At 50.0% G+C, this 241,397-nt stretch overlaps 1 protein-coding gene across 2 annotated transcripts; it reads right to left on the minus strand.

Annotated features, from left to right (window-relative positions):
• Positions 1 to 10,712: 10,712 nt before the first annotated feature.
• CACNA1B (calcium voltage-gated channel subunit alpha1 B) lies at positions 10,713 to 210,953 on the minus strand. 2 transcript variants are annotated; one of them, XM_060100653.1, is made up of 47 exons: positions 210,670 to 210,953; positions 209,590 to 209,695; positions 205,972 to 206,111; positions 158,814 to 158,905; positions 157,191 to 157,343; positions 154,759 to 154,949; positions 140,724 to 140,827; positions 137,718 to 137,833; positions 137,336 to 137,392; positions 136,177 to 136,266; positions 126,645 to 126,854; positions 122,441 to 122,553; positions 117,243 to 117,355; positions 115,017 to 115,148; positions 114,762 to 114,834; positions 104,679 to 104,796; positions 102,622 to 102,689; positions 99,608 to 99,714; positions 91,759 to 92,577; positions 90,589 to 90,806; positions 66,238 to 66,364; positions 63,400 to 63,529; positions 63,096 to 63,155; positions 61,833 to 61,939; positions 57,072 to 57,168; positions 55,697 to 55,857; positions 54,238 to 54,375; positions 53,305 to 53,506; positions 52,934 to 53,098; positions 52,507 to 52,617; positions 52,083 to 52,166; positions 45,353 to 45,358; positions 42,050 to 42,166; positions 41,590 to 41,655; positions 39,932 to 40,023; positions 37,729 to 37,873; positions 32,019 to 32,146; positions 25,989 to 26,085; positions 23,037 to 23,145; positions 18,495 to 18,602; positions 17,891 to 18,003; positions 16,986 to 17,113; positions 14,407 to 14,542; positions 14,141 to 14,257; positions 12,704 to 12,908; positions 12,246 to 12,490; positions 10,713 to 11,858 (listed from the first exon to the last, which is right to left on the minus strand). In XM_060100653.1, the coding sequence occupies exons 1-47, from the start codon at positions 210,951 to 210,953 to the stop codon at positions 11,322 to 11,324; spliced, it is 7,035 nt and encodes a 2,344-aa protein (XP_059956636.1). In that variant the 3' UTR covers positions 10,713 to 11,321. The 2 variants fall into 2 exon arrangements, with proteins under 2 accessions (XP_059956636.1, XP_059956638.1); XM_060100655.1 differs by having other exon boundaries at positions 11,359 to 11,691; positions 12,242 to 12,490.
• Between the last annotated feature and the right edge of the window lie 30,444 nt (positions 210,954 to 241,397).

Genomic DNA, 241,397 nt, shown 5'->3' on the forward strand with positions numbered 1-241,397 from the left:
CTACCTTTTCTCCCTTTTATTCTGAGTCGTGTGGATGAAAGGCTCTTGGTGCTACAGCCAGGAGTCAGTGCTGTGCCTCTGAGGTGGGAGAGCCAACTTCAGGACACTGGTCTACAAGAGACCTACCAACCTCACATAATATCAAACAGCGAAAATCTCACAGAAATCTCCATCTCAACACCAGCACCCAGCTTCACTCAACGACCAGCAAGCTACAGGGCTGGACATCCTATGCCAAACAACTAGCAAGACAGGAACACAACCCCACCCATTAGCAGAGAGGCAGCCTAAAATCATAATAAGTCCACAGACACCCCAAAACACACCACCAGACGTGGACCTGCCCACCAGAAAGACAAGATCCAGCCTCATCCACCAGAACACAAGCACTAGTCCCCTCCACCAGGAAGCCTACACAACCCACTGAACCAACTTTAGCCACTGGGAACAGACACCAAAAACAATGGGAGATACGAACCTGCAGCCTGCAAAAAGGAGACCCCAAACACAGTAAGATAAGCAAAATGAGAAGACAGAAAAACACACAGCAGATGAAAGAACAAGATAAAAACCCACCAGACCTAACAAATGAAGAGGAAATAGGCAGTCTCCCTGAAAAAGAATTCAGAGTAATGATAGTAAAGATGATCCAAAATCTTGGAAACACAATAGACAAAATGCAAGAACCATTTAACAAGGACCTAGAAGAACTAAAAATGAAACAAGCAATGATGAACAACACAATAAATGAAATTAAAAACACTCTAGATGGGATCAATAGCAGAATAACTGAGGCAGAAGAACGGATAAGTGACCTGGAAGATAAAATAGTGGAAATAACTACTGCAGAACAGAATAAAGAAAAAAGAATGAAAAGAACTGAGGACAGTCTCAGAGACCTCTGGGACAACATTAAACGCACCAACATTCAAATTATATGGGTTCCAGAAGAAGAAGAGAAAAAGAAAGGGACTGAGAAAATATTTGAAGAGATTATAGTTGAACACTTCCCTAATATGGGAAAGGAAATAGTTAATCAAGTCCAGGAAGCACGGAGAGTCCCATACAGGATAAATCCAAGGAGAAACATGCCAAGACACATATTAATCAAACTGTCAAAAATTAAATGCAAAGAAAACATATTAAAAGCAGCAAGGGAAAAACAACAAATAACACACAAGGGAATCCCCATAAGGTTAACAGTTGATCTTTCAGCAGAAACTCTGCAAACCAGAAGGGAGTGGCAGGACATATTTAAAGTGATGAAGGAGAACAACCTACAACCAAGATTACTCTACCCAGCAAGGATCTCATTCAGATTTGATGGAGAAATTAAAACGTTTACAGACAAGCAAAATCTAAGAGAGTTCAGCACCACCAAACCAGCTTTACAACAAATGCTAAAGGAACTTCTCTAGGCAAGAAACACAAGAGAAGGAAAACACCTACAATAACGAACCCAAAACAATTAAGAAAATGGGAATGGGGCTTCCCTGGTGGTGCAGTGGTTGAGAGTCTGCCTGCCAATGCAGGGGACACGGGTTCAAGCCCTGGTCTAGGAGAATCCCACGTGCCGTGGAGCGACTGGGCCTGTGAGCCACAACTGCTGAGCCTGCGCATCTGTAGCCTGTGCTCTGACAAGAGAGGCCGCGATAGTGAGAGGCCCGCACACCACGATGAAGAGCGGCCCCCACTTGCTGCAGCTGGAGAAAGCCCTTGCACAGAAATGAAGACCCAACACAGCCAAAAATAAAAGAAAAGAAAAGAAAATAATTTTAAAAAAAAAGAAAAAAAAGAAAATGGGAATAGGAACATACATATCGATAATTACCTTAAATGTAAATGGATTAAATGCTCCCACCAAAAGACACAGATTGGCTGAATGGATACAAAAACAAGACCCATATATATGCTGTCTACAAGAGACCCACTTCAGACCTAGAGACACATACAGACTGAAAGTAAGGGGATGGAAAAAGATATTCCATGCAAATGGAAACCAAAAGAAAGCTGGAGTAGCAATTCTCATATCAGACAAAACAGACTTTAAAATAAAGACTATTAGAAGAGACAAAGAAGGACACTACATAATGATCAAAGGATCGATCCAAGAAGAAGATATAACAATTGTAAACATTTATGCACTCAACATAGGAGCACCTCAATACATAAGGCAAATACTAACAGCCATAAAAGGGGAAATCAACAGTAACACATTCATAGTAGGGGACTTTAACACCCCACTTTCACCAATGGACAGATCATCCAACATGAAAATAAATAAGGAAACACAAGCTTTAAATGATACATTAAACAAGATGGACTTAATTGATATTTATAGGACATTCCATCCAAAAACAACAGAATACACATTTTTCTCAGGTGCTCATGGAACATTCTCCAGGATAGATCATATCTTGGGTCACAAATCAAGCCTTGGTAAATTTAAGAAAATTGAAATTGTATCAAGTGTCTTTTCTGACCACAACGCTATGAGACTAGATATCAATTACAGGAAAAGATCTGTAAAAAATACAAACACATGAAGGCTAAACAATACACTACTTAATAACGAAGTGATCACTGAAGAAATCAAAGAGGAAATCAAAAAATACCTAGAAACAAATGACAATGGAGACATGACGACCCAAAACCTATGGGATGCAGCAAAAGCAGTTCTAAGAGGGAAGTTTATAGCAATACAATCCTACCTTAAGAAACAGGAAACATCTCGAATAAACAACCTAACCTTGCACCTAAAGCAATTAGAGAAAGAAGAACAAAAACACCCCAAAGTTAGCAGAAGGAAAGAAATCATAAAAATCAGATCAGAAATAAATGAAAAAGAAATGAAGGAAACAATAGCAAAGGTCAATAAAACTAAAAGCTGGTTCTTTGAGAAGATAAACAAAATTGATAAACCATTAGCCAGACTCATCAAGAAAAGAAGGGAGAGGACTCAAATCAATAGAATTAGAAATGAAAAAGGAGAAGTAACAACTGGCACTGCAGAAATACAAAAGATCATGAGAGATTACTACAAACAACTCTATGCCAATAAAATGGACAACCTGGAAGAAATGGACAAATTCTTAGAAATGCACAACCTGCCAAGACTGAATCAGGAAGAAATAGTAAATATGAACAGACCAATCACAAGCACTGAAATTGAAACTGATTAAAAATCTTCCAACAAACAAAAGCCCAGGACCAGATGGCTTCACAGGCGAATTCTATCAAACATTTAGAAAAGAGCTAACACCTACCCTTCTCAAACTCTTCCAAATTATAGCAGAGGAAGGAACACTCCCAAACTCATTCTACGAGGCCACCATCACCCTGATACCAAAACCAGACAAGGATGTCACAAAGAAAGAAGACTACAGGCCAATATCACTGATAAACATAGATGCAAAAATCCTCAACAAAGTACTAGCAAACAGAATCCAACAGCACATTAAAAGGATCATACACTATGATCAAGTGGGGTTTATTCCAGGAATGCAAGGATTCTTCAATATATGCAAATCAACATGATACACCATATTAACAAATTGAAGGAGAAAAACCATATGATCATCTCAATAGATGGAGAGAAAGCTTTTGACAAAATTCAACACCCATTTATGATAAAAACCCTGCAGAAAGTAGGCATAGAGGGAACTTTCCTCAACATAATAAAGGTCATATATGACAAACCCACAGCCAACATCGTCCTCAATGGTGAAAAACTGAAACCATTTCCACTAAGATCAGGAACAAGACAAGGTTGCCCACTCTCACCACTCTTATTCAACATAGTTTTGGAAGTTTTAGCCACAGCAATCAGAGAAGAAAAGGAAATAAAAGGAATCCAAATCAGAAAAGAAGAAGTAAAGCTGTCACTGTTTGCAGATGACATGATACTATACATAGAGAATCCTAAAGTTGCTACCAGAAAACTACTAGAGCTAATCAATGAATTTGGTAAAGTAGCAGGATACAAAATTCATGCACAGAAATCTCTGGCATTCCTACACACTAATGATGAAAAATCTGAAAGTGAAATCAAGAAAACACTCCCATTTACCATTGCAACAAAAAGAATAAAATATCTAGGAATAAAGCTACCTAAGGAGACAAAAGACCTGTAAGCAGAAAATTATAAGACACTAATGAAAGAAATTAAAGATGATACAAATAGATGGAGAGATATACCATGTTCTTGGATTGGAAGAATCAACATTGTGAAAATGACTCTACTACCCAAAGCAATCTACAGATTCAATGTAATCCCTATCAAACTACCACTGGCATTTTTCACAGAACTAGAACAAAAAATTTCACAATTTGTATGGAAACACAAAAGACCCCAAATAGCCAAAGCAATCTTGAGAACGAAAAACGGAGCTGGAGGAATCAGGCTCCCTGACTTCAGACTATACTACAAAGGTACAGTAATCAAGACAGTATGGAGCTTCCCTGGTGGCGCAGTGGTTGAGAATCCGCCTGCCGATGCAGGGGATACGGGTTCGTGCCCTGGTCCGGGAGGATCCCACATGCCGCGGAGAGGCTGGGCCCATGAGCCATGGCCACTGGGCCTGCGCGTCCAGAGCCTGTGCTCCACAATGGGAGAGGCCACAACAGTGAGAGGCCCACATACCTCAAAAAAAAAAAAAAAAAAAAAAGACAGTATGGTACTGGCACAAAAACAGAAAGATAGATCAATGGAACAGGATAGAAAGCCCAGAGATAAATCCACGCACATATGGTCACCTTCTCTTTGATAAAGGAGGCAGGAATGTACAGTGGAGAAAGGACAGCCTCTTCAATAAGTGGTGCTGGGAAAACTGGACAGGTACATGTAAAAGTATGAGATTAGATCACTCCCTAACACCATACACAAAAGAAGCACAAAATGGATTAAAGACCTAAATGTAAGGCCAGAAACGATCAAACTCTTAGAGGAAAACATAGGCAGAACACTCTATGACATAAATCACAGCAAGATCATTTTTGACCCCCCTCCTAGAGAAATGGAAATAAAGACAAAAATAAACACATGGGACCTAATGAAACTTCAAAGCTTTTGCACAGCAAAGGAAACCATAAACAAGACCAAAAGAGAACCCTCAGAATGGGAGAAAATATTTGCCAATGAAGCAACTGACAAAAGATTAATCTCCAAAATTTATAAGCAGCTCATTCAGCTCAATAACAAAAAAACAAACAACCCAATCCAAAAATGGGCAGAAGACCTAAATAGACATTTTTCCAAAGAAGATATACAGACTGCCAACAAACACATGAAAGGATGCTCAACATCACTAATCATTAGAGAAATGCAAATCAAAACTACAATGAGATATCATCTCACACCAGGCAGAATGGCCATTATCAAAAAATCTAGAAACAATAAATGCTGCAGAGGGTGTGGAAAAAAGGGAACACTCTTGCACTGCTGGTGGGAATGTGAATTGGTACAGCCACTATGGAGAACAGTATGGAGGCTCCTTAAAAATGTACAAATAGAACTACCATATGACCCAGCAATCCAACTACTGGGCATATACCCTGAGAAAACCATAATTCAAAAGGAGTCATGTACCAAAATGTTCATTGCAGCCCTATTTACAATAGCCCGGAGATGGAAACAACCTAAGTGTCCATCATCGGATGAATGGATAAAGAAGATGTGGCACATATATACAATGGAATACTACTCAGCCATAAAAAGAAACGAAATTGAGTTATTTGTAGTGAGGTGGATGGACCTAGAGTCTGTCATACAGAGTGAAGCAAGTCAGAAAGAGAAAGACAAATACCATATGCTAACACATATATATGGAATTTAAGGGGAAAAAATGTCATGAAGAACCTAGGGGTAGGGCTTCCCTGGTGGCGCAGTGGTTGAGAGTCCGCCTGTCGATGCAGGGGACACGGGTTCGTGCCCCGGTCCGGGAAGATCCCGGAAGATCCCACATGCCACAGAGCGGTTGGGCCCGTGAGCCATGGCCGCTGAGCCTGCATGTCTGGAGCCTGTGCTCTGCAACGGGAGAGGCCACAACAGTGAGAGTCCCGCGTACCGCAAAAACAAAAACAAAAAACCAAAAAGAACCCCAAAAGAACCTGGGGGTAAGACAGGACTAAAGACACAGACTTACTAGAGAATGGACTTGAGGATATGGGGAGGGGGAAGGGTAAGCTGTGACAAAGTGAGAGAGTGGCTTGGACATCTATACACTACCAAACGTAAAATAGATAGCTAGTGGGGAACAGCCGCATAGCACAGGGAGATCAGCTCGGTGCTTTGTGACCACCTGGAGGGGTGGGATAGGGAGGGTGGGAGGGAGGGAGATGCAAGAGGGAAGAGATATGGGAACATATGTATATGTATAACTGATTCACTTTGTTGTAGGGCAGAAACTGACACACCATTGTGAACCAATTATACTCCAATAAAGATGTAAAAAAAAAAAAAGGTAAACTCTATGAACCCCAAGGAATAATAACACAAGTGTTGAACAACAAATAGGACTTGTGCAAAGATATCAATTTCCCCCAGATATGTTTAACCTATGTTTTTTCTTTAATATCAAATCTTAAAAAAAAGAATTTCATAAATTAATTACTTAATACTCAAAAATATATATATATCAAAAGTTTGTTACAGCTGGAAGCCCAAAGGATTGCAAGGCCATGGTCTGCTGTATGTTTGTTGTGTCAGGGACACACTCAAATGTTTAGACGGTTATTACCTCGCTTGGCAGGCTATGAGCCTGTGAGGGGGAGGCCCTTTTCTCAACCACATGCATGTTAGTAACTGAAACATCCCAAAGGGCTGTCTGTGCTACCCAGGTAGCTGTTCAATTGCCCAGCAGCAAGGTCAGCTCAGTAATTGGCCACAGAGGCTTGACAGGGGCCTGACTGGCCTGAGCTGGAGGACCACAGATGACTGCCTGGATGGTCAGAGATCAAGGGCTGTCCTGAGACTTGATGTCTATTGATGCCCACTCAGATGGGACAAAGGATGCCTGCAGTCCCAGGAGGGCCCCAGCAGCCCTCAGGAGGCAGCACCTGGGGGCTGGTAGGTCGCTGCACCAAGTTCTGTGTAAATTCATAACACGACCATGGAGTGAGCTCAGTCAGGCCTGTGCTGGACACGGGCTGTCCAGGCCAAGTGAGGCCAGCACTACTCTTTCCAGTTCAGATGGTAGGAGGAAACCCTGTGGGCTTCTGAGGCCCTAACAGCCGTTGACTGAGGTTGAGGTGGATTTGAAACAGTCAGTGACCAGAGCAGACGTTTCGTTCTTCTGCTCTCAGGTTCCAGGATGGGGGTAGATAACCAGCGGCCCAGGTGAACCCCCACTCGTGAGTGACCCCGGGCAAGTCCTGTCCATCCTACAGGACTCAGAGGTGTGGGGTTACGGGGGCCGTGGGCCAGTTGTGCTTAACACTAACCCACTAACCCTAACGCCCAAATCTCTACTGTTCACTCCCTAACCCTAACCTCCTAATCTCTAAACCTAAACCCTAAGGCTCCTAACCCCTAGCCCCTAGATACTCGACCTTGACCTGTAAACTCCTAACCCTTACCCTGACCCTGACTCAGACCATCTAACCTGACCCTCTAACCCTGACCCTCTAGCCTGCATCCTTTAACTCTAGCCCCTCAAAACCTCATCCTCTTTTTTTTTTTTTTAGTTGGTTGCACCTGGTCTTCGTTGCAGCAGGCAGGCTCCTAAGTTGTGGCTCCAGGGCTCCTAAGTCGTGGCTCATGGGCTCCTTAGTTGCAACTTGCCAACTCCTCAGTTGTGGCATGCGGGCTCCCTAGTTGTGGCATGCGAACTCTTAGTTGCGGCATGAATGTGGGATCCAGGGCCCTGACCAGGGGTCGGACCCAGGCCCCCTGCACTGGAAGCACGGAGTCCTATCCACTGCGCCACCAGGGAAGCCCCTCATCCTCTTAATGTAGCCTCTAATTCTGTCCCTGAGCCTCTAACCCTGACCCTGACCCTGACCCTACGTTCTAACCCTGAGCGCTGAGCCTGAATTTCCATCCTCACTCCTGACCCTCGAACTCTGAACCTTACTCTGCTCCCTGACCCTAACCTCTGAGCCTGACCATGATCCTACACCACCCTTAACCCTAATCCGAATATAGGCCCAGATCAGAACAGACGAAAAACTTGAACCCTACTCCAATCCCTTTTCCCAGTGTAATCAGAACCACAGTTTTCATTTTTGTCTGAAACCTAAGCCTGTTCAATTATGCCTTTTCTAAATGAGCTCTAATGTACAGTAGACTGAACAAAACCTTAATTCTTATACCCACATAACCCTACACTGTTAGTGGTTATATAGACAAACCCTTTGCCTGTAACCTAACCCTAACCTCTAATTCCTAACCCCAACTCTAACTTACACCCCAACCTCAACCCCAAACCTAACTCTAACCTCTAACCACTAACCCACCCAACACAGCCACCCCAAACCTCAGCCAATGCCTGCTCAACTCCCAAACTGTATTCCTAACCCTAAAACACAACCACATCCCCCGTGAGTCATCCTGGCTCCTCCAGCCATAAGCCTACCCTGATCCTCACCGTGAAGCTGGGCGTAATCCACCCTTGCATCCTATCAGGCCCAGAACAAGTTGAAGAGGTTCTCACCTTATTCTGAGCCCTGTGCACTCCGCCCCCGAGCCCCGTACCCACGGAGATGGCTCATCCACCTGGCTCCGCACCCCTTGCATATATCACCCAGCAGCATGGTGGGGTTTTGTTTTTGATTTTTTGCTAAGTTTTATTTTAATCCAAGGACTTTGCTTCATACAAAATGTCATTGTAGAAACAATAGCAGAATCCAAAGTTTGGCTGATAAATATTACTCAGGCAGCAAACTAGTCAATCACAGAATTTTTTTTAAAGCAAGTCCCAGTTGTGTTGCATGGTTGGGACTTCTCTTTTTGTTTTTGTTTTTTTTAAACACTGTTCTTAAATATAAAGTTTTGCAACAAACCCTTGATTTATATCAAATATAATTAAAAATTAACAAATGAATACATTTTATCAAAAAGTATGAAGATATACATGTCATGCACATACTTGAATATATGTATATATGTATATATTTTACATGCACACATAACTTATTCAAACTACAGCCACTGCTTGACTGGTTCCAGATGCAGACAACTGGTTGATGCACTTCAAATTTGGCAACTCACTATGAGATTTTGGGGGAAACGTGACAGCTGAGAAGAGACAGTACAGAAACAAAACGCAGAGTCAAGAAAACAAGACAGTGTATCCCCCCCTCTCTGTAATTTTCACCAATTCCAGTGTCTAGAAGAATCCAGACAAGCCAGCATGGCTGTGTGCGTCTGGAAAAGTGGATTCTCTGCCCAGCATGGCCTGGGGAAGCAGCTGTGGTTCTGCACAGAAGAATACACTCAAAATAATATGGGCTGGGGGACCAGAGACAAAGCATCAGTCCCAAAATACTCATCCTTCTGCTTTGCAACAGGAGCCAGTGATGACATGCACAGTCCGAGATTCCGATTTTAATTATATCCTATTTGAGTAAAATACTCTGTTATTTTAAAGTTTCAGAGTGTTGTGCCTTCAAGTAAGGAAATTCTATAAAATGGTTTGGTCACAATCATGCTCAAACCGTAGAACAGGTGGCGGTCTTGTGTGTTTTATTTCTAATATTAAACGTGTATCTTTTGTTGCATAGCCCTATGGGTTAACGGCATCCACTCACGGGGACACACAGACACGCACACACACACCACACTCCAAGTTTCTTTAGGAGAATCATGGGGTAAAAGCCAATGGGAACACTCAAATGATCCAGCAAAGAGATCATCTCACATTTCAAAGTATGGAGGACACACCAGAATCTACTCATCTAAATGCTCCTTTTGTTCACAAAACAAAGGGTCTCCCAGTGTTTTATGCACCACGTCCTAACAGTGGTCTTTCTCCTTTGAATGTGGCCCTGAAGCGGGACTTCGTTTGGCTGCCTGCTTTCCCACCTCTTGTGCCAGAAAGGGTGTGGGCTCAGATGCCCAGCTCAGCAGCTGCAGCTGAGCTGCTCCTTCCTCCGAGCTCCGGCTTCATTTCCGTTTGGTTCCCAGCTGCCCTCATCTGCTCAGACGCGGGCGCTCCGCCTGTCCCCACCCCATCCAATCTCCACCGCTTCCCACCAGCCTCTCCCCGATGAGTCTTCTGTGAAAAGAAATTTGCACAACTACAGAGATTGCGCCCTGCCTGTCAGGCACCCCGTCCCTGAGAATCGCGTGTAGAAAGACTGAGCGGCCCACGCGGGCCATGCTACACGTGCCCTGCAGCCTCTACTGCTTCGAGGAAAAAGGGCAAACGGCCGCTTCATTCCAACTACGACGGACCTACTGGATGTTTGCTGCACGTTCTCCATTACATCCGCTTTCTACTCAGTTGCTGTTTGGAGTAGTTTCCACAAAGCCCACTCGCAGTTCACACAGGCCTCCCGTCCCGGCCCCGGGAGCCTGCGCGAGGGGTTAGGAGGTCAGGCACTTGGTCGAGAGCCGCGGGAGCCGGGGTGGTCTTGTTGGCCGCCTGGACTGGACACAGAGCATCTCCTCGAGCAAGCCGAGAACACACATCCTGAGAGGCTGAGATCCTCCTATAGATTTGATGTTTCACAGTCATGTTAACATTCCCTTCCCCGTTATTCTGGTTTTTTATTTTTATTTTCTGATCAAGTATATAGAGTCAACAAACGAGTGAAAGGTGTCGTGACTAAAAATCAAAACCAACAGCAAGAACGTGGTCCAGATTTGGTCCCCGTCAGGGCTGACCGTGTCTGGGAGGACAGAGCATCTGCATGTGTTTCTAGCGCCTATTTGCCATTCTAGGTGCGAAGGGCGCCACCGGACTGCTGGTGCGCGGGGGCTGACGAGACCTGCTCGGTTTACCACCGACTCTGGCCTGAGGTCTCGCCCGCTCCTCTGCACCGCACGTTTGGATGAAGGATGATCCGCACAAGATCCAGCTCTCCTGCAAAACGTCCCCAGCACACACCTCGGATGCTGGGCCCTTCACCCAGTGCGGCTCAGCACTCACAGCCGCGTCCTGGGTAGGCTCTGAGCTCTGAGACCCAGGGAGGCAGCGCGGGAGGGGTAGAGAGGGAGCCACAGCCCTCTACAGACCGCTCCGCCCAGCGCGAGGGAGGAGACACAGGGGCGAGGCTCTCCTCCCAGGGCTGCTGCCCCCGCCTCAGCGCCCGAGCGCCCCGGAGCCCAGCGCGGATGATAAAACTCATCACCTGGGACGCGCCCGCCGGTCGCGGTGCGGCTAGCACCAGTGGTCTTGGTCGGGGTGGTGGTAGCTGTGCCGCCCGCGGCCGCCCCCGCCAGAGCTGAGCCCCAGAGTGCAGTGGTAGCCGTTGGGCACCCGGCGGAGGGGGTGCGACTGGGAGGTCAGGGAGGACACGTAGGAAGTCCGAGACGAGCGGCCCGAGTTGGTGGCCACGGCCTCCTCGAAGGTGAGCGTGTCCTCAGGCTGCGTGCGGGCAGCAGCCTCGCTGTCCAGACGCTGCCCCAGGTACGGGTCGGAGCCGATCCGAGAGCTGGGGGCCAGGGGCTGGCTGAGGGGGTCTCTCTGGAGCAGGGCGTTGTGTTCTGAAAGGCCACGGCTAAGCCGGCCGGGGGAGAAGGCAGGGAGGCTGGTCTGAGCCCCAGCAAAGTGGACGGGTGAGGAGTTGGCCGTCTTATAGGTGATGCTGGGACGGGGGGTCAGCGGGGTCTGGGGCAGCTGCCTCCGCCCGCCGCGGCCAGGGGTGCTAGCACCAGATGTTGGCAGCAGGGGGCTCCCGTTCGCTGAAGCACTGCCCTGCAGGAAACGGGAACACAGCAAACCCCAGTCAAAGGACAGGGCGAACAGAGCACAGCACAGGGGAGAGCCACGGCTGGGGGCGCGGGCGGGCAGCTGCGATGGACCCGGGGCGGCCCCAGGAGGATGGGATGGCAGTCTGGGGATGGTGGTGACAGCAAGGGATAGGCACAGGGCCAGGGACCAGGAGACCACAGCCCAGCCCACCTCTGTCAGAAGGAAAGCAAAGAAGGGACTGGACAGCGGGAGGGCCAGGGCTCCGCCCGGCGGGACGGACGGGCCCGAGAAGCAAGGAGCGCAGGCTGGGGCCTAGGAACCAGGAAAGGAAGGGGCTCCCTCCCGGACCCCAGGGAGCGCGGGCGAGGCGGGGTCCTCAGGCCCACGTACCTGTCTCGGGGGTCCTGGCTCCTGCCCAGCGGTTGGCGACGCGGGGTGACTGCTGAGGGGGGGCTGGGGCTGTGGCGGCTCACGGCCCCCAAAGCGGTCGCAGGAGTAGAAGCGCTGCTTCTCGGAGGAGGAGGAGGAGGGCTGCCTTCGCTCCTGGGACCGGCCCCGCTCCTGCCTGCGCTCCCGCCGGCAGCCTGCTGGCCCGTCCCCCGGGGGCGGCCCTGGCCCCGCGGCGCTGTTGGGTGCTGGCGGGGGGAGAGGAGAAGTCAGCACAGCCAAGCCGGCGGCGAGACAGACCCCACCCCGGCCTGGCCCCCCAGGGCCAGCAGAGGGTCCAGGGCAGAGCTGGGGGCTGCTCCTGCCTGGTCTCAGGCTCAGGGCTGGCTGTGCGGTTGTGAGGTGCTCCTGAACCCCCAACTCGAGCCCCCGCCCCTCGAGAGACCCCTCGCACACTCCGCCACCTGTGTCTGCGGACAGGCTGGGCCCCTTCTCCAGGGACCTCGGCTTCCTGTCCCTGCGGCGATGGCAGCGGTGGTGATGGTGGGGGGCGGCCTGGCTGGCTGGAGCGCGGTCCAGGGCGGCGTTGCAGAGACGAGCCACGGGGGGGCGCTGGGGCGCCAGAGTGGAGACGGAGCGCTTCATGGGGCTGGCGTCTGGGGCCGGCTGCGGGTGGGGACACGGGTGGGCGCACGGCCTGAGAGTGGGGTCCAGGCAGGCCCAGGGCGGGGGGAAGCCGCCATGACACGGGGGCTGGGCGGACCACAGGACACGTCCCATCGGGAGGAATGGGCCTGGGACCCTATCCCTGAAGTTGGGGCATCTCCCCAGACAAGGGAGGCTGTGCCGCAGGGGGCTGGGGGGGGGAAGGGGGAGCATGGCGCCACGGAGGACCTGGCCTGGTCTGGCAGGGTCCCTGGGGAGGCCCACTGAGGGGCTGGGGCTCAGGGACCACCAAGCCCCTCCCTCTCCCTGGACTGCTCTTGCCCACCCGAGACCCACCGCTTCTTCAGAAGCACTCTTTGCACAAAATGCTGTTTGTGTGCCTGACTGTCTCTCCCAGGCCGGGCGGGGCCCAGGAGGCCTCTTGGCCTCAGCGTCCCTACAGGACGGGGAGGGTGCCAGGAAGAGGGAGGCCATTGGCCTGGCTGGAAGGATCCCCGGTGGGGCCCAGAGCTGCCTCGGCGGCCACGGTGAGACCACTGTGCCTCCGAGACCACTGTGCCATTCCGTCCATCCAGCACCGTGAGGCTGCTCCCCCAGGGCTGAAAGCACAACCCACGGAAATGGGCTCACCCAGAGCCACTGCTCGGGCTCAAGCATGAAGGAGGGAGAAGAGGTGCCAGCATGGCACCGAAGGGAGGTGGCCAGGCCAGGAGGGCACCAGGCGCAGTGGGCAGAGACGGGGGAGTGAGGGGTTGGAAGAGGAATGCTCAACCCAAGGGCTCAGCCCGGGAAACAGTGCTGCAGCCCCCAGGCCAGGGGCTTCCTGCCAGGTGGTCAAGCGAGTCCCAGAGAAAGAACCTCCAGTGTCCAGAGAGAGAGCAGGGTCACCCCCAGGGCCTCCGAGAGGACATGAGGGAAAAGGGTGGCTTGAGGAGGCCCTGTGTGTGATTTCTGGGGGAGTGAAGAGCTGGAGCGGGAGAGGCGTGTCCCAGAGACAGGGAAGGGCTGGGTCAGTGACACGGGGCAGTGGGGACTCTTGCTGGCCTGGCCACACCTCTCGAGGCCAGCATCGTGTTCTGAGGGCTCCAAACAGGGCCGGTGGTGTCCAGGCTACAGTGCATTTGGGGAGGCTCCACCCCAGCAAAGCCCGCGTGTGGGACACAAGCTCCTCCATGCCAAGTCTCCTCACCCCCACCCCCCTCCCATGACCGCAACCCTCCCAGACCACCCACCTGAGTCTCCGCTGCCAGGCGGGGCATAGAGGCCGCTCGGCCCTGGCTCTCCAGCCCGGGTTGGGGCTCCCTGTCAGGGCCTCTCAGGGCCATGCTCTGCATCTGGACAGCCACAGCCTGGGGGGACAGCAGGTGCCCAGTCACACCCACCCCCATCCCACTCTCACCTTCTTCCCCATGCCAGCCTCCCCCCATCCTGCTCTCGCCCTCACCCTCCCAGTCTCACCCCACCCCCAACGCGGACCCCCAGCCCTGGGAGCCCTCACCGGTTTTCCTGTCTGTACCACTGGGATCTCCGTGGAGTGGCCACGCTCCAGGGGCGTCGTCACCTCGCAGGGCACCTCCTGGGTCCTCTGAGTGCCCCAGGAGACCGACTCCTTGATGCCACCCTCTTGGGTATGTCTGTGGAGGAGAGAGGATTGTCCTGTGGGCCTGGAGGTCCATGGGCCACAGAACGTGGCTCCCACCCACCAGAAACCTCCACCCCAACCCAGTTCTGGGCTAGAAGGAGCCCAAAGGAAGGAGGCCCCTTGAGTGTGGCCACTCTCCAGTGGAGGTACAGCAATGGTCGTGCCCGCTCAGAGTTGATGGGCAGAGAGGGGACCCTAGTCTGGGGACATCTGGCCTAGACAGGGGCTCACATGTGTGGTGGGACAAGGCCACACACATGCTCACGGGTGAGGCATCCAGCCTGCGCAGCTGCTCCGTCAGCCCTGATGGTCCACGGCTCCTCACGACTCCCCTGACCCCAGCCACGGAGGCCTTCCTGCCCGGAGGTCTAGGCACAAGTGTCACCTTTGGTGAGCCCACTTTTGGAGGCCTTCCCCACGACACGCAACCTAACCGCCTGCCCTCTCCTTGTCAGTGTCTGTCTTTCTTATCGTGTCTCCCAAGGGGCACCAAAACAGCCCAGCATCTGCCTGGGTTTCTGCTCGTTCTCGTGTGCAATGAGGCGTCACATACATTCTCCGTCACCCAGGCTGAGCGGCAACAGTCACGCTCTGAGCTCAGAGGTGAAGCCTGACGGCCTGCGCTGGCCACGCAGATGACCAGACCCACCATCACTGGGGTTTCTGAGAACATCCTTCCTCTTCTCAAGTTGCAAGCATCTCCCCTGCACTGTGCTGTCTGGAGCTGCTCTAGCCTCAGGAAAGGCTGACCCTGAGAGGAAGCACGGCCAGGAGGACGGACGCTGGCCCCAAGGCCTGGTCACCTCTGAGGTCACACCATGCCGAGGCCGGGTGGGCACTTACACCAGCCATCAGAAGGCTCAGTAAATGCCCCCACTGCCTGGCCCCGGTAGATTGGGCCCTCTCTCACATGCAACAGACGGGGGTGGTAACTGATTTGTGTAGAAATTATAACCCTGGAAATAAGCGATGTTCATTTTCCTGAACCGAAAGCCCGGCTCAGATCAGTCCACAAAGACACCTCCCCGCCCCATCCCCTCTGACACACACATGGACACTCAGAATCCACTGTTTAACTTTAAATGCACAAAAGGGATCGTAATTAGCATGGAGAAAGGAGAGTGTGGGAGCACGGGGGCTCCCGGGGGCCGGGAGGCCGCCCTCAGGGCCTGCACGCCCTCAAGGGTGTGGTTTTCACACGCGAGCGTTACCAGCTGTGCTTAGGTTCTCCCAGTGTCCTGTGGCCTCTCCACCTCTGGACTTGTGCCGCCGCAGTGTCAACCCCTGTCCCATGAGCTCGGGCTAGGGAGGTGACTTGCTTTGGCTAATGGGCCACAAGGAGAGGCCCGAACACCTGCACCCTAACCCTTCCCCTCGGGCTGTTCTCCGGCCTCCCCACACCGATGAGCCCAGACACAGGAGGTGAGAATATGCTGTCCTGGGCCCACCGGCCTCACAGGAGCTGGCCCGGGCCCAGGCCCAAAGCACTGCCAAAGCACTTAGGGCCGGCTCCCTAAGTATGGCAGTTTGTTACTCAGCAAAAGCTACCTGATCCACAGTCCATGACCCAAAATCAGGCTTCAAAAAGGGTGTCCAAAACATGCACAGGAGAGGAAGAAACCGGGAGCCCTAGCCATGCTTGCTGCCTGGCCTCGTGGTTCTCCAGGATGGCAAGTGGGTGTGCGGCCCACCCTCAGCCCCTGCTGGTGAGACAGAGTGCACGTTCCTGCTTTGGGCTCAACCAATGAGTGGCTTTGGCCAACGGGATGTTAGCAGATGTGGGACACCCCCTCTGACTGGGGGCGGTGGCTGAGAGGGTCCTGCCCTCCGGTGTGGCCCAGCCTGGCACCCCTCAGAGTGCCACAGGGATGGCTATTCTGGATCACTTGGTTCTTGGGTCGTTACCAAGAGTTACGTGATAGGGAAGGACCTTGCCCATTTGTCTACAAAACAGACATCCATATCAAAATGGAGATCTGGGAGGGAAAGTGTCTTAAAGGAAGATGGGAACACTAACAGGCCATTAACAAAAAGCGGTGAGAAGCTGAGGTGGAAACAGATAGATACCTTCTTAATGGTCTGCAGGCACCGAAGGCCAGCGAGGAAGCAGAGGGGAGCCCTCACCTGAGAGAGAAACAGGCTCCCACAGTGGGAGGCGTGGGCTGGAATAACAGACTGTCTGAATCAGGTGGCCCCGGTGCCGTCAGAGCACCTGTCTACTGTTACAGGAATTAGCCTCAGATGCACCACAGAACTGGCTCCGGCGGCAGACTGGACCAGCTGGACCCACCGCAAAGCATCTGGGTGGAGGTGGGTGTGGCTGGGTGGCGGTGAGACCCGAAGGCTCCCTGTCCTGGGGCACTGCCCACGGGAGCCCCGGGGGGACCCCTGCCCTCCTCCCGCCAAGGCCCCACGCCCTGCCCGGTGGTACTCACACTGCCCCGCCATTGCTGAGGGAGGCCGAGCTCTTCTGCCGAAGGAAAACCCGGGCTCCGCGGAGCACGGCTGGCTGCGTCTGCTCCAGCGTGGCCTTCAGAGGGTGGAACAGGGACACGGGGCCCATCTGCAGAAGGGGCGCCAGGAGGAGGGTCTCTGAGACCGGGGACGCTCCATGGACCCCGGGCACCGAGGTGCTCAGCCACCTGTCCGGACCCCCCAGGGCAGGATGGGGATCCCTGGGCCTGCCCCTTGCCCATCAGAAGCCCATTCCCAGTCTGGCCTGTAAGTGACTTCAGGACAGTCATTTCCTTTCTTGGAGCCTCAGTTTCCCTTCCTACACAATTTGGGGACTGGATCTGATTACAAATGGCAAAAAGATTTCATCTCATCATCAACTTGGATGGACTGGTAGAGGCTGCCAGAGTCCCAGGTTGAGCAGAATTCGGAGCAGATTTCAGGGCTGGGGTGTGGGCACCAGACACTTCGCACCCTGGGGGTGAATGTCCTGAGTGCTGGACACAGGACAACTTTATAGATGAGAGTCTACACACGGACACCAAAGGTTTTGGCTGTGTGGTGAAGTCGTCATCTTTGAAGGATGACCTCTGAAAGAAAGTCCTCCAAACTATCCCAGCCAGAGGCATGAGTGGGACACATCATGACCCTGGGCAGTAGGTTTGAACCTCTTTGGGCCCCACCTGTGTGCACCTCCCACTAACGGAAGCACAGGCTATATGGGGTTTCTGACTCTGTGGGCCAGAGAGGCGGCCGCAAGAACCTCTCATCTTCGTTTTTTTCCCGCTGCACTTTCTTCCAGAAGGGGCTGGGTCCCCTCTGCTGCCAAACAGTGGAAGGTGGCAGAGTCTCGGGGTTACTTCCTGGAACTCCTGGAACCTGGTACCTGGGACAGGCCTCCGGGAGCTTGGTGAATCTGGTCTCTGGTGGTTTTGTTCTGTTTGTAGAAGTCGAATATCATCAGAGCTGCATACACTTTCCCCACTGTCATCTCATCCGCTGGAGAGCACAGCAGGCAAGGGAGGGAATACAAGAGAAAGGGGACATGTGGGGTGGGCTGCGGTGAGGAGCCAGCGCCCACCACGAGTACTCCTGGACCCGTGGGCGGGACCGTGGGACCACCTGGAGCTGCACTGACTCTTCCCCAGGCCCCGCTGGGCTCCACCCAACACAGCACAGCTCAGTTTAACCCCAGACAGCTCATCCTTCTACCAGCTCCAACTGTAGGCGTCCCCCTACCTTTTCTCTGGATTTTCTGAAGGGAATTCCCCACACTAGGAGTGTGGGTGACTCTGCCCAACGGAATACGGCCCAGGCATCTCCTCCCACAGCCCCTGGCTCCCACCTTGGAGACGAGTGCTCTGGGCTACCAAGGACGTGAGCCCTCCTCTCCAAGGTGACCCAACAATTGCCCTCACCCAGGACTCCCTGCTCTGCCTCTGGGTGCGACAGAAGAGGGGTGGGCAGGGGGAGTTTCTCACCCTACTCACGTTTATGGGGTGGCACCAGTAAATCCAGGGTCTTCTGGGGCAGATTGGCCCACACAGAGGAAATCTCCTTCCTCAACTCTGCGTCACACTGATGCTGCTTTGTGCCAGCTGGGGCAGGATAAGGGTGGGAAGGGAGGAGAGATGTTAGGAGCCATCCCGCAGCCCCCTTGGGGGAACAGGCAGAGCTGGGGCGGGCTGGGAGAGACCCCATGCTGGAGGAAAGGTGCAGGGGGGAGAAACACTGCCTTGGAGGCTGGTCAGAGAGCTCCCCGCCAGAACCTGTCTGAAGAGGTGTGGGAGCTGAGCCACCCAGTGGCGAGGGTGCAAGGGCGTGTAGGCGTGGGTGGCAATGGGATTGGGAAGGGGCACCGCAGTGTTCCAGCCATTCATCAATCATTCCATAAAAGTTACTGAGCGCCCACCGAACACCAGGTGTTGTTCTAGGTGATGGAACAAAATCAAAAGAAACTGCCCTTGTGGAGTTACATGATTTTAATCTACAATAAAGGAGCAGTAAGTTAAAAATCCAGTATGTTGGATACAGGAAAAACCAAGAGGGGAGGGACAGGAACTTTCAGGAGGGCTGCAGTTTGGACAGAACGGTCAGGAAAGGGCTCACGGGACCCTGAAGGGGGCCAGGGAGCCAGGAGGGTGAGGCTGGAGCAGAGGGAGAGGACGTGCAGGTGGGGGCCGCTGAGACAGGAAGCAGCAGAGGGTCCAAGCAGAGGAATGAAGCACTCTGATCCATCTTTTTTTAAACATCGTGTTTATTAAAGTGTGAGTTACGTACATAAACATTCACCTTGTTAGTTCTCCCACTCTGTGAACTTTGGTAAATGCATATGACCGTGGATCCACCATCACAATCCAGGCAGGAGCTCGGCACCCCTGCCAAGCTCCCTCCGTACCCTTTGTGGTCCACCCCTTCGCCCTCTCCCAGGGCCCTGGCATCAACGATGTGTTTTCTGTCTCAACTGTTTCAACTTCTCAGAATGTCATACAAATGGCTTCACACAACATGCTATCGAGTCTCAGTTTTCACCCAGCACGATGCATCTGAGCCCCACCCACGCCAAGCACATCAGCAGCCTGTTTCTCTGTTGCTGAGTGAGAACCGTCTCATCACACAGACACACCACAGTTTGATTATCCGTCACCATCTGGCTGATGGCTGAGTTGTTTACAGTTTGGCGCGATTATGAATAAAGCCACAAACTTTAGCGTATAGGTTTTTGTGTGCGTGTATACTTTCATGTCATCTCCCTTAGGAGTGGGATGCCTGGGCCACTCGATAAAGAACAGTGAAACTGTTTTCCAAAGCGGCGGTACCACTGTACCCACACTAGGAACATGAGAATTTGAGTTTTCTGCATTCTCATCAGTACTTAATATTGTCATTCTTTAAATGGCTAAAATACTTTATTATTTTTGCAAAATTGTTTTTGTTACTCAAGTTTGTGTGCTTTTCTGTGTATATTTTAGAATCAGTTTATAAATTTCAACCCAGAAAGCCTGTTGGGATTTTGATTGGCATAACACTGAGTCTATTGATCAATATGAGGAGAACTAACAATATTGAGTCTTCCAATGCATGAACGTGATATAGTGCTTGGTTGATTTATTAAAGAAGATTCCTTTGGTCAATATTCTGAAATTTGCAGCATACACTCTAGCGTATATATTTTTAGAGTTAGCCAGTTATTTGATGTTTTTGGTGCAATTTTAATGGAACTTTTTCAATTTCAGTTGTTAATTGCTAATCTATAGAAATACATTTGCTTTTCATATACTGACCCTGCTATACTTAGGTGTTAGTTTTAGTAACTTCTTCTTACAGCTTTAAACAACAGAAATATATTGCCTCAGTTGTGGAGGCCAGAAGCTCACGATCAAGGTATCGACAATGCTGTGATCCCTTGAAAGGCTCTAATGAAGAACGTTTCTTGTCTCTTCCTAGCTTCTGGTGGTTCCCAGCAATCCTTGGTATTCCTAGGCTTGTAGATGCTTTGGTTTTATTAACTTTTTATTTGATTCTTTAAGATTCTCTGTATAGATAATCATGTCAATCATGAATAGAGACAATTTTATTTATTTCTTTCCAATTGGTACACCTCTTATTTCTTTTTCTTGACTTGTTACAATGGCTAGAACCTCAAGTATGATATTGAACAAAAATGGTGACAGGAGACATCCTTGCCTTGTTACTGATCTTAGGGGGAAAGGAGCCAGGCTTCCTTTGTTAAGCATGTCATTAGCTGTAGGTTTATCATAGATATCCTTGATCAGATTGAGAAAGTTTGCTTTAATTTCTAGTTTATATAGAATTTATGTATCACAAATGGATGTTGAATTTTGTCAAAGCTTTTTCTGCATCTATTGAGATAATCATATAGTTTTTCCCCCTTGATATATTAAGTTATATTGATTGATTTTTAAACTTGAACCCACCTTGCATTTTGCATTCCTGGGATAAACCCTACTTTAATCACCATGTTCAGTTTGCTAAAGTTGTGTTGAAAATTTTGTTGTTTGTATTCATGAGGAATGTTGGTCTGTAATTTTTTTGCTTGTAATGTCTCATCAGAGTAATGCTGGCCTCGTAAAATAAGTTGGGAAATACTTCCCCTTTTTCTACTGTCTAGAGGACTTTGTATAGAATTATTTCCTCCTTAAACGTTTGGTTGACTTCATCAATGAAACAAATTGGGCCCATGATTTTCTTTGTTGGAAGATTTTTAACTATGAATTTAATTTATTTAATATATACAGTATTACTAAGGTTATCTATTTCCTTTTTTTTTTTCAGGTTATCTATTTTTGAATGAGCCTCATAGTTTGTGTCAAGGAATTTTTCCATTTCATTTAAGTTACTGAAGTTATCGACATAAAGTTGTTTACAAAATTTCCTTGTTATCCATTTAATGTCAGCAGGATCTACAGTGATATTCCCTCTTTCGTTCCTTATACTGGTTATTTTTATCTATTTTTCGTGATCCGGCTAGCTAGAGGTTTAATAATTTTACTGGTTTGATTTTTAACATGATCATTCTGGCTGTTGTGTTGAAGGTAGACTGAAAGAGGCAAGGGCAGAAGCAGCCCAGTTAGAAGGTTACTGCAACAATCCAGGCACGAAGAACAAGAGTGACTTGGTCCAGGAGCTGGCAGTAGGAAAGGTGAGACAAGTGATCATATTCTGAGTGTAGTTTGAAGGTGGAGTCAGAAGATATTATAAGGGTTCCGATATGGATCAGAAGTAGGGTAAGAAAAAAAAGTAGGACATAAAAATGACTGCAAAAGTTTTGGCCTGAGCAACTCTAACAGCAGTTTCCACTGATGGAGACAGGGAGGCATCTGGGGAGTATCTGGAGCTCAAGGGTCAGAACGTGAACTCTGGATGCTCACTGGGCCTCCAAGTACAGACGGTGAATAATTTGTGGGGTATATAAGCCTGGGGTGTAGGAGCAGGCCTGGACCAAAAATACAAAATTGGAATTCGCAACATTGAAAGCCATGGGAAAAGGTGAGAATGTATGCCTGAGGCACACAGTGACCTTCAGAGGTTGGGAGAAGCCAGAAAAAGAGGCACAAAGGGGTTTCACACAGAAGGGAGTGACACCTGCGGAAAGGCTGTGGACAGGTCCTTAAGGCAAGGGCTGAGAAGGGGAGGTCCCTGCGGAGCTTGACAAGAGCAGTTCCAGCAAAACTTTGCACTGTGAAAGATGGACTGCAGACTAGGAAAGGAGAAATCAGAGACAGTGCAGACCTGTGTCTCCTGTTGCTAAGAAGGAAAGAAGAAAAAGAGAGAAGTCGATGGAGGGGGAAGAGAAAAACCTTTTAAAAATAGGAAAAATAACAGCACATTTACATATTGATAGAAATAATGCAGCAGAGAGAGAAAGTTGACAAGGCAAGAAATAGAATACACAATGTCTGTCATGACATCCTTGGGTAGATGATGAAAACAGGGCAGAGTGTGCAAGCGGGAGGACTGGCCTCTGCTCATCCGTTACACAAGAGAGGGCGGAGCTCAAGGGCCCGGATGCAGGGAGGAAGGCCATGTGGGGGGAGGGCCTCTCTGGTGACTCATTTTCTCTGCGAAGGGGAAGCTGTCATCACATGTGGTGGGGAGGGGAGGTTCATTTCCTCCTTGGTTTGGCTCAGGCTGTGTCGTTCTATCAGTAACTCCGGAGAGGGCCTGATGGGGGAACTGGGCTCACTACGGGCAAGGGGCAGACTATTCACCCCACAAGGGGTACGGGCTCCTGTGACGCTGGCTCCAACACTGCAGAACTCTGGGGAACCTGGAGTCATTCAATTTCACTCCAGCTCAGCTTCCTCACGTGACAATGGGATCACTGCAGCACTAGTGTGCAGCATGGGTTCGGGGGACAAGGTCCGTCTGACAGAGGCACCAGGGGCAGTCGTTCTCCATCCAGTCCAGACAGGCCCCTCCTCCCGCCCCTGCACAGCTGCCTTGGGGGCCTCTCGGGGGCGGTCATACAGCCCTGGCTTTGTGCCCTCCCTCAAGGCTGGCTTGCTCACCTGGAGCCAGCTTGATCTCCAGTGCGGTCCGGATGAGGGCCATCAGCGTGGACGTGAAGTGGACCGTCATGTCCTCATTGGAGATGGGCATGTTCATACGAACCAGGCGCTGGGGACAAGGGGGGTAGGTCAGGGCCAGGCCTCTCAGGGTCCCCCCGCCACAGGGCTACACAGTGCTCGAGGGCCCTGGAGCCTGGTCTTGGCCTCCCAGAGGTGGTCCCTGTAGGTGCCCAGGACCAAGAGAGGTTGGATGCATGGGAGTTTTGCCAGCATTCACACTACCCCTGGACCCCCACCCTCTTCTGAGATGAGGGTTCCCTTGGCTGCAGAAAAGTAGAAGTCCAGGTACATCTTGTACAACGGGGCCAGGCCATAAGCCTGGATCCCTCTGAAAAAACAGGCATGTCTCAGCCAGAGGGGCCCTTGCCCACTGCCCATGACAGAACAAGGGTGTGGCCTAGGCTGAAGAGGGGTCTGGGCTGGCTGCAGGACCCCTGAGGCAGCCCACAGACAGGAGCATTGGACGAGGGCTGGGGCAGCCAAGACCACAGCCTCAGAGGTCAGTTCCCAGTGAGGAGACCCGCAGCCCCGGGAAGGCCTCTGCCTCTCACCACCCAGCTAGGGGGCCAGGAACAGATGCTTGATGCCACCAGCCCAAGGCAGCAAGGGAAGCTTTAGAGACCAGCTCCTTCCAGGGGGAGGGACCCAAACAGATGTGACTGCACAGGGCCTCGGGCTCAGCCAGCTGCCTGGGGACCCAGGGCCATCCCACAGGAACACAAGTGCTCGGACCAGACTGGGAGCCCTGCAAGCTTGCTCCCTGTTTCCCCATCAGGTGAACAGCCCCCTTTCCTCTCTTCCATTTTCCAGGACAGAACAGCTGGAGACAGGTGTGTCCCTGAGGCTCTGAGAACTTATGCGATCTCCAGGAGGAAAAGGGTCTCAGGTGTGTCTGGAACGGCCTGAGCATCAGAGGGCCACCTCGCCTGCCAAGTAGAGCCCTCAGGGCACCGTGAGCCCCCTGTCCTCTCCCATCCAGGATGGGAGCTAGAGGTGGGGGTACAGGGCCCCTCCCTGGGGTCTGCCTGCCCTCTGCCAAGCCTGCATCCTGTGACAAGGCAGCCTCTCTGTCCCTTCTCTGGGTAGGGACACTCTGCCCCCAGGCCTGCCCCCAGTATCCTGGCACCAAATCCAGTCTTCAGCCTGATGGAGGGCAGGTGGCTAGAGACACGAGCCCAGACTCCGTCCCCTAATGCTGGCAAAGCCCCACTTGGCACCTCCAATCATGGTCCTAGGACCTTGCTGGTCACCTGTGTGACACACACGGCTTCCCAGAGCACCGTGTCCCTGCAGACCAGCACCGATGGCGGTGGGAGAGGCAGAGGGGTTCCACGCCAGGGGAGAGTCAGGGAGTCAGGAGCCAGCGGGAAGGAGGGGCAAGCAGGTGTTTTCCAAGAGAGGAGAGCTCCGTCCGGGGCACCTTTACCAGAGCCCCTTCTGCCTGCCCAGGCCCTGGAGCGCCAGGAATCTCAGGGAGCAGCAGAGGGGCAAGACCAGGGCAAACAGACAGGAGTCTCTGCCTGGGCCTAGACCCTCTTGGACATGGCACTCTGTGCATCTCCTGGACCCTCCCCAGCTCACCAAGCCCATCCACTTCCACCCACCATGAGGCCTCACCTGGTCTCTTCACTGCCAGAACCTTGGAGTTTGCCAGCACACAAAGGCTACCCCGTCACGGCCCTGGCTGCCCACCCTGGCCCCAGGTGTCAGTGTGGACACAGCTCTCCTTCTTGGGGACAAAGCTACAGCCTTTCATGCAGGGCCTCCAGGCAGGCTCGACTCACATGCCAGGCAGGGGAGGACCAAGGAAGACACTAGAGGAGTCTGCATATGGCCTGGAGGAGCCACTTAGCTCCCAGAGGCTGTGCTGAGCCAGGGGATAGATGCAAGCCCAGAATCGGAGCACAGAGACAGACAGCGTGGACCGAATCAGAAAGATGAAAGCTCTGGTGGAAAGCCTGCTCAGAGAGGGAGACAGCCGTTGGGCCCCAGACACATGCTGGCTGAGTCTCGGGAGCACTGAGGGCTGCAGGAGGGCTATTGAGAGGGCGGAGCGCTGAGGGATGGAAGGTGCTTACGCACCAAGGGGGTGACGGAGGGCGCAGGGGCAGGTGGGAGCAGGCTTGGGGATGGGGCCATGTGGCCTGCTCGCCCACCCGGGAGGGAGGCCTGGCGGTGTCCTCAGTTTACCCCCCTCCTTGCAGCTCAGCCTGCTGGGCCCTCAGCAGCAGGGTGGGAGGGACATGGGACCACCCAGGCCCCAGAGGCTGTTCTCACCCCGCAGGGCCCTCTGGAGCCCCAGGAAGGAAGGTAGGATGCCTCTCTCCAGCACCCTTCCTTCTTAAGGCTCCATGAACCCACGAAGCCCCAGAGACAACACTCCCTCCCCATCCCGGGAAGCTCCACACATGCGGGGCTGGGGGCGGGCTCCTCAGGTGCACCCTGCAGAGGCCTTGCAGGCCGCTGCTCCCCCAGGGTCAGACCCTCAGGGCTAGACAACTCCACCCACATCAGGGGCTTCGGGGACAGAGGAGCAGAGTGTGGTCCGAGCTCAGAACAAACACAGGCTCTGTCCCAACAGCTGGGCCGCCCCCTCCTGTCTAGGGAAGAGAAGGGCAGGAGGAGAGGAGATGGCGGGCTCCAGCTGCATCTTCCCGAGCCTCCCCAGGGGCTCGCAGAGGGGCAGCCCTGCGGGACAAGGGGCCAGTGCAGAGATACCTCGTGGTGTCTGCTTCCCTCTGTTTGGGAAGGAAGCAGAGACGGTTGGGGCAGAGAAAAGAAAGAAACAGTGAGACAGCAGAGCAGCAAGCAAACAGGTGCACAAGCCCCAGAAGAGACACGGGAGCCCGGCCCCAGCACAGACAGCCCGCGGGGTGTGGGCGTGGGGTCTACCTTGTACGCAACTCGAGCAGGGCATTTCTTCCCCAGCCCCAGGGGCGGGGACATGTGTTTCAGCATCTCAAACATATCATTGTAACTGATGCGCCCACTGGAGGCCCGGCCCACAGGACAGAGGCAGAGTGGGGTCCACGGGAGGGGCGCGGCAGGAGGGAAGGGAGAGGAAGCAGACAAACAAACAGAGCCAGTTAACCAGCGTCGGATTAAACGGCAAAAGTCAAAACAGGTAAAATGAGGGATTTCTCTGCTGGGCTCGATCCCCTCCTTGCCCCCAGCCTCACCTCCGCACTCTGGTCCCACGCAGGGAGCGGGAAGGGGGGCATCTGAGCTCATGAGCATGGAGGGAATGACAGGCTGCATCGGGGCGGCTTTGGGTTGTCAACTCTGATTTTACACTTTCAGAAGCCACGGATAATGCCAAATTGGAAAAGAGCTGTTTCACCACGCCAGGGCAGCTGGTAGAGTTAAGTGACCAACAAGGCTGGCTGGAGATCCACAGCAGAAACATCAGCTTGCCTGATGAGCAAATTCATGCTCAATTTGCTTCCAAGTCAGCCGAGAGGCTTAAAAAGTGGAGAAAAGTCTAAAGCAGGCCAGAAAACTAGAGCGAGAGCTACGCTGTTCTGCAGGGAGCCCCGAGGTTCTAGAGACGAAGTCCACGGGGGCAAGGCCAGCTCCAGGCCCAGAGACACCTGAGGCCGGCCCGGGGCAGGGCTGCTGCTGGGTCAGGGCTGGGTGGGAAACGGGAGACTGCAGAGGGGGTGGGCGGGGGGGCAGCTGGGGTGAGTGGCTTGGTGCCACTCTTGTACCCTCCTGACAGCACGCCAGGAAAGGCTGGGACCAACATAAGGGATAAGGCTCCAGACTCAGGGAGGTGTCCAGGGGTTGTTGACTGTGTCTCCCCCGAGGCAGACGGGCCACCAGTCCTGAAGCCTCACCTCCACCCCTGGGATAGCTGCCTACAGGACCTGCTTGGGCTCCCAGAGACACAGGCAGGTTCAGCCCACCGAAGAGAGAAGGGGGACAGCCTTCTGGCAGGTGGATCCACCCCAGGGTCTGGCCCTCCTCCCGGGTCTCTTGGGCTCAGCTGAGTGGCTCCATCCAGAGGTGAAGCAAGACCTGTCTTTGGGCCCCCACTGCCTCTGCCCTCTCCTCCCCGCAGGAACCAGAAAGCCTTGGGTTGTTGGACGCTCCTGACCAGAGGGGCAGCTGCTCTTGGTCTACCTGCGCCCACACCCCCCTCCTCTGGGGCCCTTGGCCTCTGGACTGTCTGACCTTCAGTCCACCTTCAAGAGCCCAGAGGCAAATCCGGATGAGATGCCTGCTTCCTTGGCACAGGTGGGACCTGGTCCGCATCCTCACGGCCCGGCCAGAAAGCTTTGTGCACACTGTCTCATGAGGCTGCCTGTCCCCAGCCAGCTGGAGGGGTCAGGAGTCAGATGTGGAACCGAAGTGCCCTTGAGGTTGGAGTGTGGGCAGGACAGGGCAGGAGGGGCGAGAGGTGAGGTGTCATCATTCCCAAACCAGGCAGGGAGTGTGTGCTGTGTTTGCATTTCGGGCAGGGAAAAGTATGTCAGATGGAGGCTCTTAAGTAGCACACCTTGCAGGCCAACCTACTAGGGCAGTTCTTCCCTAAGCCAACGGGTGGCGCAAAACAACGCAACAAACTGTACATGTATCCTTATAATGAATCTGGCAACTGGAAAGGAAACGTCACAGGTCATGGCAACCCAGGCAAGAGGAGCCCATCCCGCCCGCCCAGCCTTGCGCAGTCTGGAGGTGGAGCCGGGGTAGGCTGGACAGGCAGTTCCCGGCTGGGGCCTGGGCCGGAGAGCCCCAGGAGGCGTGGCAACCCACAGACAATTTCTAGCCGGGAGACGTTCCCTACAGAACAGCCTCAGGCCCTGTGTGTCCACCCTGCACACAGCACGACCATTGGTCCATCGACCCCTGGGCCTCATTCACGGCTGTCTGGCCACCCCTCCCCTCACTCCCTGAGTGCCTGAGCCCCCAGGGCCCCCTTGGCCCAGCCTTCTCTGCACACCTGGCTCTCCTGACTATCCCTGCCTCTCTGAGCACACTGTGTCCTTCCCTGGGGTCTGCGGGTCTGGCTAAGGGTTCCCCCTTGACCCCGGGTAGGCACCCCAGCCAACGCTGACGCTTGCCTTTCCTGAAAGATGGCCCCCTCAGTCTCACCAACTCCAAACTGTGTTGTGTTTACTTCTGGGAAAGAGGGAATGAAGAGGAAGCCCCATTCCGGCCTCACACAAGGTGTGTGCTAACCTTGTGGACCCAAGGGACCACCACAAAGAGGCTGGAAGCCTGGCAGAGGCACAGCCCCTACCGTCACCCCTGTTCCTCGGCCCAGCTTCTCTCTTCTACCATCAAACCCCTCAGCCGCCACCAGAGGAAAAATGTGGGCCTGATCCTGTCACTCTGGTTCCAAAACTGTTCTCTCTGTCTATAAAAAGAAGTCAAAGCTAGCTGTCTGGCCACCCTTGCAGCCCCTCTGCGATGCGTCCTCCCCGCGAGCCAGGCACCCAGCCCCTTCCCCTGCCCCCTGCCCCCACCCTCCTCTAGAGCGAGCTCCGTCCATCCCGCTCCTTCAGTTCAGCTCAGCTGCCACCTCCGCTGACCCACCAGCCAGAGGTAACCTCTCCCTCCGCAGACACACCTGGCCTGCAGCTTCTCTGCCCCGCGCCCGGCTGGGCTGAGCAGAGCTGAGAGCATGCGCCTGCTTCACTGTGGACCCCAGGCCCCACCCAGCACATGGCACACGCCCAGGGATGTTTACTGGACAGATGGATAACCATGAGGATGAGCAGGCAGATCACTGACGGTAGCGGGTAGTGGTCCTCCTTTTGAGTCTCTACACTTCACCACAAAGTGCTGAGGCAACGGCAAAAGGGAGGGTGGGGGAAGGCGACACCAGAAAGCAACAACCCCGTGCCTTCCTCATCCCCCCACAGCACGCATGTGTACACACATATGTGCACGAACATGCCCAAGCATACCGGCATTCACACACATGTACACACACATGAAAAGATGGACTGCAGTTACACACAGGCACACAATCACACGTGCTGCACATGCAAAAACACGTGCATACACACATGTGCCTGCCTGCACATAAACACTCACATGCTCTCGGATGTACACAGACCTGTGCACAGACAGCACACACATGCACATGCTTGTGCACACTCACGTAATACACACACATACACACACAAGCTCAGGAAATTTCACAGTTTGTTTTTGTTTCAGCCTCCCCAAGAACGAGGAGACACCAGATGGTCCCTGGGAAATAAAGATGGTCACAGCCCTGCACCTGTCACAGAGGCTCGTTGAAGGCTCAAGCACACTCTGCCCTGCCCAGTCGTGGGGTACAGACCCAGCCTGCTCAGCTGCCTCAGCCGAGCCTTCCGCTGCCCCAGCCGCTCGTGGGAGAAGCAAGTCTCAGTGTCACTTGCAGGTCATGTCTGTGCTACTTCCGGACTGGAGGTCTTGTGTTATCTTGCATGGTATCTTGCTCTGGGCTGAGGCTTACATTTTGCTATCTACTCTTCCATAAGCACTTCACCATATTCCTGAATGCCTATGCCCTCCAGAGGCCCCAGTTCTAGAACCCTGGAGTTGGGAAACAGTCAGCCGTCTCTGTGCACAATCACAAAGCTGCAGTCTGACCCAAGTCCACTTCTTCTATGTCTTAATGCTGCTCCACCTGGGGCTGATTGGGGAGGTGCTGGGTCTACAGTCCATGAAGATCTGGGAGACATGATCCCCCTCTCGCAGTCCTGAACGGACCTGCCTTTTCCTGTTAGTCCAAGTCATGCTCTATACAACATCTCTGTTTTTCTCCTCTAGAAAAATATATGCCCAGAAGCAGCAGCATCTCTTTAGACCACAGTCAGGATGACCCTCCTGGAATGAGTCTCAATCCTGCCTCAACTGGACTCTCTCCCGCCCTCTGCCTGACAAGGACCAGGCCTTGGGTGTGGTCAGTCTCCCCTCCAGTCTGACTGGGCCTTCCTGACCAGAGAACCCAGGAATACCCCCTGAGCCTGTGGACTCAAGCATGTGCTGTGGGCAAATGTGCTGATGCATCAAAAAAATGACAAGAATCTCCAAGACCATGAAAAATCACATACAACACGAACCATAAATAACAGCCAGGCTTGTTCTACACTGTGTGAAAACTGTCAATTTTTCACTACACTGGAACACACTCAGAGACGCTCTGGGCCTGGAAGAGCCCCAGGGCCCTGGTGCTGCCCAGACTGGAAAGGGCCTCACATAGCACCTTCTGGATCCTCACTGTGATGGGATAGGGGATCCAGGGAGACTGCATAAGAAGTGGGTATGGGAGCCCAGCCAAGCTCCCAGGCTTTTGGGGCCTGGATGGTCAGAAAGCTCCAGAGTATTCCCCTTTCTGAACTTGGATTCAGAGTTCCAGGTGCTCTGTGGGCAGCAGGATCCTCCCATGAGGACACTGACCATCTCCTCCAGGCCTCTACCACACAAAGGGTGACCAAACACAGAGCTGCGCCACAGGGACGCGGGCAGGCCAGGGAGCCTGAGGGAGAGGAGGCGGGAAGCGGCGGCACCCCAGTTCCATGGTCTTCTCGTCCCCCTGGAGCCCCTGCCCTGGTGCACAGTTCACTCCCGGGCTCACCGTGAGTGACGCGCTGAGCAGGCCTGGGTCTTACCGACGGCCAGATCTCTCGGGCCCTCTGCGTCCTGTGTTTTGCTGCAGACAGTGCACCCTTAGTAACTGCTCAAGTCACGGATGGAGAGGGTCAATGAGTGAATGAGCAAGGGAATGAGTGAGTGATGAAGGAACAGAGAGAAATGGGCAGATGGTGGATCCGTGCTGCCGTGCTGACCCCGAGAACGAAATGTCACAGGTGTGCAAGACTCTCCCACGAAACACAGTCTCCACCGCCTCCTGATCCCAAGCCACTCCCTTCAGGACACCCCTGCTCCGTCTGGAAGCGAATCGCCCCTCACTTATGCAACAGCAGCGCAGTAACCCTCTTTTACCAAGACCAAAGGGCCTCAATCACACTAGACCCTTCCTGGCAGCTCATCTGATTTCAATAAAACTTTACCAAGAACCCTCTATTCGCAGCCTGGGCTGGTGACACAGAGGTGCATTTGGTTCTTGACGTCAAGGAGATGGCAGGGAGGGAGAGCCCTGAGTCCACAGAGGAGGATGTCCTAAGGCCCCACATTATTTCTGCCCACAGAGGCCTCAGAACTTCACAAGAACGGTGAGGCCCTGAGAGAAGGTCCTTCTCCTTTTCCACACGCTCTCCACGACCCCAGACGTGAGAAGACAGTGAGCCCCTGTTCAGTAGGAGCCCTGAGTCTCACAACCCCCTGAAAACCTTCCATGACCCCCAGGTAACCTCCGACGGGCTGGACTGAGGGTCTGAGAAGAGGATTTCTCAGCCCAGGGAGCTGTATACTAGAACACCGAGAGTGAGAATGAGCGCGCCCCCTGGGAGGGGGGAGCAGGATGGAACCCTAACTGCAACCAAAACCCAAAGGGGGAACACTCACTTGAAACATGTCTGCAGCCACCAGCCCTGTGCTGAGATCCACGGGTGGCAGGGACCACCCCTGAGGACCACGCAGCGTGGGGCTCACTCACCACGCAGCCCCGTGCTGAGATCCGTGGGTGGCAGGGACCACCCCTGAGGACCACGCAGCATGGGGCTCACTCACCACGCAGCCCCGTGCTGAGGTCCGCGGGTGGCAGGGACTACCCCTGAGGACCACGCAGCATGGGGCTCACTCACCACACAGCCCCGTGCTGAGGCCCGTGGGTAGCAGGGACCACCCTGAGGACCACGCAGCATGGGGCTCACTCACCACGCAGCCCCGTGCTGAGATCCGCGGGTGGCAGGGACCACCCGAGGACCATGCAGCGTGGGGCTCACTCACCACGCAGCCCTGTGCTGAGATCCGCGGGTGGCAGGGACCACCCGAGGACCACGCAGCGTGGGGCTCACTCACCACGCAGCCGGGTCGTACTCAGCCCAGACCCGGATGAACTCGTCCAGGTGGTGAGGCCCCAGGATGGAAGAGTCCCGCGTAAGGTACTCAAAATTGTCCATGATCACCGCCACGAAGAGGTTCAACATCTGCAGGACAGGAAGGAAGAGAGGTGACATCCAGAGACCTCAGCCCGCCCCCTCCCCCACCTCTCCACCTGCAGCCAAAGTCTCCGTGTGAGGCGGATGGGGCAGCAGACGTCACTGACTCAGGCAGAGCCCGCCCGACCTGCGCTCTCCACAGCCTTGCAGAGGGCTTCCCAGGCCCCTGTACACTGCCACCACCAGCAGCAGCAGCCTTCCCCAGGTTCTAGGTCCCACAGGCTAACCCCAACCCAGTATTTGTCCTCTGAAGGCTTCTGTTCTCTACTTCTCCCACCCCATCCTCATTCAGGCCCAGCATCTCCTGTCCATGATGTGTCCTGCCGTCTAGGTTAATCTTCTCCACTGTGCGGTCCCCACCCTCTCCCCTTCTCAGGTAAACCTTCAAGGAAAGTAGCAACTTTGGACTTAATAGTTTGGGCTCTAGAGAACTACAGCTCAGGTATTTTGTTTTGCTTTTTTTAACTGAGTTGAAATTCACTCAACATACAATTAAGTCTACGATTCAGTGGCATTTAGTGTACGCACAATACTGTGCAACCACCACTTCCCTAGTTTCAAAATTTTTTCATCACTCCTAAAGAATACCGTGCACTCCTGAGTAATCACTCCCTATTCCTCCATCCTCCCATTCCCTAGAAACCACCAATCTCCTTTCTGTACCTGTAGATTTGCCTATTTTGGATATTTCGAATAAAAAGATCCATACAATGTATGACCTTTTGTGTCTGGCTTCTTTCACTTAGTGTGATGTTTTCAAAGTTCATCCATGTTGAAGTGTTTGTCAGAACTTCCTTCCTGTTTATGGCTGAATAATATTCCTTTGTAGGTATGTACTACAATTTGTTTATCCAGTCATCCACTGATGGACATTTGGGTTGTTTCCACCTTTGGCTGTTAATAGTTAATGCTGCTATAAATATTCATGGACAAATTTCTGTGTAGACATATAATTTCATTTCTCTTGTGTACATACCTAGGAATGGGATTTCTGGGTCATATGGTAATTTTATGATTAATTTTTTGAGGAACTTCCAAACTGTTTTCCACAGAAGCTATTGTTTTTTACATTTCCGTCACCAATGTACAGAAGTTCCTATTTCTCCATGTCCTCACCAACACCTAGTATCTTCTGCTTAAAAGAAAAAAAAATTATTCTAGCCATCCTCGTGAGTGCGAAATGGTATCTCATTGTGGTTTTTATTTGCATTTCCTTAATGACCAAGGATGTTGAATGTCTTTATGTGCTTGTTGGCTGGCCAGTTGAATATCTTCTTTGGAAAAATGACTATTCTGATTCTTTGTCCATTTTTATATGGTTGTTTCTCTTTTTGTTGTTGAGTTGTAGGAGTTCTTTATATATTTTGCATATTAACCCCTTATAAAATATTTTCTCCCATTCCTTCTATTGTATTTTCATATTTTTATAATATCCTTTAATGCACAAAAGTATTAAATTTTGAATAATTCAATTTATCTATTCTTTTTTCTTTTCTTGCTTGTGACTATGATGTCAAATCTAAGAATCCTTTGCCAAATCTGAAGTCAGGAAGATTGGTTCCCTATGTTTTCTTCTAAAAGTTTTACAGTTTTAGATCTCACACTTAGGCCTCTGATCAATTTTGAGTTAATATTTTCACATGAAGTGACGTAAGGGTCCAACTTCATTTGTTTGCATGTGGATAACCAGTTAACTCCTCCCCATTTGTTAGAGAAACTGTTCTTTCCCTATCGAATGGTCTTGGCATCCTTGTCAAAAATCAATTGGCCATAGATGTTTGAGTTTACTTCTAGACTCTCAATCCTATTCCATTGCTCTATATATTTATCCTTATGCCAGCACCACATTGTCCCCCACCCCCAGGCTTTATTAAGGTGGAATTAACAAAATTGTAAGATTCTTTTTTTTTTTTTTTTTTCTTTTTGCGGTATGTGGGCCTCTCACTGTTGTGGCCTCTCCCGTTGCGGAGCACAGGCTCCGGATGCGCAGGCCCAGCGGCCATGGCTCACGGGCCCAGCCGCTCCGCGGCATATGGGATCCTCCCAGACCGGGGCACGAACCCGCATCCCCTGCATCGGCAGGCGGACTCTCAACCACTTGCGCCACCAGGGAGGCCCTGTAAGATTCTTAAAGTGTACATTGTGGTGATTTGATATACATACACATTGTGAAAGGATTCCCGCCATCTATTAACTAACACATCTATCACCTCACATGTTTATCTTTTAGTGATAGAACATTTAAGTTCTACTTTCTTAGCAAATTTCAATTATATAATACAGTCTTAAAAACTATACTCATCATGTTTTACATCAGATACTCAGACTTTGTTTATATAGCTGAAAGTTTGTACCCTTTTATCAACCTCTCCTTATTTCCCCAATCCCCAGGCCCTGGCAACAACTTTTCTACTCTGTTTCTATGATTTTGACTTCTTTAAAGAAAGATTCCACATATAAGTGATACTATGCACTATTTGTCTTTCTCTGTATGGCTTATTTCATTTAGCATAATGCCCTCAAGGTCCATCCATGTTGTCACAGATTGCAGGATTTCCTTCTCATGGCTGAATACTACTATTCAATTGTGTGTGTGTGTGTGTGTGTGTGTGTGTGTGTGTATCACATCCTCTATATACATTCATCTGTTGATGGTCACTTAGGTTGTTTCCTATCTTTGCTATTGAGAATAATGCTGCAATGAATATGGGAGTGTAGATATTGCTTCAATATCCTGTTTTCATTTCTTCTGGATATATACTCAGAAGTGGAGTTGCTGGATGAATGGAATCAACAGAATAATGTCATGCCTCGGCTCACCCTTGACATGTCCAGGGAGTGTTGGTCCTGTGGATGGTGTGGCATCATGAATGTGGCTTTCTATGGAACTGTATTTCTGCAGCCAGAGCACAGTGAAGCCAACCTGGTAGGCTCAACCTTGCACCCATGGATTGGCTGGCTCTTGCAGCACCAGATGTCTTTGAACTTCATAGAGACCAGTGTCCCCACTACCTACAAGACGGGTGACTCTCCAGAAAGCTTTCCTTCCCCACTGCCCACAGTGGGTCTTCTGAGGTATCAGGGAATGACCTCAACATGCAAATCCTCTCCTTGGTTTCTGGCAACTAGTGAAACACTAGTTTCATAGATTTTTCTGTATTTTTCTATCAATATGCAAGCTCATCTGTCTCAAATGCACACCTTTTCCAACTACCCCAACCTTCTACTGTACCTTCCAAAACTCACAGTTCACCATCAACAGAAATTCTTTTATCTTCATCTTACCTGAACATTTTTCATTTCCCATTGCTCTAGGTGAAACACTGATAGCCCCCTCCATCCTCTTAAGAAAAAAGCCTGCCGTTTAAGGCTTGTGGTGTACCAACCTCCCCCTGCTTCCTGGGAAATGTGCACCTGACTTGCTGTATTTGTCCCCACATCTACTCTTAACTCTTTTTTTTTTTTTCCTTTTTCTTTTTGCGGGACGTGGGCCTCTCACTGCTGTGGCCTCTCCCGTCGCAGAGCACAGGCTCCGGACGCACAGGCCCAGCAGCCACGGCTCACGGGCCCAGCTGCTCCGCAGCATGTGGGATCCTCCCTGACCGGGGCACGAACCCACGTCCCCTGCATCGGCAGGCAGACTCCCAACCACTGCGCCACCAGGGAAGCCCTACTCTTAACTCTTGTTGCTGTTAATATCCACAGAGATGGGTCAACTATTGCCTGGCCTCTCTGATCCTTGACCTCCCCCCAGCCTCCCGCCATCATCTCAGCCCCTTACTTGTATGACTGTGCAAAACAACTCATTACCAGTGACCACCAATGAACATTACCATTACCACCTCCAAAGTCTTAACCACAGATGTCTCACTCTCTGCCCACAGTTCCTATCCTTCTGGCTCACTTCATCTAATGCTTGTGTCCCATGGGGACCTCTGATCCAGTGGTCCTGCCCCTCCCCTCCCTCCTGGCCCCAAGCCTGATCCCACATCCAGCACTAAAATGATACTTTTACACACATTGTTTTCTCCCTCCTTACACTTGTCTGGTAAATTCCAAATCTGAATAATGCACTTTGCTACCCATGGTGCCAAGTAGAGAATATGGCCCGAGAAAAGCACAGACTGTGCTGGCTGGTCCTGCATGAAAGTTATGACTATAAATCTGAAGTGTCTGCTCAGCACGGCCCACTGTGGAAAGGAGCTGTCCACTCTTGTTATGCTCGTTGCTTCTTATTATCTCTTGAACCTGCTGCAGTAAGGCTTTGATCCTAACACTCCAAAGAAATTGTTCCTGTGAAGGGCGCCCATGGCCTCTACCTTTCCACACCACAGTCATCATTTTACTTTACCTCCCAACAATATTTCACATGGTTGATGATTCCCTCCCACTAGGGACACTTTCTTCCCTTGGTTTTTAGGGGACTGCCCTCTCCTGGCTCTCACCTGCCTCACTGTTCCGAATCAACTTCTGGACCCCATGCTCCTTTCTGTCTCCTAAATGCCCCCAGGGCTGAGTCTTCAGCCCTCTTCTCAAACCACACTCTCCATAGGTCAGTGCTCCTCGAATTTAGCACACACAGAATCACCCGGGGAGCTTGTTAAAACTGATTCCTGGGTCCCTCTCCCAGAGATCCTGATACAGCAAGTCTTGGAAGGGACCCAGGAATCTGCATTTCTAACCAGTGCTCAGGCAATGTTTAAGCCGTGGGTCTCTGGACCACACAGGGACCTAGAGGGTATCATCAAGCCTGATGGATACACCAAATACTAACGACGACGAATTCACATCTCCAGCCCAGAGGCCCCCACGTGTCTCTAACCCCTCCCTCCTTATCCCCATGCCCACGGCTCCCCAACCTTTCCATCTCGGGGGAAGAACCACTCACTCCATCACCCCAGCAAACCCCAGAAGGCAGCATTTTTCCCTCTTTTACTCTCATGCCCATGTTCAATCATCAATCGTGTCAGCTCTACCTTTACAATGCAGCCCAAGTCCACACAACTTCTTTCACACCCACCCTCTCCAACTGTCACCTCCAATTATCTCCTGCTCACTTACAGCCTCTCCTGACCAGAAGCCAGAAGCCAGAAGAGTGAGGTTTTAAGATGTCAAGCAGATGATGCCACTGCTCACAGTGTCCCAGAGCCTTCTGCTGACTTGTAATAAAATCCACACCCTGGGACCCAGCCCGCTGACACCTCCAACCTGACCCCATGAGTTTCCGTAGCTCATGGGCCACAGGCAGGCTGGCTGGAATTCTGCTGCTTCGTATCTTATCACCACGGTGCAAGTCCTTCTAGAAGCTGAGAACTGAGGGACAATTGCCCTACAGAAACTTAAAACCCCTTCCACAGAAGTAAAGGCAGGCCCACAGGAGCTCATTACCCAGTGGGTCCTGTCAGGATTAATGAGGTCTTCATCTCTGGGGAAACGAGGACCATCGACATGGAATCAGCTTTCATGTGACATGGATCAACATCAGGGACCAGCAAGAGACTAGGGGGGCCCAAGGTGGTCTGAGACCGGCAGACGCAGGCGACGGGATGGGTACAGCGTCCGGGACTCACCAGAAAGGAGCAGAGGAAGATGAAGGAGACGAAGTAGAAGTACGCGAAGTCGCTCCCACACTCGGCAGCATTGGCGAGCGCGTCGCAGGCCCGGCTGCCGAGGCAGGACAGCATGATCTCGTGCCAGGCCTCCCCGGTGGCGCTCCTGAGAAGAGGGCAGAGCATGAGGCCCAGGAAGGAAGGCCCAGGACCGGCCCTGGGAGGGAGCCTGGGAATTCAGGAGAGCTGGGTTCCTTCCCACAGGGATCCTGCACATGTGTGAGGTCTGGGTATCAGATGTTGCTTCTTAAAAAGAAACCTCAGGCATTAGCTTTTCAAGCTGATCATAACTGGGGAAGCACTAGTTACGGGAAAGATCCACCGCACCAGAAGTCAGCACCATGGCGACCTCCCCTCTGTGGATTCTGATCTCCTCCCCAGCACGCCACCGCCCAGTCTTCCCTCCACCCTTCCCTCTGCGCAGGCCAAACACGCGGGCGTCACCCTCGCCTCCTCTCCCACCGTGTCCTGATCATCAGCTCATAGGCCTTCAAACCAGCCAGACACGTACTACCCCCCACTCCCTGGGCTGCTGCAACAGCTTCTTAACTGGATGCTCGCTCCCCTGCCAGCAGCCCAGGGATAAGATCAATGAACCCTCAATGACCCCCCTCACTCCCTGCAAAAGTTAAAATCCACATGACTGCCCACAGCCTGCCCTTTCCCTGACCTCACCCCCTGCCGCGGTCCCCACTCACCCCACACCAGCCACCCCAGCTTCTACTGCTTCTCAAACACATCAAGAACACCCCCACCCTGAGCAGCTACTACCGAGGCCCCTCCTGCGTGGACTTCTGCTTCTGCACCAGGGGCCAGATGTGCACCAGACCTGCAGGTGGGCCAGAGGCCTGGGTCCCCCCTGTGCCCCTATGTGGTCAGCCCTGGGCAGAAGCTGGGCCCACTCCCTACGGACAATGGCTGGGTCAGCCCATGCCAGGCCTGAATGACGAGGGTGCCCACATGTGACACCAAGATGAGGAAGGAAGAGAGATCTTTGAGATCAAAGGCTTAAAACCAAGGCTTACTTCATGTCTTTTGTGGCACAAGGCACACTATTAATAAACAAAGAGATAAAGTTAATGTAATAGCTAAAGTCCAGAGAAACGACACTATTTGGGGAAAGTGTAAAAAGCCTAAGGATGCTTGTTCATCTGCTGCAAAGAACAAGTCAAAAACTCTCTCCAGGCTGCTCAGTGAAGCAGGCCTGATCTGAGCTCACTCTCCATATAAAGAAAAACTCCCATGGTGCCCAGAATGCGTCTGCATAGGGCGAGATGTGCTGGGGGTCCCCAAGGGTGGGCCTGGCAGCAGCCCGCCCGATGCATTTACGTAAGTGAACACAGATGGTGAAATCTCAGGAAAGGGCCCAAGGCAGGGTGTGCTGTCAGGACCCCTCCACCATAAGTCACTATAAAGAGCTCTTTTCTCCCCTCCTAGGGTCATGGGGAAGGAGGGAGACACGTTCCACTCTCTGGCCTCCGCCCACAAGTACATTCTCAAGCCATGGGGGTGGACAGCCCCAGCCCACGGGTGTCCACGCCTGACACCCATGGCTGGGGAGCCGTCCCACACACATCCGCGCAGGGAGGCCTCTGAGCTGACACCAGCCTATGCTCCTCCAGGCCCCGCCCTGGTGCTCCCCCTGGCTGCACCCCCGAGCCTCAGGAACAGCTGAGGCTGTTGGGCAGCCTGTTGGGAGCCTCAGCCTCCCATCAGAACGGCACTTCTGGCCGGTTGGGTTCCCTGGGCCACTGAGTGGGTACAGGCTGCTGACAGCAGCTCTCCACTGCCCTGCTTCTCCTGATGGCACAGGTCCCCGGAATCACTAAGGGGAGCAGACGGGAAGCTTGGGGCCGGCACACCAAGAAAAGTCCTTCGGACACCTTCTGTCCTCCCAGACCTCTCGGGCTGCAGCCCCACTGGAGGCCTTGCAGCTGCCGCCGGGGAGCAGAGACAAGGTGGAGGAGGCGAACCCGGCCTGGTGCTCTCAGGCTGACCTCCTCAGGGCCTCCCCTTCAGGCTGTCTTGAGGCCCAAGAACAAGCAGGAAAAGAGGAGAAACTGGAAAGGTCCACTGCGGAGAAGCCAGTGTGACCAGGGCTGGGGGGTGGTCCCATCCTGAGTGAAGAAGCCACTGAGCCTGGACCCACCTCCCCACAACGCACCTGAACAGCAGCATCAAGGCTTGTAGAAACGTCCGAAAATTGTTGTGCCGGTTGATGCTGGTGTCGTCGTCCAGGGCGATGTTTCCAAATACCTGAAGTGGAGAAGAAGGCTGCAGACCACTGCTGCTGGGTCTTCAGGAGCTGCAGCCGGGCAGGAGATGGTGTGTGTGCACGTGTGCACCCACATGGGACAGGACACTGCCCTTAGCCAGAGAACCCCAGCAGAAGCCGCCACCACTGCTGCTGGGGCTGGTGGCTTCCAGCTCCAGCAGCATCTGTGCATTTCCAGGGTAGAGAAAACCTCTGGAGAGGCAAACGTATCCCTGTCCCATGGCCCAGCGTGCTCTGGCTCTGGCTCTGAGCCTGTCCAGGGATCTGCCAGCGTGACTAGTAAAAGGAGGACCCAGAGCTAAGTTTTGGTGGGCTCTGCCAGACAGAAGAAGGGAAGTGTTTTAAAATTCACTGCCTCATCAATGACTCCAAACCAGTAATTATACTGATATTACGATACGTCACTTGAACCTTTCTCTTTACACTTCTGTGTAAACATCACAATGGGCTTTCTATGCATTTTAATTTCTTTCTTTCAAGGTTAGAAATGCAAATGAGTCCCTAACTCTAAGTAGCTTAAAATCTGGAGTCCAGATGAAAATTTATGAATCATCATATATCCATCAAAAATAAAGACCAGGGGCTTCCCTGGTGGCGCAGTGGTTGGGGGTCCGCCTGCCGATGCAGGGGGCGCAGGTTCGTGTCCCAGTCCGGGAGGGTCCCGCGTGCCGTGAGGCGGCTGGGCCCGTGAGCCATGGCCGCTGGGCCTGCACGTCCGGGGCCTGTGCTCCGCAGCGGGAGAGGCCGCGGTGGTGAGGGGCCCGTGTATTGCAAAAAAAAAATAAAAAAATAAAAGTAAAGATCAGTGACACATGTCTTTGTATGCCCACAGACCAAAGCAAGAAAAAATATATATTTGTTTTAAACAGCATCAGATCTCAGAAAATTTTAAGCCAGACAACTTTTCAACCCCTGGAAATAAAGTTTAAAAATCACTTTTCAGCTAACCTTTAGACACTGTCTCTTTCCACTACAAACTAACATTAGAGTCCATCTCCCATCCCTACTATTGGAAAGTGGCCAGATACCAAAGGTATCAACTGGGACACTGCTTTGTGTATTTTAAACGTTTTCCCAAATAGCTGACAAAGCATTCTTTGACAAAATAAAGATAAAATACGCAAGCTAATTTTGACCAGGACAGTGACCTGGTATGATCCTGTTGACTTTTTCCTTCAACAGTATCATCTCCTGTACAGGATCAGGACGCTTGTCCTTCAGAAGTGCTGCTGGGCCAAAAGAATGACCAGCTGCTGCGCTGCAGGCCGCTCGGCGTCCTGCATACGTGCTCAAACACTCCACCACCGTGGGGGCCCAGCACCCAAGCAATGGTGCCCACCGGCGCCCTAGCACAGCCCAGCAGGATTCCACTAGAAAGCAGGGCCGGGCATCTGCCCACAAAGGGTGGCACTGCCTGGCCTCAGCCACAGAAGAGTCTCTCTGAGGATTAAGTTCATACAGCACTTAGAACAGCACCTGGCTCATAGAAACGATGCCAAAGTGCGAACCTGCCGTCGTTATTGTGCGACGGCCCTGTGCACACCCACCTGCATGCCGATGATGGCATAGATGAAGAACAGCATGGCGATGAGCAGGCACACGTAGGGCAGGGCCTGTAGAGACAAAGGGAGGACAGGTCAGCTCCAGGAGAGAGGCCTGCCCCCTTGCCTGAGCCTCGTCTGGAGAGCGGATGGTGGCCGGGTCTCTGGGGCCACACTGGCCTCAGCTGACTGCAGACCCACCCCACTGACCACCAAGCTACCGTCAACTTCTTCATCTAAAAATCAAGTCATAAAAGCCACCTCCGCCCTTTGTGAGCATAAACAAGATACTCTCCGTAAAACTGAAAGTGTCCTTACAAACCATCACGGGACAACGGGGACCACGGGAGGTGTGGGCACCTGCCCCGGCCTTCCCGAGGAGGGCACTCGGGCGGTGGCGGCAGAAGCCCCCCAGCCTGCACGACAAGGGAGGGGTCAGGCCGCGCCTGGCCATGCCCAGCCTCACCTTGAAGGACTGGACGAAGGTCCAGAGCAGGATGCGGATGGTGTAGCCTTGGCGGAGCAGCTTGATGAGTCGGGCAGCGCGGAAGAGGCGGAGGAAGCTGAGGTTGATGAAGTTGTTCTGCAGGGAAGAGAGGTTATGCTCTGACCTTCGGAGACCAGCCTCCCACGGGCGCAGGGCGGCCACTCCCCACCCCACCTCCCCAAGTCACTGTGCCCCAAAGAAAAGCGGGTGAAGAGAGAGAACGGAACAAAAAGTCACCGCTTCACAGTCTAAGCAGCAATCAGCCACCAGGAAACCTTCCAAGAGTGAAGCTTGTCTTTGCAAACCGCTTCTCATGCAGCAAATCAGAGAAACGCCCTCCACAGGGAGGGGTAGAGAAAAGTCCCATGAAGCAGCCCCCGCTGCCAGGTGGAAGGGGAGGGTGCCTGAGGCCAGGCCTCCAACACTGACGGCCTCTCACAGGGCACGGCCCAGCCGCCCAGGGGCAGGGCTACCACACAGCTAGCAAGGCCCCGGCCTGCCTGGGGCCCAGCCAAGAGGCAGGCCCTTCCTCCGGGCCTGGGCAGGTGCTCGCAGGCAGGTCACCACAGGAGGCGTAGGTGGTGTCAGTCCTGCTGCCCACGCCAGGGAAGACACCTCCGTAGCCCACTACCCGGTGTCTGCCCTAGAGAGCCCGAGCCATCTCGCACGGCCCCCTCATCCAAAGGGTCGAAGTCAGGCACAAACGGACCCAACAGTCTCTGGACTGCACAGATGACCTGGGAGCGAGGCTTCCACCCTGGCCCAGGGGCACCTGAATTCCTGGCCATCCCTTTTGGAGGCACGGCCCTGCTCGGTGTCCGTGAGTAGGCAGGGGTGCTTGCGGGCCCAGGCGGCTTCCTGCCCTGTCTGCTTGGAGACCAGGTGCCCACGCGCAGCCTGAGGGCAGCTTCCCCACAATTGGCTGCTTTGAAATATGCAAGCAGCTCAGGCTAGACACATTGTGCTGCCAGATGCAGTGGTCGAATACAGAGAAAAGAGAGCACAGGTGCAGCGGCAGAGCTCACGCAGGAGGTGGCGGGGCCTGGGCAGCGGGGCCTGGGCAGCACCGCGTCCTCTCTCCAGGGCTGCCCATCTGGCCTTGGCTGGGACGAGGCGACGGTGGAGAGACGGGCCTCACTCCGCCCCTCCACTGCCTGTCTCAGGGGCTGGCTTCTTTGCTTCCCACCAAGGACTCTGGACTGTCTCTGCTGGCGACTGTCTACAGCTACCCTGGGGGACGGCTCCCGGGTTCTGGACAGTGCCACAGGGAGAGGGGGCAGTTGGCAGGCACGAGGAGGGACGGCTGTGGTCCAGGTCAGCAAGCAGGCAGACGTGAACCTCGGGCTGTGACCCTGGAGGGTGTACTCGTTTCCCTGCAGCTCCCTCACTGGCTCGTGCTGGGGCAAGAGAACCTCAGGGGTAGACAGGACGGATGAGACACATCCACACTCTCTATCTGAGCCCCGCGGGCCTGAGGACTCTCAGGTGAGCCAGTCGCCTCAGGAGGACGGGCACAGGGACGCAAGGGGGGACGGCCTACGGTGCCAGGGGACCCTTTGTACAAGACAGTAAAGCACAGCAAGGGGGTAGCTGCCACCTCAGGGGTGTCTGCTTTCAAACCACCTGCGCAGGTGGGTCTGGAGGGGCCAAGACCAAAGCAATTTGCTCAGACGGTTGGGACAGACAAGATTTCCTGAAAATACTGGGGGGAAATATAAGCTTCTGGGTAAGAAGGAAGAGACGGAGGCCACAGATGGCAGCGGAAGGCGCTGTTCGTTCCAGTTACTGGATGCGTGAACGCAGCCCCTTCCTACTTTCTGTTGAGACCCAGGTCCCACTCCTCCTCCCCGGCTTCTCTCTCGGGGCTCCACGGGCAAGTAGGAGAGGGTGCAGGTGCCAACAGACAGACAGCCCTAGAGAGCCGTGAGGGCGGAGGTGACAGCGGCTACAGATGCTGCAAGCACAGTGTGACAGGCTGAGCGCACCATGGCTGCACCCGGGCACGAGCCACCAGACACCACCATGCAGACTGCATGCGGGACGGCAGGGGCAGCAAGCACACAGCGGCCTCCCCCTGGCTGAGCACCGTCACCCCTGGCCTCAGCCAACCCCCTGGAGGTGGATGCAACCTGCCCCGACCCCCCAGAGTCCATGGTTTCTGCTGCACCCACGAGCAACCCCATCTACTTCCAAACCAGGCCCCTCCTTATGGCCCCTGCCGCTGAGCCAGGAAAGGTCAGCATCACAGCCCTCAACACGGAGCTGATTTACGCTGAGGGGACACTGGGCCCCAGCTCCACTGAGTGCCAGCTTCCACCTCCACACGATGGAGGTGTTAGGACAGAGAGAAGGAGAGAGAGCCCACACACGCACAGTATCCTGGACACTGGCATGAAGGCAGAGGAGGGCACAGAGCAGGCGGACGGGAAGGGCCGAGCAGAGACCTGGTGCCATGAGCAGAGCCTGTGTGAAAGATGTGGCCTGGTATTTCGGCAGCATCAAACAGCTTTTTCTCAAAACTCAAGCTTTTTTGCTCTGATTGTGAAACCCTTTATCACAAGCATTCACTTTCTGTAGCAGCAATCTCAGAATCTGCTACTTTGCACGAACTTGCAGTCATGGCCTCAGCTCACTCTGCTCCCAGCATCTTCTCTCTCCCCTCACCCGGAAGGAGGCTCCGTCCACAGCACCTGCACGGGCTCCACACAGGCTCGCTGACCAGGGCACACAAGAATGTGTGAACTGGGATGAAGGCCCAGACCTCTGCTCCCTCCTGGGGCAGAGCCCCTCTTTCTACTCAGGCCAACCCCCCCGCCTGGTGCCCCCCCCAGCCATGCCCCCACGGAAGATACGTCCAGCAAGGACCCTACAGGAGACCAGGTCAGAGGCCACTGTGCAGAGGCAAGTCTACTTAGTCTGCCAGTGGAAACAGCAGAAGGGAGATGACTGTGCAGCAGAAACCATGGACTTTTCGGGGACCAGGTCCAAACTCACATCCTACAAAACCTCCCCAATTCTGAGCCAGCCTCATCACTTACCTGCCTCTCACTCAGAAGCCCCTACCTCCTCTCTCAGCCCAAGGCCCGTTCCTGTGATCAGGTGGTCCCTGGGGGGCCCTCAGAAGCCCCGGCTAGACCCCAGGAGTCAGGACAGTGCGTGAGAGGCCAGAGGGGCAGGTGCAGCTGGGCTCTGAGCACAGGAGGTGACAGGAAGCAGGAGAGCGGAGGACCAGAGCAAGCAAAGCGAGGAGTTTTAAGAACTGTTTAAAGTCACAAAACCAACCGTTTCCTATATGTGATGTTTTCATGGATGGATATTTGCGTATTATTTACAAATTGGGATGTTTGAGCAGCAGGCGCACAACATACAGACGGAGACATGGTTTTCGCATTGTATGTTGGTTGGGTGACGTGAGTCAGCAGGTAGGTGTGGGTAAATCAAGAACAGAAACAGAAAACAAAAGAGAAAATGAGTCACCGACACAAGCAAAACTCAAACTCTGAATACTTCACTGGAAATTTTTAGGATTTTGGTAAACTTTGCATATTTTGCTTAAAATGTACCAAATCAAAACACATTTTTGAAATCTGTAGGTTATGCAGACAGGGGCATCATTTGCATTTCCGTTTGTAATGCAAATCCAAAGATGACTCGCAAACACTGATTTTTTTATTTCCAGGCAAAGAAATCAATGTCAGTTTTATGCTTGCTTAGAGTGCGTTCTCTACGTGAACCTGGTTAAGACTGTTGCTCTATGGTGATTTTTAAGTCGGGGGTGGGAACTGACACTCATATTTTTGCCTAAGGAAAAAAAAGTGCATCCACAAAGTAACATATGAAGTGACTACAATGGAGAAAGAAAAAAAGACACCGAAATCCACAAGACGGCTTCCTTTCACCTTTCCTCCTCCAGGCAGGACAGGGTGAAGACTGCCCTCTGAAATCACTAGTGGCCGGGGCAGCTGAGCTTTCAGACCAAGCAGCCTCTCAGCCCTCCCGCCAGCCCTGCTGGGCGTCCAGGATTGGTGGTGGCTACCCTGGAGGTCTTGCTGGGATTAAGTTCTCGAACATCTGCAAGCCGCCCTCCCTCGAGTTTCCAGCAGCTGAGGGGCCTCTCTGTGGGGAGGTGCCCCTGGGAGACAGTGCCTCTGTGACATGAGCCGGGCACCCCTGCCTGCCCCTCCTGTGGGTGCCCTCCCAGCCGTCACCCCTCTGCTGAGGGGGCACACATACGCCCAAACCCCCAGGGCTGTGTCCTTGCAGTTGGGAGCCCAGTGTCTGGATGCCTTTATCTGGGGCATAAAGACTCCTGTGCCCAAGGAGGCGGAGAGCCTAGGCAGAAACCACGCTGGGGAACTACTTCTGGGTGAGAAGAGATGCACAGCGAAGGGGCGGCACCCGGGCAGTGCTGCAAGGCCAGCAGCCGGGGGAACAAATAACCGTGTTTTGTTGTTAAGATGGCAGCTTTCAGCTTTTTGCCTGGATCATTCAGATTACTGACTTTTCAAAACCATGAAACATCTCACGTAAACAAAAGAATACGTGCAAGTATATGTACACACATGTATTTTAAATAAAGGTAATAAAATATCCATATATTCATCACCCAGCTTAAAAAACGGAATGTCACCATTACTTTGGAAGCCCTTCCTGTCTCTCTCTTCCCCAGATGTAGTAACTATCCTTCATTCTTGTTAATAATCGTTTTTCTTCACTGTTTTACCTCCAACTCTTAAAACACGTTTATACCTGCCTGTTCTTAACTCTGCGATGGGATTAGACTGTACATGGCCCTCTTGGGCTCAGGCACACCTGTGCTCTGACTCTGAGCAAACACCGCTTTGGGGAAGTATCCTCTTGATAAGGGGGCCATTCACTGTGTCAATAAACCACTTCTGCCGCCGCTACTGCGAACAACGCTGCCATGAACATCAAACGTCTCCAGGTTCCTTTGCCAGGCACCCTGGGCAGGCACACACGCCCACCCCTCCAGAGAGACCGAGCCGACCGACACCCAGCAGCAGTGTCCACATCCTCGCCTACAGCCGGCAACCTCAGTGTTTCTGTTTGACAAATGCTGGGTGTGGAATGGCATCTCAGTGCCGTTTCACTGTGCATTTCTTTGATTACAAGTAAGGTTGAGTATCTCTCTGTGGCCATTTGTGTTTTCTGTCTTGTAAGACGCCCCACCGTACCTCCTGCTCCCAGAAGAGCCTTGCACCTTCTGGACACTAACCTCCACTGTGAGCCTGGAAGGCCTCCACCCTCCAGCCTTACTCACTACATGTTGGCCTCACACTCTTCTCCCCCATGGATCTCAGCCCATCGCATCTTACAGGCTCACGATCCCTAGCCTTACGTCACTGGCCTGAGTCCCCTCCGGCTGCCCGCTGGACGACTCCTGGGAGGACAGCAGGACTGAACTCTAACATGGACCAAGTGCAGCCGGGCCGCCCTCAGCAAACCTGTTCCTCACAATTCCCTCTCTTTTCAGTGAATGACAATCCACTTCTCCAGGCACTCAGATGACAAAGTATGAGGCCATCCTTGCCTCATCTTTCACACCCACGTCTGCAGCTCTACCTGGAAATTACACCCAGAACTTGACAATGTCTGACCGCATCCCGGCTCCCAGATCCTCTCCTGGCTCACAGCAGTAACGCTCGGCCGCACACACATCCTCCAAGGCCCACTACCCAGTTGTCAGCACTTACATCTTTGTTTCTGAGAGCTTTCCCAGGCCAGGACACAATACCCAGGCCCTAACATTAATGAAGGGTGAACTGCTGAAAAAATCATTCTCTGGCCCCCTCCCCTCAGCAGCCTTCAACCCGCGGCGGACAGCGGCTGCTGGGAGAGCCCCGGGGTGGTAACGGTAGCTGACTTGATAGCGCCTTTCCCGGGCTGCCTGCCTCTCTGCTGGCTTCCAGATGAACGACTTGCACCACATTCTTGTCTCAGGGTCTGTCTCTGGGGGAACCCGGCTGTGACAGCCCTGACTGGGCTCGCTGGCTCTGCCTGTGCCCTGCACAATATTCTCAACAAAGCTGCCAGGGCTGTGGTCTTAAACGCCAGATCGTGTCACTCCTCTTCACAAAACCCTCCAAATCCTCCCATCTCACTCAAAAGAAAAGCCAAGGTTTACCGACTGCAAGGTCTTCGCTGTGCAGCCACAGCGCCCACCCTTCCTTCACCCCTGGGGCGGGGGTCTCTGCACTCGCTGCCCCCCAGCTGTCACCTGCTCGGGTTCCTTGCGAGCCCAGACTTCCTGACCCGGGGTCGCCATCTCAGTGGCACACAATCACGGCTCCCCAGTGTCTCACACCCTCTCTGCTTTGTCTTCTCCCTGGTCCCTGTCTGACACCACGTGTCTCTCCCATTAGAACGAGTGGGGATTTTCATCTTTTGTCACAGCACTTAGAATGGTGCTTAGCACATGATAGGCGCTGCATAAATATTTTAACACGTATACGTGAAGGAATGTGATGCAAATATCCTTCCCCTGTTCATGGATTGACCTTCCTCCTTTTGATACACAGAAACTGTATATTATCAATTTTTTTCCAGTTATGGCTGGTGCTTTATATATATTTTGCTTAACAAATCAGTCCTTATCTCAAGGTCTTAAAAATAATCTCTTGTATTTTCTTCTAAGAGTTTTAAAGTTTTTGTCTCTTATATTTAAGTCTTTTCATCCATTTGCAGTATTTTTGTGAATGGTGCGAACTAAGATCCAGTTCCTCTTTTTCCCTGTACTGATCATCAGTTACGCCCACAGACGGTCACACATCAGAGTTTCCACACGCGAGTGGGTTTGATTCCAGGCTCTTGGGCTACTCCACACGGTCTAAACTGCTACAGCTTTGCAGGAAGTCGCCTCCCTGGCACGGCACCCCAGGAGCACCTTCTTTCTATTAAGTATCTTGGCTATTTGGGAGCCTTTGCCCTTCCTTATAAATTTTAGAAGCAGCTTGTCAAATTCCAAAACAAACAGACAAACAAACAAAAAGAAAAACAAAATCATTGGTGCTTTTATTGAAATTGCATTGAATCTACAGATCAATTGGGAGAAACTGTCATCTCTATGACACTGACACTACTTATTAATTAACAGAATGTATAACTCCATCTACTCAAGTCTTGTTTAGCATCTTCCAATAAAGTTTAGTCATTTTCCACAAAGAGGTCCTGCACACGTACCTTGTTAGGTCTATTGTCAGGACTGCTGGCGCCGTAATGAAACGCAGCAAACTTACTTGAGCCATCTCACATTTAATCCGTTTTAGATTATTCTGGATTTCATCCACAGACAGCTCGTCTTCACGGGCCATGTGCCACCAGCCCAGCAACAACCCAGTGCACCGTGGAAGTGCTACATCCGGGGTCACACCTGGGCAAGCCTTGAGGGCACCGTCACACGACGGCTGGCCTGGCCCCCACACCGCTCACCTCTGCGGCACCACTGTCTCTTCCTCAGCTCACCCCTCCCCAGCACATCATGGGATGATCACTAAAGCTCGAGGAAACACTCCAACCTGGTTATGGAGGGACTGGCTTAATACATTGGTGCAGGCCTCACCAGAGCCCCAGGCAGCGTCGGCCTGAAAGACAGTGGTGAGGTCGAGCTCTGGTGATGTGCCCGATCCGCCAGAGTACGTGTGTGCGCGCGTGTGTGTGTGCGTGAAGGTGCTGGTGGTAAGGACCACAGGGTCCTAGGCAAAGGCTACAGCTCGGTCAGGCCTCTGGAGGGAACAAAGTTTGTGGCAGAGGCCACCTCTGGATGTGGGAATGGGCACCATGTGCAGGTCTAGGCATCATATGTTAACGTCCACCCCGGACACCTACAGCCATAGGGACACGAAAACCCCACGTGCCTTAGGCTGTGTGGACAACAGATGTCAGCAAGCCTCTGTCCTCCCAGCCCCCGCTCACACGGCAGACCCACAAAGGCAGTGACTGTGATGGCTGGGATGAAGGCTGTGCCTGGCAAGGCTGACCCAGCCATGGCCACTACTGAACACCAGCTCATTGTGAGCAGAGACCACCTTTAGGCCTCTACAGGGAACCACGCCTGGAGCTGTCACTCAGCCACTTGGTGGTAAGTTGCCTACCTGAGAACCTTTCACCCGGAAGCAACAGTGATTTGTCTCAACAAGGATCAGTCATATCCTGGGTGCGGGCCTGCGTCTGCTGATGCACTAGCGTCAGAGATTTACCAACAGGGGATGCCACATGCCATCAACTCAGAGCAAGCGGAGGCGGGGCAAAGGAGCAGGAGACCCAGGACACACCGGCATGTCACACTCCACATCACTCAGGAGGTGTCGCTCAGATAAAATGCTGAGATGGCCTCTTACAGGCACAGAAAAGAGCTGGCCTGGTGGGGCACCTCAGGGGGTTTGGGGTGCTGCACTTCAAGATGAACTAACGGCCAACAGACATACTGGGTGCCTGACCCGTAAACCGCATGGATCCAGGAAGCAAGGGGCCGAAGTGGAGGTGGCCCCTGTCACCATGACTCCAGCAGCCCGTTGGGACTTTGTGTCACCATCCCCACAAACTCAGGCTAGGCGCATCTTGGGGTCCTGACTCAAATGGGCTGGAGACCACCTCCACTGTGGTACCCAGGAAGGCCGTGGCGGCTCCTGTCGCTCTGGGTTCCCCAGAGTTTCCACGCTGGCCCTGCACAGGGGCAGGGAGAAGTCCGTCTGGAAATCAGGGGCTCCCAGGGCCTTTCTAGAGGTTCCTGGGACCAGTCTGAACTGTGCCTGGACCATCACAGCAGCCAGAGCCACACAGGGTATGGCAAGCAGGGCCCGGGCCGCACAGCACAGAGGGCTGGGTCACCTGGCAAGACCAGCAACCAGAGCAGCAGAGGGCTGGCCACAGGTGAGGGGACCCCAGCGATGACGCAAACCCCCAGTCCGGCAGCAGGCGCCCTGCTATCAACCCCGTCCTCCCAGAAGTCGTGACTAGCACCACCCTGAAGACAGCAACGCGACCCGACGTGAGGTGTGGGCAGAGCCAGGGTGAGCCAGGGCTGTGAGCAGATGCCCCCACCCTGCACGTGGCCCTTCACCCGCAGCAGTGTAGGCGGCCAGAGCTTGCTTCGCCTGCCCTCGGGGCGCTCGGGTGTCTGGGAAGCGACATTCCGGGCACAGCCTTTAGCCGAGGACTGGTGGGCACAGAGGTAAGAACTCTGCAGCTCTGAGGTGTGACCCACGCTGTCTCCAGGGCCCCTGGGGGACCCGATTCACCGGCACCTCCGGTCCTTCTCTCCCCATCCACCTCCCCAAACCTCTCTCCACGGGTTCTGCCTCGGAACACATCCTAAGACATAACTTTTACAAGAACCCTCACCTTGGTGTCTGTTCCTAGAGAATTCAACCTAAGAAAAATAAATGTGGTTTTTGCCATTTAATTCTAACTTAACGTGTTGTGCTTAAAGAATACTGCTTTATGACTCAGATTCTTTCAAATCTGTTGAGACAAGTTCATGTTCTAGCCCTCAGTCAGTTTTTAGATAAAATCCATGTATTTTAGTAAGAATAAGAATCTCCAGCATGTGTACACACACACACACACACCACGTATATGTAAAACAAACCTAATACTTTAAAATATTCTAAATTCTTACTGGTTTTAGTTTGTATCTTTTTGGCACCAGTTGTTAGATGTGTATGTATTAGATACACAGAAATTTAGGAGATCCTTATCTTCCTGGTCACTTGTTACCATGGAGCTCCCAGGTGATTCTCAGGCCACCGGCCCGGAAGACCTCCTGGGAACCAATTTCTTATCCAAGAAAAAGCATTTGCCGAGAGGACCCCCCCCCCGCCCCCCGCCAAACTCATCCCCACACTCGCCTCTGGAGAGGAGCTTCCATCTCCAGAGCTCGTGGGGATCTGCTCTGGGGGAGGCGCTAATGCCATCAGGGCCTGGAGGCTCAGTGAGGGAACACCTCTGGAAGGAAACCACTTGGGGCCCTGCGGGGCCAGGAGATGCTACTTACCGCAATCTCTGTTACTAAAATATCAGTAATACTTCCCAACACAGTGACAAAGTCAAAGACGTTCCAGGCGTCTCTGAAATAGTTCTGGAGAGAAAGAAGGGCAGTTAGTGCTGGGGCCGGTGAGGCTCTGCCAGACAAGGAGCTGCGGGAGGCGGCCTCTAGTCTCCCACCGCCGCTGCAGGTGGGAGAGCACAAGGCCACGAATCCAGAGGGAAGGAGCCTGGCCCCACCGCTTCCAGGAGCAGGGCGGGGGCAGAGGTGCGGGCAGACCCCGGCAGCCCCCTCCCTGGGGCCCCTCCAGGGTCACGTGTGTTCTGGGGGTTCTGGGAATCCCCAGCTCCAAACGGTGGGCCCCCGAAGGTCCCCTGAAGAGGGGGAGCCAGAATGCAGAAACCTAAAGGCCAGGAGGGGCCAAGGCACGTACCAGCACCCCGAAGGCGATGATCTTGAGCACGCACTCCATGGAGAACATGGACGTGAACACGATGTTCAGACACTTCAACATCAGCTCGTACTCGTAGGGCGCGTCATAGAACTGCCCGGGGAACGGCTACCGTTGGCCCCAGGCCTGGCTGCCCTGAGACACCCCACGGGGCCCACGATGACATCCCCTCACACTTGCCTGCTGCAAGGGGACCCCCTCCCGGTCCCCCTTGTCTCCCAGAACCTTCTCACGATCTCAGCCCACAGACGACTGGGGGCCCAGGGCTGCGCAGGCACCCTGAGCTGACCAGCACCCGGGGCGACGCCCACTCCCGCGCATACCCCACAGGAGGAGGCCAGCCCTCCACCAGGCTGGAGTCGGGTTCCCGCCCACGGGCGCCGGGGTCCACCACGCAGGCCCCACGCACCTTCATCATCAGCACCACAGTGTTCAGGGCTATCAGAGCCATGATGAAATACTCGAAGGGCGGCGAGACCACGAACGTCCACGTCTTGTACTGGAACGACTGCTTGTTCTGGGGCATGTAGCGCGTCAGGGGTCTGGCGCTGATGGCGAAGTCGATGCAAGCCCTCTGCACAGGAAGGGAGGGGCGGGGGAGCTGGGACCCTGCGGAGCCCCTGCACACCCCCCGCCCTCATCCAGAAGGCCTCCTCTGGGCAAGCCCTCCCTGCCCTGTGCTGGCCAGTGGTTCCCACACAGAAGGGGCGCCCAGGGGCCCTGCCTACACTGCCCACTGGAGGGCCGGCGAGGAGATGGAGTGGGAGGGGAGCCGCCTACCTCGTTCTTCTCCAGGCTGCATTCAGACATGACCTTGTCCCCCTGCTCCTGGAAGGTGATGATGATCAAGGCCACAAAGATGTTGACGAAGAAGAAGGGGAAGACCACGAAGTAGACCACGTAGAAGATGGACAGCTCCATGCGATACCCAGGGCTCGGGCCCTGCTCCTCGTAGGTGGCGTCCACCGAGTGTTTCAGCACCCTGGGCCAAGAACCAGCGCCAAGCGTCAGGGGAGCCCAGGAGGGCACGGCCCCGGGAAAGACGAGACCGTGTCACAGGTGAGGCTTCTGCGGCTGAGCCCCGAGACGGTGCCACGTGCGGGCCAGGCCTGCTCCTCAGGAGGGCCGTGGCTCCGGGCGGGGGCCTGTCTCGCCAGTAGGGCTGATACTCAGGGCTACTGGAGGACCTCCTAGAGGATGTCTCAGTGTGCCTGAGGTCCCACCCCCTGGAGGAGAGGTGGGAGAGGTCCAGCAGTCCTGCGCTGCCCGGCTCTCTCTCACCTCACACCTGGTAACCTGCCCACACCCAGCTTCACCTGTCGCCAGAAAGTCTTGGGCTGAGCGGGGTCTCCTGGCAGAGCATCGACCCTGCCTTCTGAAGGGTGGTCTTCTCAGCCCCAAAGGAAGCCCCCGGAACCCACGCATCCCTTGGGCTCCCCTTAACTGCGGCCACAGGCTAGCACAGGGAGACGCCAAGGGGCCCATCTTCCCTCCGGCCCCCAGCCACTAAACAAGGGTTTTCAGGAGGTCACGGTGCTGTGCTCTTGGCTAATCTCCTGCTCCCCAGGCTGCCCACCCTCGAAGGGTAGGCCCATGTCTCACCCGGTAAGTACAAGAGCCCGGGGGATATTTGCTTAGTGACGGACGCAGAGTCTGAGCTCCCCGCTCTGGCTGCCCCTCTGCTCTAGCCTGACCAACCAGGGGGGCACTCACATGGGCCACCCTTCCCCCGTGGACACCGTGAACAGAGTCAGCAGGGCCCAGAGCACGTTGTCGTAGTGGAAGTCGTATTTCTTCCACTGCCGCGGCTGAGCTTCCACCTCCTCCTTCTCATAATCCAAATACTGGCCCCTGGGAGTGGGAACACAGAGGAAGTCAGAGGTTAAAGACAAAGGATCCAAATAAACCCCTGTGTCTGCGGTCAACTGAATTTTGAAAAGGGTCATCCATTCAGTGGAGAAAGAACGGTCTTTTCAACAGATGGTGCTGAAACCACTGGGTATCTACAGGTAAGAAAATAAATGTGGACCCCACCTCACTCCATGTATACAAATTAGCTCAAAATGGATCAAAGACCTAAATGTAAGAGCTAACACTATAAGACTCTTAGAAGAAAACACAGGGGGCCTCAGAAAAGAACACATAAATTGGACTACATCAAAATTGAAAGCTTTTTTTGTGCTTCAAAGGACATCATCCACACACAGAATGGAACAAAATACTGAAAATCATCTATCTGATAAGGGACTTGTATCAGGGCTATATTAAGAACAATAACAATCGGTTATAAAAAGGACGAACAACCTAATTTAAAAAATGGGTAAAAGATCTGAATAGACATTTTTGCAAAGAAGACCTACAAATGGTCAATATGCACATGAAAAGAGGCTCCACATCGTGAATCACCAGGGAAATGCAAGTCAAAGCACGATGAGACACCACTTTGTACCCACTAGCACGGCGATAATTACATTTTTAAAAAGGAAAATAACAAGTACTGGCAAGGATGTGGAGAAATCGCAGACATGCTGGTGGGAGCTCAAAATGGTCCAGCCACTTTGGAAAACTGTCTGGCAGTTCCTGAAACTGATAAAGAGAATCACCACGTGACCCTGCAATCTCACTTCTACGTTCATACTCGAGAGAAATGAAAACACCTATCCACAGAAAAAGTTGTACACATGTTCAAAGCAGCACTAATCACAACGGCCAACATGTCCACCAACAGATAACTGGATCAGTACAATGAGGTGTAACTGAAGAAGGAATAAACATCTGGCCGTTAAAAGGGACGAAGTACTGCACAGGCCACAGCAGGAGGCACCTCCACAGCACTAGTGGTAGAAGCTGGACACACAGGACCCCAGATCACAGGATTCCGTTTATGTGAAGTGTCCAGGACGGCATCCACACGGCGCCACCCTCCCCCTCACTCCTCCTCCTGAGGGCGCCTCTCCTGTCTGCTCTGCTGGGGCCCAAGGCCCCAGGGGGACGGGGAAGTGGCTCCAACCCCGGGGCGGCCCTCTGACCTTAGGGCCCAGCCTGGATCTCGAGGGCCGACGGGACGCCCGGCAGTGGCCACGCGGAGCTCCCTGAGGTGTGCGGGCAGGAAGGGCCCGTCCTGCCAGGGAGGCGCGGCGCTGGGGACAGAGGAGCCGCCCTGCCCGGTTACCTGCAGTCCCGCTCCAGCTCCTTGGACTCGTCGGTGCAGTAGAAAAACTTCCCCTTGAAGAGCTGCACCGCGATGACGGCAAATATGAACATGAAGAGCATGTAGACAATCAGGATGTTGAGGACGTTCTTCAGGGAGTTCACCACACAGTCAAACACAGCCTGCGGGGGGTGGAGCCATGAGGGGCGGGGCCAGGCCCGTGACCACCGCAAGGGTCTGCACCGGGACCGGCTGCCTTGTGTGGGAAGCTGCCTGCGCTGTCCTCCTCTAGAAGGGTGATCCTGGACTGGATGGGGTGGGCAGGAGGTGCTAGAAAAGGTGCTGCAGGCAGTGGGGCCAGATGCCGAGGGGAAGCTGGTGCTGGGGCCGGGGTCAGGCCACTCTGCCAGGCCACGGGCTGACGTGGAGGGAAGGGGCCGGGCCGGGCCGAGGACCGTGCCTGGCCCCTGCCCATTGGTGGGAAGCGGGATGGGGAAGCGGTGATGCGCAGGCCAGCTCAGGACAGGGACTTGGGGCACGTCCATGAACCAGAGGAGACTCCCGTCTGTTACCACCGCCCGGGCCTCCTGTCAGGGGCTATCACTGTTCTCCAGTGAGCCTTTCCCTGCTGCCCTGGCCCTGGTTCCGGCTGGCCGTGCACAAAGGCAGATCCACGACCATCTCCTGAGACCCCACCTGGCACAATCCAGACACAAGCAGCTGCCTTGGCAGCGCAGACCCTGCCCACCCACCCCTGGAGCCTCCATCACCCCCGGAGCCGCCCCTTCACTCGCGGCTCTAAGCAAACTGCCTGCCGTAACCCCACATCGCTTAGGGTCTCCATGGCCCACGTGTCCAAGCTGCTCCGAACGCTACTGCACACAGTCTTGGAGGATTAAGTGAGTTTAAGTACAAGCTCAGCAACTGTTAGATTGCAGCACAATTCTAAAGCCACACCACGCTTCAGGGAACCCCTGCCCTCCCCGCATCTCCCTGTGAGCCCACCTCCGTCTCTCCGCAGCCCTTCCCCCTGCACTACAGCTGCTGATGAAACCCGCTGTCCCATCGGGCGCCCCTGGGTTGAGGAAGAGGAGCCTTACAGGACACTGCGGAGAATGAGCCCCCTCGGAGAGGGTCACAGAGCTGAGAGTCCGCCCCCCGCACGCGACACAGGGCCTCCCTAGTGCGGGGCCTCCCCTCAGCCCTGCTCATCCTCACCCCACGTGGGAAGCTGCAGGGGACCAGGCCAGTTACACATGTGCACCCCACAATGCACACCTACATGTACACGTGTACACACGCATGCACACACACGCACAATCTACATGTACATGTGTGCCCACACGCACACATGAGCGCACACACACACACCCACGGCCCCACTCCAGACTCGCACCTTGAGCTTGGGCAGCCGCTTGATGGTCTTGAGCGGCCGCAGCACACGCAGGACCCTCAGGGACTTGATGGTGTTGATGTCTTTCCCTTTGGAGCCTCTAGAAGGGAGAAGCCACCCATGTAGACAGGCAGGGTGCACACCTGTGCCCAGAGGACCTGGGGACAGGGCAGCCTTGGCCCTACAGGCACCACAGGCCAGTGCCCCTCCCCCTACGGGCTGCCTGCCAAGGCGTCCGCAGAGCGGACAAGGGCCGGGGCCAGGTCAGCAGCTGGTGTCCAGGGAGAGCTGAGCTTCTGGATGGGAAGAGCCCCTCCCCGCCGGGTCATGTCATTCGGCACTCCCACCCACAGTGGGGACACCGGCTTCCTCCAGACACCATGCTGAGACCCCCAGTGGGAATGAAGCAGGGAGGCCGCGCCAGGACTGCAGCTCCAGCTGGGGCTGGGCTGTGACTGAAAAGGTATTGCAGGTCAAATCTGATGGCCATGTCCTTGGTTTGGTTTCCTGGCTTTGAAGGCTTTTGAGAGTTCAGTCTGAGACTCCTTATGAAAATTTGTAACAAAGCAGCCCTAAAAAGGACTTAAATGATCAGTCACTCTTCTTGCTGCACTTATACAAATAATCAGGCCAAGTTTAATACAAATTAGTTTTACTGTGATTATCCTTGGTAAAAAAGTGGGGGTATTGTAAAGAGAAAAAAATATGTTTGTCCCTTTAGAGATAGTAGATTCTAATCCTAATAATTATCTTTAAGGTTTTGTTATGTACCTGTAAACTGGGCTGGGTCCTGAATTCTTCCAGTTTCCTCAAATATCTGGCTATGACTTACCAAGCTAACGTTTCAGATTTTCTCCCACCTCTCTGATTTGAAATCAGTCAGAACAAAGACTGCCCTGAAATCCCCTTGGAAGGGACTGCGCCAGGTCCCCCTCACTACCCAGATGGCAGTAGACTTCAGGGACTGGAACTTTGGATAAACATTTCACAGCTGAAGAAGCCCCAGCATTCCCTTCTCTGGTCTGATCCCCTACACTGGTCTCTCAAGCCCTAGAGCAGAGAGGGGCAGCGGGCCACAGAGGGCCCCTGGCAGACCTCCTGCGGGCCAAGCCCCTGCTGGTTCCAGCAGGCTCCATGCTGGACAGCTCCCAGGTCCCCAGCACGGTGAAGCGGGGGCTGCCTCAGTCCTGCTGCCCTGCCCCAGGCTCTGCACGCCAGGCTGGCCGAGGTGAGGACCAGCTCCCTGCGTGCTGCCCCCCACCACTCACCTCACCTCACCTGCCACCCACAGGTCACAGAGAAAATCAATTTCCAAGCCTCCCTCAGGGATGAGGCCACCTCCCCGCCTGCCTTTCCCCTCCCCCTCCCTCTGTGGGAACCCAGAGCCTCAGCCATCCTTCAAAACAAAACCAAAACACCCCATCTCATCCTGTACAAATGCTGGAGCCCTCCAAATCGAACTGAGAGGAAGAGAAGCAGCTGACGTGGACACAGACGCTGCGGCCCAAGATGACAGGTCATGACTTCACACTTCCCTGTCCGTTCCTCCCGTGCTGGCACAGAAACATCACACCCTCGTCTGTATGTCCCAGACCAGCCCCAATGGGGTCAGCCTTTCAGACTGCTGGATTTGGCACCAAAGACTCGCACCTATCCCGACTGTGTAGATCAGATCAGTCTCCACTCACGAGGAGACCCCACCAGCAGCACCCATCTTTGCAAGGCATTTAGGAAGGCTCCTTACTTCAGGGGAGGAGATTCTAGTCCCACACACACTAAAAACCTGACTGACTCCTGGCTTAAATGGGTAAACGTAGCAAACGCTGCGAATAAATCCATCACTTGGTTTCAAGTAAATATGCACAAGGAGTTAGGTTAGGAGTAAACATGCACAAGGTGTGATCAGAAACCTCTCCGTAACTCTTGAAGACACTGCAGATTCCCCTGCAAATACCCTTAGACTCTCTGGCCAAAGTTGGTCCTAATAATAGGATAGCCCTTGGTTATCTTTTTTTTTTTTTTTTTTTTTGCGGTATGCGGGCCTCTCACTGTCGTGGCCTCCCCCGTTGCGGAGCACAGGCTCCGGACGCGCAGGCTCCGGACGCGCAGGCTCAGCGGCCATGGCTCACGGGCCCAGCCGCTCCGCGGCATATGGGATCCTCCCAGACCGGGGCACGAACCCGTATCCCCTGCATCGGCAGGCGGACTCTCAACCACTTGCGCCACCAGGGAGGCCCCCTTGGTTATCTTTAACTGAGCAAGAAGCTGTCTATGCTGTGGCCAACACTACCGACAGTACCTGGACTGGCACTTCCGGGGAAGTTGAAAATCAGTTACATAAGATCATGGAGCCAGCTACGTGGCTCAAATGTGTGACTTCTTCATGGGGTTTTTCTTTGATTGGTTTGGGTCTTGGGGACCATGGCTCCAAAGTACACTTCAAACATTAGGAATTATCCTGCTTATAATGCCCTTGATGTGTTTGTGTTTGTCGTATTCTCTCAAAAACTTTAAATACACGTTTGTAGCTGATAACCACTAAGTAAATGGTCTCCATTCTGACTGGAATGTCAGAAAAGCAGCAAAGGAAATGACCACCATAAGGATTATGACCTGGAACTATGGTCTGTGAATGTCACAGGGATTAAGCAAACACATCATGATCTATGGATACCACATCAAAGATCAAAACTGCAAAAAACTACACAGTAGGAGCTAAGAGTGGTGCTAATGCCCGTGAATAAAAAATATTGCCTGCCATAGCAGTAAACAAAGGATGTTGCAGCCATCAAGCCACCACATTACAGCCACTGGATGGCGAGCCCTGAGGGAGCTCAGGATGGAGGCAGAAAGCCCCCCTATCTAGAGGTCAGCCACCCCCTCCCCACAGGGCACCTCGGGAGATTCAGGATGAGAAGCCCAGGATACTGGCCCAGATAGCTCAGGTACATATCAAAGGAATGATTCAATGAGCCCAGACTCTTGCATTTCCCATATAAAGAAAAGCACTAAATCCCTTAACTTGAGATGCCTGGTTTTCTTTAGTTAACAGTGATCTTCTGATATTACGACTACCTGGGCTGTGTTGCAAAAGCTCCTGTGCATCCCGGCTCCCCACCTGCCTCTTTGGAGCCAACCCTCAGAGTTGTCTGAGATGCTGTGTCCCGGGCTTAAGTCCTCAGTTTTGTCCGCCAAATAAAACGTAACTCTCAACTTCTAGGTTGTGTATGTTTTTTTAGCCGACACACCTAAAATTTTGATCACATCTCTCAGTTGGGCTGACAGTTTGATCAGAAGGCGAGAATTGTTAAAAAAAAAAAAAAAAAAGAGGAGGGGGAGAGGGAGGGAGAGGAGAAAGAGGAAAAGGAAGAAAAAGGAGAAGGAAAAATAAAAAGAAACAACAGGCCCAAAGTGGAGCCACTTGCCCCCAGGACAGCGAACCAGGAATGAATTTCAGTTTCAGCCTTTCCCAGGAATGGAATTTCTGGACTTTCCTGGTCAGCACCAGTGAGGTAACCTTGCCTGAAACAATCCTTTCTTTTCTTTTGTTAATAACCTTGTCTGGCTCCCTTTCTATAAAGGCCTTCAATTTTGTACAGCCTCCATCACGTACAGCCTTTCTACTTACTAGATGGGATACTGCCTGTTTCATGAATCACTGAATAAACCCAATTAGACCTTCAGATTCACTCAGTTGAATTTTGTTTTATAACAATAGAGGGTCAGAGATGCTGGGCGTTTCAGGGAGGCACTGTGGAAAAAGGAAAGAGCAAGAAAGCCCTGTCTCCAGGGTAGACACGTGGGAAAGTGTCTCAGGATCGCCAACATCCTGGCAGCCAAGGTCACACAGCTCCCACCCAGAGCACGCACTGCCCTCCGGGCCCAGGCGCCCAGCCTCCAGCACTCGGTCAGGATTCCCTGCTCGCCAAAGGGGGGGCCACGCCCAGCTCCAGCCCCCAACCCGGCCCCCAGAGGTGAGGCGGGGACGTGTGGCCCTGGGACATGGCTCCGGGCAGCATGCAGCCCAGACGGTGGCGGGAAATGAGCGGAGGTGAGGCATGGTGATGAAACGGCCCACGAGGGGCTGCAGCGTGCTGTGATGTGCGACAGTGAGGCAACAGAGGGGAGGCATTACCCCATGAAGCTCCTGCCGAGAGTCCAGCAACAGGAGACAAAGAGAAGAGAGTCAGTGAGGAGGCCTCCCCGGGGGCTCAGGGATGAGCCCGTCCCTCCGTATCTGTGTCCATCAAGGGTCTTACTTCTCTCTGGATCCCCCCCCACCTCCGCCAAGTCTCCCCACCCCGCCCCCCGCTCCACCAGAGCACCCAGCGCCCGCCTCACGCCCGCCACTGTGTAGGGTCTGAGGGAGCCAATCCAGGCCCGGCCACAACAGGGCTGAGTGTTGCTCACTAGGGAGCCACAGAAAATGGCGGAGCACCCCAATGGCGGAGACCCCCGGCTGCACCCACCCACACTGGGTGACCGAGCAGGGCAGCCGCGTCCGGGCACGGGAAGTTTTCTGAAGGACCCAAGAGGCAGACACCATAAGCAGAGGCCTGCCTATCCAATTTCAGAGCCACGCGGTGTGTCAGGGACAAACGAGCCTTGAGGTCCTCCCAGCCCCACAGCCCAGCCCCAGGCATAGGGGGACTGACTAGAGACAGCCATGGAGGCCGATGGACCCCTTCCTCCTTCACCCCCCACACTCATCACGGCTCTGGGGACTGCAGTCCAGCAAGAGTCAGAGCAGACCTGGGTACTTACGAGAAGGCAAACGCCACCAGGGCCCCACTGACCACAATGAAGTCCAGAATATTCCAGAGGTCCCGGAAGTACGCGCCAGGGTGCAGCAGCAGTCCCAAATCGATCATCTTTAGGGGAACAACACACTTTAATGAACAGAGTATTTCAGAAGAGGAAGGCAGAGCCAGAGCCCAGAGACGTGGTTAGGGGGAGGGTGCCGCTTCATGTCACATCCCATCAGGGGAGGGGACACAGCCCTGATCATGCCTATCATGAAAGGGGACACGGCTCAGGTCACGTCCTGTCAGGGGAGGGGTCACAGCTCAGGTCACGCCTGTCAGGAAAAGGGGTCACGCCTGTCAGGGGAGCGGACACAGCTCAGGTAATGGCCTCTTAGAGCCTCAATGGGTGTTTGGATCTCCATGCCTTTGACCCAATGACCCTGCACGGTCATGACTGGCTGAGATCCTTCCCGGGCCCCCTGCTCCTGTGGAGCCTGAGTGAGTCTCTCCTCCATCGCTGGGCTGCAGGCACACGCTGCCCGGAGCACGCTGCCCGCCAGACCCAGGAGTGCCAGCCCCGTGTGGCAAGAGGAAGAGCTGCCGGATTCTGCCCCTCCTGCAGCGGCACCTTAACGCCTCTGGGCCTCCGTGTCCTCGTTTGTAAAATGAACCGATAACGCCTCCCCCAGGAATTTGGGAGAGAACTGAAGCGCGTGCTCGCGTACACAGAAGCCGCCCTGAGTCAGCCCGTAGGCACCCCGCGCACCCGTGTGGAAAGCACAGGCCACTTGTCAACACCTAAAGGAGGGACGAAGTCGCAACAGCGACACGGTCACCCTCCATCTAGGATCAAACACTGGCGAGTCCTCAACACCCACCTGCCGTGATCTCTGGGCCTTGAGGCCACCGCCCTGTCCCTGCTCGCCTTCCTCCGGCCGAGGTCCCGGCCTCCCCCTCTGCTGAGACAACCCTGCACGGGCTGCGCTCACGCCGCACCGTAAGGAAAGCCTGTCCCCCTCCGCGAGAAGGGTCTCCATTAGCAGGTAGCGGAGACCAGGGCCAGCGCTTGCGAGCTCTCCTAAGGCTGACGTGATGCTGTGGCGAATCCTTAAGAAATGTGGCCTTGTGTCTCCACAAGACACAACCTCTACCTGAGGGCTCAGGTGCCCTCATGTCATCACACATGTGTGCATGCCCAGGACACACTTGCCACGTGCCTCCATCTCAGTCACGAGGGGGATGAGCAGAGTCCCGGGGTCACCAGGGCAACCACACATCTCACCTTTATCACCATCTCAAAGGTGAAGACGCCTGTGAAGATGTAGTCCATGTACTTCAGCACCTGGAACCAAAAGGAAAGGCTTTTCTCAAAGGCGAGGCCAGAAGCTCGAGCAGGGGCCGGAGCCTGAACGACAACCCATCAGCCTGGGTGCTGCGGCCAAGGGTCTGGGAGGGGAGGAGGGGAGGGGAGGCCAGCGTCCCTGTGGGAGCGCACCCCTGAAGCGGCAGCCCGCCCTCCCTCCCATCCCGGGCACGCCCCGCTCTCTGTGTCCCCAGACCCCCTGCGGCCCGACGGCAGCGCTCACGTTGTTCCTGGGTGAGTCTGTCTGCACAGGGTCCTCGGCAGCCAGGGCGATGCTGCTCAGGGCGATGACCACGAGGATGCCCATCTCAAAGTACCTCATGGTCACGATGTAATGGCAGAAGCGGCGGAGCCTGGAAGGCAAAGCACGGGTCACCTAAGGCCCATGGAGGGCTGGGCTGGCCCCTCCCCATAGGAAGAGCTGAGCTCTGGGACATGTCCCTGTGGTCGGGAGATAGTGGCCAGGTGACTGATGGGGACCAGATTCCTGGGAAGGTAGGTGGCGGGAAGGCTGCAGAAACCCTGGGCAGGGCCAGCCCGCCACAGCTTGCAGGCCAAGTCGGTCTGGCACGTTCACTACATGAAGTTCCACTGGGGCCCAGCCAGGCCTGCTCGTCTACCTGCTGTGGGGCTGCCGTGCCCTGGACGGGCTTCCAGCTCTGCTGCGGGTGGGGGAAGAGGCCGAGTACCAACAGTCCCGTGGAGAGCAGGTGCCTCTCGAGCCCCAGTGCTGGGCGTGGTGCCCCCGTCGGAGCCGCCAGAGCTGCATGTGTGCACCTGCCCGCCTCCACCCACCACTATTCTGCTCTGTTCAGGCACATTCTGGGCTGGGACACAGTGGTGAACAAGACACCGGTAAACATAAAGCAACAAGAGATGCTCAGGTGTTGACACACACCACGACTCAGCAGGAGACAGTGCCCAGGAGGCCGGCAAAGGCCTCGCAGGGGACAGTGAAGCCGATCCCGGAGGACGTGCTCACGGGGGCCGCCCTCCTGCCTCTGCTGGCTCCACCACTGCCCACCAGCCCGTCCAACCTGCTCCTCTCGCCAACGCGGAGCGTTCCCAAGGACACCCACGTCTCTCTGTCCCTGGAAGGGACTGGACTTTATGCCTGGGTCCTCCTCACCCTGACCACCGTGTCCAGCTCCGGCCCACACGCTCCCCGAGCTGCCCTTCCCAGGCCCCTGAGTGACCTGCCGGCACTTCTCCCTCCTAATTGAGACCCTTTTCCTTCCACTTCCACGACGCTCCATCTCGGGCCCTCTTCCATCCCAGCCCCCTTCCTTCTAATCAACAGGTGCCGGTCCATCTTGTGGCTGAGTTTCCACCCTCGCTCAGACCCCCAAGTCCCCCGGCTGTGTGCCACCTGCCAGCTGCCCCGGGCTCCACAGGGTCTGTGCTCACCACCCCCAGCCTGGCCGGGCCCCCAGCTGTCAAGCAGAAACCCTGGCTGCCATCCCTCACATCTCCACCCCCTTCCACATCTAATTTGCCATCAAATCCTGCAGATTCTGCCTCCAAAATTTCTCCCCAAGCATTTCGCTCCCAAACCCCTCCACTCTGGCTACCCTCACCAAATCACCACCATCTCTTCCTGAAAACCACGGCCACCTACTACACGGTCTCCCTGTCTCGTCTCCAGTCTTCCCACCAAAGGGCTCTGCTGAAGTGCAGTCTAACCAAGTGACCACTCACCCCCAACTGTTTACAGCCTCTCAAGCTTCTCAGGGCTCTCGGTGTCACCTCTACTTCTCCACAGAACACACAACAGCGCTGTCTACCTCTGTGCTTTTCCATGCAACTGTCGCTAGCTGTTCTGAGCCTGATGTCTTTCACTTCTGGACCACTCTAAGTTCTCTCAGCCCTCCAAGAATACTGGTTCCTCCCTCTTCATCTTAACTCTTCACCCTTCAGGTTTCACCTGAGATCTCTCACCTCCTCCAGGAAGACTCCCCTGACTCGCCCCACCTGCTCCAAGACACCAGACCTCCCTGCTTTACCGTCCGCATTGTACTCATTTGACGGACACCACCCGGTCGGTGCTGGAGGCCGAGGCCTTACCTGTCTCTACCGCCATCTTACTCCAAGCCCCTAGCAGAGCAAGCTACCCACAGACGTATGCTGAAAGGAGGAACGTGGGGGGATGGACGACGGGGGCTGGTGGAAAGACTGCTGGATGCCCAGGGCAGGAGGGCTGGCTGGACACGTGGGTAAAGCACGGAGCACGAGTTCCTCAGACCCTGCTGCGCTGCCCCCCCTGGGTGGTGTGGTTCCGCCTTTGCTCTGCCTGCATCTCTGCCTGGTGGGCTCTCACGACACCCCCGCCACGTCTCTGTTCCAATCCACTTCGTATCAGCAGCCCCCACCGTCTGCATCTCCAGTCCCCGCTTTGCGCTTCCTCTTAGCCCTTCCCTCCATGAACCATCTCACATCCCCTCCCTAACGTCCTGTCTGCTGTCTGCCTCTCCACTCGCTTGTAAGCTTAAGAACGGACGGGGCCCTTGTCCGTTCTGCTCATGACCACGTATTCCCAGCACCTAGAACGCTGTCTGGCACGTGAATATTGGTTGAGCTAATGAAGGTAGGTGGACTGATGAGTGGATGAGACTCATGGTGGTGTAAACAGAGGGGAGAAAATGTGCACAGACACATGACTGACTGTGACGCACACCTGCTGGCTCTGACGGAAGGTGGGCGGAGGGCAGCACATATGCACGACGGATGTAAACTGGGCGTGTGTGTGCAGAGGTAAACTAAGGCTGCAGTGGGGGTTAAGAACAAGGCCCTGGGACCAACCGTCTGGGTTCAAATCCCAGCTCCACCACTGAGATGGACGGGCTGTGTGTCTGGACACCGGCCTTCCCTGTGGCTTCGTGTCTTCATCTGCAAAGTGAGGTGATAGTCGTGTGTGCTTTGTGGGATGCTGTGGTGATCAATCACGATATTAATACACGTAAAGGAGCAGGTCACATCTAGCACTCGCTGGTAGCGTGTACACATGGATCATGGGCCATGGACAAGAGGACGGCACAGGACACGGGCTGGTGACAAGACTCACAGGTTGGTGGGGCTTAAGCAGAACATGGAGCTGTAAGGGACGATGGGTCGGGGGCCGCTCCTCATCACATCGTCAGCTTCCACCTCCTTCTTCCCTTCTGCTTGGCTTTCCAGGTCCACGTTACCACCTGCAAGGACACGAAGCCACCAAGTTAGGGGTGTGGCTCATAAACCCACATCACGCAGGTCTCGCCCCGGGGCGACAGACACTCTCCCAGCTCCAACCCCACAGGTCTTCGTGGACCCACCCAGGGAAGGGCGTGCGGCTAAGAACACAGCTTCACATGAGGCCCCTGCGATCCCAGCCAGGCCGCCACTGAGGCGGACGACGGCAGGGCCGTGCCAGCGCCGAGGACCTGGGCCGTCTGCCGCAGAGACCCAGAGGCCCTGCCTCACCTCTCCCTTCACCAGGGTCACTAGGGGAGCAGCACCAAGCCCAGCGGGCGTCCCTGGCTGTGGACTTCTCTGCTTCCCTAGGGGTCATAAATCTAGATGTTCTAAGAACATCAAAGCCGCCTTCAGCCCCAGAGACCAGGGCCAGTAGGTTCCCCCATCCCAGTTCAGGGCTCACCCCTCGAGAGAAGGCATCCCGGGCTGCCTGGTGAGAGCTCCTGCTGTCGCTGCAGGGGTTTGGGGCAGGGCCAACAGGGCAGCGAGGAGAGGGGCCGGCCTGGCCTGAGGCCGCTCTCCTGAACCTGCCGGTCAGGCCTGACCCATTGCACAGGGCCCGCAGAGGACACTGACTCAGGGAGGACACGGGCACTGCCGTCGCCCACACACCCACTTGGCCCTTCCTCCTCGCTCTTCATCCCCCCTCTTCCCTAAGGCCCATCCTCTGCGCTATCAGCACCCCCTCCTCCACTTGGCACCCACAAATCAAAGTCCCCAGGGCTAAAATGGCTGTGACCACTGTTTTTAAGTAGATTTTGCTGTTCTGCATAGTATGTTTCTCACAACACTTTCATTTTTAACTATCCTAATGTATGTTTCCATTCTTGCCGGTAACAGTTCCTGAGACCCCAGGGACGCCAGGGAGGACAGCGCAGTGACTTGGAGCCAATGCCCACTGTCCACCTCACTTTTACTTCTTGGAAGAAGCACAAAGGCAGAAATGAGGGAGGTTCCCTCCAGCATGTGTGAAGACGAAGGCTCTAAGCTTCTCCCCTGGCTGCTGGCCACTCTGAAGTCCTGCAGAGAACGGCCGGGCCAGAGAAAACAGTCTTGACCCGAACGTGAAACCAGCTTCAGCTACAGCAGCTACGATGCTTCCTAGAATGTCAGCTGTCACCACCCAGCACCATTCAATTCCTGGCTGAAGGCATAAATTATAGCATCTTCTAAGAAAGCAACTGGGCAATACTTATTTAAAGTAAAAAATTCTGTCTATTGATTTAATTTGTACAAAATTATCTCCTAAGGAAATCAAGCATGCACACAAACATCTGTATTCACAAAGGTGCTTGTTATAAGTTCTTTTACAATAACAAAAACTATGAAAAGTATAACCATAGGAGATCAACTAAGTGTGCAATACTTACAGGAAGCATCATACTATGAATATTAAAAATGCATACAAATAGTTTAAATGACTTATCATAAACTTTAAAGAAGAAGCTTATGATAAGGTAAGTTAAAAAAAAAAAAAAAAAAGACAGGCTACACACTTGTATATCCCAGATGGGCTCAACTATGAAAAATAACATATACAGGGAGAGAAATAACACCAAAATAACAGTAACTGTGGTGATCTCCGAAAGGCTTTCTGATAACAATCTCAATTCTCTTCACTATACTTTTAACACTAAAATTTTTTTTTCTGTGATTAGCATGTGTAACTTTTAAATTAAGAAACATTTATTATTTTAAAACCACAGCTTTTCAGACTCTTCCACAATAACAATTAAGCAAACCCAAGGACAAGTAAACTGGGAAAAAGGAACCAATATACACTGAATGAAGAATTTTTCTGCTCAAAAAAAGTGGAACAAAGATGCCAGAGCCTGGATGAAAATATTTCCCCTGAAATAGATTTACTACTACAACAACAGCAGAAATCATCAATTAAGTCAAAACAAACCAGGAATAAAGGGAGAGGATCAAAAGGAGAACTACAACAGACTAAGGAAATATCCTGTTGGAAGCTGTTTAAAAAAAAAAAAAAAAGACTAAGTCACAAAAATTAATTCATTAGGGCCTCCCTGGTGGCGCAAGTGGTTGAGAGTCCGCCTGCCGATGCAGGGGATACGGGTTCGTGCCCCGGTCTGGGAGGATCCCATATGCCGCGGAGCGGCTGGGCCCGTGAGCCATGGCCGCTGGGCCTGCGCGTCCGGAGCCTGCGCGTCCGGAGCCTGTGCTCCGCAACGGGGGAGGCCACAACAGTGAGAGGCCCGCATACCACAAAAAAAAAAAAAAAAAAAAATTAATTCATTGAAACAGAAGACAATCAAGCCAGATGGCCAGATATGGGGGAGGGGGGTGGATAAAGAAAGGAACAGAACGTTCACTGAAAACAACATGTGCCGGGCTGGTCCAGGTGCTTTATTCTCACAACGGCACTTACTGGCACGTATTATTACCTCCAGTTTGCAGATTAAGAAACTGAGGCTGAACGGAGGAATTACATTGTGGGGACACAATCGACCAAAGCTGGGGTGAGGCACCACATTAAACCACTCCCTCCAGAGGACTGAAGGGAGACCAGGCGGGTGGTGCGCCGGGCTTCCAGGAAAGCACAGGTAAGTCCTCTCTGACAAGAACATCCTCACCTGGCCCACAGAATCCCCACCGACCAAGGCAATCATTTCCAACTTGAAGAGAACTTAAGCCTAATGTCCCCAGGCATCCAACATGTCCAAAGAATTTCTCTCCTATAGCTATGTACCATCCCTGGGAGAACTGAAAAAGCAACCAAACAATTCTTTTTCTGTAGGGCTTGATTATCAAACAAAGCCCACTTCAGAAAGGGTGGATTGAGGTCAGTCGTATATGAACCCAAAACAAAAAACATCAGCAAACATACAAGGACCAGAAAACAAACATCACCCCCATACAAGGTGGGCGAAAGACAACAGAAACAAGTAATATATATATAACCCCCAATGGACTTCAGATATAAGTACCTTTAGATGAGGACTATAAAAGAACTAAACATAAATATGTAAAGAAATTTTAAAAAATGAGTCTTTAAAAAATGAACAAGCAAGAGAAGTCTATAAAATTGACCCAGCATTTCCATGGCCTATGACAGAGAGGCTTAAAAAGGACTCATCCTCCTACTAAAAACAACTATAAAAGCTGAAAAAAATACGTAACTGTTTAAAGGCACAGGAACCAGCTGACACGGACAGAACCTGGGAGAAAAGGAGGCACGAGGCGAGCCCTGTGCACGTGGGGCCGTTTCCCCATTGTCAGAAGCAGAAAGCAACATGCCTACTGGGAGGAGGAGTAAAAGACCGGGGTTTGAGGGCGACAAAGTGTCTGGGAATGAGGGGCAAAATCCCAGAGAGGAGAGCAGGGCAGAGAAGGGAGCCCCTCTGTCGGTCCCGATTCATTCCCCTCCAGTCACTGCTGCACAGAGCAAGACAAGGTTGGTCTCTGCCAGAAGCAAAGGGCCCCGAGGAGGATGCAGGGCTGAAGACTTGATACTAGGTGCATATGCAAACAGAGATTTAACTCCGCTATCATTTTGCACTCGGATTGTTCTTGTTTATGTTAGTGTTCTGTTTAAAGAGTTGCATATCTTGAATAATTTGCTCTTAACCTTACTTTTTCTACAAGGCCTATTATTTTCAATGCATGGCATTTTCAGAAACGCATGCATAATGTTAGAGCAGGAAGGTCTGTACTTCAGGAAGACAGAAAATGATATTAAAGGAAGGTCTGCAATGTAAGAAATTGGTAAATCTATCAATAAATAAACACAATCTCTATAAAGTTGTTGGGAAGGAAGAAAATTTTCCTCTACATTCCTACGTTCTTCTGACTGGTCTAAGAATTAAACTGATGTGAGATTAACAGGAGAAAATCAAATTTAACTTCGTACATACGGGAACCACACATACGTGAGAGGGTCAGACAGAAGGGTAAATGAAGTATATACACCATCTTAAGCTAAGGAATGGGACAGGAGCCTGGGGCTTCCAAGGACAGGAGGGTCATTCATAGGTCAATATAAAAAAGGGCAGGTTTTTGGTAATTAGATGCTTGCCCTGCCATACAGATGGGGCCACTCAGATAACATTTATCTCTGGTAATAACTCTTTCCTGGGAAAAATCCCCAATTTAAATTCTTCTAGGTAGTTAAGGGAGGGGCAGTTGCTTCTCTTGAACCCACAGGGACTCGACTGCCCTTAGCTCAAAATAACCCTCCTGCGAAAGCGACACGTTCTGGGGAGGGTTCATCCTGAATGCCTACGAAGTCAGAACAATAACAATATCTATTTTGTGGGGGAGAAAAGGACTAAAACGCTGGATGCTAACAAGGAAGCTGGGGGAAATGTGATTGCAGCTGCTGCTCTAAGGTCTTAGAACTTAATAAAATAACTATAGATTTTGTTATGCATGCATGATAGAATTATAAGATAACCACTTAAAAATAATTCATAGTTTATAAGCTAATATAGAGAGAAAAATGTGACATGAAAGCAAATAAACAACCAATTATTCAATACTAAAAAGCAAGGAAAGGAGGAAAAAACAGGAAAAATGGAACAAATGTCACAAGTCCAAGTAAACTAATAATCACAATACATACAAGCAGACGGAACCTGGTTACTGACTGACACAGATCATCCAGATGGAATTTTAAAAAATACAGTTATATGTAGTTTCCAAGAGACAAGCCTAAAATCGAGGCCACATAAAGGCTGGAAGTCAAAAGATGGGAAAAGGTACACTTGGCAAACGTTCATTAAAAAAACAAAATAAAACAAAACTCAGGTATATATTCACATCAGAAAAATACAATATAAGAAAAAATCATTATTAGAGTTAAAGTGGGTCAGCAGAAGATGACAAAAAGTTCAGCTCCAGTAAGACACAGCAATTTTAAATATACATAAAGTGGCTTAAAATATAGAAAGCAAACACATATATTTTAACATAAGCTTTTTTTAAAAAAAAAAGAATAAATAAAAGAAAAAGCCTAACAAAAGAGATTCAGAAACACATAGTTACTATTTTAGAAACATACACAATAGTACTTGGTCATCTGTTAGCATGTTTCCTATACTGAACTGTGTGTTTCAAACTATTCAAAATAACTGCATTAAATATAGAAACTTAAAAAAAAAACATACACACACACACACACACACACACACACAAAGCAAGAGCTGACAGATCTACAGAAAGAGATTTCGATGCACCTCTCTTAATTATCGAGGGGTCAGTGTGGCAAAATATTAGTGAATATATAGAATATTTAGCAACACAACTAACAAACTTCATCTAGCAGACAAATATAAGAAGCCAAGTGTTCCCCAAATTAAGAGAAAACATATTCCTCTTAAGCATACATAGAACATTTACAAAAGTCAACCATATGCTAAGCCATAAAGCGGTCGTAAATCTCTCGTCTCAAAGAAGACCATCATGCAGGTCATATCCTCTAATCACAGTACAATTAAGTTGCAATTTAAGGCAATAATCAGAAACCAAAAGGTTAATTAAGATTCAAATTTTACAACTGGAAATTGAAAAAGAGATGTTAAATAGTTCATGGCTCAAAAATTATATATCATAGGCAGTATAAGTGTGTCTACATAGAAAACAGCAGAAAAATTATTTAGAATAAGAGAGTCTGTTTGGCAACTCTGGCTGGACACAAAACTGAAGGACAAAAATTGCTTGCATTTCTACATGGTAGGGGCAAAAAATTTTTAAATACAATTTTTTAAAACAATACTATTTAAAAAAACAGAATAAGTAAAAGGACAAAAGAAGGAATTTGGGGCAGTGAAACTACTCTGTATGATACTACTATGACACAGGTCATTATACATTTGCCCAAACCTTTAAAAGAGTGAGCCCTACTGTAAACCTTGGACTTTGGGTGACAACGGTGCTTCATGGAGGCTCACTGACTGTAACAAATGTACCACTGGGTGGGGGAGGCTGATGGGGCAGGGGCAGGGAGTGTACAGCAAGTCTCTGTGCTTTCCATTTAATTTTACTTGGAAACTAAAACTGCTCTAAAAAAAAAGAGACAAAAATACAAATTTTTCAGGGTAACAGAAAAGAGATACAAATATAAAATCTAAGTAGTTAGGTAAAAATCCTATAATCTTACATTTGAATTACAAATGCCAAAAGAATACATGGTATATTCTTCTTTTTAAAAAAGAAAAAAAAAAGTCCTAAAAAGCCTGAAAGCAGTAAATATCTAGTAGCAATGACCACATTGGTAAATAATACCATTTCTCACCAAAGGAACCACAGCATCTCAGATCAGGTTCTACAGAAGCAGACCATGAGATGAGGGTCCACGTGCAAGGGACTGACTAAGGACGGACTCCCAGAAGGAACTGGAAGGGAGCAAGAAGGCAGACCAGGGCGGAGAAGGAGGCCAGAAGAGGGGCAGAGCTCCAGATAAAGTCCTGCAACAGCGTCAGCTGCTCCTTCGGGGGACCCTGGGGTCTGAACTAAGCCTCATAGTTGTCAGACCTGAAGCCAGAGGGCTGGGCTTTCACCTGCCGCATTCCTTTGCCTGGTGAGGGCCACCTGGGGGAGTCAACCCTCAGGGACTTCCATCTTCCATCCCCCACGTGTTGGGAAGCACCTCTAGTGGTCAAGGGCAGCCCTCCAAAGAGGAGCTGAAGGTGAGGCCACTGGAGGCAAAAGGACCCTGAAGGACGGAAAGGGAGATCTGGAAAAACAGCAGGTGTCCAGGACACAGGTCTCCTTGGAGAAATGGCCTATTCCAGGTCTGGGCAGGAAAGGTACACAATGATCCTGGAATGTTTTGTCACAGATGAAAGCAGAAAGCTGTCAAAGACAACAGGCTGTGAGAAGGTAAAAAAGCCAACTTTAAGGGGCTCCCACTACCCAGAGACAGGACAATTTGAGCATCAGAACAGTGAGTCCAAAGGACTGAAACACACCAAACACGTTAAAATCCAAAGATTCAGAACAATAACTTTGTTAAAGCTCTCGATGACTGTATTTGGAGTTCCTAGTGTACCAACTCGCTACTTTGAAAACTCATATGTAAAGGGACGGAATTAAGCATGTGTCTTGCTAATACAAATACAAACTGCATTTCAGGGTAACCAAAGAGTTAATGAGGGAAGTTCTTCCTTATAGAAAGTGTCAGAATAATTAATGCAGAGGGCATGATAGAATTATAAATTCACAACTGAAAATGCCAAATAAAATCACAGATCTGGGTGACAATCATCAGTGCCCACTAGATCATTAGGGGAAAGGTTGGTGGAGAACCTTACAGTGGATGGGTCGGGCTCTGCCCAAAGGAAAACACTAGATGGTATGTGGCTCCGGATGGCACGTGAGATGAAGCACGCAGCCAGCCACCTATGAAGCTTCCCCAAAGAGTTTAACCTGATCACAGTCAAGATCTGCGGTTCACAAACAAGGGTGATTTTGCCTCCTAGGGATACCTGGCAATGTCTGGAGACTTTTTTTTTTGGTTGTCATAACTACAGGGTACTACTGGCACCTAGAGGGGAAAGGTCAGGGAAGCTGCTAAACATCTTAAAACGCACAAGACAGCCACCACCAACAAAATTTCAATAGTGCCAAGGTTCAGACGGCCTGTTTTAGGATCTAAATATCAGTTAACAGGAGATACGGAGGACAGAGAAATGTGCTAAATGACACCAGGATGCAGTCAACCCAATCCAGGATGGTTTACAGTTTCTTCAGCAAATAAATGGCAAGCAGAAAACAGTCACAGAGTAAAACAGACGCAAACAGATTAAGCTAAGTCAAATGAGCAAAGCTTGTTTGGATCCTGATTCAAACAGATCAATAATAAAAAGTTATTTTTGAGATAATTGGTAAAATTTGAACTTGGGATAGGTATTAGATAACACTAAGAAATTATTATAAACTTTGCTAGGTGTAATAATGCTATTGTAGTTGTTAAATCCTTAACTGTTAGAGATGCTTACATACGCAGTTATACCTAAAGTGATTAAAAGGGGAAAAAAAAGTGAAACATGATTGGCAAAATGTGGATAACTGCTTTGAGGGTGAGTGGCAGCAAATAGGGGTTCATTATATTTGTGTCTCTACTTAACACTGTTTCGATTTTCCATAATAAAAAGGTTTTTATGTAAGCAGCCATAGAGAGAAGAGAGAGCCACACAATGGAAGCATTTGGACTAATGATTAGCTTCTCTACAGAAACAGCAGGAGGCAGAAGATAGTGGAATAGTCTCAAAACACAGAGTGGAAATAACTAACCAACTAGAATTCCATACAAATTGAAACTACTTTCAAAAACAATGGCAAAAAGATTTTTCAGGCAAATTGAGAGAATTTACCACCATCAAACCTCACTAAAAGAAATTAGAAAAGATGTTCTTCATGCAGAAGGGACAAAAAGCCAAATGGATGATCTGAAATACAAGGGGTGATAAAATACAAGAAAAAAAAATGGAATCAACAGGAAAAATATTTTTAAACCAATAAAGAAATCTTTGCCAGTTGGAAATTCAAAATTGTACTTATGAATAACTAATGGATCAAATTAGAAATCATAATGAAACCTGGAAAAAGATTTAGAACTATAAAATATGACATTTCATAACTTGTAATATAAAACTAAAATAATTCTTAGAGTCAAAGTTAAAGCCTTAAACACCCTAGCAAAGTAGAAAGGCTTGTGTCAGAGCTGAGTATTCAACTAATAAATGGGGAAAGAGATTACAATAAGAAAGCAGAAGAAAAGAAACAATAAATAAGAACATAAGGACTTCCCTGGTGGCACAGTGGTTAAGAATCTGCCTGCCAACGCAGGGGACATGGGTTTGATCCCTGGTCTGGGAAGACCCCATATGCCATGGAGCAACTAAGCCTGTGCGCCACAACTACTGAGCCTGCACTCTAGAGCCCTTGAGCCACAACTACTGCGCCTGCGTGCCACAACTACTGAAGCCCACCCGCCCTAGAGCCCACGTGCCACAACTACTGAACCCACGTGCTGCAACTACTGAGCCAGTGTGCTGCAACTACTGAAGCCCGTGCACCCAGAGCCCATGCTCCGCAACAAGAGAAGCCACTGCAATGGGAAGCCCACGCACCGCAACAAAGAGTAGCCCGCACTTGCCGCAACTAGAGAAAGCCCATCTGCAGCATCGAAGACCCAACGCAGCCAAAGAAAAAAAGAACTAATGAAACAGAAAAAGATGTGATAGAGAAGCTCAAGAAGGCCAAAGTTGAGACTTTAGTAGCCTATTAAAATGGACAGAACTTTAGGGGGAAAAAAAGGGTTTATCAAGGGAAGGAAGAAGGGAGGGAGGGAGGGAGGGAAGGATGGAAAGAAGAAAAGAAGGAAAGAAGGAAATTAAAAATGCAATGTGGGCACAACTACAAATCCAGCAGAAACTAAAAAGATAAGAGGCTGGCTCCCATAGACAACAGCAGTCACCCATACTTAGATTTCTCCCTACGTGCTCCACAACCCATGTGGTCGATAAGGAGAGGTGACAAAATCATCCACAGTCCATGCCTACAGCATATGGGAAATAAGAAAACTACAAACTTGAATTTACATGTAAGTGGGAAAACAAACCTCACACCTGCAGAATCAGGCAGGGATTGTATGTAGAAGGGAGAGTGAGGAGGGTCCTAGTAATGCTGGAACACAGACAACATCAACTCATTCATCCACAGGAGAGAAGCCCCCCCCCGCCGCCCCCCCCGCCAAGCAGGGAAATACTGAGAACAGGTTTGAGACCTGCTAGGTCAGGGTGTTGCTTCTAGGGACTTAAAAGGAGAGGCCTGGAAAGTACAAGGCACTGGAGATGGTAACCTGGAGAAGCCAGTGAGAGACGCGACTTCAGGGGCTCAGTGATGTAGGGAAAGAAGAAACAAGTGTCTGAGGTTCAGGGTCCTCCAGAGATAGGATTTTATCACAGAATTAGAACTAGACAAACACTCCCCACTAGGCACCACTGAAAAAGAAACTGGGTTTCACTGTACTAAATAAGAAGGTGTTCTTGAACTAGAAATCAAGTAAGCTGCCCAAACCCCTCCCCTACTCTTCACAAAATCACATGTAATTTTTGGTACAGGAGACTGTAACATATTTCCTCATTATCAGAAAAATGAACCCAACAACCATACAAAGCTTCTACATAAGAACATAGAAAGTAAGGATGAAAACCTTTCAGGTAATAAAAATACTCCACCAAAAAACAACTGCAAAGCAGAGGAAAACTGTTACACAACTTTCCAACATGAATTAAATATAATTAAACAAACAGTTGTTGATAAGGAAAAAACACCACAAATCAGATTCAAAAGTTCAAAATAAAAATGTATGGATAACTAGGCAATGTGAGATGAGAGCTGACCAAACTTAGGAGAGAAATTGAAGAAAAAGACAAACATATCTGAGAAATAAAGTTAAACAGAAAAAATTGTCTTGGAAATCACAAGGAGACAACAGATAAGTCCAAGGGAAAATAGATATGACAGAAATTATAGCAAGGGAAAAAGAATTTAGGAGTGAAATGAAGAATGAGTTTTCAGAAGGGTAAGAGAGAAATCCATACAGAAGATAGGCAAAGGAGATTTAACACCTGTATAACTGGAATGTCTGAAAAACAAAAATAAAACAATGTAATAGAACTAACATTTAAAACTGTAATCCCAGAAATTTTTCCTGAAATGAAATAACACCTATCAATTGATTTTTGACAAAAGTACCAAAGTAATTCCATGGAAAAAGACAGCGTTTTCAACAAACAGTAATGGAACAAATGGACATCAGTGGTAGTGGGGGAGTGGATAATGAGAACCTCAACCCTTACCTCATGCCATATATAAAAATTAACTCAAGACTTCAGCTTCTGAAAAGATGGAATAGAGGTACTTTCTTCCATTCATCCTTCTAAGCACAACTAAAAACCCTGGACACCATATGTAAGGCCAACCTAGGAGGATTCTGAAAGGTGGAGAAAAGAAGGCAGATTTGCTGGTATCTTGGAAACTGAGGAACAACACAACAACAGGTTTTGTTTCTGGGTTTTTTTTGGTTTGTTTTTGTTTTTTTTATGCCTCATATATCCTTGGTGCTGGAGAAGCCAGCAACCCAGAATGCCAACAGGAAAGATTTTTAAAGGCCAGCTCTCCCTAGTGACAGGACCAGGAAAGGTAGAGCCTAACCAGGTGGGAAACTTATAGCCAGTAACCACTCTACTAACACCACAGAAAAAAACCGCAGCCCTACTTCCACTCATATGAGCAGAGGCCAGGTGGGGAGCCTAGACCTCCACCCTCACCAGTCTGTAATGAGGTACCCAAAGTCCCTACTGAGGTGGTATCAGAGAGAGCCAAGTGAGTACAAGAACTTTCATACCCACACTGTGGTAATAGTAAGACTCCCAACCCATACAATATCAGAAAAGATTACATGGGTAGCCTGGACTTCGATTCTTACCCAGAGGTAAGGAGGCATCCCCTTCCCTTTATCTGCTAGAGTGAGTCTTAGTGGCAAGTCGGGACTTTTACCACCACCCAGAGGTAATGAGGTCAACCCTTACTGTGTCAATGCAGGCCACGTAGGGAACAGTAACAAGGCTTCCTCTCTCTCCCAGACAAGACGGTATCAGTGGAGGCCCAGCGGGGAGCTAGAATTCCCAGCTCAGCCCAGCTGGGACAAGGAACCCACTACCACTGGGTGTCAATGGAGGGCAAGTGAGGAACCTGTATTTCACCCCAATTTGTCAATAATGAGGCAGCTCCCCAACCCTCCCACTGTTGGTGTGTTGTCACAGCAGACCAGCAAAAACAGAAGACTTAAATAAGACTCAGAGGCTCATAACATAATATCAAAATGTTTAGGTTTCAATCAAAAATCACTTGTCATACCAAGAACCAGGAAAAACTCAATTTAAATGAAAAAGACACCAAGATAATACAGATGTTAGAATTATCTGACAATGATTTTAAAGCACCCATCATAAAAATGCTTCAACAGATGATTAAAAACACATTTGAAACAAATGAGAAAAAAATCTCAGCAAAGAAAAGGAAGATATAAAGAACCAAACATAAATGTTAGAACTGAAAAATACAATAACTGAAATTAAAAACTTAATAGATGGGCTCAACAGCAGAATGGAGGGCACAGAGGAAAGAATTAGTGAACTGGAAGACAGAACAATAGAAATTACTCGATCTGAACAACAGAGAGAAAATAGACTGAAAAAAGTAAACAGAGCCTCAGGGACCTTCGGGACTATAACAAAAGATCTACCATTCATGTCAACAGAGTCCTGGAAAGAAAAGAGAAAGAGGGGAGAGCTGAAGACGCAGTCAAAGACATAATGGATGAAAATTTTCCAAAATTGGCAAAAAGACATAAACCTACAAATTCAAGAAGCTGAGTGAACCCCAAACAGGATAAACCTAAAGAAACTCATGCCAAAATACATCATAATCAAACTTCTGAAATATAAAGACAAAGAAAAAATCTTGAAAGCAGCGAGAGAGAAACAACATCTTACCTATAGGAAGAAAACAATTCGAATGACAGTGGATTTCTCATCAGAAACCATGGAGGTCAGAAGGATGAGGCACACGTTTTTTTCAAGTGCTGAAAAAAAAAGAACTGTCAACCCAGAATTCTATACCCAGTGAAAATATCCTTCAGGAATGAAAGGAAAATCAAGACATTCTCAGATGAAGGAAAACTAAGAGAATTTGTCACCTTCAGACCTACCCTAAAAGAATGGCTAAGGAAGGTCCTCCAAACAGAAAGTTATGAAAGAAGAAATATTAGAATATCAGGAAAGAAGAAACAAAGAACAATAGAAAGAGTAAAAATACAACACACTTTCCTTCTCCTCTTGAGTTTTCTGAATTACGTTTTACAGTTGAAGCAAAAATTATAACACACAATGATGTGCTTCTAAATACATGTAGAGGAAACATTTAATTATTTCATACATGCGGAGGAAAAAGAGAGGTAAAGTTTCTATACTTTACTCCAACTGGTAAAATGACAACCCTAGTAGACTGAGACAAGTTATATATATGTAATACCTAGAGGAGCCATTAAAAAACCAATACAAAGAGATACACTCAAAAATACTATAGATAAATCAAAGTGGAATTCTAAAATCTAAACAAGTAACCCACAGGAATGCAGGAAAAAGAAACCAGAAAAATAAAAAATAGAAAGAATAGGGGGACTTCCCTGGCAGTCCAGTGGTTAAGACTCCACGCTTCCAACACAGGGGGCGTGGGTCTGATCCCTGGCTGGGGAACTAAGATCCCATATGCTGTGCGGTGCAGCCAAAAAATAAAAAATAAAAAATAGAAAAAATAAACAATAGGAAAAATAGAACAGCAGATGTAAGCCATAATATATAATTACATTAAACATAAATTATCTAAATATGCAAAAAAAAAAAAGAACTGACAGAGTGGATGGAAAACATGACCCAACGATATGCTGTCTACAAGAAACTAACTTAAAATATACCTATGTAGCTAGTTTAAAAGTAAAAAGGTGAAAAAAGATATACATCTTATAGGCAAATATTAATTTAAAAAAACAAGGGTGGGTATATTTATATCAGATAAAGTAAACATCAAAGCAAAGAAATTTATCAGATATAAGGGACACATTGCACAATGATAAAAGGGTCAATCTTTCAAGAAGACAGAATTCTAAATGTGTATGTACTCAGCAAGAGAGCTGAAAAATATGTAAAGCAAAAACAGATAAAACTGAAAGGAATAGACATTTGATCTGGATAGGGGTTTAAGAAGCACATTTATAGTTGGATACTGGAACATCTCTTTCTCGACAATTGACAGATCTAGACAGAAAATCAGCATGCACACAGAACTCCACAGGATCCAACAGGATCTAACTTATACTTACAGAATACTCCACCCAGCAACAGCAGTATACATATTCCTTTCAAGCACACCCAGAACACATACCAAGCAATGCCATCTCCTGGGCTAGTAAACAAACCTTAACAAATTTGAAAGAACTGAAATCATACAGAGTGTGTTCACTGACCACAAAATAATCAAACTAGACACCAAACAGAAAGATAACAGGAAAATCTCCAAACACTTGGAAGCTAAATAACACATTTCTAAATAACCATGAGTCAAAGAGCAAGTCTCCAGGGAAATTTTTAAAACAAAACTGAATGAAAATGAAAAGATAACATATCAAAATCTGTGGAACACAGCTAAAGCAGTACTAAGAAGAAAATTTATAGCACTAAATGTTTACATTAGAAAAGAGGAAAAAGACTTAATCTAAGCTCCCATCTCAGGAAACCAAAAAAGAGCAAAATAAACCCGAAGCAAACAGAGAGAAGAAAATAATAAAGAGCAGAAATCAAACACAATTGGAAACAGAAAAACAATAGAGAAAATCAATGAAACAAGAATGCGTTTCTTTGAAAAGATCAATGAGAGTAACAAATTTCTAGTAAGACTGACAAAAAAGAGACAAGACACAAAGCACCAATATCAAGAATGAGACAGGGGCAGTCACTACAGATCATGAAGACATCAAAAGGTCATAAGGGAACACTACAAACAACTATACACACATAAATTTGACAACTTAAAGGAAATGGGCCAATTCCTTCAAAAGCACAAACTAATGCAACTCACCCAGTACGATTACATAACATAGCCCTATTAAGGATAATTTTTAAATTCCAAAAAAGAAATGTTTCATTGGCAAATTCTATCCAACATTTAAAGAATTAACACCAATTCTACACAGTCTCCTCCAAAAAACATAATAAGAAACACTACCCAATTCATTTTATGAATTTAGTATTATTCTGATACCAAAACCAGACAATGAGTACAAAAAAGAAAACTGTAGCGCAATATCCCTCATGAATACAGAGGCAAAATTCTCTAACAAAATATTATCAAACAGAGTTCAGCAATATATAAAGATAATTATACACAATGACCAGCAGAGTTTATCCCAGGGATGCAAGGCAGGTCAATATTTGAAAATCAATCAATGTGTAAACTACCATGTTACAGAAGAAAATCCACATGATCGTATCAATTGAGGCAGAAAATCTGATAAAATTCAACACTCATTTAATATAAAAACTTAGAAAAAAAAGCGACAGAGTGGAATTTCCTCAACTTGATAAAGAGCATCTTAAAAAAAAAAAAAAAACCCCAAAACAACAGCTAACATCATACTTAATGGTGAAAGACTGATTGCTCCCTCCTCCCACAAGACGGGAGCAAGGGAAGAACGTCAGTTCTCAACCACTGCTATCCGACACTGTACTGGAAGTCACGGCGCCAAAAGGGAAGAAGGGAAATAGAAGGCATACATATCAGAAAGTAAAAAATAAAACTGTTCACTTGCAGAGTACTTGATTCTCTATATACTAAATCCCAAGGAATGTACAAACAATGAGGGAAAATACAAACCGAAATTGCATAATTCCTCTAAAATCTGGTAAAAATGAAAACACCAATTATCAGAATCTATACGCTACAATTAAATTAGTAATCAGAGGAAAATTCAGAGCCTTAAATAATCATGTAATAAAAACTAAAGACTAAAATAAACTTAAGTCTCCAGCTAAAGAAGCTAGAAAAGGAATGACAAAGTAAAACAAAAAAAGGCAGAAGGAGGGAAATGAAAATAAAATTGGAAAAAAAAATGATTTTTAAAGAAAACCACAGTAGAACTAACAAAGATGCTGGTTCTTTTTATAAAAATCCACAAAATGTATAAACTTCTAACTAATTTAATCAAGAACATAAGGGGGAAACACAAAATATACAGGATAAAAAATAAGAAGGGGGAAAAAAACAGTGAGCCAGAGCAAATTGTTTTAAAAACTTAAGCCACCTCTTTGCATAGCTCTTATGTACATAAATTGAAAAACCTAGATCAAATGGATCATTACAGTTTACCAAACTGATCTTAGGAGATAAGGAAGTTTAAACAGACCAATATCCATACAGAAACAGATAAATTATCAAAGAATTATCCTAACAACAACAACAAAAAACCAAACCCAGATGATTTCACAAAGGAACTGTACCAAATCTTTAAAGACCAAGTAATCCTAATGCTACTTAAACTACCCCAGAAAAGGAAAAGAAGCAAACGTTCTAATTCTTTTTATGGATCAATAATAGGTACATCCTACAGAACATCTCCTCAGGTAAGATTTCTCAACAGAGCACCTCTTAGTTTTAGAATACTCACACTTCAGGAGAATATATGTATCTCCCATTACAACGTTGTTGAGGCTTTCCTGACTGTTGTTTATGCAGGAAAAATGTATACATCCCCAAAACTCAAAACACTGAAAACTGTCAGGCAAGATTCCAAAGTCAGTTGGTTAGCTATCAGAATCATGTGTCGATGTTTTTGAAAAGTGCAAGTTTCACTGAAGGAGGTGTCCAAAGCAACTGCTTGTTAACAGCTATTTTAACCGTGGTGATCAGGAAACAATGTATTATTGAGTGTTTTCTGTGCCTACCTGTGCTTTAGTTCTGTTTTAAGAAATTGGTTGGGGATTTTGAGCACAACTAATTATAATGCATTATAATTTGTATAGTACATTACAATTTTTCCCATCTAAAATAATGGGAAATGGGACTCCCACTACAACACGTGATTTTCAGAAACGGATTAATGAAGTTAAGCAAGAGGTAACTATATAGCATTAATACCTAAACCTTATGACACTTGAACATAATATAGGAAAGCTACAGAACACATCTCAATATCCTAAAATCATCTCAATCCAAAAATCCTCCATAAAGTATCAATATTATCAAACAGAATCCAGCATTACATTAAAAAATAAATATGGTAACCTAGTGGGGTTTATTCTAAGATTGCAAAGAGAGTTCAAGATCTGAAAACTTATTAGTATAAATCCCCATATTAAAGGGGAAAATATATGATCTCTATGGATGCCGAAAAGACCTTCAACAAAATTCAACATCTATTCCAGATAAAAAAATACTTACTGAAAAAGAAATTAATGAACACTATAACATGATCTTATACACACACAGACACACAGATGTAGACACACACAGACACACACCTCTCAAGCCCAAAACCAGAATCTTACTTAGTGTAGGCAGAATCAAGGTAAGGGTACCTAGTAACTCCAATGTTAGTATATTAGCTGGTGAAATCAGGCAAAAGAAAGAAAGAAAGGAAGAAAGGAGGAAAGAAGGAAGGAAGGAGGGAGGGAAGGTAGGAAGGAGAGAGAGAGGAAGGAAGGAGGGAAGGAAGACCTAATATTTGGAAAGGAATAGTTACAATTGTATTTGCAAAATTTTGCATAATGTGCTTGGGAGAAAACAAAGAGAATCAATGCTAAAACTAATGAACAATTTGAAGATACAGAAAAGTAGTAGGATACAAAATTAACATATAAAAGTCAATAGCCTAGATTTCTGCTCCTAGCAGAAGTCATACCAGGGACCAAATTAACCCTCCCACCAGTAACAATCAAAAACACCAGACATTAAGAAAATGAAAAGACAAGCCACCAACTGGGAGAAAATATTTGCAAATCACATATCTGATAAAAGTCTTTATCAAAATTATACAAAGGACTCTAAAAATTCAACAAGTAGAAAACAACCACCCAATTTAAAAGTGGGCAAAATGTCTGTTTTCAGACCACAATGAAATAAACTAGAAATCAATAACAGAAAGATAAATCTCAAAATATGTAAAGATCAAACCACACACTTCTAGATAACATACGGGTCAAAGAAGAAATTTCAAGAGAAATTTTAAAATATTTTTAACAAAATGAAAATGAAAACACAATTTATCAAAGTTTGTTGGATGCAGCAAAAGCAACGCTTAGAAGGAAATTTATAACACTGAATGCATAAATTAGAAAAGAAGAAAGACCCAAAATCAATAATCTAAGCTTCCACCTTAGGAAGAGAAAAAAGAGCAACTTAAATCCAAAGTAAGTCTCACACCAGTCAGAATGGCCATCATCAAAAAATCTAGAAACAATAAATGCTGGAGAGGGTGTGGAAAAAAGGGAACACTCTTGCACTGCTGGTGGGAATGTGAATTGGTACAGCCACTATGGAGAACAGTATGGAGGTTCCTTAAAAAACTACAAATAGAACTACCATATGACCCAGGAATCCCACTACTGAGCATATACCCTGAGAAAACCATAATTCAAAAAGAGATATGTACCAAAATGTTCATTGCAGCTCTATTTACAACAGCCCAGAGATGGAAACAACCTAAGTGTCCATCATCGGATGAATGGATAAAGAAGATGTGGCACATATATACAATGGAATATTACTCAGCCATAAAAAGAAACGAAATTGAGCTATTTGTAATGAGGTGGATGGAGCTAGAGTCTGTCATACAGAGTGAAGTAAGTCAGAAAGAGAAAGACAAATACCGTATGCTAACACATATATATGGAATTTAAGAAAAAAAAAAAAAGTCATGAAGAACCTAGGGGTAAAACAGGAATAAAGACACAGACCTACTTGAGAATGGACTTGAGGATATGGGGAGGGGGAAGGGTAAGCTGTGACAAAGCGAGAGAGAGGCATGGACATATATACACTACCAAACGTAAGGTAGATAGCTAGTGGGGAGCAGCCGCATAGCACAGGGAGATCAGCTCGGTGCTTTGTGACCGCCTGGAGGGGTGGGATAGAGAGGGTGGGAGGGAGGGAGACGCAAGAGGAAAGGGATACGGGAACAGATGTATAGGTATAACTGATTCACTTTGTTATAAAGCAGAAACTAATAATAAATAAATAAATAAATGAAAATTAAAAAAAAAAAAAAACCAAAGCAAGCAGAAGAAAAGAAATCGTGAGAATTAAAGCAGAAATCAATGAAACTGAAAACAGCAAATCAACAGAGAAGATCAATGAAACCAAAAGTTGGTTCCTTGAAAAGATTAGTAAAATTGATAAGCCTCTAGCCAGGCTAACTAAGACAAATGAGGGGAAACAGAGATTCCTAATATCAGAAATAAAAAAGGAGACATCACTACTGATCCCATGGACATTAAAAGGATAATAAATTAATACTGTGAACAACTCTATGCCCACAAATTTGATAAACTACTTGAAATGGACCAATTCCTTGGAAGGACACAATCTGCCAATATTCAAGAAGAAACAGATAATCTAAATAGGTTTATATCTATTTCTTCTAAATAGGTTTATATCTATTAAAGAGATTGAATCAATAATCAAGTACCTTCTAAAACAGAAAACACCAGGCCCAGATGGGTTCACTGGTGAATGCTACCATATATTTAAGAAAGAAATCATACCCATTCTCTACAATCTCTTTCAGAAGACAGAAGCAAAGGTAATACTTCAAACTAATTGTAGGAGGCCAGCGTTACCCTGATACTAAAACCAAACAAGCCATCACAAGAAAACTATAGACCAATATCTCCCATGAATATAGATACAAAAATTCTCAACAAAACATTAGCAAATCGAACCCAAAAAAGTATAAAAAGAATTATATACCACAACCAAGTGGGATTAATCCCAGACATGTGAGGCTGGTCCAACATTCAAAAATCAATTAATGCAGGACTTCCCTGGTGGTGCAGTGGTTAAGAATCCGTCTGCCAATGCAGGGGACATGGGTCCGATCCCTGGTCGAGGAAGATCCCACATGCCATGGAGCAACTAAGCCTGTGTGCCACAACTACTAAGCCTGTACTCTAGAGCCCGTGCGCCACGACTACGGGGCCCACATGCCACAACTACTGAAGCCCATCCGCCTAGAGCCCGTGCTCTGCAACAAGAGAAGCCACCACAATAAGAAGCCTGCGCACCGCAACAAAGAGTAGCCCCCCGCTCACTGCAACTAGAGAAAGCCCGTGCGCAGCAATGAAGACCCAACACAGACAAATAAATAAATTAAATTAAAAATAAATAAATAAAATTATTTTAAAAAATCAATTAATGTAATCCATAATAACATCAACAAACTAAAAAAGAAAAATCATACGATCATATCAACAGGTGCAGAAAAAGCATCTGACAAATCCAACACCCATTCACCATAAAAACTCTCAGTAAATTGGAATAGAGGGAATATTTCCTCAACTTTATAAAGAATATGTACCAAAAAAAACCCCTACAGCTAACATCATACTTAATGGTGAGAAACTCAAAGCTTTCCTACTAAGATCACTTACAAGGAAAAGATGCCCCTCTCACCACTACTTTTCAACACCATAGTGGAAGTCCTTGCTAATGCAGTAAGGCAAACAACAACAACAACAAAAACTACACAGATTGGGAAGTAAGACTAAAAAATTGTATTTGTTTGCAGATGACTTGATCACCTATACAGAAAATCTGAAAGAATCAACAAAAAATACTCCTGGAACTAATAACTGATTTTAGCAAGGTTGCAGGATACAGGGTTAACACACAAAAAGTCAACTGTTTTCCTATATAACAACAATGAACAAGTGAAATTTAAAATTAAAACACAACACTCTTTACATTAGCACCCCACCAAAATGAAATACTTAAGCATAAATCTAACAAAATATGTACGAGATCCCTATGAGGAAAACTACAGACTCTGATGAATGAAATAAAGGAACTAAATAAATGGAGAGATGTTCCGTGTTCATGGATGGGAGGACTCAACATTGTCAAGTTGTCAGTTCTTCCCAACTTGATCTATAGATTCAGTGCAGTCTCAATCAAAATCCCAGCAATTTATTTTATGGATATCAGCAAAATGATTCTAAAGTTTACATGGAGATGTAAAAGACTCACAATAGCCAAAACTTCAATATTAAAGAAGACCGAAGTTAGAGGATTGGCACTACCCAACTTCAATACTGACTATACAGCTACGGTAATCAAGACAGTGTGGTATTGGCTAAAGAATGAACAAACAGATCAACAGGACAGAATAGAGAGTCCAGGAACAGACCCCCACAGATAACAGTCAACTGATCTTTGACACGAGAGCAAAGGCAATACAGTGGAACAAAGATAGTCTTTTCGACAAATGATGTCGGAACAACTGGACACCCACATGACAAAAAAATTAATCTGGAGAGACTTTACACCCTTCACAAAAATTAACCCAAAATGGTTCATAGGCCTAAATGTGAAATGCGAAACTATAACACTCCTAGGAGATAATGAACAACTTTTGCTCTGTGAAAGACATCAAGAGAATGAGAACACAAGCAACAAACTGGGAGAAAATGTTTGCAAAAGACACATCTGATAAAAGACTGTTATCCAAAATATACAAAGAACTCTTAAAACTCAAAAATAAAAACAACAACCTGATTAAAAAATGGGCAAAAGACCTTAACAGACACCTCACCAAAGAAGATATACAGAGGGTAAATAAGCATATGAAGATGTTTCACAGCAAATGTCACCAGGGAAATGCAAACTGAAACAATCTGATACCACGACACACCTATTAGAATGGCCAAAATCTGGAACAGTGACAACACCAAATGCTGGCAAAGATGTGCAGCAACAGCAATTCTCATTTATTGCTGGTGGGAACATAAAACGGTACAGCCAGCTTGGCGGCTTCTCACAAAACTAAACATATTCTTGCCATATGATCCAACCATCACTCTCTTTAGGATTTAGCCAAAGGAGTTGAAAACTTACGTCCACACAAAAACGTGCACACAAATGTTTATAGCAGCTTTATTCATAATTGCCAAAATTTGGAGGCAACCAAGATGTTCTCCAGTAGTTGAATGCATAAATAAACTAAGGTACACCCAGACAATGGAATATTATTCAGCACTAAAAAGAAATGAGCTAGTAAGCCATGAAAAAACATGGAGGAACCTTAAATGCATATTGGTGAGTGAAAGAAGCCAATTTGAAGAGGCTACACACTGTATGATGCCAACTATATGACATTCTGGAAAAGGCAAAAGAACAAAGACAATGAAAAGATCAGTGGTTGCCAGACGTTGACGGGAAGTGAGGCGGGATGAACAGGCAGAGCACAGAGACTTTTTAGGGCAATAAAATAGTGTGTGTCCTGTTACGATGATGGATACACGTCATTATACATCTGTCCAAACCTACAGAACGTACAACATCAAGAGCGAACTCTAATGTACCCTGTGAACTTTGGATGATTATGATGTGTCAATGTAGTTTTATCCTTGGTTTAAAAAGAAAAAAAAAAAAAAGCACCATTCTAAGGAGAGATGCTGATAATAGGGAAGGCTATGCATGTGTGCGGGCAGAGAGTATATGGAAATCTCTCTACCTTCTCTCAATTTTGTTTTGAACCTTAAACTGCTCTTTAAAAATCTGTCTCTAAAATTTTTTTCAAATAATAATAATAAAAAAATTTAAAAGTGGGCAAAAGATATGAACAGGCACCTCACCAAAGAAGATACACAGATGTCAAATCAGCAGATGAAAAGAAGCTCAAGATCATATATCATTAAGGAATTGCATATTAAAACAATGAGCTATCAACACACACTTGTGAGAATGGCGAAAATCCAAAACACTGACAACACCAAATGTTGGAGAGGACGTGAAGCAACAGGAATTCTCATTTATTGCTGGTGGGAATATAAAAATGATATAGCCAGTTTGTTAGACCAGTTTCTTACAAAGCTAAATGTAGTTTTACCACACAATCCAAAAACCATGCTCTTAGGTATTTACCCAAATGAGTTGGAAATGTACGTCTACACAAAAACCTGAACCTGAATGCTTATAATAGCTTTATTCATAACTGACAAAATTCGTAAGTAACAAACGTGTCCTTCAATAGGTGGATGGATAAATAAAGCGTGGTCCATCCAGACAACGGAATATTATTCAGCACTAAAAAGAAATGAGCTACCAAACCATGAAAAGACACGAAGGAACCTTAAATGCACATGGGTAAGTGAAAGAAGACAATCTAAGGAGGCTACGTACTAGGTGATTCCAACTATAAGATGTTCTGGAAAAGGCAAACTACAGAGACAGTAAAAAGATCAGTGGTTGCCAGAGTTGGGGAGGAGGGGCCACACCTCGACTCCCGTGGACAAAAACCAGGTGGGGACCCTCAAGCTAATCCAGAAAGAATCAGACCCGGGGGCTGATTTCGGGAAGACAGACACACTACTGCCATGGGAGGTGAAACGACAGAATGGACCAGGGAAAGCCTTCTTCCAAGGAAGCAACGAGGAAGGGGAGGCTCAGCGGGCAGGGCCAGCCACCCCCACTGTTACACCTGGCGCTGTGCACTGTCCATCGGCCCCAGGTGAGAGCACCTGAGTAAGAAGGAATGGGCGCGTGCACGTGTCTGTGTGTGGACACACCTGCCTGCAGACAGGCAAGCGTGTGGCGGCACCTAGGCCTAAGCCTGAATCTTCATCTGGAATTCCAAGTCACCTCTGCCCCTGGGAATGTTTTTTTCTATCCTTCGTGTTCACAAAACGCCCGTGCACCTGCGCATAATGTGAGGGGCCTGTCTTTGTCACCTGCAGGTTGGCATTTTATTTACACTGTGTCCTCAGTGCCCGCACACAGGTCAGTTGTGGAGTGGCTGCTCCGTCATGACCTCACACACGGTATGAGGCAGGGAGGGGAAGAAAAAGGGAAGCTCAGGCAAGGGCCTGGGAGGAGCTGCAGAGCCAGGACCGTAAGTAAGTGGGCGGAAGACCACCACCCTGAGCCCCGCCTCCTCTCACCCGCTAGCTCCTGACCTCAGTCAGGTCTGTGGCCACAGTCCTTAGCAGCCGTTTGTGCGACTGTGAAGAGCCGTGACCATGTTGTGGTCTGTCTTTCCGACAAGACTTGGAGCCCCGCGAGGGCAGCCCAGTCCCACTCCCTCCTGCTGTGCCCCCTGCACTCTAACACCATGCCTGGCACTTACCTGGTAACTTGTAAATATCGTTGGAAGGAAGCAGACTAGAGCTTAAGTGACACGTAATAGCAATAGTGCTCCTCCGGGGCACTGGAAAGCAAAGGGATATCAAGGCACAGATGCTGACAGCAAAGACTTTCCGGTTGGGGAACAATTCACAGAGGAAAGCTCTGTCCCCAGGTGGCTGCCGTGGAGCCGGAGGCAAGGGGGGAGAGCAAAGCGAGCCTGCACAAAGTGGGCCCTGCCCTGATGTTATGGGGAGATACTCACTGGAAACAACCGTGGTCTCCCCAGGAAGGCCAGTCAGCATCACTGGGACATGCACAGTGGTGCTCAGATCCGAGGGTTGACTGCCCATTCGAGTAACGTTCCGCTGATTATCTGCATCCTCGGGCTGTTCTTCCACCTTCTCTAGACAGGTGCTGGGCAGGGTATGCACAGGGCCCACACCCATCACCCCACTGGCCTCCAGGTCACAGTGCGACTCCCTGCAACCAAGAATGCACATCAGAGTCTGATGAAGAGCCAAACTCCTATTCAGTCTGCAAAACCCAGCTTCTTAAACCCCTATCCAGATCAAATAAATCCCTGATCACTTCCTCTGTCATGGTTTTTATCACCCTATACATTTCTGTTTTTAGGTCTGAAAGGTAGGGACAGGGCTGACTCGCCTGTTTGTCCCTGGCACAAGGCCAGGCATGGCTGATATCACATTATGTGTATATAACAGAACTGTTTGCAGAATGAAGAAGCCTGGAAGAGGATGTTACCCTAAGCCACCCCACCTGGGGCCCCACCAGGGCAAAGGCTCAGCACAGAGCTCTGCACACAAAAACCGTGCCCAGGTCGGGCTGATCCTGAGCTGTGGCCTCTGGCTGCACGAGTTCTGGCTGGTCTGTGACTCACTGGCAAGCATGGAGACTGCTGGCCTCAGCCTACCGGCTCCTGTTGCCCCTGGGTTCTCACACAGTCACTGTCAGATCCTGTCCCAGCCAGGGACCAGGCTGGGCTGGCCTGGGATGGGGGTCCTTTCCGTCATGGCCGCATAGCCCAGCCCCCTCCCATTCCACCATTTAGTCCTGTGGCCTCCTCAGGCTTCCCTCAGGCTCTCCTGACTCGCCTTGCTTCACGGGGTTACACATTTTTCTCTTCTCCCTGGGGCACCTTTTCCAAGTCTCTGTGTCCCAAGCCAATCCCAACACTTTCACCCGTAGCCTCCCTTCCTCCCGGGCGCCTTAGAGCAACGCTCCCCACCACGCTGGCCCAGCAAGGCAGGACTGTCACCACTCCAGAAAGGGGTTGAGACGAAGGGCTGGGCCGCCCGTCCAGGTCCGCACCCCTGACCTGCGTAACCGCCAGGCCTGCCCCTCACGGGCTGGTTCGCACGCCCGGCCCGGCCACCGCTCCCCGCCCCCCGCCCCCACCCCCGCGCGGACTCACCTAGGCTGGTGGTTGCGGAGCTCCTTGTCCTCGTCCCTGTCCCCCACCTCGCCCTCCTTCTCCGCGGCGGCCTCCTTCTCCGCCTCCTCGTGCGTGGACGGCGCCTTGTGCCGCGCGCGGTGCCTCCGCGCCGGCTCCTCTCCGCTCTCCGTCTCCCGGGGGCCGGCCCGGGGGCCGCCGCGATGCCGCGCTCGCCGCTCGCCCTTAGCCCCGGGCGCCGCGCCCTCCCTGCCCGGCTCCGGCACGTGCCGGTGCACGCGGTGGCGCCGGGGCTCCCGCTCTGCCGCCTCCTCCGGGGAGCCGCGCCGGTGGTGGCGCCGGCCGCCGTCGGGTCCCGGGCCGCGGCCACGCTCGCTCCGGGACTCCCGGGGGCCCGCGGCCTCCTTGCTGCGGCTGCGGCGCGGCCGCGCCCGCTCCTCCCGGGCCCCCGGCTCCCCGCCCTCCGCCTTCGGGCCGTCCGCCGTGTCCTGCTCCCCCGCCGGCGCCGGGGCTGGGGCCGCGGCCTTGTCCCTGTCTCTGTCGCGGTGCCTGTGATGCCTGCGCGGCGGGTCCGCGCCCTCGGCAGCCTCCGCGCCCTCGGGCCGGGCCTTGCCCCCCGCGGGCCCCCGCGGGCCGTCCCGGCCCGGCTCCACCACGAGCGGCCGGTCCAGGTGCGTCTTCATGTCGGGCCGCAGGTGGCGGGAGGTGGCGAAGCGCAGCCGCTCCTCGGCGTCCATCTCGCTGTAGAGCGCCTCGCAGCTGGCCCGCAGGTTCTGCAGCCGCAGTTGGCTGGCCCGCTGCTCCCACACCGAGCGCGCCTTGGCCGAGTTCTGTTGCCTGCTGTGGGGAGACCCGCGTAAGCCGCGCCCCAAGCCGCCCCCCACCTCTCTGCCTCGCAGGGGAAGCCACGGATGGACACACAGCGATGGAGAGATGGCAGAGGGCGCAGTGGGGGGGCGGGGGGGCGGCAGGAGCCCTGGCAACCCCAGCAGAGTCGAGGGGCAGAGTTGGCGGCCGATACCCAGGGAGACAGACCTCATCCCTGCCCCCCCCCCGGGGGGGCGCCCGCAGATGGTGAGAGCCTCACCTGGGGGTGGGGGCTCAAGGCCGGGGGGCCAGGGGTGCAAGAGCAGTGGGAATGACAGGCACCAGCATGAGGTGGCAAACAGGCTTCCAGGGCAGGTGGGCTGCCCGCCAGGAAGGCCAGAATGGGGCGAGGAGGGGGGCAACGTCCAAATGGAGCAGGACTGAGGAGGTAGGAAGCCCCGAGGAGGGGCTTCTCCATCTCCACCTCCAGGAGGGGAGCCACTGGCCAGAGGAAGACGGGGTGTCTGAGAGGGAACCCGAGAAGAGGCGGGTCGTCAGGAGCGGAGAGGACGGTTACCCAGGGAGCGAGGGGCCCCGGGGGCGGCTGGCCCTCGCAGGAGTCAGGCGGGGACTCTCCCCGCGGTGGTCGGCCCCATCTGGGCAGCTGCCACTCAGCTCAGTGACCATTTGCTGAATGGCCAGGAGCCCGGCAGGCAGGTCTGCGGCTGGACACTACGTCCTGTGGTCAGCAGTGCCCTCCTCCCTCCTGGCTCCACGGGGGCTGAGAGCTCTCCGGCGCCAGGAGTGGCCCGTGGTCCAGGCTCAGCCCTCACTAGACAGGCTTCTAAAGCCCTTGACCGCCCCCCAAGCTCACCCACACGGTCACAGGTGGATTCCACAGCCCAGGGTGCGTGGAAGCCCTTTGCATTCTGGGATATTTGCTGAACAAGACCCCAAAGTTGGCGAGCCGGCACCACCTCGGCCAAGTGGGACCCTCCTCAGAGGCCAGTCTCGTCCTGCAGCCGCTGGAGGTCTCGGGACCACTGTGGGGGCAGCAGTGGCGGCACGAGAACAAGGGCGGCTCTGACATCTGGGTCAGCGGCCACCTCCTCCAGCCCTCACAACCACCTCAGAGACCGGGTGCTGCTCTTGTCCCCACGTCCCACTGAGCATAGAGGACGTGACTCACAGAGGGTCCACAGCAAGTCACTGACGGAGCCAGGATCGGACGCGTGCAAGGGCAAGAGGAAATAAGTGTCTCAAGGAGACGCGAGGCCTCCGCCAGACTCCAGCTGTGCTGACCGCACAGCCTAGAGCCACAACCTGAGGGCCCTGGGGGCCCAGGCTGGACAGGTCTCCACCCCCCGGCTCTGAGCACCACGCTGAGTCCTGTCCCCAGGGTGGGGAGCCATTTCCAGGGAAGCACCTTGAAAGTATGAGAGCAGAAGAGCCTGATGCCTATAGCTGGGGGCCCAGACGGGGGGCAGGCAGGGCAACGTGTGGGGGACAGCTGTCGGCCTCTCTGACCATCTGCTGACCCACACTTTCGGCTGCCACCCCAGGCCCTGACCTGCTGCCCCGTTCCCAAGGTCACCTGGCAACAGACCCACCTTCTCTTTCCTTGGCTTCAACCCAGAGCCACGGGGGACCTACCCATCCCCAGATGACACCAAAACAAAGGGCCCAACTCTGAACTATGCCGAACCCTGTGAAGTGGACAGCAGCCGCCAGGGGCGTTCCCCAGTGGTGCAGGAACCCATGAGGGCTGACGGCCGGCCACTGGTCAGGCTTCCCCATCAGCCCAGCAGGCCGAGATGGGCCTGGACTCGGAGCCATTGGGCGGCAGGTGGTGGCCTCCTCAGACACAGCCATGAGCCCTGGGGACCCGCCTGTCAGAACAGAAACAGGCAGGCAGTCAAGACGATGGGGACGTAGTAGCTGGTAGCTCAGGAGGAATGGGCTCTGCCCTCAGCCTTGCCCTCAGACGCAGCTCTGTCGCACCCAGGAACCAGCTCAAGTCCATGGAGAGGCGGGGTGCCTGCTGGACTTGAGGCTGCGTGGGGCTGGCAGGCTCCCCTCATAACCTCCCAGGGGCGGCTCGACCAGCCCCGCTCCTGCTGGGTGGCTGCCTCTCTGGGCCTCACGCCACCCGAGACTGTCTGCGCCTGCCCAGCACGCAGCGGTGCTGCTGGCTGCCTCTCTGGACGTGTCTCTGCCTCCGTGCCTTGCTGGGGGGCGGCAGCCTGCCCCCACCTGCTTGCTGCTCCGTCCCTGCTCTGCCTGGCATGTGGCGCAGCGTGGCCAGCGCTCGCCTCTCACTCTCTGTGTCTCCACCGAGCTCAGCTCAAGAATGGGCGGGGGCGGGCCACGCTCTGACCTACAGTGCGGCGTGGCAGAGGACTCCAACCCAGGCGGAGGCCTCGTCTAAAAGCACTCCCGAAGGGGGCACAGGGAAGGGCCGCCCCCCTCACGTCCAGCCCGGCTTGCAGGCAGAGCCCGGCTCAGCTGCCCTGACCCAGACGTGCCGACGGGACTCAGAAGGAGCCTCTGAGGCGTGGCCCTGCTTTGAGGTCTCCGTGCTGAGAAAGCCAGTCATCCCTCTGTCACCCCCAGCTGCGACAATGGGAAGCAGCCCAGGTACAACAGCTATGGTACCTACGCCCGCATCTTACGCCACCCTGGGAATCAGTCGTTCAGGGTGCAGCCTTCTTACCCCACGGACCTCGGAGGCCCAACAGCCAGAGCCCAGCTCTGTGCTGGCCAGGCAACAGGAGGCAGGGGTTCAGGGACGGCTGGAGCGCCCGTCACCCGCAGGACACGGAGAGGGCACCTGGCCATCTCCAGGGACTTCTCACCGGCAGGAAGGAGCCCCTGGGACAGTCAGACTGGTGTCACCCCCAGCAGGGCCACCCTGGGGTTTCTGTGGCTCTACCTCAGGCTTTGGCTGGTCTCCGGAAGCCTCACGAGCAGGCGGAAGCTCTGCTCTCGCGAGAACAAGACTTCCTAAGGGTCCCAGAGACACCCCCTCCCAGCAAGGCAGGGTGGGGCAGGAGGACCCCACGGATGTCCTGAGCCCCGGAGCAATCCTCTACCTCATGGGAGCCACAAGGAGACAGCCCCAGTGGCACCCAGTGGTGGTCACCTCAGGAGAAGCAGATCTGCTCAAGACACCAGAGTGACAGCACAGGGACAGACAGGCAGGAGGACAGAGACCAGGAGGGAGAGGAGGAGGGGCTGAGCCCAGAGAGCCTGATCCCACGAGCAGGACGTGAGGGCGTCAGGAAGTGTGCCCGCCGTCCCCGGCCAGGCTGCGGGATGTGGGCCTGGAGCTGCCCCCTGAAGCGAATGACTCGAAGTGGGAAGCAGAGTTAGGGGCGGACAGAAGGCGCTGGCGTGTAGTTATCACGAAGCCATAGATGGAAATTGCAGCAGAGAGACTCACGGTGAGGTTACGCTGGAGACAGATGAGCTGCGAGATACAGTACCTCGAGTTTGCTTTACAAAACTGCACATGCAAAAAACAAAACAGAACAAAAGTGAGAACACCAGAGAGTTCTAAGAGACGCTAGAACGATGTGAGCCGCATCGGGTCAGGGCACAGGCTGCAGTGCGCATCCAGGCAGGAGGCCAGGGATGCTTCTATCAGAATGAGGCCAGCCGAGACCTCGGGGGAAAAGAGAAGTTGAAAGAGAAAGAGCACCCACAGAGCAGTGACCCCCACGGCTGGAGGGCAAGAGCGTCACCTTGGGCCGTCCAGCGCAGCTCTGCGCACACTGCCCCCGGAAGGGCAGTGGGGTTGGAAAGGGCGGCACCACTCGTCCGCCATTCTGCTCAGCCCCTCGCCCCCGCCGGACCTGGCGCCCCACTCCCCGGGCGCCAGGGAGGGCTCACCCCTGTGGTCCCCTGGCCTTCGAGGCGGAGCAGAGCCGGCTGACACAGGGGCCCTACCTGCCTCCGGCCTCACCTGGGCCCTGCTTCCTGAACACCCTGCTCAGCCCCCAAGCCACCCCGGCCCCTCAGCTCCCCAGGCTCTAAGGCAGTGCCACCAGGTCACCACCAGCCTCCCCAGGAGCAAACAGCTTCTACCACCAGCCCATCTTCCCTTGAGTGTCCTTCTGGAAGTGTCTTTCTGGAAGCTTTTCCAAAAATCAATAGAGAGAAACCATAGATCTCTTTACAGTCCTTTCCCGCCCAGGGGAGGACCAGGCGGGTCCCCAGCGCTGCCTTGTCAAGGCTGAGTCGACACGCATTTGTGAGGAGCTCACAGCAGCTCAGCCGCCCCGCGTGCAAACAGGCACGTGTGTGCAAGAGAGCGAGCAAAGCGGTGTGCACGGCTGAGTGTGTGAGCTTGTGAGTGAGCATGTGAGCTGGTGTGAGTGTGACTGAGACTGTGAACATTAAGAGAACAAGGGTCAGGGCTTCCCTGGTGGCGCAGTGGTTGGGAGTCCGCCTGCCGATGCAGGGGACACGGGTTCGTGCCCCGGTCCGGGAGGACCCCACATGCCGCGGAGCGGCTGGGCCCGTGAGCCGTGGCCGCTGAGCCTGTGCGTCCGGAGCCTGTGCTCCGCAACGGGAGAGGCCACAGCAGTGAGAGGTCCGCGTACCACAAAAAAAAAATCTAAAAAAGAGAACAAGGGTCAGAGCAAGCGTGTGTGAGTGTGAACCTGCGTGCGGGAGGGGGCCGTGGGCACCGGCACTCGTGAGTCCCAGTGACGTCGAGGCCGACACAGCCGAGAGCCAGAAGGGCTGCAACAGCCTGAGTGTCCCTCCCTTCCAGGAGGCTGAAGGGACTGTCCCCTGAGGCCAAGGACACTGGAGCCCCAGCGGCTCTAGGGGACGCGGGTGCCCATCGGAGGAGGGTCCGTCACAGAGCCTCCGTCCGCTCGGGCACGGCCCATGGAGCCGCTCAAACACCACGGACACGAAAGGCGCCGTGAGCATCAGAGGCTCACAGCGCACGTCTCGGCCAGGCCCCCGTCTCACAGACCACACAGTGCCGCTGTGGAAGCAGGTCAGGGCGGGGTCCCACAGAGCCTCTCCCACCACCTCAGAGGCTCGGGCAGAGAAGTGAACACAGAGAGGGTGCTGCTGCCAGCAGAGCAGGGAACCGTTGGGGCAGACAGGACAGACAGGCGCTGGAGCATGGCTCCTGCCCGCAGATGTCTCAGCTCAACGGAGGAAAGCAAACAGCCACGCACGGTGGTCCTCACACCCACCACCCTCCACACCTGGGAGTGGCATCTCCAGGAGTCACATCAGACCCACTGTGCGTGCAACAGAGATGGGCTGAGGACGAGGCCCAAAGCCACGTCCCGGGGGAGGCCGCGGGACCCACAGCTGGCCCAAGAGGGGGACGCAAGGGCCAATGCCCAGACATACCCCAGGTTGGCCGTGACAGGGATGGGCCAGCACCGAGCTCAGGGCCTGCTGTGAGGGAGTGCACCAAGTGTCCCCCAGGCCCCGGGGATGCAGGTCTACAGCCTGCTTCCTGCACAGCAGCATCCAAAACAGGGACGGGGACGGAGGGAGAGGAAGGACATCCAGACTTCCCTCTCTGGTGTCCTGACAAGCTCCCCGTGGCTGTGCTGAGGGCCCCTCCCCGCTAAGGTCTCAGCCCAGGTGGGAATGGACACCCTGCCGCACATCCCCAAAGAATGGGCAGCCCTGGGAAGCAGCAGGGGACACAGGACACCACGTTCCCCTCCGGAACAGCAGGAAGGCAAAAGTTACACAGAAACTCCACAGGGCCCATGTGAATAAATGGGTCAGTCACCAGCCATGTCCTCTACGCAGACCGCCAGCAGCTTACACAGCTCAGGAAGTAACCGGGTCACAGCAAGCCCAGGACCAAGCAGACCGAGCAGGTGCACTGGCCAGACAACAAAACTCCAGAATAACTGGGCACTGAGCCCCCAGCAGCTGTTGGAATGATGGCGGCTGTGTCCTGCCTGGCTCCTTGCAGGCCCCCTGCACCCCTGCCTGGACTCCCGGGGCCTGGGACCTCCCTTTGCTTCTTCTCCCCCAAAGGCCAGCACTTTCTGCTCACTTTAGAGACAGGTCCTCTGCAGACATCCCCCTAGAAAACAGGCCATGGCCCTGTGACTTCCAGGAGAGAATGGGGCTGCTAAGATGCACCCTCACCTGTGTGTGTACACACTCCCACTCCCACTCCCACAAATGCATCCACGTGCCAGCGCAATCTCAGCACCAGTGCCTGTGTCACCACAGACGGGCCTGAGGTGCTCTGACCACGCAGCACAGTGTGCACGGGAGAGGGAAGCAGCTGCAGAGTGGGGGCCCGTGGAGCAGCGTGGGGAGTGGGCGCCATGGCGGGGGCTGGCGAGTGGGGCGGAAGGCAGGGGCAGCAGCTTCAGGGTGGGCTCAGCCTGGCCCCGAGCCCCTCTGTGTTCTCCCACGGCCACCCAGTGACTGGGATTGGGCCAGACTTTCCTGCCTCCTTCCCCGGGGGCCAACGCCCCCCAGCCCACCGTGGCTTTTAGCCCTGCGCTGGGCGTTCTGTCCCAACTCGGAAATCCGTAACGCCCCCAGCAGCGCTCTCAGCTGGCTCTGGGTGACCAGAGTCCCCGACGGAAGTCTCGGCCCCGCCTGCACCTCTGCTCGTCAGAGAGGCCTCCTCTCGACCCCTGTCCCAACACCAGAACTCGATACTATTGGAAACTGCGTTAAGTCTCTTGGGCTGCTGAAGTAACCCGTTGAATCTTCCGGCTCACAAAACACAGTTGTGAAAGGCGGTGTGTAAGTCAGACACGCCAAGTCCCTGGCGCCGCCCACGACTGTCCAGGGGGCCGCCTTCCGCGGTCACTCCCACCCACGGCGTTGCCACGCCGCGCTCTCACCCCGGCGGGGAGAAGCGGGGAGGCTTTACCTGGTGGTCTCTTTGCTCAAAGGCCCTGCAGGGGAGGAGCGCCATTCCCCCGCGTCTCAGCTCCTAGGGAGGGGCTGTGTCCTAACAGCTCCAGCCAAGGCGAGGGCCCCTGAGGAGGCCCTGGGGGAGCTGGACTCTGCTCCCACCACCGCCCGCAACCCTCTCCGAGAGCCTTACGCGGCGATGGAGATGTTGGCGGCAGACATGGGGCTGACTTCAGCCACTTCTTTGGCCTTTTGCAGAGCAAGCTTCTGGTTGGCTGCTTCTTCCATCTCCTCTTCGTCCTGTTTGCACAGACAGAAATGTGGAGCTGGCCTGAGAGTGAGGTGTCCACTCCGATGCCACCAGCTCTTCCGCCTGGAGCCTCCGAGTCCTTCCTGCCTCCTGAGCCAGCGGAGCCAGGAAGCCAGCTCCTGCCTTAGCACGACCCACCCATGCTCCAGACCCCACTGCTATGCCCACCTCTGCAGGCAACAGTCCCCAGGGTTTCTGTGTCAGCACCCCTTCCCAGGGCACTCACAGCTGACAGCCCCACTCCAGAGCTCCAGCCCCAGGGACCCATTTCTGCATGTTAGTCTTATTCCATCAAAATGCAAACCCACCCCTCCTCTATTCCCACCTGCTCCCCCGCCACCCAGAGCACAAGTGTCACACTGGAACGAAGTCAGTCTCTGCCCCAGAGTGCTGAGCCAGGGCGAGGGGCAGGCTCCCCACCCTGAGCCTGGGTCCCCACCCTGCACCACCCACAGGAACCGTCACCAGGAATGTGCCTAGCAGGGCCACCTTGCAGCCTTTGAGCTTTTCCACCTGGACTCATCGGGTCACATCTGTCTACCTGTGACCATGCCTGGCCCTGTGTCCCCTTCCCCACTGAGCCCCACGGCTCTCTGCCACCCGGGATAGCATGTGCTCATGTGTGCGCACCTGCGCAGACACCCCGCCCTGCCTCTCCATGGGAAGGGAGTGGACATACAGAAAGGCCCTCCAGCCCTGACCCCATGGCACTAGGCAAAACCAACATGATCTGCTCCTCAGATCTAGATAAAATGCTCTAGGTTGAGTCTACGGGCCCTGGCAGGCAAACTAGTCTCTGTGCCATCCAGCTAGATCACTGGGACCACCCTTATACCCCCCATTACCCCAATCCCGGGCCCACCTGGCTCCCCTGGGAGCTGGCATTCCCAACATGTCCCAAAATGTCCTTGAATCTGCTTTTAGAGGCACAGTAATGGCAACTCAGCTCCCTATGAGCTGTCTGCAGATTTCCCACCATAGAGAAGAGACAGTTAAACGTCAGGCCTCGGGGAGGGGGGGCAGAGCTGGACCCACCACGGAGCTCCCTAGAGACGCTGTTCCTCCAGCTACGGGCTCCAGCCTGGTGTACAGTCCTCAAATCACTCCAGGTGGTGTTCGACAAACAAACCCGATGTGCGTTTATTTCCACTTCAAAATAAACGATGCTACCATATATTTGTGGGACTGTAAAGGAGGGAGTGTCTGCCCTTTGGTCTCTTGGCCAGCCCAGGAATGCCCCATAGCCTGACACAGACAGGCGTCCACCCGCCCCAACTCCCAAAGCAAGGAAATTCCTGAATTAGGGCAGCTTGCCCAAAGGGGCCACCACCTATGGTCTGTGCGTGGATACAGGACCCCAAGGACATGGCCGGTCAGTATGTCCCCAGCCACTGACAACCTAGAAGGGGCAGTGAGAGCTTGAACTCAAGCTCACCCAGCCCAGGACAGCTGGTGCCAGACCAACGATGCTGCTGGGCACCCCTAGCTCACGTGGTCCTGTAAATCCTGACCCCAAGAAGTGCTCCGTGGTTGCACGGGTCCCCCCAGCCAGGGGCTTGGGCCATTCTCCAGCCCCTCCTGAACGGCAAGGTTCAGGCTAGGAACTGGCTGACGACAGAAATGGGCACGCCAGTGGGGTTCCCAATCCTCAGAAGCCAGCACCCAGAAGAAGGGAGGAGTCCAGACCCACGGGCACTGTCCCAGCCCAGCTAGGGGGTGGGGGGAGGCACACCGCACGGGCCGCGCCCCTGGAGCACTCCTCCCAGGGAGCCGGGTGGGGCAGCACGGCACCTGTACGGTGCGCGCTGTCAGGACCACCGTGGCACACCTGCATCTCTGTCGCCTGCCCTCCTCAGGGAAGGCCCGAGTCAAGCCCCAGAATGGGGACAGTGTGAAGAGTCTTAGGATGTGCTAGACTGGAGCGGGTGCAACCCAAGTGGGAGGCTGTCAGGGATGGCGGGCGCGAGCGCACGGACACCCCCCCACACAGGTGCGCGCACAGGCGCAGGCCCGGTGTACAGAGCAAGTACGTGCGTGCCTGCAAGGAGCAGCGCCTGCTCAGAGCCCCTGACCAGCAGGAGCGCCCTCTGCACCGGGAGCCGGGCTTGTCAAAGCGCCAGCCTGAGGCTGAAACAGCGGGCTGCCTGCACTGTCCAGGGCAGAGAGGGTGACAGTAAGCAGGCAGGGGGTGGTGTCATCTGGAGGGAAACCACAGGGGAGACATGTCTAATCACACCCCCCACCAGGCTCAAGGATGAGAGATGACTATTAGACGACTCCCACTGGGTACAGCCTGGAAAGAAAGCTGTCCTGCTGGGGCATGGGCTTGCTGAGAACAGGACCGACTGCTCCCCCAGCACCAGCCTGGCCCGACTCTGAGGACAGCGCTGCCCAGTGACAGCCTGAGCTCAGCCATCCACACCGGGGATGACCACAGGGGTCCCTCGCTGCCCTTTGAGGTCTTCAGACTGGATGGCCCCTAGGCCCACCTCCTGATGCATCTTGCTCCTGAGAGGACACAGCCCCCTCCACACAGAGACCAGGGCAGCCTGGTCCCCATCTTCCAGGCCCCTCTCTGGTCTGCGCCCTGTCCTCCACCACCTGCTCCCACACCTTCTCCTGCCTTTCTGGTCATCCTTCCCAGGTCTTGGCTTCCCGGGAGCCGCCCTCGTGGTCATCTGCCTTCCTGCCGTGCTCTTTCTCCCTACCTCCTCGGTGCCGCTCCCCCACAGCCCTGCCTGTCCAGGGCCTGGAGGAAACACCCCTGGACCGCAGTCACATGGCCCTTAACCCAGGTCCTGGCCCTCCTCATGGCTCTGCAGCCGCATCCAGAGCAACACGGGTTGACCCCCCACCCCACCCACACCTAGGCTGCAGGTGGGTCCCTACCTACACACCTTGGTCAGTTCCTGCGCGTTGGCAAGGTTGTCCACGGCGATGGCCAGAAAGACGTTCAGCAGGGTGTCTGGTCGGCTCCAGCTAAGGAAGGGAAGCCCCCTGACCCACAGCCTCTCCCAGGGTCGGACCACGGCTCCCTCTGACAACACGGGGCCCGTCTCCCAAGGGCCTGAGCAGCCTTGGCCTCCTCCCTTGGTATCCACATGCCCCCACCCCCGGCCCTCCAGCCCTGTCAGCCTGTCAGCCCCAGACACAGCCCAGCCCAGCTGCTGGGCCCTGCGGCCCCCCGGCCTCCACCGGCCTCCTTCATGCAATCTCACATCGCCCGGCCTCCTCGAAAGCCCACACCACCCCTTCCCCCCACCACCTCTTCAGGGCCGACGCTCCCGGCCGAAAGCTTGCGCCGTGTTGGGTTAACCTGCCTTTGCCTCCTAGGAGGGCACAAGGGCTGCCCACTCTGCCCCCACCTCTCCCAACAAGCACCCAGGCTGCATGTGGGCCCCGGCACCTTTGGGTCCTGTGAGCAGAGACCACCGAGGGACCAGCGTCCCGGCAAGGCTCACGGACACGTGCCTGGCTTCATTCCCACCTTCCTTTACCAAAGCCGAGTCCCGGGACCCCTCCCTCGAGGTGCCCCTCCTCCAGAGCAGCAGGGGCAACACGCGGATGGCAGATGCCACGGGAGTGCCCGGCAGGAGGCCGCCACCTCCAAAGCCTCCTCCCACTGTGCCCCCTGGGAGCCGCGACAAGGTGCTCCTAGGGCCCCCAGTCAGAAATGAGGAAAGAAAGGCCACAGAGGGTTAGGCAACTCCCCAGGGCCCCAGGGTCAGGGGGCCCAACGGCCCTGCCCCACCCATCTGAACTCGGCAGGCCCAGGCCCTCGCGCTGCCGCTGACCTGAATCCCCTCCGCTTCCCGTCGCTGGAGCCACCTCTCCCCATCTCAGCGCCAGGCGGCACTGTCCTCCCTGCGCTGACCCCTCCCCCCGCCCCGTCCCCAGCCCTCGGTGCCTCACCCCGGTACTGTCCCCGCAGACCCAAGCCTACCCTTGGCCCCCGCAGGCGGGTGCCCTCCCGGTCACCTAGTGCCCTGCACACTGACAACGGGCAGGGAGTCCTTTGCCATGCGGTGTCCGCTGCCCGCTCAATGCCAGCAGCCCCTTCCCCTGAGCTGTGACAGCCGAACCGTCTCAGACCCTGCTGGTCCTGGGGCAGATGCCCAGGGACAGCCCTGGGCCCCATGTTATCCCAGGGGCTCTGGGCCAGTGTCAGGCTCAAGCAGCCGTTGGCTCTGGGTGACCCCTGTGGGTCAGGCCCCCTGTCTGGCAATGAGGTGCCCTGGGACTCGGGGGGGACCCACATCCCAGGGCAGTGCCTCATAGACAGGCCTGCTCAGGGCCCCAGTGGGGCCCACGGGACAGGACGCCAAGGTCGGCTGCTGCCTCCTGGCACTGACCACAGCTGTGGGCACCCTCAGAGGCCTCGCTACGCCAAGAGCAGGATGAAGGCCATGCCCCTTGGGGCCCAGCCACAGGGACACACTCCAACTGGGTAGCACGGTCAGGGGGGCCCGAGGCAGAGCCCCCCTGGCTGGACTTGCCCTGACTCCGCAGAGTCCCGCACCCCAGACCCTGAAACCCAAGCCTGACGAGCATCCTCCGCACAGGAACTTCCTTTGCGCTTCTCTGCAGGCAGGACATTTCCATGGGTGAAGGTTTTTTAAAAAGCCCAGTGCCACAACTTAATTACTGAATTAAATTAAAGTGAAAACAAAATAGATGGCTGCCCTCAGGCTCAAAGCCCACGTCTTTCCTCCGCTGACCTCGCTGCTTGCCTCGGGACACCCCACGTGCTGCTCACGCTTTCCTGGGCCTGCGGCCCGACCTCAGGCTGCATCTGTAACTCAAGCTGCTCCTGGGCAGGGGTGCGTCACGGCCCACCCTCCACGGGAAAGCCGCCCACACGTTTGTGCCGACCACCGGCTCCGTCCTCCTGGGGAGGGAGGGGACAGCAGGCCCAGGAAGCACCGACCCCCTCGGCCAGACGGCAGAAGGATACAGTTTCCAAACAGCGTCAGGACAATGAAGTAAACCGACGAGAACATGCCTTTGCTGACTCCACCTTGGGATTCGATCCCATGATACATCACCGCGTTCCAGTCCTCCCCAGTCAGGATCTGCAGAGGCAGGCAGAGCACCCGGGGCATGTCCCCACAGCCACCCGCGTGCACACGCACGCCCGCACCCACGAGCCCACGGGCACACGAGTGCGCACACACAGGTCCGTGGATGATGGTCAAGGCGGCCCAGGAGCCTCTGGAGAAACTTCCAGAAGGACATGGCTGCTGGCCTGGGTCAGGCCTTATAAGGTGAATATGCTCTGGGTTTCTGCCAAGAATGGAAAGGGAGCTCCCAGCAGGACAGAAAGGTGAGCAAAGGCAAGGAGACCGTGGCACAGCTTCCCACGTCCCACAGCTGCCTGGTCACTGCCGCACCAGTGAGGAAACTGAGGCTCAGAGAGGGGCGCAAGCTGCTCACAGCCAGACAACAGCTGCAGGGCCTCTGACCCTCCAGGTTCCTGCCTCCCCTGGCCCAGGGGGTCCAGGCCACGAGGGCGGCTAAATGCCGTCCTTGCCCCATCGGGAAACACGTGCCTCTTTTTCACTTGTATTTTGGGGAAAGTACAAGGGGATAAGGCGACAGACATTCGTGTGTCTGCCACTCAGAATGGAAATTGCTAACATTTTCTCATATTCGCATCAGGTCCCACTGCCCACGATCACCCTCGACAGGCAACCCCAACCGTGAACCTGGGGGGCCTCCCGTCTTTGTGGTCCTATACCACACAACACACACACACACACCTATAAACGAAATACACCACACGTGTTTTAAACACGCACCGGCAGGTGTCAGACTACATCAGCATTCCGTTCACTCACTCTTTTATCTGTGAAGTTTACCCGAGTGGACACACACAAACCCACTGTTCGTGGAAGGTGCTGCATAGATTCCTTCCATGTACTCACCCATCTTCTCCAACAGGCACTTCCGAGGTTTTTGCTGGTGTGTCCCATTGTGAACATGAAGTTTGTCTAGAACTGGTTCTGCTGGATCGGAGGCTCTGCACACCTTTGACTTCACTAGACATTTCCTAAGTGCTTATCCCAAATCACAGTCCCACCAGCAACACAAGGCTGTGTCTTCCTCACACCCTCGTCCCACACTGAGCACAGTCACACCCTTTGATAGGTCCAGGCCAGCGGGGTGAACGGAAGAGCCAGTCAGGCGGGACATCTTCTCTTGTATCCAGTGGCTGCTCAGATCTCCTTTCTGTGGCCTTTCAACGCTTTGGTTTGTATTTCTGATAACTCACCTTTTCTTACTGACTTCCTTATGTATTCTTGTATATACTAGTCCTCTATCTGCAATATCTACTGGAAAAATCTTCTGCTGGTCTCCTTTTTGCTTTTAACTAATTTTTTTGTATTATAAAGAAGTTTAATGAAGTCAAATGTATCAGTCTTTTCCTTTATCGTTTCTGCTTTTTGCCCCTTAAGAAATCTCTCTCCATCCCAAGGTCATAAAGAATTTTCCTGTATTTCTTCAAATCATTTTAAAGTTTGCCTTTTAGGTCTCTAATCCAACTAGAGCTTGTGGTTACTGCTCTGTGCACACGTGAGGATGAAGACCTACTTTTCTCCCACACAGAAGGCTCGTTTTTTGACCACCCCATCCCCCTCCCATTGATTTAAAATGCCATCTTTTTCATATGACCAACTTCCTACATAGGCTTGGGCATGTTTCTGGGCTTTCTAGTCTGTTCTTTGATACTTTGTCTTTATACCTATCTTCATTACTGTAGCTTTATAATAAGTCTTGATAAATGGAGGGGCACATCACTCCTTCTTGAACTGTCCTGGCTATTCCTGGCCATTTCCTCTCCCAGGAATCAATATGCTGAATTCCAAGAGCAGTTCTGTTGGGATTTGGATCACAAATTAAATTAGGGAGAACTGATCCCTTTACCACAGTAAGGTGTCCCATTTATAAACATCGGTATTCAGTTCTTTTGGTCTTTTAATAACAATTTATAATTTCACCTGTAAAAGTCTTGCATACGTTTTGTGGATTTATTTCTGGATAACATAGCTTCTGTTACTACTGTAAATGAAATCTTTCATTTTAATTGAATATTCTAATTGAATGATACTGTTATATAGAAAAGCTTTATTTTTCCTAGGTTGATCTTGTGTTCAGCAACAATGAATTCTCTTATTATTTCTAATTGATTCTCTTGAGTTTTCTATGTAAATAATCACACCATTTGTAAATAATCACTATTTTGTCTATTCCTTTCCAGTCCTTCTACCTCTTTCTTTTTCTTATTACATTGACTTCAACTGCCTGAATACTAGATATCCTTGGTTATGCTTTCAATCTGTATTAGTCTGGGTTCTCCAGAGAAACAGAACCAAGGGGAGATGTCTGGGTATATCTTGTGGTCATGGAGAATAAGTCCCAAGACCCACAGCTGACAAGGAGAGACAATGGTTTAAGTTTCAGCCCAACTCTGAGTCCAAAGGCAAGAGAAGATGGATGTCCCAGCTCAAAGATGGTCGGGCAGCGAGAGTGGACTCTCCCTTAACTCAGCCCTTTTATTCTACTCAGGCCTTCAGTGGACTAGGTAAGGCTTCCACATCTGCTTTCTCAGTCCACCAATTCAAATGCTCATCTCATCCAGAACCACCTTCATAGACACACCCAGAAATAATGCTTAATCTAGGCACCCCATGGTCCAGTCAGGCTGACATAAAATTAACCACCAACAATCTTTTATCTGTGATGTTTGCTATGGTCTTTGTAAAATAATAGTTTTATTGAGATATAATTAACATACCATATAATTTAGCCATTTAAAGTGTATAATTCAGTGGTTTTTAGTATATTCACAAATATGTGCAACCATTACCACAGTCAATTTTAGAACTGAATTCTAAATTCAGAATTTAGAATTCTGAATTTAGAATTTTATTTCCATCTCTTCAAAAAAGAAACCCATCCATATTAGCTATCACCCAACTAGCTGTGGGTTTGTTTTGGGTTTTTGTTTTTGTTTTTTTTTGAGTCCTCAGTATTTTAAGTTCTTTGTATAACATGTTTTTCATCATAATATCAATATTTTATCTTTCTAAATCTATTGACATGCTTATTTTTCTCTTTTAAACTGTAGAGATCAGAAAATTACATTGACAAATCATTGTATTACTGAGATAAGCACAGTTTAGCCATGAGGTTCTATTTTATACATATTGGATTTGATTTTTGAATATTCTATTTCAGACTATTTGCATCTACCTTCACTGAGCGAACACTTAGAGTGCCTGCCTGCTGTGTGTCAGGCAATCTTCAGGCACTTGAGATCCTCAGTAGACAAAACAAAGCCCCTGCCTCACAGATCTGTGGAAGGAGAGAGCTCTCTGAAATGGAGCCAGGAGGCCTGTAAGGAATCTGACCTTTTGACCACTTTATGTCCTAATGCAGGCCTCCAGAACATCTGTCAGAAACTCAAGACACTTATCAGACACCTACCCTAAAACGCCTGGTGACAGCCATCCTTGAAGGACACACATTTCCCTTCTTGTGTCAGAGTACAGCCTCATGGCTTTTGTCTTACAAGCCCCCAACTCTTTCTCTTCCCCCAAGACACTCTTTTTATTTTAGCCAAATCTGTGTCTCTTGAATTGCAATTCTTAAGACCCCAGAACACTTATTTGCAGCCTCCTGAAGTTTTTTTGGTTGACAGAGCTCACACTCTTTCTGCATTTTGCTTTCCTTACATTGTCTTTGCCGGGCTGTGGGGTCAAGGTTGTCCTAGCCCCATGAAATGGTTTCTTCCCTTCTCTAGAAGTGTCTGAGTCCATTATCATTTGTTCCTTAGAGGCGTGGCAAAACTCACCTTATAACTCCCCGAGCCCTGGGAAGGAGGCAGGAAGGCAGGAAGAGAGCTTTGACTAGGGATTCCATTTCTTTTAATGGTTATAAAATTATCCAGTTCTTTTTTCTTCTTGAGCTAATTTAAGTAACTAATGTTTTCCTATAGAAGTGCACATTTCATCTAAGTTTTCAAACCTATTGGCATAAAGTTGCCATAATATTCTTTTGGGATTTTAAAAATACCTCCCTTTTCTGTAGTTATACCTCCCTTTTGGGCTATACTTTTTTTAAAAATATTTTTTTATTGAAGTATAGTTGATGTACAATATTAGGTAAGTTACAGGTGTACAATACAGTGATTCACAATTTTTAAAGGTTATATGCCATTTATAGTTATTATAAAATATGGCTATATTCCCTATATTGTACAATATATCCTTGTAGCTTATTTTATACATAATAGTTTGTACCTCTTACCCCTATATTGCCCCTCCCCTCTCCCCTTTCCCCACTGGTAACCACTCTTTTATTCTCTTTATCTGTGAGTCTGCTTCTTTTTCATTAGATTCACTAGTTTGTTGCATTGGGCTATACTTTTTATTTGTGTTTTTTTCTTGATCAGTCTTGCTATAAAGTTATCTACTTTATTAGCCTTATTGAGAACGAGCTTTTTAGGATTTTGTTATCTTGGTATTTTAGTTTTATGTTTCATTAATGTCTGCTCTTAGCATCATTTTTTCCTGCTTTCAATTTCTCTTTGGTTTACTCTATTATTCTTTTTTCTAGATTTTTAAGATGAGTACTTAACTTATTTATTTTTAGTCATTCTCTTATTTTGATAATTGCTTTTAAGACTCTAAGTTTTCCTCTAAGTATTGCTTCAGACTCACCCTATGAGCTTTGCTAATTATTGTTCAGTTCTAAATATTCTGTACTGTCCACTGTGCTGTCTTCTTCAACTCAAACCCTCAGCTTTCAAATATGGGGAAGATCTTAAGTGACTGTTTACTAGTGCTTTCTATTTATTTAAGTAATATCAAGAATGTGCTGGACTTCCCTGGTGGTGCAGTGGTTAGGAATCTGCCTGCCAGTGCAGGGGACATGCATTTGATCCCTGGTCCCAGAAGATCCCACATGCCGCAGAGCAACTAAGCCCGTGTGCCACAATTACTGAGCCTGCGCTCTAGAGCCTGCAAGCCACAACTACTGAAGCCCACGTGCCTAGAGCCTGTGCTCCACAACTAGAGCCTGTGCTCCACAACTACTGAAGCCCACGTGCCTAGAGCCTGTGCTCCACAACAAGAAGCCTGCGCACCTCAACGAAGAGTAGCCCCTGCTCGCTGCAACTAGAGAAAGCCCGCGCACAGCAACAAAGACCCAACACAGCCAAAGAAAAATAAACAATATAAATAAATTTAAAAAAAAAAGAATGTGCACTGTAGGAGTGTGATTCTTTAATGCTTGTAGAAATTTCCAGAGTGACTTAATAAGTGATCAATTTCTGTAAATGTTCCTTGTACCCCAAATAATGACTATTTTATTCACTATCAATTGGCAAGTTCTGTATGCATCAGCCGATTTGTGACTGTTGTGCGCATGAGTTCTTTTACATCCTGTCTAATCCCTTATCAGCTTCATCCTTCAGTCTGATAGAAATAAAATCTCTTAAAAGAGAGTGGACTGTTGATTTCTCCTTGTAATTCTGTCAGTTTTTGCTTAGTATGTTTTTTGAGCTGCGCTGTTAGGCTGCATCTTCCTTTTATTGTTATGTAATGTACTTCCTTTTTTTTTTTTTTTTTTTTTTTTTTGTGGTACGCGGGCCTCTCACTGTTGTGGCCTCTCCCGCTGCGGAGCACAGGCTCCGGACGCGCAGGCTCAGCGGCCATGGCTCACGGGCCCAGCCGCTCCGCGGCATGTGGGATCTTCCCAGACTGGGGCACGAACCCATGTCGCCTGCATCGGCAGGCAGACTCTCAACCACTGCGCCACCAGGGAAGCCCTGTACTTCCTTATTTTTACTACAGCTATTTTTTCACCTTCTTTCTCACTTTTATTTTGGCTGATGTTAACATTACACCAGCTTTCTTTTGGTTAAGGTCTACTTAGTTTTTGTACCCATTTAATTTTAAATTATGTACGATTTCAAACATTCAGAAAGGTACAATGAATAATATTTAAAGCTCTGTGTACCCATTACCCAGCTTAAGAAATAAAACTTTAAAATGTAGCTGAAGTTCCCTCAGTAGAAATCTCCAGTCTCATTCCTCCTCTCCCCAAGCCCACCTCACCCTGAATTTGGTGTTAAACATTTCCATGCAAGCTTTTACACCTTTACTTCCATATATACCATAAACAATATTGTTATGCAATATGTTTTGAAACAAGATGTTTCCATCCTTACTAAATATTTAGTATCATATGCTAAACCATAATGGAAAAGAATGGAAAAAAGAATGTATATATATACGTATAACTGAATCACTTTGTTGTACAGCAGAAATTAACACAACATTGTAAATCAACTATACTTCAACTTAAAAAATTAGTTAAATAATATCATATGCTTTGTATTATTCCAAATCTTGCTTTTTTTTTTTTTTTTTAGCTTAACATTGCTTGTGATCCACGTCAATATAGTTAATTCTAGGTCATTCACGGTCCTGCTGCACAGACGGAACACACTCTCCTTATCCACTCTCCTGATGATGCACAATCAAGAGGTTTCCAGCGTTTTGCTATCATACACGATGCTGCTGCGATGGTCTCACAGGTCTCTCTCTGTGCATCAGGCCAGGGACCTTCCAGAGGACGTACCCACAACCCCAACTGCTGTTGTGTGAGTTCTGGTGGGTTAGATACTGTGACATTACTTTCCAAGGTGGTTCTACCAACCCACCAACAGCATAAAGGAATCCTCATTTCTCCACATCTTCTCTAAAACTTGAGACTGTTAGATTTCTTAATTTCAACTAAACTGACAGGTGGGTTTACTTTGCATTTCCTGACTACGAGTAAACAGATGATGGTTTTTACAGGGCTACTCATCAGCCCAATTTCCTGTCCCGAGCTCCTTGCTTATACACTTTGCCCTTTCCTGCTGCATTATTTGTCTTTCCTTTTTGATTTGTGGAAGTCTTCGATTTATTCTGGTTATTGGTTATTTATTCTGGCTGTTGGTTATTAGCTAATGCTGTGGAAACATCTACTCCCAGCCTATGACTTGTTTGTTTGACCTTCTTATGGTGTCTTCTGATGCACAGAAATTTGTATTTCAATAGCCAAATTTGTCAAAGCTTTCCTTATGATCTGTGCTTCTTCACATCTTCCTTAAGAAGGCTTCCCCTGCCTTCAGTCAGTAACATTACTCTCCTGTATGTTCTATAATTTCAGAGCTGCTCTTCACATTTACGTCTTAATTCATCTGAACTGATATTCAAATCTGCTACAGGGTAGAAATCCAACTCCATGTTTTCGTCTAAGGATAACCAAACTGTCCCACTCCATCTGCAGTGACAACATGAGTGTTCTGTGTATATAACTATTTCATCTGTAAATAATGACATTTTTCTTTCTTCCTTGGCAATCCTGAGAAATTTTATTTCATTTTTTTTCTTATTCTACTGCACTAAGACCACTGATACTAGCATAATCTGCTAAGGGTTTTTATTTGCAAGGAGTGTTGGGTTTTATCATGGGATTTTCTTTTAGAAAAAAAAATTCACGATGGACAGTTTCAGACATACAAAGTGGAGAGTGTAATGTATCCCTACGCACTCATCACCCAGCTTCAACAATCAACACAATTTGCCAGTCTTGTTTCATCTGCCTCTCTCTCTGGTGCTTGCCTGTGCTTTTGCTAGAGATCAGATGTTTTTTCTGATCATACATGGTTTTTTTCCTTCTTTCATCTGTTAAGATGATGAATTACATTAATAGACCTTCTAATGTTAAATCATCTTGCATTTCTAGGATAAATTCAAGTTGATCATAAAGATGATCTTTAAGTACATCCAGATTGGATTAGTTCTTATTTCCCTCAGGATGTTTTATCTATGTGTGATAGTAATCTACATTTTCCTTCTCTTATGTTGTCCTTGTCTAGTGTTTTCATATCAAGGATATTCCAGTCTCATAAAAGGGTGGGTGTTTCCTTTTTAACTTCTCTGGAGTCGTCTGTGTAAAACTGGAGTAACCTTTCTTAAATATTCAGCAGAATTCACTTGTAAAACTGTCAGCGTGGTCTCCAAGGCAGGTAGATTTTTCAATTATTCAATTATCATTCAGAAATTATTCAATTTCTGAAATAGCCCAGGTTTTCTGCTTCTCCTTGGGTTAATGTACCTTTTCCCCCCATTTATCCACTTTCCTAAACGTATCCATATCCGTGTCTGCAGTGCTCTCAGCAGTTGGGTGTGACTCTCAGAATCTGTGTCTGGATGTGTCTTCCTTCCACCTCAAATTGCAGCTCTCTGAGTGGGAATTCCAGGCCAACAGGGACCGTCCTCCAATATTTTAAAGTTGCTTTTCCCAGACCTTCTGGCGTCATTGTCACGAGAGGCCTGCCATCAGACTGGCATTCTTTTGCAGGAAATCTTTGTAGAACAGATTTTAAGATTTCCTCTGTATCAGGCTGTGTCCAGGTCTCAGCTCTTTCTGGAACGTCGCTGGCACCCTCTCTCACCGCCTCTGGGCCGCAGCTGGCTCAGGTCCTCCACGTTCTGAGAGGATCACGTCAGTGTTCGGGTCCGCCTCCACTTTTTAGTTAAACAGCTGTGTCTTTTACTGCTAGGAATGTTACTTATTTATCTTTCGCATTAACCAGAGATCCTCAGTTCTGAGGTGGCTTTCTTCCGTAATTTTGTGCTGAGTTCTTCCTTCAGCCCTCTGGGGGTTAAAGGCACCTGCATTAGTATGCTGCTTCCGTTTCTTAGGAGCGGCTCACCCTCCACCTGTGGGCATGGTCGGGCAGCTTCACCAGGAGCAGAGTTCAAGCTGTTCTCCCCCTGGTCACATGCCTCCCTGTGCCCTCTCCAACCCCATTCAGAAGCAGGGGCTCCGGCCTGGGTCTCAGGCCCTCGACCCCGTGTCATTCTGTGGGCGTTACAGGCCCGGCTGTGCCAATGGTCAGTCCTGGCGATCTTCTCAGCCTCCTCCAGCCTCAACCACTCTCTCAGCCTCCTTAAAGGGCTGGACGCTTCCCCAGCTCTGAGTCAGTGAAGCCACTGGCGATGCTTCTGATGGAGACGGTGCGAAGGCTAGTACGCTGACGGGCAACCCAATCCTTAAAGCTCAGAGGAGGGCGAAGCCACAGGACTCGACAGCGGGGTCGGACAGGAGAGCGATGGCAGCCCGGGGTCGCCAGGAGCAGACGCGCCTCTGGGAGACGAGCCACTCTGCTCCACCCAGGTCGGGAGGGGGGCTTGCGGGTGGGGTCACCAGACTGAGTCACGCTGTCAGCCAGCCTCCAGTGCGGTGCGGATGGTCGGCTGGAAAGACGCCTTCCTTCGAGAGAGGAGCCCCAAAGGTCCCCTCTCCATACACTCACTGTGGCTCCAGCGCTGGCTGGGGGGCAGCGCCGGCGGCCCCAGAGGCCAGGAGCAGGCAGGGCCCTGGCCAGAGCGCCTGCAGCCTGTGGGCCTCCCTAAGTGCCATCGTGGGCACCCCCGCCCCGCCTGTCCTGCTTGGCCTCAAGACATGGCAGAGGATGTTCATGGGACAGAGGGCTTTATCACATTGGTGAGGCCAGTGGGGGGCACCCAGGGGCCACAGCTCTGTGAGGGGGACAGCACTGAACCGGGAGAGTCCTCAAGAGGGAACCAAGGCTCAGCGTCCCCAGGGGCTGCGGGCAGCGTGTTTCCAGATAGAAAGGGAAACTGAGGGGCCGCTGGGGCCACTGGAGGGAGAAGCCTGGGGAGTGCTTTCCTCTCGACACTCAATGGACAACGACAGCTGTGATCGGTTCCAGGTCTCGGGGGCAGAGAGGTAAGCGGCGACCTGAAGCCAGGGCCTCCCAAGGGGTCCACCTGCTCCTCGGGCAGCTCCCTCCCAACCCCGTCCCAGCGCGGGGGGTACACGTCAGAGGCCTGCTGTGCCTGCCCCTCACGGGCGCTGGGGAGGGGCTGACGGGGAAGGAAGGCTGCATACCCTGCACACCCGGCAGGGGGGCCCCACACGCCAGAAGTGAGACAGGAGCCAGGAGCCTTACCTGGAAGACAGTGAGGATGGCAGCGGGGAAGGTGTCAAAGTTGGTCGTCGGAGTCTCGTCCTGAAAGTTGAACCTGAGAGGAAAAAGGGTCTTGGACAGAGGCAGCTCCATCGGGACCAGGAGGACCGGCACCTGGACGGGCTGCGTCTGGTGTCAGCGGCACCCCCTCGGGACCCTCGGGGGGGAGCAGAGGACGAGCCTGGGGCGGCATCGTCCCCTCTGAGCCCTGCGTCCCGGGGGCCCGGCCTCACTTACTGTCCCCCGAAGAGCTGCATGCCCAGCAGAGCGAAGACCACGATGAAGAGGAAGAGCAGGAAAAGCAGGCTGATGATGGACTTCATGGAGTTGAGCAGGGACACCACCAGGTTCCGCAGGGAGCTCCAGTACCTGCGGGGAGCGGCCTGGTCCGAGTGCGCCTGGACGCCCGGACACGGACGGCACGTGCCTGTGGCTTCCGGCACCTGCTGACCTGAGCGCCCCACACTCGGTGTATGGAGAGTGCTTTCTCCAGGGGTCCAGACCACCTGTCTGGACCACGCCCGCCCCCCGCCCACAGGGACAGCAGACGCCGAGGGTCCAGCGCTGAGCTCACGATCGCCTCCTACACCTGCTCCCCAGTCTCCCCCTGCCCACGACCACGGAACTCGCAGGAAGCAAGGGCCACGGCCACGCAAGAGAAGAGGCTGCACTGGAGCATCCATCAGCATCGCCACCCTCAGCACGTGGGTCCCCACGCAAAGAGCCTCCGCTGAGCAGGCCGGGCAAGGGGTGCAGACGCTGACCCCAGCGGCCCCTCCCAGAGGGCCAGGGCCACACAGCACGGAGCAGCCCCCCAGCCTCGACTCCCTTCCACCCCACCCCTCCAACGCTCCTGGGGCTCCGAGACTCTGTCCCTCTCCTTCAGCTGGACGCCCCTGGCTCACAGGCCCCCGAGGTCTGCCCACGGTCTAGCTGCTGCTGGCTCGCTGGGGATGAGACCCCTCCAGCCGCGACCCCAGCAGAGCCCAGGCGGACGTACCACGTGCCTCTGTGCCGTTGCACGTGCTGTCCTCTGCCCTGGCCTAGGGCATCTGCCTGGGGCATCCCTGGGCCCTTGTCCCCGGTGCCGCGTCACAGAGGCCCACCATCCTTCTCAGGCCCTCTGACTAGGTAGGTGAGAGTTAACGGGAGATGGGCTGGAAGACTCCAAACAGCCTTCTCGTGGGATGGGCAGGGTGTAGGTCAGCCCACGTCAGGACTGGGGCCACCCGCTTTCCAGGAGGAAATGGAGCTGCTAAGACGCCAGGCCCACGACCGAGGTAAGGGCAGCGCCGGCCATCACCTCCTGAAGCCCCTTCTCCCGCAGAAGCAGCAGAGGACGGAGGGCAGGCGGCGCAGGGCACCCAGCAGCCCTTGTGGGCCAAGCCGACCGAACTCCTGTCCAAAGCTCCTCCACGGTTAAACTGTCCTGACCTCGAATGGCCTCAGGTTTGGATTTAAAACAGAACAGAAAAGACCAGGAGGCTCTGTCGGTCACTGCAGCGGGGGCCCGGAGCCCATGCCACCTGCGCAGGCTTGGTCTGGACCGTCCCACAGCTGTCGTGACCTGGGCCACCAGGGACACTGCGTGGAGGCTGGTGCCAGGCACGTGCGGGCCACACGCTCCAGCCGCTCACAGGGTGGGATCCTCAGAGCCTCGGGGTGGCTCGGTACCACTGAGGAGTCCTACGGCCCTGGCCGTTGGGGTGAGGGCAGCTCTGCTGCTGCCGAGACAGCTGTGGGCGAGGGCGGCCCCCTCCCAGCATGGCCGCTGTGGCAGAGAGGGGCCGGTTTGGCCTGCGTCGCAGTCTGGCCTGGGCCTCAGCCTCCTTGTGGGCAAAAGGGAGAGACCCGCTTCCAGGGCTGTGAAGAGCTAAGTGGGATGAAACTGAACACACGGTCAGGGCCTCGTCCTGTCACCAAGGACAGGCCAGGCAGTGTCGGCCCCGAGTGGAAAAGACAGGCCTGGAGTTCAGGTCAGAAGGTCAGAGCCCCATTGGGGCCAGGACGGGAGCAGGGCTGCAGGGCAGGTGAGCAGACTTAGGGGCGGGACGATGGGAAAACATCCATCTGATAACCTGTTTTCTCCGTTAACTATGGAGCAGAGTCATCCTTTGAGGTTGGAAGGGGGGCTTGCTGATTTCAAGAGAGGAGACAGGGTGAAGCTGTGGGGAACGAGCTAACGAAAGAACCACAAGTGCTGGGGCAGTGCTGAGGCTGGAAATGGCGCTGCAGGTGGACGGGCTCCCAGGGCCGACACGAAGTCCTACTGGGCTGTGGCCCTCGCTCGCATGGGCTGCTTTGGGACTGTCTTCTGTTTTTAACCAGTTAAAACCCACAGAAAGAGATTCCAGGCAGCTGAGGGCAAGACCCATGCCGCACATCCCCAGGAGTGGCACCTGTGTTGGCCTGGCTCCCACACTGCCTGCGCCCCCGCCCCCCCAAAGCACACAGATGGCATACTTCGTGACTTTGAAGATTCTCAGCAGCCGGAGTGCCCGCAGCACACTGATCCCAAAGGAGGTTCCTGGCTTGATGGCCGCCCAGACCACTTCGAAGATGCTCCCCACGATGACCTGCAACGGAGATGGGGTCAGCCTGGGGTGCGTGTGCGGCTGCTTCTCTCCATAAGTATCTGCCTCACCCACCCCGTCCGCAGCTCAAGCCACAGAAGGCAACATGAGGCGCAGGCCTCACACTGAGCCCCTGCAGCCTCCGGGAGCTGCAGACGGTGTCCGTCCTTCCCCCACCCAGACACACCAGGAGGACACAGAACATGAGCGAGTTTGGCCGCAGCTTTCCCGGCAGATCTTAAAGCCTCCTCGTCTGATGCCTCCCCTGTGCTTCATCACAGCCCGGTGACCCCTCTGGGGCCGGCAAGCCGCCCCCGACAGCTTTGACCGTTAGGCTGCTCTCACACAGACCCGCAGACTCTGCTTCCTTGTAACATCCCCTTTCTGGTCCTGCCACCTCTGAGATGTTCCAGTTCATAACTGCATCTTGTCTTCTTCCGAATAGCGGGAGCCAGCAAGTACCACCAAGGACAGATGGGGGCAGGCCTGCCCCTTGTTTCACCACAGTCATCCCGGGCACCGTCCACGTTGCTGGACCGGGACTTGCGGGCAAGAGGCCTGCCCCTCCTACCAGCCACTCCTCAGCATCCGTGTCTCGCGTGAGGGACTCAGAAAGGACAGAGCAGCAGGACTGAAGCACAGCGGACCCCTCACCCAACGGCACCCAAACAGAATTCCCTCCCCGGCCACTGCACCTCGCAGGGCACAGCCGGGCTTGCGGCCAGCGTGAGCGCCCGTGTGCTCTTCGTGCGTGCGGCTAATTCTCACTCCTTCTAAGCTGGCTTCTGCAGCCGGCGTGGAGAACTCCACCGCCGAGCATCAATCTCTTAAACTCCCTTTTGCTTCACTTGGCTCACACATCACCTGAGGTTTCAGTCACTTCCACCCATTTCATACCAACTGTAAACACGATCAGCTCTACATCAACATCCTCACCAAGCCTGACAAACAGTGACTGTGCCAGGGCAGCGGCCCCTGCAGGTTAGCACTGGTCCACGACCCTGCCTGTCTGGTCTGCTGGCTGCACCAGCTCCGCGTTGCCCCAAATGCACAGCCTTCCACTGCACGTTTCCCCACCGGGACGCAAGCGCATCATTCAGAGGAGTTCAGACCTGCCCACAGCTGCTGCACCCACTACGACCCTAGCAGGGTAGCAAATGGGACGAGCTTGTCGCGTCTGTCCTTGGTCCCCCGAAAATCACCACCGATTTGTCTCAGCATCACACAGCACCCAGATCGTGCCCAGGACTGAAGACTATTGTTTTCTTTCTTTCTTTTTTTTTTTTTCCATATGCGGGCCTCTCACTGTTGTGGCCTCTCCCGTTGCGGAGCACAGGCTCCGGACGCGCAGGCTCAGCGGCCATGGTCCACGGGCCCAGCCGCTCCACGGCATGTGAGATCTTCCCGGACCGGGGCACGAACCCGTGTCCCCTGCATCGGCAGGCAGACTCTCAAAAACTGCGCCACCAGGGAAGCCCAAGACTATTGTTTTCTAAATCTACTTTCTTCTCACTGTCACTCTTCCAACATGTCTCCTGTTTTCCACGAATCCTCAAAATTTGCTCGCATTGGTTCACAATGTAGGTGGCCCCTCAAGACGGCCCCCATGATCCCCACAGCTTCGGGTTCACCCCCTTGTACAACCCTGTCCCCTGGAGGGTGGGATGGACCTAGTGACCCACTTCTAGCAAACAGAACACAACAAACATGATGGGCTGGCACCTCTGAGAACAGTTACAAGAAGACTGAGGCTTTGGCCTTTGTGCTCTCGGCCCTCTCTTGGGCCACGGCTGCCGTGCTGTGAGGATGCTGGGGCAGCCTGTGCAGAGGCCCATGTATGTGACCAGGCCCGAGCCTGCCAGCAGCCACCGGAGTGAGGCCGGAGGATGACTCCCTGAGGTCTGTTGACAGCCACGAGCACCAGCTTGGAAGGGAGCTCTCCAGCCCAGCGGAGCCTGCGAGGACTGAACCTCGGGAGGGACCCAGTGAGTCACAGCCTGGCTGCACCCCCACCGGAATGAGAGGACGAACATTTGCTGCTTTAAGCCACTAAGCCCTGGAGTAACTTGTTACCCAGAAGGAAAGACCAATAGCGACTTGGGAAGCAGGAGTGCCATGCTGCTGAACTAAGAGCCCCAGGCGCGGGGCGGCTCTGGAGGCAGGGAGCGGCCCCAAGCAGCACATCGGCGACGGCCTGAGGCGCCCTGAACACACTCTTCCAAGGGTTCTGGGCTCTGAAGGTGCCGCCCGTGAGGCCTGCAGGAGAATGAGGGGGCAGAGGAAACTAAGGATGGGAGCGGGCAGAGAGCCACGCTGCAGCCGCAGGGGCAGCGGGAGACGTGCCTCCCGCGCTGGGGCGCTGGCGGAGGCACCGTCCAAGCAGAGTGCGTGCGGCGCTGCTGCCTGGCGTCTCCTGCTGCTCGCGGCTAAAGGCAGGAGGAGGGCGGGAACTGAGGAAGCGCTGCTAAGTGAAGAGAAGCCACAACTCGCTAGTTTGGGAGATGCTCAGCCTCTCCAGAGACCAAATGAGGCCAATGTTAAGAAATGGCAGTGGTCAAAAAAAAGAAAAAAAGAAATGGCATGGTCTAAAAATGAAGCCAAGGGCACAACTGGGGCTGGTATGGAAGATCCCAAAAGATCAAAGGCGGGGCCTCAGAGCATATTCAGCCGCTTTCCGGCCCTTCAAGGGATGTAGGGTGAGCCTCGCAAATGGGCCTCACGAAGCAGTAAGTCCTCCAGGACGTGGAAGGGTGTTGACCTTGGTCATCTCAGCAGCAGCTCAGTCCGAGAAGGGCTCATCTCCAAGAGAGCTGTGGGCACGGCTTCCGTCCACTGGCGTGAACTCTGGGAAGACTCACAACACACCCACAATGCTCTTAAAAGGCTTACATGCACAAAAATATCACCAGCTTGGGTTGAAATGCCAAAACCAAAATGAGGCCTTTGGATTCCCAAAATTCTACTAAGTAGGAAGCAGGCCGAGAAAACCTCAGCTGAAGACGTTTACTACCTTTCACGAAAAGGAAAGGGGACTCAGGGTAAAACCAAGAGCCCAAGGGCCCCCAGGCCCCAGAACGAATCAGGGCTTTCCCAACACTTGCCGGCTGGAGTCCAGCCGGCCCTCCTGTGCATCTCACTGGCCCCGTTTTGAACGGGAAGGTCTAAAGCAGCTACCCCTGCCCATCCCACCGCCATATGCTGGGTGTCGGGGTGGACAGCTTGTCTCTCTCAGTTCACGGCTCTAAGATTGAAAGAAACTGCAGGAGCCTCAACCAGACCTGGGTCCTATTTGGATGGCGAGATTCGGGGCACTGAGCTGATGCCGCGATGGGATGCGTCTGGGGAACTGGGAGTGGAGGTGAGTGTACCTTACACTGGGAGGAACCTGGATCAGGGGACTGGGGTGGTCACAGCCTCCGGGACGGCCCGAAGGACCCTGCCTCCTGGTGTCCGCATTCTCCCCATGAAAAGTGGGCGGGCCCGGTGACTCCTTCCTGACAAAGGTTAATACAATAGTGAGGCTGACGGCTGTCTCTCCTGAGACTGGTTTCTGTAGCCTCTGTCAGGTACTCGCATCACGAGCTGCCACACAGTGAGGACACGCAAGCAGCCTGTGGAGAGGCCACGGGACCGGGAAACGAGGCCAGTCACCAGCCACGAGCAAGTCCTATCAACAGCCTGTGATGAGCCTGAACGCCACCCTCCAGTCCTAATCAAGCCTTGGGATGACTGCGTCCCCAGCCTCAGCTGGGCTGTAAACGCGTGAGAGATCCCGGGCCACAGGTTCCCTGTAAAGCCACGCCTGGATTCCTGACCCTTAGAAACTGTGAGATAATAGATGCTTGTTTTAAGCTGCTAAGTTTTGGAAAACTTTGTTGGCTTGTGTGCAAATTATTCCCCTGCCCTGGGGCCTAGCTGGTTCCCAGACACCGTCAATCTGAAGTCTCCTCTCCTCTTTGGGTCCCTTCTGCCTACATGCACCACAGCTTTCTCTGTAACCAAGAAGGCAAAGGAGCGGAAGAGTTGGCTTCCCCCCAACCATCTATGAAAATCGCAGGTGCCCACAGGTCCCGGAGAGCACCTGGGCAGCCCCCGCCTTCCCCCGCCCAGAGCTCAGGCAGCATGGCGGGTGCACGACGCCCACCCCAGGCTCCAGCGCTGACTCCCCCGCACACTAGCTGGGCAGTCCTGGGCCCATCACACAACGTCTCCAGTTATTCATGTATGAAGTGAGTCGTTGTGAAGATCTGACAAAGTCGTAGCCACTGTCTGTCAGCTGCACTGCAGTGCAGAAAGGAAAAGGTAAAGTTAAACTGCATCCCAAGTCGAAGCTTTCCTTCGACCTAGGTCCGGCCTCCTCCCTGGCTACTGAAAAGTCTGCAGAGGTGCAAGGCCTCCTTGGGCTGTGGCACGGCCGCTTCTCACTCAGAGCCTCCACCAGGTCAGAACTCAGCCTCTGGGCAGATGTAAACAGCGCCCCATCCCCAGGCTCTGGGCTCAACACAGGGAGGCATCCTGCATGACCTGCGGGGCCCAGGGAAGGGGACTCTTCCCCGCCCCAGCCCTGTGCTCGTCCACGGTGAGCCTCAGAAACACCTGCCTTCCAGGCCTCCCCCACCTGCAGAGGCTGGTGAAGGGACCCAGGCCCACTGCTCCCCTCCGGCCTCCCCAGAAAGCGCTGCTGCATGTACCCAGGACCAGACCCACAGGAATGATGGGGGTGAGGACCACAGCCCTCTTGAGCCTCCACGGGACAGCAGACATTTAGAAGATCGCATACCAGGTGCAGAAGAGGCCACAGAGCCTTAAGCTGATCTTCAGACTCTACAGACAGGGCCAGGGAGGGAAGGAGGCTGCCCATGGCCAGCACCCGCACCAGTCGGGGCCTGACCAGGAAAGGCCTCCCCTGCCTGCCATCAGCCTTGCTGACCCACAGGGGCTCACAGTCCCCCAGCCCCCGGGCTCTGCTCCACAGGCCCCAGCTCACACTGGGCGGCATCGCGGGAGGGGTGCGTGCGCTCTCCGGCCAGGACACCGCGGACCCGTCCGGACCCCCAGCAGGCGTCCCTGACGAGGTGGCTCACTCACCCCAAAATCGAAGCAGTTGAAGGAGGACCGGAAGTAGCTCCTGGGCCCCAGGCCGTACATCTTCAGGGACATCTCTGTGAGGAAGAGACCCAGGAAAACAAACTCTGCAAAGTCTAGGAGAAGCCGGAGAAGAGGGGGATTAGCTCGTGTCCTCCTCCCACCTGGCTCCAACCCAGACAGGAGGACACCAGACCTCTGGGCCGACCCAGGGTGGGGCTTCCAGGCCTGGCCGGTGGCCCCTGAGCTCCAACCTCAGCCCAGGACAGAACAGCCCACGAACAGACAGGGAGTGTCACAGAGAGGCGCTCCTTCCAGCTTGAAAGCTGAGTGCCCAGTGCCTTGGGACACAGAGGCAGCCTCCCAGGACTGGGCTCAAGAATGAGTTCTGGGTCAAGGGCCCAAATCTCCCAGAGGAGGACCTAGGCATCAGGCAGAGGGAGCCCAACCCCCGTGGAAAAGCTGGACGGCCTTGAGCCTGTCCTTCTGCCTCCGGTCTCATTCCGCGCTCCGTGCGCTGACGGCAGTTGGAATCCCTCAGCCACCCGGCCAGAACCCCCGTCCCTCTGCGAGGACCTCCTGACCCCCTTGGACTCACAGCAGCACCGTGTTAGGTTTTAACCATGTTTGTAGGCTCGCCCCACTAAAGGCGGATGTCCCTACCACCTGACACCCCCAGGCCCCTGCAGTACGAGTCTCCCAGGAGGCACCCATGCTTGCTGGGGGTCTTGGGGAGTCATACAGAGACCCCACCCCTGTGGGGGGGGTGCTTAGCTTCCCGCAGGCTGGGCCAGGCAGGCAGCAGTGGTGAGCAGGGCCTGCCCCAGCCCAGGGACGCCGCCACGGCAGTGCTGACCCGGCTGGCAGGACTGAAGGGACGCTGCACTGGACCTGCTGCAAATCCAGCGCAGACGCGACCCCTAACCCCGCCTGGGCAGAAGGCGGGCTCAGAGCAAGAAGGAACGGTCCAAAGGCTGTACGAGGCCACAGACCGCAGGAGACGCAGCTGAGCTCAGCCGCTGACCTGACGGGCGGCCGAACCAGGAATTCCAGACGTCAGAACAAGGTCACTGCCTTTGATCCTCCTCCCAAAGCTGGAATCCACCTGTCAGTTCAGACAGTGAGCCCAAGGCACTGGGGCCTCTGACCCCAGGGCACAGGAGCCAGGGAAGCAGCTCAGCACCAAGGGCAGAGCCCACCATGCAGGGCCAGGGCCCGAGGGGCCCAGTCACCAGGCAGTTGCCCACCCAGCCTCCCCAGGGCCTCTGGCATCCAGGCTGGTTGGGAGACTGGACCTCAAGCAGCTCATGCTAAAACAGGTGGTAGAAGAGGGGGCCACACACTTCCTGCCCTCTCTGTGCACCCCGAAATCGACTCTCCCCCATGGCTCTCCACCAAGTGCTGCACAGACGCAGCGGCCTCACTGGGCAGGTCTGCGGCAGCTGAGACCCTGAATGAGCAGAGACATCAGTTCCACTGCCCACTGGGCACCGTGCCTCACAGACACACACGTGATGGTCCATACGGCCCTGGAAGGTCTCGGGGAGGGGAGCGGAGTACGTGGACAACCAGAGCTCCTGCCTGGCCTCTGAAACCAGTCAAAAACACCACCAGGGCACCCGAGCCAAGCACGGGATGAGTAATGAGACGGCAAAGCAGCCCTCCTGGAGAAAGCACAGGAAAGCTGTGCCTGAGTCCAGTCGGAACACGAGCCCCGTGGCCCCTGCCTCTCAGGGCCCCACGAGAGGAGCTCAGGTCCTGGGAGGAGAGAGCACGGAGATGGGCACCGCAGCCACACACACGGCAGACCTTGGAGCTGACACTGCCTGGGTGTCCATCTTGCTCCCCAGGAGACCAAAGCGGGAGCCCTTTGCATGAACGAGCACAGGAACTGCCGAAGGGGAAGCTTTCAGAGAAAGGGGACACCTGGAGCAGACCCCCCAGCACCCTGCCTGCTCCTTCTCTCTCCCAAGGAGGAGGTCCTCGGCCTCACGTGCTCAGCCTCCCCTCAGAGACCAAGAAAGGGTGTTCACGCATTCATTCCTAAAGCATTCATTCAACTAGCAGGCACTGGCGCTACTCTGAGCTGGCCCGGGAGACAGCTGACCCCCCTCTCCAGATCACAGGCTAGGGGAGCACAGCAGGTAAGTTAAACAGTGTTTGCATTATAACAAGAGGATGGCATGCTGTGGGAACAGAGGGACAGAGGGGAGGGCGGTCAGGTCTGTCCCGTGAGGACAGCACCCACTCCCATCCCTCCTTCACCATCCAAGCCTCAGTCTCGGGGTCCCTGGTGCACTGGGAGCGGTGTGCTTGGTGGGCAGATAGTGAGGTGCACTGTACCCGCTCTCTGCAGGGCGGCCAGCCTCAGGCCAGAGTCCCATGGCGAGCTCTGATGAAGCTGGTCCAGAAGGAGAGTCCCCACCTCTGCGTCTGCCTCCTGCAAGGCCTGCCCTCCCTTGCTGGGTCAGCCTGTCTCCGCTCCAGCCCGGCTGTCAAGGGCACTGAGCAGAGGTGTCCAGAGGCAGCATAGACCCACCCCTCCCTCCAGCCATTTTCCCTGGGGAATGCTGATGAACTCAGGAGTCTCCAGGAAACCACAGAGAAGGCAAGGCAGTGAGGGGCAGATTCCCCGCCAGGGATTCCTACGGCCTGGCCCAGAGCCTGGACACTTCTAGCCTCGCGCTCCTGCACGTCCGACAAGCGACCAGGCCATGTGGCTCACCCCCAGCCCACTCAGCTGGTAAATCCCCAGGACAAGGAGTAACCACAAGACTGACTGGGCACCACCGGCTTCTTCCGAGGGAAGAAAAGGCCTGGTTAGGAGGCCCCAGGGAGCAGCCGCACCACTCGCCGAGTTAGGAGGAAGCCCTGTCTCCCCGGGCCCCACCCAGCCCCCAAGGGCGGGGAGACTGCAGCCTGAGGACTCAAGGCAGACACTGAATTTGGCCCCAAACCACATCCCAAGCCACCAAACCAGGGGCCCAGGACACATGATTCAGGGGCCAGGGCACCAGTTCAACGTGCACCCTCTGTTCCGTAACCCGCCCTCTCCCAGGGAGCCAGCCTGTCTGCTAGAAGCCCCCTGGGCCCCTCTTGCTTCTCCTTTCTCTTTGCCCTTTCCCATTACACCAACAAAGATTTCAATCAAAGTTTGGGAAACAGTAGCCTGGAGTCCCACCCCCAACACAGGCCTCCCCACCCACAATTTCAAGTGGCCCGTGGAGCCGTCTGTCCACTGCCCACAAGAACCCTTAAACAGCTTCCCAGGCTCCAAGTTGGAGCTACCCAGGCTCAGTGTGGCTGGCCCATCAGGGGCCAGAACTGGGAGCCAGGAGGGTTCTCCTCTGGAGAACGGCTCTCTTGGCCACCTAGGTGACTGCAGGCGCACAGGTTTCCGAGCAGAGAGGGAGGCACTTGTGGGGACCCAGAACAGCCTGTTTCCAGACCAGCCACAGACACGAGCAGGGTGAAAGCGACTGACCCTGGGGAAGGGGAAGGAGGGAGCATTGACCGCAGGGCAGAAGTCATTCGTGCAGTGTCTTTGGAGCTCTTGTGAAGCAAGACAACAAAACAAGACCTTCAGTTGCATGTGCCCTGCAGGGCCCTTGGGTGTGAAGGGTCAGCCTGGTCCCTGGGGAGGGACCTCAGCTCTTTGCCTCCTTGGAACTGTAGCCAAGGAAGGACAGGTCATGACCCAGAGCCCCTGGCCTGGCCTGAGGCTCATGGACACAGCCTTGCAAGGCATCCCTGGTCATGGACACACCCAGATTCAACCAATCAAGAAGAAAAACAGAAACAACCAGAAGAGCCCTGGGAGATCCCTGGGAGCCAGGACTCTTTTCTCCTCAGGAATCCAGGGCAGATGGGTCCCTCATTCCCTGGGTCTAAAGCCCTTACGGTGGAGGACACATGACCCTGGTGCCCCAGACTCCCCACTCATTTCCCACTTCCCTGATGGATGGGGGTCTAACCAGATCAGCCGGGCTCCCTGGAAGCAGGGCCCAGGTTGTTGGGGAGCCCTGGGATGGGGAGTCCAGGCCTGGGGCACAGCCAGGCCCCCAGCAGAGGCCCCTGGAGCACTTTAGTCAGCACAGGGGTCCTGCCCAGGGCATCCCAAAGCAACAGGTTGTGGACCGGAAGCGGTTCAGAAGAGGTTGGCGGAGGGGGGGCGGGGGCAGGGGCGGGTCCGGGCCCGGCTACGTACACAGCGCCGTGGTGAGCCGCTGGGGCTGGTTGTAATGCACCATGGCCACGCACAGCGTGTTCAGGGCCACCACGCACAGCACCACCCAGTAGAAGCTCTGCGCTTTCACCAGGCGCCGGATGAAGAACCGGAACATCTTCTCCTTCCTGCGGAAGTACGACGAGCTCTCCGTCTTCCCGCTCTTGAGGCTGGCTCGGGCAAAGGGGGACCCTGCGGGAACAGGGGCTCACTGAGGACGTGGGGGACCCACTCGCCCTCTGCCGCGGATGTGTCCTCGAGGACGTGCATCCCCCACCCCACAAGGACGCTTGCCCCCAGCCCTGGCCCAGCTCGAGGCCCCAGTTTCCATCACAGGCACCAAGTGTGTCAGACCTATTACCGACATTGTGCTAATGACCCGTGTCCCCTGCAGTGGGTCCTGACCCCACCCCCGCTTCACAAATGAGGGAACCCAGAGCCTCGGCGGTCTCCATGGCTGCTGGGCTCTGGGTGCGAGACCTGGATTGGAACCAGCCTCGGGTCCCCAGCGCCCGCGGCCACGGTCCAGGAGGGCAGCCCCGATGCTCCCAGGCTGTTCCCACTCCTCCGTGTGGCCTGGGGAGTCCTGCTGCTTCTGGCCCTCCCTCCCTCTGTAGCTCAGGGGTCAGCAGCCACTGACCACCTGCTTTTCAAGGAGTTTTACTGGAACACAGCCAAGCTCCTTTGCATCTGGCCCAGCTGCAGAGCTAAGTGTGGTCCACAGAGCCCCCAAAATTCAGTCTCCAGAAAGTTTGCCAAGGAAGCTGCTCCCCTGCCCCGACTCACCCGCCAAACCCACCGCCCTCCCTCACTTCCATGCCTGCGGCACCTGTGCTCTGCCCCCACCGAGGAGCGCTTCCCTCACTGGCTCCTTCTCAGCTCCACAACCCGGCGTCAATACCGCCCTTCTCCAGGCTCCAGCTAACAGGCCTCCAGCCCCCCAACAATCGCACCCTTATACAGCTGCACCATGTCGGCTCGTCGGCCTGTTTTGTGTCCAACCCCCAGGCCACACTGAGCTCTGGGGGGACAAGGCCACCCTCTGCACCACCCAACCCCTCGTGCCACTTGACAAATGAGCGAGCAGACTTTGTGGGTGCTTGGAAGGCCTGAGCGCCTCCGGGTGTTCAAACCCAGCTGGCTCTGAACACCTGGCCTGGCCGCCAGTCCCTGGGGAAGAAGCGTGTGAGTGTGTGTTCCGTGATGGTGGGCACGTTTGCACAGGTTTGTGTGCGTGTCCACACCCAGACCCTCACCAGCACAACAAGAGCATTATCAGGCTGGTGTTTTCTTGGATTCACTAAATGAAGACGGGCCGAGGCCTCTGGAGAGACCCGTCTACAAGCTGAGCAGCTGCATCGGGCAGGGGGACGCTGTGCCCCAGACACGGGAGGAGTGGTCCCGAGGAGCGTCCGTCAGTCAGCCCTTGTGGTGGGGGCACATGCAGGGCCCTAACGGGGAATTCCTGGCGCTCTAGATGCCACACCCCACCCACACCCACGAAAGACACTGCTCCGTCACAGCCTCTGGCTACGCCGGGACACAGCCTCCCAATCCACGGCCAGACACCAGCCAATGCCGATTATTCGGGGCTGGCTCATTCAACGAAACCTCTTGGCCAACCTTGCCAAGGGTTTCAAAATGCCAAGGCCACAGCCAGACACACCTGCTCCCTCCTCAAAGGCAGCCCTGGGGCACAGAAGAAAGACAGGCACCCAGTACAGACAAGACGAGGAGAAACCTCCACACAGGCAGAGCCATCACGGACCCACCCTGTGAACCCACATGCTCAGAAACCCCAGACACAGCCATCTAGAAACCGAGTCACACACATGTGCTACACAGCATACCCAGACGCTGACCACACCCCCCAAAGACACACTCAGATTCACACAGGCACACACCTGTGAACACACACAGGCCCACTCTGGGAAGGGAGGTCAAGAGAACACTTGACTCAAGCAAACCACTTTGTGCAAACCCACGGCCAGTGAGACAAGGAGCACATTCCCCACAGAGACTCCCGCTGGACAAGCCCCATGAGGCCAGCCGAGCCCGGCCGCGAGAAGGCCCTCAGGGCTGCTGCCCTCGCATGGCCGCCTGGCCGCATCCGCCAGGGCCTTGGGGCCCAGCACGCAGCTCCTGTGCGCCCTCGTCAGCTCTCTTTTACTGTGCTCAAGCCAGTTCACAGTAAAAGTGAAAAGACGTCACATCCAGAATCATAGCTTTGGGTGGGGAAAACATGAGGCACCGGGACTTCTTTCTGGCTTTGTGCAGTTTTCAGGTTTAACTTAATCGGCATATATTCTTTATGATGAAAAGGCTTATTTCAAGAAAAATACGTATCTTCAAGGTAGGGGGCAATCGAGAATGAAATGGACTATGAATGACAACAGAACTGAGCACTGGTTAGGACAAGGCGGGTGCCCACAAACACTCGGGTGTCTTCGCGCTGTGCCCAGACAGGGACTCGTTAGCCAATGTAACGCCTACGCCAGTCCTGCTTCATGCCCACCCTTCAAGAACCGCCCTGAGCGGGGCACAGAAACGCAGGGTGGCCACGGTCAGGCCACCTGCCAGGTCACAGGTCAGAAATCACAGGTGACAGGCAGGAAGTGCAAGTCCCCTTCCGGGTTAGTGGCTGCCTCTGTGGGCCTGGGGTGGGGGTGGGGGGCGGAAGTGATGTGGGCTGAACACCAGGCGTGTGGACGTGAGCCCCGTCTGCCCACCAGGCATGTGGCTGGTACACCCTCGCGGCTAGAGAGTCCCTACTGGAGACAGGTCCAGGGTCACACGCGCCTCACAGGGTCTCGGGGTTAAAGGAAACCGTGCAGGCCAGCCCACTGGGCCCCGACCCGCAGCCAGCAGGGGGTGGGTGGGGGCACCCCGGAGGTGCCAGGCCCCACGTCCAAACCCGTGGGAACCAGCAGCTGCCAAGCCTGAGGGCCCCTGAGTGCAAGGAGGCCCCTGGGCTCTGCCGGGGCCACGGGGGAAGTCTACAGGGTCCCAGGATCTGGCACAGCACCAAACCAACGAAAATAAAACTGAGAGAGAAAATAAAATTCCCTTCCAAAATCATTCAGCAGCTGAAAGGAAAGAAGTTCACTCTTAAAACCCCCAAGCTAGTAGCCTCAAAAATGCAGCAAAGCATGGGCTTCCCTGGTGGTGCAGTGGTTGAGCGTCCGCCTGCCGAAGCAGGGGACACGGGTTCGTGCCCCGGTCCAGGAAGATCCCACATGCCGCAGAGTGGCTGGGCCCGTGAGCCATGGCCACTGGGCCTGCGCGTCCGGAGCCTGTGCTTCACAACGGGAGAGGCCACAACAGTGAGAGGCCTGAGTACCACAAAAAAACAAACAACAACAACAAAAATGCAGCAAAGCAATCTTAAATAAACACAGGAAATGTAGGGAGAAAGAAATCATGAGGAAAAGGACGAGAGACACAAAGGAGCAAAGTAAGATACACATGAAGTAACAGGGACTCCAGGACTAAAAGGAACAAAGAAAGGAGACTGAGTAACTGAACAACGGGAGAAAACATCCCTCATGTAGGAAGACCTGAGCCTGCAGGCTGAGGCCCGCTGGGTTCCTGACCCCAGGCAGAGGGAGTTACAGGCGAGACCTTGTCGTGCCAGGAAATGAGAGGACAGGGCAGTGACACCCACAGAGCAAGAGACAATGACCACAGCAGCAAAAGCTCCCTGAGAACCACGGAGCACACCTGAGGATGACCGGAAGCCAGTCCCCCACCTACACACCCGTCTAAGGGGGCAACAAGGCAAGACAGAGCAGAGCTGGGACAGAGCAAACCGCTGTGTGGCGGCGACTGCAGGCGAGAACCTCTGCGTGCCCGTGCGCGTGATGGAAAGGCTCAGTCGGGATTCCTGCGCCCAGGGAGAACCTCTGCGTGCCCGTGCGCGTGATGGAAAGGCTCAGTCGGGATTCCTGCGCCCAGGGAGAACCTCTGCGTGCCCGTGCGCGTGATGGAAAGGCTCAGTCGGGATTTCTGCGCCCAGGGAGAACCTCTGCGCGCCCGTGCGTGTGATGGACAGGCTCAGTCGGGATTTCTGCGCCCAGGGAGAACCTCTGCGCGCCCGTGCGTGTGATGGAAAGGCTCAGTCGGGATTCCTGTGCCCAGGGAGAACCTCTGCGCGCCCGTGCGTGTGATGGAAAGGCTCAGTCGGGATTCCTGTGCCCAGGGAGAACCTCTGCGTGCCCATGCGTGTGATGGAAAGGCCCAGTCAGGATTCCTGCGCCCAGGGCAAACACAGACACTGACGACAGCCAAGAATGAGATCCCCCGAACAACTCAAACCAGGAGTGGGAGCGAGGAGGGCAAGTACTGCAAAGATCACACCGTACTGGGTTGGGGGTAAGGGCAGAGAGATGGGAAATGGGGCGATTTGGTTATGGAAATAATGCATCTTGGTGGGAAAGAGGGTAGAGGAATACACTAAAATAGTAAAGAAAAAGTTTCTAATTCTGGGAGCAGGGAAGGGAAGGTAACCATTTGTGGAACAGAAGCGGGAGGGATCAGAAATGAGCAAAGGAGGAGAGGGTGGTAAACAGCCACCTGATCAAAGCAGCAAAGCTGGGGAAAACAGAGACCACAGTATGAAATATCGATACCGAATGTGCAGGAAGGAGGAAGGAAACAGTCATGGATGTCAGCCCAGCCTCACGCTGAACAGAGACAGACTGGATTCCTCCTTTAGGGACAGAGACCGTAAGACTGGGTTTAAAAAAAAAAAAAGCAAAACCCAGCTAAATACTGCATGTAAGAAGAACACTTAAAATGCTTAAAATGATAAAGAGGAGTTGAAAATGAAAGGGAAAGCAAAGATACCAAGCACTGCGAGCTAAAAACCAAAACCAATGGTAGTAACAGAAAGTGTGACATTTGCTGTCAGACGAGGATTGTCCAGTGGAGGAATGAAACGGATGAAGGAGGTCTTGTGTGATGATGAAAAGCATAATTTACAAAGAAGATGTAACAGCCATAAACTCCACATCTACCAAAGCATATAGTGGCTAAATACATAAACAAAAGCCATGAGAAATACAGGAGGAAGCATCAAGGAAATGCAAATCAAAACCACAATGATTTATCACCTCACACTTGTCAGGATGGCGATTTCCAAAAAAGACAAAAGACAAGTGTTGGCGAGGATGTGGAGAAATTAGAACCCTCGTGCACTGTTGGTGGGAATGCAAACTGGAGTAGCCGCTGTGGAGAACAGTATGGAGGGTCCTCAAAAAAAGTTAAAAATAAAACTACCTGATGATCCAGCAATCCTACTACTGGAAAGAGAGAGAGAGGGAGATGGGGGGTGGGCGGGGAGAAAGAGAGAGAGAGAGAGAGGGAGGGGGAGAGAGAGAGAGAGAGAGAGAGAGAGAGAGAGGGAGGGAGATCTCCAAAATAACTGAAATCAGAATCTTGACGAGATCTGAGTTCTCAATGTTTGCTGCAGCACTATTCACAATAGATAAGATGTGGAAACAACCAAAGTGTCCACTGACAGATGAATGGATAGAGAAAATGTGGTCTATACATACCACAGACTACTACTCAGCCTTAAAAAAGAAGGAAATTCTGCAACATGCACCAGCACGGATGGACCTTGAGAATATCATGCTAAGTGAAACAAGCTACCTTCAGAAAGACAAATACTTCATGACTGATTACACACACAGGAGGTATCTAAAATAATGAAATTCATAAAACCAAAGACCGGGACGGTGGTGACCAGGGGCTGCTGGGCGGGGATGGCGAGCTGTGATGAACAGGAACAGAGTTTCAGTGAAGCAGGATGAACAAGCCCTGAAGACCTGCTGCCCAGCAGCACAGCACGGGCCATCAACAGTGATCCACTGCACATTTGGAATTGGAGAGGATGGATCTCGTGATGTGCTCCTACCACACACACACACACACACACACACACACACACACACACAATTTTAAGGAAAAAAAATACAAGAGAAACTTATTAATAAAAAAATAAAATGAAGTGGGAATGTTCAAAACATTCAGTCTTTCAGAACTGAACAGACCTAGTGATAAAACACAAAGACCTAAAGAACTGGAGAACACAATCAATAAACTTGATTTTAAGAGATACCCATACAACCTGACAACTCTCCAAAACAGAGCATACACTTTCCGTCAGTGAAACTTTTTAAAATCAGTCATGAACTTAAGAAAATTTCTAAACTTAGAGATTTACTGGCCACATTTCCCAATCATTATCTGATAAAATTAGATATAATAAAAACATGATGAAAATATCTTGCTACTTATAAATTAAGAAGCACACTCGCAGATAACCTTTGCCTCAAGAGGAGAGTAAAGAAATTGTTATCTGGAAACCAGTACGGGGGGGACTTCACAGCAAAGCTTTGTGCAGAGGAAAATATGCAGCCTTAACTGCTCTTGCTGTTAAAGAAGAAAAAAGAACACGTTACACATTTTCAGAAGTTAGAAAAATAATAATAAAATAAATCAAAATAATGTAAAAAGATAAACCTAATAAAGGTTAAAAATAACAATAATAAAATTGAAAACAAAAAATAGAAGAAAGGAAATCTACAATCTGGTTATTTTAAATGATCATTAATACAGACTAACCTCATATGATCCTAATTCAGAAAATAGAAAGCAAAGGTAAACATACTAACAACTGGAAAAAAGCAAAACCAAACTCAACACACTCTAGTCAGTCTCAGAGCTTTAAATAGCTTCTGCAGCCTGAATGCCAGAGTCCAACACATAAAGCGCCCACCTGACACCCCACTGCATCTCCAACAGGCGTCTCAAACTCAGCACCTCTGAACCAAATTCCGGATATCGTCCCCCAGAACGCACGTGTCCCAGGTCCCATCCTCCCAGGGAGGGCTACTCTGTGGACACTTCCTGCAGAGCTGTCCTTGATGTGTCTCTCTTTCTCTCACACCCACGTCCAACTGGTCAGCAAATCCTGTGGGCTTGTCCTCAAAATAGATCTAGAATCCAACCACTTACCACCCCTGTGGCTGCCACCAGCCGTGGGGTCTTCACAGTGGCCTCCGACCTGGTCCTGCTCCTGCCCTCTCTGCACGGCAGTCTGTCCTCAGCGCCCCGCAGGAGCCAGATGCTGCCTCCCCTCTGAAGACCACCCTGGCACCCAGAGTCCCCTGACCCGGTCATTTCCTCTCCTGCTGCCCTCCCCCCGCCCAGCCCCCTCCACTTGGCCCCGGCCACACCGGCCTCCTGGACTCTCCTGCCTCAGGGTCCTCTCACCTGTCGTGGGGATGCTCTGTCTCCAGGTGAGCTGACTTGCTCACTTCCTTCAGCTTTTTACTCAAAGGCGACCTTTCCCAAGGCCATCTGCGGCCACTCTATTTAAAATTCCAACACCCCCCAGACCCTTCAAGCCCCCTCCTTCTCTACTTTTTTTTCTTTTTCACACCTAGCACTGGAATGGAAACTCCAAAAAATGAAAGGTTTCTGCATCTTGCTTAGTGCCATAGCCCAGTGCCTCAGGCACTTCCCAGCACATCTGGGCACTTAGTAACTACCTGTTGAGTGAATGGACCAGCAAATGACTGAATACAGAAGAGATGAAAAGAATATAAGAGAACTCTACATGCAGCTCTATAGAAACAAGTTAGAAAAGGCAACAAAATGGAAGATTTCCTAACAAAATATAATTTATAAAACTGGGTCCAAGTTCTTTTCGTTTTTTAACTAGATGGGTTCACATTTTTACCTCACCTTTAAAGAACAGAAAATTTAGGTGTTATTTAAATGATTCCAAGCTATAGAAAAAGATTTTTTTTAACTCTCCAATTCATTTTACAAAATCAGAATAAAAACTCTAGGTAAAACAGGAACAGAGGGAACTATTTAAATATAACACTCACATGATAAACTTGAAAAAAAATTTAACAAAATTCAGATCCACAACATACATTGGTCTCTTATGAAGAAACACAAACAACCCAATAGAAGAATGTAGAGAGTATACGAAGAGTCACCAACACCTAAATTTTAATGGGAAACAGACATTGAAAAAGAGGTTCAAAAAAAATTTTTTTTAATTAAAAATAAATAAGTAAATAAAAAGAGGTTCAAAATCACTAGTAGTGAGTGAAATGAGAATTAAAGTCCCCATGAAATATCACTTTATAATCATTCAATTGCCCTCAAACTGGGAACAGTCGAAAGTAGCTGCAACATCCAAGCAGGACAAGGGCAGATGTCTTCCTGCCCTGTTGATGGACGTGAATTCACAGCCCTTCTGGAGAGCAGTGTGGCGGCAGCCCTGAAGGTGCCAACACACCCCTCACCTCAGCAGCCCTGCTCCTGGGAACCCATCCCACGAGGGGCATAAAGCACTGGTGAGGAAGGACAGATGTTTATAGGATTTGGGGGGCAGCTGATTATCTGACAGTGAATCCACACCACGGAACACCACACAGCTACTTACAAGAGTGAACTCAAATCAGACCAACTGATGGGGAGGGGTTTCCAAGAGGCGCTGATGAAAAAAATTTGTATGAAACTATTTCTGTAACATAAAAAGACCCCAAAACTCTACAACATGTATATGTGCATGTGTGTGCGTGTGCGTGTGTGAGTGTTATTGAGAAACAAGGAAGGGTAAACCCCAAGCTATTAACATGGGTTTACTGGGGACAAAGGGGAGAGTGTAAACAAACAGATAATCAAATACACAAATGACTTATTTGAGAGGTCTGTATATAAACATAACAATATAATGGGAAGCAGCTCTTCCAACTCGAGTCCACTCAGGATCACTGGAGAGCAAGGAGGTCTGGCTTGAGTGTGACTTGGTACCTTGTCATGAAAAGCTGTCACTACCAAGCACTGGCCCCCCCTCCCACACTGCCAAAGGTGGAGACCCAGGGCTGAGCCCTCCTTTGCCGCAGAATGCACAATGACAGAGCATTTAGCGCAAAAAGGCCTGGGCACTTCTGGTGCCAGACTTCTGGTACCAAGCTGAGAGGAGGTACTAAAACGATAAAAGATAAAAGAGCCACGTTCCCCTTTTACTGTTTGAGAAGCAGGGGATGAAGCCAAGGCCCCAGAGGCAGCAGACCCAAGGAACATGGGAGGTACACGGGGCTTAGAAGACAGGTGGCAAGAAACTTTCCGTCCCTACAGAGTCAGTGACACATGCAGCCTCCGGCCTTAGGGTATGCCCAAGGGCTCCACGTCCACACAGGACGGCAGAGCCGAGAACAGCCAGCAGGCAGCAGTGTACTGAAATGAATGAGTGAGAGGCCTGAGCAAAAAGGAACTTCCAGGAGCTGTGCATGCAGCCCACCCCAAGGGCTGGGCCCAGGCAGAAACCCCAGTACCAGGATGCTGCTGTACTTCCCACTGTCGGGTGGACACACACGGGACTGGCTTACTTGGGGAGTGTGGGCGGTAGGGAAGGAGGGAAGCCGAGGTGACAGGGAGGGAGCGGGGTGCATGTTCCACATGCAGTCACAGGCCCAGAGAGACTCACCCACAGCACAGAGGTCTGCAAAACGGTCCTCCCCCTCCTCCGCGTGGATCAGGTCATTTCGGCTCTTCTTGGCGGCTGCTCTCTTCAACACTGCTTTAAACAAAGGGTGGGAGGGGGCGGCATGAGTCCGGGCCTCCAGATGACCTGCCTCAGGGCTGGGCAGTGCCCTTGTGGACTGTGCCAGGAACTGGCAGCCTTTCCAGATCTCTCCTGAAGCTGAGGCTGAGGGAAGGCAGGACGATGCCTGGCCCCCATGGGCCCCTCTCGGTCTTCAGAGCAAAAGGCACAAGGGATTTTGAGGTTGGGTCCTGCCTGTGCTTCTCTCCATGATGATGCCCATGGGGAAGGCCTGGCTACCATGGAGACCAGGAAACCTCCATGTGGGACAGGGCCAGGGCTGCAGCCGGCTGCCCCAACGGCCCACACTCCGAGGCCAGGTGAGACCAGAGAGATCAGGTCAAGGCCGCAGACGGGCCAGCACAGACTGCTCAAGGCCCCAGATGTGGGCCCAGGTGAGACCGCAACATGGGTGACCATGCTGTCTGGCCCTGTCCTGAGCAGCAGGTGTGAAGAGAGAGCAGCCCTCCTGCCACCGGGGCTGTGCTGGCCCCCGGCCCTGCCCCCGTGGCCCCAGGCTGTGCTAGGGGTCTTTCTACAGCAATCTGGGGGCACCTCCCTGAGCCCTGGGGACAGATACAGTTTGGATTAAACCAGCAGTTTTCAAGCTTCTAGAAGCAGCGCTGTCCAACAGAACTTTCTTTGATGACTTGAAATGTGCCGAGACTGAGGATCTGGATTTTCACTTTTGTTTCATTGTAACATACGCACCTGCAAGCTCACACAGTCACGTGTCAGCTGTCAGCTGCCATGTTGGAAAACCCAGCTCTCAGCACAGGCTCCTGTGACCCCCAGGCTGAGCCCACTGCCGGCTGTGCCCACTCTGGTCCGTGGCACACAGCTCCCCAGGAGCGTGCAGCTGACCCTCCCAGGGCCTGCCTCCAGAAAGGCCCCGCCCAGGACCACCTTAAGTGACCAACGTGCAGGCACCTGGCTGAGCAGAGGGCATCATGCCTCACATGCAAGCGTGCACACGAGTCACTGCCCACCCAGCCACCACAGCCCTGTGGCCAGGCAAGGAGCACCGACAGCGGCCACCTACCATCCAGAGGGGACTTCTCCTCTGCGTTCTTGTCCTCCTCGGCCAGCATCACTTCCTCTGTGAGTGAGACACAGCCTCAGGCCAGAGTCCTCCTGTCCCCACCCCTGACCAGGGCTCGTCCCCCAGGAACACAGCAGGAAGTGGATGACACCCTGCCTTCTTGGCCCTCACGCTTCCAGAAGCCGGCAGGGCCCGTGGCCAAGCTTGTCCCACCGAGACACACCCCTTGACGGGTCCCACAGACAGCGCCCTGTGAAGAGGGCCTGGCTTGCTCCCCCTCCCGAGAGCAGCCCCCACCCCAGGTGAGCTCGGCCCTGGGAGGGTCTGGGGAGAAGGAGCTGGCAAAGGCCAGGCCAGGAGCACCGCACAGCCCTGTCCTCACCGGCCTTGAAGATCCACTCCAGGTACCCGTTGAGCTCCCGCTCGATCTGCTGCTGCCGGCGGAGCTTCAGGAAGGCCCTGCGGTTCTCCACCCGCTCGCGCTCCTTGGCGAACTCTCTGTGATGGGCGAGGCCGGAGCAGGAAGCAGAGCAGGTGGGTGTGAGCACAGCCCCAGGCCCCCCGTGTGCGGCCAGAGGCACTGGGACTCAGGAGGAGGCCAGGACAGGGGAAGCAGGCCACGGGCCAGCCCTCCGGGCGCCTCCCGTCACCGGCCTCTCCCCCACCACCAGCACTTAACAGGCCCAGATGAGCCCTCCCTCCTCAGGCTCCTGCAGCTCGTAGGGACAGCGCCTCAGCGCCCACAGAGGGGCTCCAGGGGGCAGGGACAATTCCACCTCCCGCTGGCCTAGAGCAGGCCTGGGCACGCACCCTCCAAGTGCCAGGCCCTGTCATCTGGACAGAGACGCTACAGAGAGCTTCTGGACAACAATCCCCCAGAGCAGAGCTTCCGCTTTGTTTCTTCTGCTGGTTCAGACCCAGAGCCACTGCTAGAAGAGGAGGGACGGGCAGGCACTGGATCGGCTCAGGGCGGCCAGAGATGACAGGGAGACATTCTAGAATCACCCAGCTCCTCAGCCAAACCGCTGAGGCTCTTCTGCCCTCCTGGGCCCTCAGCACCACAGCCCCAGTCTCCCAGCCAAGCCTGGAAGCCAAGAGGCTCAAAAGGCCAGAAGGAAGCCATTCACGCACACAGGAACAAGAGCGCGTGCACGCACACACACACACACACACACACACACACACACGTGCACACACCCTAGCTCAGGTCCCCAGAGGGCAGGCAGGCACACCCTCAGGGCAAAACAGCAATGCCTGTTCTCTGCCGAGTGAGCGAGCGGCTGTCTCTCCCCCAGGAGAAGCAGCTTCTGGGCTTGGCAGAGGGGCAGGCCCGGCAGGCCTGGCTCCTGTCACGCAGCCACGGTGAGAGGGAGAGCTTGGCTCCGACCAGGATGGACCCCAAGCCTGAGACTGGTGTCCACCAGGGCCTGAGCTGCTGCAACCCCAGCAATGAGAGGAGACGGCTCCCACCTGGACCTCTCACCAAGTCCGGAATCTGCAGGAACGCAGGGCCCCTCGCGGTCTCCCCACCAGGCCAACGCCATCAACCACACCGGAGGGCAAGAGGGCCTGGGGGTGGCAGTGGGGCGTGACCATACTGCCCAGTTGGCCGAGAGCCGCCAGCAGAAACTCGCTGCAGTGATCAAGGCCTGGCCACCGGGCAGCCACTGCTCAGGAGGCGGCTGGCTGTGGCCTGCCCTCCCCAGGCTTTGGCCCCACTGGGAGGAAGGGTTGCGAGAGGAACCACCGATTCTGCTTCTCTGGGCACTGGGAGGGTGAGAGCCTGGGGCGTGGCGGGGAGCAAGGCTGCACCAGCTCCAGGCTGGCCCGTCAGGCAGCCCTCCTCCAGATGTGGCAGAGCCACACGCTGTGTGCTGACCACTGGCCTGAGGGGCCGTGCAGTCTCCAGCCTCCCTGGGGCTGGCAGAGAACCCGGGGGCCCCGCTGCTGGAGCTGGGGGGGTGGGGGGCGGCAGAGGGAGGGCTTAGCTGAGACTCATTAGGAAAATCAGCCTGTATCGGCTGGTCCCCAGAGGCAAGGATGCCCACAGCTGGGGGCAGGGCTGGGATACACAAAGTTCGGGGCCCCTCACCCAGTCTCCGCTGCTACCCCTGCTTCTTTCTCACGTTCTCCAGAGTAAGCTTGAGCAGGACCCACTCGTGTCCCGCCAGCCTCCCCTCCACACGGCCCAGCACGGGGCCCGCCCTCCTCACGAGTCTGGCCCCTGGCACAGACTGGCAGCCCCGGCTCTGAGCATCGCACACACCACACCCTCTGTGCCTCCGCCCCAACAATTCTCTGCCTGGGAGACGCTCCCCTCTCCTTTGCCAAGCTCATTCCTGGTCCCCTCTGGGCCTCAGATGAGCTGCCCCTTCCCCAGGAGGCTTCTCTGAGCCCCAGGCCTCCCTTGGCTTCCCCAGCCCAGCTCGGACCACAGCTCCCCCCGACTGGGAGTTCTCATTGGTCCCCTGTGCTGTGGGCCTGCCTGCTCCTGGCGGAGGTGCTTAGAAAGACACACTACTAACAGTCAGATTCTTACAGGAGGGGGCCAAGGCAGGAACACATGCCAGAGCCAGAGCACAGAGCCCTTGGGCCCAGCCACTGTCCTCTCTGTGGCTGTTCCTTTCCAGACCAATATGATAGCTGCACCCTGGGTCACGACCTCAGGAGCCGTGGGCCTGAGCAGGAATCTTCAAGGTGGGTGGAATGGAAACTTTCCCCTCCAGCCTTACAAGGAATCTGATGCTCAGGTGGGGGCAGGGAGGCAGGCCAGCCCAATGCCCTCTCCCTCTGTCTGCACAGCTTCCTCGGCCCCGGACAAGGGCAGGAGCCCCAAACACCAGCCCTGGTTGTTCCCTGAAGCCAACAGCACTTCCTTGGTCCTCGGCCCCATGCAGGACAGGAGGGCACTATGGGCCACAGGTGTGCTACACCTTGCTACCAACGAAGGTGAGAAGCACCTTTTCTCCAGGAGGGACCCCAGCCCTGCATCCTCCCTTCTCTTCTCCTGGAGGTCAGCAGGGACAGGTGACCAGAGAGGCGAGGCAAGCCAGGGGTCAGGGCTGGGGTGGGGACCCAAGGCCGCTCCATTCCTTCTCCAGTGTCACACAGAAGGGCTCTCTCGTCCCCAGGGCTGCTCAGCAACCGCACCACAAACCCAGATAACAGGCAGCAGCAGCCCCTCCCCGGCTCAGAGGCCGCAGTGACGGCCACGAGCTACAGGTGAGGAGGCCAGGGCCCACCAAGGGAGAGCTCAGGACGCTGCGAGTGACCGTCCCAGGGCCAGGCCGCGCCTCACCTCCCCCACCACACAGGCCGTGTCCAGCCCCATCAGCCCCCTCCCCGGCCTGCAAACACAGAGGTAGCACGCAATCGCATGGCCTCTTACCCCGAGAGCACGCCCAGCACCAGGTTGAGCATGAAGAAGGAGCCGATGATGATGAGGGGCAGGAAGTAGAGCCAGTTCCAGGTGTTGCCGGCCGCATCGTTGGTCTGGAAGCAAGAGGAGATGTGCAGGACGGTGGGCAGGACAGAGCCCTGGCCATGGAAGCTCCCCGGCCCTTCTCACACACCGGCAGAGTCCAAGTGCAGGCGTGTCCAGACAGGTAATCCAGGCAGGACCCACTGTCACACCTGCCTGCCCCTGCCCCACAGAGCCCCCCTCTGGGGATGAGGCCCCCAAAGGACCAAGGAGCTTCATGCTCCTGGCCACTGCCAGCAACACTGAAAAGCCCAGGAGAAGTCCCAGGAGGCCAAGGGCTGCCCCAGGTACCCCTCCTGGACACCTCCTCTCTGCTTCCCAGGCTGCTGGACACACCAGGCAGCTCCAAAGACATTCCTCCTTTGTGAAGCCCACGGACCCCAAGGCCCAAGTCTGATCTTCTTTTTGTCTCCTGCAGTTTCCACAGCTCAGAGCAGTAAGCCCTGTGCCGCATTCCCCCATCAACGGCAAGCCCACAGGTCCTCAGGGAACAGCTGGGCCTAAGACAGAACCGGCACCAGGGCCTGTTCTAAATAACCAAATGCAAAAGGTCTTCCCAGACCTTTTGATTTTTAGAGCACAGCCCACAGAAGTGTGAGGCCCTCTGAGTCCAATTCATTTCCACTGTTGTTTTGTTTTCAGGGGCCCCCCGTAGACCCAGCTGAGAGGGGTGGAGAGCCTCTTTCTCACCACGAGTCTGGTGCTAGAAGTGAATCAAGAGGGCTGGGTGTTGTGGGCAGGTGACCACCTGGCCCCTCTGTTCCTCTCTTCAGAGGCGGCTCACAAGCCAAGGGCCAGGGCCCTGAGCAGGACAGAGGCAGGAAGACGGCCTGGCACTGCCCTGAGGCTGGGGCTGATCTCCAGGTGCTGCTGCCGGAATTCCTGCCCTCCAGTGTCTGCTGGCCTACTCAGATCTGCGGACTCTACCCCTGCAAGTCCTGAGTCCCCTGGACTGCCTGCCACTTGTGGCTTCTGATTCCCGGACACTGATTCCAGGCTGGCCGCTGAGACCCCCGGGCCTTGACCAGAATAGACACTCAGACCCCCAGTTCTATGAGCTACCAGTGTTCCCGGACCACACCTCTGCCAGCCTCACATGCAACTCTGACCTGTGGGCTAAGATGACCACCAAAGCCACCAATCTCTCCAAAGGGCACCCTCAAAACCTGCCTCCTTCTGGGGAAAAGGACAGATGTGCTGCCGTGGCCCCAGCTCCTCTCACCTACTCGAGGACTTGGCTCCTGCAGTCTCCCTCTGATGGACCGTTCCCATCAGTAGCCAAAGCACCCTATTGTCTTCTTAGAAAACAAGACAAAACAAACAAGGACTTGCACTTCTGGGAAGATGGACATACTCTTCCCTATTTCTCCCACTGAGTACAATTAACACCCTGGACATTACACCTAGAGCAAATATATATTTCACAGAAGACTCTGAAAAGTGTAGAAAAGAAAGCAGATCAGCTGGGACCTCTGAACCCATGGTAAGTTCCCTGTGTTTTTGTTTTGGTTTTGCCTCATATATCCCAGACCTCGGGCTTTTAAAGCCTACAACCTGGAAATGCCAAGAGACACAGACAAAAAATACACCAACAAAAGCCAGCACTCTCTCTCTCTGACCAAAGGGCCAGGAAGGGGGGCAAGGCAGACAATAGATGCACTACTCCAGCCAAACAGGGCAGAAAAAACTGTGGTGAAACTTCCATCCCTGCCAGCAAAGACCCAGGAGGGAGCCTAGGCGACCACCCTCCCCAGACTGTAATGAGGTAACCAACCTCCCCACACTCCCAAACCACAGACATGTCAGAGAACGACAAGCAGGAAGGTGGGACGTCCTCCTTGGCAGATGGTTGACGAGGCCCCCATCCCACCCACCTCTGTGGTATCAGTGGAGACACACGGGGAGCTGGGACTTCCACCCCCACGTGACAGTAATGAGACACACCACCCCCTCCCCACTGAGGTGCTGCCAGAAAGTCAGACTTTCACCACCACCCAGTAACGAGGCCACACACACCCGCCACCCACATAGTGGGCAGAGACCACGTGGAGAGCAGAAACGAGGCACACAAAACCTTCCCAACCAGGTAAGTATCCTAGAGGCAAGTGGGGAGCCAGAACTACCATCCCACCCATCAGTATGGAAAAGACCCCCACAATGTGTCAACAGAGGCCAGGTGGGGGGACTTTCCAGCCTTCTACTCCCACCTTGCAGTAGCAAGGAAGCAACCCCTGCTTCCAGTGACAGAATGGTCAGAGGAAGCCAGCTAAAACAGAGGGCTTAAACAAGATCCAGGGTCCCAGGACACAATGCCAAAAATGTCCAGTTTTCAACTGACATTCATTTGCCATACCAAGAACCAGGAGGAGCACAAACTGAACAAAAAAAGACAATTGATAGATGCTGTGATGGTTAATTTTATGTGTCAACTTGACTGGGCCATGGGGTGCCCAGATATTTAGCCAAACATTATTCTGGGTGGTTCTGCAAGTGTGTTTTTGGATGAAATTAACATTTTAATTGATAAAGTGAAGCAGATTGCCCTCCATAATGTGGTGGACCACGTACAATCAGTTGAATGCCTGAAGAGAACAACAAACTGACCCCCTTCCAAGTAAAAGAAAATTCTCTATAAGAGAATTCAGACTTCATCTGTACCATTGGCACTATTGGGTCTCCAACTACTGGCTTTCAGACTGAAACTGCACCATAGCATCTCCTGGGTCTTGAGCCTGCCAGCCCAAACTTACTGCAGATTTGCACTTGCCAGCCTCCATAATCACATGAGTCAATTCCTAATAATAAATCCCTTTTTTTAAATCTCTTTGTCTCTCTCTCTCACACACATACACACACACACACATCCTATTGGTTTTATTTCTCTGGAGAACCCTGCCTGATATAGATTGCCAACACTAAGATGACAGAGATGATAGAAGTATCTGACAAAGATTTTAAAGCAGCCACCATAAAAATGTTTCAGACGGTAATTGTATACACACTTGAAACACATGAAAAAATAGAAAGTCTCAACAAAGAAATAGTATCATCAAATAAATAAAAGATACAAAGAAGAACAAAATGAAAATTTAGAACTGAAAAATACAATAATCAAAATTAAAATCTCAATGGAAGGGCACAACAATAGAATAAAGACAACAAAGGACGGGCCTCCCTGGTGGCGCAGTGGTTGGGAGTCCGCCTGCCGATGCAGGGGATGCGGGTTCGTGCCCCGGTCTGGGAGGATCCCATATGCCGCGGAGCGGCTGGGCCCGTGAGCCATGGCCGCTGGGCCTGCGCATCCGGAGCCTGTGCTCTGCAACGGGAGAGGCCACAACAGTGAGAGGCCCGCATACCGCAAAAAAAAAAAAAAAAAAAAAGACAACAAAGGAAAGAATCAGTAAGTGGTAAGAGAGAATAATAGAAATTCTCCAATCTAAAAAAGAGAAAGAAAATAGACTTAAAAAACAAAAATCAAACAAGTAAGAAAAAACAGAGCAGAGCCTCAAGAACCTAGGGAACTATGAGAGAATATTTGACATTTATGTTTCAGAGTAGCAGAGTACAGGAGAAAGAAGAGAAGGCTGAACAGTATTCAAAGAAATGATAGCTGAAAAACTCCCAAATTTGGCAAGAGACATAAACCTACAGATTCAAGAAGCTGAGTGAATACCATACAGAATAAACTCAAAGAAATCCACAAGACATTTCATTGTCAAACCACGGGAAACTAAAGATAAATTTAAAATCTTGAAAGTGGCAAGAGAAAAAGGGCACCTTACTTACAAAGGGAAACAATTCAAAAAATTTCTCATCATAAAGTATGGAGGCCAGAATGAAGTGGCACAATACTTTTCAGGTGCTGAGAGAAAAAAAAAACTGTCAACAGACACCTACACCCATCAAAAATATCCTTCAGGGATGAAGGGAACATCAAGACATTCTCATAATAAAAACCAGGGAAACTGGGAGAATTTGTCACCAGCAGATCTACCCTAAGAGAATGACTAACAGAAGTCTCTAAGCAGAAAGGAAATGATTTAAAAAGGAATTGTTAACCATTAGTAAGGAAGAAAGAACAATGAAAAGAGTAAAAATAGGGCCTCCCTGGTGGCACAGTGGTTGAGAGTCCGCCTGCCGATGCAGGGGATACGGGTTCGTGCCCCGGTCTGGGAGGATCCCACATGCCGCGGAGTGGCTGGGCCTGTGAGCCATGGCCGCTGAGCCTGCACGTCCGGAGCCTGTGCTCCGCAACGGGAGAGGCCACAGCAGTGAGAGGCCCACGTACCGCAAAAAATTAAAAAAAAAAAAAAAAAAAAAAAAGAGTAAAAATAGGGGTAAATAGACTTTATTTGTCCTTTTGAGTTTCCTAAATTATGTTTGACAGTGGAAGCAAAAATTATAACACGCTATGATGTGGTTATAAACATATGTAGAGGAAATGTTTAAGATAATTGTATTATAAATGGGGGAGGGTAAAGAGATATAAAGAAGGTAAGGTGTATATACTTCACTTGAGCTGGTACAATTATGACACCAGTAGACTGGAATAAGATATAGAGCAACCACTAAAAGACCAAATAGAGATATACTCAAAAACAACTAGATAAATCAAAATGGAATTTTTTCAAAAGTTCAAGTAATACACAAGAAGGTAGGAAAAAGAAAATAAAGAAACAAAAAACCAGAACAAATAGTAAACAAAAAATAAACAAATAAAATGGCAGATGTGAGCTCTAACATATCAATAATTACATTACATGTAAATGGTCTGAATACACCAATTAAAAGACAAAGATTGGCTAGTGACTTTAAAAATATGATCCACCTATGTTTTATCTATAAGAAATTCACTTCAAATATAACAATTTAGGTAGGTTGAAAGTGAAATATGGAAAAAGAAGTATCATATAAACATTAATCAAATGAAAACTGTAGTGGCTATATTAATATCAGAAAATAAATATCAGACAAAGTAGACATCATAACAAAAAAAATTTCACTAACATATACAGGTTTCCCCCACTATTTGAAAGCAGTGCATTCCTATGAAATCTTTCCTAAGCCACAAAGGCATCAAGCAAAGAAAAAATCACCATAGGACACATCAGCCAACACATACAGAAAGTAAGATAAAACACAGATGCTCACAGATACAATAGAGCTATGGCGATATGATGCTGAGATACTGAGTGTAGTTCCTAGGGAAGGAGCTTGGCAGCGCCACTCTTGCTGCTTGGGGTGCACACTGCTTTTATAATGGCTCACTGTAAAGCAAATGTTGAACACTATTTTCTCTTTTCACCTTTTTTCATAAAAGCATAAATCTTCCATGGATTTCTTCTGGTTAGTGGAAACGGGTATTAATGTAGGTCTTTCATAAAAGTGAAGTGGCATTAAGAGAACTTTTGAAAAGTGGGGGATACATTATAATGATAAAAGGGTAAATTCATCAAGAAAACATAGCAATTCTAAATGTGTACATGCCTAACAAATGAGCTATAACATATGTGAAACAAAAACTGACAGAACTGAAAGGAGAAACAGACAAATGCACAGTTATAGCTGGAAACTTAAACACTTCTCTCTCAAAAATTGATAAGACAACTAGACAGAAAATCACCAAGGATATAAAAGAGCTCACCATCAACCAACAGGATGTATAATTGACATTTATACACATACTACACAACAACACATTATATACACATTCTTTTCAAGTGTCCACAAGACATATATGAAAATAGACCATATCCTGAGCCACAAAACAAGTCTCAATAAATTTAAAAGAACTGAATTTTTTCAAATTTAGTGTATTCTCTAACCATAATGGAATCAAACCAGAGACAAATAACAGAAATATAATAGAAAACTCTCCAAACACAAAGTAAACAAACAATTCTAAATAATCCATGGATCAAAGAGGAAGTCTCAAGGGAAATTTAAAAATACATTGAACTGAATGGATATGAAAATACAAGATATCAAATTTGAAAGACACAGCTAAAGCAGTTCTAAGAAGGAAATTTATAGCACTAAATACATACATTACAAAAGAGGGAAAGTCTCAAATCAATAATCTAAACTTCCACTGCAAGCAAAGGAAGAGCAAAACAAACCCAAATCAATTAGAAGAAAGTAAACAGTAAAGATAAAAGCAGAAATCAACAAAGTTGAAAATGCAAACAAAAGAGAAAATCAATTTTTGAAAAAGTTTGTTCTTTGAAAAAAGCTAAATTGACATACCTCTGGCAATACTGACTAAGAAAAAAAGAGAGAAGACACAACTTATCAATATCAATAATGAAACAGGGGATTTCACTACAGAACCAACAAACATCAAAAGGATAATGAAGGAATACTGCAAACAACTCTCTATACATTTGACAACATGGATGAAATGGATCAGTTTCTCCAAAAACACAAACTACTACAACTCACCCAATACAAAATAGATAAATAGTCCAATAACTATTAAGGAAAGTGATATTGTGATTTTAAAACTTCCCCTACAAAAGGATAGACACATTGATCAATGAAATAGAATAGATAATCTACAAATACACCCTTACATTTATGATGAGTTGATTTTTTTAACAAGGGTACCAAGCCAATTCAATGGGGAAAGGATAGTCTTTTCAACAAATGGTGCTGGGACAAGTGGATATCCACAGGCCAAAGAATGAAACTGGATCCCTACCTCACACCATATACAAAAATTAAATCAAAATGGATCATAGACCTAAATATTACCAGCCAAAATGAGAAAACATAGTAGTAAATTTTCATGACTTTGATTAGGTAATGGACTCTTAGATACTACACCAAAAGCACAAAGTGAAAACAAAAACAGAAAAAAATGGACTTCATCAAAATAAAAATCTTTTTTACTTCAAATGATACCATCAGGAAAGTGAAATGATAACACACAGAATGTGAGAAAATATTTGCAAATCATCTGAAATATCTGGTAAGGGTCTAGTGTCCATAATATATAAAGAAATCTTATAGGTCAACAATAAAATGACAAATAACCCAATTTTTAAATGGGCAAAGGATATGAATACATATTTCTCCAAAGAAGATATATAAATGGTATAATAAGCATATAAAAGATGCTCTACATCATAAGTCATTAAGGAAATGCAAATCAAAGATAAAATTAAATACCACTTCACTCCATGGTTGGTTGGTTAAAATTAAATTGTAATTTTACTAGGATATTAAAATTAAAAAGATAGACAACAAGTGTTGGTGAGGATGTGGACAATTTGGAACACTTGTGCATTCCTAGTGGGGATGTAAAATGTTGCAACCACTTTGGAAACCAGTTTGGCAGTTCTTCAAAAGGTTAAATATGGAGTTACCATATGACCCAGAAATTCCACTCCTAGGTGTACACCTAAGAGAAATGAAAACTTATTCCACACAAAAATTTGTACACAAATGTCTATAGCAGGATTATTCATAATGTAAAAAAATGGAAACAACCCAAATGTCCATCAACCAATGAAATACAAACAAGAGTGTACATCCACACAGTGGAATCATATTTGATAATAAAAGCAATGAAATACTGATATTTGCTACAACATGGATGGACCTTAAAAACACAAAATCCCATATATTGTATGAGTCCATTTGTATGAAATGTCTGGAATAGACGAATATAAAGAGACAGAAATATATTAGTGGTTGCAGAGGCTGGGGATGGAGGAATGGGAAGTGACTACTAATGGGTACAGGGTTTCTTTTTTGGTTGATGAAAATCTTCAAAAATGAGTGATAGTAATGGTTGCACAGTCCTGTGCACATACAAAAAGCACTGAGCTATTCGCCACTTTGTGAATTTCATGGTAGGTGAATAAAAATAAAAGTGTTATATGAAAAAATAAAAGAAATCTCAGGGTCCAGATTATAGAATTCTACCAAACATTTAATAAATAATTAACACCACTTATGCACAATCTCTTCTAGAAAAATAGAAGAGGAGTAATTACTTCTCAATTCATTTTATAAAGCTTGTGTTACCCTGAAAACAAAACCAGGCAAGGATAGTAAAAAGAAACAAAGAAAAGAAAAGAAAAGAAAAGGAAGAAAGAAAGAAAGAAGGAAAGAAAGAAAGAAAGGAGAGGGAGGGAGGGAGGGAGGGAGGAAGGGAGGAACGGGGGAGGGGAAGGGGAGGGAGGGAGGGGGAGAGAGAGAGCACATGCACCTCAACCTAAACCTCACACTTTATACAAAAATTAACTCAAGATGGATCACAGACTTACATATAAAATAATAAAACTTTTAGAAAAAAATATAGGAGAAAATATTTAAGATTTAGGACTAGGCAAAGGGTTCTTAGATTTGATGCCAAAAGCCCAGTCCACAAAAGGAAAAACTGATAAACTGGACTTTATTAACATTAAAAACGCTGGTTCTTTCACAGACCAGGTGAGGAGTATGAAAAGACAAGCTACTGACGAGAAAACATTTGCAAACCACACATCTGACAAAGAACTAGAATATACCTAGAATATATAAAAACTCTACAGTGAAAGAACAATCCAGACCGTGAGCAAAAGATAGGAAGAGATATTTCACTGAAGAAGATACACAAATGGCAAATACGTATGAAAAGATACTTAATGTCATCAGCCATTAGGAAGTGCACTGAGATCCATCTCCACACACTGTCAGAATGGCTGACGTTAAAAGCACCAAATACCAGTGAGGATGCAGAAAAACTAGATTATTCATACACCGCTGGTGGGGATGCAAAAGAACACAGGCCTCTGGAAAAGCGTTAATTTCTTAAAGAACTAAACACGCATACAACCCAGAAACTGCACTCTTGAGCATTTAACCCAGAGAAATGAAAACTGACATTTGCACAAAAACCTGCCCACAAATGTGCAGAGCAACTTTATTCCTGATAACCCTGAACAGAGACAACACAAATGTCCTTTAACAGGTGAGTATTAAACACTGTAGTCCACCCACACCTGGAGCACCACTCAACAATTAAAAGAAAGAAACTGCTGACACAAAGAATAATCTGGATGCATCTCCAGAGTATTACGCTGAGTGAAAAATAGCCAATCCCCAAAAGTCACATAGGGTACGGTTTCATCTGTATAACATTCTTGAAATGGCAAAAATATCAATGCGGCAAAAAGATTAGTGGCTACCAGGGGTGAAGGCAGGAGAGAAGTGGGCGTGGCTATAAAAGAGCAGCACAACATCCCTTGTGATGCAACATCCTGTGCCTTGACCGTAGCAGTGTCACTGCCCTGGTTCCGGCAGCTACTAGCTTTGCAGGTTGTTACCGTTACAGGAAAAGTGCAAAGCATACAAGGGCTCTCTCTGCATTATTTCTTACAACTGCATTTGAACCTACAATTACCTCAAAAGAAAGTTTCATTTTAAAAAAACGCCAGGGGCTTCCCTGGTGGCACAGTGGTTGAGAATCTGCCTGCTAAGGCAGGGGACACGGGTTCGAGCCCTGGTCTGGGAAGATCCCACATGCCGCAGAGCAACTAGGCCCGTGAGCCACAACTACTGAGCCTGCGCGTCTGGAGCCTGTGCTCCGCAACAAGAGAGGCCGCGATAGTGAGAGGCCGGCGCACCATGATGAAGAGTGCCCCCCACTTGCCACAACTAGAGAAAGCCCTCGCACAGAAACAAAGACCCAACACAGAATTAATTAATTAATTAATAAACTCCTACCCCCAACATCTTCTTAAAAAAAAAAAAAGCCAATTCCCACATCTCCCTGCACTCACCTCCTCTTGCCCTGCTCCACTTCACAGGGAAACCCCCTGAACGAGTTGACTACACTTGCCATCCTCACTTCCATACCTCCTCCCTTTAACCTACACATTCCAAGGTTTTATCCCCACAGCCGAAACGCTCTTGTCAAGTTTACCAACAGCTCCTGGGGCCTCTCAGCAACAGCTGACCTGGTCGATCACTTTCTGGAAACTCTTTGCTCTGCCCCCAGACGCAGCACACTTGCAGTGCTGCTCCTACTCCCCGCAAGTCCCCGCCTTGCTCTCTTTTGCTGGCTCCTTCTTTCCTACTTGGCTTCTGAATGCTGGAATTCTCCTGACAGCCAAAGGTTCAGACAAGGCTCCGTCTGTAGCCTTCTTTGCTTCTCGATCCACACATCCACACCCAAGTGATCTCATCCTCTCCCATAATTTTAAGCATCATCCCTGACTTTAAACTTGCACCCTCAGCCCTGCTGTCCCCCCTGAACCCCCTCTCATACACCCAACTGTACACTCAGCATCTCCACTTGGATGAAACAGTTGTCTAAGCCTTTCCAGGGCCAAAGCAGAGTTCTCAGTTTCCAGCATGACGCTCCGCTAAAACAAAACTCCGCAGCTACCTTGCTCCCCATTCTCCCCTTCTCAATAAAAGGCACCACGTTTCCCAACGGCTCCAGTCACACTATCTTTGATTCTTCTTTCTTTCACATTAAACATCACATCCAACCAATGAGCAGGTCGTGTCTGCACTAACTTCAAAATGGAGCCTTTGCACCTACATATCTGAACGCGCCTTCCTCAGATCTTTACGAAACTAGTGCAATGAACAGATGCAGAACCACATGTAACCATAAGCCCACAATATTTACCTCCTACGGTTCCTCTTGTCAACTACAAATTGGCACTCACCATTGTCACCTGCCAGCTACCTCTACAAGGATTAAATCCTGTGCTGCTGCAGCTGCTGACTTTCAACACCCCCTGAAAGGAGTTCAGGTGCAGAGCTGAACTGAGGCACTCTGGGCTCTGGGTAAAACTGGCAGAGCAGGTCTTCCGATAGATGGATCTTTTCAGGAGACAATTTTGTGAGCCCAATCCTGTATCTCCTCGTATCTCGACAAGCACTGAAACCCTTCATGGCGACGTCTGCTCCTCGTGACTGGCAGTGACACGCACGAGACGAGCAGAACCTTCTACAAAAGCTGTGTGCTCGGTTGCACGCACTCCCCCTTCACCCCAATCACATCTATGCTGACCTTCCCCCTGCCTCTGTGGAGCAGCTTCTCAGAGCGATCCGGGACGCTGTCTCCCAGGCTGCAGTCCTCATTTTGCCCCAAAGAAAACTTAACTCGCAACTCTCATGTTGTGCATGTTTTTAAGTCGACACTCTGAATGTAGACATAGCCCGGGATGAAAATGTGGATCAGTCCTGTGACTGTTCTGGTAACTCTGGGTAACAGAGAATTCTACAACCACCTCAAGTATAAAACACAATTAAGGGCTTCCCTGGTGGCGCAGTGGTTGAGAATCCACCTGCCAATGCAGGGGACACGGGTTCGTGCCCCGGTCCGGGAGATTCCAAGTGCCGCAGAGCGGCTGGGCCCGTGAGCCATGGCCGCTGAGCCCGCGCGTCCGGAGCCTGTGCTCCGCAACAGGAGAGGCCACAGCGGTGAGAGGCCTGTGTACCATAAAAAAATTAAATTAAATTAAAGAAAGAACACAATTAAGTGTCCCGACCCCGCTGACGTGCTTCACACTGAGAAAATCCTCTCTGCTCAGCTGGCCCACAAGGCTGACTGTTCTCTCAGGGAGAGTACGGCGTGGCCCCTCTCCATTCCCGACACCACACACTCTTCGTCCTTCCTGGGTCACTGACCCCAACGCTATCGAAGCCAGGGGCAGGGGGAGCAAGCCCTTCCTCACATGGGGCTCACTGTCCCCAGATAACCCACCCCTCAGACCTGGCGGCACTGCTGTGTGCTCTTCCAGGACCCCACCTGACCACACTTTTCAAAACCCAGACAGACCATTTCTCCTCCAGGCTGAGGACCCACCCGCCCACCACCGCCAGTGTTTTAGCAGTCGGTCTCTGGGTCTCTCTCGAGACTCCCCTCATTCCCTCCATCCAGGATTTAAAAGGGCCCTGGCTTCTCCCCAGACTGCAGAGGTGCTCACCCGCCCCATCAGTCCTGCTGCAGCAGGCCTATGGCTCCGGCCCTTGAAGGCACGTCGCTCGGGCTCCATCAAGGAGCATATGTCTGAGGGGACCACGAACGTCCCTCTCACTGGGCGGGGGGAGTGGCAGGCTCACCCTCCGAAGAATCCTCTTCCAAAGTCCTGTCTGATCTCCTGCAACCGACCCTGTTATCCCTCAGTGTGGAGAATGGATCCAACAGTTCTTGGCCAGCGGCTCTGGGCACCAGCCTCACGACCCACGCCCGTCACCGCGTTGCCCGTCACTGCGTACCGGTGCCCCGCTGCCAGACTCCGCGGCACATCAATGTGTCCCATTTCATCTGCCCGTCTGGCTTCCAGACCCCACCAGGCCTTGCTTCCCCAGCGCCCCCTGACCTGTCGCCCCTGCCCCATATCCTCCTTTGTTTTCTTCACAGCAGCTTACCATTACCAGGCCCTTATTTATTGAAGGCCTCCTGCCACCACTGTGCCTGCAGCATCTGCACCCAGTGGGTCCCCTGGAAATACGTGTCAGGTGAGCCTCTGTGGCCCTTCCTGACCAGCACCTCCTGCCCCGAGGTCTGGCTCCTGCCCACCCCTCTCCTGGGGGCACAGGCCTATGAGGCTGAGTCACCTGGCCAAGCCCCATGGCACAAAGGGCTGTGGAGACCTGCTCACGCGGTGCCCCGCTCGGGTGGCACTGGCAGTGACGTGGCCAGCTTCAGCTATTTTTAGGGTTCGTCTTTGTGGAAATTGTTCCTGGATCGGCTGTGGGGAGAGAACAGCCAAGCTCCTCATCACCACCCTTGTCTCCATTCCTCTTTTCCTCGATCAAACCGAGACTGTCACCAGACGCAACTCCCACTCCAAAGAGGGCTCTGGCTCAGGGGACTTCAGGCTGGCTTTTCCTTAACTCGCCCTCTGCCATCTGCCTGCTCAGCCAGCACTTACCGAGCGCCTGCTGGATTTCTGGCCCTGAGACCCACAGGGGCGGAGAGCAAAGGGCGCCAGGCTGTCCCTTTCCTCCTGCCCACCTTCATGCCAGAAGCATGTGGCTGCTCCAGGGGCTGGTGGCCCAAGCCCCACCCTCAGTGCACAAGTGACAGGTTCAAAGTGAAGTACCTCACACTCTAGGACACCCCCTCCACAGCCCCCAAGCACAACACACCCTCCAGCTACCAAAACACAGCAGTCCACCAGCCAGACCTTCCAAAATTCCTGTTTCAAGTGCACCTTCTTTCTCTACTTCCACTAACTTAATTGTTTTCATGCCCACAGCTCACAGGACTCTAGGGGGTAGAAGGTAGCTCTGTAGGGGTGAGGGCGTCATCCCATAAAAAAAAGAGAGAGAGGTCTGTCCAGGAGTCGATGGCAGGTCCCCCGAGAAGAGCCGCAGGTGGAGGGGAGGCGGGAGTGAGATGGGTCACCAGGAAGCCCCCGAGGGCCAACTTCTGTCTCAGGCACCAACCCCCAGACTGCCCTACTCTGCTGGCACGGGCTGGCATCCTAACGACAGGGAACACCGGAGGAAAGAGAACCAGGTAGACTTAGTGGGAAGGAAACAAAGGTACACGACGCCCGTTCCCACCACCAGGACCCCGGCGCAATCAGGGAAGCTTCCCTGCGCTCAGCCCTGCTCCTGCCCTGTTCACCAGGCAGCCACCTGCTGCCTCGGCCCGAGGGCCAGCTGACTAGCTTCTCCGAGCCTCTCTCCCATCGTCTACGAGCTCACAGGGACAGAGCTCTTCACGCAGTGGGCCGTCGTCAGCAGCGGCGGCAGGAGCACCTTCTCTGGAACTTTCTTTTCTGACCTCCACCACCTGGCCCTCAGCTTTACTCTCATAAGAAAAGCCATCCCGGAGACTCCAGGACCCAGGTCAGGGGCCCCGAGGCGGAGCTGCCTGAAGGAGCCTGTGTTCCATCCTGTGGGGCGAGGAGGGAGCCTGGGGCTGAACAGAGGCTCCGCATCAGCGGGGCCCCAGCAGCTCTAGGGTCAAGACAGAACTCACGCTGTAGAGGATGTCGGTCCAGCCCTCCATAGTGATGCACTGGAACACCGTCAGGACAGCGAACAGGATGTTGTCGAAGTTGGTGATGCCGAAGTTGGGTCCCGGCCAGTACTCCCGGCACTCGGTGTCACCCTCGCACAGCCGGGCTGGGGCCTCCTTGCCACAGGGGAAGTCGCCCACCGGCTCTGCGTCTGCGAGGAGGAGAAGGGAGCAAGGCTGAGCTCAGAGACGCCAAGTTCTCCAACCCCTGCAGGGACTGTGGGCCCCAGAGACCTCATCACAGTGGGGCAGGAATCAGGCACCGAGGGAAACTCTGCTCCCTGCCGCTCCTGCACCTGCGCCGGCTGTGTCCCCGTGCCTCCGGTCTGCCCCCGCCCCCCCCAGACCCCCCCCTCAGGAGCTGCTGGTCGACCTCTCCTTCCCCACTAGAACCTGCCCGTCACTATGTAAACATGCTGAGGACTCACTCATCTTAAAATCAAAAACAACAGACTCCTAACCTCCGACTCTTCCTACCACCAACACCCTGATTCTCCCTCACAGCCAAACCTCCGCCCAAACTCCCCCGACGTGCAGATCTGTCTGTCACACTGGAGCCAGAACCAAGCAGGACTCAGCACTGCAGTCCTGGTGCTCATCAGGCGGGTCGACCCAACATGGGCCCAGAGCATGGCCGGGCTTCAGGGCCCAGTCCTCACGGCACTGGCCCCAACAAAGGGGACATGCTCCTGCTGGCCTGCAGTCTAGCCGGCAGCCAGGGACCACACAGAGACATGTTAAATAAATTGCAGAAAACCAGGGCTAATCTCTGGAATAAGGGGGCAAGCAGCACATGTTAATCCCCTCCACTCCCAAAATCCTAACGAAAGGATAGAAAAAACTATTTAAAAAAACAAATGTATAACAACACATGGAAAATCGCTCCTATCAACATGGGAGAAATTTTGAGGAATTGCCAGGATGGAAAGCAAATGCTCCCAGGCTTAGAAGGCAAAACTGATGATCACACACATTTATTCCTTTCCCTCCAAGTATCTTAACAAACGCTCATAAAGAAGACTAGGAAGTCACTGTTTGTCTATTTGTAAATAATCATATTCTCTGTAAATAATGACAGTTTTATTTCCTCCTTTCACATTCTTGATAGAGTTCTTTTTCTTGCCTCACGTTACTGGCCACGACCACCAAGGCTACGTGGACCAGAAGTGACCATGTGTGTCTTTATCTTGTTCTTGACCTTAAAGGGAAAGCTCACAAAACTTATGACAAAGTATGATGTTTGCAGGGAATTTTAGGGAGTTTAAGAAAATTCCCCTTTATTTCCACTTTGATAAGAGGTTTTTTTAATTATGAATCATTTAAACTTTAATCAAAACTTTTTCTGCATTTATTGAGATGATCATACAGGTTTCCTCCTTTAACGCCTTTGTAGCGCAAGACACAAAGCTTGGACTCCCCTGGTGGCGCAGCGGTGAAGAATCTGTCTGCCAATTCAGGGGACATGGGTTCGAGCCCTGGTCCGGAAAGATCCCACATGCCGTGGAGCAACTAAGCCCGTGCGCCACAGCTACTGAGCCTGCGCTCTAGAGCCTGTGAGCCACAACTATGGAGCCTGCATGCTGCAAACTAATGAAGCCCGCACGCCTAGAGCCCGTGCTCCACAACAAGAGAAGCCACTTCAATGAGAAGCCCGCGCACCACAACGAAGAGTAGCCCCTGCTCGCTGCAACTAGAGAAAGCCCGCACGCAGCAACAAAGACCGAACGCGGCCAAAAAAAAAAAAAAAAGACACAAACCTTAGTGTCATCCTTAACTCTTCCCTTTCTCTTACTCCACGTACAATTGCCCAGAAAACCCAGTTGGCTCAGCAGGCCTCAATGCAAAATAGAACCAGAACCTCACCCGTTCTGACTGCCAAACAGCCTGGCCCCAGCCACCATCTCTCCTGGACTCAGAGTCCTAGCACGGCCTGAACCCACAGGCCAAACAGCCTGGCCCCAGCCACCATCTCTCCTGGACTCAGAGTCCTAGCACGGCCTGAACCCACAGGACCCCCTCTGCACCCACTGCTTCTCACTCCAGCCTTTCACTCTTACTGTTCCTCGTACTGGAGCTTCTGGCAGGCAACCACACAGGCCCCCTCTCACGGCACTCAGATCGCTGTCCAGTTGTCACCTTGGCAGAGAGGCCTCCCCAGGCCACTCTCTGTGAAGCAGGCCCCCAAATTACTCTATTGCAAATACCTTTCTTGTTGCCCTCCTAGAAGTTACTATAATCTGTAATTATTTTATCTGTTTGTGTTTATCTTGTCTGGGTCCACCTCCTTTGTCTGGCATCTAGAGGGCAACCCCCCCCCCCACAACACTGCATCTCTCCAGGATGAATGAGTCTGTGGTCCTCATCTGGGTCTGAGGAGCGCTGCTAGGCCTCACCTGTACTGTTGGGGAAACAGGCCTTGTGGAATTTGCCCATGTAGAACTCGAGGCCAATGATGGCAAACATGAGGATGGCGAAGAAGAGAAGCAGCCCAATCTGTAGCAGCGGAACCATGGCCTTCATGATGGACTTGAGCACCACCTGCAGACCTGGGGCCAGAGCAGGCAAAGCGGGCAGGTCAGAGAGCACAGTGGGCAGAGTGGGCAGTGGGCTGGGGGCGTGGACAGAACAGCAAGAGCCTGGGTGGGCGGGGCTGAGAGTCCTCGGGGAGGGGGACAAAGCACAGGGTCTCGGGGCAGGGGGCAGTGGACTGAGCACTGTCCCAGTTCCAGGGAGGAGCAGCGTGTGGGGGTGTCAGTATGAAGTTCTGGTGACATCTCTGAGTCTATGGAGGGCTCAGGGTGGAGCAAGAGCAGAGAGTCCTGAGAGGAAAGATGAGGGAATCCTCCCCGAGCTGAGAGCAGGGGATCATGGGAGGGAAAAGCAGGGGATCCTGGGAACTAAGAGCAGGGGATGCTGGGAGGGAAGAGCAGGGGATCCTGACAGAGAAAAGCAAGGGATTCTGGGAGAGAAAAGCAAGAGATCCTGGGAACTAAGCAAGGGATGCTGGGAGGGAAGAACAGGGGATCCTGGGAGGGAGAAGAAGGAGTTCCTGGGAACTAAGTGCTGGGGATCCTGGGAGGGAAAAGCAGGGGATCCTGGGAACTAAAAGCAGGGGATACTGGGAGGGAAGAGCAGGGGATCCTGGGAGGGACAAGCAAGGGATCCTGGGAACTAATCAGGGGATCCTGGGAACTAAGAGCAGGGGTTCCTGACAGACCCACCCCTCACGGAAAGTAAAGCAGGGGGCCTACTCCTAGGGAGTGTTTTACCAGTGACCGCAGGGCATGGGTATGTCCAGACCAGAGGAACTGGGTAGAAGAGGCTGAACCCCACTATCCCCACTTCCAGCTTCACCCCAGCTCCTGGGTACAGGCCTGAGCCTTTGCCTGGCAGGGTCTTAGGGCAGAACACGGAGCCAACTAGCAGTCTTCCCTGCAGTGGGCTCAGGCGACACAGCCCCAGGGCCCTGCCACCCAGGCCCTGAGGGAAACCCAAACTTCCACTGGCTTGGAGGAACACGGGCACAGGCAGTCACCGGCTCTCAAGGTAGCCTGGCCACCCCCTGCCCTCGCGTGGCCTCTTGAGCAGCCCAGTCCCAGAGCACGTCTTAACCAGGTCACAGGTCCCAACAGCCCTGCCCAGCCTGAGCCAAGACAGGTGGTCCCTTGCAGTCTCTGAATATGTTCTCAGGCATCCTGCCCCACCACCTTGGCCGATCTCTCACCTGCCCTTTAACCACAGAAAAAGAAGCAAAGAGCTGGAAATACAGCAGAGGGTGTGAGGAGGATCAAAGCTTCCCCGTAGGGACGGCAAGTTACCCTCTGGGTTTTCACAGAGTTGGGAGAGACTGGAGGAGGGCCGCTCCTCCCTTCTTCGTGCCTGGTTCCCCGGGGTCAATGGCAGCAAGCTCAGAGTCACCAAAGGGCCCACTGTTAGGGCCTAACTGGCCATGACAGGGGTTGGGAGAGAGGTCAGTGTCCAGGTAGGCTGGGCCTGATTGCTTTTGCCAGACTCACTTGGAATCCCAGACACCAGCTTCAGGGGCCTCAGCACACGCACAGCCCGCAGGGTTCTCAGGTCAAAGTCAGTGCCAGCTGTGGCGAGGATCCTGGCAGGAACAAAGACAAGGGGGAAGTAAGGGCTTCCGCATGGAGTTGAGAAGAGGGCACGCCCCTCCCACCACCCATGTCCTGTCTTCCAAGAGCAGTGACACCTTCGTGCCTGTGTCCCCCGCTGTCCAAGCGGGGCGGGGGGCGCGTACTAGGCAGGGGAGGCCAGGAACTGAATTCAGACGTCCTCGCCAGCAATGTTAGGAATGGCTTTTACCAGCATAACCATCCCTCCAGTCGTCACCCCGAGAGGACACTTGGTCTCTGGTCCCTGGCCAGGCCTTGAATCTGTCCTTGAATTGAGTCCAAGCCTGAACTATGTCCCCAAGCAACCCCAACTGCACTCCAAGCTGCCTCATGAGAGGTGGTGATAGCAGGAGCGGGAGTAGAATGGAACTTGAGGGACTTCTGAACAGATGCCACAGGGCCTATTCCTCACTTTACCACAGGAGAACACGGGAACAAACAGTGGGGAAAGTGAATAGAGGGCTCAGAGGACTCCCTTAGCATAAGAACATACCCCAATGTCTCCCATCTTAAAACAAAACATAAAATTCCATATCTGCCTCCAACCCCAGCACATTTCTCTGCTCCCTTCGCTCCAAAGCTCGTTGAAAGTGTCAATCCTTGGTCTCCCCACTGCCTTACCTTTCCACCTCTCTTTAGCTTTGTCCAACTATGTTCTCACCCGCACCATTCCACTGAAATGTTTTGTCAAGTCTTCTTGCCAATTGCAATGGTTAAGTCTCCTTCTATAAATGGTTTCTTCTCTTGCCCATTGGTCAATTCTCTCATCTTCCTCTTAACATCCTGGGAGTCCCTTTTAGGTCTTCTTTGCAAGCTTTGCCTCCTCTACCAGACTGAAAAATTAGATGCCTCAAGGCTCACACCATATAGGATCTGCCCAATAGCTTTGAATACCACGGTATGCTTATTACTCCCAATTTATATCTTTAACTCAAGTCTGGAACTTTGGGCTCATATATCCATCCAACTGCCTTTTTGAACATTTCCACTGGGATAGCAAAAAAAAGCATAACAAACATTAATAAAACTAAAGAATTCTTTTTAAAACTTTAATGTAAATATTAAAACATGTACTTTTTTTAAGTTCAGAGTTGTTACACGATGGTGACTGAAGAACTTTTTATTCTTTCTCCCAATCTTGCTCCTTCCCCAGTATTCCCCCCTCTCTGTGAATAGCACTAGTCAAGTGTTTCATAAGCCAAAACCAAGACTTCATACCTGACTCCTCTCTCTCTTACACTCCACATCCAATTCACTAACAATCCTGTTGGCTCTACCTTTAAAATGCACCCTGGATGCTTGGTGAAAAAGGATTGTTGTCCCCCTACTCTAAATACATAGCAGCAAGGAATAAAATTTGAGATGCGGCTGGGGTAAAAAATAAGATAAAATGGTCAGGGGAGAAGAAAAGAAGGCAACAAGAAAATCTATACAAACCAAAATTCCATAGCACGTGAGAAAATCCAATACTAAGAGTGATATTCAACTACTAAAATCAACTATTGGAAGATTAATTTTGTTCAGATGAAATCAACAAATTATGAAACAAAAATAGGCAGAAACAGGTAGATATTCTAAAAACTAGCTAGAAGTTTTGGAAATAAACAAATAATTATTAAAATAATATCAATAATAATAATCATACTCTAGGCCAAAGACATAGTTGGAGTGTATTAATGGTTTAGGAAATAGTACTAAGGAATCACAGACATTGGAAAGACAAAGAAATAAATGAAAGACAAATTAAGGGATATGGAGGTTAGATCATATATCTAACACACATCAAATGTAGGTTCCAGAAAAAGAGAATAGAGGGAACATGGTGAAGAAGCAACATTTGAAAAGATAACAGATGAGAAATTTCCAGAATTAAAGACTTGCTTTCTCAAATTTAAAGTGCATTACAAGGTATCAATCACATAAATAAAATACATACAACTAGAAATGGTGTGAGGAACTACAGAGTATCAAGCATAAAAAGAAAGTATTAAAGGCTACCAAAAAGAAAAGGTGAAATATCTAGGGGAAAAAAAGGATAATTAAAAGGAGAGAAAACTTCACCTCAGCAAAAAAAAAAATATGCTAGAAGACAATTAAGTAATACCGCCAAAAAGCAGCAGGAAAATAATTGACATCTTAGAACTTTATATCCAGCTAAACTGTCAATGAAGAGTGAGGGCAAAATAAACATACTTTCAGAGATAAAATAAGTCATCACCCCAGATCTTCAGTAAAACATGGGAACTGAACCTAAAGGGAAAGCACAGTATACAAGAGCAATGGTAGGCACAGAATTTTTTTAAATAGTTAAATTTAATTAATCGTTGATTTTTAAAATTATGATGTCCAATTTTTCATTATTTTCTACATGCAAAACTAACAACCTAGGCAATAATAAAAATATTTACAGAAGGGGTTGTTCCATGTGTAGTTGCATCAAATTATGTTATAGAGGCTAAATCACTCTTCATTGTATTAGGCCAGAGGATGGCAAACATTTTCTGAAAAGGGACATTAGTAAATATTTAGGCTTTGTGAGTCATAGAATCTCTGTCACAACCACTCAACTCTATCATTGTAGCATAAAAGCAGACAATATGTAAATGAATGGACAAGGCTGTGTTCCAATAAAACTTTATTTATAAGCACAGGTTGACAGACAGATGGGCTATAATTTTCTGTCCTCTGTGTTAGACAAATGTATAGTTATGAATATATGTTTAAAATGTTAAGGATATCCAGTAAATGGATAGAAGTACAGTCTATTTCAAAACCATCAGAGGTGAAAAAGGTATGTAGGGAACAGGTAATATAGAATATTTTGTCACACTACAAAAGTCAGGAAAAGACTCCCCCAAAACAAAGAAAGAATATAAAGAGAAAAAACAAAATAAGATATTAGGTGTAAGTACAAACACACAAGTAATAATAAGAAATATAATTGAATTTTAATTTCCTATTAAATCATACATGATTAGATTGGAGCTTCTGAAAGTCCAACTTTCAAAAAGTTGCTACCTACAAAAGCCATACCCGAAAAAAAATACAGAAATGTTGAAAATAAACAGATTTTTTAAAAGAATATACTAAGTAAATGCTACAGAAAAGGAAGTTGGTATATAATACTAAAGACAAAATATAATTTAAAGCAAAAAACAATCCTAAGGCTAAAGAGGATATAATGCATAATATTGAAAGCAAAATTACACCAAGGAATATGATCATCATTAATTTTTATGCACCCAACCTCATAAATTCAAAACAGATAAAGAAAAAGAATGAGAACTCCTCCAACATAGTGGAAGATCCTAACAAAGCTCTCATCAGAACCTGAAAGACTAAACACCAAAATTTAGTAAGGCTGAACAAGATTAAAACAGAATTAGCACCCTTGATCCATTTTATTGTTCTAATCTTCTACATCTTTCATATATTACCTTTATCTACCTACCTATCTAGCATCTATCTACCATCTATAATCTATTTATTTTTCTAACAAAATGTGTTCCTAACAAATAGAAAATATATATTTTTAGGAGTACATGGGAATAGCTTTGAAAATATCCTACATCACAAAAGAAGCCTCAGCAAATTTCAAAAACTTAGTAACATATATTATCGTACTTCTCCAATTAAATAAGAATACTACTATAAAAACACATTTTAAAAAACTTGCATTATAGAAACCTTCAAAATGCACAACTAAATAACTCATTAATTAAAGACATTACCAAATATTTAGAACTCATCAACAACAAAAATACTACATATTATATGTGTGAAGTTCAGTCAAAGTGATGCCTTAGGGGAAATTTATAAACTTAACTGATTTTATTTTTTTAAAGATTAAAAATAAATAAACCAAGTATTGCTATGCCTCAAGGATCTTAAAAAAGAATAGCAGGGTAAATTTAGAGAAAGTAGAAGAATGGAAATAATAAAGAGTAGACATGGTGAAAATAGAAAATAGAGAAATAATAGAAAGCTGAATCTTTGAAAGTTTAATCAAATGAACAAGCTTCTGGCAAAAATAATCAAGAAAAAGAGAGGGTACACATGCATACAAAAGATACAAATACACATAGTATATGCATGCATGCACACATGTACACTTATACATTTGTGTGTGCATACTGTGTACACACATGCACAGGAATGTATAAAAATACAGGGAACACAACTACAGACAGGAGATGTTTTTAGAATCACAAGAGAATATTATTAACAATTTTATGCCAATAGATGCTAAAACTTTCGAGGAAATGGATATATCCTCTTGAAAAGCAAGTTACCAAAAGTGACAGAAGAAGTAGAAAACCTGAATAAACCATGTACAATTGTATTAGTTTTCTATTCTGCAGAAACTTACCACAAATTCAGTGACTTGAAATAGCACCCATTTATTAGCTCACAGTTCTGTGGGCCAGAAGTCAGGGCACATCGTGGCTAAATTCTCTGCTGCAGGTCTCACAAGGCTGAAATCAAGGGAACAGCCAGCTGCATCCTCGTCTGGAAGCTAAACTAGGGAAAGTGATGCTTTCCAGCCCCTTCAGAGTGTCTGCAGAGTTCACTTCCTTGCAGTAGGAATGGAGTCCCCTTGCCTTGCCGTCAGCTGGGGACTTCTCTTAGCCACTGGAGGCCACTCTCAGATCCTTGCCACCTGGCCCCTCAACAGTCCCTCTCACACTTCTAAACTCTCTGACTATAGGAAGAACCCAGTCCCTTTAAAGGGATCACCTGATGAGGTCAGTCCCACCCAAATAATCTCCCTTTTGGTTAGCTCAGAGTCAACTGACTCATAAACTAACCACAGGAGTGATATCTCATCATACCCACAGGATCTGCCTGCACTCAAGGGGATATGGCTGTGCAGATGGGCAGGCAGGGGACCAGAATACTGGACCATTTACAAGAATTAATTTGGATTCAGTTTTCCTCTGCCAGAATATCAGATCTAGACAATTTTACAAGTGTGTTCTTACAAACATTCAGAGAACAGAAAATTCTCTGTTATACAAACTGTTTCAGAGAATAAAAATACAAGAAAAGCTCACAACTCATGTTATGATGCTGGTATAATGATATCAAGACCGGAACCAGGTCATTATAGTTCAGACTTCCGGGTAAGATGGCGGAAGAGTAAGACGCGGAGATCACCTTCCTCCCCACAGATAAACCAGAAATACAGCTACACGTGGAACAACTCCTACAGAACACCTACTGAACGCTGGCAGAAGACCCCAGACCTCCCAAAAGGCTCGCCCCGCACTCCGTGCCCCTCCCTCCCGCCCGGCCTGAGTGAGCCAGAGTCCCAGAAGAAGCTGCTCCTTTAACCCTGTCCTGTCTGAGCGAAGAACAGACGCCCTCCGGCGACCTACACGCAGAGGCGGGGCCAAATCCAAAGCTGAGACCCTGGAGCTGTGAGAACAAAGAAGAGAAAGCGAAACCTCTCCCAGCAGCCTCAGAAGCAGCGGATTAAAGCTCCACAATCAACTTCATGTACCCTGCATCTGTGGAATACATGAATAGACAACAAATCATCCCAAATTGAGGAGCCAGGAGTCAGTGCTGTGCCTCTGAGGTGGGAGAGCGAACTTCAGGACACTGGTCCACAAGAGACCTCCCAGCTCCACATAATATCAAACGGCGAAAATCTTCCAGAGATCTCCATCTCAACACCAGCACCCAGCTTCACTCAACGACCAGCAAGCTACAGTGCTGGACATCCTACGGCAAACAACTAGCAAGACAGGAACACAACGCCACCCATTAGCAGAGAGGCTGCCTCAAATCATAAAAAGTCCGCAAACACCCCAAAACACACCACCAGACGTGGACCTGCCCACCAGAAAGACAAGATACAGCCTCATCCACCAGAACACAGGCAGTAGTCCCCTCCACCAAGAAGCCTACACAACCCACTAAACCAACCTTAGCCACTGGGGACAGACACCAAAAACAACGGGAACTACGAACCTGCAGCCTGCAAAAAGGAGACCCCAAACACAGTAACATAAGCAAAATGAGAAGACAGAAAAACACACAGCAGGAGAAGGAGCAAGATAAAAACCCACCAGACCTAACAAATGAAGAGGTAATAGGCAGTCTATCTGAAAAAGAATTCAGAATAATGATGGTAAAGATGATCCAAAATCTTGGAAATAGAATAGACAAAATGCAAGAAACAGTTAACAAGGACCTAGAAGAACTAAAGACGAATCAAGCATCGATTAAAAACACAATAAATGAAATAAAAAATACTCTAGATGGGATCAATAGCAGAATAACTGAGGCAGAAGAACGGATAAGTGAGGTGGAAGATAAAATAGTGGAAATAACTGCTGCACAGCAAAATAAAGAAAAAAGAATGAAAAGAACAGAGGACAGTCTCAGAGACCTCTGGGACAACATTAAACGCACCAACATTCGAATTATAGGGGTTCCAGAAGAAGAAGAGAAAAAGAAAGGGACTGAGAAAATATTTGAAGAGATTATACTTGAAAACTTCCCTAATATGGGAAAGGAAATAGTTAATCAAGTCCAGGAGGCACAGAGAGTCCCATACAGAATAAATCCAAGGAGAAATACACCAAGACACATATTAATCAAACTGTCAAAAATTAAACACAAAGAAATCATATTAAAAGCAGCAAGGCAAAAACAGCAAATAACACACAAGGGAATCCCCATCAGGATAACAGCTGATCTCTCAGCAGAAACTCTACAAGCCAGAAGGGAGTGGCAGGACATACTTAAAGTGATGAAGGAGAAAAACCTGCAACCAAGATTACTCTACCCAGCAAGGATCTCATTCAGATTTGATGGAGAAATTAAAACGTTTACAGACAAGCAAAAGCTGAGAGAGTTCAGCACCACCAAACCAGCTTTACAACAAATGCTAAAGGAACTTCTCTAGGCAAGAAACACAACAGAAGGAAAAGAACTACAATAACGAACCCAAAACAATTAAGAAAATGGGAATAGGAACATACATATCAATAATTACCTTAAATGTAAATGGACTAAATGCTCCCACCAAAAGACACAGACTGGCTGAATGGATACAAAAACAAGACCCATATATATGCTGTCTACAAGAGACCCACTTCAGACCTAGAGACACATACAGACTGAAAGTAAGGGGATGGAAAAAGATATTCCATGCAAATGGAAACCAAAAGAAAGCTGGAGTAGCAATTCTCATATCAGACAAAATAGACTTTAAAATAAAGACTACTAGAAGAGACAAAGAAGGACACTACAAAATGATCAAGGGATCAATCCAAGAAGAAGATATAACAATTGTAAATATTTATGCACCAAACATAGGAGCACCTCAATACATAAGGGAAATATTAACAGCCATAAAAGGAGAAATCGACAGTAACACAATCATAGTAGGGGACTTTAACACCCCACTTTCACCAATGGACAGGTCATCCAAAATGAAAATGAATAAGGAAACACAAGCTTTAAATGATACATTAAACAAGATGGACTTAATTGATATTTATAGGACATTCCATCCAAAAACAACAGAATACACATTTTTCTCAAGTGCTCATGGAACATTCTCCAGGATAGATCATATCTTGGGTCACAAATCAAGCCTTGGTAAATTTAAGAAAATTGAAATTGTATCAAGTATCTTTTCTGACCACAATGCTATGAGACTAGATATCAATTATAGGAAAAGAGCTGTAAAAAATACAAACACATGGAGGCTAAACAATACACTACTTAATAACGAAGTGATCACTGAAGAAATCAAAGAGGAAATTAAAAAATACCTAGAAACAAATGACAATGGAGACACGACGACCCAAAACCTATGGGATGCAGCAAAAGCAGTTCTAAGAGGGAAGTTTATGGCAATACAATCCCACCTTAAGAAACAGGAAATATCTCGAATAAACAACCTAACCTTGCACCTAAAGCAATTAGAGAAAGAAGAACAAAAACATCCCAAAGTTAGCAGAAGGAAAGAAATCATAAAAATCAGATCAGAAATAAATGAAAAAGAAATGAAGGAAACGATAGCAAAGATCAATAAAACTAAAAGCTGGTTCTTTGAGAAGATAAACAAAATTGATAAACCATTAGCCAGACTCATCAAGAAAAAAAGGGAGAAGACTCAAATCAATAGAATTAGAAATGAAAAAGGAGAAGTAACAACTGACACTGCAGAAATACAAAAGATCATGAGAGATTACTATAAGCAACTCTATGCCAATAAAATGGACAACCTGGAAGAAATGGACAAATTCTTAGAAATGCACAACCTGCCAAGACTGAATCAGGAAGAAATAGAAAATATGAACAGACCAATCACAAGCACTGAAATTGAAACTGTGATCAAAAATCTTCCAACAAACAAAAGCCCAGGACCAGATGGCTTCACAGGCGAATTCTATCAAGCATTTAGAGAAGAGCTAACACCTATCCTTCTCAAACTCTTCCAAAATATAGCAGAGGGAGGAACACTCCCAAACTCATTCTACGAGGCCACCATCACCTTGATACCAAAACCAGACAAGGATGTCACAAAGAAAGAAAACTACAGGCCAATATCACTGATGAACATAGATGCAAAAATCCTCAACAAAATACTAGCAAACAGAATCCAACAGCACATTAAAAGGATCATACACCATGATCAAGTGGGGTTTATTCCAGGAATGCAAGGATTCTTCAATATACGCAAATCAATCAATGTGATACACCATATTAACAAACTGAAGGAGAAAAACCATATGATCATCTCAATAGATGCAGAGAAAGCTTTCGACAAAATTCAACACCCATTTATGATAAAAACCCTGCAGAAAGTAGGCATAGAGGGAACTTTCCTCAACATAATAAAGGCCATATATGACAAACCCACAGCCAGCATCGTCCTCAATGGTGAAAAACTGAAACCATTTCCACTAAGATCAGGAACAAGACAAGGTTGCCCACTCTCACCACTCTTATTCAACATAGTTTTGGAAGTTTTAGCCACAGCAATCAGAGAAGAAAAGGAAATAAAAGGAATCCAAATCGGAAAAGAAGAAGTAAAGCTGTCACTGTTTGCAGATGACATGATACTATACATAGAGAATCCTAAAGATGCTACCAGAAAACTAATAGAGCTAATCAATGAATTTGGTAAAGTTGCAGGATACAAAATTAATGCACAGAAATCTCTGGCATTCCTATATACTAATGATGAAAAATCTGAAAGTGAAATCAAGGAAACACTCCCATTTACCATTGCACCAAAAAGAATTAAATACCTAGGAATAAACCTACCTAAGGAGACAAAAGACCTGTATGCAGAAAATTATAAGACACTGATGAAAGAAATTAAAGATGAAACAAATAGATGGAGAGAGGTACCATGTTCTTGGATTGGAAGAATCAACATTGTGAAAATGACTCTACTACCCAAAGCAATCTACAGATTCAATGCAATACCTATCAAACTACCAATGGCATTTTTCACAGAACTAGAACAAAAAATTTCACAATTTGTATGGAAACACAAAAGACCCCGAATAGCCAAAGCAATCTTGAGAACGAAAAACGGAGCTGGAGGAATCAGGCTCCCTGACTTCAGACTATATTACAAAGCTACAGTAATCAAGACAGTATGGTACTGGCACAAAAACAGAAAGATAGATCAATGGAACAGGATAGAAAGCCCAGAGATAAACCCACGGACATATGGTCACCTTGTCTTTGATAAAGGAGGCAGGAATGTACAGTGGAGAAAGGACAGTCTCTTCAATAAGTGGTGCTGGGAAAACTGGACAGGGACATGTAAAAGTATGAGATTAGATCACTCCCTAACACCATACACGAAAATTAGCTCAAAATGGATTAAAGACCTAAATGTAAGGCCAGACACTATCAAACTCTTAGAGGAAAACATAGGCAGAACACTCTATGACATAAATCACAGCAAGATCCTTTTTGACCCACCTCCTAGAGAAATGGAAATAAAGACAAAAATAAACACATGGGACCTAATGAAACTTCAAAGCTTTTGCACAGCAAAGGAAACCATAATCAAGACGAAAAGACAACCCTCAGAGTGGGAGAAAATATTTGCAAATGAAGCAACTGACAAAGGATTAATCTCCAAAATTTATAAGCAGCTCATGCAGCTCAATAGCAAACAAACAAACAATCCAATCCAAAAATGGGCAGAAGACCTAAATAGACATTTCTCCACAGAAGATATACAGACAGCCAACAAACACATGAAAGGATGCTCAACATCTTTACTCATTAGAGAAATGCAAATCAAAACTACAATGAGATATCATCTCACACCAGTCAGAATGGCCATCATCAAAAAATCTAGAAACAATAAATGCTGGAGAGGGTGTGGAAAAAAGGGAACACTCTTGCACTGCTGGTGGGAATGTGAATTGGTACAGCCACTATGGAGAACGGTATGGAGGTTCCTTAAAAAACTACAAATAGAACTACCATATGACCCAGCAATCCCACTACTGGGCATATACCCTGAGAAAACCATAATTCAAAAAGAGACATGTACCAAAATGTTCATAGCAGCCCTATTTACAATAGCCCGGAGATGGAAACAACCTAAGTGTCCATCATCGGATGAATGGATAAAGAAGATGTGGCACATATATACAATGGAATATTACTCAGCCATAAAAAGAAATGAAATTGAGCTATTTGTAATGAGGTGGATGGACCTAGAGTCTGTCATACAGAGTGAAGTAAGTCAGAAAGAGAAAGACAGATACTGTATGCTGACACATATATATGGAATTTAAGAAAAAAATGTCATCAGGAACATAGGGGTAAGACAGGAATAAAGACACAGACCTACTAGAGCATGGACTTGAGGATATGGGGAGGGGGAAGGGTAAGCTGTGACAAAGTGAAAGAGCGGCATGGACATATATACACTACCAAACGTAAGGTAGATAGCTAGTGGGAAGCAGCCGCATAGCACAGGGAGATCAGCTCGGTTCTTTGTGACCGCCTGGAGGGGTGGGATAGGGAGGGTGGGAGGGAGACACAAAAGGGAGGGGATATGGGAACATATGTATATGTATAACTGATTAAATTTGTAAAATAAAAAAAAAATAAAAATATAAAGTCATTATAAAAAAAAAAAAAAAAAAAGACCGGAACCATCCAATAAAGATGTTAAAAAAAAAAAGACTGGAACCATAATTCAAAAAGATACATGCACCCCAGTGTTCATAGCAGCATTATTTACAATAGCCAAGACATGAAGGCAACCATGGACAGATGAGTGGATAAAGAAGATGTGGTATATTTATACAATGGAATATTACTCAGCTATAAAAAAAGAATGAAATAATTCCATTTGCAGCAACATGGATGGATCTAGAGATAATCATACTAAGTGAAGTAAACCAGACAGAAAAATACAAATATCATATGATATTGCTTATATGTGGAATCTAAAAAAATGATACAAATGAACTTATATACAAGACAGAAATAGACCCAGACATAGAAAACAAACCTATGGTTACCAAAGGGGAAAGGTGGGGGAAGGATAAATTAGAAGTGTGGGATTAACATATATGCACTACTATATATAAAACAGATAGCCAACAAAGACCTACGGTTTAGCACAGGGAACTGTACTCAACATTTTGCAATAACCTAGAAGGGAAAAGATTCTGATAAAAATAGATATATATGTATGTATAACTGAATCGCTTTGCTGTACACCTGAAACTAACACAACATTGTAAATCAACTATACTTCAAGTTAAAAAATAATAAAATTTTTTTAAAAGACTGGAAAAGGGCAAGAAAAATTTATACACATCTCAATTATGAACACACATTTTAAATAAAATATTAGAGTAAATCGAATTCAAAGGTACATATGTTAAGAGTTTATAATGGCCAACTGAGTTGTCATAGGAACATAAGAATAATTCAATAGTAGAATAACTATTAATGTAATCCACCACATGAAAAATCAATATAAAAACCATATAATCATGTTAAAATTTTCAGAAAAATTATTTGATAAAATTTCAGTATCATTCATGATAAAGAGAATTAGGAACAGGAAATTCCTTAAAATGACAATAGGTGGCTACTAAAAACCATTAGGAGCATTTCTCTTTAAATTCAGGGATAACACAAATATACCATTTATATCATATGGAGGCCCTAGCCAAGGCAAAAAGACAAGAAAAAGAAAAAAAAAAGTTTAGAAAGGAGGAAACAAACTGTCTTATTCACAGATAATGTGATTTCTACATAGAAAATCCAAAAGCATATACAGTACAGAAAAACTATTAGAACTAATTAGAAAGTTCAGCAAGGTTATGAAATACCAAATACATATACAAAAATAAACTGTTTTCATTTACTATTAGAAAATGCAAATTTTAAAAGCTCTTATTCTAATGGGTATGGGACTCCTTCCTGGGGTAATGAAAACATTCTAAAATTAGTGGTGATGGTTGTATAACTCTATGACTATACTGAAAAATCACTGAATTGTATACTTTAAAAGTATGAATTTTACAGTATGTGAATTACATCTAGATAAAGCTGACAAAAAATAGTTTATAATAGCAACAAAATCTATAAAGTATCTAGGAATAAGCTCAATAAAATAAGTGCAATGTCTTGATAATAAAAGTCATAAAACATTCATGAGCAAAGAGATAATAGAGATGAACCATATTAATAGATGAGACAATTCAACATTTTTAGATGTCCATTTCCCCAAATTAATCCACAAATTCAATGAAATTCCAATAAAAATCTCAACAGATCTTATATGTAGAAAATCCTAAATTTGTAGAAAATCCACCAAAAATTACCAGAACTAATGAATTCAGCCAAGTTTCAGGATATAAAGTCAACACAAAAAAATAGGTTGTGTTCTATATACTTACAATGAACAACCAACAAAGGATATTTTTTTAAAACCCATTTATAATAGCACCAAAAAGAATAAAATACTTAAGAATAAAATTAGGGAGGTGAAAGACTTGTACCCTGAAAACTACGAAACACTGGTGAAGGAAATTAAAGAACACTAAACAAACAGAAAGACATCCCATGTTCATGGACTGGAAAACAATATTGTTAAGATGTCAATACCCAAAGCAATCTACAGATTCAATGCAATACCGACCAAAATTCCAAAGACATTTTTTGCAGAAATAGCAAAACTCATCCTAGAATTCATACGGACTCTCAAAGGACTCTGGATAGTCAAAACGATAGAATAATAACCTAGAAACGAATCCTTACATACACAGTCAATTGATTTTCAACAAGAATGCCAATACCATTAAAAGAGGAAAAGACAGTCTTTTCAGCAAATTGTGCTGGAAAAACTAGATGTCCACATGCAAAAATATTAAGCTGGACCAGTATCTTATGCAATATACAAAAAGCAAAAAGTTGTTTAACGAGAACAGAGTTTTGTATCTGAAAGATGAAAAGAGCTGCGGAGATGACGGAGGTGGGAGCCACCCAACACTATGAATGTATTTAATACCGCCGAACTGCACCCATAAAAGTGATTAAGATGGTCAATTTTATCTTCTGTGTATTTTGCCACAATTTTTAAAGTTGGAAAATAAAAGTAGGCCTAAGTGCAGAAAGCAAACTTTAAAACTTTGGAAAAACAAAACAAAACAAAAAGACACGAGAACAGTTCTATGACTACAAGTTAAGGAAGGATTTCTGAAGAACACATAAAAATAGCAAACCATAAAGTGATACACTGATAAATCTGACTACAATAAAATTTAAACTATACTACAAAAGCTATAGAGAAAGTGAAAAGAAAATACTTGCAATGCAAAAGACTGACAGAACTGGTTTCCGGAATACATAAAGAACTATACACTCATATGAAAAATACAAATAACCTATAAGAAAAATAAGCAAATTACAAAAGAGAAAAGATGTTCAAAACCACTGGGAAATTCAAATTAAACTAACAAAGAGATACCATTTCATATCCTCAGTTTAGCAAACAGTGCTAAAGCTGGTGACGCCGAACAGCAGCTCTGCGGGTGGAAGAGAAAACTGTAGAATCATTCTGGAGAGCATTTGGCCACTTTTAGAAAATTTTTAAATGAACATATGGACTAGACTTGCCTCACAAACGTTTGCAGAAATGTACACAGGCATTTTAGTTGCGGCACTGTGTCTTTAATAGTGAAAAACAGGAATCACCTACTGCTCATCGCACAGAGACAGAAAACATTAATGTGGTCCATGCATACAATGGAACATTAATTACTGTAGTAAAATATGATGAGCACGTAAAATTAAATAAACTATACATATTAACATGGAAATGCTTAAAGCAATGTGAAGGGGTAAAAAGGCAAGTTGTGAAACAATTATGTATCTATGTTTAAATGCATATACACACTCAAACAATTAAAACCATGCAAACAAGACTGCATATTATTTATCAATAGGGACACATTTAGTACAAGTTGGAAGCCCTCCCCCCAACACACATGCACTGGATAATGAACACAAATCAGGATAGTCGTTGCCACCAAAAGGTGAAAGAGAAGGACAGATAAAGAAAAGAGAATTTGGTTGAGGGATTGTAATCAGAAGACTTCAACTTATCTAATATTTTATTTCTCTAAGAGAAATCTCCAAAGCTAAGAGCCCATTTACAGGGAGGTGTGAGGGAGGGGAACACACATTTTAAAACAACACACGGGCATGCTGCCCGCAAAAGACAGAAACAATCCGGACGGTGAAGGGCACTGGAGAAGCTCCATGGAGGACACAAATCACACGGAAAGAAAAGCCATCCCTCCCTCCGCCTATGGCTTCCTGTCTCCCAGGCATCATGACATTCACAGGGTTGTCACAACCCTGACATGTCAGTAAAACGACCTGAGAGGTCACGCCATTGGCAGACACGTGCGATACAGAAACTCGTTTTGCCACGGCATTGTTGTCACTGGCCTGTGGGACAGGAAAACAACTTTTTGTTTTTTAATGAAGAATACAAAGGTTTTCAGACCCAGGCAGGAATGTCTACAGTCTTAAGAACCATAAAAACACAAAATTTACCCAAATGATGTAAGCAGCCCCATGAAGTAAATCACAACCTAACTACAGCCACTGGGGCTTGAGACCCTGTGTGTGAGAGGTCCTGCCACGACATCAGTGTTCAGGGAAGGGTCTGTCCTCATTCTGCCCGGGAAAGCTCTCCGAGGAGGCCACCAAGGAGCCACCAGGGAAGGAAATTCAGTTTCATTTGTTCTGAGATGACAGTTTCCTTAGTGGGTCAGCAATATTAAACTCCTAGGAAGAATCAGAATTAAATACAGAAATGTTTATGAAAATCAAACCTTCTGTGTTAATAGTACGGTGTTAGGATTAAAAGAATTTATCAGAACACATTAACATGCTAAACAGGGCTGCATTTAGCATCACATTAGCCCTGTGATTCTAATTTTTAAATGTAATGGAAAACTTGATTTCGACGTGATTTTTTTTTTTTCGGTACGTGGGCCTCTCACTGTTGTGGCCTCTCCCGTTGCGGAGCACAGGCTCCAGACGCACAGGCTCAGCGGCCATGGCTCACGGGCCTAGCTGCTCCGCGGCATGTGGGATCTTCCCAGACCGGGGCACGAACCCGTGTCCCCTGCATTGGCAGGTGGACTCTCAACCACTGCGCCACCAGGGAAGCCCTAGATGTGTGATTTTAAGTTGAAAACTTCATATGTTTGTAAAAAGTATTGGAACATTTAAGCAAATGTATGAATCACCATATTTACACTCTAATTAGCTGGATATACAGAACTTAAGTACTTAGGAAAGTCCAGTTACAATCAATTTATAAATGAAATATTAAATGTTTTACATTAAGCTTATGAAATGGAATAAAAACCCTACTTAGAGTCTCCTTGAAAGTGATTGTTAAAAATTGCAAAATGTATAATTTTTCATAAGCTGAATCTAAAAAGTTAGTATTTTTTCCAGTTTTACTGAGAAATAACTGACATACGTTACTATAAATGTTTACGGCATACAGCATGGTGGTTTGATTTACATATATTGTGAAATTATTACCGCAATAGGCTTAGTTAACATCCATTATCTCATGTAGATACAATGAAACAAAAGAAAAAAAATTTCCTCCTTGTGATGAGAACTCTTCGGATCTACTGTCTCCGCAGTTTTCTTGTAGATCATATCCAGTGTGAGCCACGGTCACCACGCCGCACGTCACATCCCCAGGGCTCATGTATCTTCTAGTTGTACGTTTGTACCTTCTGACCATTTTCCTGCAGTTCCCCCTCCCCCACCCTCTATCCCCACTCTGGGAACCACAAATCTGACCTCCTTTCCTATGAGTTTGGTGGGTTGTGTTTCTTTTAGATTCCACATATAAGTACAGTATTTGTCTATCTCTGTCTGACTCATTTCACTTAGCATAATTCCTTCAAGATCCATCCATGTCGTCACAAACTGAATCTAAAATTTCTTTAAAGGAATGATACATTTGGATTTGTCACGTTAATAAACTGAATGATGATTTTTAGAAATTAAAATTTTTCTATGCACAAAATCCACTCTCAGGAGTACCAACAAACTCACATGTATTATGAAGGATTTACTTTTAAATCAGATAATAAAATAAGAATTACTACCATAAATCTCATTTAATCTTATTTCAAGAGTTCTGGCTAACATAACAGAATATGAATAAGACATAAGGGAAGGGACTTCTGGGGAAGATGGCGGAAGAGTAAGACGCGGAGATCACCTTCCTCCCCACAGATACATCAGAAATACATCTACACGTGGAACAACTCCTACAGAACACCCACTGAACGCTGGCAGAAGACCTCAGACCTCCCAAAAGGCAAGAAACTCCCCACGTACCTGGGTTGGGCAAAAGAAAAACGAAAAAACAGAGACAAAGAATAGGGACGGGACCTGCACCAGTGGGAGGGAGCCGTGAAGGAAAAAAGGTTTCCACACACTAGGAAGGCCATTCGTGGGCGGAGACTGCGGGTGGCGGAGGGGGGAAGCTTCGGAGTCGCGGAGGAGAGCGCAGCCACAGGGGTGCGGAGGGAGGGCAAAGCGGAGAGATTTCCGCACAGAGGATCAGGGCCGACCGGCACTCACCAGTCCAAGAGGCTTGTCTGCTCACCTGCCGGGGCGGGCGGGGCTGGGAGCTGAGGCTCCGGCTTCGGTCGGAGCGCAGGGAGAGGACTGGGGTTGGCGGCGTGAACACAGCCTGAAGGGGCTAGTGCGCCACGGCTGGCCGGGAGGAAGTCCAGGAAAAAGTCTGGACCTGCCGAAGAGGCAAGAGACTTTTTCTTCCCTCTTTCTTTCCTGGTGCGCGAGGAGAGAGGATTCAGAGCGCTGCTTAAAGGAGCTCCAGAGACGGGCGCGACCCACGGCTGAAAGCGCGGACCCCAGAGACGGGCGTGGGATGCTGGGGCTGCTGCTGCCACCGCCAGGAGACCTGTGTGCGAGCGCAGGTCACTGTCCACGCCTCTTCCGGGGAGCCGGTGCAGCCCGCCACTGCCGGGGTCCCGGGATCCAAGGACGGCTTCCACGGGAGAACGCATGGCGCGCCTCGTGCTGGTGCAACGTCACGCCGGCCTCCGCCACCGCACGCTCGCCCCGCCTCCGTGCCCCTCCCTCCCCCCCGGCCTAAGTGAGCCAGAGCCCCCAAAGCGGCTGCTCCTTTAACCCCGTCCTATCTGAGCAAAGAACAGACGCCCTCCGGCAACCTACACGCAGAGGCGGGGCCAAATCCAGAGCTGAGACGCGGGAGCTGTGAGAACAAAGAAGAGAAAGGGGAATCTCTTCCAGCAGCCTCAGAAGCAGCGGATTAAAGCTCCACAATCAACTTGATGTACCCTGCATCTGTGGAATACATGAATAGACAACAAATCATCCCAAATTGAGGAGCCGTGTGGATGAAAGGTTCTTGGTGCTGCAGCCAGGAGTCAGTGCTGTGCCTCTGAGGTGGGAGAGCCAACTTCAGGACACTGGACCACAAGAGACCTCCCAGCTCCACATAATATCAAACGGCGAAAATCTTTCAGAGATCTCCATCTCAACACCAGCACCCAGCTTCACTCAACGACCAGCAAGCTACAGTGCTGGACACCCTATGCCAAACAACCAGCAAGACAGGAACACAATGCCACCCATTAGCAGAGAGGCTGCCTAAAATCATAAAAAATCCACAGACACCCCACAACACACCACCAGACGTGGACCTGCCCACCAGAAAGACAAGATCCAGCCTCATCCACCTGAACACAGGCACTAGTCCCCTCCACCAGGAAGCCTACACAACCCACTGAATCAACCTTAGCCACTGGGGACAGACACCAAAAACAATGCGAACTACAAACCTGCAGCCTGCAAAAAGGAGACCCCAAACACAGTAGGATAAGCAATATGAGAAGGCAGAGAAACACACAGCAGGTGAAGGAGCAAGATAAAAACCCACCAGACCTAACAAATGAAGAGGAAATAGGCAGTCTACCTGAAAAAGAATTCAGAATAATGATAGTAAAGATTATCCAAAATCTTGGAAATACAATAGAAAAAATGCAAGAAACAGTTAACAAGGACCTAGAAGAACTAAAGATGAAACAAGTAATGATGAACAACACAATAAATGAAATTAAAAATACTCTAGATGGGATCAATAGCAGAATAACTGAGGCAGAAGAACGGATAAGTGACATGGAAGATAAAATAGTGGAAATTACTGCAGAGCAGAAGAAAGGAAAAAGAATGAAAAGAACTGAGGACAGTCTCAGAGACCTCTGGGACAACATTAAACGCACCAACATTCGAATTATAGGGGTTCCAGAAGAAGAAGAGAAAAAGAAAGGGACTGAGAAAATATTTGAAGAGATTATACTTGAAAACTTCCCTAATATGGGAAAGGAAATAGTTAATCAAGTCCAGGAGGCACAGAGAGTCCCATACAGAATAAATCCAAGGAAAAATACGCCAAGACACATATTAATCAAACTGTCAAAAATTAAATACAAAGAAAACATACTAAAAGCAGCAAGGGAAAAACAACAAATAACACACAAGGGAATCCCCATAAAGTTAACAGCTGATTTTTCAGCAGAAACTCTGCAAGCCAGAAGGGACTGGCAGGACATATTTAAAGTGATGAAGGAGAAAAACCTGCAACCAAGATTACTCTACCCAGCAAGGATCTCATTCAGATTTGATGGAGAAATTAAAACGTTTACAGACAAGCAAAAGCTGAGAGAGTTCAGCACCACCAAACCAGCTTTACAACAAATGCTAAAGGAACTTCCCTAGGCAAGAAACACAACAGAAGGAAAAGACCTACAATAAGGAACCCAAAACAATCAAGAAAATGGAAATAGGAACGTACATATCGATAATTACCTTAAATGTAAATGGATTAAATGCTCCCACCAAAAGACACAGATTGGCTGAATGGATACAAAAACAAGACCCATATATATGCTGTCTACAAGAGACCCACTTCAGACCTAGAGACACATACAGACTGAAAGTAAGGGGATGGAAAAAGATATTCCATGCAAATGGAAACCAAAAGAAAGCTGGAGTAGCAATTCTCATATCAGACAAAATAGACTTTAAAATAAAGACTACTAGAAGAGACAAAGAAGGACACTACATAATGATCAAGGGATCGATCCAAGAAGAAGATATAACAATTGTAAATATTTATGCACCCAATATAGAAGCACCTCAATACATAAGGCAAATACTAACAGCCATAAAAGGGGAAATCGACAGTAACACATTCATAGTAGGGGACTTTAACACCCCACTTTCACCAATGGACAGATCATCCAACATGAAAATAAATAAGGAAACACAAGCTTTAAATGATACATTAAACAAGATGGACTTAATTGATAATTATAGGACATTCCATCCAAAAACAACAGAATACACATTTTTCTCAAGTGCTCATGGAACATTCTCCAGGATAGATCATATCTTGGGTCACAAATCAAGCCTTGGTAAATTTAAGAAAATTGAAATTGTATCAAGTATCTTTTCCGACCACAACACTATGAGAATAGATACCAATTACAGGAAGAGATCTGTAAAAAATACAAACACATGGAGGCTAAACAATACCCTACTTAATAATGAAGTGATCACTGAAAAAATCAAAGAGGAAATAAAAAAATATCTAGAAACAAATGACAATGGAGACACGACGACCCAAAACCTATGGGATGCAGCAAAAGCAGTTCTAAGAGGGAAGGTTATAGAAATACAATCCCACCTTAAGAAACAGGAAACATCTCGAATAAACAACCTAACCTTGCACCTAAAGCAATTAGAGAAAGAAGAACAAAAACACCCCAAAGTTAGCAGAAGGAAAGAAATCATAAAAATCAGATCAGAAATAAATGAAAAAGAAATGAAGGAAACAATAGCAAAGATCAATAAAACTAAAAGCTGGTTCTTTGAGAAGATAAACAAAATTGATAAACCATTAGCCAGACTCATCAAGAAAAAAAAGGGAGAAGACTCAGACCAATAGAATTAGAAATGAAAAAGGAGAAGTAACAACTGACACTGCAGAAATACAAAAGATCATGAGAGATTACTACAAGCAGCTCTATGCCAATAAAATGGACAACCTGGAAGAGATGGACAAATTCTTAGAAATGCAGAACCTGCCAAGACTGAATCAGGAAGAAATAGAAAATATGAAAAGACCAATCACAAGCACTGAAATTGAAACTGTGATTAAAAATCTTCCAACAAACAAAAGCCCAGGACCAGATGGCTTCACAGGCGAATTCTATCAAACATTTAGAGAAGAGCTAACACCTATCCTTCTCAAACTCTTCCAAAATATAGCAGAGGGAGGAACACTCCCAAACGCATTCTACGAGGCCACCATCACCTTGATACCAAAACCAGACAAGGATGTCACAAAGAAAGAAGACTACAGGCCAATATCACTGATGAACATAGATGCAAAAATCCTCAACAAAATACTAGCAAACAGAATCCAACAGCACATTAAAAGGATCATACACCATGATCAAGTGAAGTTTATTCCAGGAATGCAAAGATTCTTCAATATATGCAAATCAATCAACGTGATACACCATATTAACAAATTGAAGGAGAAAAACCATATGATCATCTCAATAGATGGAGAGAAAGCTTTTGACAAAATTCAACACCCATTTATGATAAAAACCCTGCAGAAAGTAGGCATAGAGGGAACTTTCCTCAACATAATAAAGGCCATATATGACAAACCCACAGCCAGCATCGTCCTCAATGGTGAAAAACTGAAACCATTTCCACTAAGATCAGGAACAAGACAAGGCTGCCCACTCTCACCACTCTTATTCAACATAGTTTTGGAAGTTTTAGCCACAGCAATCAGAGAAGAAAAGGAAATAAAAGGAATCCAAATCGGAAAAGAAGAAGTAAAGCTGTCACTGTTTGCAGATGACATGATACTATACCTAGAGAATCCTAAAAATGCTACCAGAAAACTACTAGAGCTAATCAATGAATTTGGTAAAGTAGCAGGATACAAAATTCATGCACAGAAATCTCTGGCATTCCTATATACTAATGATGAAAAATCTGAAAGTGAAATCAAGAAAACACTCCCATTTACCACTGCAACCAAAAGAATAAAATATCTAGGAATAAACCTACCTAAGGAGACAAAAGACCTGTATACAGAAAATTATAAGACACTGATGAAAGAAATTAAAGATGATACAAATAGATGGAGAGATATACCATGTTCTTGGATTGGAAGAATCAACATTGTGAAAATGACTCTACTACCCAAAGCAATCTACAGATTCAATGCAATCCCTATCAAACTACCACTGGCATTTTTCACAGAACTAGAACAAAAAATTTCACAATTTGTATGGAAACACAAAAGACCCCAAATAGCCAAAGCAATCTTGAGAACGAAAAACGGAGCTGGAGGAATCAGGCTCCCTGACTTCAGACTATACTACAAAGCTACAGTAATCAAGACAGTATGGTACTGGCACAAAAACAGAAAGATAGATCAATGGAACAGGATAGAAAGCCCAGAGATAAACCCATGCACATATGGTCACCTTATCTTTGATAAAGGAGGCAGGAATGTACAGTGGAGAAAGGATAGCCTTTTCAAATAAGTGGTGCTGGGAAAACTGGACAGGGGCATGTAAAAGTATGAGATTAGATCACTCCCTAACACCATACACAAAAATAAGCTCAAAATGGATTAAAGACCTAAATGTAAGGCCAGAAACTATCAAAGTCTTAGAGGAAAACATAGGCAGAACACTCTATGACATAAATCACAGCAAGATCCTTTTTGACCCACCTCCTGGAGAAATGGAAATAAAGACAAAAATAAACACATGGGACCTAATGAAACTTCAAAGCTTTTGCACAGCAAAGGAAACCATAAACCAGACCAAAAGAAAACCCTCAGAATGGGAGAAAATATTTGCAAATGAAGCAACTGACAAAGGATTAATCTCCAAAATTTATAAGTAGCTCATGCAGCTCAATAGCAAAAAAACAAACAACCCAATCCAAAAATGGGCAGAAGACCTAAATAGACATTTCTTCACAGAAGATATACAGACTGCCAACAAACACATGAAAGAATGCTCAACATCTTTAATCATTAGAGAAATGCAAATCAAAACTACAATGAGATATCATCTCACACCAGTCAGAATGGCCATCATCAAAAAATCTAGAAACAATAAATGCTGGAGAGGGTGTGGAAAAAAGGGAACACTCTTGCACTGCTGGTGGGAATGTGAATTGGTACAGCCACTATGGAGAACGGTATGGAGGTTCCTTAAAAAACTACAAACAGAACTACCATATGACCCAGCAATCCCACTACTGAGCATATACCCTGAGAAAACCATAATTCAAAAAGAGTCATGTACCAAAATGTTCATTGCAGCCCTATTTACAATAGCCCGGAGGTGGAAACAACCTAAGTGTCCATCATCGGATGAATGGATAAAGAAGATGTGGCACATATATACAATGGAATATTACTCAGCCATAAAAAGAAACGAAATTGAGCTATTTGTAATGAGGTGGATAGACCCAGAGTCTGTCATACAGAGTGAAGTAAGTCAGAAAGAGAAAGACAAATACCGTATGCTAACACATATATATGGAACTTAAGAAGAAAAAAAAATGTCATGAAGAACCTAGGGGTAAGACAGGAATAAAGACACAGACCTACTTGAGAATGGACTTGAGGATATGGGGAGGGGGAAGGGTAAGCTGTGACAAAGCGAGAGAGAGGCATGGACATATATACACTACCAAACGTAAGGTAGATAGCTAGTGGGGAGCAGCCGCATAGCACAGGGAGATCAGCTCGGTGCTTTGTGACCGCCTGGAGGGGTGGGATAGGCAGGGTGTGAGAGAGACGCAAGAGGGAGGGGATATGGGAACATATGTATATGTATAACTGATTCACTTTGTTATAAAGCAGAAACTAACACACCATTGTTAAGCAATTATACTCCAATAAAGATGTAAAAAAAATAGGACATAAGGGAAGGAATAATAAAATAAGTATTTCTGGAAGACAATGATAAAACTCCCAGGAACTTGGTCGCGAGCAGAGTTTCTCAAAGCACCGTCCCAGGACCAGCAGCAGGTGTGAACTCTGGGCCCCGCCCACCGGCCCTCGGAGGGTGGGCCCAGCACCAGGATTGAGGGAAGCCCTGCAGGTGATTCTGACACACCCTCAAGTTGTGCAGGCCGCTGGTCAGGAACATCACCTTGAACCCCTTCCTGCAGGTTTGCCTCCCCCCACCCCGACTTCCACAGAGGACAGAAAGTAGAACAAAGCCTTAGGAGAAAAGTACAGACAAGAGCAGTTATAGAAGACCAACAACAGGCACGGAACGGCAACCTTTAGATATTGTCATCACAGCGCTGAGAAATTTGGGCTGGAAAAAAAACGAAACTTGGCTGCAAGCTCACCATCAATCAGAAAACAGAAACCAGCGCAAGTCCCCTCAGAGTGGCCTGCAGGGGCCAAGCCCGGGAGCACGACGAGAGCACAAATTCCCCAAAGCCGAAGTGGGACCAAACGTGGCCAATCGGAAATCTAATGAAACAAAACTGCCCAACCACAAGGGCCTCACACACAAACCACTGAGGAGTAACTTTAAAATGTGAGTGACCGGGACTTCCCTGGTGGTGCAGTGGTTAAGAATCCACCTGCCAATGCAGGGGACACGGGTTCAGGCCCTGGTCCAGGAAGATCCCACATGCCGCAGAGCAACTAAGCCCGTGTGCCACAACTACTGAGCCTGTGCTCTAGAGCCCGCGAGCCACAACTACTGAGCCTGCATTCCGCAACTACTGAAGCCTGCACGCCTAGAGCCCGTTCTCTGCAACAAGAGAAGCCACCGCAATGAGAAGCCGAGTAGCCCCTGCCCAAAGCCTGCACACTGCAACGAAGACTAGGCTCCCGCTCCCCTCAACTAGAGAAACCCCACAAGCAGCAACAAAGACCAACGCAGCCAATAATTAATTAATTAATTAATTAACTATTTTTTTTAAAAAAAATGTGAGACCTACACCAAGAAAACTACAAGACTTTATTTACCGAGAGGGAAGCATCGAACACATGTTAAGAATCCACGCTACTCCTGGATGGGCAGAAAAACATGGATTTTTAAAACCTGATTCTCCACAAATTGACTTAGAGATTCTCAATAATTGAAACAATCTCCCAAAAGGAATTCTTTGGACTACAGCAACATGATTTCAGAGTTATCTGGAAAACTAAATAGGCAAAACAAAGAAATATTCAGAAAAGAAGAGCAAAGAGAGAAGGTTTTGTTTCATGAGATACTGAAATGCTACTTTGAGCTCAACAGCCAGACCACAGGCCAGATGGGTTCAAATCAAAGCAGAAGCAGCACCTGTCACACACAAAAGCACTTAAATATGTGATAAAGGAAGCATAACCAAATGACGGGAGAGTGAAGAATTTTTTAATATGATTTATTGTCATCCAACTTCTAGGCATTTCTCCCAAGGAAATAATCAGAGGTGTGGCACAGATGTATGTATGTTTTTTTGGTCTCTTCTATAAAAGCAAAATTGGAAATAACTTAAATGCTCAACAATAAGGGGATGACTGGGGTTAGTCCACACGGCAGAAGACCCGTGTCTTCAGCGCATGCTCAGTTGTGGAGGATGCTCAGACACCAGGCCCCTGTGTGCAGAGGGCCCCCTGGGGACCCCTCGCATGGCATCTTGGGCAACCCTGCCCAGCTGAAGAGGCAGCCTGCCCCTACGCCCCTGGAGTATGATACCAACTGTGTATTTTTAAAACTTACACATAGAAAAGGCTCGGAAGGAAATATCTCAAAATATTAATAGTGGTTATCTCAGGAGGGTGGGATTGTGGGTCATTGTTTTAACTCTTTCCAATATGAGCATTTTAAAGTGAGAAAATCAATATTTTTTACTTATACAGAAAAGGAAAACGTGTACCCTCCGTTGACATTTTTAAAAATAATAAAATAACTTGGAGGTACTTTAGTTAAAGATGTTATATTAACAACAATAACAAAAGGGTAATTATAGCATACATCCTACTATTTCCTAGAGCCTAAGACTTTGGTGACTACTATTCCCAAAGTCTTAGGCTCTAGGAAATCCTGGAAAGCAAGGCAGGAGGTCAGCCTAGCAGGGAGGGCAGGGCTGGCTTAGGGCTGGGGGCCTTCCTTCTCAGCCCACACCCAGCAAGGCTCCTGGTAGGAAGTACATACTCAGTAAATGTTAGTGAAGAAGCCCTGACGTTTCCAAAGCTAAACAGCAAAGAATCCACACACATAACTCATAAAAGTAAACACAATTCAGTAACGTGCAAACACATCCAAACCATCAGTCACGGAAACGAAAGATAAAACAGCAACAAGGAGTGGCCTTACACCCGATACATTATCAAGAGCTTTAGAAATGTAACCCCCAGTGGTGGTGAAGTTGATATTGAACTAATGATTTAAATAGAACTAGTGGGAATGTAAACTAATGCATCCCACTTGTAAAACAACTTGGCAAAATAAAATGCCATAAAACGTTTAAACACTTTCAATTAGTCTGCTCTAGGAATCTGTCCCATCAAAATAATGAAAAATTCAGAAACCAAAGTTACAAAGATAGACATCACACTATTGAGATTAAAACCCCATGTAGAGGGACTTCCCTGGTGGCGCAGTGGTTAAGAATCCGCCTGCCAATGCAGGGGACATGGGTTCGAGCCCTGGTCCAGGAGGGTCCCACATGCCGCGGAGCAACTAAGCCTGCGTGCCATACCTATTGAGCCTGTGCTCTAGAGCCTGCGAGCCACAACTACTGAAGCCTGCGCGCCTACAGCCCGTGCTCTGCAACAAGAGAAGCCACCGCAATGAGAAGCCCGCGCACTGCAACGGAGTAGCCCCCGCTCGCGGCAACTGGAGAAAGCCTGTGCGCAGCAACGAAGACCCAACACAGCCAAAAATAAATAAATGAATGATAAATATATTAAAAAATAATAAAAAACCTCACGCGGAACCACGTCCGTGTGCAACGGCAGCGGAACCCTGCGTGCTCGATGCAAATAATAACACATCGCGTCGGACCTAATGTGCTTGTGAAATAACATTATAAGAAACAGATGAACTGATTCATGGATGAACCTTAGAAACACTGCACTAAGTGAAAGGTGCCAGACACAAAGGGCCACACATCGCATGATGGCATCACAGTGTCCAGACAGACACGTTTACAGGGACAAACAGGAGGTAAGTGATTACTGGGGCCAGCAGGGAGGGGCGTCGGGGCATGACTACGAACGGGAAGGCGTTTCTTTCTCGGGGAGATGCAAATGCTCTAAACTTAGGTTGTCGTGATGGTTGCACAACTCTGAGAACATACGAAAATTCACTGAATTGTACGCTATAGAAGGATGCATATTATGGTACGTGAAGTTTACCTCAATACGCTGTTATATGAAAAAAGGGTAAAATGCAAGTTTTATGCAAATTATGATAACAACTACATAAAATATGCAGGGACTCAGGCCCCAGAGCACACACTCGCCCAGCTAGTGACTACTGTAGCCCAACCCCCAGGCCCAGGTCACCCTGGCACACGGAGCAACAGGGCGTAAAGACGCGGCTGGGACTTGGGGACACACAGGCGTGTGGCACATGCTCAGACACACAGCCCCATGGGTACCCAAGCGCCCAGTGTGGACAGCAGGAGCCACGGACACACTGCCTGGACCACAGATACCAGGCCCACACGGCACAGACACATCAGCCAGTCCCTGTGTGGAGTCCCACCCGCACGGGCACCTGAGTTTGGGGGTGCTCCCGGCCACGTGGGGTGGGGAGACGTGGCAACACCCGCTGCAATGCTGGCCTGGGGCCCTGACCCTGACCCGGGCACCCCCCACCCACCCAGAGTCTGGGGTCTCGGCTGGGTCTTTGTAGCTGCATATGGAACATACTGGCTAGAAGGCCACCCTGCCTTTCAACATCTGTTTTACGATGGGGGGTGTCGTCCTCTGCCCTTCCCCCGGCCAAGCTGAGAGCTCCCCCTGAGGCTCCCAATCCATCAAGCCAGCAAAGGGAGCAGAGACGCCCAGGACAGCCTTAGCCTGGACTGCTGACCCCACACAATTGCTACTGGTGTCCCTCTGACTCTCAAAAACACCTCAGTTTGGGCAACAAATCAGCAAGAAGGACCTGGGGTGCAGGGGCCACCCGACCCCTTGAGATGCTGTGACCCCAGCAGTGGTGGCTCGGGCTCCAAGTCGGCTGAGCTGAGCAGGGCCCCCACCCTGCTGGGGCCCCGGGAGGGACGCACTTCAGTGGTGCCGCTCAGCCTCTTGCAGGGAGCTCAGGCCCTGCCGTGCAGGGGGCTGGGGTGCCATGTCCTCTCCACTCAGACGTGAGCACCCCGGGCTCTGCAGGGCTTGCCTGGGAGGACCTTAGCCCTGGGACACCAGACCCAGGACCCTGGAGCAGGTGGCCGGGGTGTAAGTCCAAGCCTGGGTCTTCCTGGTCACAGGGAAGGCACGGCCTGTCCGGTCCCTCACCTGAGACATGGAGGTGACAGCGTGAGGGTCCCGTGGCTATGGTGACGCTGCTACGAGATGACACTCAGAAGATGTGCTGGCAGCAACAGGACCCACAGCACTCAGTGGCAGGGGCAGCAGCACCAGCGTCCTGGGGACTGTTACTGTCGTCGTCGGGGGTGGGGGGAGGGCTCCATGGGAAGCCAGGAGCACCTGTTCGCCCAGTTCTGGTTCCCGCTGGGCAGGTGCCGAGTCTCCCGGTCAGGCCCAGGGGGCGGGTGCCCACAGCACCCGCCCACGGCCCAGGGAGACACGGGAGCTGAGGGCAGATGCATGGCAGGGGAAGCACCATCTCCAGGAACTGCTTTGTCACTGACTTTCCAGGTGCTGGCTCTTGCCCAGGAGGCTGCTGGCTGTTGCCATGGAGATAGCCTGTGGGTCTCAGCCAAAGATGCCTCAGCCTCCTCCATTCTCCCCACCCCACCCCCCACCCTGGGCTGAGCATGAAGCGCAGGACCCCTGCACTAGAGGCCCTGAGCCTGCTCCAAACCCCAGAGACACCAGGCAGGGTTGAAGACGGGCCAGGCGTGGCATGTGCAGGCCGCCATGCCAGAGAACATGACATTCACATCTCATTCAAATAACAACATTATGGGCTGTCTACCGTGTGCCAGGGACTCTCGGAGGTCAGCACCATTAGCCCCATCATACAGAGGAAGAAACTGAGGTTCAGAGAGTACATCCAGGGGTCCAGGCTCACAACCCAAGAAGAGGTGGAGCTGGGACATGGCCCAGTGCCTCGTGCCCCACATGGTTACACACAGTGACACACACTGACTCACGCTGAGGTCAGCCTCACACGCAACAGACGTTGTCACAGTCACTGCCCAGAGCACAGGAAAGTCCAGCTACATGTGATCACCCTCCCCAGCCTAAATAGGGCTACAAGACAGGTGGGGACCACACAGAGTGGACAGAAAGGGTTCCAGGCCACCAGCTTCTTTGGGGCACAGTGGGTGACCATCATACGGATGCTCTACAGCCCCTCCCTGACCATCACCGCCCCCAATCTGTGCTGGGAAAAAATGGCCCCCAGGTGGACACTGTGCCCTTAGACTGCCTGAAGTGCTCTGTCCAGCTTAAAAGAGGCCTACTACTTTGATCAAGTGCAGCAAAGCTCTGACCAGTGAGGTCATTGTGACCCAGGACACTCACTCACCGCAGCCATGGAAACCCCAGGAGGAGATGCCTCCAGGTCACTGCCATCAGAGCCCTCTTTTTAGGGGCAATTTTACTCCTCCTGCATATCCTGAGGGTCAGGGTAGCTACTGGTTAGGAGCTTGGACTTTGGCTCAGTCTAGCTGGAATCCTTACTGGTTCCTGCAGAACAAATTTCTGAGCTTCCTCAGTCTCCAGTCTGTAAGGTGGGAGTGTTACCCCCTCCCTGCAGTAATGAGGGATCCTGCCAATGGAGGTCGAGTAGGGAACTGGGACTTCCACCCCATGTCGAAGTCACAAGGCAGAAGACCCCTGCCTCTTATGGGTCAGAATCAGAGACTCAGCTAACACAGGGTTAAATAAGATCCAGAGTCTCAGAAAAACATGTAGAAATGTCCAGGTTTCAATCAAAACTCATGTATCAAAAAGCCAGGAAGATCTCAAACTGAATGAAAAAAGACAATCAGTAGATTCCAACACTAAGATAACAGAGATATTAAAATTATCTGACAAAGATTTTGCAGCAGTGATGATAAAATTGCTTCCACAAACAACTGCAAACATGTTTGAAACAAACCAAAAAAATAGAAAGTATCATGAACGATATAAAGAAGAATCAAATGAAAATTTTATAACTGAAAACTACAATAACCAATATAAAAAGCTAAGAGGATGGGCTTGACAGCAGAAGAGAGGGAACAGAGGAAAGAGTCAATGAACTGAACAGTACAGTATGAACGTGAACAACAGAGAGAAATTAGGCTGAAAGATGGCGGAGGAGCAGTGCGGGGAGGAGAAGTAGAAGAAGAGAAGCGGGGGAGGAGGGAGGCTCAAGGACCTATTGAGTGACTCCCAAACAAAATAAACTCAAAGATATCCACAAAACACATCATCGTCAAACTTCTGAAAACTAAAAACAAAGAAAAAATCTTGATTGCGACAATTAGAAATTTTAAAATGGAATAAATTAGGTGATAATGGAATTATTTTCTTAGGTATGATAATGTTATTATAGCTACATAGGCCAGTACCCTTATTCTTAGACACTAGGGATGATACTTCATAATACCTACAACTTTTAAATGGCACAGCAAAATATACAACACAGGAAGGAAAAAGATTGCAAAATTAATATTTATTGAATTTAGGTGGAGCATATACGTTGTTCATTGTACTACCCAACTATCCTCTGAAAACTTTCATAATAGAAGTGGATATATATATGAATATATATATGAACTATATATGAATATATATATATTCAGAAGAGCCAGAGAAACACATCCCTATAAGGGAAAATAATTCAAAGGACAGTGAATTTCTCATCATAAATCATGGAGATCAGAAGGAAGTAGCACAATATTTTCAAATGCTGAAAGAAAAGAAGTGTGAACCTAGACACCAGTACCCAGCAAAAATATCTTTCGGGAATGAAGGAGAAATCAGGATATTCTCAGATGAAGAAATACTAAGAGAATTTGTCACCAGCAAACCTATTTTCAAAGAGTGACTTTAAAAAGTTCTCTAAATAAAAAGAATATGATGAAAAAAAGGAATCATTGACCATAAGGAAGGAAGAATGGGAAGAATAAAAATAAGGGTAAATATCAATACAATACAGTTTCCTAAATTATGTTTTCTAAGCTATGCTTGTGGTTGAAACAAAAATTATAGCACACTCTGATGCAGTTCTAAATACATGTAGAGGGGCTCCCCTGGTGGCGCAGTGGTTAAGAATCCACCTGCCAATGCAGGGGACACGGGTTCAAGCCCTGGTCCGGGAAGATCCCACATGCCGCAGAGCAACTAAGCCCGTGCGCCACAACTACCAAGCCTGAGCTCTAGAGCCTGCGAGCCACAACTACTGAGCCTGCGTACCACAACTACTGAAGCCCGTGTGCCTAGAGCCCATGCTCCGCAACAAGAGAAGCCACCACAATGAGAAGCCCACACACCGCAACAAAGAGTAGCCCCTGCTCGCCGCAACTAGAGAAAGCCTGCGCGCAGCAATGAAAACCCAACGCAGCCAAAAATATAAAATAAATAAATTTTAAAAATAAATAAATACATGTAGAGGAAATACTTAAGATAATCACACTATAAATTGGAGAGGATAATGGGACATAAGTTGCATAAGATTTCTATACTTCACTCAAACTGGTAAAACTATACCAACAGACTGGGATAAATTATGTATATATAATTCAATACCCAGAGCAACCACTAAAAATCCTCTACAAGGATACACTTATAAATACTATAGATAAATCAAAATGGAGTTCTAAAGTACATTCAAATAACCCACAGGAAGGCAGGAAAAAGAAATAAGAAACAGAGAGCTCAAACAGAAACAAAAAATAAAATAGTGGACTTAAGCCCTAACAGAGCAATAACTATATTACACGGAAATGGTCTAAATAAACCAAATAAAAGACAGAACTGGCATAATGGATTAACAAACATGACCTAACTATATGCTGTCTGTAAGAAACTCACTTCTAATATGATGATGCAGGCAAGTTGAAAGTAGAAAGACAAAAAAAAAGATACATCACGCACATATTAATCAAACAAAAGCTGGAGTGACTACAATAACATTGATAAAGTAGACTTCATAGCAAATAAGACTACTAGAGACACAGAGGAACATATAATAATAAAGTCTACCCAGAACACACAGCAACACTAAACATGCACAGGCACACCTGGGATATATTTTGGGTTTCGTTCCAGACCCCCACAACAAAATAAGTATCACAATAAAGGAAGTCACATGAATATTCTGGTTTCCCAGTGCATACAAAAGTTATGTTTACACTATACTGTAGTCTACTAATAGTGCTATAATAGCATTATGTCTAAAAAAATGTACATACATTAGTTTTAAAATATTTTACTGCTAAAACATGCTAACCATCATCTGAGCCTTCAACAAGTCATAATCTTTTAGGAGTGTTTGAAATATTCCAAGAAATAACGAAATGTGTCACAGAGACAAAAAGTGAGCCAATGCTTTTGGAAAAAATGGCGCCAATAGACTTGCTCTATGCAGGGTTGCCACAAGCCTTCAATTTGTGAAAAAACACATTATCTACAATAAAGTGAAGCTCAATAAATGAGGTGTGCCTGTATGTACTCAACAACAGAGCCACAAAATATGTGAAGCAAAAACCAATAGAGCTGTAAGGAAAAACAGACAAATGCACAACTATAAATGGAGACCTCAGCACCCACCTTGACAACTGACAGAACAACCAGACAGAAAATCAGCAAGGATTCAGAAGACTTATTAACACCTTCAACAAACAGGATCTAATCCACATTTATAGAACATGCCACACAAAACAGCAGTGTACATATTCTTGCCAAGTGCCCATGAAACATAAACAAAGACCATATCTTGAGCCTAAAATAAACCTTACCAAATTTAAAATAATCAAAATCATACAGTGTGTTCTCTGACCACATGGAATCAAGCTAGAAATTAATAACAGAAAGATACTGGAACATCTCCAAACACTTGGAAACTAAACAGCACATTTCTAAACAATCTACAGATCAAAGAAAAGTCTAGAGGAAAATTTAAGAACACATGGAACTGAATTAAACTGAAAATACAACATATTAAAATGTGTGAGACACAGCTAAAGTGTGCTGAGAGGCAAATTTAATATGCCATGCACATACACTAGAAAAGAAGAAACGTCTCAAATCACACATCTAAGCTCTCACCACAAGAACTGAGAAAAAAAAAGAGTAAAATACACCCAAAGCAAACAGAATGCAGAAAATAATAAAAATAAGGGCAGAAATAAGTAAAACTGAAAAAAAAATCATTGAAACTAAGAGCTGGTTCTTTGAAAAGATCAATAAAATTGACAAACTTCTAGCAAGACTAACCTAAACCTCTCAAAAGAGAGAGATCAAGAGAGAAGATACAAATTACCAATATAAGAAATGAGACAAAGGCTATCACTACAGACCCTGCAGACATCAAAAGGATAATGAGCGACTACTGTGAACAACTCTACACACATAAATTTGACAATTTAGACTAAATGGACTACGTCCTCAAAAAACACATACCACCACAACTCACTCAACAGGAAATAGATAATTTGAAGATCCCTATAACTATTAAGGAAATTGAATCCATAAATTTAAAACTCCCTAAAAAGAAATCTCCTGGCCCAGCTGGATTCACTGCAGAATTCTACCAAATATTTAAAGAAGAATTCACAGCATTTTTACACAATGGCTTCCAGAAAATAGAACAGAGAAGGGAACACTTCCAAATCCATTTTTGGAAGCTTATATTATCCTGATATCAAAACCATACAAAGACAGTACCAAAAAAAACAAAAACAAAACAAAACAAAGCAAATAAATGACAGACCAATAGCCCTCATGAATACAGATGCAAAAATCCTTAACAAAATATTAGCAAATACAATTCAGCAATATATAAAAAGGAATTATATACCATGACCATGTTTGTTCCAGGAAGTAAGTCTGGTTCAATACTCAAAAATCAATCATTGTAATCCACCATATTAAAAGGCAAAGGAAGAAAAAGTCACATGATCATACCAATGCAGAAAGAGCATTGGATGAAATCTGACACTGACAAGAAGAAATCTGATTCATGACAAAAAAAACTCAGAAAAAAAAGGAATAGAGGGGAACTGCCTCAATTTAATAAAAAGCATCTACAAAAACCTACAGTAGGGCTTCCCTGGTGGCACAGTGGTTGAGAGTCCGCCTGCCGATGCAGGGGACGTGGGTTTGTGCCCCGGTCCGGGAAGATCCCACATGCCGCGGAGCGGCTGGGCCCATGAGCCAGGGCTGCTGAGCCTGCGCGTCCGGAGCCTGTGCCCCGCAACGGGAGAGGCCACAGCAGTGAGAGGCCCACGTACTGAAAAAAAAAAAAAAAACCTACAGTAAACATTATACTTAATGGGGAGAGTCTGAATGTTTTCCTCCTAAAACTGGGAACAAGGCAAAGGTGTCCACTCTCATTCAATTTAGTACTAGAAGTCCTGGTCAGTGTAATAAGACAAGAAAAGGAATGAGAAGGGAGACAGATTGGAAAGAAAGTGATAAAACCATCCCTATTTGCAAATGACATACTTGTCAACATAGACAATTCTAAAGAATCTTAAAAAAAACAAGAAAAATCTCCTGGAACTAATAAGTGCATTCAGCAAGGTTGCAGGATTAGAGATAAATATACAAAAATGTACTGTTTTTCTATATACTAGCAGTGGACATGTGGACACTGAAATTTTAAATATAATACCATTTGTACTCATGCAAAAAGAAAAGAAAAACTTAGATGTAAATCTAACAAAACATGCACAGCTCTTGAATCCTGAAAACTACAAAATACTGATGAAAGAAATCAAATAAGATACTGTAAAACTCTTAGAGGAAAACATAGGAAGGACACTCTTTGACATAAATCACAGCAAGATCTTTTTTGACCCACCTCCCAGAGTAATGGAAAGAAAACCAAACATAAACAAATGGGACCTAATGAAACTTACAAGCTTTTGCACAGAGAAGGAAACTATAAACAAGACGAAAAGACAACCCTCAGAATGGGAGAAAATATTTGTAAACAAATCAATGGACAAAGGATTAATCTCCAAATATATAAACAGCTCATGCAGCTCAATATTAAAAAAACAAACAACCCAATCAAAAAATGGGCAGAAGATGTAAATAGACATTTCTCCAAAGAAGACATACAGATGGCCAAGAGGCATATGAAAAGATGCTCAACATCACTAATGATTAGAGAAATGCAAATCAAAACTACAATGAGGGGCTTCCCTGGTGGTGCAGTGGTTGAGAGTCCGCCTGCCGATGCAGGGGACACGGGTTCGTGCCCCGGTCCAGGAAGAACCCACATGCTGCGGAGCGGCTGGGCCCGTGAGCCATGGCCGCTGAGCCTGCGTGTCCGGAGCCTGTGCTCCGCAACGGGAGAGGCCACAACAGTGAGAGGCCTGCGTACCGCAAAAAAAAAAAAAAAAAAAAAAACTACAATGAGGTATCACCTCACACCGGTTATAATGGGCATCAACAGAAAATCTACAAACAGCAAATGCTGGAGAGGGTGTGGAGAAAAGGGAACCCTCTTGCACTGTTTTAGGAATGTAAATGGATACAGCCACTATGGAGAACAGTATGGAGGTTCCTTAAAAAACTAAAAGTAGAATTACCGTATGACCCAGCAATCCCACTACTGGGCATATACCCAGAGAAAACCATAATTCAAAAAGACACATGCACCCCAACGTTCATTACAGCACTATTTACAATAGCCAGGACATGGAAGCAACCTAAATGCCCATTGACAGACGAATGGATAAAGATGTGGCACATATATACAATGGAATATTACCTCAGCCATAAAAAGGAATGAAATTGGGTCATATGTAGAAGCGTGGATGGATCTAGAGACTGTCATACAGAGTGAAGTAAGTTAGAAAGAGAAAAACAAATATCGTATATTAACGCATAGATGTGGAACCTAGAAAAATGGTACAGATGAACTGGTTGCAAGACAGAAATAGAGACACAGATGTAGAGAACAAACGTATGGACACCAAGGGGGGAAAGGAGGGGGGTGGGACGAGTTGGGCGATTGGGATTAACATATATACACTAATATGTACAAAATGGGTGACTAATAAGAACCTGCTGTATAAAAAATAAATAAATAAAATTCAAGAAAAAAAAGAAATCAAATAAGGTCTACATAAATGGAGAGACATATCATGTCCACAGATTGGAAGACTCAACATAGTAAAGATAACAATTCTCTGCAAATTAACACACAGGTTTTATACAATTCCTGTGAAGATTTTGCATATACATTGACAAGATTATTCCCAAGTTTATATGGAAGCGAAGAAATTAGAATAGCTAAAAGTTTTTTTTAAAATTTACTCTTAAACACTTTTTTTAAAAAGAAGAATAAAGTGGGAGGAATGAGTCTGCCCAATTTTGAGACTTAAATAGTTACAGTAATCAATACAGTGTGAAACTGGTAGAGGGATGGACACACGGATCTATGGAACAGCAACAGACCCACACAAACATGCTCAGCTGACTTCTGACAGAGATACAAAACACTTTAGTGGAGGAAATACACTGTATAGCCTTTCCAACAAGTGCTGGAACAACTGGATAGCCACACACAGGAAGAAAACAAACAAAAAAGAATCTCAACTTAAGCCTCACTCCTGATACAAAACTAACTCAAAATGGATCCCAGACTTACACATAAAATATAGAATGATAAAACTTTCAGAAAAAAAAAATAGGAGAAAATCATCATGACCTAGGGCTGAAAAGAGTTCATAGACCCAAAATCACAAGCCCTATCCATAGAAGGAAAAACTGATAAATTGGACTTCATTAAGATTCAAAACTTTTGCTCTGCAAAAGTCCCTGTTACGAGGATGAAAAAATAAGCTACAGATTGGGAGAAAACTGAATAGTATCTAACAATCCAAATAGAACCTGAGCAGAATACATGAACTGACACTTCCCCAAAATGGAGATACAGATGGCAAATAAGTCCATGAAAAGATGTCCAACATCATTGGCCATTAAGGGAATTCAAATCAAAACCACCATGATGTATCACTGCATACCTATCAAAATAGCTAAAATAAAAAATAGTGAGGGCCTCCCTGGTGGCGCAGTGGTTGAGAGTCCGCCTGCCAATGCAGGGGATACGGGTTCGTGCCCCGATCTGGGAGGATCCCATATGCCGCGGAGCGGCTGGGCCCGTGAGCCATGGCCGCTGGGCCTGCGCATCCGGAGCCTGTGCTCCGCAACGGGAGAGGCCACAACAGTGAGAGGCCCGCATACCGCAAAAAGAAAAAAAAAAAAAAAAAAAAATAGTGACACCACCAAACTCTTGTGAGGATATGGAGAAACTAGATCACTCATACATTCCTGGTGGGAATTTAAAAAAATGTAAAATGGTACTGCCAGTCTGGATAACAGTTTGGTAATTTGTTAAAAAACTAAATATGCAACTGCAATTCGGCCCCATAATTGCACTCCTGGGCATTCATCCCAGAGGAATGGAAACTTATGTTCACACAAAACCTGTGCATGGATGTGCAGAGAGCAGCCTTGTGGGTGATATTTCAAAAACTGGAAACAACCCACACGTCCTTCAACAGGTGAATAGTTAAAGAGACAATGGGCAGTAAAGAGAAACAAAGTATAGACACATGCAACAGTGTGATTCAATCATCCTCAGAGAATCATCCTGAGTGAACAAAGCCAATCCCAAAAGGCACGATTGCATTTACATAATGTTCTTAAAATGACAAAATGATGGACATGGAGACTGGCTTGTGGTTGTCAGGGACTGAGAAGCAGTGAGATCAGAGTAAAGTGGGAGCAGAAACACAAGGGCAACAGGAGAGGGCCCGGTGGGGATGGGGTTTCTGTGTCTTGACTGCGCCATTGTCGACATCTTAGCTGTGACACCGTGCCGCAGCTTCACAGGACATTAACCTCAGAGCCCTCTCTGCATATTGTGAGTCTACAATTAGCTCAAAATAAGATACTTAGTCTTTTAAAAGGGGATGTTAATAACAGCATCTAGCCCAGGATGGTTGTGGGATGATTACATTAGCAGACCAGCCAGCACGCAAGAAACTTCATGGAAGAGTCAGCTTCTCTCTTTCATTCTCCCTCCATGTCTCAGGAGCTCACGCTGCCCACCTCCCTCTGCCCACCTGCTCTGGTGCTTTCACCAGAGGGCTCTGCACCCCCACTGCCCACCTCCCAGGCTGGGGACCCAGAGAAGCACAAGTAAGTGCACCACCCCAGGGGTCTTACCCCCTGGAAAGAGCCCCTCATGGAGACCAAGTCCAGGCCATGCGGGCAGGGACAGGGCTGGAGCGGTCTCGCACGTGCCTCTGCTGTGTCCTCGCATCGGTGTGTGTTGCAGGGCTGGCCGGCCTTAGACTGTACCCCAGTGGAAACACTGGGTCCCGGAATTGATCAGGTGATGGGAAGAAGGAAGCTCTTACTCATGCCCGTCCCCTCCCCATCACTGCATCCTCAGAACCCAGGCCCGAGGGAGCACGTGCAGGGCCCCCAGGCAGAGGGGGTAGCAGTGCCGGCGGCTCCCTAGGGATTCCCACCCTCAGACCGGAGGCTTCACCATGCCCAGGACACCCCCGGACCTCCCACGGGCTCAGCAGTGCCCCCCGACCCCTGCCGCAGTCCAGGCTGGAGAGGGTCCCAGGGTGGGCGGCAGCCCCGCCTTCAGCCCGTCCTCTGTGCCTGGTGCTGCTGTGTGTTGTCAGGCCTGGGAGGCTGACAACAGACCTGGAGGAGTGAGAAAGGGCCCATGGTCAGCGGAAGGTGAGGCGGGGAGGAAGACACTGGCCCTGCAGACATCTCACCCGGGCCCACAACACGGCAGCCACAGCAGAGCCGGGCCTGGAGCCACACAACCGACCGGGGTCAGTCACGTGGCACCCTGTGCCCATGGGGGCCGGGGCAGGCTCCCTGCTCTCCCAGCTGGATTCCAATCCCACAGTATTTGCTGCACACTGGGAACCGGGGCACCGAGGCAATGGGGCCAACAGACGCTCATCAGAGGAGCCTGGGGTCTGAGCACAGCCTATTACGGACTATACTGTGCGCCGCCCCCCCCGCAAATTCTGGTGTGAAGCTCTAACCCCCAGAGGGACTGTATTTGGAGACGGGGCTCTTAGGAGGTAAATGCTTAAACAAGGTCATAAGGACGGGCTTTAATTTAATAGGATGAATCTAACAGAACACGAAGAGAACCCAGAGACCTCTGCACACACAGAGAAGCAGTCCCGTGAAGACACAGTGGGAAGGCCGCCGCCTGCAGGTAGGAAGAGGGCCTCGCCTAAAGCAAGCCTGGGGGCACCTTGATCTCGGGCGTCCAGCCTCCAGACGGTGAGACGGTGAACATCTGCTGTCTCAGCCCCTGACCCCCGTCTGTGGCCCCTGTTACAGCGCCTGAACTAACGCAGTTCTCAGGGCGAACATCCATCAGCAGGGATGGGTTGTCACGGAGCCAGGCAGTAGGGAAGCCCCTTGGGGTGAGAAGAGGGCAGAGAGGCCCGCCAGGTGGGGAAGCGGGGGTGAGATGAGAGAAGACAGACACACAGCCCATCCCACAGGAAGCAGGGGGCCCAGCCGCGCACACGGGCTCTTTCTCTCCGGGAGGGGCTGTCATGCTGGGGGCTCTGAGAGTGGCCCCCCCGGGGGGAGGCTGAGACCCAGAGAAAGAGGGGCGCAGTGGGGCCGCAGCGAGGCAGCTGGCTGCGTGAGCGACAGGACACCCAGGGGCCTGTGACAGGTGACCTGCGGGACCTGCGCGCTCCAGGTCAGTGTGAGTGCAGGTGGGCTGCAGGCGGTGGGGAGGCCCCAGGTGGACATGAGGCCTGGCCTGCCCATCCCGAGAAGGACCTGCTCTCCCGTCCGCTTCCCCAGGCCAGGGACTGGCTTTGGCTCCAGGCCTAGTAACCCAAGGAGACATTAGCAACCATTCTCACCTCCAGGTGAATCTGCAGCTCTGGGCTCAGCGGTGTGAAGTGGGGGTGAGGGGAGCCGCCTGGAGCTGAGCAGGAAGACAGCGCCCAGACAGCTGCAGGTGTACCCACCACCCAGGGGCGAACGCTCCTGCCCTCCACAGGCATGAACTTGACCTCCTGTGACCTCTGCAGGTGCACCAGGCACAGGATACATGGATAGGTGAGCAGTTGCCCCGGGCCACCTCTCAGAGGCACTCGGGGCTTGGCATCCTGTGGGCACCAGGCGGCGGCAGCCCCAGGGGGCCCAGCACCCGGGACCAGAGCCGGCAGCGTGGCACAGCTCAGCTGAGCTCCGGGTCTGAGGCCGGGCAGCCTGCACTCCCTGTCCTGCCAGGATTCCCAGGCCCTTGGAGCTGGGCGGAGGGGCCTCTCCCTCAGCACATGGTGGGGGGTCTGCAGGCAGCGGCCAGGAGGGGCCTGGCTCCGGCTCCCCACACCCCCACCCCGGAGAGTGACAAGAGCCCTAAATCAGAGGAAGATGGGGGAGGAGGAACAGGAGGGCAGAGGCACAAGCAGGGGAGTAAGCTGCTCCTCCAGAAACACCCAGCGGCAAGCGTGAGGATGGAGGCTGGGATCCCACCCGACCCGCCCGCCTCGGGGGTCACACAGCCCAGCACGGGGCCCCGGGCCTGTCCCCAGGGACTACAGGCCCCGTGGGCGGCCAGTGTCAGGAGGCAGGCACCTGGGGGCCGGGCACAGGGGTGCCTCCACCCAACTCCGACCCGGCCACACAGCACAGGAGGCCTGCAGAGCCCTGGGGCCAGGCCTGCTCTGAATCATCAGTGATGCCTCGGGGATGCTGCCTGGAGCATAATAAGGGGGACCGGACCGCTTCCTTCTGCCGCTCCAGGGGCCACTTGTCAGAACTCAGGCCCCTCCTGTGTCCCAACCGTTTCCAGCCTCAGGTGGGGATGGAAGAGAAAGTCCAGCAAACCCCCAACCTGACCAGGCATCACAGACCCCGCCTGCAGGACCACAGTCACCGGACGCAGGAGGGGCCCACGTGCAGCGGCTCCAGCCCTGAACGTGAGCTCTAGTGCCCACGCTCGGCCACGCACTGGGGTCAGCCCACGTCCAGACCCACTGCCGCCGGTCACTCAGACACGGTGTCCCTAGTCACCTCAAACCTGGACACAGCGTCACCCACGGCAAGGCACAGCGTCCCTGGCTGCCACACGTGCACACAGGGTCACTGCACACCTTGGCCCGTACCTGCTGCCCCTCCTCACGCAGGGCAGCGTCCTCCGCGGCCTGGCCTCCCCAGAGCGCTCTCCCACGCCCTCTGACCAACTTCGCGTCCACAGCCGGTGCAAACGCCTCTCCCTAGGCAGCGCCAGCCCGCTGGCCTTCCGCCTTCCGCTTCCCAAAGGACGCCCAGGCCAGGGAGGGAGGACCCTGAGCTCTAATTACATGTCCTGGAAAGAAATCCCGGTTTAATTTGGAGTGAAATGAGAGGCTGTGGTTGAAAATGTCCCCTTGGGGAGTCACCTGTCTGAGCTGGGACACGTTTCTCTGCTGTCCCCGAGGAAAGCTCCAGGCCGGGGCTGGGCTGTGACGGAGGCAGGGACACCCGTGGCCTCGGGATTCTGGGGTCCTCTGCCAGCGCAGAGAGGTCCCCGGGGTCTGAGGGGACCCTGCCGCTGCCCCTACTCCCAGCTGCAATCAACCTCTCAGGACCGTAGCGTGGGCTGGGGGCTGCTGACGGGATGGCGAGGGCAGAGGTGGTGACGTGGGGACACACCAGCTACAGACAGGCTGGGGACGTGGGTGCCACACTCGGGGGTGCCAGCGGGTTTCCTGAGGACAATCAACCAGACCAGTGCTTCCTGCAGGTCCACCCCAGTCCGAGCCCCATCGCCTCCCTGGGGCACTGCTCCCCCACCAGGACCGGCCCCTGCACCCGGAGCCCCCCAGCAGGCCCCGCGGCCTCCCCGCATCCTCACCCTCTGCAACCCCCCAACCAGGCTCAGGACACCTCTGCTCAAGGTCCTCCTTAGGGACCTTCCCTGACCCCCGTGAAGGGGAACTTCACCCCCACCCCGCCCCGGCCTCCTGCTTCACCGCCCTGCGTGGCAGGAGCTGTGCGTTGCCTGTGTCCCCAGGAGATGCAAGCTCCACATCCACCGCCGTGTCCCCAGCAACCAGAGCATTTGACAAATACCTTCCACACGAACGAACGAGTGGATGGACAGCCAGCCAGATGGTCAATGGGCGGAGGAGGGAAGGCGACTAGAGACGGGGCCGAGGAGAAGGTGAGAGGCCGAGGCAGGTGAAGGTGCTCCGCGCTCCCTCTCTCTCCCCGTTGCCCCATCTCACTCCACCTGCTTCCCACTCCACGCCTCAGCTGACAGCCGGCTTCCGGGTTCAGTGGAAACGCAGACGTCAGGGGACGGCTCCTGCCCCAGCCCTTCTTGCTCATCCGACAACCCAGCGCGCACACTCAGCTCACCCTCCAGTTTCCCGCTGTTACAGAGAGATGAGCGTGGACTCCGGGATGCTGGACCCTAGCTTCCCTCATCCACCCAGGACATCACTCCAGCGCTCTGGCTGCATCGCCGCTAGCCCCTGCCTCCCGGCCCTGGCCCGTCTGCACACAGGCTCCGGCCCCCACCTAATAAAACCCTCTGCCCCGCCCCTCCCTCCTGCCACTGCCCAGTCCTCTGCCGGCTTTGCTGTAAAACTCCCTCAAAGGTGGAAGAGCTGCCCCAGGTGCTCACCACGGACCCTGCCCATTCCCGTGGGGCCTTCCCCTGCAAGCCCTCGGGAGAACCCCTCACCTGCACGGCGCCCACTGCTGCACTCAGCCGTCCATGCTCCCCTCGCTCCTGCCCGAGGAGAGCACGCTTCTCCTTCCTCAACACCGTCCGCACCCACCTCACTGGCCAGTCCCGAAGCATCAACTCTGGGGTCCCGGGGCTCAGTCATGGGCAGCTTCTCCTCCAAACTCCCCATCCCCTGGGGATCCTGTCTGGTCTCAGGCTCTGAAGGCCATGGATACACCTGTGTCCTGGTATTGACACCGCCAGCCAAGACCTCTCCCCAAATATCTAGATGGCTCATCCCCTCGCATCCTTCAAAATTCACCTCACTACGGAGTCTTCTCTGACCGCCCGACACTGAGCAACAGCCTCCCAGTCCACACCCTGTTCTCCTTAACCCCCGTCCTACATGGGAAGATGAAGCACGGTGGTGTCACAGAACGAGTGGTCTCCACGGCACACCTGCCCCCAGGCACCGTGATGTGGCCGTGACCTGCCCTTGCCGACCCTCTGTGCACCGAGAGGACACAGAGCGGGGCAGGGAGACCGGGTCCCCCAGAAACGCAGCCCACAGGGCAGGGGCCTGGGGGTCCTGTTCACTGCTGTGTCCTCAGCACTGGGCAAAGGCTCACTGAATCTGAATAAATGAGTGATCAAGGGATGCTGAGTGGGCGGGGCAGTGCCAGGCGAGGGCAGCTCAAGGAGCTGGAGACGCGTGGACAGGACGGAGGACAGAGGGCGGCAGGCAGGAGCCCCTCAGCTGCTCCGTGGCCAGGACTAGACGCTGTGCCCCTGCAACGACAAGAGCGCACCCAGGCGCAGTCTACAGGTGAGTATGTGAGGTGAAGAGGCTTCCCTGATGCAGGGAGGGGCCCTCGTTCCATCAGGGCCCTCCCACAACCTGCGTGCCAGCCTCAGAAGTAGAAGGGAGCCCAGCTGGCCTCTGGGGACAAGTCAGCACCAGGGCCTCCCCGGCCAGAGCCCTTCCCCTCCCCACCACGGGCCTCCGGCCCTCTGAGCACCAATTAAGTCAACCCTAATTAAAAACAACAAAGTAGGGAACTTCCCTGGTGGCACAGTGGCTAAGAATCCGCCTGCCGGGCTTCCCTGGTGGCGCAGTGGTTGAGAGTCCGCCTGCCGATGCAGGGGACACGGGTTCGTGCCCCAGTACGGAAGGATCCCACGTGTCATGGAGCGGCTGGGCCCATGAGCCATGGCCACTGAGCCTGCGCGTCCGGAGCCTGTGCTCCGCAATGGGAGAGGCCACAGCAGTGACAGGCCCGCGTACCGGAAAAAAGAAAAAAAAAAAAAAATCCGCCTGCCAATGCAGAGGACCCTGGTTCGAGCCCTGGTCCGGGAAGATCCCACATGCCGCGGAGCAACTAAGCCCGTGCGCCACAACTACTGAAGCCCTCGTGCCTAGAGCCCGTGCTCCGCAACAAGAGAAGCCACTGCAATGAGAAGCCCGCGCACTGCAAAGAAGAGTAGCCCCCGCTCGCCGCAACTAGAGAAAGCCCGTGTGCAGCAACGAAGACCCAACGCAGCCAAAAATAAACTAATTAATTAATTAATTTTCTAAAAAGGGACCGAGAAATAACGTCCCGCCCCTGCCATGGCTACCCACAGGGACCTCAGCTCAGGAGGGCTTAGAGTTAGGCGTTCTTCCCCAGGTTCCCTGGGGCAAGCACTCACCCCAAAATGGACCAGGGCCTCCCTCCATCACACACCACACACACATACACATGCACACATGCACGTACATACAGGTGCACACACATGCACAGACGCACATGCGCATGCATACATGAGTACACACACAGGTCACGAGTCCCTGGGTGCTGCAAGCAGGAGCAACAGAGCAGCTCCCGCACGTGACTCTGGGACACAGATCACCCCCGCCATCTGGGGGCTCCCTCCCAGCCCAGCGCCACCCCTGGGGACAAGGTGCAGAGAGAGGGAGCCTGGAAACCACGGGTGCCAACTCCCAGCGAGAGGAGAGACTCCAGGACCCGGATGAGAGACACAGAACAGGCAGAAAGAGACAGAGACAGAGGAAGAATGAGAGAGGAAACGCAAAAAGACACGGAGATACAGAGACGTCGAGAGGCAAAGAAATACCGAGAAGGCAAAGAAGAGATAAAGGGTCAGTGAGGCAGAGAAGGTTAGAAACGGGGAGACAAAGACCAAGAGAGTAAGACAAGGAGACAGGGAGGGAGGGAAAGGAGACAGAAACAAGGTTGGCGGGCTAGGAGAGAGGCCCACGGGAGGAAAAGACAGAGGCGAGGAGAGGTAGGAAAGACGAGGTGGAGAAACAGACGGACTGAGGTCGGGATCTCCAAGTCTGGGCTGGGGGCAGAGTTAAGGTCTCGGGACCCTTGGGAGCCCCCTGCTGGGGCTCCCAGGAAAGTGAGCCCATCCTATTCTCTCTTGTGCCCCAGACAGTGTGGTCAATGGCAAGAGAGCACAGCCACCTTGGAGGTCCCTCCTGGCCCTCACAGGGGGACGCGGCTCCCTGGACCTGGAACCAGGACATGCTTGTTGGAAGACCCAAGGGTCCTGCCCAGGCCTCGGTGCAGGCTCCTGCCTCCCCGCCCTGCTCCCAGCAGTCCAAACCCTCAGCTCCATGGACAGCATCCCCAGAGGCAGGGTCCCACCACCCCGCCCAGCTCCCCGCTGGCCCAAGCACAGAGCACCCCAGCTTCAATAGCCCATTAATTCAGCAGATGCTCCCTGACCCTCCTGGGGGCCCTACCAGAGCTAGGCTCTGGGGACACCCTGAAAAATAAGATGCCATTCTTATCCTCAGGGACTCACATCTAGAGGGAAAGAGAGATGTGAACAGCCAGCGACTCTCCTTGACAGCCCGCGCGGTGCCCACTGGACTGTGGGAGCACCCTGCCCTCCGAGGGGCCGTGTCCACCACCAGATCCCCACCAGCAACATCGGTTGGACCTCAGAGGGCTTTCTGTAAAAGTCCCCGCTGCCACCGCCACCGAGGGCAGCAGGCGGGTGTGGACGGCGGGCGCACACCATACCACAGAACCGCGCGGCTCCCAGAGGAAGGCTCCCCACTCCCTTCCCTTCTCGGTCATTAGGAAAAATGAAAGGAAAACAGCAAGTTGCCCAGAAGGCCTATTATATCCGATTTCAGTGGCACCCATCCCACCAGAGCCGGTGACAGGCTGGTGCCACAGGTGCAAAGACAGAAAGGGAAGCTGAGGCACAAGGCCCACCAGCCCCTCCGTCACCTCCAGGGAGAGACCCTCTGAAGGCGAGGCCACCTCGACTCTGGCCCATGCCGGGCATGCTGCAGGCACCTCTGGGGCCAAGCCACCAGCAGTTCGAGCAGACAGAGGGGCAGGCCCCCCACGATGGGGAGGGTGAGGGGGGCCTCATGCGGGAGCCCAGAGGCCATGTAGCCAAGTCTGTTCGTCCGCACATGCAGCTCAGGACAGAGACCTGGCCACAGCCTCCTGTCCCTTGGAAGGAGTGTTCTGGGCCACAGTGGGGCTCCGAGCCTCCCTGGGACCACAAGGTCCCAGAAAGCGCGGCTGCAGTCTGCCGGGGCGGGGCCTCTGGGACCCGGGCTGTGCAAACAGGTCCTGTGGAGCGAACACCCAGGCGCTCAGCCCCAACCCCAGCCCAGAGCCAGAGCAACAGCAGCTCAGCCCCAGCCTTAGCCTACTGGCCAGAGGAACAGGGCAGAGGCCCTGAATACCCATCAGGCAGATGGAAACACTATGGCCCCGAAGGCTGGGGCCTCCATGATGAAGAGCAGGGCATTCTACCCGCTCTCCAACGCAGCCCAGCCCAAGTCGACTTTCTGGATCTCCTGGGTTGTTCGGAAACCACAAGCTGGCAATTGTTAGGGTCCGTCTGAGAAGGAAAGTGGGTGGCAGACACACTGATTAAGCACCTTCCTGGAACCAGAAACTGTGACAACACACCGGCGCAGCCTCATCCAAGCACAGCTCCAGGAAGCAGTGTCCGAGAACGCTTCAGCAGGAGACCCAAACGCACAAACGTGCCCCCCAGGTCACGGGGCGACAGAGGCAAGGTTGGAGCCCAGGATTTACAGAATAAGGCTCAGAGCCCTCCCCTGCCCTGGTAACCTGCCCACGGCACCAGCAGCTGTGTAAGCAAGCTTCACCCGAGGACACAGCACCGTCGACGGCCCCTCAGCCAAGATCACAGCCCAGGCACCTCCTGGGGAGAAACAATGCCCGTCCCACCAGCACCCACCCCGTGAGGACCACCCCAAAGCCGGGGCCTCCAGCGTGCCCGCCCCCGCCCCTCGCAGAGGGCACCCCGGGCCCAGCACCCACCCCGTGAGGACCACCACGAAGTCCATGACGTTCCAGCCATTCCGCAGGTAGGAGCCCTTGTGCAGGACGAAGCCCAGCGCAACGATCTTGATCCCGGCCTCGAAGCAGAAGATGCCAATGAAGTACGGCTCCGTGTCGTCCTGAGGAGAAGCGCAGAGCAAGGTCACCACCGCCTGGGGCGTGGCAGGCGAGGAAACACCCCACCACCCACAGACTCGGCTCTTGCATCACGGGCCTGTTTGACCTCTGTCGAGGTCCCCTAACAGGGCAGGTGGCCCTGTCCCCGTGGCCAGCGACACCCGATCACAATAGGAAGTGGGGGCTCCCACCCCGGAAGCCCTGCAGCAGGGGAAGCTATAACAAAAATAACAATACTGGGGGGTTTCCCACCATCACTGGGACAATCCTCGTTATAACACCCCACATTCATGAAGCACTATTATCATCCCCATCCTAGAGGAAACTGAGGCACAGAGAGGTCAGGAACTGGGCCGGAGACGCACAGCTTGCTAGAGGCAGAGACAAATCCTAACCCAGAGGTGACTTGGGTCTGATCCTGAGCTCGAACCGCTACGGGGACAACGGTCCAACTCCCTAGAGGATAGCCCAGGACCCACGCATTCCTTCAACACACACCTTCTGCATAATCAAAACATGCACATCTTGGTGGGAGCAAGCATGGCCGTGCCTCAGGGAGCCTCTGGAGGGCGAGGCATCCAGCTGGGCGAAAAGGAAAGGAATTCCAGGCGGAGGGAACAGTGTGAGCAAAAGGATGGGGACGGGACAGGGCAGGGCCGACACGGGCCGGGCCCCCTGGTGGCGAGCACGGTGGGGACGAGCTGTGTGGACTCAGGGAGAAGACACACACAGACGGTGTGGAGAGTGACCAGGGGCATCACACACTTGGGAAGGGTGGCAGACAGAGCCTCTGTGCAGGTGACCCCGCAAGCTGGACCAAGGGGACACGGGGAGGGTCAGCATGGGAAACAGCCTGAGTGCAGACCACGGACACAGAAGTGGACAAAGGGGCAGCGGGAAGGTCCTGCCCTCAGGACTATGGGAGCCACAGGAGGACTTGTCCTCCGAAGGCTGCTCTGCCAGGAAGGGGCCGAGCCTCAGGGGCCAGGGACCAGCCTCCCGGGGCTGCAGGGGAGGGGAGGGCCAGACTGGTTCCCTGTGGGTGTTGCCAGTTCCCACTCAGGACCAGCGGCCTGAGCCCTCCTCCCCGGAGAAGCCTGGCCCTCCAGGGCTCTCCCTCTGACCTGGCGAACCCTCAGCCTGGCGTCCATGGTGGCCCAGTTCTCCTACTGCCCTGATGCTGACTCACGAAGGACCATTCCCTGGAGGCTTCTGGTCTGGTTTAGTCGGAGGGTCCCCTCTCCCCGAGAGAAGAGGCTGCTGACCACCTGCCCTGGGTTAACAGCTGGGCCCCAGCAAACAGATGTTCACAGAAGCCTCTGGATACACAGAAGGAGAGCAAGCCAGCGCCAGGAGACGGGGCAGGGCCCCTCCCCAGACCTTCCCTCACAGCTCTTCCCCCAGCCCCACCCTTGATCACACTTGGCTGAGGGCTGGCTCAGGGCAGGGGTGAGACTGCAAGCCCAGGGCCCCAGCTGAAGGCCACTCAGGAAGTTGATGGGTGTATGGGAAGCGGAGCCCCCAGAGACAGGGAGCTGTGGAGGCCCCACCCCAGGCCAGGCTGCCCCTGCGCCACACGGCCCCCTCCCAGCCTCTGGCAGCAGCACCAGCCTCCAGACCTGAGCCCTGGGGCCACAGGGTGCCTGCTCTCCAGGCCCGCCGTGTCCGGCCTCCCATCCATCTCAGGGGCCTCCAGGCCGCCAGGGGGGCACATTCTGCTTATTCTCCCAACAGCTCAGCCCCCAACTCCTTCAAGTGTACCCATCACCACAAAGCAAACCCTCCCTCACCTGTGAGGCAGGAGCTCAGACGTGGCTGGACACACGGCTGGCCTACTCAAGCCTGCTGCCGGAGCCTGGCTGCTTGCACACTGGCCTCCCTGCCCCCCGCACCCCTCCCCAGGGCCTGTTTCCCTCTGGCCCCACCCGTGCTGGACTCCCTTAGGGATGTGACCACGCCCTGTGGCCTGGCGTTCAAGGCTCCCTGCCGGAAACCCCAGTTCCCTCTCACTTTCACCCTCTTCTCCGGCCTCCAGAGTGGACGCCCACCACCAAGCATGTGGCAGGCAAGGGGCCCACAACACCAGCAGGAACCTGGGGCCCAAAGAAGGCGAGGGACCCTGTTGGGCTTCACACCTGGGCAAGAGTCGCGCAGGGGGACCCAGCCCACTCTGCCCGGCTGTGCTGCGCTTCGCACTCCTCCTCCCGTGAGCCCCACGGCAGAAACCCCTCCTGGCCGTCCTTGCGCCTGGAGAAACAACTGCCCCGTGATCCCCCGTCTCCTGGCTGACCACCAGGCTGTCACTCCCCCCCTGCCTTCTGGTGGTGCCCCCCAACTGAGAGCACCCCAGGGCAGCCTTACTCTGTCTCCCCTTCCCCACCCCTTGCCTGGAGTCCAAGGCCTACGCAGAGCACTGAACAGGCCCTGTTTCATCAACGCTTTTCTCCACTGAAGTCAGGGAAGGAGCTTGGACAGAACCAGTCACTTGCCAGGGTGTGGAGGAGAGGGATCAGCCTCTGGCGGCCCGGTGCCCCCAGAAGTGTCTCCTCCTCGGGGACCTCAGGACCTCCAGCAGCTCTCCAACCAGGCCCCAGGCTCCCTCTCCAATCCCCGCGGCTGCTCTTCCTTCTCTCTGCTCTGAAGCTCAGTCTCTCAGGCCCCTGGGAGCCCACACCAAGCCCAGGCAAAGGGGCCAGGGCAGCAGGGGTGGCTGGGGCTAGGGGACATAACCTCACCCTTGAAATGGGGCTCACCTCCTCAAGCAGCACCCTTCCCCCTGCCACAGCACCTCCAGACACCCTGACCTGGCATCCTGGCTCCCGTGGGTTCTGTACTCCAACAGGGGAAACCACAGGGGTCTGGGGAGCTCCGGGCAAGAGTGGGTGGAAGCGATATTCGGGGCATTTGGGAAGAAAGGCTGGGAAGGAGTGCTTCCCACGGGAAGTGGCGGGCCACAGGTAAGGGATTCCTAGCAGAGCCAGGGGAGACAGCTCTGGAGGAGAGGCTGACGGTCCCGAGACCAAGGGCTGCACCCGGGGGCCGAAGACTATTACAGCCCTGCAGGGAAGGGTGGGCAGCTAGCCCCCCCGCACTCCCGGAGCCTGACCCTCCTCAACCTGGGCCATTATGAAGGCCCTTCCCACACCCCAGCTTTAGCTCTTAGTTTCTTGGTCCGTGTGGACTGGACAGGTGTAGGGGTGGCGAGTGGCACACTGGGCAGAGCAGCTGCTGGCTAAAATGGCCCCTCTCGAGCCACCCCTCCCCAGCAGGGGCTGAGCTGGCCATCCCACTCTCCTGGCCCTTCAGGGAAGTGCCAGCTGCCCGGGTTCTATCCTTTTCCTCCACTGAAGGTGGGGGAACTGCCCAGACTACACTGCCCGAGGAAGCTGCGCCCAGTCACGGATCCTTAAAGGGTCGTGGAATCAGACAAGCTGCTGCCACCCCACGCCCCGCCCTCAGGCCGGCCGCCACCGCACTCACCAGCCGCTCAGACATGGGCGTCTTGTCTCCGTCGGGGAGGTGCTGCTCCAGTGCCAGCACGATACAGTTGGCGATGATGGTGGCCAGAATCATGTACTCAAACGGAGTGCGTGGGTTAAGGACTGGCCGGGAGGCGCCAAAGAGGAGAGGCGAGGAGGCCAAGGCCGACAGCGCGCAGTGCAGCAGCCGGGGCCAGGCCGCCTCCGGAAGGGCTGAGAATGACCGGGTCCGGAGTCCACCCCGCCCTTCCCGCCCTCATCCTCGGGGCCGCCGCGAGGGACGCCTCCGCAGTCGCGGCCACCAGCCCCTCAGCACGTCCCCGCGGCCGTCAGCACCGCGGACAGCGCCTCCGCCGCGGCTCCGCCCGGCTCCCGCGCCCCGAGGGAGGGGGCTGCGGGCCCCCAGCGCGCGGCTGGAGGAAGGACCCCGCGCAGGCGCACACTCCCCCCTAAAGACACACGCAGCCACATGTACCTACACAGGCACGTGAGCATACATGTACCGAGAGTCCCGAACGCACGCACGCGCAGCACCGGGTTCATGCTATGCCCGCACACACGCAGGCACCTGCAGCCAGGCGCGCACACGGGCTCGCGTCCCTCGGGTGCTCACACCTACACAGACACCGATTCGCCCTCGGGTGCCCTCCAGGCTGGCCGCGAGCTCTGCGCCCGGACCGTGGAAGCGAAGGGACGAGCCCAGGGGCAGGGGGCTCCGCCCAGCGTCCACCCCGCTCCCGCGGCCGCTGCCACCACGACCACACACACACACACACACACACACACACACAAAAACACACAAACACGCACGCACACGCTGCGCGCGGAGGGGGCCCGGAATCCGCCCCGCCCCCTCCTCGCCGAGCCGACCCGATGCACCTCTCCCCAGGGCGCACCCTCCTCCAGCCCCGGAAAAGATGGCTACTGGGCGCCGCACGCGACCGGCCCCCGCCCCGGCCCCCAGCCCAGGCCGCCCCTCCCAGACCCGGCGAGGCGCGGACGCCCGACGCCGCACCCGTGGCCGTCCCTGCGACCTCGGGCGGCCCCCGGTCCCCGCCCGGCCCGGCCCCCGGCAGGATATGGCCACTCGGTGATGCGCTTGGCGTATTTGCGGACGACGTTGTCCTCGCTGAAAACGAAGAGCGAGCGGTTGACGGTGAAGCAGTTCTGCTTGACCGGGATGGGGTTGTACAGCGCCATGGTCCGCGCGCGCTGGGCGATCGACTGCTTGTAGAGGACCCGCTGGCCCGGCTGCAGACCCCCAGGGCCCGGGCCGCCCACCCCGCCGGCCCCGCCGCCCCGGGTCCGCTCCCCGCCGCCGGCGCCCCCATAGCGGCCGCCCAGCTCGTCCCCGAAACGGACCATGGCTCCCAGGCGCTGCGCGCATCCCCCGGCCCGGCGGCCCCGCGGAGATGGGAGGGCGCGGGGCGCGCCTGGCGCTCGTAGTGGAGCAGCCGCGGAGCCGCCGGACCCACACGGGACCTCGCCCGGCCGACCGCCGCCGCACCCGACACTGCCGCCCGCACCACGCCCTATAAGGGGCCGGTCACGTGGCAGTGCCCGACCAATCCGCGCCCGCCCCGCCCCCAGCTAGCCGCCCCCGCCCCGTCCCCCTGCCGGGTCCGGCCGCCAGCCCTGGGGGCTGCGCCTCGGCCCTCAAGTCCTCCTGGGCTGCGCCCGGGCTGGGCGGCAGCGGTGCGCGTGCGCCCTCCGCGCGTCCCGCCTCGCGCCCGGCCGGCCGCTGGCCAGATGCTGAACTGGGAGGCTCAGGCCAGGAGCTGGGCGGGGTTGGGAGTCCTCGACGGCTTGCTGAGCGGCACAAACGAACCCCTCCTTCCCCCCAGGAGGCATCACCAGCTGCGAGACGCTGTAGCCCAAAGAGGGGAGGGTGAGGCCCCTAGTTCCCCACGTTTCTTTCCACACCTCACTCCTCCCAGCGGCCACATCGCCCACTCCCCTCCCCCTCGCTGCGGACACCGGCCTCTTCCAAGAAGATGTTGGCTCCTGGCCCTCTCCTGCCATCCTTTCGGGGTCTTCGACATCAGTATAGAGGATGCTTTCAACTCCCTGGTCTTGGGTTTTCAGGACGCACAGCTCTGTCCTGGGGCCCCTCCGCCCTCAATCGTATCCTGGACTTCCCCATCACCACACACTGAATCAGCTCCAAAACCTCAATTCAGAGATTCCTGCGTTCCACCATCCCTTCAATAAAAATTTAAAGAGAGCCTGTTGTATGCTATTCATCCAGCCAGCCAACCAGCCTCTCCACTAAGCACCTATTAGATGCCAGGCGCTAGGCTCCCAGCTCTGCCTTCATGGAGCAGACATTCTCATACAAGGAATGGCAATGTTCACACTGGGCTTACTTTGTGCCAGGCACTGTTCTACTCGATTCACACATGATTTGCTCATCTGGTCCTCACAACGTTCAAATAAGAAGCCTTTCCGGAGTCAGTGGCAGAGGAGGTAAGCCGAGTGTCCCTTCCACCAGCACGCGGACAGCAAATCGATACTGCCGGCAGCACCAGATAGCAGCGCTGTGAAAACAGAACAAGGAGATAAGGATGCGGGGGGGTGGGGGGGGGGCGCGGAGCGGCTTTTCTAGCACCCAGTCAGGGAAGACAACTTTCAGGAAATGATCCTTGAGTGGACCTGAATGTTGTACAGTGAGACAGGACACTGAGTGCAGAGACCCTGGGGTGGCCATGCAGGCCAAGATCTGGGCTCCAGCTTCTGTTTTCAGTGTGATGGGAAGTCAGAGCAGAGTTCTGAGCAGACAGGTGGTCATCTGACTCCTGTTCTAAAAGGATCCCTCTGGCTGCTGGGGAACAGACTGCAGGGGTACAGTGTGTGCATCACCTAGGATGTATTCAGAGGTAAGCAACCCAATTCCCAGGTGTCGGTGACTATACAAGTTTTAACCTCACTTACTAGGTCATAAAGTATGCCATTTCAGGAACACAGACTCTTCCTATCCCTCTTCCTCCCTATGGTCACCACCTGCACTTTTTGTCCTCAGGCTTGTCGCCTCATGGCCCAAGGTGGCTGCCATAGCGTGAGACATCACGTCTTTACACCCACCATCTCAGATCGGAAGGAACAGGCAGGTGTAAACAGGACATCTATTTTTTAAATTTTATTTTATTGAAGTATAGTTGATTTACAATGTGGTACTAGTTTCTGCTATAGAGAAAAGTGGTTCGTTTATACATATATATAATAGTTTGCATCTGCTAATCCCAAACTCCTAGTCCATCCCTCCCCCAACCCCTCCCCCTTGGCCACCACAAGTCTATTCTCTTTGTCTGTGAGTTTGTTTCTGTTTCATAGGTAAGTTCATCTGTGTCATATTTTAGATTCCACATATAAGTGATATTATATGATATCTTTCTCTGTCTGACTTACTTCACTTAGTATGATAATCTCTAGGTCCATCCATGTTGCTGCAAGCGGCACTATTTTATTCCTTTTTATGACAGAGTAGTATTCCATTGTATATATGTACCACATCTTCTCTATCCATTCATCTGTCGATGGACATCTAGGTTGTTTCCATGTCTTGGCTATTGTAAATAATGCTGCTATGAACATAGGGGTGCATGTCTCTTTTCTAATTATGGTTTTCTCTGGATATATGCCCAGGAGTGGGACTGCTGGCAGTCCCACTGCTGAATGGCAACTCTATTCTCAGTTTTTTGAGGAAGCTCCATACTATTTTCCATAGTGGCTGCACCGATTTGCATTCCCACCAACAGTGTAGAGGGTTCCCTTTTCTCCACACCCTCTCCAGCATTTGTTATTTGCGGACTTTTTTTTTTTTTTTTTTTTTTTTTTGCAGGTGTTCTGCACTTTTTTTTTTCTTTTTTTTTTTCCTTTTACAAATTTAATCAGTTATACATATACATATGTTCCCATATCCCCTCCCTTTTGCGTCTCCCTCCCACCCTCCCTATCCCACCCCTCCAGGCGGTCACAAAGAACCGAGCTGATCTCCCTGTGCTATGCGGCTGCTTCCCACTAGCTATCTACCTTACGTTTGGTAGTGTATATATGTCCATGCCGCTCTTTCACTTTGTCACAGCTTACCCTTCCCCCTCCCCATATCCTCAAGTCCATGCTCTAGTAGGTCTGTGTCTTTATTCCTGTCTTACCCCTATGTTCTTGATGACATTTTTTTCTTAAATTCCATATATATGTGTCAGCATACAGTATTTGTCTTTCTCTTTCTGACTTACTTCACTCTGTATGACAGACTCTAGGTCCATCCACCTCATTACAAATAGCTCAATTTCATTTCTTTTTATGGCTGAGTAATATTCCATTGTATATATGTGCCACATCTTCTTTATCCATTCATCCGATGATGGACACTTAGGTTGTTTCCATCTCCGGGCTATTGTAAATAGGGCTGCTATGAACATTTTGGTACATGTCTCTTTTTGAATTATGGTTTTCTCAGGGTATATGCCCAGTAGTGGGATTGCTGGGTCATATGGTAGTTCTATTTGTAGTTTTTTAAGGAACCTCCATACCGTTCTCCATAGTGGCTGTACCAATTCACATTCCCACCAGCAGTGCAAGAGTGTTCCCTTTTTTCCACACCCTCTCCAGCATTTATTGTTTCTAGATTTTTTGATGATGGCCATTCTGACTGGTGTGAGATGATATCTCATTGTAGTTTTGATTTGCATTTCTCTAATGAGTAAAGATGTTGAGCATCCTTTCATGTGTTTGTTGGCTGTCTGTATATCTTCTGTGGAGAAATGTCTATTTAGGTCTTCTGCCCATTTTTGGATTGGGTTGTTTGTTTTTTTGCTATTGAGCTGCATGAGCTGCTTATAAATTTTGGAGATTAATCCTTTGTCAGTTGCTTCATTTGCAAATATTTTCTCCCATTCTGAGGGTTGTCTTTTCGTCTTGTTTATGGTTTCCTTTGCTGTGCAAAAGCTTTGAAGTTTCATTAGGTCCCATGTGTTTATTTTTGTCTTTATTTCCATTTCTCTAGGAGGTGGGTCAAAAAGGATCTTGCTGTGATTTATGTCATAGAGTGTTCTGCCTATGTTTTCCTCTAGGAGTTTGATAGTGTCTGGCCTTACATTTAGGTCTTTAATCCATTTTGAGCTAATTTTTGTGTATGGTGTTAGGGAATGATCTAATCTCATACTTTTACATGTCCCTGTCCAGTTTTCCCAGCACCACTTATTGAAGAGACTGTCCTTTCTCCACTGTACATTCCTGCCTCCTTTATCAAAGATAAGGTGACCATATGTCCGTGGGTTTATCTCTGGGCTTTCTATCCTGTTCCATTGATCTATCTTTCTGTTTTTGTGCCAGTACCATACTGTCTTGATTACTGTAGCTTTGTAGTATAGTCTGAAGTCAGGGAGCCTGATTCCTCCAGCTCCGTTTTTGGTTCTCAAGATTGCTTTGGCTATTCGGGGTCTTTTGTGTTTCCATACAAATTGTGAAATTTTTTGTTCTAGTTCTGTGAAAAATGCCATTGGTAGTTTGATAGGTATTGCATTGAATCTGTAGATTGCTTTGGGTAGTAGAGTCATTTTCACAATGTTGATTCTTCCAATCCAAGAACATGGTACATCTCTCCATCTATTTGTATCATCTTTAATTTCTTTCATCAGTGTCTTATAATTTTCTGCATACAGGTCTTTTGTCTCCTTAGGTAGGTTTATTCCTAGATATTTTATTCTTTTTGTTGCAATGGTAAATGGGAGTGTTTCCTTGATTTCACTTTCAGATTTTTCATCATTAGTATATAGGAATGCCAGAGATTTCTGTGCATTAATTTTGTATCCTGCTACTTTACCAAATTCATTGATTAGCTCTAGTAGTTTTCTGGTAGCATCTTTAGGATTCTCTATGTATAGTATCATGTCATCTGCAAACAGTGACAGCTTTACTTCTTCTTTTCCCATTTGGATTCCTTTTATTTCCTTTTCTTCTCTGATTGCTGTGGCTAAGACTTCCAAAACTATGTTGAATAAGAGTGGTGAGAGTGGGCAACCTTGTCTTGTTCCTGATCTTAGTGGAAATGGTTTCAGTTTTTCACCATTGAGGACGATGCTGGCTGTGGGTTTGTCATATATGGCCTTTATTATGTTGAGGAAAGTTCCCTCTATGCCTACTTTCTGCAGGGTTTTTATCATAAATGGGTGTTGAATTTTGTCAAAAGCTTTCTCTGCATCTATTGAGATGATCATATGGTTTTTCTCCTTCAGTTTGTTAATATGGTGTATCACATTGATTGATTTGCGTATATTGAAGAATCCTTGCATTCCTGGAATAAACCCCACTTGATCATGGTGTATGATCCTTTTAATGTGCTGTTGGATTCTGTTTGCTAGTATTTTGTTGAGGATTTTTGCATCTATGTTCATCAGTGATATTGGCCTGTAGTTTTCTTTCTTTGTGACATCCTTGTCTGGTTTTGGTATCAAGGTGATGGTGGCCTCGTAGAATGAGTTTGGGAGTGTTCCTCCCTGTGCTATATTTTGGAAGAGTTTGAGAAGGATAGGTGTTAGCTCTTCTCTAAATGCTTGATAGAATTCGCCTGTGAAGCCATCTGGTCCTGGGCTTTTGTTTGTTGGAAGATTTTTAATCACAGTTTCAATTTCAGTGCTTGTGATTGGTCTGTTCATATTTTCTATTTCTTCCTGATTCAGTCTTGGCAGGTTGTGCATTTCTAAGAATTTGTCCATTTCTTCCAGGTTGTCCATTTTATTGGCATAGAGTTGCTTATAGTAATCTCTCATGATCTTTTGTATTTCTGCAGTGTCAGTTGTTACTTCTCCTTTTTCATTTCTAATTCTATTGATTTGAGTCTTCTCCCTTTTTTTCTTGATGAGTCTGGCTAATGGTTTATCAATTTTGTTTATCTTCTCAAAGAACCAGCTTTTAGTTTTATTGATCTTTGCTATCGTTTCCTTCATTTCTTTTTCATTTATTTCTGATCTGATCTTTATGATTTCTTTCCTTCTGCTAACTTTGGGATGTTTTTGTTCTTCTTTCTCTAATTGCTTTAGGTGCAAGGTTAGGTTGTTTATTCGAGATATTTCCTGTTTCTTAAGGTGGGATTGTATTGCCATAAACTTCCCTCTTAGAACTGCTTTTGCTGCATCCCATAGGTTTTGGGTCGTCGTGTCTCCATTGTCATTTGTTTCTAGGTATTTTTTAATTTCCTCTTTGATTTCTTCAGTGATCACTTCGTTATTAAGTAGTGTATTGTTTAGCCTCCATGTGTTTGTATGTTTTACAGCTCTTTTCCTGTAATTGATATCTAGTCTCATAGCATTGTGGTCGGAAAAGATACTTGATACAATTTCAATTTTCTTAAATTTACCAAGGCTTGATTTGTGACCCAAGATATGATCTATCCTGGAGAATGTTCCATGAGCACTTGAGAAAAATGTGTATTCTGTTGTTTTTGGATGGAATGTCCTATAAATATCAATTAAGTCCATCTTGTTTAATGTATCATTTAAAGCTTGTGTTTCCTTATTTATTTTCATTTTGGATGACCTGTCCATTGGTGAAAGTGGGGTGTTAAAGTCCCCTACTATGATTGTGTTACTGTCGATTTCTCCTTTTATGGCTGTTAATATTTCCCTTATGTATTGAGGTGCTCCTATGTTTGGTGCATAAATATTTACAATTGTTATATCTTCTTCTTGGATTGATCCCTTGATCATTATGTAGTGTCCTTCTTTGTCTCTTCTAGTAGTCTTTATTTTAAAGTCTATTTTGTCTGATATGAGAATTGCTACTCCAGCTTTCTTTTGGTTTCCATTTGCATGGAATATCTTTTTCCATCCCCTTACTTTCAGTCTGTATGTGTCTCTAGGTCTGAAGTGGGTCTCTTGTAGACAGCATATATATGGGTCTTGTTTTTGTATCCATTCAGCCAGTCTGTGTCTTTTGGTGGGAGCATTTAGTCCATTTACATTTAAGGTAATTATTGATATGTATGTTCCTATTCCCATTTTCTTAATTGTTTTGGGTTCGTTATTGTAGTTCTTTTCCTTCTGTTGTGTTTCTTGCCTAGAGAAGTTCCTTTAGCATTTGTTGTAAAGCTGGTTTGGTGGTGCTGAACTCTCTCAGCTTTTGCTTGTCTGTAAAGGTTTTAATTTCTCCATCAAATCTGAATGAGATCCTTGCTGGGTAGAGTAATCTTGGTTGCAGGTTTTTCTCCTTCATCACTTTAAGTATGTCCTGCCACTCCCTTCTGGCTTGTAGAGTTTCTGCTGAGAGATCAGCTGTTATCCTGATGGGGATTCCCTTGTGTGTTATTTGTTGTTTTTGCCTTGCTGCTTTTAATATGATTTCTTTGTGTTTAATTTTTGACAGTTTGAGTAATATGTGTCTTGGTGTATTTCTCCTTGGATTTATTCTGTATGGGACTCTCTGTGCCTCCTGGACTTGATTAACTATTTCCTTTCCCATATTAGGGAAGTTTTCAACTATAATCTCTTCAAATATTTTCTCAGTCCCTTTCTTTTTCTCTTCTTCTTCTGGAACCCCTATAATTCGAATGTTGGTGCGTTTAATGTTGTCCCAGAGGTCTCTGAGACTGTCCTCTGTTCTTTTCATTCTTTTTTCTTTATTTTGCTGTGCAGCTGTTATTTCCACTATTTTATCTTCCACCTCACTTATCCGTTCTTCTGCCTCAGTTATTCTGCTATTGATCCCATCTAGAGTATTTTTTATTTCATTTATTGTGTTTTTAATCGATGCTTGATTCGTCTTTAGTTCTTCTAGGTCCTTGTTAACTGTTTCTTGCATTTTGTCTATTCTATTTCCAAGATTTTGGATCATCTTTACCATCATTATTCTGAATTCTTTTTCAGATAGACTGCCTATTACCTCTTCATTTGTTAGGTCTGGTGGGTTTTTATCTTGCTCCTTCTCCTGCTGTGTGTTTTTCTGTCTTCTCATTTTGCTTATGTTACTGTGTTTGGGGTCTCCTTTTTGCAGGCTGCAGGTTCGTAGTTCCCGTTGTTTTTGGTGTCTGTCCCCAGTGGCTAAGGTTGGTTTAGTGGGTTGTGTAGGCTTCTTGGTGGAGGGGACTACTGCCTGTGTTCTGGTGGATGAGGCTGGATCTTGTCTTTCTGGTGGGCAGGTCCACGTCTGGTGGTGTGTTTTGGGGTGTTTGCGGACTTTTTATGATTTGAGGCAGCCTCTCTGCTAATGGGTGGCGTTGTGTTCCTGTCTTGCTAGTTGTTTGGCATAGGGTGTCCAGCACTGTAGCTTGCTGGTCGTTGAGTGAAGCTGGGTGCTGGTGTTGAGATGGAGATCTCTGGAAGATTTTCGCCGTTTGATATTATGTGGAGCTGGGAGGTCTCTTGTGGACCAGTGTCCTGAAGTTCGCTCTCCCACCTCAGAGGCACAGCACTGACTCCTGGCTCCTCAATTTGGGATGATTTGTTGTCTATTCGTGTATTCCACAGATGCAGGGTACATGAAGTTGATTGTGGAGCTTTAATCCGCTGCTTCTGAGGCTGCTGGGAGAGGTTTCCCTTTCTCTTCTTTGTTCTCACAGCTCCTGGGTCTCAGCTTTGGATTTGGCCCCGCCTCTGCATGTAGGTCGCCGGAGGGCGTCTGTTCTTCGCTCAGACAGGACAGGGTTAAAGGAGCAGCCTCTTCGGGGACTCTGGCTCACTCAGGCCGGGCGTGAGGGAGGGGCTCGGAGTGCGGGGCGAGCCTGCAGCGGCAGAGGTCGGCGTGACGTTGCACCAGCCCGAGGCGCGCCGTGCGTTCTCCCAGGGAAGCCGCCCCTGGATCCCGGGACCCCGGCAGTGGCAGGCTGCACAGGCTCCCGGAAGGGCGGTGTGGACAGTGACCTGCGCTCGCACACAGGCTTCTTGGCGGCGGCAGCAGCAGCCCCAGCGTCCCACGCCCGTCTCTGGGCTCCGCGCTTTCAGCCGCGACTCGCGCCCGTCTCTGGAGCTCCTTTACGCGGCGCTCTTAATCCCCTCTCCTCGCGCACCAGGAAACCAAGAGGGAAGAAAAAGTCTCCTGCCTCTTCGGCAGCTCCAGAGTTTTCCCGGACTCCCTCCCGGCTAGCTGTGGCACATTAGCCCCCTTCAGGCTGAGTTCTCGCCGCCAGCCCCAGTCCTCTCCCTGCGCTCTGACCGAAGCCCGAGCCTCAGCTCCAGCGCCGCCCGCCCCGGCGGGGGAGCAGACAAGCCTCTCGGGCTGGTGAGTGCCGCTCGGCACCGCTCCTCTGTGCGGGAATCTCTCTGCTTTGCCCTACCCAGGTATGTGGGGGGTTTCTTGCCTTTTGGGAGGTCTGGGGTCTTCTGCCAGCGTTCAGTAGGTGTTCTGTAGGAGTTGTTCCACGTGTAGCTGTATTTCTGGTGTATCTGTGGGGAGGAAGGTGATCTCCGCGTCTTACTCTTCCGCCATCTTACCCGGAAGTCTATTTGCGGACTTTTTAATCATGGCCATTCTGACCGGTGTGAGGTGGTATCTCATTGTAGTTTTGATTTGTATTTCTCTAATAATTAGCAATGCTGAGCATCTCTTCATGTGCCTATTGGCCATCTGTAAGGACATCCATTAAAAAAAATAAACATACAACATCATTTTATAACAAAGGAAAGGTTTCTCAGAGGCTCCCCGGCAAATTTCTCTTTAAACTCCATTGGGCAGACCTGGGCCATGTACCATTCCTGGCTTCAAGAGGATGGGGAAGTGAATGTATGGAAAAGAGGCCTAGGACTGCCATCATACACGGAGGTGGGCAAACAGTAGCTCCAAACAAAATCAGGGCTCACTTAGCTGGGAGTGGAAGGGAAGGCTGCAGGGGAAGCTGCCAATAGGCCTGTCACAGAGAGAAATGGGGAGGCCAGTTAGGAGATTTTAACAGAAGCCCAAGAGAGAGGTGGTGTGGTTTGGACCAGGGGCATGATGCACAGTGGCCCTATTGCAGAGCTGACTGAAGTGCTGATGTGTCCGTTGTGAGATGTGAAAGAGAAAATGGAGGCTCTTAGTTTTTTACCTAAGCAACTGTGGACTGATGCTCTTTACTGAGACAGGAGACGAGGGAAGAGCTTGCTGGTCACAGGATTCTGCATTTAACATAGAAGTGGAGATGTTGAGTAGGCAGTTGGATATCACAAGGGAAGCTCAGAGGAGAGGTCACAGCTGAAGACGTGAATCTGGAAGCTGTGTGAATAATTCCTGTCTGACCCTCCCACCCTCTCCACCCTTCCCACTTTGTGCCTGTGTGCTGACCTGTTACCGAACCAAACTTGTGTCTGCCTGGCTGCACGCAGTAAAGTCAATCTATTGACACTGGCTTGTGGTAAAGGAAAGTGCAGCATTTATTCCAAGGCATCCAACATGGGGCCAAGCAAGGAGAATGGGCAGCTTATGCTCAAAAGACCCAAACTCCCCAAAGGCTTTCCGGGAAGGGGTTTTAAAGGCAAGGCAAAGGGAGAAGGTGGCAGGTGCGTGACCAGCTTGTCCTTCTGATTGGTTGGTGGTGAGGTAACCAGATGGTATTTTGAGAATTAGCATAATAAACCTTCTGGTTCCAGCGGATCTGGGGTCTTTGTGCTGGTGGGCAGCATGCCTTTAACCTCTCCCACCTGGTGGGGGTTTTAGTAGCTGCAAAATAGCCCAAGGGTACAGCTCAGGATGTTATCTATAGCCCTTGAGGAGAAACTAAGGTCCTTGACTTTGTTCTATGATTGAACTATTATTGTCTGTTTTCCTTTGTTTCTGCATTTTCTCACTTCTCTGATTAAATCTGCTCTTTGGATATGGGAGAAGGCCTAGGAGGCTAAAGCTTTTCTACAAACAAGAGGCGGGGGACACAGGGTGGTCTGTTGGAAAAGCCCGCAGGGTCCTGCCCAGTTACATGTAGACCACATAGCTCATTCCCTTGACCTCTGGCTCCCGCTTCTGCTGGGCCTACTGTGAGCACCTGGAGGGAGGAAAGACTGAAGTCAGGGTCTTTATATCCCAGCCCCTCCCACTGACCACCTGGGGTGGGCTGTAAGCCCTAAATGAAGGTCCCAGCTCCTGTCAGGCGCCCTCTCCACCCTCCTTTTTCTCCTTCCAGGCCCAGGGTTCTGTGCCCTCCCCTTGTTTCTGCAATGTCCTCTCCCTCGAGGTTTCACTGCACAATTCATGGTAGGTAGTCCCTTCAAACATGCCAGACCCCTGCCTGAATCAGCAGTCATCATCACTGAGGGAGTAAGTGTAGACAGAGAGAAGAGGCCCCTGGGGTGCTCGGCAAGACCGAGTAGATGACAGGGAGACAGAGGAGCGGCCTGAGCCCTCAGAGGGGAGGACAGCAGAGTCCAGTGTTCCAGGGCCACGGGAGGGGCGTGTGTCCAGAGAGAAGTCAGTTATCTGCCAAATGCTGCGGAGAGATCCAGAGAGATGAGGACCGACATTCAATCACTGGCATGAAAGAGAGACGTGCCTGTTCCCTTGAGAAAAGCAGTTTCCATAGAGGAGTGGGAAACAGCCTGAGGGGAGTGGATTAAAGAGAATGGCTCATGAGGAAGTACATACAGCAGGTGGACAGAGCCTGTTGGGTGAGTTTTCCTGCAAAGAAGCAGAGACGTGGAACAATAGCTGGAGACACAGGCCATGAAGGGATTTTTGTGGGTTATTTAAGGAAGCGGATGTTACTGGACTTTGTGTGCCGGTTGGAACGACTCAATAAAGACAGGTTCCAGATGCAAGAGAAAGGATGTGCTGCCCGGTCTGGGTCAGAGGCCGTCGGACATGAGACAGCCTGTTCGCTGAGAGGAAGGGCAGTCGGAGGATGTGACCGCAGACACAGGCAGGCTGGTGGGTGAACGGGGGGAGGAGGACCGCCTCTGGATTGTGACTTTCTCACTGAAATCAGGGGCAAGATCAGAGCTGAGAGTGAGCAGGGGCGTTGAGGCTGGCAGAAGGCGGAGCAGGTGTGAAGGCTCATCCAGGGGAGCAAGGAGCTGCGGGGGCTGCAGGGCACGGACCCGGGCTGAGCTGGTTCCCCCAGTGACACTTCTCTTCCTCCCTGGCCTCCAGCGGGCTTGCTCCCCACCCATGACCTCAGCATCTCCTGCCCCCCCCAACCCCTCCTGGCAGGGGGGTCCGTGGCCCCTCCCCCTCTGTCCTACTCACCTCGAACCCCCGGGGACGCCCCCACGAGGCTCCAGCCACTGCAGAAGTTCACGCGCCAGGCAGACGGGTATCACCCACTGTGCCCCAGAAGTCCTCAGGGGGCCTGAGTTGGTCCTGCTGCGTGCTGGCAATGGCATTGCCACTATCCTAGAAGCTCGGCCCCTGGCCCGTTCCCAGAGGTCGGGAGGCCCCTTGCCCACCTTCCCCTCCAGCACCTCTTCAGCTCCTCCCCCCTTTTCCCCAGCTTTACTGAGATGCAGTTGACATACAACATTGTGTGAGCTGAAAGTGCACAATGTGATGATCTGATACATGTACACATTGTGAAATGATGACTCAATAAGGTCATTTAACACACCCATCATCCATCACCTCTCATAGTTTACCTTTTGGGCTTTTTTTGGGGGGGAAGGCTTAAGATCTACTGTCTTAACTTTCAAGTACATGATACAGTATTATTAACTATAGTCACCCCACACAGTACATAAGATCCTCAGAACCTATAACTGCAAGTTAGTACCCTTTGACCAGCATCTGCCCATTTCCCCCACCCCCAGCCTCTGACAACGCCATTCTGCTGTTTCTGAGTTCAGCTTTCTTTTAGATTTGACATATAGGTGAGATCATAGAGCTTTTGTCTTTCTCTGTCTTACTTCACTTAGCATGATGCCCCCAAGGTTCATCCATTTTGTCATGAATGGCAGGATCGCCTTCTTTTTTTATGGCTGAACGTACTTCGCATATTTCAGTGTATACATATCTCACTTCTTCTTTGTCCATTTATCTGTCAGTGGACACTTAGGTTCTTTAATGATAGCTAGGATGATAGCTTTGATGATAGCTATTCTAGCAGATATTGCACGGTGGTTTTGATGTATATTTCTCTGATGATTAGTGACGCTAAGCATCTTTTGATGTACTTGTTGGCTATTTGTATATCATCTCTGGAAAACTGTCTGCCAGGTCCTTTGCCCATTTTTTGTTTGTTTGTTTGTTTTTGCAGTACGCGGGCCTCTCACTGCTGTGGCCTCTCCCGTTGCAGAGCACAGGCTCCGGACACACAGGCTCAGCGGCCATGGCTCACGGGCCCAGCCACTCCATGGCATGTGGGATCCTCCCGGACCGGGGCACGAACCCGTGTCCCGTGCATCAGCAGGCGGACTCTCAACCGCTGCGCCACCAGGGAAGCCCCTCTTTGCCCATTTTTTAATTAGATTACTTGGGGGATTTTTTGGGTTTTGTTTTTGTTTTTTGCTACCAAGTTGTGAGTCCCTTATATATTTTAGATATTAACCCCTAATTAGATATGTGGTTTGCAAATATTTTCTGCCACTCTATCGACTGTCTTTTCATTTTGTTGACGGTTTCCCTTGCTGCACAGAAGCTCTTTAGTTTGACGTAGTCCCACTTGTTGATTTTTGCCTTTGTTGCTTGTGCTTTTGGTGTCATGTCCAAAAAATCTTTGCCAAGACCAGTGTCAATGAACTTTTCCCCTATGTTTTCTTCTAGGAGTTTAATGGTTTCAGGTCTTACATTTAAATCTTTAATTCATTTCAAGTTAATGTTTGTGAGTGGTATAAAATAGGGACCCACTTTCATTCTTTGGCATGTGAATATCCAGTTTTTCCAACACCATTTATTGAAGAGACTAACCTTTCCCCATTGAGTACTCAAGTATCCTTTCCCCTTGTCAAATATTAGCTGACCATATACATATGGGTTTATTTCTGGGTTCTTGATTTGGTTCCATTAGTCTTTGTGTCTGCTTGTTTGCCAGTGCCATACTGTTTTGATTATTGTAGCTTTGTAGTATAGCTTGAAATCAGGAAGTGTGATGCCTCCACCTTTATTCTTCCTCAAGTTTGCTTTAGCTATTTAAGGTCTTTTGTGGTTCCATATGAATTTTAGGACAGTTTTTTCCATTTCTACCAAAAAAGCCATTGGAATTTTTTATAGAGATTACATTGAATTTATAGATGGCTTTGGGTAGTTGACATTTTGACAATATTAACTCTTCCAGTCCATGAACAGGAGGTCAGTGGGGGGGGGGTGCAGTGTCTTTCCATTTATTTACGTCTTCTTCTATTTCTTTCAATTTCTTTCTTTCTTTCATTAATGTCATAGTTTTCAGGGTACAGTTCTTTCACCTGGGTTGAATTTATTCCTAAGTGTTTTATTGTTTTTGATGCTATTGTAAATAGGATATACCTCCCTTTCTAACTCCCACCTCTGCCAATAGGTGTTGGGTTCCCATATGGAGAGTTGGGCAGGGAAAACTTGGAGTAATTTTTCATTTTCATATAGAATTGACACTTAATTTTTAAAACAATAAGGGTAAGTAGTATATGAGGCCAGGAATGGCTCCATGAAGGAGAGGGATCCCTGTACTTCCAACTTATGTGCATCTCCACAGCATTCAAACACTGGGCAGCTCCCCCACTTCTGAATTAGGGCCCCATACATCTCTCCAGCCTGCCACCTGTTTCTGACACCCTACCTAATGGCCCCCACCTCCATATTTACTTTTTAAAATCAAACAATAAGCACATGCATATTATAAAATATGTATAAGGCTTAAGGAATAACAATACCACAAACTCCTGTGCACCCACCAGCCAGCCCAGGAAACAGACCCAGGAGATCCTGCAAAGCCCCCGTGTGCCCCTCCCAGATCCCCACTTCCCACAGAGGCCTCCCCAGTCCTGAATCCTGTACTCACGATCCTCTCTCTATTGTACCCCTGCACAATATCTGTACAGTTTTACACACTTTTACCTTCACATACACAGAAAGAACTGAGTTGTAGATATCTTTCTGCAACTTGCTTTTCCTCAACAGTGTGCCCGTCATTGCACATATGTGAATCATTTGTTGTCACCACACATATTAGTCTTTGGTGTGACAATTTATTTGTCCATTCTTCTTTGATGGAAGTTTGTGCTGCTTTACATTTTCTGCTATTTCAAACAGTCCTGCAGTGAACATCCAATTTAGTTCTCCTGGTATCTGGGCCACAGGTGAGACTGATGCCACCCCATCAGTGCCAGTGGGCCGATCACACTCCTCAACAGCTCACAGGTCCCAGTGGCTTCACTCTCCCAACACTCTGGTGTGATTGATATTTTTGTCAACCTGGTGGATACTTAAAGCATCTCACTATGGCTTTTAATCTGCATTCCCCTGATCACTAAGGAAGCTGAGCAACTTCTCATATATTTATTACTTATCTAATCTTCCTCTTGGTCAAAGTGCCTGTTCAAATCTTATGTCCACTTTCCAACTGGATAACTTTTTTCTTATTCACTTGTACCAATTCTTATATGTTCTGGTGTGAACCTTTGTCAGATATGTGTGTTGCAAAATCTCTGATATGCAGAAGTTCTTAATTATAATGTATCTAAATATATTCAAATTTTCCTTTATGTTTTGTGCTTTTTGAATCATAGAAAATTCTTCCTTCATTTATCATTGTGAAGATATCATTTTGTATATTCTGTTGGAATGTTGAGAATATAGTCTCCTGTCTTCTCTTCTAAAATTTGCATTTTTGGCTTTTTGCACTTTAAACCAGATGCAATTGATTTTTCTGTATGAAGTGAGGCAGGCAGGAGTCCACTTTGTTTTTTTATATAATTAAATTGTCAGAACATCATTTTTGAAAGGTATCCTTTCCCCAGTGCGAAGTCAGCCCTGTCACATATCAAAACTTTGTAAACGTATGGGTCTGTTTCTGGGCTCTCAATTCTGCTCAGGTGATCTATTTGTCTATCTCTGTGCCAATACTACACTGTTTTAATTACTAAAGCTTTACAATAAGGTAATATTCCTACCTGGTTTTCTTCTTGAGAATTTTTGCTATTCTTTACCTTTTATTTGCCTGTATAATTGTTATTTATTTATTTATTTGTTTGGCCCCGCTGTGCGGCTTGCCTGATCTTAGTTCCCTGACCAAGGGATCAAACCTGGGCCAAGGCAGTGAAAGTACCAAGTCCCAACCACTGGACTGCCAGGGAATCCCGTCTGCATAATTTTTAGAATCAACTTGTCACATTATACAAACACATACAGCAGGCTTTTGACAAAACTTGCATGGAATCAATAGGTCAATTTGGGGCAAATTACACCTTTGTGATACTCAGACTTCCAGCCCATGAGCAAAATATATATCTGCATTTAGTTTATTTCAGTAAAGTTTTATAATTTTCTCCATAAAGGTCCTGCACATTTATATGAGATTTATTCCTAGGTGTTTCATGTTTTCACACTATAATGAAGGGATCCACCTAGTTACATTTTCTGTTGCTCGCATTCTGCGCAGTTCTCTGCACATAGCAATACTGCTAAATTTTTTGGTTAATAATTCACTGTTAGATGTCTTTGTTTTCTATGTAGATAACATTGAAAAATGTTTTATTTCTTCTTTTTCAATTCTTAGATGTTTTGTTTCTTTTTCTTATATTCCTGTGCTAACTGGTACAATGAAGTCCAGAAATGGGACAGTGGGCACCCTGTCCTGTTCCTCATCTTAAATAAAATACTTTCAACCTTTCACCATTATGAGGTTTGCTATGTTCTTTTAAAAAAAATAGATACCCCCTAACCAGGTTAAGAAATTCTCCTCTAGCCTTAACGTCTAGGACCTTTTATCATGAATAGATGAAGAATTCTATGAAATCATTTTTCTGCACTGGAGATGATCATATTTTTCTCCTTTATGTTAGGGTAGTGGCTTATGCTAACTGATTTCCTAAAGTTAAACCAACCTCTCATTCCTGTGGTAAATCAAATGTGGTCATGACTGATTATTGTTGTTATACACTATTGAAATTTGATTTACAAATAATCTGTCGAGTTGTTGCAGGTAGGTCTCTGAATGACATTGCCCTGTGGTTTTCCTCTGTTGCATTATTTTTATCAGATTTTGGCATCAAGGTTATGGTGGCCTTGGGGAGCATTTCTATAGAGAATCTGTATTTTGAAAGTTCAGCTGAACTCCCTAACTGGGCCTGATGTTTTCTTTGTGATTTTAATTGCTGACTACTTATGAGTCATAGACTATTCAGGTTTTCTATTTCCTCTTGGGTCAGTGTTCGTTCCGTTATACTTTTCTAGAAATGTATTGGCCTAAAGTTGTTCATGCTATCTTTTTAATCTATGTTGTACTGTGGCTGTATGCCCTTTGTATTCTCCCTCTCTCTCTTCCCTCCCCCTCTCTCTCTCCCCCCTCCCTCCCTCTCTCCCCCCTCCCCCTCTCTCAATTTTGCCGAGGTTTGCCATTTTGTTAATCTTGTCAAAGAACCAATTTTTTGCTTCACTGATTGTCTCTATCATATGTTTGTTTTCTTTTTTTCTAAATAAATTTATTTATTTATTTTTGATTACATTGGGTCTTCATTGCTGCACGGGCTTTCTCTAGTTGTGGTGAGCGGGGGCTACTCTTCGTTGCAGTGCACAGGCTTCTCATTGCGGTGGCTTCTCTTGTTGTGGAGCACAGGCTCTAGGCGCGTGGGCTTCAGTTATGGCTCGTGGGCTCAGTAGTTGTGGCTCGTGGGCTCTAGAGCGCAGGCTCAGCAGTTGTGGTACACGGGCTTAGTTGCTCTGTGGCACGTGGGATCTTCCTAGACAAGGGCTTGAACCCATGTCCCCTGCGCTGGCAGGTGGATTCTTATCCACTGCACCACCAGGGAAGTCGCCATGTTTGTTTTCTATTCATTAATATCTGATCTTTATCTTCCCTCTCTTCTCCTTTGTTTTAGGTTTATCTGCTCTCTCAGTTGGATGATTAATTTTCAGCCTTTCTTTAAAAACACACACGCGCATGTGCACTACACTATTATTATTTTAGACAGTTGTGGTTGCCATGAAAATGTGCCCCGCAGCACGATTGGCAAAGGGCCTGTTGCTGTGCGGAGCCCATTGCTGCTCCTGTGCTGAGGGTCCTGGACTCTGCAGTGGCTTTACCGAGTCAGAGTAGCTGCTCGGTGATCAGGATGTTCCCACCAGCCTTCTGTCCCTTTCTCGTCACTAGGAGTTAGAGCTGCATCATAGTCTGACAGCTCTGCCAGCCTTTCCTCACTCCTTCCCAATTTATTTCTAATAATAATGATGTATATTCATCACCATATAATAAAATCTAATAAAATCCTGGTACATTTAATCCCATCTGTATCTTGGATGAACCGTGAAAACATCATGCTAAGTAAAAGAAGCCAGACGTAGAAGGCCACCTAATAAATGATTCTGCTTCATGAAATGTTTCCAGAATAGGGAAATCCAAAGACAAAAGGAGATTAGTGGTGCCAGTGGAGGAGGTGAGAATGGTGAGTGACTGGTAATAGGTACAGGGTTTCTTTTTAGGGTGAAGATTTTCTGAAATTAGATAGTGGTGATGGTTGAACAACACTGTGAGTGTATTAAAAGCCACTGAATTGTACATTTTTAAATGATTAAAATGGTAGATTTATGTTATGTGAATTTTACCTCAATAAAAAAATTTAAAAAGTGTAAACAATTTTAAAAAAATAAAGATATTTGGGCCCCTCTAACTCTCCATCACCACGTTCACCTTACAAGTCATTCAGCCAGTGGTGGCGGCCACCTCGTGAACACAGGGCCTTGTCCCACTCCCATATCTGTCCTCCTTTGCAGGCTGGACCACATCACAGCCCGCCTGGGACCCTTCACGGTTTTCTCACAGCTGCCGGCCCTGCCTGCCACTCTGGCCTCATTGCTCACTCAGTGCCAGCCCCGCTGGCCCACAGGTCCCTCAAAGGTGCCACCTGCTGTCCCTGTGCCCGGACAATTGGGCCCACCCCTCAGATGTCAGCCAGATGCCGCCTCACTGGTGACTCCCTGCCGGCCAGGATGCTCCCACTGCCCTGACCCCTCAGAGCAACCTTGCCCCTCCCCATTTCAATTATTTCTCCATCCCAGGGTTGGAGACAGGGCATTCCTCTTGGGGTGCTGCCCTGTGCACTGTGGGCTGTGCAGCATCCCTGCTGGACACCTCTGACTTCAATATCATCCTCAGCTGTGACACCAAATCTGTCCCCAGATCTTGCAAGTGTCCCCTGGGGGCAGAGTCATCCCCAGGTGAGGGCCCTGCTCTATACTGGTAGTTCCCAAATCTTTATCTCCAGTACAGATTTCTCTCCTGGGCTTCAGACCTGGGGATCCATCGGTTTCTAGACATTTTCCCCGGGAGAACTGGGATTTTTTAAAAGATGAGTGGAAGGAAATTGACAAATTTGTAACAAAAGCTTATCTGGAAGTACGAACAAATAAAACGATGAGGACAAATAGAGAAAAATAAAAGAACAGTCCCAACAACATAAAAATGGACAAAAATCAAATTGTGTAGTCTATACAACCCTGAAAAGAAATTCTAGACATATTGATGGGAATACAAAGTCAAATTACAGGACAGCAAAAAGGGTTTTTAATCTTAAAGTGTAGAGACACCAAGGCCGGAAGCTCCATGCGGTTGACGGTGAAGTCACCTGGGACGCCTTGCCGACAACACCGCACGGCCACAGGCTGAAAACGACCAGCTTAACAGAAAATGTTGCCAAATTGGATTACAGAAGAATTTGAAATTCTAGAAAGGCAGAAGTAAAAAAGAACACAGAAGCTGATATATATTTTTAAATAACCCATCATAAACAAAGTAAATAAACACATTTAGAAAATACTGTCAATGCATAAGGCAAGGGATGAATTTTCTTTATTTCCAAAGAGCCCTTTCTGATCAATAATAAAAAGATTAACAATTCCACTGAAACTAAGCAAAGGACATGTAAAGTTGCCTCACAGAGAAAGACACAGATAATCATGAATGAACTTGCAATAAGATAGGATTTTAGGTGGGCAAACAAAGGCTTAGAAGCTTTATGGACCCAATGGGAATATTTATGAGAATGAGGAAATAGCACTGGGGGGTATGGACTCTGAATCGCGCTGCCTGGGGTCCCAACCATGGCTCTGCCACTTGGAGCTGTATGACCTTGGACAAGGTCCTTAGTGTCCTTTTTATCATCCATTAAGTTGGGGACAGCCCCCTCCATATAGAATTTTCATGAGAATTAAATGATCATGTACAAAAAGCACTTTAGAACAGTACCTGGACATGGTAAGCACTATGTTTGTTAAAAAACAGTAAGAGCTTTAAAAATATTACGGGCCTCCCTGGTGGCGCAAGTGGTTGAGAGTCCGCCTGCCGATGCAGGGGATACGGGTTCGTGCCCCGGTCTGGGAAGATCCCATATGCCGCGGAGCGGCTGGGCCCGTGAGCCATGGCCGCTGAGCCTGCGCGTCCGGAGCCTGCGCGTCCGGAGCCTGTGCTCCGCAACGGGGGAGGCCACAACAGTGAGAGGCCCGCATACCGCAAAAAAAAAAAAAAAAAAAAAAAAAAAAATATTACGTATTATTCTTTTATCGATGTATTTTTTTACATAAAATGTTTGTGAGAATATTCATGAAACAGTGATTAATCTAAGGAAGACACTGGAAGTGAGTGGAGTTTTAACTTTTTTCCTTTCTGTATTGTATTTACAATTGACTTTTTAAATTTAAAAACATAAAATCATAAGGAAATAGAATACATAGAGGAACAGAATAAAGCACTAGAATAGTATAACAGAATAAAACGGAGTGTGTGTGTGTATACCTAAATGTAGCGGACGAGATTTAAGATTTGTGGGAAAGGAAAGATTTGTCAATAAATGGTATTAGAATAATTGGCTTTCAAGTTGGAAGAAAATAAAGTTCTATTATTCTTTTGCTTCTGGCCACAATGAAGTAGCAGGTACTAGATAACCACCCTGTCATAAAAACTGTAAAAATGGGTAAATATATATATGAAACCATTTTCAGACATTAGACAATGGGAAGTGCAGGAAAAAGATTCCTGGAAAAAGAAAAACACAAAGCACACTCATTCACACTCACCCTGGCCTGTCCGAAGGGGACAATGTTCCAATCGTAGCACAAAGGTGAGGACACCAAGCAGAGCAAAGTCCTCCTGTCGAGATTACAAGACAGAGGTCAGAGTTCGGGGAAGCAAAGGTGGTAGAATTTGAGGGGCAGACACCAGAGATGAAGGACTGAACAGAGAAAGAGCTCCAGAAATCCATACGGGAGTGCCCTGGAGTCTCTGGCTGAACAGAACCCATGCGTGTGCACAGTAAGAGCCCACAGAATGGGGGCGGGAGGGGTGCTGAGCAGCTGTGACCTGAACAAATGCCACACTCACACAGGACAAGGGGTCATTCGAGTCCTAACAAGTAGAGTAGAAAACCTTGATGAACACTCTGGCAATTTAGCAGAGGCCCAGAAAGGCCACATTATAAGATGTGTAGAGTCAAACTTGTCCTAGAATAAAGGCTACTTTAGACCTTCCCCCAAAAAAGCTTTAAAAGAAAAGACTTGAGATGATCAGCTTGATCCAGAAGTAAAGTAATTACTTGCCAGAACAAAACCCAGTACTCTCCTGAGAAAGAAAACAAAATCCAGACACTTAACGCAAGATTCATACTGTCCAGCATCCAATTAAAACTGATCAGACATGAAAAGAAGTGTAGAAAGGTGACATAACTAGGAGAAAGACCAGTCAACAGAAACAAAACCACCTATGACAGAATTAACATACAGAGATTGAAAACAGCCATTATAAGTATGTTCAAAGAGTTAAGGGAAAACATGAATATAATGATAACAGATAGTGAATCTCAAAAGAGATATTGAAGCCATAAAAGAACCAAATGGCATGTCTGTAACGGAAAAACATGATATCTAAAATGAAAAATTCACTGGATGGGCTTACTAGAAGACGTGACACTGCAGAACCACCACTGATGTTTCATCAGAAAGAGAGCAGTCCAGAAGGCAATGGGGTTGCATCTTGAAAGTGCTGAAACGAAGGTGAAAGGTGAAATGAAGATACTTTTGAACAAACAAAAGATGAGACAATTCTTTGCTGGAAAGATCTGTGCTAAAAATTTTTATGTAAGTTCTTTCAGGCTAAAGAAAATGACAGTAGTTGGAAATTTCGATCTACAAAAAGGAATGAAGAGCACCAGAAATTGTAAATGTATATAAATGTAAAATACCTTTTCTCTCATTCTTTAACTTCTTTAAAAGACAACTGAACTTCTTGATTTTACAGCATAAAAATGAATCTTAATGCATGCCGATGGAAAAAAAAAAGTCACTTATGAGGCCATAAGACCCCAGGAAGGAATGCTGACAGTGACAAGATAATCTATTACAATGTATGAGACAACCTCACTGAAGGGGTGGGGGAAGGGGCTAACCTAAGTAACCTTGGAAATGAGTGGGTCCATAAGAGTAAAGCCAATGTAGCTGCACATGAACAGTGTCTCTGGTCAATAAGGTTGTTTCCCATAGGGAACTGGTTAACGACTCTGATACAGCTTTGCATGTATCCTGGAACTGAACAACTAAGTAAACAGACGGTGGAGAGAGCTGGGTTTCTCACGGCTGGAGCAAGAGCTTACAGATAAGCAATGACAGGAGGCTATGATGATCCATGTTGTAAGGAATTACATTTGGAGACATCAGTGTGAATTTACATTTATCCTAATGTAGACACAGATAGGTACATACAGAAACATTTGTAGATTTGTGTATATGTACATACATATATTTTTTTTCCCCTGTCAACTGAGAGAGCCTTTCAGAAAAGACACCCCAGTAGCAACAAGCACCCCAGCACCCAGATCTTGGTTTCTAACACCATCCCCCGATGAAAGGAATCAGGGCTCCACGGAGAAGTGGCTAAGTCTAGGACTCAGGCAGAAAATAAACAAGATGAGCCTGAAGCATCTCACAGTGCCAGAAAGTAAGGAAGTGCTCGGAGGCACACACAAACACAACCCGCATTGATGAGGGTGTCAATGGTAAACAGCAGCCACATGAAGAGCTCCTAATGGCCAAAGCTGCAACAGTTTGAGCAGATAATACATAAATAAACACCCAAAATATAAAATGAATACCCATGAGCCCGTATTGATAAAAATGATGGAAATAAATTAATAAATGAGCCAGAAGAGACAAATCTCAAGTGCAGAGGAATTCCAAATAATTTATGTAGATACTCTATCCCAAAAGGAGAGGGGACCTAACCCCAGACCTCAGGTGTGGCAGGGCCTAGAGCCCTCCTTCTAGGAAGCAGGATGGAAAGTGGCAGAAATCTGACAAGCACACCTCAGGGAAGTGATCACGGCCCACATCAAGTCATAAATCATGTTGACAGGGTTATTTTTCTGTGACAGGACAAACATGGCACCTTATCTCTGTGCTCTTCCTCCCAATAGCCCATAACGTCAGTCCCATCATAAGAAAAACATTAGATGGATTCCAATAGTGGGACATCCTAACAAACACTTGACCGGTACTCCTCTAAACTGTCAAGTTCATCAGGAACAAGTAAAACGGCCAGAACCAAGAGGAGCCGAAGGAGACCTGACAACTAAACACAATGTGACAGCATGGAAGGAATCCTGGAAATAAAAAAGACCTTAGGTAAAATTTAAGGAAATCTGAATAAACTATGGACGTTAGTCAATAACAATGTATCAATATTAAATAATTAATTAGTAATAACAAATATACCTTATGCTCATAAGATGTTAAGAGTAGGGGATACTGGGTCAGGGTATTTGGAAATCTTCTGCACTATCTTCTCGATTTTTCTGTAAATCTAAAAATATTCTTTAAAAAGTCTATTTTTTAGAAGATAATTGGCCAGATTAAACACAATCCCTGTCAGAATCACAGTTGGCTTCTTTGTAGAAACTGATACAAAAAACTGGCCCTAAAGTTCATATGGAAACTCAAAGGACCTAGAATAGCCAAAAAAAAATCTTTCAAAAGAAGAAAAAAACTGGAGTACTCACACTTCTCCATTTCAAAGCTCACTACAAAACTACACTCATTAAACCAGTATGATATTGGCACAAGAACAGACATATAGATCAATGGGATAGAATTTAGAGTCCCGGAATTAACCCAATATCTACGGCCAATTGATCCTTGACAAGGGTGCCAAGACCATTCCACGGGGGAAGAATAGTCTCTTTAACAAACGGTGCTGAGGGCTTCCCTGGTGGCACAGTGGTTGAGAATCTGCCTGCCAATGCAGGGGACACAGGTTCGAGCCCTGATCTGGGAAGATCCCGCATGCCGCGGGGCAACTAAGCCCATGCGCCACAACTACCGAGCCTGCGCTCTAGAGCCCGTGGGCCACAACTACTAAAGCCAGCGCGCCACAACTACTGAAGCCCACACACCTAGAGCCCGTGCTCTGCAACAAAAGAAGCCACCACAATGAGATGCCCATGCACCACAACAAAGAGTAGCCCCCGCTTGCCACAACTAAAGAAAGCCCAAGCCAAGCAACAAAGACCCAATGCAGCCAAAAATAAATATATAAATAAATTTATTTTTTTAAAAAGCCAAAAAAAACAATGCTGGAAAAACTGAAGGTCCACCTGCAGAATGATGAGATGGGACCCCTACCTCACACCTATACAAAAATTAACTCAAAATGTGTCAAAGACTAAATTGTAGCTAAGACATAAATAGTAAGAGCTACAACTACGAAACTCTTAGAAGGAAACCAAGGTATAAATCTTTGTGATCTTGGATTAGGCAACAGTTTCTTAAATATGGCACCAAAAGAACAAGTATCAAAAGAAAAAAATGGGTAAACTGTACTTCATCAAAATTAAAATCTTTGGGGCTTCCCTGGTGGCACAGTGGTTGAGAATCTGTCTGCCAATGCAGGGGATACGGGTTCGAGCCCTGGTCTGGGAAGATCCCACATGCCGCGGAGCAACTAGGCCCGTGAGCCACAACTACTGAGCCTGCGCGTCTGGAGCCTGTGCTCCGCAACAAGAGAGGCCGTGACAGTGAGAGGCCCGCGTACCACAATGAAGAGTGGCCCCCGCTTGCCACAACTAGAGAAAGCCCTCGCACAGAAACGAAGACCCAACACAGCCCAAAATAATTAATTAATTAATTAATTTTTAAAAATTAAAATCTTTTGTGCTTCAAAAGACACCACCAAAAAAGTGAAAAGACAACCTAATGAATGGGAGAAAATACTTGTAAATCACATATCTGACAAGTGATCACTATCTGGGATATATATATATTTTTTTAAAACTCTTACCACTCAATAATAAAAAGAGAACTCTACTTAAAACTGGGCAAAGGATATGAATACCTGTTTCTCCAAAGAAGACATACAAATGATCAATAATAAGAACGCTGAAAAATGCTTGACATCACTAGTCATCAGGGAAATGCAAACCAAAACCACAGTGGGGTACCACTTCACACCCACTGGGACGGTTCAAATAAAAACTACAGATAACAAGTGTTGATGAGGATGTGGAAAAATCAAAACCTTCACACACTACTGGTGAGGACCGTAAAGTGGTTTTGGATAACAGCTTGGCAGTTCTTTTAAAGGTTAAACAAGAGTTTCCACATGACCCAGCATTTTCAATCCTAGGTATATATCCGAGAGACATCTACACAACAACAAATACATGAATGCGTACAGCTTTACTCATAAGAGCCAAAGAGTGGGAATGATCCACATCAACGGACAACCCATCCACATAACAGAATGTTTATCATTTGGCCAGAAAAAGGAAGGACCAGCACATGGTACAACAGGGATGAACCTCAAAGACACGATGCCCAGTGGAAAAAGCCACAGAAGACCACAGTATTATATGAAATGTCCAGAATAGGCAAATCTACATAGACAGAAAGTAGATTAGCGGTTGTCTGGGGCTGGGGGGAGGGGGGACTAGGGGAGAAATGGCTGCTAATGGGCCCAGGGTTCTTCCTGGGGTCACAACAACGTTAAATTTGATTGTGATGATGGTTGTAGGTAATTGTGAACATGCTAAAAAAACACCGAACGGTAAGCTGTAAAAGGATATGGGATTGTATGGTATGTGCTTATATTTCAATAAAGCTGTTACTGAATACAAAAAAAGAAACCAGTGAGAAAATGAGTAGACAAGGTACAAATTAAGAATAATAATAATAATTGGCTAAATAAAGCAAAAACAATCACAACGACTTGGGGTATAAACTATAGGGACTAAAATGTATGACCACTGGGGAAATGGGATTGTTCTGTTGTGAAGTTCTTACATCAGCTGTAACATGGTTAGCACCTCGGGAGAGCAGACTGGTCAGCTGAAGACGCAGAATGTAAATCCTATGGCAGTTACTAAAACACGAAAACAAAAAGGGCAGAGCTAATAAGCCAACGCAGTAGGAACGACGGGTTAGACAAACACACTCAACACAAGCGACGGCAGAGGACAGGGGAAAGGAGCAAAGAACAAACAAGATGGGCAGAAACTAGCAAAACGGTGGATTTAAATTTCAGAAAACCCAGCTGCTCCAGGATGGGGGCAGGCAGGGTACCGAGCCCGGGACGTCTTGTGCCATAAAGTAAGATGTGCTCGGTGAGCAAAAGAAGCAATCTCAAGAAGGTGCCACCAGTCCAACCTCTGACATTTTCAGCACCTGAATAATGACAGTAACAGACTATAACCCGCTGGACGAAGTAGGAAGTCACGAGTCCGTGCTCCCACAGGTAACCGGAAATGAAAAGGATGGGATCTGTTTCCTGCAACGAGAAAACAGAAGCTGGTGGGAAAGGTGGCCGAATCTCAATCAAATGGTTCAAGCTTGCATTATCAATAAATGGACCAAACCCAACTTGTGGGCCACCTGATAGGACGCAGGAGGACACAGCACCACTTCTGCGATGTCCCTGCCAAAGAGGCAGCCCTGGACCTGATCCTGAGGAAACACAAATTGAGGACGTTCTACAAGAAAACCGACGGTCATCTTCACGTGCCGAGGCCATGAAAACCAGGCAGACAGGCCTGTTCCGGACAAAAACAACGAAAGACACGATAACCACACAGAACAGCAGGCTGAACCGGGCCCGCCTGCTCCAAGGGCAGGAGCTGCCTGGGACTTGAGGGTCAGTGCCAGGTCAGAGCAACGTCGCCCTGGAGCTGGTGGTGCATCCAGTCATGCAGGAGAACAGCCTTGTTTGCAGGGATGATGGAGTATCAAGGCGGCAATTTGTTCCCCAATGATTTAGAGAGAAAAGTTGCCTGTACTGTGCTTGCAGTTTTCTGTAAATTTGAGATTGTTTCAAAATTTAAAAAGTTTATGTTAAGCCAAAGAAGCCAGATACAATGGAGTATGCTGTGTGATTCCAACTATAGAAAATTCTAGAACAGGAGATGTTCATCTATAGTGTCAAGGGTAGATCAGTATCTCCCGGGGAAGGCAGGGTGGACCACAAAGGGGCACCAGGGGATTCTGGGGTAATGAAGACGGTCATTATGTCTTGATTTGGCAGTGGCTACATGAGTATAGACATTTGCCAAAACACATGAAACAAAATGGGTGCATTTTATGATACGTAAATTTTATCTCGATAAAGATGATTTTTAAAGCTTAAAAACCCCCATCAGTCTTTCTTGTAGGAATTGATATGTCGATTCTAAAATTTATATAAAAATAGAAAGAGCCAAGGGCTTCCCTGGTGGCGCAGTGGTTCAGAGTCCGCCTGCGGATGCAGGGGACACGGGTTCGTGCCCCAGTCCGGGAGGATCCCACATGCTGTGGAGCGGCTGGGCCCGTGAGCCATGGCCGCTGAGCCTGCGCGTCCAGAGCCTGTGCTCCACAACGGGAGAGGCCACAACAGTGAGAGGCCCGCATATCGCAAAAAAAAAAAAAAAAAAGAGCCAAGAGAGTGAAATACAGTCAGCCCTCGTGCACGCGGGTTCCACATCGTAGATATGGAGGGCCATAAGGGACCTGAGTGTCTGTGGATTTTTGGTATCCACAGGGGGTCCTGCAACCAAGGTCCCGAGGACATTGAGGGACAACTGTAATCATCTTCAGGAATAAGAACAAAGTTGGAGGCCTTACACTACACGTGATTCTAATATTTAAAATGAAGCTATAGTAATAAAGACAGTATGATGCTGGCATAAAGACAGGCAAACAGATCTATGGAAAAGAAGAGCCCGGAAATAAAGATGCACACAGCAGGTAATGGTCTACAAAGGAGCCAACACAACTCAACGGGAGAAGGAAATCTTCTCAAAAAATCAACAGCTGAAGCTGAAACAAATAGATACCCACATCGGAAAAAACAAATATTTATCTCTATCTACCTCACTCTACTGATGAAAATTAGTTTAAGATGGGTCATATGCCAAAATATTAAACCTAAAACTATCATGCTTTAGAAGCAAGAGAATATCTTCTCAGCGTTGGGGTAGGCAAAGACACTTGATGATAGAGAGAATACTAATCAAGGAGGAAAAAATGTAAACTGGACGTGCTCACAATTTTAAACTGTTCCTAAGAAAATGAACGAAAGGTTACAGATGAGAGAAAATATTTAAGTACTTCTATGTGACAAAGGATGTACGTGCACTAGAACATATAAAGAACTCCTACACTCATTAACGGAAAGATAGGCCAATTAAAAAACGCACAAGGGCTTCCCTGGTGGCGCAGTGGTTGAGAGTCCACCTGCCGATGCAGGGGACATGGGTTCGTGCCGCGGTCCGGGAAGATCCCACATGCCGTGGAGCAGCTAGGCCCGTGAGCCATGGCCGCTGAGCCTGTGCTCCACAACGGGAGAGGCCACAACAGTGAGAGGCCCGCGTACCGCAAAACAAAACAAAACAAAACAAAAAACGCACAAAAGACTTAACAGGCACTTGGCAAAGGAAGACACACAGGTGGACAACAAGTTTCTAAAAGGTGCCCAGCACGAGTCACCAAGGGATGCAAATTAAAACCACAGTGAGATGCCACCAGGACAGGCAGATTAAAAAGACCAACATTCGGGCTTCCCTGGTGGCGCAGTGGTTGAGAGTCCGCCTGCCGATGCAGGGGACACAGGTTCGTGCCCCGGTCCAGGAGGATCCCACATGCTGAGGAGTGGCTGGGCCCGTGAGCCATGGCCGCTGAGCCTGCGCATCCGGAGCCTGTGCTCTGCAACGGGAAAGGCCACAACAGTGAGAGGCCCGCGTACAGCAAAAAAAAAAAAGACCAACCTGACCCAGCAAGTCCATTTCTAGGAATTTACCTGAGACAAACAGACTGGTACCAGGATGCTTGCAGCAGCTTTATTAATAATAGCTCCAAACTGGAAACAACACATATGTGCATGCCCAGGAGAATGGATAAACAAATTTGGTACATTCCTACTGTGGAATGCTCCTCAGCAATAAAAAGGATGGATGAACCGGCGCTTTATGAAATGTGAACAAAAAAACGGCTAAGCAAGAGATACTGGGCAGAAGGAGTAACCTACATGTCCCACATACATGAGGTTTAGAACAGGGAATGCGTCTCGGAGGCAGGGACCAGCTGGGAAGGATGGGAAGAGATTTCCCGGGGGATGGGAAGAGTCTGTGTCTCGATAAGGAATGGGTTACACAGGCAAAGGCCTTGGTCAAAACTCACTGAGTTGTACGCAAAAGAGCCACCCATCTCACGGTATATAAACTATTCCTCAATTAAAAAATCTTATATTTATTATTTCAAACTATATACCAAATAAATTCCACCTGGATTCAAGAGCTAAACTTGCAAATCAAATACTAGGAAATTGTACTGGAGAATATTTTTATAATTTGGAGGTGGAGGTCTTTCTAAATACAGTACAAAATCAGAAATCACAAGACAGATTTTACCACATAAAAATTTAGGTTCAGCATGGGTAAAAGGCTACAATATACAAAGAGCCCATACAAATCAATACGAGAAATATGAACAACACAATAAAATTTTACAAGGCAATTCACACAGGAGGAAAGCCCCACCTGTAATAAATAAGACAGACATTCGTGTTTATCAGTAACCAAACAAGTGTGAAGTAGCACATTGATCATTTTTCCTCTAGACATTACAAAAAGAAGTCTGACAGTGCTCAGTGCTGGACGTGGGGAAATTCACCCTCTTCGAAAAGGCAGAAATCAGCGCACGTCTTAGGAATGGGGTTTTGGCGACAAGATTCCAAAATGTGGCTCTGCAGCGCCCTTTGGTCTCTTCTCTAAGAGGGTAATCGCACAAGTAGAAAAAGATGACGCTCAGAATTCTTCTTTCCGGCCCCATGGAAACGGATGCAGCTGTCAGGGAAGAGTGGGTGGGAGGGGCCCACTGTCCAAAGTTGGCGGGGCGGGGGACACCCCCAGGCAGGCGGGAGGCGGTGACAGGTTTGCCTTTGAGGAGTAAGTGCAGCCGGGTGAGACCCTCACACTCCAGCCACATGTGCCCTGCCACCGTGGATGGGAGTTCCCTGGCCTGCCTCCCACCCACTGGCCAGCCCTCCAGAGCCTCATATCTGCAGTCAGCGTCCCATGGAGCAGAGACCCAGGCCTATCCCCCAGGCCTGCCAGCAGGATTGGTGGGGGAGCATCTTGCCAGCGCTGAGGGGCACCACACAGCCCCCAGGACAGGCTGACAAAGGAAGCAGCCCAGCACCCACTGCCAAGACGGCACCTCGTGGGGGCCCCTCATCCCACAGACCTCCCCAGCACCCTAAAGGTTTGCACCTAGACTGTCTTGATTCAACAG

The sequence above is a fragment of the Mesoplodon densirostris genome, chromosome 6, assembly GCF_025265405.1.
Source record: "Mesoplodon densirostris isolate mMesDen1 chromosome 6, mMesDen1 primary haplotype, whole genome shotgun sequence".
Classification (NCBI taxonomy): domain Eukaryota; kingdom Metazoa; phylum Chordata; class Mammalia; order Artiodactyla; family Ziphiidae; genus Mesoplodon; species Mesoplodon densirostris.

Bases quoted from the DNA above. Each gene is read 5' to 3' on its own strand.
- CACNA1B (XM_060100653.1), bottom strand. From the start codon at position 210,953: ATGGTCCGTTTCGGGGACGAGCTGGGCGGCCGCTATGGGGGCGCCGGC. The intron at 23,146-25,988 runs GTAGACCCCACG...CCTTGTCCCCAG, and splicing joins CTGCTCGAGTTGCGTACAAG to CGCCTGGTTCGTATGAACAT. The intron at 18,603-23,036 runs GTGAGCAAGCCA...ATCCTGCCCCAG, and splicing joins GGAGATCAAGCTGGCTCCAG to CTGGCACAAAGCAGCATCAG.